The sequence below is a fragment of the Camarhynchus parvulus genome, chromosome 1A (assembly GCF_901933205.1).
Source record: "Camarhynchus parvulus chromosome 1A, STF_HiC, whole genome shotgun sequence".
Lineage (NCBI taxonomy): Eukaryota > Metazoa > Chordata > Aves > Passeriformes > Thraupidae > Camarhynchus > Camarhynchus parvulus.
The window spans coordinates 25142449-25409908 of record NC_044586.1 but is presented as its reverse complement, the minus strand read 5'-3'; the positions used below and the strand labels follow the sequence as shown (position 1 = coordinate 25409908).

The 267460-nt window shown below is 46.3% G+C and overlaps 50 protein-coding genes and 1 pseudogene across 53 annotated transcripts; 28 read left to right on the top strand and 23 right to left on the bottom strand.

The window, feature by feature from the left end:
• Positions 1–13140: 13140 nt before the first annotated feature.
• On the top strand, positions 13141–19724 carry MGP (matrix Gla protein). Its single transcript, XM_030960319.1, has 5 exons — positions 13141–13254; positions 15877–16027; positions 16801–16836; positions 17990–18065; positions 19344–19724. The coding sequence occupies exons 2-5, from the start codon at positions 15967–15969 to the stop codon at positions 19483–19485; spliced, it is 315 nt and encodes a 104-aa protein (XP_030816179.1). The 5' UTR covers positions 13141–13254; positions 15877–15966; the 3' UTR covers positions 19486–19724.
• Positions 19725–22891: 3167 nt separating this feature from the next.
• Positions 22892–26921, top strand: LOC115910500 (osteocalcin-like). Its single transcript, XM_030960694.1, has 4 exons — positions 22892–23020; positions 23507–23542; positions 25277–25346; positions 26582–26921. Exons 1-4 carry the CDS (start codon positions 22954–22956, stop codon positions 26709–26711), a joined length of 303 nt encoding a protein of 100 aa, XP_030816554.1. The 5' UTR covers positions 22892–22953; the 3' UTR covers positions 26712–26921.
• A 3012-nt stretch (positions 26922–29933) lies between these two features.
• Positions 29934–32681, top strand: ART4 (ADP-ribosyltransferase 4 (Dombrock blood group)). The gene is made up of 3 exons (XM_030960607.1): positions 29934–30363; positions 30889–31606; positions 32447–32681. Exons 1-3 carry the CDS (start codon positions 30292–30294, stop codon positions 32539–32541), a joined length of 885 nt encoding a protein of 294 aa, XP_030816467.1. The 5' UTR covers positions 29934–30291; the 3' UTR covers positions 32542–32681.
• A 4750-nt stretch (positions 32682–37431) lies between these two features.
• On the top strand, positions 37432–38109 carry SMCO3 (single-pass membrane protein with coiled-coil domains 3). Its single transcript, XM_030960784.1, has one exon. The coding sequence runs from the start codon at positions 37432–37434 to the stop codon at positions 38107–38109; it is 678 nt and encodes a 225-aa protein (XP_030816644.1).
• A 4242-nt stretch (positions 38110–42351) lies between these two features.
• On the top strand, positions 42352–52977 carry WBP11 (WW domain binding protein 11). The gene is made up of 12 exons (XM_030960643.1): positions 42352–42446; positions 43462–43579; positions 44394–44425; positions 45045–45138; positions 45528–45724; positions 46554–46687; positions 47440–47639; positions 48437–48631; positions 49113–49214; positions 50085–50399; positions 51016–51198; positions 51896–52977. The coding sequence occupies exons 2-12, from the start codon at positions 43516–43518 to the stop codon at positions 52327–52329; spliced, it is 1950 nt and encodes a 649-aa protein (XP_030816503.1). The 5' UTR covers positions 42352–42446; positions 43462–43515; the 3' UTR covers positions 52330–52977.
• Positions 52978–54312: 1335 nt separating this feature from the next.
• Positions 54313–55035, top strand: LOC115909924 (histone H2A). Its single transcript, XM_030959672.1, has one exon. It carries the CDS (start codon positions 54338–54340, stop codon positions 54725–54727), a length of 390 nt encoding a protein of 129 aa, XP_030815532.1. The 5' UTR covers positions 54313–54337; the 3' UTR covers positions 54728–55035.
• Positions 55036–56831: 1796 nt separating this feature from the next.
• Positions 56832–57590, top strand: LOC115909905 (histone H1). The gene has a single exon (XM_030959654.1). It carries the CDS (start codon positions 56865–56867, stop codon positions 57519–57521), a length of 657 nt encoding a protein of 218 aa, XP_030815514.1. The 5' UTR covers positions 56832–56864; the 3' UTR covers positions 57522–57590.
• A 1119-nt stretch (positions 57591–58709) lies between these two features.
• On the bottom strand, positions 58710–59251 carry LOC115909907 (annotated as a pseudogene).
• Positions 59252–61878: 2627 nt separating this feature from the next.
• LOC115909942 (histone H4) lies at positions 61879–62271 on the top strand. The gene has a single exon (XM_030959692.1). It carries the CDS (start codon positions 61902–61904, stop codon positions 62211–62213), a length of 312 nt encoding a protein of 103 aa, XP_030815552.1. The 5' UTR covers positions 61879–61901; the 3' UTR covers positions 62214–62271.
• A 126-nt stretch (positions 62272–62397) lies between these two features.
• LOC115909936 (histone H2B 7) lies at positions 62398–63140 on the top strand. The gene has a single exon (XM_030959684.1). It carries the CDS (start codon positions 62687–62689, stop codon positions 63065–63067), a length of 381 nt encoding a protein of 126 aa, XP_030815544.1. The 5' UTR covers positions 62398–62686; the 3' UTR covers positions 63068–63140.
• A 108-nt stretch (positions 63141–63248) lies between these two features.
• On the bottom strand, positions 63249–63701 carry LOC115909945 (histone H4). Its single transcript, XM_030959694.1, has one exon. The coding sequence runs from the start codon at positions 63645–63647 to the stop codon at positions 63336–63338; it is 312 nt and encodes a 103-aa protein (XP_030815554.1). The 5' UTR covers positions 63648–63701; the 3' UTR covers positions 63249–63335.
• An 8316-nt stretch (positions 63702–72017) lies between these two features.
• LOC115909910 (histone H3) lies at positions 72018–72534 on the bottom strand. The gene has a single exon (XM_030959658.1). The coding sequence runs from the start codon at positions 72482–72484 to the stop codon at positions 72074–72076; it is 411 nt and encodes a 136-aa protein (XP_030815518.1). The 5' UTR covers positions 72485–72534; the 3' UTR covers positions 72018–72073.
• Positions 72535–73348: 814 nt separating this feature from the next.
• Positions 73349–74063, bottom strand: LOC115909935 (histone H2B 8). Its single transcript, XM_030959683.1, has one exon. It carries the CDS (start codon positions 74028–74030, stop codon positions 73650–73652), a length of 381 nt encoding a protein of 126 aa, XP_030815543.1. The 5' UTR covers positions 74031–74063; the 3' UTR covers positions 73349–73649.
• Positions 74064–74316: 253 nt separating this feature from the next.
• Positions 74317–75113, top strand: LOC115909923 (histone H2A-IV). The gene has a single exon (XM_030959671.1). The coding sequence runs from the start codon at positions 74405–74407 to the stop codon at positions 74792–74794; it is 390 nt and encodes a 129-aa protein (XP_030815531.1). The 5' UTR covers positions 74317–74404; the 3' UTR covers positions 74795–75113.
• An 11323-nt stretch (positions 75114–86436) lies between these two features.
• LOC115909941 (histone H4) lies at positions 86437–86859 on the top strand. Its single transcript, XM_030959691.1, has one exon. The coding sequence runs from the start codon at positions 86467–86469 to the stop codon at positions 86776–86778; it is 312 nt and encodes a 103-aa protein (XP_030815551.1). The 5' UTR covers positions 86437–86466; the 3' UTR covers positions 86779–86859.
• Positions 86860–87730: 871 nt separating this feature from the next.
• LOC115909914 (histone H3) lies at positions 87731–88205 on the bottom strand. The gene has a single exon (XM_030959661.1). The coding sequence runs from the start codon at positions 88154–88156 to the stop codon at positions 87746–87748; it is 411 nt and encodes a 136-aa protein (XP_030815521.1). The 5' UTR covers positions 88157–88205; the 3' UTR covers positions 87731–87745.
• Positions 88206–89116: 911 nt separating this feature from the next.
• LOC115909917 (histone H3) lies at positions 89117–89594 on the top strand. The gene has a single exon (XM_030959665.1). It carries the CDS (start codon positions 89142–89144, stop codon positions 89550–89552), a length of 411 nt encoding a protein of 136 aa, XP_030815525.1. The 5' UTR covers positions 89117–89141; the 3' UTR covers positions 89553–89594.
• An 878-nt stretch (positions 89595–90472) lies between these two features.
• On the bottom strand, positions 90473–90890 carry LOC115909943 (histone H4). The gene has a single exon (XM_030959693.1). The coding sequence runs from the start codon at positions 90844–90846 to the stop codon at positions 90535–90537; it is 312 nt and encodes a 103-aa protein (XP_030815553.1). The 5' UTR covers positions 90847–90890; the 3' UTR covers positions 90473–90534.
• A 5317-nt stretch (positions 90891–96207) lies between these two features.
• Positions 96208–96927, bottom strand: LOC115909930 (histone H2A.J). The gene has a single exon (XM_030959679.1). It carries the CDS (start codon positions 96853–96855, stop codon positions 96466–96468), a length of 390 nt encoding a protein of 129 aa, XP_030815539.1. The 5' UTR covers positions 96856–96927; the 3' UTR covers positions 96208–96465.
• A 201-nt stretch (positions 96928–97128) lies between these two features.
• Positions 97129–97629, top strand: LOC115909931 (histone H2B 1/2/3/4/6). Its single transcript, XM_030959680.1, has one exon. The coding sequence runs from the start codon at positions 97180–97182 to the stop codon at positions 97558–97560; it is 381 nt and encodes a 126-aa protein (XP_030815540.1). The 5' UTR covers positions 97129–97179; the 3' UTR covers positions 97561–97629.
• Positions 97630–98776: 1147 nt separating this feature from the next.
• Positions 98777–100039, bottom strand: LOC115909903 (histone H1.10). Its single transcript, XM_030959651.1, has one exon. The coding sequence runs from the start codon at positions 99666–99668 to the stop codon at positions 99003–99005; it is 666 nt and encodes a 221-aa protein (XP_030815511.1). The 5' UTR covers positions 99669–100039; the 3' UTR covers positions 98777–99002.
• An 11819-nt stretch (positions 100040–111858) lies between these two features.
• LOC115909939 (histone H4) lies at positions 111859–112285 on the top strand. The gene has a single exon (XM_030959688.1). The coding sequence runs from the start codon at positions 111891–111893 to the stop codon at positions 112200–112202; it is 312 nt and encodes a 103-aa protein (XP_030815548.1). The 5' UTR covers positions 111859–111890; the 3' UTR covers positions 112203–112285.
• Positions 112286–113505: 1220 nt separating this feature from the next.
• LOC115909919 (histone H3) lies at positions 113506–114038 on the top strand. The gene has a single exon (XM_030959667.1). It carries the CDS (start codon positions 113553–113555, stop codon positions 113961–113963), a length of 411 nt encoding a protein of 136 aa, XP_030815527.1. The 5' UTR covers positions 113506–113552; the 3' UTR covers positions 113964–114038.
• Positions 114039–117880: 3842 nt separating this feature from the next.
• On the bottom strand, positions 117881–118388 carry LOC115909911 (histone H3). The gene has a single exon (XM_030959659.1). It carries the CDS (start codon positions 118356–118358, stop codon positions 117948–117950), a length of 411 nt encoding a protein of 136 aa, XP_030815519.1. The 5' UTR covers positions 118359–118388; the 3' UTR covers positions 117881–117947.
• A 1138-nt stretch (positions 118389–119526) lies between these two features.
• LOC115909940 (histone H4) lies at positions 119527–120318 on the bottom strand. The gene has a single exon (XM_030959690.1). It carries the CDS (start codon positions 120273–120275, stop codon positions 119964–119966), a length of 312 nt encoding a protein of 103 aa, XP_030815550.1. The 5' UTR covers positions 120276–120318; the 3' UTR covers positions 119527–119963.
• A 7424-nt stretch (positions 120319–127742) lies between these two features.
• LOC115909902 (histone H1.03) lies at positions 127743–128515 on the bottom strand. The gene has a single exon (XM_030959650.1). The coding sequence runs from the start codon at positions 128495–128497 to the stop codon at positions 127817–127819; it is 681 nt and encodes a 226-aa protein (XP_030815510.1). The 5' UTR covers positions 128498–128515; the 3' UTR covers positions 127743–127816.
• Positions 128516–134653: 6138 nt separating this feature from the next.
• Positions 134654–135100, top strand: LOC115909937 (histone H4). Its single transcript, XM_030959686.1, has one exon. It carries the CDS (start codon positions 134708–134710, stop codon positions 135017–135019), a length of 312 nt encoding a protein of 103 aa, XP_030815546.1. The 5' UTR covers positions 134654–134707; the 3' UTR covers positions 135020–135100.
• A 589-nt stretch (positions 135101–135689) lies between these two features.
• Positions 135690–136215, bottom strand: LOC115909927 (histone H2A type 2-C-like). The gene has a single exon (XM_030959676.1). It carries the CDS (start codon positions 136142–136144, stop codon positions 135755–135757), a length of 390 nt encoding a protein of 129 aa, XP_030815536.1. The 5' UTR covers positions 136145–136215; the 3' UTR covers positions 135690–135754.
• An 835-nt stretch (positions 136216–137050) lies between these two features.
• On the bottom strand, positions 137051–137578 carry LOC115909913 (histone H3). Its single transcript, XM_030959660.1, has one exon. The coding sequence runs from the start codon at positions 137528–137530 to the stop codon at positions 137120–137122; it is 411 nt and encodes a 136-aa protein (XP_030815520.1). The 5' UTR covers positions 137531–137578; the 3' UTR covers positions 137051–137119.
• A 1172-nt stretch (positions 137579–138750) lies between these two features.
• LOC115909921 (histone H2A type 2-C-like) lies at positions 138751–139277 on the top strand. The gene has a single exon (XM_030959670.1). It carries the CDS (start codon positions 138822–138824, stop codon positions 139209–139211), a length of 390 nt encoding a protein of 129 aa, XP_030815530.1. The 5' UTR covers positions 138751–138821; the 3' UTR covers positions 139212–139277.
• Positions 139278–139892: 615 nt separating this feature from the next.
• LOC115909938 (histone H4) lies at positions 139893–140319 on the bottom strand. The gene has a single exon (XM_030959687.1). The coding sequence runs from the start codon at positions 140262–140264 to the stop codon at positions 139953–139955; it is 312 nt and encodes a 103-aa protein (XP_030815547.1). The 5' UTR covers positions 140265–140319; the 3' UTR covers positions 139893–139952.
• An 8382-nt stretch (positions 140320–148701) lies between these two features.
• LOC115909904 (histone H1.01) lies at positions 148702–150240 on the top strand. Its single transcript, XM_030959652.1, has one exon. It carries the CDS (start codon positions 148730–148732, stop codon positions 149387–149389), a length of 660 nt encoding a protein of 219 aa, XP_030815512.1. The 5' UTR covers positions 148702–148729; the 3' UTR covers positions 149390–150240.
• A 64-nt stretch (positions 150241–150304) lies between these two features.
• LOC115909929 (histone H2A type 2-C-like) lies at positions 150305–150811 on the bottom strand. The gene has a single exon (XM_030959678.1). The coding sequence runs from the start codon at positions 150756–150758 to the stop codon at positions 150369–150371; it is 390 nt and encodes a 129-aa protein (XP_030815538.1). The 5' UTR covers positions 150759–150811; the 3' UTR covers positions 150305–150368.
• A 216-nt stretch (positions 150812–151027) lies between these two features.
• Positions 151028–160386, top strand: LOC115909908 (histone H2B 1/2/3/4/6). The gene is made up of 2 exons (XM_030959656.1): positions 151028–151103; positions 159953–160386. Exon 2 carries the CDS (start codon positions 159953–159955, stop codon positions 160331–160333), a length of 381 nt encoding a protein of 126 aa, XP_030815516.1. The 5' UTR covers positions 151028–151103; the 3' UTR covers positions 160334–160386.
• Positions 151030–151570, top strand: LOC115909909 (histone H2B 1/2/3/4/6). Its single transcript, XM_030959657.1, has one exon. The coding sequence runs from the start codon at positions 151104–151106 to the stop codon at positions 151482–151484; it is 381 nt and encodes a 126-aa protein (XP_030815517.1). The 5' UTR covers positions 151030–151103; the 3' UTR covers positions 151485–151570.
• On the bottom strand, positions 159184–159655 carry LOC115909928 (histone H2A-IV-like). Its single transcript, XM_030959677.1, has one exon. It carries the CDS (start codon positions 159611–159613, stop codon positions 159224–159226), a length of 390 nt encoding a protein of 129 aa, XP_030815537.1. The 5' UTR covers positions 159614–159655; the 3' UTR covers positions 159184–159223.
• A 1274-nt stretch (positions 160387–161660) lies between the features above and the next one.
• LOC115909918 (histone H3) lies at positions 161661–162185 on the top strand. The gene has a single exon (XM_030959666.1). The coding sequence runs from the start codon at positions 161700–161702 to the stop codon at positions 162108–162110; it is 411 nt and encodes a 136-aa protein (XP_030815526.1). The 5' UTR covers positions 161661–161699; the 3' UTR covers positions 162111–162185.
• A 1648-nt stretch (positions 162186–163833) lies between these two features.
• On the bottom strand, positions 163834–164311 carry LOC115909932 (histone H2B 1/2/3/4/6). The gene has a single exon (XM_030959681.1). The coding sequence runs from the start codon at positions 164257–164259 to the stop codon at positions 163879–163881; it is 381 nt and encodes a 126-aa protein (XP_030815541.1). The 5' UTR covers positions 164260–164311; the 3' UTR covers positions 163834–163878.
• Positions 164312–164554: 243 nt separating this feature from the next.
• Positions 164555–190306, top strand: LOC115909920 (histone H2A-IV-like). Of its 2 annotated transcripts, none has more exons than XM_030959669.1 (2): positions 164555–164982; positions 190288–190306. In XM_030959669.1, exons 1-2 carry the CDS (start codon positions 164597–164599, stop codon positions 190289–190291), a joined length of 390 nt encoding a protein of 129 aa, XP_030815529.1. In that variant the 5' UTR covers positions 164555–164596; the 3' UTR covers positions 190292–190306. The 2 variants fall into 2 exon arrangements, with proteins under 2 accessions (XP_030815529.1, XP_030815528.1); XM_030959668.1 differs by lacking the exon at positions 190288–190306 and adding an exon at positions 172876–172955 and having other exon boundaries at positions 164555–164971.
• LOC115909946 (histone H2B 1/2/3/4/6-like) lies at positions 171735–172184 on the bottom strand. Its single transcript, XM_030959695.1, is given in 2 exon segments — positions 171735–172119; positions 172121–172184. Coding segments are annotated over 2 exon segments (381 nt in total). The 5' UTR covers positions 172163–172184; the 3' UTR covers positions 171735–171780.
• On the top strand, positions 172459–172981 carry LOC115909925 (histone H2A-IV-like). The gene has a single exon (XM_030959673.1). The coding sequence runs from the start codon at positions 172501–172503 to the stop codon at positions 172888–172890; it is 390 nt and encodes a 129-aa protein (XP_030815533.1). The 5' UTR covers positions 172459–172500; the 3' UTR covers positions 172891–172981.
• LOC115909906 (histone H1.11L-like) lies at positions 173281–173994 on the bottom strand. The gene has a single exon (XM_030959655.1). The coding sequence runs from the start codon at positions 173983–173985 to the stop codon at positions 173347–173349; it is 639 nt and encodes a 212-aa protein (XP_030815515.1). The 5' UTR covers positions 173986–173994; the 3' UTR covers positions 173281–173346.
• On the top strand, positions 186283–186801 carry LOC115909916 (histone H3). The gene has a single exon (XM_030959664.1). It carries the CDS (start codon positions 186317–186319, stop codon positions 186725–186727), a length of 411 nt encoding a protein of 136 aa, XP_030815524.1. The 5' UTR covers positions 186283–186316; the 3' UTR covers positions 186728–186801.
• Positions 187253–187769, bottom strand: LOC115909915 (histone H3). The gene has a single exon (XM_030959662.1). The coding sequence runs from the start codon at positions 187735–187737 to the stop codon at positions 187327–187329; it is 411 nt and encodes a 136-aa protein (XP_030815522.1). The 5' UTR covers positions 187738–187769; the 3' UTR covers positions 187253–187326.
• On the bottom strand, positions 189128–189600 carry LOC115909934 (histone H2B 5). The gene has a single exon (XM_030959682.1). It carries the CDS (start codon positions 189553–189555, stop codon positions 189175–189177), a length of 381 nt encoding a protein of 126 aa, XP_030815542.1. The 5' UTR covers positions 189556–189600; the 3' UTR covers positions 189128–189174.
• On the top strand, positions 189902–190291 carry LOC115909926 (histone H2A-IV-like). The gene has a single exon (XM_030959675.1). The coding sequence runs from the start codon at positions 189902–189904 to the stop codon at positions 190289–190291; it is 390 nt and encodes a 129-aa protein (XP_030815535.1).
• Positions 190307–190652: 346 nt separating the features above from the next.
• LOC115910037 (histone H1.10-like) lies at positions 190653–193781 on the bottom strand. Its single transcript, XM_030959825.1, is given in 3 exon segments — positions 190653–191018; positions 191020–191353; positions 193744–193781. Coding segments are annotated over 3 exon segments (738 nt in total).
• An 8418-nt stretch (positions 193782–202199) lies between these two features.
• On the top strand, positions 202200–205512 carry APOLD1 (apolipoprotein L domain containing 1). The gene is made up of 2 exons (XM_030960522.1): positions 202200–202220; positions 204375–205512. The coding sequence occupies exon 2, from the start codon at positions 204380–204382 to the stop codon at positions 205118–205120; it is 741 nt and encodes a 246-aa protein (XP_030816382.1). The 5' UTR covers positions 202200–202220; positions 204375–204379; the 3' UTR covers positions 205121–205512.
• A 3953-nt stretch (positions 205513–209465) lies between these two features.
• On the top strand, positions 209466–217567 carry DDX47 (DEAD-box helicase 47). Its single transcript, XM_030960904.1, has 12 exons — positions 209466–209571; positions 210109–210202; positions 211685–211873; positions 212546–212617; positions 213118–213236; positions 213742–213813; positions 213933–214049; positions 214197–214343; positions 214652–214789; positions 216148–216218; positions 216761–216890; positions 216972–217567. The coding sequence occupies exons 1-12, from the start codon at positions 209488–209490 to the stop codon at positions 217089–217091; spliced, it is 1353 nt and encodes a 450-aa protein (XP_030816764.1). The 5' UTR covers positions 209466–209487; the 3' UTR covers positions 217092–217567.
• Positions 217568–236505: 18938 nt separating this feature from the next.
• Positions 236506–243105, top strand: LOC115910221 (retinoic acid-induced protein 3-like). 2 transcript variants are annotated; one of them, XM_030960174.1, is made up of 4 exons: positions 236506–236723; positions 239131–240086; positions 241070–241107; positions 241792–243105. In XM_030960174.1, exons 2-4 carry the CDS (start codon positions 239162–239164, stop codon positions 241882–241884), a joined length of 1056 nt encoding a protein of 351 aa, XP_030816034.1. In that variant the 5' UTR covers positions 236506–236723; positions 239131–239161; the 3' UTR covers positions 241885–243105. The 2 variants fall into 2 exon arrangements, with proteins under 2 accessions (XP_030816034.1, XP_030816035.1); XM_030960175.1 differs by having other exon boundaries at positions 236506–236740.
• Positions 243106–259602: 16497 nt separating this feature from the next.
• HEBP1 (heme binding protein 1) lies at positions 259603–265321 on the bottom strand. 2 transcript variants are annotated; one of them, XM_030960134.1, is made up of 4 exons: positions 265166–265321; positions 264917–265055; positions 263254–263434; positions 259603–261952 (listed from the first exon to the last, which is right to left on the bottom strand). In XM_030960134.1, exons 1-4 carry the CDS (start codon positions 265241–265243, stop codon positions 261781–261783), a joined length of 570 nt encoding a protein of 189 aa, XP_030815994.1. In that variant the 5' UTR covers positions 265244–265321; the 3' UTR covers positions 259603–261780. The 2 variants fall into 2 exon arrangements, with proteins under 2 accessions (XP_030815994.1, XP_030815995.1); XM_030960135.1 differs by having other exon boundaries at positions 261859–261984.
• Positions 265322–267460: the final 2139 nt, after the last annotated feature.

Sequence of the window (267460 nt, the reverse complement as noted above, 5' to 3'; positions counted from 1 at the left end):
GACAGAGGCCAGGATGAAGGGGTTCCCTTTCACCTCAGCACTGCAGACACACTGTGGTATGAGAACCCCTTCTCTGCAGCAGCATCTGGACTCAAAGGGCATTCAAAATATCTTAGATGAAAACTCAATTTGCCTAACAGGAAAGTGGGGCTGCAGAGGCATGTCAGAGCTTCTGCCTTTACCCCAGGGAATGGGGAATTGGGTTGTGTTGTGTTAGATGCAATTTCATATGCATCTTTGGTGAGAAAGGATTTGAACATCTCTAGAAGCAGAATGTTACAGAGATCTGGAGGTTCAGCAAGGGGACTAACATTTTCTTATTTTATTCCCCTGAACCGTTGTGTGTGACATTAAACAACAAAGTGTTGCTTAGAGGTGAACTAGCCCCCATCTGCTGCAGGTTGAACCAAGATTTTGTGTATGAAAATCTGTGCCTCAGCTTTGTCACTTCAGTCCCACTGCACACAGAGTTATGGATCTGGCTGTGGGGGACTGCTGAGCTGCAGAGAATCTGCCTGCAGAAGGACTGAATAACCTTTGCACCTACCCTGAAGGAGAGGAGAGGGCACTGTGAGTCTGCCTTGTCTGCATTGCTCCTGCTCTTGGCAGTGCCTGGGAGGTGCTGAGAGGCCTCTGACAGCCACACAAAGGGAGGAGACATCTCCCAGGCCATGCACCCCTGGTGCCTTATGCATGGAGAGGTCAACCAGCAGCACAGCAAGGCAGGACTGAACTTCTTCCTTTCTTCTTGGGATTCTGCCAGCTTTGAATCCTGTCAGCTTTTTTTTTTTTTTTTTAATCTCTCAGCTATTTCCCAGAATAGCTGTCACAGGATGAACTTCATGGTGCCCAAGTCAGATCCCATCTCATGCACAGAAGTCCAGCACTGAGCTGAGCCTGAGTTCCCAGCACAGGGAGGAGACAGTGATGATTTAGAACAACATATGACAGGAACAATTGTCCTCCTTATCATAAACAGATGAAGGGCATGGCTGTCTGACACCTCTGTTCACAGAATCACAGAATGGGTCTGGTGGCAGGGACCACAGTGGAGTCATCTGGTCCAAGCTCCCTGCTCTAGCAGGGTCATCCCAGAGAACATGGCACAGGATTGTGTCTGGAGGGTTCTTGAATATCTCCAGTGAGGGAGACTCGACAGCCTCTCTGGGCGATCTACTCCAGTGCTCAGTCACCCACACCATAAAGAAGTTCTTTCTCATATTCAGATAAAACTTCCTGTGCATGAGTTTCTGCCATTGCCTCTTTTCCTGTTGCTTGGCACCACTGAGAAGAGTCTGAATCCCTCCTGTTGAGACACCCCTTTCAGATTACAAACATTGATGAGGTCCTCTTTCAGTCATCTCTTCTTAAGCCCAAACAGGCCCTGCTCTCTCAGCCTTTCCTCATAAGAGAGATGCTCCTGTCCCTTCATCATCTTTGTTGTCCTCTGCTGGACTCACTGCAGGAACTCCATGTCTCTCTTGTGCTGAGAGGCCAAGGGGAGTTCATCTGGAAGGAGGCTAAACCAATAAATCTGGGCAGAAATATTAGAAACAAATTTTCTCTTGCTGGTGGACAGATCACAGGACTCAGTCACTCTTAATCACCTCCACACAGGATGCCTTCCTCTCAGCACCACAAGTGGCAGCCCACGGGATGGCAAAGATGTGGGGACAGTCGGCACAGGAGGAGGAAATATTGTCTGAAGGATACAGCTGGGACAGTGGTTTGCAGGACCATGAAAGAGGAGAGCAAGGAAGAGCCAAAGGCTGTTTTGAGAGGAGACGACTTGCCCAAGGAGTGATGTGGCCAGCAATGGGTAAGGGTCAGTGAGGGAAGGTGCTGGGTCGATACCACAGAGAGCTGATAATGGTGGAGAAGAGAACACACAAGTGTTTTTTCTAAGGCTGTGAATCAAATACCTCTTTGACCCATTTTGGCTTAGTCACTAAGGAAACTTCAGAGGAATATTTTCAGTGGAAAAACCTGCAAAACCACATGATACATATTGAATAAGAGCGTACTTGTTCTCTCATTTGAATTTCTCCCTTCTCTGCTGAAGTGCCTGCAAATCCATACAGGCAGGCAGGCTAGTTGCATGATCTGTAAGGCAGCAATTTTGTCTGGGTTAGAGGAAAGGCCCATGGATATCTGTATCCCTGCCTGCACCAGGCCTCCAGTACGGCAGCTAAGCAGAGCTGCCCTCTGCATCCCAGCTGCAAACAGCGCTGTGTCCTCCTCCCCTTGAGCTCACCAGGGCTCATTGGATATCTATGGATCAAAACATCCCCTGGAGAGCCCCACATGGTGTCCACATACAAGCTGAAATGCCAGCCCCATCCAGTCTCCAGCCTGAGCACATGGGCTGTGTGAGCACTCCAGGTTTCTCCCTATCCCTGTGTTATGAGTATCAGATATCCTTTGTGTCTTCAACCTTCCTCTCTTCCTAAGCCAGAGCCCGCATCTCATCATCTTGTTAGGGATTAGTGCAATTCTGTGCCAGCCATGTCATGTGTTCTGTATGTCTACATCACCAGCATTATTTCTTGCCTTTTACCTCATAGATGAGGCATTGCTACCTGTAACTTTCTCAGTCCAGCTTAGTTCAGCACATCATTACTTCCACAGGTGCCAGAAGACATAGCATGGGTGCAGTCCAATTCTAGTTCCTTTGTTTGTGTGGGCAACTGCAGACAAATGTCAAGTCCTTGGATATTCTAATCTGCTGTCAGAAGAGCAGGATGGGAACTTGCAGCTTTTCTGTTTTCTTGCTCTGTTAGTTGCTGGAAGGAATCGAATAATCACCTCAAGAAAAAATGTTCAGCTTCTTCTCCACTAAAGGAGAGGGAGATAGAGGAAGAAGAGAGGGCTGTATGCCTGAAAGATTGCATTTTAAAATACAGAGGTGATATTTTTAACATAAATCTGTTGTTCTCAAAGTATTCTTTGGCATCTTGGAATTAATTCAATGTGGGTGTTGATCCTGGATATATCATGACTTCCCATTGCAATCAAGACTTTATTTTCCTTGGCCAATTTTTTCTGTTCTTTGGCTGAGAAACAGAAAAGACAGACAGTAACTTACCCCAGGCTTTTGATGAAGCCTGTAGGCAGAGCTGGAGACAGAGCCCAGATCTTCTGCATGCAGATCTCCTGAATGTAAGCCATATGGCCACACTTCACCTTCCCTCTCCCTGTGACTCCCAATGGCTATTTGCTGAAGTTGAAATGGCAGTAAATGAGTAAAAGGCTGTCTTGTTTCGTTGCTTGTTTGGCACAGCTGAAGCCGAACAGATCTGGATCATTGTTTTCCCTCCATCTCCCACTCCTTGCCAGTGAGACCTTTCCTCCTGGATGGACTTTATTCTTTTGGGGTCTGATGGTGAATGTGTTTCCTTGCTGCATTGCTTTCTCCAAGCAGTTGGCATGCTTTCTTGGATGCCTGGGCATCCTGGGTTTCAGAGCCCATCTCGTAGCAACATTTTCAGGTTTTTTGCTCTGTTGAGATACTAGCAGTAGAGAAAATATTATGTTAAGCAGATATTAAGAAGATACATTTGTGTCATCAATGTTTTAATATTATTTTGTATAACTAGCAAATATTTGAATATTATGGTGTTTAAAATATTTTATTACAAAGACATTAAGAAGGCATATTTGCATAATCAAGAAGTACAAGTGGCAGGTGAGAAGAAAATGTGAATGAACCCTTGCTTGGTACATTTTAGTCATGGCAAGACAGTAGCAGAAAGGAAGGTATCGTAAAAGTGAAAGGCAGTTTCTCATGCTATAACTGAGGTAGTAATGCTTATATCAAATGATCAACAGTCTTTAAATGTTCATCAATCTTCTTTTCACAAACCTGTTCTGTCATCCAGGAGTCTGGATACTGCCGTACTTAATGGGGCTTCCAGGTGCTTCCATCTTGCAGCTCTCTAGCATGGGAAGAGCACATCTTTGGTGTCTGCAGTGACTGGGTTGCTCACTGCCCCAGAGACACAAACCACCCTGGAGAGATGCACTGCTCCCACAGAGCAGCAGGCAGAGGCAGGGTGTCCTGAGAATCACCCTGGTAAGGTTGTTCTCAGGATCCCAAACCAGGGTCTCTTCTTTCTGCCTTGCTATCTGAGAGCAGCATGGAGACTTGAGCGTACAAGGCACTCCACACGTTCCCTCAGTCTCCAGGACAGGGCTGGCTCTAACTGCACCCTCCTCCTCCCTGCTGGCTCCCTTCTCTGTGTGAGTGACAGGTCCTCTGACCCTGGTACGATTTTATTTCTCTTTTTGCCCACACCCGTGCCCTAGAGGCAGCTCTGCCTCAAGCATAACACTGCTGCTCCCAGGGAAAGTGCCTGCCTTATCACTTGTGCCCCAGGCATTCCCTTTTAAAAAGAACAAATATCCTATGCAAAAGGAGAACAGAGAGAACCTACCAGGCACCCTCTGTCAGAGCGGTGATGAAGAAAGACTTAAGCAACACAAGTAAATGGATTAGCACTTTGCCTGGGGCCCTGTTCAAAGATATCTGTTTGGTCTCTGAGTCCTGAGAGTGGTATTTCAGTGGACTCCTTCTTGGCAAGTCTGGATCTGTGATTTAGGACAATAAAACCCTTCTTCTTTTAAAAATAAAGATAACTGCATCCAGAACATTTTAAACTCAAGAAACTGCTTTACCAGCATTTTACAAATAGGGTGAGATTGGCTTTGGCTATTCCTATGGAAATGAGGTGATCTGCGTGTCTGCTTGTCCTGTCCCCACTTTCAAATGATCAGACACACCTGAGAGCAGGGCAATGGTCCCTAAGGTATTATGGTGCTACTGGTTTTGTGAGACTGTGTGCTGGGCAGCAGTGGAAAGTCCCAGAACTGCATGGTTAGCTTTTTCATGTCAGGGGTACTGTAGTCTTACTCATAACATGCCCTCACATGCTTGCTGGGACCCTCAGGTCCCCCAGGATGATCTCCCTGAGAGCTGCTCCTTGCCCATTGCCTTCAATGGTACTGATGTTCTCTGACTCACTCAGTGCCACCTTCCTGAACATTCATGCAGGATTGTTTACTTTGGGCTGGTTTATCTGAATGTCTGTCCTTATGCTGGGAATCCATCAAGATGCAAACCCAAAGCTCCTGAAGTAGTTGGCTTCTATTTCTGGCCATGACAATCAGCCAAAGACTTGGCGCTGCTTTATTTATGTTTGTTATATTAAATCTGTCTGTGAATTTCTCTGTGACAGACAGAGATGTCACAGATGGACAACATGTGTGGGAGGGGACTCTGTTTCTGGACAAGCACCATCCTTCTCTGCTTCTCACCAAGCTCCACCACCCACTTAGAGAAATCCCAGGGAGCCCATTCCCCAGATCACTGACAAAAGCAGCAAAAGCTCCCACTAAGAACAGGGATGAGGGACGTTCCTGGGGCCCAGGAGCTTTTCAGAGAGCTCACACAATTTGGTAGAATGAAGCCACCAGGCAGGCAGGGATAGCCAGGAAAAAGCTTCAGCAGAAAGACATCAGGAATCTTTTTCTCCAGAGCAGTTTTAGGTAAACTTTGTGCCTGAGTGCTAAGTTTTGCATGGAGGAGGCAGAAACCTGATTTGAGATTTCAGGTGCTTGCTGACAGGCAGGAGAGAAGGAGTTAAAGCCGAGCTCTCAGCTGTCATGCCAGCCTTGCAGATGTCTCTTCAGTGGCAGTACAGAGCTCCTCATAGCACTCCTGCTGCTGTTTCACTGATGGTGTCCCTTTCAGGAAGTGCAAACTCAGTGTGATAAATTATTTTCTTATGTTCCTACTTACTCAAGATCTTCCCAGATAAGGTAATGACAGAGATTTCTATTTAGCAATCCAGTGCTGCAATAGAGGATTGGGGCAGTAACAGATCATTGTCAGAGTGATAGCACAGAGAGCCCAGAGAGATCAGACAATGCAGAAGAGCTCCAGGGGCTGAAGAAGAGAGTGAACTTGGGACGTCTGTGTGTCACTTGTCACCACCAAGCTTGGGAAGGCCAGGCAGTGATAAGAGGGCCCTCAGCTGAGGGAGGTGCTCCTGCCAGACCTCTGCTCTTGTGGAGGGCTGAGGACAGGCACATCCCCACAGGTCTCTCCCTCCTGCAGCTTGTGCAGCACTTAGCACAAACAGGACCTTAACCCTAAGGAGATCCCTGGGCAGCTCTAACAAAATGCCTGTCCTGACTGCAGTCCTTACTGCTCATTTCAGGTCTCAAAATAGACAAGGGTCTTCTTAGGAGACAGTGAGTATGTCTTATTTATTATGTAGTGTTGCTATTTTATTTTATGGCTCCTCCAGTAGGTTTGTTGGTTCCTCCTCCAGTTCACTAGTGAAATGACCATCATGAAAGACAATAACCTGCCTCAGAGACATGAAGTGACAGACAGATGCTTGGCCAAGTAACATGGGGGGAAGGTGTGTTCTACAGATGTGTAGAGATGTTTGGTATATAATATATGCACAGCAGAGATTCTCATTCAGTGTCTGCTGTATGAAAATGTATGGTAGCAAACAACATTGTCACTAATCCTAGGCTTAGCCAGCCAGCAGGGTTGTAACTGCTTGTGTACCCAATATGTGACTCATGAAGTGTATTTTCCTGATAAATGTACAGTAATATTTTCCAGTGGCTGTAGGTGGGAGACAGTGAACAGAAATCCCAAATAATCCCATCCAGTTGGTGCCAGGAAGTATTGTAAGCAGATTCTATTACTGGAACAGAGGGGAAGAAAACATTGGTTAAAGACCAGGAAGGACAAAAGTGTCTTTGTTGGCAAAAGTCTTTAAAGGAAAATTCTGCTGTGGAAAATAGCAGAATGCAACTTCTATGACTGATACATGTTGTAAGTCACAGGTATATTCTTATGTGATTTTTGACATCTGTATTGAGTCTAAAAATTACATCCTTCATCAGGTAGGTAGACAAAAAAGGACAGATAATTTCAGCAGGAGAGACCCTAGTCAGCTTTTTCTGAGCAAATAAGGGGGAATGTTGAATCCAGAACTGTCACCTCATGCTTGCAGCACTGGAATCTTGCTCTTTTTCTTGTAGACCCATCCTGGTTTTCCTCCCAGTGCCTAGCTAAAAGGATCATGAGACAAAATGGAAAGAGCTCTGAAAGAAACTTATTACCAAAAAGATGATTTCCAAAGCTGCAGAACAACTTGAGATGGGTTTGGATAAAGAGTTTTCCATACTGAGAACATCATAAGAGGTCTTTATACTGCCTTCTGATACTTCATTTTGTAGTGATTATTGTTGCAATATGGAACAGAGGGCAATGCAAGACACTATAGAAAGCAAAGGTTATTTTATTTTAAACCACACTGATTTCAGTCACTCAGACTAAGACCCTCATAACCACATATTCATAGGCAACAGAAGGAATCTGTTCATACTATTCCATTTTCTTGCAATCACACAGAAGGTTTAATTCATGGGCTGTGGAGTTCTTGTTAGGTCTCTGGTGTTTCTCTTAGTTTGGCCACCATATGCTCATTTTAGATGCATCTTTTGCATCCTGAAGGAGTTGGCAGTAACTGTTCTCTATTTTGCCTCCATCCTTTCCCACCTCTGAGTATCATTAGAACTCATCCTCCTTTGTCTCCTCATCTATGTATCTTAGAGCTCAATCTTGTTCTTCATCCAAGCACCATCATCTCCAGACATCTAATTTTTAATTTTTTATTAAGTCTTAGGTGTCTTGCCTCTTGTTTTAGGACTTACCTGGTTTTAAACTGTGATTTATTTTTTTCCTCCCATCTGGATGTCCAAAGGATCTGTGTCAATATGCTCAATATGGGTCAATATGGATTTTAATGATCTGCTAATCCAGCTTCCATCAGTATGTGCTATTCTTGCAGCTCCTCTTATGCCTTTCTTCCCAGTGCTTCTGCACTCAGACCTCTTCTTTGTTCTCCATTTCTATTATTTTATTGTTTCTTTTATAATTTGAAGAAAATCGGGACCACTAATGAAAAAGACACCTCTCACAGAGTGGTGGGTTTTGGAGTCCAGTGCCATTTTAGGAAGAAGGGAAAACGAATCTGAAAGATCTGATAATCATTGAATATACTGAGTCAGAAGGGACCCATCAGGATCATGAGTCCAGCTCATGGCCCTGAGCAGAAAACCCCAGGAATCACATCCTAAGCCTGAGAACATTGTCCAAATGTTTCTTGCATTCCTTTTAGCTTTCCTTCTCCTTTTAAAATTATTTCCTGCTTTATGTGAACAAAACATTTCTTAATAAAAATGCCCAGTTGCCAAGTTTAATGCAAATAAAATAAATATGTATCCAAAAAACATATGAACAGTATGAAATTAATATTAAGGAAGGTCATCAAGTCAAATGATTTGACTACTATGTGATGTTAGGAACATTAATATAATTTGTAGTTATGCACAAGAAGATAAGAGTAATCAGATTTCATGCTTCAATAAATAAGAATTCCTTTCTTCTTGTCACAAACAGCATTTCACAATTAGCTGTGTATTGTGTATTTCCCTCCACTCCCTAGCATTCCTTTGTACTCTATCTGATATTAACAACAGAGGCCAAGACCAGAGGCTTGATGTGCCACAGAAAAAGTTATTTGCTTATTTGCAAGTTGTTGCTCAAGACAACATTTATGATCCTTTAGATACTGAACTGAGATAGAACAAAGAAATGGATATAATATTGTAGGGATGCTTGTAAATACTTCAGTGGCCTCCTGCATTCAAGACAGACAGAACATAAATGTTTCAATCCAATCTTGGCTTCACAAGGGCTGGCAGATTTGGGATCTAAGATGCTATCCTAAGTATGTTGTTAAAAAAAAAAGAAGCATTATTGTTATTTTTTTATTTACCAGATGGATGAGAAGAGTGAAACCACAGCTGCTCTCTTATCTCTTCCCATGTCTGTACAGGAAATAAGGCGGCTAAATCTCATCTGATCCCAAAGAACTAATCAGGTCAGGACATTTTTGTGTTCATGTGGTGAAGCAAGGGGGATGGGTGTGGAAAAAGAAGAGAGATTTCTGTTCCCTTTTCCCATAAGTGCAATCCAGAAGCACGCCTTGTTTATATAGACAAAGTTTGAACATTTTGCTTGCCCTGTTTTTCATAGGATTCTTCAAGTACAAGAAATGCAATTTTCTTATATGGGTTATTTAATCTCTGTGCAAGAACCTCTGCCAATTTTTTCAACATCTAAGTAATATTAATATTATCCTGTCTCTTCCTTCTTTCCCGGATTGAAGGAGAAATATGCTGATCAGTGGATGTGGACATGTGTGGGTGGATGGGGGTGAAGCCAAAGGAAGCAAGAGTTAGCTCTTAGCCCTGAAATGTTTTGGTTGCTTTATTCAGTGAACTGAATAACCTTGGTCTGACTTCTGTGAAATTTTAGTCTTCTCTGCTCATGAACTTCCTATTACCAGCCAAACACAGCTGTTCTGGCAAGTTCTGGCCAAACAGAGATAGTCAGTCTTTGAGGTAACTCAGTGATATCCCATGGAGTGTGCTGAGCTTTGGACTTGAAGGCTTGAGCCAGGCTCACTTTTTTCCAACAAGCAGAACTGGAGAGCAGTGAGCTCCCATTAGGCTGTAGTGCTGACACCAAATGCTCCTGCATTCATAGCCAGACTGAGATTTTTCTAGGACACTGGGCTTTGTTTTGAAGCTTGACGGATTACAGGGAGTAACTTTGAGGATCACAGCTGCATGGAGGTTGTGTCTGGACACTAATCTCAGAATTTCAGTAGAGTAAATGAAATTTAATTTTGCCACCACTAACCTAATGCAGTGCTAATAGCCTCCCCAGTTTACCAACCAACCAACCAACCAACCAATCAACCAACCAACCAGCCAACCAACCCTCACAGCTCACCAACTATAAACTTCTCCTTAAGGTCACAATTAATATGGAGACAGGCTCGAATTCTGTAAGTCAGGGCAAGTGGAAGAAGAATTATCCTCTCACCCTCTGAATTTGTTCAGGGAAGAAGGATCTGGGCCTTTAAATGGTGTTTATTTTTAGCCCTGGTCCTCAGCCCTGGTACACTGAGCAACCATTTATCCCACAGCCCAGAGTGACATCCTTCACGTTGGACATGCAGGTGTACTCCACATCCATAGGCAGGAGAAAGTTACTGGCAGTTATTACGTAGGATGGAAAGGGAAGCTTCTAAACTGTCCAAACTATCGGAGGAAGCATGAAAGAAAAGAGCAGTAAGATGGTGTGGGAACCTTCCCACCCATAGAAGACTGACACTGTCTGTGAGCTTCAGACAGTGGTTTTTACAACAGTCCTAAGACTACACATGGATCCACATTGTTAGAACCAATATGTATTTTCACACTGGAAACTTTTATTTTTGCAGAAAGTTGTAATGCTGGGGGCAAAATTTTCCACAGGGGAAAAGTCAAGACAGGTCAAAGATATGTGTTTAAATATTTTTGAAAAAAACTCCCATCACTTACTTGTTATGAAATTACTCTTTTTTCCCCATTCCATCATCAAAGTGGAAATTAGTCATTGCAGTTATTTTGAAAAAAAATTGTTTGATTGATATGAAACTAGATTTTCCTGTTTATGTCCTCCCCCATTCTTTTAATCTTTAGAAAATTTTAAATCTAGTTTTGAAATGTTTTTTTCCCCAGGTTTAACTAAGCACTTGAACTAGTTTTTAATTTTGAGTGGCTGAGTGAGTTTGCTGCCAGAGCTAACACACATTCAGATATGTATATCAAGTTCTTTAAATATCTGAAATGTGTTCTGTTTATTTTTATTTCATAGTCTTTTGACTAGCTTCTGTGTTTAAAAAACATCTCCCTTTCTAAAGCTTAGTGTCAGTATGCTAGTTTTCAGCACGATTTATTCCATGAGGTTGTTGACTTTAATTATATTGTGGATAGTCAAACACTCTTACTTAGTGGCTCAATTATTCTTGCTTCTTGGACCAGTTCCTAGGTATTACTTAGGACTAAATGGAAAAGTAAAAATAAAGTCTTGTTTTCTCATGTGCTGTAGAACTAGTTGTTCTAAGAAGCACTTGTTTATCAGGTTGAGAAATCTCTTTGTAAGCCATAGACCATGTGGTGGCTGACTAACTTACACCCTGAAACACAGAAGCAAATTTGGAAAGGACTGTCCAGACTGGCAAGTCCAGTTGCTGGATACTCAGGGTAACCTGCATTTAGAAACCTTGCTCAGCAGCAGAGCTGATAGGGTTTATTCCCTTACTGGAATGCTCAGCAGCTCTGCTGAAGCCTTCCTAGCATAAGCTGTGCACTCACTGAGGGAGACATAGATGTGGATCATGGCTAAAGACAGAGGTTGGAGGTGGGACTTCTCCTAATCGTGAGAGTTGTGGACTGTGACACAGCCCCTGGGGGGAGACTGGAAACAAAACCTGACTGCTAGTCCATTGTCCTGCTGGAAAATCCTTGAGGTCAATGCAGGGATGGAGAGGCTTAGCAACTCCCACAGGGTATGGTGAAAAGGTCTGTCATTTTGGGTGTGAGTGCAAACCATATTTTAGTCCTCATCTATAGCACTTCCCAGCAGAATTACTCCATGAAGGGGGTGACCTAGGCCATGCAGAGGAATCCTGCTGAGATCTCCCTGGTAACTTATCCAGGGGCACTGACAGATGCCCATGTCTGCTGGCACATTCTCAGTAGACATCTCAGAATCAGTGTTCTGTCCTTGCCTACATTATTGTTGGTTCATAGCTCTTCTTTTTGTTCCCCAATTACTTCTAGCTTATAAACTTTTAATTTACAGCAGGATTCTTACTGCTAATCCCGATGGCAGACCTTGCCCTTGCCCTACTGCATATTATTCTGTTCCTGTTAATGAAGATTTAAAGGTCATCCTTTTCATCCTGTAGGAGCTCTCAGACTTCCTTTTTACTGCTGCCTTCTTGCTTTGTATTATTGACAAAATTCCTCAACAAGCATTCATTTTTAAAGCCCGTCATTAAGAGAAGTAAAGTAAATCTAGTCCCAAGAGAAATTCAATTGGCAATTTCTCATAATTTCTCCTTTTCACTGCTTAAGTTTTGGCCCCATTTGTCCAGTTCCCTACTATCTTGCCATTTTGGTTTTAATGCCAATTTTCTTCTACTTAACTAAGAGTTTGCCAGATGGCACTGGGGCCAATGATTTACCAGTACCTAGGCAGATGAGGGTGACCAGATCTTCTGAGTCCTGATTTCTTTCAGGGTTCAGCATATCATAGGGTTGAAACTTAGATGACCCCAAAGGGTGGTAGACAAGGGCAAGAAATGCCCTCCTGTTTGCACTACTTTCCAAAGGTGGCTCCTGATCATGTTCCCTTTGCCTTGAGGACAGTTCAATATTGCTGCCCTCAGGCTCTGAGGACCAACAGCTGCCTGTACAAGGACACAAGTAACGTGATACTTCATTGCCACAGTGAAGTCTGAACGTTCCCCAAACTCATAGAGCACTCTAGGAGCTAAAGATAAAACCCTTGAATGGGAGCTGCTCACCGTTCTCTGTTCAAACAGTGGTGGTTCTTTATCTCCATGGATGTGCTATCATTCTCCCTTTGGCCAGAAGCCCGAAGCCCAGTCCAGCAGTCACAGGTCCTGGGCTGCCCAGCACTGCTGTGAGTCCCATGTGAGCAGAGGGTGCACGTCAGGGGGTTGGGTCTGTGTGTAGCTGCGTCACTTTTGGGGGTTTTGGACCTGACACCTTTGCCGTGTGAGTTTTTAGTCTGATATTAGCCTGCCATTAAGAAGGGGGATCAGTTGTAAAAGCATCATGAAATGAGATGGGAGAAGGCTCCTGGCCTACTGTTCCCTGTGGAAGAACAGGTGCGCTGGTTAGCACTGTAGCCTGAGATACAGCACAGCCAGAAAAGGAGAGGGTGAAAGGCAGGGGGGTTCTTGCAACAAAGAAGGAGACTGCAGCTTGTACTCATATCTCTGTCCACTCACTGCTCCCAGGCACAGAAAAGCAACCTGGATGTGGCTGTGTCCCCACTAGCCGCTGGTGTGTGCTCTGGCTCTGTCCCTTTTGGCTCAGCTCTTTGATGTCGCTGGCTTCCCGGCTGTGGGCAGAAGGTGGTTCTGATGGTAGCCTGGGGGTGGATCAAGAGTGGGAGAGGGGAGGAGTCACTGATCGATGCTAATGAATAAAAGGTTCCTCTTCTTCGGTCCAGGGTGCAAGACGCCAGGAGAGCTGCCCACTGAGACGAGAGCTGCAGACTGGCAGGGAAGCAACAGCTTAGTGAGTATTCAGGCACTGCCTTGCTTTTCCTGCACAGCTGCTTATTATCATTGCCTTGCTGGTGCTTCACCGCTGTAAAGTGTCAGGAGTGATTGCTACAGCATGTGTCGTGTTGTGATTTTCCACTCCAGCAGCAGACACATCAGGGCTGCTTTTCTGATCCCTCCCTTATTTGTGAGTCTATAGAGATTTCCCTGGCATATGTAGATTTGTCTTAGCTCCTTTCTGTATTTCTAACCAGTGGATGCTGAAAGAAAGCAGAGGGTTTGGGCTCACTGTGCCGCATGGTATGTTACCCCCAGGGCAGCCCACTGCTGTTGAGTAGGGGAGATGTGTGCTGGGAAAGTATGGGGTGCAGGGGGAGCAGAAAGAAGTATTTTTGCAAGAGGAAGAATTCCCCGAAGGAGATTTGTTGGACTAGGGCTGTGTAGCTGGCATGTTCATTCATCCCTTGAAAAATGTATTGCTTCTGTGGTAACAAATGAAACACTGGGGTTAAAGTGGTGTTTGTGGCTGTTCTCCTGTGGTTGATGGCAGGGTATGCTCCAGGCATTGTGGGATCAGAGTCCTCTGAAATGGGAGCACAGTCTCCTAGGGAGCAGAAAGCTCTGCCCTGAGTGAAGACAAATAAAGAGGGTTTGGCTCGAAAGCATGTTGGAGTTTCTCACTGGGCAGCCTCACTTTCTTTCCAAAGTACACCCAGCATCTTCCTCTCTGTGCCCCACTGCTTTCCCACTGGAGTCTGTCCTCCAGCCTCTCCCTCATGTTTTTCTTTATTAGCAGCTACTGTACAAAACATTTGGGAAACATAAAATCCACATTCAACAATAAGTCCAAAACTTCTAAGTTCTAAGAAATGAAAAGGATCCCAGAGCAGAGAATTTCCTTAAAGAGACTGGAGTGGCAGGGCACAGAGTGGCAGAAGCAAAGTCTCAGTTCCCATTTCACCTTGTATCTATAGCAAACTTATGTCTTTTTCCCAAGTTTTCCTCCTCATTTCAGGCTAAACTCTAAACAGGCAAGAAGTGGATGTGTATGGGGGGGGCTTGTTGTTGCAGGACTGAGCTGCTCTCCACATGGGGTGGGATAACAAAGATGAAGAGCAATTCTTTCTCTTTGGGCTGAAGTTGAAGTCCCTGGTCAGTTTTTCTTCCTGAGACAGGAAGCTTCAGGTAAGGGTCATCAGTTTGACATTGAAAGAGTAAATTGCAAAGCCCAGAGAAATCTTTTTCCAATGGATTTCACTCCTCATTGATTAAGTGTTAGGCTTTGGCTAAATGCCCCTGTAGTTCTTGGCTGTGTTACCTTCAGTGTGGCTTCATGGATTGGCCTCTGAAGGTGACAGCAGTGACAACAGCACAGTGGTTTGGGGAAAATGGTCTGCAGCCAGAGTGCATTCACTTTGCATCCTGTCAGTGAGAAATCATGATACCTGCATATACACACAGACAAAACAGGCAGTAGTCTCAGCTTGGATGAGACACAAGAATGGTTCCTGTGGCTTAGGTTCATCCCCAAGCAGTGTGTGGGGTCCCAGTCCCATCTCTGCCACTGGGAGGGCTGGCAGGCAGTGGGTGCCCACCCCCCTCCCTACCTTGCCTCTAGCAAACTCCTTCCTTCTCACCCAGCAGGGATAGCCTTCTCTGGTAACTCCTTTTCTCTTTCACTGCTTTCTACTGTTCCAAGAGCTGGAGAGTGGAACACCTCATGTTTTGTCCATCTCTGCTGCCCATGATATCGGACCCAGTCAAACTCTTTTAGGTGTTAAAGGCAAGGTAATTCTCCTTGAGACTGCTGGCCTTGAAGATTCATCCCAGATGAAAAGCCTTATGTTGGCATATGCCTTCAGTGCCTATGAGGCAAGGACTGCTAGTGCTAGACCAGAGAGGGAAATGTTTGCCTCTGACTCCACCAAGATGTTGTCCTTTGGGCTGCAAGAAGAGTCTGGGGTCAGCCCCACAGTGAGAGCTTTCAAAGATAGAGTTCTGGGTGCTGCTGTCATCTCAATGCAAAAATCATGATAACACCAGCAGAGGGATTCTTTCAATCACTCCTGAAGCAATAAAGTAGGAGATGAAAAGGAACAGCAGGGTTGTATTCCTCCTCTGATAGCTGGCAGGCCGACATTGCAGCAGAGGGCAGCTGGAGAGAGGGGGACCGAGTGGGACAGGAATGTTTGAAGCCTCATGCTCCATGTCTCCATTGGCAAAGCTGACAGAAGGGTTGGGCTGGTTGTATCCAGACAGAATATGGTGAGGGCAAAGAGAGCAGATCAGAGGAAAAATCAGAAAAACAAACATTTATATTTGGGATCAACACACACCTCTGCCTTTGGGGCTCTGGCAGCCTGTGAAATTCCTTCCACTTGCCTAGGCCAGCTTTTCTGAGTGTGGAGTGCTAGTGACATGTTTGCATCTGAATCATGTCCCCCAGCCCTGAGCTATGAGAGGAAGGGGGCATTCCCCTTCCTTCCCAAAACCTAATCCAGTCTGTTAATAGAGGATGTTTTGTAACAGCTCCAAGAAGAGTGTGTACCAGCTAGCTGTCACCTTGCCCAGGCTCTTTCATGGGCTCCCTCCTAGCTCTGTTTTCATAATAAACATTCCACTGCTAATTTTGCAGTCAGCCCAGGATCTCCAGCTACCCTCAGTGAGAAGAGAGCAGAGCCCAGTGAGAAGGACAGAGTGAGAGGTTGGTCCCTGCCCTGGCACAATGCGCGCTCTCGTCATCCTTGCACTCCTGGCTGTCCTGGTGCTGGCTGCCACTTCCTATGGTAGGTGACATTCATTACTGGGTAGAATGAAAACTCCAAACCTGCAGACATTTATGGGTCTGTTCAGATGTTTGTCAGTTAACTTTGTGTCTTCTTTGCCCTTAATTTGATCTCTTGCCTGCTTTTCTGCCCTTGTGTCAGATCCTCCTAGCCCTGATCCAGAGCTCTTACCTCCAGCCATTGGAATTCATGGTCCAGGACACTCCAACCCCTTCCTCTCTATTCCAGCTTGCCTCACAGACTCCTCTTTTTGTCCCTTTGTTGTCTGAACTATGATAAGAGTGCTAATTCTTAATTATTCCTTGCTAACTGGAAGATTTTCCTTTTTCCTTTTGTAATATCATCCCCTTTTCCTGGTGAGGCACACAGTTCCATATTGGTGGAATTAAGATGCTGCTTCATGCAAGAGTCAAGTGCATTTCACTGTGCTAATCCATTCTCTAAGAACACATGCAAGTTTTGAAGGCAAATTGGTATCCTACCACTGTAGTGTCAGGAGCAGAAGGTGAGGAACCATGCTGGACAATCAGGCTGGATGACCAAGCATGAGTCTGGAAGCACTGCAGGTAGCTCTGTATTAAACTCCTGAGCACTTTAAACTCCTCATATAAATTCTAGGTCACACCACTGATCCCTTTCTCTTCCCTTTACACATGTGCCTTAAAGCCTGTCTTCTCTGATTTCTGTGTGTGTGCTATTGACCTGTGGTGTATGAAATACTGAATCCCATCAATACAGTGAAATAATACATGTTTCATTCTTTCTTTCCACAGAGTCCCATGAGAGCATGGAGTCCCATGAGTATCTCAGTAAGAGACTGTTTTACTATTTTATTGAATTTGAAGAGTGCTACAGACATGTCCAAGATCATTTACTCATACTCCTACTAGGGATAAAATAGGTAGAACAACTGAGCCCAGGGAAATTGAATTTACTGAGTGATGGAGTTTCAGAATGAAAAGGGAGACAGTTCAAAGAAGACTCCACATGTTTTGGCACAAGCTCATACCCCTATTTTGCATAAAATATAATGAGAATTGAGAAAAAAAAAGAGAACAGAGCTCAAGCCTCTGTTACATGTACCAAAACCAGGTTAACTGACAATAGAAAAGGACATTGCTCAAAAAGCTCTGGGATGAACATGAAAAGAGCCACTCTAGAAGCCATGTACAGAATTTATTCTCCCCCAACTACAAGGAGAGCCTTACTCTAAGCACCTTGGAAGCAGGCAGGGTGTGTGAATAGGGGGGATCCTTTGGCTGGAAGAGGGAGAGGAGAGTGTCACAGGAAAAGCATGAAAAGGGTGAAGAGTCTCACTTTGGAACAAGCAATATCCTGGAGAGGTTAGAGAACAGGTGAATCAAAACTAAAAAGAAATTAGGACATTAGGACATCTGGAAGAAGGACTTCACAAAGCATAGTCAGCAACACAAAGGCACATGACATCCACAGACTCCTGAACTCTGCAACAGGACTGTGATGTTTCTTAAAAAAGTCAGAAGGGACTTTCAGGCCCCCCAGTCCAAAACTGCCACACAAACTTCTCAATGACTGTCTAACCTTGGAGGCACAGAGATTTACTCAGGCCCTTCCTGTGCACAATTTCACAGTTCTTGTAGTTCTTCTGAGAGTGCTCAGATGTCCCATGGTCTGTGTAGCATGGTGCCTACTTCTTCTGGGCCAAGCTCCACTCAATCAGAGGGGCTGTGGCAGCAAAATCACAGTAACATTCCTTAGGGTGGTCTGAATAAGAGCAGCATGGGCACTTCTGTACAGGCTGCACTGGCTGCTGACAGAGCCTATAGATGAACCAGCCAGGGGACAGGAGGGAATATTAAAAGGTCCTGTATTTAATTGTACACAGGAGGGCAGACAAGGAGGCTGTTCTAAAGGAAGAAGCCAGCTTTTGTTGAAATCTGGCATTGACAAAGTGCCAGTCTGAATAACCCCTTGCTTTTTCAGATCCCTTCCTCAACAGGAGAAGGGCCAGTGACTTCATACAGGGTGACACCAGACTCAGAGGCATCACTCAGGAGAGGTATGTCATGGCCTCAGGAGGCTGAGCTTGGGATGGGGAGAGATTCCTCCTAGCCAAGACAGGCTGTTAGCAGGGGGGGCAGCCATGGTGACTGGTGAGAAGCCTCAGTCCCTCTTTTAATGTGAGGTACCCCAAACCCAGGAAAAGCAAGAATTCAGATAGCAGAGAGCAGGTGCTTTGATATGGAGACATGTCACATGCTGAGAAGACTGATGAATTTTTCTGAAGGAAGCACCAACAGAAGGACAGAGAATGAGTGTGGGATGGTCTGAAAGAAAGTTTGAGATCTTTTTCTAGTCCTCAGATCTCATGCAGAACTTGCATGACCTTTTCTGAATCAAAGGGCCATCTGAGGCCTCCTTGCCTCATTTATAAAGTACAGGTATAACAAATTTCATGCCTTATTCAAGGCTTGTGAAAATAAAGACTGAAACACAGAAATCATCTGTTGGCGTGGCATAAGACAAACCTTCTCCTCAGTGCCAGGTGACCCCTTTGCAGAGTATTTCAGGTCTTTTTTCTATGTATGTGTTTGGGAAAGAGCAGAAGAGCTGAAGGGATCAGGCTGAGGAAGGCTGCAAAGGGGCCCTTCCTCAAGCTGAGGCAGGAGCCGTTCCCCTCTCCCCACCACCTCACTTAGCCCCTAAATAAAAGGTTGCCTGAGGAGGCAAAACATTCCTGCTATAGTCCCTGGATGTGGTAAACACAGAAGCTGGCATGCTAAGAGCTCTGTAGCTGGATGACGGACTCTGATGGTGGATCCTTGTGGAATGTTTCATCACTTTGGGTCACCAGTTGCGGTGGTGTTCACAGGGGTCCCAGGACGAGGGAAGAGAGGAGAATCTTGACTCCGTGTTTCAGAAGGCTGATTTATTATTTTATGATATATATTGTATTAAAACTATACTAAAAGAATAGAAGAAAGGATTTCATCAGAAGGCTAGCAAGGAATAGAAAAGGAATGAAATGATAATAAAATCTTGTGACTGGCCAGAGAGTCTGAGACAGCTGGACTGTGATTGGACATTAATTAAAAACAACCACATGAGACCAATCAAAGATGCACTTGTTGCATTCCACAACAGCAGATAATAATTATTTACATTTAATTTCTGAGGCCTCTCAGCTTCTGAGGAGAAAAGATCCTAACAAAAGGGTTTTTCATAAAATGTGTCTGTGACAGATCCTTAATCCAAGTGGGGAGTTTCAGGACAGGAAAGGGCTGTAGAGAGATATTTAAGATGACAGCACTTACCCCTTTCTCTCCTGCCTTTTCAGGATGAGGGAGCGTAGTAAGGCACACTATGAGCATCAGAGGGAGCTCTGCGAGGACTACTACCCGTGTGAAATGTACGCTTACCGCCACGGCTACCCTGCTGCCTACAAGCACTATTTTGGGGGCAGGAGGAGGACTAAGTGAAGGATGACCTGTCCCCACCCTGGGGCCTGGAGTCCAGGGTATTGTCCCCAAAATTGCAATGGCTCTGAAACATACTCAGTTGCTTGTATCCCTGTATGTTATCCTGCCTGCTGCTTCTCTCCCATGTAGCCATGGATTCCTACACTGTGTTAACTAGCGCTGAGCTGATGTAGCAGAGATCACAGAGAGTTCAGGATGTGGGTGTTTACTACAAAATAAACTGCTGGTTTGATACTATCTTCTCATGAGTCACAGTATTTTGGAAGGGGGGTATGCAATTTTCCATGAAGGAACTGAATTTGTGTGTCATACATTCTGTTGCAGACTATGGGGAAAAATGTCATTACCTGGCAAGCATATGGCTTTGGAAGAACCTATAATGTTCTTGTTCTAGGTTCTACAAGTAGCTTCTTTCAAAGGTCACTGGACAGTTTCAGCTCCCAGTCTTAGTCTGAAAACAGTGGGGTGTTCAGAATGCAGATGCACTTTTTGAAAATCAAGTCTTTCCTGAGTTGGGGAAACAAAATCCAGAAGGCACCTATTTAATCTTAAAACAAAGTGAGGGTGAGAGTTGGTGACATAAAAATCCTGTAAATTGCCTCTTGTTTATCCAGCTATCATCAGGTGCTGATGTTAGGTGCTCCTTTAGAAAGGAGTGTGTGGTCCTGACTTAACTTGTATTTCCTTTTGCAATCCCCTTTCCTTTAAGGGGAAGAAATACCCTTCCACTTGAAACTACTCTGGTAGCACTTGAAAGCTGCAGAAATCAAAGCTGGAGGGGGGCTCCTGGTGGGAAATAAATAGAAAAAAGAAATCCAGTGTTTAGGGTCAAGCCCAACTTTGTTCACATGGAACAATTTCATTTGACTGTTCACAAATCGTTTGAAATCAAGATGTGGCTTGGCCCTGTGCACAAGTTACTGAGCCCCTCCTGGACCTCTGAGGAGTGAGTATGGCTGCATTCTGCTCACCATCACCAGGACCTGCCCCCAGGCCAAAAGGCACCAGTGCTGGCATGTCCAAGAATTCCATGCTGCTCTGGGCTTGACAGCAGCCACAGCAGCTGGGACACGCCTTGGTGAGATTTGTGTAGGAGACAACATCCATCTCAGCTCAACACAGATGGTTTCAGCACTCACATCTCCAGGCTTACACAGGCACCTGCAAATTATAGAAACTGGAAAGATTCATGGCATGCAATCAAAGTCTGTGATGTATAAAATATCCCATTGTTGACTAATCTGTGAAATTAGGTCTGGAGCCAAATCTACCTGGCCCATTAGAAACATGCATCTCCTTCCAAAACATGCTTCAAGGTTTGCCAGCTCTGAAACTGAATTTGAGAAAGAAATGTGATTTATTTATTGGAAACACTCCACCCTGACAGTTGCTAAAGTTTTGTCCAGAGGAAAAAGTGAGAGAGAAATAATTTTAAGGAAAAAAACTGTACAGATTTGGTATATTGGCACACACTTGCTCTCTATCTTCTCAAGTAGGTGAATCTTGTGATTGCCAACTGAAGCAAACTCACATTTGCTAAAATCAACAAGTCTGCAGTGTCTGGGTTTGACTTGACACTGTGGCACCACCACAACAGAAGGCACAAGGTCTAGTGCTGTCTGGGTCTGTGTCCAGAAATATCCAGTGATTCCAATCCCCAGTACAACCAGTATAAATAATGAATGACACCAGAGATTTCTGTGGGATTTCATTAGCATAGGCAACAACCAAACAGATTTAAGAGACGACATGCTGGTTAGAAAGCTTGGGAAAAGATGGGAGGATAAATAAAGCTGTTTGGATTACTAGAATTGTACATTTATATATTTATATTATTTCAAGTATTCATCTGGAAGCATAACTTTCCTAGAATACCTATTATTTTTAGATGTTTATTTACTTTTTAACTGTTGCTCTTTTGCTGGAATAATATATATACAAGACCTCTTGCTGGACGTCATTAGTATATATATTCAGCTTTCCTGGACTGTGGAAAAGTTAACAGGGAAAAACTTGGGGTTTATTTTAACCTTGAAAATTCTCTAACTTAAAAGACGGTGTTTCTAAGAATTGGAAAAATCTCTGATGACTCTGATTTTCCTTGTGAGCCTCCTAAACCTTACTTCTGTGGCCCTGCACATGGATCTGAAGAGAACTGGATATGAAGTGGAGGAAGACTATATCTCTGCTACCAGAAAGAATGAGCACACTTGATTAAAAAAAACACAAAACAATTACCCAAACTTGGTCACCTGGTCTGTTCAGCCAGGAGGAGACCTCATTGCAGTGTTCAACATCCTCCTAAGGGGCAGTGGAGGGGCAGCACCGATCTCTGCTCTCTGGTGATCAGTGATAGAACCCAAGGGAACAGCTGGAACTGTGTCAGGGGAGGTTTAGTTTGGATATCAGGAAAAGGTTTTTCACCCAGAGGGTGTTTGGGCACTGGAACAGCTCTCCAGGGCAGTGGTCACAGCACCAGCCCGACAGAGCTCAAGAAGAGTTTGAACAATGCCCTCAGGCACATGGTGTGAGTCTTGGGTGTCCTGTGCAGGGCCAGGAACTGGACTTGATGATCCTTGAGAGTCCCTTCCAACCCAGCATATTCTGTGAATTCCAATGCTATTTGTGGGACGTGGCTTTGGTGACTTGGGTAGTGGATTTGGGGAGTGTTGGGTTATTGACACATAGCCCATGCAAGGCTCTTGTTTTACCAAGTAACTTTAGCACTCAGGTCCTGAAGAATAAAACACTTTTGGAGTCTAAATGTCTATTTGACTTTTAGCCAAGAGAAGCCAAGATAAAGCTTCTAAATTATGAAGATTTCCAGGAGAAAAATAGAAAGGTCTTCCCTCTAACTGACTTCCGAAGTTCCTAAAAGTATAAAACCCTCATCTCTCCAAAGTGATTTGGTGAAACTGTGAAACTGTCTGAAAAACTACTGTCTTTGCTCTAAGCAAACTGATTTACAGGTTTCTTTACCCTCAGGGTAATGAGTCAAGGTGGGGTGGAGGAAAAGGTCAAAAGGTCACCATTGTGTCCAGTCTCATTTGAGAAACTCCGCATGAGAGACCTCCATCACGTGAAAAGAATTGTTCTACTTCAGTGTGTGCTGGTCTCTCCCCAGCACACACTGAAGCATGACAGAATGACTTTCAAGTTTGTAAGAAAAATTATTTTTAAAAAATCCAGTTGTTTTTCTTCAACAGCCCCATTCAAAACCTCAGATAAAATCTTCTGGAAATGCCCCAAGTCATGAGATGGATGCCAAAATGACTGCCAGGACCCAGTATCTCCCAGCCCACAGGATGGGCTTTGTTTTGGAGCACACACACAGGAACACAAGCCAGACCCCTGATCTCTCCAAGAAATCACAGGATATAAACTGCTGCCCAACAGCAAGCCCCGGAGAACTTCAATAGCCTGCAGGAAAGCTCTGAGGTTAGGGAGACTAGCACAGCCAAAGAAGACATGAGGAGTCTGCTGGCACTGCTGATCCTAACTCTGACCCTGGCAGCACTCTGCTGTTGTGAGAAAGGTAAGGGGACATCGTCCCAGGAAGGCTCTCAGAGCTGCTGAACCCTGCAGCTTGCTGTCAGCCTCCCTCCAGCCTGGGAGAGGCACAGAGCTCTGGGAGGGAGGAGATCACCACCAGTCATGGCACAGCTTCAGGTCTCTGCTGGAGAGTCACGGATCCTAGAGGGCTTGGGAACAGACACCTCCATCTTTTGCTGGGCATTTTCTTCCACTGGTCAACACCCATTCACCCCCACCTCAGTTGCATATTGAATTGCAGCAGAGAATTTGAACATTTTAAGATTTCAACTGGTATATTATTTAGTCTCTGTCTAAATGATGGGTGTTAATAAAACTATTTCAGGAGAAACAGAGCTTCTATGTAAGTAGGGGGAGCTGGATCTGGAGTGGTGGGATTCAGTTACAGATGAGGATGACTCACAAGCATAGAAGGACTCACAAGCAGACTCTTTCTGTCTGTCTGTCTGTCTGTCTGTCTGTCTTCCAGATCTCAAAGAACCCTCAGGATCTCTCAGTGCTGACAGTGAGTATATAATTCTGCCTGATGCTCAGCTCCATTCTCCTGCATCTGCCTTCTTTCTTCCCTTTGACAGGTTCAAGGGCTAAACAAGAACCATGCTGAGTCCCTTCTAACTCTTCCCCTTTCACTCCCTAATTCTGCAGTCCCTGAGGTGCAGGAGCATGTGCAGCAAACAGAGCCTTCCTGTGTGAGCAGGTGACAGGAGGGCAGCCAGTGTCCCTGCAGTAGCAAGGCCAGCGCTGCTCACTGTGTGCAGGTGGTTGGCAGAGCCTCCCTGCTCTGACCTGGCTTCAGAGACCTGCCCAGAGTGACTGCTCATCCCCAGGCTGCTCTGAGAGCAGAAGCTGCCCACATCAATGGGTTGTGACATGCCTGCCAAACCCTGCAACAAGGAAACCCTGAAAGAGGGGGGCTTCCTTGGCTGCTCCTGAGTCCCTCCTGTCAGGTCACCTGGGATGCTGGGATTTGCACACCTTGGGTTGTTCACAACTTCTGCAGGAAGCTGATCCTGGCAGAAATCTGTATGGAAAATCCTTTTTGTTCTCTCATGTCTCTCCTTTCTCACACTTTAAAGGATAACATTGCTGCTGAGAAGCATGAAAGCTGGTATTTTCCAGTGAGCCAATACAAACACAGATTGGGAAAGAGAAAAAAAGATGTAAAGACTATTCAGGGAAAGGTGGTAGTTTCTGACAATTCATTAACTGGCAGTTTCTGTGTAGTCAGTATTTTGATCCAGACTAAAGCTCAGTTTGCTAGAGGCAGGATACCTCTCACCTCCAAAGAGAAACACATCCAAATACTCCATGATGATGAGGGAAGGGACAAACCCCACCATCTCCCCACAGGCAGAGGTCTTAGAATCTTTTTTCCCCCAGAGACAGCAACAATTTGGCATTTTCCATGCTGGAAGGTGTATTGGTGTGCTGCTGCCTATGTTGCTGCTGTGTCAGCACCTGTGCCCACCTCTGCTGTTGTGGGACCATCCCATGGAGCGAGGCTGGGCTGTGCTGAGCCCTGGCTGGGGCTGGGAGGTGGCTGTGCCTGGTGTTTGTGGGGTCCTTCACAGCACCATGGTGTTGGCACAATGACAATTCAAGGGAGCAAAGAAGAAATTTGCAGACATGACGTGTTAGTGGAGAGCAGGGGCAAATGCTCTCATGGCTGAAACATCTCTCATGTTCTCCAGGTCCTGAATGCTGGAATCTTTGCACATCTTGGGTGTATTTCTCACTGGGTGATGTTTACTGTCACTATTTTATACTCTTCACCTTTCACAGAACTCTGTACATGTGAGCACTGGTATTTCTGTGTGCTGCCTGTTGCTCATTGCTTTAAGGTCTTCTGGTTGGTATCCCACATCATTCTCAGAGTCCAGACACAGAAAGGAAGCCAAGACTCTAAAATTAAGTAGGCCAGGGAGAGAGGTTGCCATTCTCCTAATTTTCTTCTTATTCATATTTTATGCCTTCTGCACATTTGCTGCAGACTCAGATTATGCTGTGTGATAAGGAAAAGGAGTTTATGACAGAAAAAGCCCTTGCTTCATGGAGATGTGAAGGCTGCAGTGAGGAGGGAGCTTTGAGGGGACAGTGGGATGGAGAGAGATGAATGGACCACTAGGATTGTTTGTGGAAGTCACTTGCTTGTGAAGAAAGTAGATTCTGCTTTTCAGAGGTTGGATTGATCTTGTGTGTTTCAGTGCTGCATCTCTAACCTGATGTGCTCTCTTGGCAGGCATCAAGATTAAAAAAGAAGTTGCCAATGCCTTTGTGAAGAGGAAGAAGAGAGCCAGCCCTTACGAATGGTAACAGCTCAGGAGCTGGGCTGAGAGCTGGACTCTGGACCTGCTCTGAAGAGGGGATGGGAAGGCCTTAGGGCATGACAAAGCATTATTTTGTTGTACAGCTATGTTATTACCTTCATGTGTTGAAGGAAAAAGGCTGTAGGAGACATTCAGTAATGGAAAACTGGTTCTTTTCTAATTAAAACCCATTTGAAGGCTCATAGTTGGACTCTAGTATTCCTCCCAGAGAGAAAGACAGCGCTACTGCGCTAGCCCTGGAGACAGTGGGATACAAGTTAGAAGCTGCTCCAATATACAGGATCATCAGAACCAATTTTTAGGATAATGAGAATCACAGAGCCTTGATCATTGCCTCTGGTTTCCCACAAAGGAACAGCTTTTCCCACAACAGCTTTGTTGCAGGAATAAGGCTAGATCAGATTGGCTGTTCTTTCTGAAGCTGTAGAACATATATTTACTTGTGCCAAAAAGTAGACACAAAGATTTGGAGAATCCCAGCTATTTGAGAAATTTCAGGTAATGCAAGGAAATTCTTCATTTCCTGGAAGAGGTTGTTAAGCTACTCTTTCCAATACAGAAATAAAGTAAAAATTCATGAGGTACTGGTGGGATTTCTGTGGTGGTATGTACAGTCTTCAGGAAAGATTAACCAAACACAGAAGAGGAATTGAGAATGACATCCAAAGTGTACAGCTGAGACTGTACACTTTGGATGTACAGTAAAAAAATTTGGACTTTTTTAGCCTGGCAAAAAGAAAAGAGAAAACTACATGGAGATAATGCTCCTGTTTACAACAGAAGTGAGGATTGTTAGAGAAAAGTGTTTAAGCTAAAGGAAAATAATGGCTAGTGGGCAAAAATAAGTAGGAAAAAATAAAATAAATATATTACTAAATAAATAACAAAATCAAAAGAAATCCTGCGTAGGTGGGGAATGAGATTGAAGGAAAAAAAAAGCCAAATCCTTACAACTTTTGTGGTATCCTTTGCCGATAAAACCTCAAGAGCAATTGATTTAAGTTGGGCTCAATCCCATATTTCCCAGCATTGATCAAGCACCCTAACTGTGTGTAAACAGATGTTTAACTCAGCATGACCAGTCCTCTGTTGGATCTCCCTGAGGATTGCAAGGAGCATTGCTCCAGAGGATCACTTCTTTCCTGTCAGTGTCAGGTGTATGAACTGCGCCCAGTGCATGGGCTGAACCTGCAGAGTGGTGTCTGTGTCTCCTGCAGGTACCTGGAGTACTACAAAAGCCCGATGGAGCAGATGCACGAGCGCTGTGAGAACTATCCCCCCTGTGACTATCTCTCTGACCAAGTGGGGTTTGCCCTGGCCTACAACCGCTTCTTTGGCAGGTACTGACCATGGGAAGGTCCCTCTGCTTGTTTGGCTTGGAACACTCCAAACCCCACAGGAGAAAGAAGCTGTGTTTGGGAAGGAGGGAAGGAAAGCATCTGGACTGGCGTCTTCTTCTGTTGTGTCCCAACCAGCTGGAACACCAAGGCAGGGACTATCCCACTTGTTGAGCTTCCATTAACTTTCTTCCTTTCATCAATAAAGTCTCTCTTCAGACATCTTTTGTGGTATTTTGAGCTTCACCAGAAGACCGTCTTATTTCCTTCCACCTGAATCCCCAGCGCACAATATTTGGAAAATAGGAATTAGCTTTGAGAAAACCACTGCATGCCTTAGAAACATCACTAGATCTCTTATCCTCTTCTGCAAAATACAGGAGGATTATGGAAGAAGAATGTCACAGTGTGTGTAAATGTGATGGATCTGATCCTGGGATGCTCGCTGTGAAGAAGGAAGAACACCTGTCTCCTGTTCCAATTAGTGGGAAAGTTCAGTGTTTTCATGTAGTATAATCACATTAAATATGCATCACAGTAGGATCATTTGTAAAGATAGAAGTGTGCAAATACTCTTGCATAGATAGCAATCAGCTTCTGGTACAATCTTCTGATTACTCTGTCATAAAATTTGCTGTATAGCAACAATAAATAAATCCCAAAAGATGTGTTTAAGGAGTCTCTTTAGATGAGGCCTTGCATTTGTGTGCTGCTTTTCATGACTGTAAAAAAAAGACCTCGAATTCTCTTAGTTTTTCTGGGTTTTTGGTTATGGTTTTGTTTCTTTTTTTCCCAACCAGCTCCTAGTGAAACTAAAAATACCCAGCAGAACAAAAAAAAACCAAAAACCAAACACAAAAACCCCCCTTTTCTCCTCTGTTTCTTTTGCATTTATGCTTGAAACTAGAAGTACCTAGACAGCTAAAAAAAATTTAAAAAGAAGAAAAAAGCTATAATCATAATGAAATTTTAAAAAAATTGTTCAAGGATGGATTGAAATTGGGGCAGTGTTTTGTTTATTCAAGACAATTGGTAGCTAAATATATATATATAAAATGTATGTGGTTTTTAATCTACATATTGTCTTCCATCTGCACAACTTCATTCTGCTATTAATATTATACCTTAGCAACTTTCTGCATAACCTTCCTAATTTACTCTGTCAGCTTTCCTTCCCTGAGGGATGGACAGCACATCACACCTCAAGGACAGGGACTGCGGATGCTCAGGAAACTGGCAGAGTCAAATCTCTGGTTTCATGCGAGCTGGTGCAACCATCCTCAGCTGCTCACTGCAATAAATACTGCTATGTAAAGCAGGTTGGTGTGCTGCTTCTTTCTGTTCCTCTGTACAACCTTTACCTGTGTTAAAAGAGATGCCTGAAAGACACAGCCTGCTTTTGTGAAGCCTGAGGAGCAGGAAGCCAGTGCATGAGGCTTCCTTCTCCCCTCCCATGCCCCAGAGTGAATCAGAAATGATGACACTGAAATTTAGGTCATAGGTTCAGCACTCTGTGACACTGAGGGAGAGGAGGGCCAGAAAAGCCTTGTCCTGCAGTAAGGACACAGGAGAAGTCTGCAGAGGTGGCTGCCAGTGTGAGCCTTGCTTGGCAAGCTGCTGTGGCTTGCACTGCTGACAGTGATTTTGGCCAAGGAGAAGACAATAAATGTCTTCTCTGCATGTCTTAGTCAAATGCCTGTGGCTGGTTCCTCTATTGACATAAACTAATGGGGCTTCACTGCTCACAGTAAAACTCTCCTCTGAACGCCATCTAGTAAAAATTTACAGAGTGCCTCATTGAAAACAGTGACATTTTTGCTTGGAAAAATACCAGAGAGATTAGCAGAATCCTAATATCAAGTGGACTAAATATAATAAAATAGGGGTGTTTTGGTTGTTGTATGGTTTTGTTAGCACAAAAAGTTTCCTGTCTCTATTTGCATCTTTCTGTTAGTTTTATATTTTTTCTCTCCCTTTCAGTAAATATTTTTTTCAGGCAAAAAGAGTTACACCCGGAGGCCTCCATTATGTCATCTGCTCTGTGTCATCAGATCTCTTCATGGGCTGAAGTCATTATGACCTTTGGGGATCTGAGCACTCAGATCACGTTACAAATTTACTGCTGAAATGGAGGAATTCAATTGTCGCTTGGTCAACGCAGCGCTAAGCACCGCCACAAATCCTCTGCTGCCATCTTTCGGCCTTTGTATTTGTTGTAGTTAATAATAACTTGCATTGCTTCTGAAGCGTTTGAAAATGCAAAACCTGTCCTCCTGATTCCCTTCACACGAAACATTCACTTACAGGTCAGAGGGGAAAACCAGGGACATAATTTACAAATGGATTATATGCAGCTGAACTGACATTTTAGTGGGAGTGTTTATCATGATTGCCATGCTCCCAAGGGAGTCTGGCTCAGTTTAGGTCTGTTTTATCTCTACACAAACAGAGGTGGAGTTGCCTCTGAATAAATTTGTGAGCCCTCCTGTGGACTCACTTTTAGCAGTCAAACAACCACTTTCTGAAATACAGCCCAAGATAACAGAGACATTCCAGGATGGAGAAGTAGGTAGCCTGCATCCATCACTTTGTATGGCACTTCATGGCATCATCTCATGTCACCAGCAGCAACTGCTTTGAAAGGAGCCCAGTATGAGACCTTTATGTCACCCCCCACCCTATCTCAGCACTATTTTGCAGATGCCCTGTTCACAGAATCTGAGCAGCTTCACAAACCCCTCTTATCTCAGGGAATCACTCCATGTCAGGAAGTGCTCCCCTCACCCAAGCTATCATTATCAGGCCATGGAAAATGGGCTTCACTTTTCTGTAGTCAGAACAAAGCCTTGACTCTTTTCTTGGCCCTTTTTCCATACAGAAAAGTTAGCAGAGGCCATGGGGCTCTGTGGGTGAATAACCCACTGCCAGTATTTGAAAGGGTCTCTAGAAAGCAGCTGCTAGAGAAAGGTTTGTCTCAGCACAGAATCTGCATTTACACACTCATTTTGGCTGTGCCAATGCAAACAGTCCAGCAAAGTGCCACTCTGCAGGGCTGTAGGATTGGCAGCACAGGAGCAGAAAGCAGGGGGTGATAAGGACGAGGAGGAGAGTTAGGTTATCACTGCTTCCAGATGGGATCCCCACCTACCCTGCACTTCTGTGTTGGCTTTATCACAGTCAACTTCTTTAAAAGGGCTTTTAAACTCTTAACCAGGGAGCAGTCACCCTGGCACACCACTCCTCAGGAGAAGTGCCTTAGACTTCCCCAAGTCATGGTTTTCTTCCTTTTTGCAAGAACAACACCAAATACCTTGGAATCAAAAGAACTGTCAAGGTGATGGACACTCATGCCAGCTGAAGTTGGTGCAACCAGACACTTCCTTATGGATTTTGGGCACATTTCTACCAGTAAATTGTCTGCTTGGATTGATTAATGACCTCTGAATTGCAGTGAGAATTTGGTGAATGATCAGCCACCAAAACCTGAGTGCAAATTACAAGCTGCAGAATTTTCCAGTTCAAAGAAAAACAGAAAGAAACAGGTGCAAATTACCTTTCCTTTAAAAAAAAAGTTCTTTACAGTGTCTTGGATGAACTCTGGGAAGCTGGTGACACTGGGCAGCCTCCTGTTGCTGATCTTCTCACAAATACTGGTAAAAGAGGTAAATATTGCTCTTTATTTGAAACAATGAAATTTCTTATACCACAGAAATATTTTTTTTTTCCATTTGAAACATGTTCTTTAAGGAGTTTTGGGTTCAACTTTAACTTTTCTGCTTTCAGTTCCTCTGTTCCATTTATTACCTGTCTTAATTTGTTTTAGTTACTTGGTTGGAATTTTCCTCCTGTTTGCAGCCAGATGATTTCACAGTGTTTGTGAGTAGATCTCATGGAATCTTTCCTCTCCTTTTCCAGCCTGTCTAAATCGACCAATGCTCCTGGGAGCTTCTAACATAGCACATCCACATCAAATAAGAACTCTGTCATCCTGACCTGTGGTGGTGTACAGACAATCACCTGAGGTTGCTCAGGAGGGTTTTGCTAAAGATTTGCTACCTGCCTTGCTCGCTCTGCCAATAATGACAAAGAGGCAAGGAAAGGGTAGAGAAAAACTTGGCTTGCATCCACAAAGATACACAAGAAATTCACACTTCTGATGCTTATCTTCCTTTGCTTTTGTGTTGCAGGCTGTGTCCCCCATCCTGATGGATATGGCTCTGCAATCCTTTGATGACCAGTATCTGGGGTGCAGAGAGGAGATGATGGAAGAACTGGAGCAAGGAGACTATTTCCAAAAGGAAATAGCTGCTAACAAGGACTACCTGCGTCTCTGGAAGAAGGCTCAGGAGGCTTTGCTGAAGAGCCCTGTAGGTCTGCTGAGGGAAATGCGTGACAGCCATGCCACAGCCCTCATGGCTTACACCATGAACTCCTCCCTGCACTCCCAGCTGAACTGGGCCACATCCACAGCAGGAATCTCTCCAGAGCACTACAGACACAACTTCAGCTTTAAATATTTTCACTTCTACCTAACAACTGCTATCCAGATATTGAAGGAATGGCAGAGCAGCATGGGGGAACATCAGTGCTACCAGGTGCACAGGGGTGTGAAGGACTTGTATATCAAGGCCAAGGAAGGCAGCAGGGTGCGATTTGGCCGTTTCACTTCTACCTCCCACCTCAGGAGTGAAGCCCGGAAGTTTGGGAATGAAACTTTGTTCACAGTGACGACTTGCCTGGGAGCAGCTATGCAAGGCTTTTCTTACCACACATCAGAGAAGGAAGTCCTCATTCCACCTTATGAGATATTTCTTGTCAAAAGCTTCCTTCAAACCCAGCAGGGTAACCGGCTGCATCTGCATTCTGTGGGGAACTACAGCAAGTACCAGTGCCAGCTGGTGGAAGGTATTGTACACAGGCTCTCATGCAAGGGGGCACAGGACAGGCTGCTCTCCACTGCCCCAGGCAGCCCCCACCAGCTGCACCCACACGGAGCCACACTCACGGCCAAACCTGTACCCAACCTCTTGTCTGGCCTACAAGACCCAGCTTTTACCCATTTGCTGTGAAACCTGGGACAGCTCACTAAAGATGAATCAACAGCAGGTCTCAAGGTTCTTCTCAAGGTTCTTTGCAGCCCCCATTTATCCCAAGTGTCACTGCAAGGATGTTGTAGGACTCATGGTTTGGGGTCCCCAGCACTGTTATTGCAAGAGTGGGTGAGATTTGCTTGAACCAAGCAATCTATGCTGGCGTCTTGCAATGCTGCTACACTTCATGTTTCAGGACTATTCTAGGATTTGGTCCACTACTACTCTGGCAAGCTAACACTTCCACACTTATCTCTGGCAAGTTGAAAGAACTGTAAACAAAGCTACTGTCATTTTAGCAGTGACCTCTCTCCTAGCAGGGAGAAAAGGTATCCTTTGACAAAGAACACACTGAGTTTCCTGGTTATAGAGAGAGCTCTATGCTGGAATACCTCATGGGGCCTGTTTCACATCCCTGCCTTTCTGTGAGTCTGCCACCAGCCCAGGACTCTTGCTTTTGTCTCTTTGCTCAGCAGTGTGTCAATGTGATTTTTGAGCTCAAAACAATCATTTAGGAATGAGGGTTTGTGCGTCCAAAACCAAAATAATAGAGTTGAGAAAATGGCCTTTGTGGGCAAAGGTTGTGTTAGCAAAAGCAAAAAGCTTTAGGCAGTGAATAGAGGTCTGAATGACTGCTCTCTTTATTTTCTTTCAGCTTCAAGAAGCAAGAACAGTGGTTATACTACATTTGCCTCTGCCATTCTCCCTAGTGTGCTTGGAGTTTCCCTGTGCTTGGCCCACAGTCTCTGATTCTCTGGCTACATCTAGATATGTACAAGAAGCCTCTGGAGTTCCTGCTGCTACAGAAGGTTCAATCTTCCCTTTGCTTTCAGCTGCAACTCTACAGCTGAGACTGGAACATTCAGCCTGGTTCATCAAAACAGACATTCCCTGGACCATTCAGGTAGGAAGAAGGTTGTCTACGGCCTTTCTGAAAACTAGATCAGGGATTCAGGACAGACACACAAGAGATCCTTACAGATCTCTTAATAGCTTTATTTTTAGTGAGAAAGAGTCAGTCTGTGGGATGTGGAAGGCACCATGGCAGTAAATTCAAGTGGGTAGCTGGGCAGCTGTGCACATCTCCTTTGAGAGCAGGGAAAGGTGGTGCCAAGATGTGCATTGAGGAGCCAGATTATTGTGTTGGCTGAAGAGACAGAGAAGTGCATTAAGTCGCAGATTCTGGCAGACCCTGAACAGCCTTTCTTTGCCACTTTAAAAAAAAAAGATGAACTAAAATTTCTGGAGTGGTGTCTGACTCTGAAAAGCAAACAGAGGAAATCCAGAAGGTGTTATTACAAGGGAATTACAGAGGAATAAAGGTGGATATATTTTTTGCTAGATTGTTACATTTCTGAAATCAATTATCCAAACTGCTAACCCAGCTGATCCATTCTCCCCCAAGACATTAGTTGGAAGAAAACATAGGAAAAGTTCTTTACAGCCTTTTCTGGGACCTTATCAAGAAGCCAGCAAAATATGGTGTAAACAGCTGCAAGTATTGTTACTCTGATGGCTGCAGGACGTATGACTTTGACTTATATTCTCCAAAGTAAGGGAAATGCTGTGAATTAATTATTCTTACGTTTTGGTGTTTTGTGGTGGATTTGTATAAGTCCTAGAAAACAACTACTTTGCATCATCCTCAGAACTATAATCCTTCAGTTTGTAAATACTGGTGGGTCTACACAGAACTGAACAGTCATTTTTGGGTGGGGGGAATAGACACAGCAAAGTCAAACTCATGACATCTACGTTAAAGGGACAAAGCAATTGAAGACTGAGTAATGCCACATTTTGTCAGGCTACAGTTCCCTTAAAAGCGATTTCTATTAGTCAGTTAATACACTGACTAGATGATGCAAGCATCCCTTGGTAGGTGGAAGCACAAAACATTCTCCTTGCTTGGGTGCTCATCATGATACCATTTTGACTGCTAAGAAAGTTACGTCCTTCTGCTTGCACCTCTGAGTTCTCCCAAGGCCAGCTAGACATACATTCCTGGGATAGTGTGCAGCTCAGAGACTGTTCCTGATGTTGCTTTGCTTGTGCCAGAGCCCTGTAAAGCTGGGCTGGTTGCAGCAGACATTTCATCACCTATTGCTGTGGTTAGATGTGTAGTCAGAAGTGCTCAAGTAATTGCAACTTCCTGTCCCACTGTATACTTTCAAAACCTTATTTTCAGAACTCAGTTCAACCATCTGCCTTTTCCTCCATTTCTTTCCAATGGCAAAAGGGGTCTGAAATTGCATGAAATGGCAAAATTGATTTTAGCCTTCACTGCTGTTCAGAGCAGAGTCTGGGCCTCCACAGCACTTCTACTCTCATGGCATCAGAGACCTGGCAAACTGCAGCAAGGAAGGATGACTGACACCCCAAATCAAGTATTTTCCTCCAATTTAATAGGCCTGCAATAATAGCTATTAATCCTCCCAAAAGATCCAGAGTAAAGCAGGATGTCTTCATATTGTTCAAATTATTTTCTGTCTTGTTCCAAACGATGAGGGCTCTAAAAGAAAAGAATTTGTATCCACTGCAAACACAGAAGACCTGAAATCAGTTTCCAGAATGTGACACACAGGCAGTTGCCTGCCTGATCAATTCAATTCAGTTCAATATAGCATGAAGTATTTCGGGACTACATGGCATTCTCTGTGGAAAATACTCAGCAGTCACAACTAATTGACATTTCCAGAACTATAGCAGTTAAATCATTTAGTGTTCTCTTGCAGCTTATGTTCTCATGCCCACAGCTCTGACAACAAGAGAGTTTGGCACTCTGACTGTGTTCATTAGAGCTGAATACAGCAACTCAACTTTCAGATGAAAACACATTGACAATTGCAAAGTGCACATTTTATGCTTCATCTTATATTTTCATCTGAGAACTCAGCCATCCTCTATAGTGGAAGCAGTGTTCCTAGTGAGACCCTTGTGGGCTGCAGGTCCACCTTTCTAAGGACAAGAGCATGAAAGATGTCTAGCTTGGTTGAAGGCATATGTACAAGCTTGTCTTACTGGAACAGACAGAGCCTGTTTCCACTCTCTGTGGTGTCTATTTTTCAGTTTATGTGGGACCATTGAATTTTTCTTCTGTAATTTGCAGGTGTACAAAAGCAGTCATTGCAAAAATTCATTATTTCAAGGCATAGGTGCAAGGATTAATTTTTATATTTATAAACAGTAGAAACCAGTAAAAAACATTATCTTGTATCTATTTGAATTAGAAGTACTGTCCTATAGCTTTTATGTTCTGAGGACAGCAAGTAACACCATCCCCTTTCAGCCATGGCTGTAGCTGCCTGTGATGGCACCTGGGCTGCAGGCAGGAGGGATTTGTGCTGTACCCATTCTCTCCAGGAAGAGAAGGCCTTTGGAGGATCTAGTAATTGGGAACTAGCATCAGGTAAACTGAATTCTCTTAAAATTGGAGGGAAGGGGAGAGGAGGAAGAAAATGAGATGGGTCTGGGTAAACATCACACAATAGAATTAATGACAGGCACATTAGGATGCAGCAGAAGCCCAGCCTCCAGATCCCTAACTCATCACATGCTGCTGGAAAACACCAGGCGAGCAGAGGGGAAAGAGGCTGAAGTTACTATCCCATACACATTTCAACAGGAGCATTCAGACCAAATCAGGTAGGCAGTGTATATGTTTAATTAGAAAAGTTTCTGTGGTAAATCTCCACAGAGAGATCTCTGGAGAAATTGAAATACAGAAATATATGTGGCCTGCCTAATTCTAAAAGAAAAATATAAAAGCTAATGAAAGTGCTAAGAAATAGAAATACAGAAATATATGTGGCCTGCCTAATTCTAAAAGGAAAATGTAAAAGCTAATGAAAGTGCTAATGTGAAGAGTAAGAAGTAATTTTAGCATTAGGAGATATAAAATCTAGAGCAGCTGTAAGAAGCCGAAATAGTCATGTGTAATGAACAGATTCTAAAAGTCTTCTCCACACCTGTCGAGTATGTAAAACGTCTGTTGAAGTGCTATTCCATCTAAAACAATTTGTCTTCTCAGTTTCTACCAATAAGGGAAAACAAATGACCTTACAACAAAACAGCACTGGAGTGGAAAGGTTTTAGTATCACATTGAGTCAGAAAGCAAGCCAGCAACATCCCTGAGGCAGGACTGATATGAAATCATAGCCTGCATTATCATGGCTTTATGTTTCCAGAAAATCACAAACCTTTACTGTAAATGTATTTGGCTCCTTACAGCTTGTATAAGAAGATGTGTTAAGCATTTTATTCTCTTGGCAGAGATTCAAGGTAAGTGGTTGAAAGAAATATACAGTACTGTGCAAAATACTGGGGGAGAAAAATTCTTTTCAGACTGGTTTGTGTTTCAGCACTGAGATTAAAAGTTGGCAGGGGATTGTGGAAATCATTCTGGTTTTCAACAGTGACCTTGTGGGGGAGGGTATGTTTAGTAAAATACAGCTGGGTCAGTGTCAGATGATTTGCAGCTAACAGACAGTGCAAGAACTACAAAGGACCAAAATGGCACAAAGGTATCTTTTTCAGAAGAAAAATCTGGGTAGTCCCCTACACATAACTATGTGTAGCTCTAACTGTGATATGTAGGCACTGACAGCAAGAAGAGAAACATCTTAGAAAAATGCAAAGCACTGCACAAAAGTGGCCCAGATTTGCAATAAGAGGGCTGAGACCATGAAAAGTACCAACAGAGAAATGAGTCATCCTATTCATTCATAGTTTTCCCCTGTAGCAAAGATGCTTGCATTTAAGATGAAATAATGTTAAAGCATTTTCACTTTGCAGCTGGTGAAAGGTTAAAGGAAGTGACAGTGTTGATTACAGAATCTTAGTGATGAGGAATTACTCCATGATCACTGTTAACTCAGTCTCTTTGCACTCTATGTTGGCATGAAGTTTATGAAGAAATAAATATCACGGAAGGAAATACAGTGAGAGATGTGTGTAAGGCTATATAGGTTAGGATGGGGTTATTATAGACAATTTTACTATTCATTATTAATTCTGAGTGTAAGCTTCTTAGTATAAGCACAGAAGGCTTATATAGTATCATTTTCTCCTGAATGTTGGAAGAAAAAGGCTATAGTGGCATAAAATGCTTTATTGTGGCATGTACCATATCTACCAATCATCACGGTTGCTGAAAATTTGAATGCCACTAAATGGATAAAATAGGCTGATACAAAAGAGTGCCTGGAACAACCCTTTAATCTTTAAGCCACATCTTTAATTTTGCTGATTAGATGAGATTGTTCCATTTTTTAGTGAACTAGTTCAGCTTCTACCATCTTCAGTTTCCAAGGCTGAGTTTCAATCTCAATCTTCAATTGCCAATGGCTCACATCTATTTTAACAATCGGTTCTGCTTCTTACATATTTGTTAGCTATTTTTGTTGCTCTGACCATACCCAGTGTCTTACAAGGTCCTTTTCCAATCACTTGGCGAAGATCCAGAACAAGAATTAAGAATTCCACATTTACAAGCTATGCCTTGGGATTTGACCTGCTCAGTATGAAAAGAACCAGTGGGGCAGAGACAAAGCAGATTGCACTTCTCTTTAGGGGCTATGGTTATGGGTGTTAAACAGAGTAAGAAATTTCTTTTCTCTCTTGAAGTAGCTTATTTCTGAAGAATGGCATTGAGTGACCTCCTTTACCCAGATAATCCCAAGAGAAAGCAAGAACTGATCCATCTGCACCAGGAATTGCTTGACTCTATGTCCACAAATTTCCATGCAACAAATGAACTGGTTGGAGTGCTGAATGAGCACCTGGGCTGCACTATTACCCCCATTGAAATGAGAGAGAGCAGCACAGTCAAGGAAAACTGTGAGATTATCATTCAAGTGATGAGTGAAATTCAGCATCAGGTGCAGAAGATTGACAGTGACATGAAGGACAAGCTCGAGCCAGTGCTGTACCAGAAGCTATATGATATCAAAGAGCCCGAGCTGGAGAAAATTGCAATAGCCCAGAGAGTTTTTTCCATTATTTTTGGAGAAGCAACTTCAACAGCTGCAATGGTAGCCATCAAACTTCTTGGCTCTGATCATTTAACTCTCACTGTGAGCAAGCTCATCGGTGTCCTTGCGCAGATTGGGGCCTCTGTTCTTGGGGGAGTTAGCATTACCATCATTGGGCTGGGCCTGGAGATGATTCTCCATGCCATCCTGGGAGCTGTGGAGAGGAGCCAGCTTCTGACAGCTGTGAGGAGCTATGAGAAGCACCTGGCTGAGTTTAAAGCAGCCTCTGAAAAGTACCAGCGTGCCATACATGAAGTGACTTCTTTGGTGAGACAGCAAGTTCAGTAAATGAAGGTGGAGTTCTCTCTTCTGCTGTCACTGCAGCTGCAGCAGCTTATGCCTCCAGAAACCTTTTTGATTCATTACGACAAATGAACTACTGATGGCTTTTTATTTTCTTTTTTGTGGCAGCAGAACAAGAAAAGAGTTCAGGAAACTGGCACTGAAATACATTAATAGAGAACTGGTTTACAGGTGTTTTGGGGGGCAATGTTTCAAATGTTTGCACCTTTCCTTAAAGCTTATTTTCTGGGAAGCATTGTAAGTAACCTTGAACTGTAATTCATACTGGAGACAACAATACAGGTAGTGGTGAGAAGGTGTGTTTCTGTATCAAAGATGACAACACAAAGGGAGAAAACAATTTCAACAAGGCAATTCATGACGGCATCTGGAGGCTTTATGAAGACATCTGTGGTTGCTAAACCCTTACTGTGGTTTAGTGCTTAATCTGATAGACTGAATTCAATTACAAGGACTAGCTGAAGCATATTTAACTGCTATTTTCTGCCCTCCTAAGGAGCCAGCAAGAGATCTTCTTTAAATAAACTCTAATCCCAGTAGATTGGCAGGTAAGAGAAACATGGGCCTACAGACATGCAAACAGACACAACCTTGCTCCACCGCTGAGAGAAACCAGCTGCTGTGTTCTGGGTGTGCCTGGCCATGAATAACCTCTTGTGCTTGTAATGCTCTGCTCCTGCCAACCCACATGTAAAAATTTCTGTGCAAAGTTGCTCTTTTGTTGATTGGAGTGGGATTATACAAATGTGCAAGTGCTGTAGGATTGCAGCCCTTTTAAACTGAAGTTATTTTCAAGTGCTTTACCTGATCCCACCAATGTGGGACTGCCAAGAATGTGCTCAGATTCTGCATTTCACAATATGCTACCAACTGTCCTTATTTTTCAGATTTTAAAACCAAAGCTGGAAGCAAGAACATTATTTGTAGTGTCTTGCTCTGATCTGCTGTGGATTGTTTTTTCTTGATCTTAGAAAAAAAGGTAATTTGAGAATTAATAAAAATGTACATGAGTATTGGAAGACTTCTCTTCTTTGTACTTGTTTTTTTTTGTTTGTTTGTTTTTTTGTCTGAAAACCAATCTTAAACCAAATAATAAAGAAGTATTAAAAGCTTCATTATACAAGCAATTCTTTTTTTTAATCCATGATAGCCCATCTAGTAGGGTTGTGCACAGGTTCCTTTTTTTAGTACCCACTTCCCCTATACTAAAACCATGTCCAAATTCATACATGTTTGCTAATATTCAATATTAGCAATCTTAATTTATTAATAACCAGATAATGCCTATGAAATAAAGAAATGGGTGAGATTCACAACCCTTCCACTCTGCGGATTGGGGGGGTTTATTTGTTTGTTTTGTTGGGTTTTTATTCTCCTCCACTTCTGTTCTCACTTTAATATTTTCTGACTCCTGTTTTATGCACAAAAGCCGCTAGATGGCAATGAAACTGCTGGTACCCAACAGCGCTGCCAAGTCACCAGGGAGAATGCCCAGGGATCAGGAGCATAGATGGGTGCCAGGGCCTGAGAAACTGGGACCAGCTGCAGACTGGGCTATGTGAGTCAGGAAGGGCACTTCAGTGGTGGCACAAAGCACTGCCTTGCCTGCACGAGGTATTGTGGTGGATGATGTGGTGACCTGAGGCATCACTTCTCCAAGATGGAACACCTCTTGTCTCCTGGCACAGATGGCACTCTAGAGGCACCTCTGCAGAGGCAAGGGACTGTCAGTCAGTAGAACAGCAATAGCTGTGTGTTGGAGAGGCAGGAGCTCCTGGCTCCTGTTTTCTATGTGCAAATGTACACTCTAAACTAGGAATTAAAATCAGCTCTTTGAGAGATTGCCAATCACTGCTGTATGAGAATAGTGGAGTCAAAGAAAAACAAATCTGTTGTATTTTTCAAGCAATTTGCCCACAAATGTTCTTGAATGTGAATGCTAAACAGTGTCAGGGAAAGTGAGGTACACAGTGAGGAACACAGAAGCATAAAACTGCTCCTCACCTCTAGGTATGTCCTTGTTCCTGGTGGACTTAAAGGATTAAGTGGGTTTCCCCAAAACAGATTTAATTCCTGCTCTCTCTAATGCTCTGGCCAGTCTTATGTTTGGTGCTCCAAAGATGTCATAACCAGTCTGTTGATGTTTCCCCTCCAGACTCCTTCAAGCTGCCTCTCAGTGTGACAGAAGTACCAAGTGAAAAATGTGAGAGGACTATTGTTGCGTGGAGGAAGAGAAAACTCTACAACTTTTTTTTTAAGTTATAGGGCCGGTATGTTTATTCAGCGCTGGACGCAGGCCAGAGACAGAAAGACTGCTCTCTTTAAAAGGGCATGTGCACTTTTGCGAACTCTAGTCTTCCCTTTTATTTCTCTTTCAAATGCATATGCATACAATTTCACAATAGGCTCATACATATTCATTTCTATGAATTTCGCAGTGACTTTTGCTGCTAATTCTCATTATCAGAAGGAATTTCTTGTGTCTCTGTCTTGTTCTTGCGGTGTCTCTGTTTTCATTTCACTGTCTCTTCTTTATCTTCTTGTTTTTCTATCGAAGCAGCTTTTCTCTTTGGCCTTAACTTGACACAGAAAAGCACCTTTTACTGTTTTTACTCTAGGGGGGATTTTACCATGCCTCACTATTGTCCTCCAAATCAGCAGACACAGCTGAGAGAAAGCAGTCAGGGCTGAGGCAGCACCACTGTCCCCACTGAGCCCAGGACTGCCAGGACAGAAGACCCCAAGCCTTGTGAGGTGGAGATAACCTTCGAAGACTCAGCCATCCCCCCTCAGCATGGCCCCTGACAGGGATGTGTATGGCCACAGCTTTCCACCACATCCTCTTGAGTGTTCTGCCTTTGCTCAAGCTGTTGTTCTGGACAAAGGATTAAGAATTAAAACTGTGATATACGTGTTCCAAATAAGAACAGCCAAAAAAAACCCTGCCAATCAACCCAAACCAGTGGAGGCTGCGTCCAAACCTATGTGGAAAAATAGTACAGTTGCAACCAAAATCTGCTTGGCTGAATGTTCTTTCTGGTGACAAGAATAATACAAAGAGAACATGCCAAAGAGGCACAAGGTGGGGGTGACCATGCTGTGCATGTGGTTAGCAAAGCTCTGTAGGCACTGAGAGCATCCTGCAGCCTTGGCTCTGAGGATGCTCCTTGATTTTTGACTTTGTGCAGCTTTTGACTAAATGCTGGCATTAACGTGATGTATAGCTTACAGTCTTTTACCTATCCTGCAATGATCCTTACATATTAGTCAACTGAGTCTCCATTACTTGAAAAATTATAACAACATTGCGTTGCAGGAGCAGGGAGTCTAGAAATGCTGCCCAGGGATCTGACCACCTCTGCTCCCAGATGCCACCGGTGCAAAGGAAAATTTCCTACCTCCATCTCCTTCCAGGCATTCTAGTTCTTTAAGCCTGCATCCATACTTTATTGAGTGCACATTGATGTTTCGTGCATCTTCATCCTGGTTCTTCACGTGCTGTGGACTTTTGCTGGAAATTGTGCTTCGGACGATGGCACAAAACAGCTCCCACCAGGTGTTCACCAGCCTCGCCAGTTCACCACAGCGGGGGCTGTAGGAAGAGACAACAGAGTAGCTTCTGTGGTGCCCGACAGCATCAGATTGTCTCTGCCGTTCTCTTTGTACAGAGGGGTCCCAGCCCCGCTCGCAGGGGAGCGGCGCTGCCGGGCCGCGAAGCCAAGGCCGCAATAAACCACGGGCAGCCCCTGCCCCCGCAGCGCTCTGCGCACATGGACAGCGCTCTACACGCACGGACAGCGGCTTCCCACACGTCCCTCGGCTCTGCCTTGTTTCGGGGCACGGGGGGCACTTTGGGGGATCTCTCCTGGAGAGCGTGAGGGGGCAGAGGCCGCGTTCGCAGCCCTATTTCCAGCGCTGGCCGTACGGGAGCATCCCTTCCGCACCGCGTGTGTCCACCCGCTCCCAGAGCCCGCCGGGGCCGGCTGGGCGCTGGTCTCTATCACTATCACTATGGCTATCTCTACCGCTATCTCTATCCCTGTCCCTGCCTCTACTCCTGTCCCTGTCTCTGTTCCCGCCTGTCCCCGCTCCCGCCCCGCCTTCCCGCCCCTCCCCAGCCCCAACCATAGAGTTGAGGCCTCCGAAGGGGAGCGAGCGGCGGCGGAACCATCGAGCCGCGGCCGCCGCTTCCGGAGCGCGGCTCCGCGCCGCCACTCGGTGCCGGTGCAAGATGGCGGCGGGGCCGCGGCGGCGGTGGGCGCGGGGCTGAGCGAGGCCGCGGCGGCCCGAGGCAGCCGGAGCCGGGCCCGGCCGGCCCGGGGGTGAGAGGGGCGCGGCGGGGCTGGGCTGCGAGGAGAGGAGAGAGGAGAGAGGAGGAGGAGGCAGCAGTTCGCGCTGCCTCATTTTCTTCCTCCTGCCATTGGGCGGGAGTACGAGGGGGGGCTTTCTGCCCCGTTCCTCTGTGGCCAGAAGAATAATGAATTTAGTGCTTGATTATATTTATATTTTTTTCATCTTCAGCCGTTAACTTGTTGCATTGAAACTCTTTAGTCTGGATCCTTAGAAGATGTGAAGTCGAGGTTTCAGAAGTTTGTTCTCTTTCTCTTTAGCCTTTAAATATTAGAAAGGTGGGAAATACGGGGTGTAAATGTAATTCCTACCTGTGTTTGGTGACCTTTTGCAAAAGCAAAAAAACAAACCCACCGCAATGTTTTTGCAGGGAAGTAGTTTTGGAGGGGGAGGGGGAGAGAAGAAACATGCCTGGCTGTAGTTTGGACATTTAGGTAGTCATCTGTAAGCTGGAGAAATGTCTAAAGACAGGAAATAATTTTTTGCAGAATAATCCTACACTTGCTTATACAGTGGGGTCTGGGGAGAGATATCAGGGGCAGTTAGAAGTCTGAGGAAGGGAGGAGATCTATGGGAAAACATCTGAAACAGAGAAAGGTGAAAACTGGAGAGCACTTACAAGAGTGAATGAGCAAAACTCTGATACGTCCTTAGAAAAAAAAATGTGTTTTTCCCTGCCCTGCAGCCCTCAGTAGTGTAAGCACAAAGTTTCTTGGTTTGAGTTGCAATGTGAATAATAACAAACTCATCAATTAGCTTAAAATTATGACATACTAAAGTAGCAATAAGTAGGTTAAGTACTTGGTTAAGTAGTAGTGCTTTGCTGGACTAGGGCAGTTTTCAGGTGCTGAACTCATAGTCGGGTTTGAGGACCTTAAGGTGGGGTGTTTGGGCTGTTTGAGGGAGTGACTTGCTGATAGAAAGAAGAGAAATAAGCATCCTCAAGCTACCAGTGTGTAGGACCTTATACCATGTCATCTTTTCCAGGTCCCTCCCTCTTTTTTAAGTTTCGTTTTTTGAGGCAGAAGAAAAAAGATCAAAATGGGGCGGAGATCTACATCATCCACCAAGAGTGGGAAGTTTATGAATCCCACAGATCAGGCCCGTAAGTATCCATGAAAGCTGAGCAGGGGCGATGGGGGGTGCCTAGAGGAGCAGATGAAAAGCTTTCTCTGAGGATAGAATCCTCACTTGTGGATCAAAACTGAGTTTCTCTAACTTGAAAACTGTTACCTCGGTTTTGTCTGGGAAGGCTGCTTGCTTTCCTGCTCTTGCTTCTCTTATGTATTTACCTCTTGGTTCTCCACTGGCTATCAGTGTTGGAAGGCCTTTGTACTTAGCTGTTGGATAAACTGCAGGCTGCTTCCCGGGGCAGAAGTATCTGTCCCAGACAGGAATCTGAGGAACATGTCAAATTTTACAGATGGTTTGGTTAGATGGGGGAGTTGTCTTACTGTTTTTTTTCTATTTTTGGTAACATGCCAGGTGTTATCAGTGCTCAATGAATAAAGAAAATCCAGACTCCCACAGTGGATATGCTTTATGTCAGAGGCATTCTCAAAGCCTACATATTTTTAAAGTGTGTTGTCTGATGACTCTATTTCAGCTTCTGTGCAGCAATCTTTTCATGATTGACCTATCACTATGACTTTGGTTGCCTATTGTTCTTTTTTGTATGGAAAAAGCCTTGCTTCTGGAGACATGAAGACTGCAGTATCTTTTTTTTTTCTGTATAAAAGACAAGAAATATAAATCAATTTCATGCTATATTTCTCTTTCACTGAAAAGCTGAGTTGCAGTAAGTCTTTGTAAAATGAGTGAGCTGCTGAGAAACAACCCTAGTCTTGATGAAGGAAAGGTTCTTCATTAATTTGATTTAGTTTTTCAAGTTGTTGTTTTCTTTTTCTTTTCCCCTATAGGGAAGGAAGCTCGGAAAAGAGAACTAAAGAAGGTAAATAAAGAGATTAGGGAGCATGTAATTGGCATTTCCTATACTATGTATCCTGTGTGTGATTGTAAAGGGCCATGAATAGCCTGTGGATATTTTAATTGATATCCTAAGACTGACTTTGGGAATACTATCCAAACATGTAGTTCAAAAAAACATAGAAGTCTTGTTTGGAGTAAACATCTCCAGCTGTTCTTTAACTTGTAATTATTTTTGAAACATTGCTGGAAGTACTTAGTAATTAAAAAACCCCAAAATGACAAAGTAAAGAAGCAAGCAATGAACCAAATAAAAAAAAATCCAAACAAATAAAGCATGCAAGAGTCACACATTTCTTAGTGTGTTCTAATGTATTTTGTCAGTTGGTTATTGTGTTGATTGCATGTGTCTTAGTTGGAGTGAAGGAATGATAGTAGCATTTGCAATTACCAAGATAGTGGAATTAAAATTACCAAAAGTTTTAACTACATTTGCTGCTGATTTGTGCCATGGTGAACGTTTTCAGGGCATTCTGAGGTGTGATTTCTTTTTTCTTCAGACTGGAAATACTGAGAAAGGGGTAACAGATGTTTTGTGTCTTTCTACTGTGAAACTTTTCTGTCTGCTTGATCTCTGATCTTAGAACAAAAAGCAACGGATGATGGTCCGAGCAGCTGTACTGAAGATGAAAGATCCAAAGCAGATTATCCGGGACATGGAAAAGTTGGATGAGATGGGTGAGTGAGAGGCTCCAGGTGCTGGACTTAGGCAGTGCTTTATGTAGATACACAGTGTAGTTTTAACTGTCAGTGGGGGAGACTGAAATAGTTTTTTTTTCCTTTCCTGATAGAAGGGTGGATTCTGTGAATATCTGGGGATTGATTATGATTTGAGATGTTGTGGTGCCATCAAAGAGGACTTTTTCACCAGAAGATGATTGATAAGAAAATCGAGTAGTGTGTGTGAGTGCTGCTAATGTAGAATACAAGGAGGGGATTGTCATAAGGCTGCAGACTTCCTGAAAACAGGGATTGGAAACTTGCTTTGAAATAGTTCCATTCATCACAGTTGTGCAGTAGAGTAATTTGCAAATTTTTGTCTTTTTTTTTTTGCTGTCTTGGATCAGAGTTTAACCCAGTACAGCAGCCACAACTTAATGAGAAAGTGCTGAAGGACAAACGCAAAAAGCTCCGTGAGACTTTTGAGCGTATCTTGCGTCTCTACGAGAAGGAGAATCCTGACATCTACAAAGAGCTGCGCAAGCTAGAAGTGGAGTACGAGCAGAAGAGAGCACAGCTCAGCCAGTATTTTGATGCTGTCAAGGTGATGCTTACTACATTTCAGTCTTGTAACTGTGGTAGTGTATTCTGTTTGCTCAATAGGTGTGACTGTTACAGAGGAAGGGAGATTTATATGAGTTCAGCATGATGTGGCCCTTATGAAACATTAATTTGCATGGTACCTCGAATTAGAGCATTTCAGTGAGGACAGTGTGGTGGTTATCAGGTCACTGTTTGTCTCTGATATGCTGATCTCATTCAAAATGAAAGGAGGAAAGGGAAATTTGTGTTGCAAATCAACAATATCAGCCATTTGTTTTTTGTATTAAAGAGAGAGCGAGCCCATGAGTGGGCAATTGGTATTTCTGTGAATTTCTGCTAAATCTCTTGCTGGAAATAATGAGAATCCTTTGGCATTCCTTTAAAAACCTTCCTCTAATATTCCTCCCTACTGTGCTGGGGAACATAGTGTTTTGCAAGTACAAGGATCTGTAAGACTTCTTTTTTTTCCTCTCCTTTTGAACATGCAGCAGTCTGTGACTTGAATACTTAAAAAACACAAAAGCACAGCCATACTTGCCTGCAGTCTCTTCATTTTGTAGACTGAAGGTCTAAAAGAAGGTGAAAACCTGACTCAGTTTTGACTGAAATACTAAAGCTTTTCATGGGTGCATTGCAAGTGCTTTGGTTTGCATTGAAAGTTTTTCCTTTCTTTTCCAAATTTCTTTCATGGACTGCTGCAAGATAACACACCCTAAGAACAGACACATTTAACAAGTGGTTCCATATGTTCTGTACTTTAAAAAGTAATGAGATTGTGCAGTAGCTTCTGTGGAAGTAACTCATTCTCTTTTTTTCCCCCTCCCTTCTAGAATGCTCAGCATGTTGAAGTGGAAAGTATCCCCTTACCAGATATGCCTCATGCTCCCTCCAACATCCTCATACAGGACATTCCCCTTCCAGGGGCTCAACCGCCTTCTATCCTCAAGAAGACATCAGCCTATGGGTAAGGGGAAAAAGAAACTTATGGGGGAAGTAAAAAGGAAACACTCATATTATGGGGGATGTGCTAGGGGTAGAAGCAGAGGAAATATTGACTTGTAGAAGTTGGGGGCATTCTGTGCAAGTGAATTGTGCTTTCTTTTAACCAAAGCCCTTCTTAATCTTTCCCCACTAGTAGAGCTTTTGGTTTAAATTTATTTGAGTAATACATTATGCCTTCTAGCTTTTGTCTTTTTCATACCAGGAATGTAGCTCAGTAGTAGTAGTATCAGTTCATATTAGAGCCCTACTGTTATGAACATAAATGCCCCTTAAATTGCCCTGTGTGTGTTCTTTTGTCCTGCTGCCATATTCAGTGTATATGGATAGTTCATATAAACTCCTAGTTTGCTTGGTTTTGTTTTGGTTGGTTTTTTTTTTTCATTCTAGTTCTATTTTTTTCTATTTCTTTCTGAATAGCCTTCTTTTTTTACCAACTCTGTGATTATTTAATTCTGCTTCTGTGGTAGGATTCAACAGCTGATTTTTTTCAGTATTGTCTTCAGTTGCTTTCTGAGTAGCTTTTGTCTGATCTTCTTCAGTCATGTCTTTGTATGATGTTGTAAACTCCTTGTGTCAAATCTGTACTTTTTAAATGCTCATGTTTCTTTTTAGAAGTCTGCCTAAGCAGTGGTACGAGAAGGCTAAATAATTCTACTGAAGGCATATTTGCTTTAATTGTGTTCCTACATTTCTCATTTCCTTTCATATTTCCAGACCACCAGTTCGCTCCATTTCTGTGCTCCCTCCTCCGGGGCTCGGTGTTCCGCGTTTACCTCCAGGCAGGAAGCCCCCTGGCCCTCCACCAGGGCCACCCCCTCCTCAGGTCCTGCAGATGTATGGCCGCAAGGTGGGCTTCACCTTGGACGTGGCTCCTCGAAGGCGAGAGGAGGAGATTTCTTACAGTGCTGAAGCAGGTGAGGGCTCCCCTGTTCCTCTCTGCTGTTTTCCTTGACCTCTGTTCTGCTGTGGATGGTCCTCCTGCTATGAATGCAGTGTGCTCCAGACAAAATGTTCTCTGGCAATATGAATGTTTGCACTATTTGAAGGACTCTTACCAAGTGATTGCTCTCTGAGGTAATTCAGATATATTCATAATATCTGCAATTTTGCTACCAGCTGTATTTTTAAGTGTTGAAACTTCTATTTTTTGTTGTTAGGTTTCATAGATTAGATTTTTGGATTAACCCTTAACAGTGCTGAAACATTGTTCATATTATCCCTTAAAAAAACCCAATCACTCTCAGAGAAATTGTGTCTTTAAAAAACCCATGAAATAAACACCCCCAAACCAAAACTACAACAAAACCCACAACCAGCCCTGGACGTGCACATGCTAGGAGAACATAGGTCCTGTTTTTCATACAGTTGCTCTATCACCCATAGAAGCTTTTTTGACTAGATGAATTAGCTTTATTTCATGCCAGAAGACATAAAAATATTTCAGTGGTGGGCAATTGCTGAATAGAAGTTGATGAATCAGTTGCAATAGCAGTTGCCTTCACTTTTTTGCTGTGCCAATTAATAAGCAGGTTAATATGAAATCTTAGAGATTTTCCAAAATATCCTTTTAAAATATGTGCTAAAAAGTAAAGGGATGACTGTTTGTCTGAGCTTTTGCTAAGGGCAATGTTGTGACTGTAAACATACACTGGTGTGAAAGAATATTTTGTATTTGGTGTTAATACATTTCCCAATACTTTGCTTTCTGCAGGGCAGCGAGGCCATGATGATGACATGTCCAGCACCAGTGAAGATGAAGGTTATCCTGAGGATATGGATCAAGATAAGCACGATGAGAGCAGCGATGACAGTGACAGTGATAGATCAGATGCAGACAGTGAAGGAGAGGACTTCCTGCATCGTGATAATGACAAGGAGAGGGAAGGTGGTGAAGAAAAGAAATCAGGTGTGAAGGGGAAGTGAGAGACTGGGGGTTGAGTTTTCAAAAGAAAAACACTACTTGATAAAGCTGAGAGTGTGTGTGTAATTTATTTAGTCAACTAACAATGTTCTAACTCACCTAAATTCCAGCTAAAAGGATTTTTAATAATAAATGGGTCAGAAGGAGGCTATCTAGAAGTGAAGCAACTTTCAGATAAACCTGTTTTCTTAGTTGTGTTAGCTTATAGCTCACAAACAATTTTTCACCTGAATCATTGCAAAATTAAGCCTCTGTGTAAAATATGCTCACTTGCTTGGGGGAGACCAGTTGGTAGAGAATACTAGGTTAGCAAAACTTGAAACAATCAGAAACACCAGTGCTAACTCTTATCTAAGGGGCATCTTTATGTTAGATTGATTAGCTATCCATACCAGGTATCAACATAACTGTCTGATTTTTCTTATTTTCTCCCCACCTCCTGTCACCCATACCCTGCTTTCCCCAGGTCACAGTGTCCGGTTTGCAGACATGCCTGGGAAGTCACGAAAGAAGAAAAAGAACATGAAAGAACTGACTCCACTCCAAGCCATGATGTTGCGAATGGCAGGTGAGTAAGGTGGATATAATATGTGGTGGGATGGCTTTAGGCTTCCAGTTAAGGTTTCTGTGGGCAGCTTACTTTGCACAAGTTTTGTTTTGTAGAGTAAATTTTTTTTATGCTGAGAGTATCAGCTCTCATTAGGTATTTGAGTTATAGTTTGGTTTTTGCTCTATTTTTCTTTTGTTTGTTTGGTTTTTTAGGTTTTGTAGGTTTTTTTTAAATTTGTTTTTAAGTAATGTGTGTGTTTTGCATAGTAGAGTTGGAGTTAAGAGTAGCAATTTACTGTTTTTTCTTCTAAACCTTTTCTTGCTTAACTTTTAAACAGTTGTTCAAATGAAACACAAATCTCTTGGTGAAAGAGAAAGGGTAACATTGTGTATGTGCTCAGCATGTAACCTGTAAGGATTTGTACTCCCTAAAAATACCCTTCTGCTGAGATAAGTTAACCAATAAAACAAACTTTGTTTGTTTAAAAAGAAACTCCAGTATCTTTCAAAGGTGCAGGAGTTTCTTGGACATGGGGATTTTGTTTATTGTGGCATTGTGTCCCTGTTGCCTCTTCTCCCCACAAAGTCCTTTAAGGCAGAGATTAAATAGCAGAAGTTTGGGCTGGTAGTACAAGTTTCAGGTCCCAGAGGAACACATAACTCTTGTTGTCAGAGCTCTCTCTAGAACAGCAATGATTTTTCTGTTTGTTTTTTTTTTTGTTTTCATTTTATGTTTACCAGTAAAAAGTGGTCAGATTTCTTCCCTTTGAAGTAGGGTTTATCTTTGTCTTGCTTCTTTTTATTTAATTCTGTGTACTCAGTTTTCTCTGATGTTCACAAAGATGTTACGCATAGACAGATTTTATAAGGGTGTCCTCTCCATATCCAGGTCAGGAAATTCCAGAAGAAGGGAGAGAGGTGGAAGAATATTCAGAAGAGGAGGAGGAGGAGGAAGAGGACTCAGAGTCTGAAGAGACATCACAGCAGCAGCAGCAGCAACAGCTCAGTGAGGAGGCACTTGCAGAGACCGGGTCATCTACTGCGACTTCCCAGGCACAGCAGCAGCAGCAGAGTGCCCAGGCTGTGCCTCCAGCTCAGATACAGGCACCTCCCATGCCTGGGCCTCCTCCTCTGGGACCACCTCCAGCCCCTCCACTGAGGCCCCCAGGCCCACCCACCGGCCTTCCTCCGGGCCCTCCCCCCGGTGAGTGCTTGGTTTACCCTGCTCTGAGGGATGCAGGCTCTCAGGCAGTGGTGTCAGTGTTGGACTCCGGAAGCTGCACAGTGTGTTGCAGATGGAGTATATGTGCACACTTACTGAGACCTGTCTGTCATCAGTCTGCATCATCGTTGCTGTACCTTGCTTTTGAGGCATCAGGCTCCTGGAGCTGTAACCTTCCTCATGGTTGTCTTTGTTAGAACCAACACTGGCAGACAGCCGCAGAGCCAGTGTATGAATTGGAGTAAAAGAGCACAGGTAGTTATTTTTAGGCCAAAAGAAAAATCAAATGCCAGAGAAAAAGGTTTTTAGCTGTTTAAATTCTGACAAACTTGGCTCAGAAGCTGTTACCAGTTACAGCTTAATTATATGGGGGGGAAGAACCCTTTTTCCATTATACACTTTACTTTCATAAAGGTGCTTTAACTGTGTAACTGCTGCCTGTGCTTGAGATTTTTAGAAATTCTGTTTAATCTGGCAGCTAGGTAATACAACTTTCATTGTTATGTCGAAGATCTTTATCCTTAGCTGATAAGATAGTTGCTGGGATATGTTTTTAACTGTGAATTAAATTTCTTGTTTGTTACCTGCACTCTTTCAGGAGCTCCTCCGTTCCTGAGACCTCCGGGGTTACCAGGGTTGCGTGGGCCTTTGCCTCGATTGCTGCCACCTGGTCCTCCCCCGGGGCGACCGCCTGGTCCTCCCCCAGGCCCCCCACCAGGCCTGCCCCCGGGTCCTCCTCCACGTGGTCCTCCTCCTCGTCTGCCCCCTCCTGCCCCACCAGGTAAGGGCTTCTGTTTGTCTCAGTGCCAAGTCCCTTCTTGCTTTCTTTTTACAGTCTTGCCTGTGGTGATCAAGCCAGTGAGGCATAATTGGTTGCCAGTTTGCCTTTGTTCCTGGCTGTGGCTGCATTGTGCCGTTTGCTGTTACATTGTTCTGTGCAATAGCAAGGAAGTGCTGTGCATAGTTTGGTAGCAAGAAATCTGCCCTGAAAAAAGAGAGTTTCAGAATTTAAATTTTTACTCTGCTGGACTCTTTCTGAAGAGCTTCTGGGTGCTGTAATGGTGGTCCACTAAATGAGTTGGAGATCTGAATATTTGTTTTTTTGTGCCTGGGTCAGATGTATCTGATGACTCTGAAATTCCAGTGGGATGGATTGTCAAGAAACTTTATTCTCAGATTATAACTTTAAATTTAAAAGGAAGTGATAAAAAAATAGTTTTTAAATTTAAAATTTAAATTTAAAAGGGAATGATAAAAAGCTTCTGCGGCTTTCAGAGCCTGAAGAGCAGCATTTTCAACCCAGAATTTAGTGCAGATTTGAAAGCTTTTTTTTTTTTTAAGCCAGTGCTGCTGCATCTTGTTGGGGGTTGCTTCGTTTTGCTTTTTGTTCTTGGCATTCTGAGCCTGTGCTTTTTTTGTCAAATATTTTGAAATTCAATGAATGTGGAGACAGTTCTCGCTTTCTCTTCTTCTTCCAGGTATCCCTCCTCCTCGCCCAGGCATGTTACGGCCGCCCCTGGTGCCTCCCTTAGGACCTGCCCCACCTGGGCTCTTCCCACCAGCTCCCATTCCAAATCCTGGGGTGCTGAGCGCTCCCCCCAGCCTGATCCAGCGGCCCAAGGCGGATGACACCAGCACGGCCACCATCGAGAAGAAAGCCACGGCCACCATCAGCGCCAAGCCGCAGATCACCAACCCCAAGGCGGAGATCACGCGCTTCGTGCCCACCGCGCTGCGCGTGCGCCGCGAGAACAAAGGGGCCGCTGCCGCCTCCCAGAGGAAGCAGGAGGATGAGCCTGCCCTGCCCTTAACCAAAGCTGCCCCTAAGGCTGGCTCATCTGCCCCTATCTCTGTACAGACAAAAGATGATGTGTATGAAGCCTTCATGAAAGAAATGGAAGGTCTCCTGTGACCTGTCATAGTCCTGGTCAGCTTTCCTGCCCCTCTGAACACTGTGGAGGGAGAAGAAGGGAAAGTCCTCCTGCAAGTAACGAAAGGGCATGACTGGAAATAGTTCCCTACCCACAGGTTAACTTGCCAGTGTGCTGTGAGCAGAGACCGCTGCAGCTGAGGTGTGCCTGGGCACCTCCTTTCAGAGCCACCACGTCCACCTGGGGAAAAGGAGATTGCAGTAAAGGAGGTGATGCTGCTCCCCACAAGTCCTCCCCCTTCCTTAGAGGGAGATAATGATACTCTGGGGATGGGGGTGACTATTCCCTGCCAAAATCCTTACACACCCTGAGTGCTCTGGTGAGGGTAGTGGAACAGGTTTTTAAGGAGCCAGAAAAGTGTTAGCAGCATTTCATACACAAATGGTTGTCCAGTTTTTATTTTCTGTACTGTTTTTTTTTTCTGTAAATATTTTATAATCATGTTTTTAGTTGCAGTGAGGTTGATCAATCATCTTTCTTCCAGGGTAGTCAGGGAGGTAATTTGTTGCGTATACTGTACACTGGAGTTTTGCATCCTATCCCCTTTATGGTCATCTTGATGGGATTTTGTTGGCTGGGGAAACTTCATTTTGTCTTGTGAAAGACAATAAATGTTCAGTGTATCAAAATACCACTTCCCTGTGATTTGTGAGAAACTTAACAGGCAGGTGGAGAGGGGGGAGGGTTCTTCACTCGCCTTGGAAGACAATAGAGGCATTCAGAACGTCAAAAAAGTAAAAATCACATGATAAATAACATAGACTTTCTTTTTCCCACTAAGCTTCTGCTATGTTCTTAAGTTCCTAAACATCCCTTTTAACCTTTATTGGTAGCTAGTAAAAACTTAAGTCCTGAAATACTACTACTAATTACAAAACAATTTATTTTATACACTCTGATTGGGAGGTTTGCTTCATATCAAGCCTCAGATAACTACTGGGTGCATCATGGACAGGCTACCTTAAGTAAAAATTAGTAAACAATTTTAATGTTAAAAGATTGACTGACATAATTTTAGTAGTGGCTGATATTAGGATAGTAGACTAGCAGATACCTCAAACAATACATTTAGTTGGCTGTACGTTTCAGGCTTAGCGGAATGCACCATGTTTTGAGGTTTAATCTGCTTTAAGGAGACAAAGTTATTAGCTAACCAAACTTACACTTGAAAACTTTGAATCTGTTTTCACAAATTCTGGACACAATCAAAAATGCACGGCAGTTCTCTGTACCGAGAACATGTAAAATTTACAAGAGCCCGCCCACCTAATGCATATTGTGTGATGTAACTACACAATTCTTGAAACACGAAATGCTTTCTTTATTAAGCAACTTCTGTTGTGGAAGTTAGCTGACGACATCAGTTATGTTTACCAAAGTTGAGAAACTTGAGCTTGAAGTCAGATAATTCAGTTTGAAAACACCAATGTGAGTGATTGCAGCAATACTGAAGTAATTTGCCTCTAGAATCGGAGAAACGTCGTGTATTATGTCTTCCTGCCTAGTTTCTACACATATCAGTAGTGCTGGGCTGTAAATGCTCCCACCGAAAGTAAAGCTTCTCTTTTATCATAACAATAGCCCATTTTTAAAGTAGCCCTGCAGGTTTAAAATACAGGATTATTTTTAACCGACAGCCATGGCATTTAGCGGGGTTTCCCTCGTTCCGGGCCGGCCGGGCTGTGCTCCTGCGCTCTCCTAGGCCGGGCGGGCGGGAGGCGTTTCCCCGTCGCTGCCCTCGCTCCCGGAGCGGGGCCGGGGCCGGCAGCGGGGGCGGCTCCGCGGGAGCGGCCGCCGGCGGCTCCCATTGGTCGAATTTGGATCCGCGGCGCCATTGGTCGGAGCGAGCCTGGACGCGCCGCAGCCAATCAGCGAGCCGGAGGGGCGCGCGCAGGAGCTATAAAACCGGCCGCGCTCTGGGTGCGGAGACACGTGACCGCGTCAGTCGGTTCGTGCGGCGGCGTTGTCGGAGCGGCGGCGGCGGGAGCCATGTCCGGTCGCGGGAAGCAGGGCGGCAAGGCGCGGGCCAAGGCCAAGTCGCGCTCGTCGCGGGCCGGGCTGCAGTTCCCCGTGGGCCGCGTGCACCGGCTGCTGCGCAAGGGCAACTACGCGGAGCGCGTGGGCGCCGGCGCGCCGGTGTACCTGGCGGCCGTGCTGGAGTACCTGACGGCCGAGATCCTGGAGCTGGCGGGCAACGCGGCCCGCGACAACAAGAAGACGCGCATCATCCCCCGCCACCTGCAGCTCGCCATCCGCAACGACGAGGAGCTCAACAAGCTGCTGGGCAAGGTGACGATCGCGCAGGGCGGCGTGCTGCCCAACATCCAGGCCGTGCTGCTGCCCAAGAAGACCGACAGCCACAAGGCGAAAAGCAAGTGAAACAAATCCGAGGAGCGTTCCCAACCTCAAAAGTAACCCAAAGGCTCTTTTCAGAGCCACCCACTTCCTCATAAAAGGAGCTGTACATCCTAGCAAAAAATAAACTAAACACCTCTCCACCCCCCTCTCCCCTTCTCTTCAAAAAACCTAAAATGTAACTAAAACGAACAATCCCCCGTTAAACACCCCAAATCATTTTAATCTTAACTCTTGGAAATAATCCAAAACCAAACCACCCCAAATACTTTGTATCTTAGCTCTTAAATTAAGATCAAAACTGGAAAATCTACTGTGTAGTAAAATAAATCACTTTGTGCTGATGGGGGTTAAAAAGTTTGTTAAGACTGTCGGATAGAACCCCCAGCCCCATCACGTCTCTCCTTTTTCAGCTCGGCCCTCCGTGAAGTTCAGGTAATTCACTGATGTATTTAAACACAGCCGTGCCCCCTCTGAACAACTTTTAGCCCTACAGATATCGTTGGAAGTTTTTTGTTTTGTTTATTTTTTTTTGTTGATTTGGTTTTGCTGTTGTTTTGTGTTAAAAGGCATTCTGAGTTACTAATCCTTACTTATTGAAAATCTTTGAGCTGCTGAGCCCATTTTCTGCTTCAAATCTGAAGGAGTTTGAGAATAATCGTTCATCACAACACCCGGGCAATCTGAGGCGAAAGGGACTGTTGCCAGTTTTGTTTTTATCTTGTACATAGTGCTAAATATAAACCATAATTATGTTGAAATAGAAACAGAAAAATCTGCTATAATTAGTCAAAAACATATTTTAATAATTATCCATTTGAAAACATAAATTACTGGAATCATAACATTGTCCAGAATTTTAGTATCACCAACAGTTACAATATCAGGAGGTAAAAAGGAGTTTACAGGCCTTTGTCAAAACAATGGATTGTAGACATTAATAAACATATCAGAGAATACTTCTTTTCATGCTTTGTACTCTGAAAAACAATGTGCATTTATTTTTAATTGAAGCTTGGTCTTGGAAAAGTGCTTCTGAAGAGTGTCCCCCCTCTTGCTTAGCAGCCAGCTGTTCCAGTGTAGCAGATACATCAAGACACGCCATTTTTAGTATCAATTTCAATGTAGGGATCAGACATTGAACAGTAAGAAAATGGAATATTTAGGAAATTGCGGTGAAAGAGGAATCCTAACTGATCACTTGAGCAAGTTTTAATTTGATCATGTAGTGGGAAAATCAGCTGCAGCAGTGTCTCCTTAAACAATGATGACTCAGATTTTTACCAATCCAGCTGTATCAAAATAAAAACACTGACATATTATAAAACTATAGGGCACTGGTTATCGTCATTAACAAAAATTGGCTGTGTTAGGTATTTATGTTGCCTAATTTATTAAGAAAGTGAGTATTTCTGTAGCAGAGGACGAGGGAACCATGTCGGCATTGTGTACACTGAGCAACACAGCACAAACTGCTCTGCTGTAAAAAGTCACCTCCTTTGGTGGGACAAAAAGCCCTTCACGGGACTTTAACCTGCTCCAAGCCTTGCTGCATAATGCACCAATTTAATTTCTCTTAATTATTTTGAAAGAGGTAAATGATTTTGGACAAAGGAGCTAATTTCTAATCCATATTCAGTGCTCAGGATGAGCCTGTGTTACTTACTCCTCTTTGAAATCAAATTGCAACTAAAATATCGATCTAAATCCCTCCTTTTCAGTTCAGATTAAGAGAAGACCCTTTAAAGAACATTAATTAATTACTTTGGAAATCTAGTTCCCCACATCGTGGATTTTATTTAGAAGGAAAAACAAAAGTTTCTGTCTCCGGAGGTCTGTTCAGGTCCAGGACTCAGTGTTTATCGCCTCTTTTTTAGCTCACCCATTGCCTCTTCGAAAGGAAACTCGGCCGAGGGGAACAAGAGTCTTTCTTCTCCATGCCGCTGCGAACTGGGGGGGAGTCGGTGGCGGAAATTCCGCTAAAAAAGGCCCTTTTCGGCTCCTAAGAAACACAAACCGAGCGGGGCGAAGGCGCCTTCCAGCCGGGCGGCGGGGCGGGCCCTGCAGCGCACCAATCAGCGCGCGCCTCGCTCTATAAAAGCCAGGCCGCCGACTCGCTGCAGGCCCAGTGCTTTGCCCGGCTCCGGACCCGGCCGGCACCATGTCCGAGACCGCGCCCGTCGCCGCTCCCGCCGTTTCCGCTCCCGGCGCCAAGGCCGCCGCCAAGAAGCCGAAGAAGGCGGCGAGCGGCTCCAAAGCCCGCAAGCCCGCGGGGCCCAGCGTCACCGAGCTGATCACCAAGGCCGTGTCCGCCTCCAAGGAGCGCAAGGGGCTCTCGCTCGCCGCGCTCAAGAAGGCGCTGGCCGCCGGCGGCTACGATGTGGAGAAGAACAACAGCCGCATCAAGCTGGGGCTCAAGAGCCTCGTCAGCAAGGGCACCCTGGTGCAGACCAAGGGCACCGGCGCCTCCGGCTCCTTCAAGCTGAATAAGAAGCCGGGGGAGACAAAAGAAAAGGCGACTAAGAAGAAGCCCGCAGGCAAGCCCAAGAAGCCGGCGGCGAAGAAGCCCGCCAGCGCTGCCAAGAAGCCCAAGAAAGCGGCGGCCGTGAAGAAGAGCCCCAAGAAGGCGAAGAAGCCTGCGGCTGCAGCGGCCAAGAAAGCGGCCAAGAGCCCCAAGAAAGCCGCCAAGGCCGGGCGCCCCAAGAAGGCGGCCAAGAGCCCGGCTAAGGCAAAGGCCGTGAAGCCCAAAGCGGCCAAGCCCAAGGCAGCCAAACCCAAAGCGGCCAAGGCGAAGAAGGCGGCGCCCAAAAAGAAGTAAGGTGCCTGAGAGAAATTGAGAGTCTACTCATCTAAATAAACCCAAAGGCTCTTTTAAGAGCCACCCACTTACTCTCAAAAAGAGCTGAAACACTACGGTTAGACACCAGCAACCCCAAATCACTTAAGAGATTTTGGTGGGAGTTTACAGGGCGTTAATAAAGTTGAGATTTTGGGTACGAGTGCGTTCGGTAGCGCCTGCGTGGGAGATTGGGGCTCCCTTTAAAAGGAGGTGTGTCCCTGGGTGCAGTTTGGGAGCGCTGCGATAACAGCTGTGCCCGCCCCGCCCCTGCTCATTGACCGGCGCCGCCCGGAGCGAAGAGAGGCGGTGTCGGCGGAGTGGCGAGCGCCCTTTGCTCCGGTGCCCGGGGCAGTTTGAAAGTGCCGCCTTGGGCCGCGATTGGGCCCGCGCCGCCTTCCCGCCGCTCCGCCCTCCGGGGCCCTGACCCCCCCGCCGCCGAGCCGCAGCCCGGCCGGACGGTGACGCGCGGACCGCGCATCGGCCCTCCCGCTCTCCTTCCCTCCCTCCTCCCCTCCCTCCCTCCGAGCAGGGGGGGCTGGGCAAGGCGGGCAGGGGAGCGGAGCAGGGACGGGGAACGTGCGTGCCGTGCCACGGCCCCGTCCGGCGGCAGCTGCAGCGGCGGGGCAGGAAGGGCTGCACCCCACTCTCCGGTGCTCCCCGGCTCACAGTAAACCTTGCTGTAAATCACTGAGAGCCCCCTCTTCCCGGCTGTTAGCTCCTGCGCGACTCTGGGACATTGGTGTTTTAAGCCCGAAACCCCGTCGTTGAGAAAATCTTATCCTACTGCCTATATAAACCCACCTCAAAATTAAGCCGCCAAGACAGAAACTTTTTATTTATTTTACTGCTATATTTCACTGAAAATACAGGCTAGATGTTTCGAGTAAAAGGCATTTAACCCTTGGAAAATTTAACTATTTCACCTTCCCCACGGGACTTGGAATTGGACAAGTTGTTTCTGCTTTCAAGTCCCTTTTGAGAAGGAACCGGATTAGAGGTTTTGAAAAAGCGAGTTTATATACCGCGCATCAACAAAGTAAACTTCTAATTTTTAGGTACATTTAAACCTGCTAGAACACTACGTGATCTAGAAATTAACGTGCAAATGTTAAGCTTTTTACATACCTCCCCACTAAAAGCACTGATTCAGCCCTTTTATTGAAAAAATTGGTGGCTCTTAAAAGAGCCTTTGGGTTGAGAGTGACGATCCGAGGCGCTTTACTTGGAGCTGGTGTACTTGGTGACAGCCTTGGTGCCCTCGGACACGGCGTGCTTGGCCAGCTCGCCGGGCAGCAGCAGGCGCACGGCCGTCTGGATCTCCCGCGAGGTGATGGTGGAGCGCTTGTTGTAGTGCGCCAGGCGCGAGGCCTCGCCCGCGATGCGCTCGAAGATGTCGTTGACGAAGGAGTTCATGATGCCCATGGCCTTGGACGAGATGCCCGTGTCGGGGTGCACCTGCTTCAGCACCTTGTACACGTAGATGGAGTAGCTCTCCTTGCGGCTCTTCTTGCGCTTCTTGTCGCCCTTCTTCTGCGTTTTGGTCACCGCCTTCTTGGAGCCCTTCTTGGGCGCGGGGGCGGACTTGGCGGGCTCGGGCATGGCGGCTCTCCCTGACTGCACGGTTACAGCGGAGTGACGGCTAATGCGATTACTGCCTTATTTATAGGGCCCTTATGCAAATCACTGGTATCAGAAAGCAGAGCTTCCATTGGACAACTGCGGTAGTGACGTCATTCGCAGAACGAAGTGCTCTGCCATTGGTCCTTTTTAAACACCACGCTGGGATTGGTCGATGCTTCGAATGCTATCAGCCAATCAGAATGAGCTCTCTCAATCCCAGCCCTGGCGCTGAAGCTCCGCTGCGGCGCGGCCTCTCCCCGGCCCGGGGTCCCCTGCAGCAGCCGGCGGGTTCGGAGCAGCAAAACCTCCTTAAGGGCATTTCTAAGGAACGAAAAAAGCAAAGCCAGAAACAAACAACCTTTTTTTCTTCTTTTTTTTTTCTTTTTATTTTTTTTTTCCTACAAGAAGGAGCATACCTGCATGCTTCATAGAATAGTCTGCATTTGTAACAAACACAACGTAAATATAAGAGGGGGACAGATGCAGCCAGGAAAGATATGGAGTCTGGAATACAAACACTGCTAATCGTGTTTAGAATGAATCCTTTTGGCCCATAGATTGTGGTTTCTTTTTCATCAGTTTAAATGTGATGGAAGCTGTGATTTAATTTACAACATGAAATGATTGGATTTCCTCTCAGATGGAATAAATATTGGAAGTATGTGTTTAAGTAAAAACCATAATAACCCTAAAAATTAGATGTGGATTGTATTCTGCAGTTTGCAATTATCGCGAACCAGAAAATCAAGCTGTTTTCCTGTTAATATAATTTCATTGGGCAAGAGAAAAACATGATGCTGTTTCCTTTTGGAAACCTTAAGGACCGTTCAAAGACTGGACTTACCTGGTATCAGAGGAGAGAGGTTTCTTGTGTAGGCTCACGGCACCTGTCTGGAAAAAATGAAAAAAGAGATCCTAGCAAGCTGGTCTTGCTTCTGCTCCTTTTTTCTTTTTACCACGCTGAGCAAAGTTACAGATCCACAAAGCTCTCCAGTCTGTATGCAAAATGGTGGTGTCTGAAGGGAAACAGACTAAGAAAGGGTGGGATATTTTTCCTTCCGAGGGAGAAAGACTTGCTTGAAAGTGTTTCTGCTGTACATTCTCCTAAACTGTGGGGGCAAAGCAATGTTGAAAAGAGCAGCTCAATGTTGCCTTGGTTATCCTGCTGCTCTGCTTTAGTACCTGCCCTCTCTCCACAGCCCTGCTGCCTCTCATCCAGGACAGGGATATTTGTTGGAGATTTAGATTAATTTCTGAACAGAACTTTATTTTAGTGTGGTGTAATTTTCTATGGGGAACATTGAGAAAAGAACCAAGAAGTCCCAGGAAAAGGTAAAGAACAACTTGGCCATCAATAGGAGACAGCACATAGCACAGGGAAAACTACAAACTTACTGATGATGAGACACATCTGTCTTGTGGTTGGGATTATTTGGGAAAATTTTTAAAGTGCTTGATGAACCTTAGAATCACATTTGGGAAGCTGGGTTGCAAGGCTGAGGGTAGCTATTGTAGATCGTTTTGTTGTTGAGACTGAAATTTTAGGCATAATTGTATGATTTGCTCCATACTTTGTCACCTGTAGCTGCAAGTTTTCTGTTCTAGTTTTGTAAATTGTTGGGTGCTGCTATCATCTGAAGACCCTGTAACTCCCTGGAGAAACATTAAATATTTGTGTCACATTACAACAGCAAAAAATAAGTGTACTATTTTTGGTGAAAAAAAAGAATAAAGAGGGGAAGGAAGCAAACCATTCATTAAAAAAAAAAAAACCCAACAAAAAAAACCCCAAAAAACAAAAACAAAACCAAAAACCAACCACCCAAATATATGAACACTTAAAACTACTAAAGGTAACTAAGATGATGGAACTCATTAAATGAATGCAGCTGTTGAACAACAGTAAGGAAAAAATACTGGTTTATGTTTAAAAGTAATATTAAGTGAAGAAAAAAAAAACAGTGAAAGGAACAGTTCAGTAGCTTCAGTAAAGAGTGAAACCATGAAAATGACCAACACATGCCACTTTTTAAAAGAACATGAAGTGGTGTAGGTTTTTGTCATAGGTATAGCAGCAAGAGACATAAATCAGCTCCTTCATCAGCACATCAGACCCATAACCAAAACAAAGCTATGTGATTAAGTCTAGGATATGGGACACACAAAATAATTGCCCTACGGTGAACACTTAAAAGTGTTGCCCTCACAGGGAATAAAACAAGCAAACAAATGCGTAGCACATTACTCCCGTTTCTGAGCTCTCGGCAGAAAAGGGCTCATTTACCGTAGAAACGGGACCCTCTCTCTGCCCTGCCCGGCAGGGCCCTTTGCCGGGCACAGCTCGCTGGCGGCGGCGCAGCGCGGGCGGGACGCGGCCCTGCGGGCCCCGCCGCCGCCATTGGCCGGGCTCTGCTGCAGCCCCACGGCCGACGGGGGCCCGCTCCGTACCGGCACCGAGAGGCCGCCGGCGGGGCCGGGCAGGCGGGCGGAGCGCGGCGGGCACGGGGCGAGCCCGGGCGGGATCCGCTCCGGGCCCCGCCGGGTTCGGGCTCCGCGGGCGGGGCCGGGCCCGAGCCGGGAGCGATGGCAGCCAAGGCCCGGCCCGCGGGGGGAGGGCGCGCACAGAGCCCGCCCCGGCCCGGCCTCGGCGCAGTCCTCAACCAGGTCGGACCGCCGCCCATATAGAGCCGCGCGGGGCTTTTTCCGGCTAGTTACTCATCCTGTTTCGAGTGCGTAACCATGTCTGGTCGGGGCAAGGGCGGCAAGGGGCTCGGCAAGGGCGGGGCCAAGCGCCACCGCAAGGTGCTGCGCGACAACATCCAGGGCATCACCAAGCCGGCCATCCGCCGCCTGGCTCGGCGCGGCGGCGTCAAGCGCATCTCGGGGCTCATCTACGAGGAGACGCGCGGCGTGCTCAAGGTCTTCCTGGAGAACGTCATCCGCGACGCCGTCACCTACACGGAGCACGCCAAGAGGAAGACGGTCACGGCCATGGACGTGGTCTACGCCCTCAAGCGCCAGGGTCGCACTCTCTACGGCTTCGGCGGTTAAACTTAACATAGTTGTAACTCGGCGTAGTTTTAAACACCAAGGCTCTTTTCAGAGCCACCCACAAATTTCATGATAAGAGCTGCTATTACTAATCGATATGTTCGTGTTAAAGAAGTAATTAAAAGGTGTAAACTAAAAAGGGTGAGAACTTGGTAGATTATAAGTTCTCATAGCACTGACGTCGTTGGCGATGAATACGTTAGCGAGTGTCCGCCCAGTGCAGTTTGCATCATGCGCTGCATTTTTGTGCTTAACCAGGACCCTGACTGCAGCCAGGATTGTGTAAATGCAGCGTCTGAGCTCTGGCGGCTACAAGACGGAAGTGCCTGACATTACGTTGGTACTTTCTACTCCAATAGGAATGTAACAATTACGATCCTCTAATTTGCATAACGCCGTTATAAATAGGGGGGGCAGGCGCCATTTTCGATGTTGTTGTGCTACAGGGAAGATCCTGAAAGAAAACATTAAGGATGCCTGAGCCGGCGAAATCTGCTCCAGCACCGAAGAAGGGCTCCAAGAAGGCCGTGACCAAGACGCAGAAGAAGGGCGACAAGAAGCGCAAGAGGGCAAGGAAAGAGAGCTACTCCATCTACGTGTACAAGGTGCTGAAGCAGGTGCACCCTGACACGGGCATCTCGTCCAAGGCCATGAGCATCATGAACTCCTTCGTCAACGACATCTTCGAGCGCATCGCGGGCGAGGCCTCGCGCCTGGCGCACTACAACAAGCGCTCCACCATCACCTCGCGGGAGATCCAGACGGCCGTGCGCCTGCTGCTGCCCGGCGAGCTGGCCAAACACGCCGTGTCGGAGGGCACCAAGGCTGTCACCAAGTACACCAGCTCCAAGTAAAAGGATAGAAAATTGTAAATCAAACGGCTCTTTTAAGAGCCACCACACGGTCCTAATAAGAGCTGTAATTACAAATACTTCTTTTAATATGGATTACGTAGTAGGAATCCAAGAACAGTATAGGTACATAATATTACACAACTTCTCAAAGTTCTTTTCTTCTACATTAGTAATGTAAGTAATTACGAGCTCTATTTGTGAAATTTGTGGGTGGCTCTGAAAAGAGCCTTGGTGTTTAAAACTGCGCCGAGTTACAACTATGTTAAGTTTAACCGCCGAAGCCGTAGAGAGTGCGACCCTGGCGCTTGAGGGCGTAGACCACGTCCATGGCCGTGACCGTCTTCCTCTTGGCGTGCTCCGTGTAGGTGACGGCGTCGCGGATGACGTTCTCCAGGAAGACCTTGAGCACGCCGCGCGTCTCCTCGTAGATGAGCCCCGAGATGCGCTTGACGCCGCCGCGCCGAGCCAAGCGGCGGATGGCCGGCTTGGTGATGCCCTGGATGTTGTCGCGCAGCACCTTGCGGTGGCGCTTGGCGCCGCCCTTGCCGAGCCCCTTGCCACCCTTGCCCCGACCAGACATGGTCACACTCTCCGTTCACCAACTCCCTGCACGCCACCATCCTCCCTCGGCGGCTTTTTATTACGCCCGAGCCGACCTGGTTGAGGACTGCAGAAAGAGGCGGGGTCTCCTCGCCGGCCCCGCCTCCCTCCGCGCGGCTCCGCCGGTGTTTCCCGCTCTGCGGCCTTTGGCGCTTTCCCGGCCCAGCTCCCGCTCCCAGCGCTCGCCTCCCTTCGCTGCTCTCTCGCCCCGTCCCGCCCCGGCCGTGCCCCCTGCGCGGTCACAGCTCCCCAGAGCTCCGAGTCTCCGCCCGGAGTTAGAGCCGGGATTGCCGCACCCTCTTCCGGCGCCGCCTTCGCCTCCCTTCCCCGCTGCCCGCGGGTCTGCGGCAAAATCCTGCCAATGCGGGCCCTCGCCCTGCGCTCTCGCCCCGCCTCTCCGCGGCTCTCGGCCTGCTCATCCCGGCTTCTGCTTCTGCTTTGGACGCTTCAAGTGTTCCTTTTTAATTTTTTGGTTATGAGCATTTGCCTGCATAGACACCTTCCTCGGGAGAATTTATATAATCTCTGCCAACCTTGTTCTCTGCGACCTACAGCTTCTTTCCAAGTTCTTTTTGTTTAAAACGCTCAAGCCGTGTCATGGCTAGAGGATTTTTACTTTTTTTTTTTTTTTTTTTTTTTTTAAGTAATGTCGAATTTCCTTAGTGACGATTAAAGCGTGAAGGGTTCCCTGGCCTGTGTTTGTTTTACTGGACTTTGTTTGTTTGTTTCCCTGGAAACACAAATGCACACATGTGCTAACACATACACCTTGTCTCCCATACCTTTACCTATCCAGCATATTTTTCACCATTTCTAGGAAAGCAGAGAGCACAGAGGATTCTAAAGTGAGAGACCATAAGGAAGAAGCCACTGCTTTCAATTTTCTGGGAATGCTTCCTACTAGGGAAGTATTAGACCTGTTCTTTTGCACTGTAATGGAAATGAAAGACAATTTCAAGTTTCTCACGCTAATGTTTGGGTTATCCCCTTGCTAAACATGTGCCATTTAAAATAGGAATGCTACTCATATTTTTATAGTCAACACTAAAATATAGATGAATGTTCCAATACTACTATGTTTCCTGGATAAAGGCAGGATTGCACAAACTAATAAAGTTTTCCTTCCTGACATAGATACTATTAAACTAATTAGTATTGAGATTAAACTCATTTTCACAATTAAAAAACATTTGGGCCCACTTGGCATTTTCCTTTTCTAATTTTAACGGCAAAAAATTTCAGAAATTTCTATTGATTTTGGGTAATAATAAACAATCTTTACAGTTAATAGAGGAATATTGACATAGAAATAAATAAGTCTTCAAGAAGTGTGAAAATAAGAATTTCCCAAAGAATCTTTTAGGGATTTTGTTTTGGTGTGATCTCTGTTTTAATTTGCATTTAGTCTTCATATTCTGAGAACTCTTAGCATTATAAAGCACTTTTACTGGCACAATTTTGTGTAACTTCTTTGAAAAAGAAAAAAAAAAGTGCTGCTGTAACAATCTCCTCATGCCCTAGCATCCTTCTTATTAATGACTCAAACATTTTAGGGTAAGAAATTTCTTTCTTTGCCTCCTCTCACTTATCCCCTCAAAAGTCCAGTAGACACATATTCAAAAAGGAATTTGCTGACTTTTTGTGAAAGAGATTTATCCAAATTACTTTTTCCAAACACAGGAACATAATGAAACATTTCTGGGTTTGGTTGGTTTTGCTGAGGTTCGTTCATTTGTTTGCTTGCTTGTTTTAATATCTGTGGTAATCTTTTAGCTTTTTCTATTTCCCTCTGCAGCATACAACTTTGTTCAAAACTCTTCAGCCTTCTTTTATGAAACCATAAACTTACTGATAAAATCTATTCTATAACTCAGGCAACTGCCTGGTTTGGAATTGTGTCTCCAGAATTTAGGGATGTATCACAGTGCATTTGATTTTCATTCTTCCCTAAAATGAGGTCCTCTTGGCTTTCCTGCTTGGTCAGCTTCTGATAAGCACCACCAGCCAACCTTCTGTTTGATTCCTACATTTCAGCTGGAGTCTTCTACAGGACAGTGATCCATCCATTAGCACCTGTGGGACACCCTCCTGTCACATCAGCCTGTACACTTAAAAAGACCCACAAAAAACAACAACAACAAAAAAACCCCCAACAAACCCAAAACAACAACAACCCCCCAAAAAACAAAACCAAAGAACCAACAAACCTCACCCTCTAAACTCTTGATAACATTTTTACTACTTGAAAGTGTTCTCAAAATACAACATATACAGCTGCTTGCAAAATACTGTGTATTATGAAATACCTCTATAATAAAGTCTTGCAGCCATGCATTTCAGGGCCTTTAAACTAGATGACTTTTATAAGGATGGTAAGAAATTCTTCCCATTTAAAGATCTTTGAAAACATAAAATGACTGCATGTACACATGCATGCACACACATAGCAATTAAAATTCAGTCCTCACATCATGGCATCAGTATTGGACTCACTTTTAATTTTATTTCTGTGTAGGCTGCACCCGTGCTGCTGCTGCTGCTGCTGTGAGGTGAACTCAAACTCTGCATGCACCTGCCTAAACAACCCCAAAAACCAGCAAGGACTGGCCTGGAATTGCTGCAGAGTCTGTTAAGTTTTCAAGCATTGGATGCAGAGGTGAGATGACACTTCTGTTCTGGAAATATATCTGTGTTATATTGGCCTACACTGAGAGTACCAAAGCAGCCTGAGAGTGACAGATGTTGGCAACCCCTCCATTTTCCTTTGGTGTCTGTATATTTACTACTCTTAGACTCTTAAATGCATCCCTTCTCCCTAAAAACAAAACCACAACAACCTGTCAGATGAGTCTGCCTGGGAGAACTAATGGGAAGTTCAAAACTGGCCCAAATAAAGAAAATAATGCTCAATTTCAGCATCCAACAGAGTAATTAATTTACAAAAATGGAGGGGAAGATAACCTTCCTTAATATTCTATTTCACAACATAACCAACTTGAATTGCAGCTGGCCCTGTCTGTTGCTTAGAAGTCCTTCAGTCTCAGTGGGACAAGGATTATGACAGAGCTAGTGGACTGCAGCAAAGCATTCAGAAATTCTGAAGTGCTACTTATCATTGCATTGGTGCAGTGGAGATCTTACCTGTTTTCCATATATTATCAGTAGCTGGAATTAATTCAGGAAATGACCTCAGCACACTGAACTGGTGCCTAAAACACACAGAGACTTATATTTGATCTTTGGTTTGACATGAAGAGCTGTCTGAGAAACACTTTTTTGTTTTGTTTATGTGTTTTTGGGTTTTTTGTGTGTGCTTTTTTTGTCATGCCTCTCACATTGTGCCTTCAGCTCTAGATCCTTATGTTCATTACAGCATTGGCACACTGTCCTAAAATCCCTGCGATCATATGGAACCCTTACAGAAAAGGATATCATGTGCCCTCTGGATCAATTACTTTCCTATTGGTGGCATCACAAGTTGAAGCTCTTACAGGCCAGAATTTTGTACAGCTTTAGAGACCCATCCTGATGGATCAGTGCTGTGCTTGGAATAGCATAATAAATAAAAATCCATGTGCAGAGGGAAAGGGGATACTCATAAATACATCAAATACTCATGGCATTAGATCTTCAGAAATAGAGAGTGATGAGCAAGAATAAAGTGTAGAGAGAGAAGCAATAAGGACACAGAGGATATATAATCAGATTTTTTTTAATACCTTAACTACATCTAACCTCCACATGAGAACAGATGACAGCACAGACTTGGCTGCTGTGCAAAGACAAAGTGATCAAGCCCATTAAAAAAGCATCTTCATATTAATGGACTAAAACCTCACAATGCTTAAGGGTAAAAGAACATGAAGGATGGGGAACCAGACATGGAACTGAACATTGTCATTCCACGTAAACTGGATAAAGCCCCACAGGTGACCCAGATGAGGGCAGTGAGGAGGGGGCAGTGTTGGGGCAGGGCCACGCTGCCCTTGAGATGTCCTTTGCCACCCCAGTGTCCCTGCAGGTGTGGGTTTGGTGACTCTGGCACCTCACCCTCAGAGCAGGCTCAGGCAGAGGCTGAAGTGCCCAGCACCAGGGATGGCCTGGAAGAGAAAGGGGTGGGGAAAGCAGGGCTGGGGCAGTGCCAGGCTCACCTTGGCACGGCTTGGGTGGCACCAGTGCCCCTGGAGCTCTGGACTTTGGGGCTCTTTGAACCTGAAGCCAAACCAAAAAGCACCTTTAGACTGAGATGCAGGCCACCATGGGTGGCACAGATGACAACAGTACGGACTGAGCAAGGTTGGGGCATGTCCTTTGCCACCCCAGTGTCCCTGGAGCTGCAGGATTTGTCTCTCTGATCCCTATCAGTCATCACAGACTGGGGCTGAGGTCCCCAGCCAGATGAGCTTACCCTGTTTTATGTACAAATGGGTTTAATTCAAACTCAGTTTTGCACTGGTTTGATATATTACTGTTCCTTTAGTTTGTTGTCTTTTTATTATTAAACCCTGGTATTGCCATAACAGCTTCACTGAGAACAGAGCTTTCCATCTTGTGTTACTTCATAGGCTTTTACAGGAAGCTTTCATTAACTGCATTCTGCATATTCTCATGATGTATTAAGTAGTTTAGCATTAGTGGCTGGAGTGGTTGTAGCATTAGGCCACAAGAGCTGACCAAAATAAAAGGTTTTCTTAAAAGCTAATGCTGCTACAGAATGAAAAAGGTAAGGAAGGACCAAGGAAACAACTCCAAGAACCGAGGCAATGTCAGATGAAAAAAAAACCACCACAAAAAAAAAAAAAAACCAACAAAACAAAACCCAAAAAAACCAAAAAAAACCAAGCAACCAAAACAAAACAAAAAACAAACAAACAAAAAACCCCAACAAACCAAAATCCCCAACGCAAAACTAAACAATGAAACACCCCAAAACCTGTAAAACAAAACAGACAACTGACCAGAAGCAGCTGATGGGCTTGGGAATTGAGTGCTGGTGGCCTGTGTGGGGGATTGAAGGTTAATTTTTGGTGTGGTGGTCACTTCAGAGCCACCCAACTCAAGCTGTAACCTGAGAACTAATGAAAGAAATTGGAAACCTTCAGTTGGACAAGTGCATTAATAAACAGGATTCTAGGGCCAGACCCTGTTATTGTAATTAACTCCATATTGGAGTAGCTGACAAAGTACACTTTCTAATATATAATATAAAATTTTAATAAAAGTTGATCGTGTTGTGACCCTGTTGTTTGCACATCTATGACCTGACACGTGCTGATACCCAGGCTGAAGAGAGAATGTGACCTGAAGGTGCGAGAGGCAATGATGCAGCAGGGCAGTGCTGGCCAGGCCTGTAGGAGAGCTGTGGCTGGCAAAGTTCAGACTTGACTTTGGTGGAATCAACAGGTGATTCAGATTGTGAAGAAGCCCACAAGAGGGACTGGCAGATTAACACATGTTTAGGACGTATCTTTGTACACTGGCTTGCATGGAAAGCACCTTTACAAAACATTTACACTGCAATAGTTAATTCAACTGAGAACCTTGCTTTCAGACACATATTTATTTGTTCAGATTTTTTCAGAAACTAATAGCTGTCAAGTAGGACTGATTAAAACATTTTTTGTTCTAGAAAGATGCTGTCATCAGACCTTTTATGTATTTGGATGAAATGAAGCACTTCAGCAGAATGTCAGTAGTGATGCTCTGTTTTACCTGTTGGACTGATAAAAACATTCTTCCAAGACATGATTTTAATTTGAGACAGTTCATCCATGGAGGATGGCTAATAGGCCAGGAACAGTCCTAGCCAAGTATCTTGCTGAGCATCTAAAATCACCTGCAAAAGCACCTTAATTACCAACAGCAGCTCTCAAGCCAATCCTCAGCTGCTCAGCACAGATGTCTTGCTCTCATCCAGCTTTGCCTTGGCAGCATTCTTTTATCTCAGGCTCCCCTGCAAAAAGCAAAAAAATGCAGCTGAACCTTGCTGGTACCAGAGGAACCTCCACTTTCATTCCCACTTGGACCTAGGGAATCTTGCACCACATCACCTGTGTCTACGTGCCACCCATTTGCTGTGCATTACACCCCAAAACTACTTCAGGCTCAGGCATTATAATTTAGTTTATATGAGCCCTGAGAAAATAAAAAGCACTGGACACACACCTTTCTTTCTCAGCTGATGAAGTGTTTAGTGATTTTTTAGTATTCGAGTATGCAACTGTCACTGAATGAGTCCAAATAATACTTAATTTAGTAAAAGAGTTGGAGGTCTTCAAAAGACTAGAGGAAAATTAAGAAGAGATGAAGGCAAACAAAACCTGTCTCCCTGTCTCGCTGCTCAAATATAATTTGTTTCTTGAACGTGCAAAAAAAAAAAAAAACAAACAAAACAAAACAAACCACAAACCATAAAATCCATTAATTCTGATGCTACATTTTTCTGAAATGTAACTACTCTGACCAATGGCTTCTATAAGACATCAAATATCTTCTAAATAAAGTTAGAAAAAGCAATTTTACTTAATTTTTTTCTTATAAGCATATGCAAACAGGTCCAGGGAAACATATCTTTGGCCATCTCAGAAGATGAAATGAGTTAGCTTTCACTGCGTGTCATTTCTGCTGCCCCAGTGGTAATCTACAGGAAGAAAAAAACATCTGTTTGGAAAAACACAAGTCATATGTCAATGAACAAATCTGGGGGGATGGATGAATAAATCACAGCAGAGACTTCTTAATTCCCAAAGCCCTGCTCCCGATGCCTTCCCCCTCCCTTTTAACCCTCCCAGGCTCAGAAACAGAAAATGGCTGAAAGTGAGAAAAACAGAGGAAAGAAAATGGTGTCGAGGCTCTTGATTGGTCAGATTTTGCTGCAGAGTCCAAGTTTCTCGCACAGAGAAGGAAACATTCCTAAAATGAAGTTTTTATTAGCACCCAAAACTAAATTGAGCCTTGCAATCCTAGGCTTTCCAGGAGAAATGTTTCCTCTAAGCATTTCTCAGCAGCTCCTTATTTCCCGGTTTAAATGAAGGCTGGGTCTAACTCAATCCAACAGCTTCGTAAAGCCACCGGTACTCATTTGTAGCATCGGAAAACCAAAGGCACCCAATTTCCAATAATTCAGTGGAACAGGCTCCCCAGATTACCTAAATCTACCTGTAGCATTAATATATATATATATATATATAAAGATGCCAGAAAGTCCGAAATAATTTTAGAAATGTACATTTTTCAGGCCACTACAGATCTATTGACTAGGAGAGCGGGGGGTGTGTGTGAATTCAGTCAGGGAGAAATCTGTTTTCTAGGTAGGGCCACAAAAATCACTGAACACGATGAATAGGAAAGAGACTCCATTTAGAAATGATTTTAGACTTGCTAAGTTTTCAAGCACAGATGCTTCTTGGAAAACACTTCATCTGTGCTAACTGCAACACATCTTTTTGGGAGCCTCAATAGCGACAGAGAAGATTGATGAAGCCTAAAATCTCCTACCATTAAAGATGTCACACGCGTGGTCCTAGACAAGACATTAGCAAGGAGCATACACACGACTTGCGAAAAGGACTCAGAAAACATCCTTGTCTCCACCCAAGAGTTCACCCGACCCCTCACCGCTTCTGGAAATATTTTATCTCGGGAATAGATTGTAGTGCTTGAAATGGGATGAAAATACCCGCGGGACGTCGCTCACGACCAGGAGTGGTGGAGCACTGAGGAAAGCACTGATGGAGACCTTCCAGGGAAGGCGGGAAAGGAGTTTTTGTGCTTTCAGAAACAAAGCGAGTCCCAAAGGCCCTCCCAAAACAAAAAAAAAAAAAAAAAAAAAAAAGAAAAAAAAAGGGGAGGGGGGGCTGAGATACAATATTGCTGCTGAAAAACCGTGAGGTTAAATGGGGGACATAAAGGCAACACATTTACAATACACAGGAAACATTTAGTGTATTTAACTTCTCCAAGCAGGAGAGCAAGATTCTATAGAAGTTCCGTTCTTTACGAATCCGAACAAATGATTTCAAGGCATGCTGACAGATAAAACCCACTATACGTTTAAGAAGGTATCTTTTGAGAACAGGGAAAGCTGTTTCCTACGTACCAAAATGACGCGCAAAACAACGTAGAAAACAGTTTTTAACCCTAAACGAAAATTTAGTCTAGTAAAGTCACTTCAAAAGAACTAACTGCACAAGATTTGCAAAACTCAGGATCGGATTCCTACGTAATACCATTTACACATTATTTTGTACTTACTTGACGTGCAAGATCCTCTTGACCATAAGTCGCCGAAAAAAACTTCGCTTCTTACACATAACTAAGAATTTACAGCTCCTTAATGACATTGTGGTGGCTCTTAAAAGAGCCTTTGGGTTTTCGATGGTCTAAATCTTCCCGTCTGCCAACAGCTCAGGCGCGCTCTCCGCGGATGCGGCGGGCCAGCTGGATGTCCTTGGGCATGATGGTGACGCGCTTGGCGTGGATGGCGCACAGGTTGGTGTCCTCGAAGAGCCCCACCAGGTAGGCCTCGCTGGCCTCCTGCAGCGCCATGACGGCCGAGCTCTGGAAGCGCAGGTCGGTCTTGAAGTCCTGCGCGATCTCGCGCACCAGGCGCTGGAAGGGCAGCTTGCGGATCAGCAGCTCCGTGGACTTCTGGTAGCGGCGGATCTCGCGCAGCGCCACCGTGCCGGGCCGGTAGCGGTGCGGCTTCTTGACGCCGCCCGTGGCCGGCGCGCTCTTGCGGGCAGCCTTGGTGGCCAGCTGCTTGCGGGGCGCCTTGCCGCCCGTCGACTTCCGCGCCGTCTGCTTCGTGCGCGCCATCGCTGCACACCGAGGGTCCCGAGCCGCGCAGGGAACAGACACTGAGTGCAAAAGGCCACGGGGGCCGCTATTTATGGACAGCAGCGCGCTGTGATTGGCCAGAGCGCAGAGCCGGGCTGCCATTGGACAAGGGCCGAGTTTGAAAATCCCGCGCGGAGCGGGGATGGAAGGGAGGGGGGCAGGCGGGAGCTGCCGCCGCCGCTCCCCCGCCCGGGAGCAGCCGCGCTGCCTTCTCTCTCATCCCTCAGCTCCGCCCTGCCGAGCGCGACTGGCGGCGGCCCGGAGCGCTCGCACAGCTGCAGCCCGCAGCGGACGCGGAGTTCTTACTCTGTCTCTGCGGCAGTTTTCTCTCAGCCTCTGCCCGGGACAACCAGGATTTAACCCCCTTCTAAAAGGCATTTATCTAAATACAGCCTTCCCTGCGCATCCCGAGCTGCCTAAGGTTCGTTAAAGCGCTCATCCTCGCTTTTCTTTTTTTTTTTCCCTCTTTTTAAAATTTCCCTTGAGTCTCTTACATTTTCTTGTAATTTCCTATTGTGTTGTCACTTACGGATTTCTTAATTCTGCCGCGTTTCCACTGCGCGGTGGTGTATTTTATTAATATCCCCGACATTAATAAAGTACACCACTTCCTTGTGAAATCTCGAGGGCTAATAAAATTATGCTGTTCTCTACACCATAATGCACCCGCTGTGACTGTCGCTATTGGTTTCATTAAACATCATCTTCAAGTCATTACAGACTAATCCCTAGTTTCCCGGTAAACAACCCACTTTGGCTTATGGCCAAGTCACTCCAGAATGACATCTCATATTTAAAGGGGACAGCCAACTGTTTTTGTGAATAATTAGTACGAATAAATACTCTGAAATTAAGAAAGAAACCTTTAATGGCTTTAAAATTCTTTAGGGGCTTAACATGCTTTTTATAGACCTGCAGGACCGATTGACAGAACAGAACAGACAAGACGACCCAAATCTTTCCAAATACCTACACAGGATAACACTTTTCCCACATCTTCCGACAGCGTGTTCTAACCCAATGACCAAAACATTACCACGTGCAAACACCACTCACCGAAAAAAACCTGTGATCGACTCTTTTACTGAATATATGGGTGGCTCTTAAAAGAGCCTTTGGGTTGAGAGTGACGGTCCGAGGCGCCCTACTTGGAGCTGGTGTACTTGGTGACAGCCTTGGTGCCCTCGGACACGGCGTGCTTGGCCAGCTCGCCGGGCAGCAGCAGGCGCACGGCCGTCTGGATCTCCCGCGAGGTGATGGTGGAGCGCTTGTTGTAGTGCGCCAGGCGCGAGGCCTCGCCCGCGATGCGCTCGAAGATGTCGTTGACGAAGGAGTTCATGATGCCCATGGCCTTGGACGAGATGCCCGTGTCGGGGTGCACCTGCTTCAGCACCTTGTACACGTAGATAGAGTAGCTCTCTTTCCTAGTCTTTCTACGCTTCTTGTCACCTTTCTTTTGAGTTTTGGTGACGGCTTTCTTTGAACCTTTCTTAGGAGCGGGAGCGGATTTGGCTGGTTCCGGCATCTTACGAGTCTGCCTACACCTGGCTACCGCAGGAACGACGTAGTCACAAAAGCGGAGCCCACCCATATTTATAGAGACGGTATGCAAATGAGATGACTCAATAGTCTCCTTCAGCATTGGACAGCTCGGCTCCGGGACGTCAAACACATTGCATTTTCCATTGGTCGACTTTGTCATCTGCATTCCCATTGGCTAAATTTACAATCCTTGTCTCCACCAATCAGAAGTCCTAGCGAACCTCAGCAGGAAGGTATAAAAAGGCAGCGTTTAAGCTCCCCGTGCATTTGCTTATTTTCGCCGCGTTTTTTTCCTGCTTCCGCGTAGCTTTTTTTTTTTCGTACTCGGCTCTTTTTTTTTATCCAGCTCCATCAGCCATGTCCGGTCGCGGGAAGCAGGGCGGCAAGGCGCGGGCCAAGGCCAAGTCGCGCTCGTCGCGGGCCGGGCTGCAGTTCCCCGTGGGCCGCGTGCACCGGCTGCTGCGCAAGGGCAACTACGCGGAGCGCGTGGGCGCCGGCGCGCCGGTGTACCTGGCGGCCGTGCTGGAGTACCTGACGGCCGAGATCCTGGAGCTGGCGGGCAACGCGGCCCGCGACAATAAGAAGACGCGCATCATCCCCCGCCACCTGCAGCTCGCCATCCGCAACGACGAGGAGCTCAACAAGCTGCTGGGCAAGGTGACGATCGCGCAGGGCGGCGTGCTGCCCAACATCCAGGCCGTGCTGCTGCCCAAGAAGACCGACAGCCACAAGGCTAAAGCCAAGTAAATCTCATCTGACTAACAACCCAAAGGCTCTTTTCAGAGCCACCCACATTTTCCTAGAAAGAGCAGGAACGCTTGACCCCAGGAATACACGCTGTGTTAATATACCTGGAAACCTGAAATCTTAAATGGGTGGTGTCTGAAATGTTATGTATCTCTGGGCTCTGCCTTGGTGTTCTATAGCTTCCTCCTTTTTTTCTTTATCCTAGAAGTTACTTATGTAAGCGTGCGTCAGTTAATCTTTTTGAAAACTCAATAAAAGGAGCGGTTGCCACTGATGAAATTGGTCACCGCTGTATGGTTTCAGAAGAGATGAGAACTCTGCACGGCTGTGCTCGCTGCCTCTCCCTCTCTCCCTGCCGGTGGGTTCCGTGGGGGTGCAGCGCCGCTGCCCCGGGGCAGGAAGGGCGGGGCGGGCCGGGGCGGCCGCGGCCAATGCGGCCGGAGCGCGGGGCTTTCAAACCGCGGGGAGCGGGCCCCTCCCCTGCCCTGAGCCCGGCTGGGAGGGGGCTCCAGTGCCTCCTGCGGAGGGGTTGCTGCCGTTTTCTTCTTCCTGTGCCTCTCTTTTTTCTTATTTTCAGCTTAAAGCTTTCAGGCTTTAAGATAATCGTAAGTACTTCCCTGGGGCGCAGTCCAGGAGGGTTTCCAAAAAGTGGCATCAGGTATTTTGAATTAAGAATTCATTATTCTGATGGGTGATGGTGGTGACAGCTGCAGAACTGGCTCGAGTGTCAGTTCGTATAGAAAGCCCTATAGAAAGTCACATATGCCCAGGAAGGGAGTGTTGATGTACTAGTCTGGCCCTTAATTGGTGTTTTAATACTTTCTCCTTCATCCTGGCAGCATGAGTGGTGTTTAAAGGTGCTCTTGGCGCTTTTCTGCAAAAGCTTCCTTTACTTATAAATTATGGTCTCCTGGATACCGCTGCTTTGCTTTGCCGAGCTTTTCAGCACCACTATTTTGGCTTTGGTAGCCTTAGTTGTCTTTTTTGGGGCCCTTGGTTGCTACGGCTGCCTGGGCCTGCTTGGCTGCGGGAGCCCCTGGCACCCCGAGAAGGAGGCACGGCCTTGGCGATGTGGAAGCTGTGCTCTCTGAATCCGCCAGCCTCTGCATCCCCCTTCTCGGGGTGCCAGGGGCTGCTAAATCCCGCTAACAGGCGAGAGATCGGGATTCGCAGGGAGGAGCTTCCGCGCCATTGGTGCCTGCGGGCGGCCGCGCTGCCGGGGACGGCGGCAGCTCCTCTCCTCTCTCCTCCGAGCAGGGTAATTTTTAGGGGTTTTACCTTTGATTTTTGTTTTTTTTTTTAATATTATTTTTAATTTTGTTCCCACTGTAAAGAACACGGCATTCCCTCCTTTGTTAGAATAGGTGTAGATAAATGACGCTTTGGTTTGTTTTTCGTTCAGTAATGTTTTATGCGGACAACTGCCCGAAGGGAAGGCAGGAATGCAGCGCCGGGAGCCTCCGAATGAGGCTGCCAGGGGCTGGGGAGGGGGTTCTCTTTGTTCTCTAAATCCTCCCTTGAGAACCAAGGCGAGGAAAATTTCTTTTTTTTTTTTTTTTTTTTTATCCCGGCGTTGTGCCTCAGGAGGCGGAGGAGTGAGTCACTGGGGCGTTGTGTTAATGGAAAATGTTTTTCAGGCAGAGGGAGATAACATGGGAGTGCCCGGCTGAAATCTCGCTTGGAAACAAGATAAGAATCGTGGGTCTGTTTCTAAGCGGTATATGATTCTTAAACAATTTTCAGAGGTTGTGTTCTTTTCCTTTGCTTGGTGGGTTTTTTTGTTGTTATTGTTTTGGTTTTGGGGGTTTTTTGTGGGTTTTTTCCATGTTTGTTATTTTGGCTTTTCTTTTTCTCCCAGAATAGGCAGAGGACTTTTTTTCCCCGTCCTTTTTTTAATCATCTCTGTTCTGCTGAAAGAAAATTGCATTAGATATTAATCATCTACCATTCAGAGCTGGACTTTGACACAGCAGTAACTGCAGGACTCTATTGGTAACCATTTTGAAATTTGAGGGTAAAATTAGGCTAGCATTAGGTTTAAAACACTTCAGTTTTTTTTTTGTTTGTTTGTTTCATAATTGCAATTTTGCTCTATTTTGCATATTTGGCAAAATAAGTTTCCATTAGTGTATATTTAGTAGAGAAGGAAGAGAATATGTGGGCCGAGAGAAGGGAATTGATTTGTAAAAGGTTCTGATTGGGCCATTTGAAAATCCTGAGGGAGAGGCCTCCTGGGTTTCATTTTTGCCCTTGAACACAGGGTGTGAAGAGGGAGCATTTCTTTTCAAGAGCAATGTTCATATTTCCTTCTCAGGCACTTCAGTATTTATGTTCTGCTTCTCTTGGAAGTTGCATGTTTTGGTTTTGTTGGGTTTATTTCTTACTTCCCACCCCCAGCCCTGCTGATGTTTTAAAAATCATTTGAAAAACATATAGTTTAACAGTTTTCAAGCAAGACACAGGTAGGTTGTATTCTAGTGTGAAGTGTTTGTTTAGTTTTTTCTATCATGTTCCTCACTAGACACTCGTTAAGCTCAGTATTGTAATCCATTAAGTTCACAATTTTCTAGCCATGTTTCCTCCTTGAGACAGCTCATGTAATGACCTGGCTTTCCTTGTACAGAGATTTTAAAATATTGTGTCATTCTCTATGCCACCAACAGGATTTTCATGATGGGTTTAAGTATATTTTTGTTAGTACAGAAGATTTGATGAGTTCTGTATGCTAACTCCTCTTTTTCTTCAGCTAAATTATGCCTGGAATGTTTTCATACAATTCCTGCATATCTGAGTTTCTCCTGGCCAGTCATTCACAACTAATGGAGAAAGGCAATATGTTCTTCTAACTTGGGTAACTGCTTGTAATAAATGCACACATTTTCTGTCTGCAAACCACAGTTAAATGAAAGGCTATTTCAATATATAAAAGGTTTTTATATATTGAAATAGAAGAGAGAAATGTATTAGATGACCTCTTTGAATATGGGACAAATGGGGGTTGAAAGTGGTGGGTTTTTTTGAAAGCACAGTATTTTATTTCATTGAAGATGTGGAGCTTCCCTTCCCAAATATAATTTCATCTATCCAGCCAACCTAAAATCTTAAAAAGGAGGAAGGCTTTAGATTTAAGAACAGTGCATCACAGATGCTTTTGATCATGAAATAAACATTTAATATCATATGACCCTAATTTACTTTTGAACTTTAGGTCCACACAAAATATATCCTTATGCTGTAAAGTACTAACCATAGCAAGGTAGGGCAATCTCTCTGATTGCTTGCTCCCAAGTAAATGTTACTTGATTTGTAGTTATCCAATAGCTTCTTGTTTTTCCATAGAGCAGGGAGAGATAATGTGCAAGACAATATTAAAAGAAGCAAACAAAAAAAACCTCCCAAACCAAAATGAAACTATGCTCAGTTGCAGAAACATTCAGAAGGATTCTGAGAATCAAATTTTAAGAAAGTGATGTTTTAAAAGAACATTTACTATCAGGCTTTGTCTTAGTAACCACAGAGTGCCAAAAAAAGTCCTTGGATATTCATTTCCTTCCAAAAATCTTATTCACATTGATTTGGTCTTGTTTTTTGGTTTGGTTTTGAGGCCTTTTGTTTGGGTTTTTTAGTTTGTTTTATAAAAAGACTGTCTATGCTTGATTTTTGTCCAGTGACCTGAGTCGTAGAGGAAGATCTGATTTTAATTTTTTTTGTTTGTTTCATGAGAATTTGCTTTAGTCTAGAAATTTTATTGATAATGTAGGCAAGCTAGAGTGTTTACCTAGACCAAATGTGAATGGAAATTAATTAATTACCTAATAACAATGCTATCCCCACGATGCTCCAGGCTCTTCCTTGTAAAACTTAAATGAACTTTTCTATCACAGTTAAGCTTTTACAATTCTTTTATTAAATTGCTCTCAAATTCCTTCACTCAAATTTTTAGTTTCTCTAGTGTCTTTCTGCAATCTTACATAGCAAACCAAAATAAAATACAGTTGGAACATCTTACAAGTCTGGTTTTATTCTATGTAAAAAATTTGAATAATACTATTACTAATTTACTTTTCCGAAACCTAGATCTGCTTAGACACCAAAAGTACTTTTTAAAGAATAAGTTACTGATTATTTCTCTAAAATACATAGAACAAGATCAGTTTAGACTTTGATAAACCTGTAAGAAATTCGCTTTTCTCTGTTCAGACGATTTTGAAGGCATTGATGCTGACGCTCAGGACGTTTGTGTGGAAGTGGAAGCCAATTGCAGCTTCTAAAGCTGTAGAAACACGGCGGCAGCAAACTGCGTCTGTTTGCAGGTCGCAGAAATGCTTTGAGTCTGTACATGTATATATATATAAAGTATAGGTGTCGGATATAATATATCTGATACCAACAGGAAAGCAGATTGCCGAGAGCCCGACCCTTGTGTGCCTTTCCCTTTGCCTCTGTGACATCGCTGTCGTTCCCGTGGCACAGCTCAGGGAAGCGGAGGCTCCATCGCTCCGGAGCGCTCCCCCGGGGCCGTATCCCGGCTCGGCTCGGCTCGGCCCGGCGGGGAGCGGGGGCCGCAGGCACCACCCGCCTGGGCTGCAGCAATTTCCAACCAATCCAGCCCGGGAAGCAGCTTCCCTCCCCCCTCCTCCTCCTCCCTCCCCCATCCCTTCCCCTCCTTTCCCTGTGTTGCCTTCCCTGCCCCCTCCGCGCCCCCGAATCCTTTTGCTTTCCTTAATCCGCAGCCGGTGACGATGGATCCGCTGGAGGACACCGCGATGAGTGACGAGCATCCCGCCCTGCCTGCTGGTAAAACCAGCCCGTGTTTTGAAATCTTTTAGTGCTCCTTTCGTCAACCTGTACTCTGTGTTTTTTGACTGCCGTTTATTTATGCCGTGGCTACTGCCCGGCCTAAGGGGGAAAAAAACCCAACAACCAAAGAAACAAAAAAAATGAGACACTAAAAAAACCACCACAAAACCAAAACAACTCAAGCAGCAGTTGGGATGTTCCAGCTTGCTCTGTTAGAAAATATTATTTTGGTTCTGCAGGCTTCAAAGCTGAGAGAGCAATGGTCCATCCTGCATGATAAAATACTTCTATCAGGAGCATCAGGATCATTGCATCCTTCCCCTCCCCTCGCCCATTCCGTCCTAGAAGAGCCAATTTATGGCTGCAGGTACAGAAACAACCCTGCCATAGTAACGGGGCTGATGCAAACAAACCTTTTTTCCTCCCAGGAGGCACCTCTGCGTATCACATCTTGGAGAGGTTGATTGTTCCAGGCCTCTGCACTCTGCATACAAATGATACCTCTCTTTTCAAATAGAAAGCAAGTCCTCTTCCTGTAGAAGCTACAGGTTTTTCCTGTCGTGGAGTCCCTCTACAGCCTTCGCAAGTATTTTCTGAGAGAATCACGAGAGTACCAGCACAAACCAGGGTGCTAGCAACCTGGAAGCCCAGGGAAAAAGCAAAAAAGCATTAGTTAAGCACTTGAATAGGAGCTTTTTTGAGGGTAAGTTTTTTGTTTGTTGGTTTGGTTTTGTGTTTTGGCCAGGGTTGGGAGGGAGGAAAGGGTAGAATCAGTTTTTTGTTTGAGACTGCTGTTTTTTGGGGAGGGGATTTGTTTTTGCTTTTGGTTTTTTACCTTACAGAAAAACCAAACTTGATCCTAAGGACACACATGTAATTAAATGGATCAGTTTATGAACTATTTACCACCAGTGTTAGGGTTTGTGCAAGCAGCTGTGTAATCCAGAATTGATTCCTCTGAGGAGAGGGATAGCACAGATTTCTTTTTTCTACACATCATCTTTCTCTCTTCTCTCTGATTTGAAAAAAGCCTATAGAGTAAAGATCTAGTCACTTTTAAAAACTGCCTATGAAATTTAGACAGCATTTCTGATATCAGTAACCCTTTGGTTTTAACTAATTTTATGATTAGATTAGACTTCACTAAGTTTGATAGATTTAACCAGTGACCTCCTAGGTAATAAGGATTAGAGAGAACATCTTCAGTCAGTGGTCATTGTTCTGAAGGTGTCCTAGTATGCTTAGTAGAAAAGCCATTTTAAGCATTAAATCAGCGTTATCACTTTTCTCAGAAATTTCTTTGCCTCTTGCAATAGTTTATTTATTTAGAGGCCAGAAATGTGCACACTGTGCTGGGTGGCACTATTTCACACAATGGTACAAAGATACAAAATCCTGTTTTATTCTCTGTTCCTTTTCTGGTGATCTAGACATTAAAGTAATTTTCATTGTAGTGCTTCTGAGTGTTGAACATATTCATTTAATTTATGTATGGTTTTCAAATGTGGGAAGATTTTTTTTTATTAGGTGCAGAAAAGGTGGAAAATGGTGGTGAGACAGTTCTGAAGAGTGAGTTAGGAATCAGGCACAAGAGGAGGATAGGCAGTGAAATTGGAAACTGCAGTTGGAAAAAAGTAAATAAATGAAAATTCTGAAGTCTACTGTTATTTAATGATACCCAAAACACCTAGAGAGCTGATGATATTAATGCTATACAGATCATGGCAAGTTTCCTGTTGCATATCAGGAAAACAAAGACTTATTTTGTTCTTCAGAAAAAGGACGGATGGATTTGCCATTTGAGCAAATCATTATGATCCAGAAGCCCAAGTCCACATCTATAGGCAGTGAAGTTCCCATTAGTTTCTAATCCCCAGTGTGTGTGTAGACAGCAGATTGCCAAAGGACCTTGTAGCCACAAGGAGTTCATACAGAATAGAATGAGCAGTGGATAGTGTTAATAAGATCAATATTTAATTACTATACTTACATAGAAAAATGAACAAGAGTGAAAAATGTTATTGCCTTGCAATATGTAAGCACCATAGGTAAAACCCACATATATTATTAAAATGTGATTTTGAATGCTCTGTCAGAGATGGACTCCACTGTGGGGGGACAGGAGCTGCCATGATCCATGCTGCTGCTGGAGGAGTGCAGCTCTGGGTGTATCAGCTCTGGCCTTGGGCACACACTTGCAGGTAACTGTGGTAGCCTGATGCACAGCCAGGAGGAAATCCTGCTCTTCCCTGGGCAGACAGACAGACAGACAGACCCCCAGGGGCACACAGTCCCTGACCCAGGCTCATCAGATTAGCCCAGGTGAATGAGAAGGAAAATTAGGACAGAGCTGACCGAACTTCAGAGAGTCTGGCAGTAATTTAGGTGTACACTGAGGTGTGAAATGTGTGATTCTCCTTTATTGTGTGAGGATAACCATGGGGGCTGTGCAGAGATTGACAGCCTGGAGTCTCCATGTCAGTAGGGTGCACAAAGCCTCAATTTTGCTTGAGCTGCAACTTTCAAAAATATTTTCTTTTCCTCTCAGTGGAATTAGACAAGTTCTGTAATATCTAGTCATGTTGATCATCACTCTCAGCAAAAATCCATCACTATTTTTAGCTGGGCTTGTGTATTTCATATGATAGTGCTCTGGGATGCTCACCTCCCTAGGAAGATGATGCAAAAAAAGATTATTCCTTTCCCTCACAAATGTTTCAGCTAAATAAAGTAACACTATCATAAGCTTTTGCTTTAGGAGATAAACCAAATCTGTATCTCTGATTTCCAGTATTTCCATCTGGATACTTTTAGCTGATTTAAAAAAACATACCACAGAGAGCTTCTAAGTTAATATTAATTCTCCTAAGGATGTAAAAATACATGTGCTGGCAGATCCACTGAGAGATCAGTAACTCCTTCAGCTCAGCTAACAACTTTCCTGAAAAGAAAAGAAGATCATTAAAGAGAAAACAAAATTGAAAATCACATTGTTTCAACAGCCTCCTCAAGGGGATGGTTGTCTTTTGGGATGGGCAGGAGTGTTGGGATGAATGTCAGGATGAGAGATTGAAAGCAGATGCAGAGGGGAAGAGAAGTGCTGAATTGCTGGCACTCCTAGAATGGGCAAAGAAGTGGAGTCACTTTCTCAGTCATTCCTGCCATCCCCAACCTGTCCTGCACTGCAGCGTGCCCTGACTGCCTGCCCACACCACAGGACACAGCTCAGGCTGTTCCAGCTAATGCTGCCTGATCTGGAAAAGATTTTGCCCATGGTCTTATCCTATTGTCCTGATTAACAGGAAAAGATGATAGATAGACAGACAGACAGACAGATAGATAGATAGATGCAAATTTGTAATGCATATACTCAGCTGTTGGTTCTGAGTGAAAAAATAACCCGTGTAGATGAACCATCAGGAGTGAAGGATGAACATTGGCCATTTACATGAGACTGGCCATAAAATAAAAGATGTCATATAGGAAATGAAGTGTTATTTCAGAATTCAGTGAATTCAGATTGCTTAGAACTCCTTTTTTCTTTTTCACAACATTGAAATGTTTGAGTTCCTGTGAACAGGTTGTTTGCTCCTCCTTTCGGTTTTATTTTGTCTATTTTCAGAATTGTCCTAATACTACGATACTTCACACACTTACTTTATACCCACAGATGCTGGCAAGAAGTTTAGAAAAGTAACACACAAATATAGCATGTTAAAATAAAAACAAGAAAATTAATCTACATGGTGTGGAAAAGATAAATTTGGGTAAGCATTGCATGGACAACTGAATTGAATTATAGAATATTTCCTCAAATAACCCAAGCACACTGTAATGCATCAATCTATTATATGTACTTGTATATTGCTGTCATATCTACAAGAATTCTATGTAAAATTTGCCATAATAAAAATTTACTCTCAATAATCTGTGGGGTTTATTCCTTTGAAGCTAAGGTATTGCTTAGGAACAAATTACGCTGAGACCTGTTGTAGTTCTTCAGAGTTTTTCTTAAGAAAGCTTAGAAAGTTATGGTCCCTGGATAATGATAAAAAGTTGACTATTTGAGATGGTCTAATACAGACAAGATCAAGAAAATATGACTCCAAAATAAGCAAAGGCTTATTAATGTTAATATAAATATTAACTGCACAATAAGCACCACACAAAGAGATCTAGTGAACTAAAAAGCATCAAGAAATGGATTCTAAAAGAGATTGCAACTTTTGACAAAATGCCAATTAACACCGGGCAAGGGAGGTGAACTGGGCATTCTGCAAGGCAGAATAACTATGCTCATTAAAACACGTAAATAAAATTAAATTCTTTAATTGAGTAATTTGCAAGAATATCAGCACCTATACATTTGAAATGAAATTAAAGAAAAGCTACAAAGAAGATGTACCAAAAAAAAACTGATTAAAAATCAAATGTGCCACATGACAAGGGAAAAGTAATTCTTACAGGAGTCCTGAAGAGACCAAAATAGGTCATCTGAATATAGATAAAATAGAGAGAAAGCCACACTCAGCACTGCCAAGGAAAGGGTATGTGATACCAAATACTGAGAGCAGTAATAGGCAGGGAAGAATATGTTTTATAGTCATGCAGAAGTTTTACTGAGTTCTCTATTGTGTTCTATCTATGTTGTAACCCATAAATGCAGTGATAGCAGGGGAAAGACTGCATATAAATATTTGGGTTTTTTTCCTTGAGTAAGTGTAATGATAAATACTGTGCAAAAACAGGGATTCTGAATGTGTTGGTTTTGGCTGGGTGGGTTGGAGTTAATTTTCTTCACAGTGGTTTGTATGGGGCTATGTTTAGCATTTGTGCTGATCACCAGGTTGATAATATAGTGATGATTCTGTTGTTGCTGAGCAGGGCTCAGACAGAGCCAAGGCCTTTTGTGCTTTCCATGCTGCCACAACAGGCAAGGAAGTTGGGGATGCCTGTGAGATTTTGAGAAGACACAGCCAGGACAGGTAATGCCAGCTGCCCAAAGGGATATTCCAGACCTTATCACTTGATGCTCAGAATATAAAGCTGGGGGGAGGAAGGAGGAAGGGCAAGGCATTTGAAGTGATGGCATTTATCTTCCCAGATAAGCATTACAGTGATCAGGCCTTGCTCTCCCATAGATGGCTGGACACCCACCTGCCCATGGGAAGTGGTCAGTTAATTCTTTGGTTTGGTTTTCTTCTATGTGAGTGCAGCTTTTGCTTTCCCTATTAAACTGTCTTCATCTCAGCCCATGAGTTTTCTTTTACCCTTTTGATTCTCTCCCCCGTCCCACTGGTGGAGGAATGAGCAAGTGCCTGCAAGGCTCTTGGTTGCTTCTACACCAACAGGAAGAGTTTCATCTGCCCTACAAGCATCACCAATGTTGATATGCAAAGATAAATATGTGTTTCCCATACCTGTAGAACAAATAATTTTATATTAATAGGTATAAACAGATGTAAACACTGCCTGGTACCTGCAAATGAAAATACGTATCAGGGTGGTGGCCCAGCATAACCTGTATTAAATAACACATACAAAAGGTCTCACAGAGAGAGAAAAGACCCCATTGTCATCTCCCCTGAGAAAGAGAACTTTTGAGAAAAGGTGGTGAAAAAGGACAAACAAAACCAACAAAACAGTGATGGCTGAAATGTGAAAATGTGCAAAATTACCAAGCAAAACCTTTTAACATTCAAGAAGCATTGTATAGTAAGAGGCATCCATTGAAAAAAGGGAAAAGAGGGGGAGGATCAAACAAACTGAGAAACAGTTGACCAGCAAAAAACCCCCAAACCTGTGCACTGCACACAGGCAAAATTAACATGAGGATAACTCCTGCCAAGAAAGATGGTATATAGCCACTGTGTGGGATAGCATTTATTTGACAATCCAGAACAAAATAAAAATACCTCGAATATATATTCATAGTAAATTTAAATAATAACTCAGAAAAAGTAAAAGTAGGTGTGTACAGGCAAAGCTTGAAGCCTTTTAGGAGTCACTGCAGCAGAATGGACTCATGCAGCCAACAGACAACCCAGCACAAAATAACACCTCCAGACCACTTTTTGTGTTCAAAAAGTAATAAATCGTGAAGAAAGAATTACAAAGAATTACAAAAATAATGCTTTATTACGTTTCAATAAAGAATAGGACCATGAAAATTATCCAACACTTACAACATCCTTAAAAGCACAGACATAATGAAGATTTTTTTCATGGGTACATCAGTAAGAGACACAAATCAGTTCTTTGATTGCTCGCCAGTCCCATAAACACAACAAAGCCACGTGATTATTAAGTCAGAGATGTGGGGCACGGAAGACTTCCCTACAAGGCACAAAAAAAAAAAAAAAAAGTCCCACTCAAAGGGGAAAGTAAATATAAATCACAGCACATTACCCGCCTTTATCAGCCTTCGGCAGAAAAGGGTTCATTTACCGTAGAAGCGGGACTGCAGCGCCCAATCTCTCCCCTGCCCGGCAGGGCCCTTTGCCGGGCACAGCTCGCTGGCGGCGGCGCAGCGCGGGCGGGACGCGGCTCTGCGGGCCCCGCCGCCGCCATTGGCCGGGCTCTGCTGCAGCCCCTGCAGGCACCGAGAGGCCGCCGGCGGGGCCGGGCAGGCGGGCGGAGTGCGGCGGGCACGGGGCGAGCCCGGCCAGGATCCATTCCGGGCCCCGCCGGGTCCGGGCTCCGCGGGAGCCGGGAGCGATGGCGGCAAAGGCCCGGCCCGCGGGGGGAGGGCGCGCACAGAGCCCGCCCCGGCCCGGCCTCGGCGCAGTCCTCAACCAGGTCGGACCGCCGCCCATATACAGGCTCGCAGGGCCTTTTCCGTTCACTGCTCTTGGTTTACTGACGGTGTAGGTATGTCAGGCAGGGGCAAGGGCGGCAAGGGGCTCGGCAAGGGCGGCGCCAAGCGCCACCGCAAGGTGCTGCGCGACAACATCCAGGGCATCACCAAGCCGGCCATCCGCCGCCTGGCTCGGCGCGGCGGCGTCAAGCGCATCTCGGGGCTCATCTACGAGGAGACGCGCGGCGTGCTCAAGGTCTTCCTGGAGAACGTCATCCGCGACGCCGTCACCTACACGGAGCACGCCAAGAGGAAGACGGTCACGGCCATGGACGTGGTCTACGCCCTCAAGCGCCAGGGTCGCACTCTCTACGGCTTCGGCGGCTAAACTCGCGTTTTTGTAGCGCTTCTAGAACACAAAGGCTCTTTTCAGAGCCACCCACAAATCTCAGAAAAAGAGCTTTTAATCGCTACTGTAATAACGTTATTAGGCTTGGCAGAACAGGGAGGGTTTTTTTTTTTCTCGGCTCCCCCAAAGTCCGCAGCTGCTTAACCCACTTTCCTGCGGTCTGGGGGGCAAAGTTTCGCTTTGCAGCAGGCGGGAATATCCCGGTCTTTACACGGGGGCTGAACCGAGGGCAACGGGCGTAGTGCTCGTCTGGGCGTCTCGCTGATGTACGAGACGACCTTCTGCAAGATACATCTTTTATTTCCTCTTGCACACCGAGCATCACCCGCTCAACACAGACCCTCTTTCTAAAGGCCAAGGGAACGCACAGGCGAGAAAAAGCAAAGGTGGGGGTAGGTCGGGGCCAGCCGCCCTTGCCGTAGTAGCCGCTGTCTCGGCGCCACTTTTACCGCCACAGCCTGCAAGGGGAAAAGAGGCAGCTCCTGAAATGGCGGCGCACTTCTCTCCGCCACTCGGTGGGCGGGACGGAGCGGGAAGAAGAAACAGCCACGAGCCTTCCTTAGCGCCCTACAGACTGCGCGACAAAGACGGGGCTGCGAGCCCCGTACTCGAAACCACCCCGCCCCGCTTCTCAGGCTGCCCCTTCTCTGCGCACCGCTCTCGCCTGCACCCAGCACAACACAGAACAAACTCTCTCAGCCCCAGCAGCTTTAGGTGGTGAACCTCACAATGACCGAAACACACGGAGCACAAGGGCAGGGCTGGAAACTACCTAAGGCTCCTAATCCCCCAATCATCCCTGAATCAACACTATACCTTGGGCAATAAAAATGCTTTGCACCGGCTGCCCCTGCCTGCACCATAACACAGAGACAACAGCTCTCTCCAGTGGCCTTGTGGTGGCTCTTAAAAGAGCCTTTCAGTTAGAAGGAGAAGGGCAGGGAGCTCAGGCACGCTCTCCGCGGATGCGGCGGGCCAGCTGGATGTCCTTGGGCATGATGGTGACGCGCTTGGCGTGGATGGCGCACAGGTTGGTGTCCTCGAAGAGCCCCACCAGGTAGGCCTCGCTGGCCTCCTGCAGCGCCATGACGGCCGAGCTCTGGAAGCGCAGGTCGGTCTTGAAGTCCTGCGCGATCTCGCGCACCAGGCGCTGGAAGGGCAGCTTGCGGATCAGCAGCTCCGTGGACTTCTGGTAGCGGCGGATCTCGCGCAGCGCCACCGTGCCGGGCCGGTAGCGGTGCGGCTTCTTGACGCCGCCCGTGGCCGGCGCGCTCTTGCGGGCAGCCTTGGTGGCCAGCTGCTTGCGGGGCGCCTTGCCGCCCGTCGACTTCCGCGCCGTCTGCTTCGTGCGCGCCATCGCTGCACACACTGCGCTACACCGCTAAAACAGCAAAGAGACAATAACGACTCAGAGGAGCGCTCCCAGCTGGTTTTTATATGCGAGCGCTGCATCTTGATTGGGCGATGGAAACAGCCGCGCTCAGGGGGCAAGGTTTGAAAATCCCGCGTTAACCCCTTCGTATGCTGAGCCTTGCTCTTAAATACCTAACCCAAAACAGCCTTATCCGTTGGTGTTCCCTTTCTTCCGAGCCGATATGGCTGCTTTTTAACCACTTGCTTTAATTACTTAAATTACTCTGACACTTGAAGTGGGTAATAATAAAATACAATTTCCAATAATTGCCGATAAGATAACTTCTTCTTAATAGGTTTCCTTATTCATGGTTTATTCTCTTTTTAAATTGGGCGCTTATATTTTGTCATCCTATATCCCTTTGGAAGTAGTAACAAAGGGATCGGTTGCTTTGCATGCATTCTGAATCTAATACTTTCCTGGTAGGTTTTTTTTGTTCTGCAACTTTTTTTGCTTATTTGTTTGTTTGCTTGGATTTTTTTTGTTGGTTTTTTGTTTTGGTTTGGTTTTTTTGGTTTGTCTTGTCTTTTTTTTTTTCTGTGTCTTTTACTAGCTTATGTTTGTTTTGTTTGGTGTGGGGTTCGGGGCTTTGTAGTTCTCTTCGGATAAAGAGTTACAAATAACTACGCTTCTTAAAATGCAATGCTGCAAGTACCATTCGGAAACAACATCTGGAAGAATAAATATAAGAAAAAAAAAATACAAGTGTAATATCGATAGATATGCATGCTTTCCTAACAAAAAGGAAACAACACAAGACATGTTCGGAACCACTGAGGCTCGGAGCGACTTCAGTTGTAACCCAATTAAATTCACCACTACTTTGACCAATCAAGGCGGGGAGGCGGGGCCGCCGTGCTCTATAAATAAGGCAGGAGGGAGCGATTTGTTACTGTTTCAGCCCGACAGATCGGTGTGCGGGGAAGCGATGGCGCGCACGAAGCAGACGGCGCGGAAGTCGACGGGCGGCAAGGCGCCCCGCAAGCAGCTGGCCACCAAGGCTGCCCGCAAGAGCGCGCCGGCCACGGGCGGCGTCAAGAAGCCGCACCGCTACCGGCCCGGCACGGTGGCGCTGCGCGAGATCCGCCGCTACCAGAAGTCCACGGAGCTGCTGATCCGCAAGCTGCCCTTCCAGCGCCTGGTGCGCGAGATCGCGCAGGACTTCAAGACCGACCTGCGCTTCCAGAGCTCGGCCGTCATGGCGCTGCAGGAGGCCAGCGAGGCCTACCTGGTGGGGCTCTTCGAGGACACCAACCTGTGCGCCATCCACGCCAAGCGCGTCACCATCATGCCCAAGGACATCCAGCTGGCCCGCCGCATCCGCGGAGAGCGCGCCTGAGCTCCCTGCCCTTCTCCTTCTAACTGAAAGGCTCTTTTAAGAGCCACCACAAGGCCACTGGAGAGAGCTGTTGTCTCTGTGTTACGGTGCAGGCGGGGCAGCCGGTGCCAAGCATTTTTATTGCCCAAGGTATAGTGTTGATTCAGGGATGATTGGGGGATTAGGAGCCTTAGGTAGTGTCCAGCCCTGCCCTTGTGCTCCGTGTGTTTCGGTCATTGTGAGGTTCACCACCTAAAGCTGCCGGGGCTGAGAGAGTTTGTTCTGTGTTGTGCTGGGTGCAGGCGAGAGCGGTGCGCAGAGAAGGGGCAGCCTGAGAAGCGGGGCGGGGTGGTTTAGAGTACGGGGCTCGCAGCCCCGTCTTTGTCGCGCAGTCTGTAGGGCGCTAAGGAAGGCTCGTGGCTGTTTCTTCTTCCCGCTCCGTCCCGCCCACCGAGTGGCGGAGAGAAGTGCGCCGCCATTTCAGGAGCTGCCTCTTTTCCCCTTGCAGGCTGTGGCGGTAAAAGTGGCGCCGAGACAGCGGCTACTACGGCAAGGGCGGCTGGCCCCGACCTACCCCCACCTTTGCTTTTTCTCGCCTGTGCGTTCCCTTGGCCTTTAGAAAGAGGGTCTGTGTTGAGCGGGTGGTGCTCGGTGTGTAAAAGGAGGAAATAAAGGATGTAACTTACAGAAGGTATTTTCCTACAGTAGCGAGAGTCCACGCACTACAGTCGTTGCCCTCCTTTCATTCCCAGTGTAGAGATGAGGTTCTTGCCCCCTACTTGAATGCGAAACGTTCCCCCCCGGACCGCGAAAGGAGTGAGACAAGCAGCTGTAAGCTTTAAGGAAGCCGAGAAAAAAAAAACCCTTCTAAATTCCTACTAGTCCCAAAACTGCAACAACTGTTTGCAAACAGCGATTAGAAGCTCTTTTACTGAGATTTGTGGGTGGCTCTGAAAAGAGCCTTTGTGTTGTAAAAGCGCTACAGCGCTGCAAAAACTCGAGTTTAGCCGCCAAAGCCGTAGAGAGTGCGACCCTGGCGCTTGAGGGCGTAGACCACGTCCATGGCCGTGACCGTCTTCCTCTTGGCGTGCTCCGTGTAGGTGACGGCGTCGCGGATGACGTTCTCCAGGAAAACCTTGAGCACGCCGCGCGTCTCCTCGTAGATGAGCCCCGAGATGCGCTTGACGCCGCCGCGCCGAGCCAGGCGGCGGATGGCCGGCTTGGTGATGCCCTGGATGTTGTCGCGCAGCACCTTGCGGTGGCGCTTGGCGCCGCCCTTGCCGAGCCCCTTACCGCCCTTACCCCGGCCAGACATGGTCACTCGCTCAGAACAACAAGCGCTACAAACTAAGAAAGGCCCCGCGCGGCTCTATATGGGCGGCGGTCCGACCTGGTTGAGGACTGCGCCTTTTGGGGGCGGGGTCTGCCTAATTCCCGCCCTGCGCTCCTCTCCTTCCCCCGCCCCGCGTGGCTCCGCTCGTGCTTCCCGCGAGACGCGGCCGCGGCGCTTGGGAGGCCGCGTCCCTCGGCCGCGCGCGGCGGCTCCGCCTCTCCTGAGCGGACCTGGCCTCGTCCCGCGCTTCCAGCAGCCAGGGAGTCACGGAATATGCTGAGAAGGGAATGGACCCACAAGGATCATCTAGCCCAATTCTTAAGTGGCTGGCTTATACAGAGAATGGGCGTACACTATTGCCTTTTTAGCACAAGATTCTAATCAGCTGAGTCAATATCGGGCCACACTTCATTGTCTCTGCCCGCCCTCAGCCCCCGCGTCCCTCTGCTGCTCTCCCGTCCCGCCCCGCTGCCCCCTGCGCTGCTGGCAGTCCCACGGCACCTCCGGGTCTCCCTCAGCAGCAGGAGCGGGGCCTGCCACCCCTGGCCCGCCTTTCGGGCTGCGGCGCCCCTTCCCCGTCCCTCCCCGCGGGTCTGCGGCAAAATCCGACCAATGCAGGGCCTCGCCCGGCGCTCCCGCCTCCCCCCGCCGCTCCTCCGCCTCCCGCTCGCGGGGAGCCCCGCGGAGCCGCCATTCCCGGGCCGCGCTGTCTTTGTTCGGTTCGGCTATGGCGGCTTCTCGGTTGTTTTGTCTCCCCGGACACTCCCACTGAGTGACCTGCCCCTGCTCCGTGCGGGGCTGGGCGCGGAGCCACCGCCGGTCGGTGCGGGGGGAGCCGGGAGCGAGACCCTGACCGGCCTCGGGAGGAAGGGTCAGCGAGGGGCTGCAGCGGGAGTGTTTAGAGCAGGAATTCCCTGCAGGCAGCTCGGAGGGGCTGTTTGAGGGAGGGACCATCCTTCCAGCCCGGCCCAGCCCCGCAGCGCTGGCCGCAGGCTCCGCGCTCGCCCCCGGCAGCCGCCGGCCTCGGGAAGGAGCATCCGCTGCCGTACACCGAGACCCCGCAAGCGAAAGCAAGCATTACGGACATCACTAACAACTGTCTGTATGACATCTGAAGGATGAAGACTAGCAAAACAATTTTCATTCCAATGAGGAATCCAGATTTTTTTCCGTGTGTTACGTGCTTTTGCAGAAAGCATGCCATACATGATGCTTACAGTATGTTGGACTGTATTTGTGAAGTGAATGAATAAACAATAAGAGGGTTATGAGACTGTATTTCTAAGTTAAATCTTAAGATTTAAAATATTACAGTTATGAAATTGCATTTCTAAATTAAATCTGTTAAGATTTTAAATATTACACAGAACTGATATGCTTAAGGTGCTTGCCAATTCTTACACTTTTTGTATTTTATATCCTTTAAGCATGCCTACTGCTATAAAATTTTTCATATCCTTTAAAAATGGTGTAGTTATTTAAGTTTATTCCTTAATATAATGTAGAGAACGTCAGCAACATCTCCAAAATATCTCTGGGAACAAAATATTTCCTAAATTCAGGGGGAAATGCAATTGAGATAGTCATGCATTCAGTTACAGGTGACAAAAAGGCACAAATCGTGTTACAAGTATCACTGTGAATTCCTTTTTCTTTCAAATTTAAAGAATTGCCATTCATATATACAGTATAAGGAGGAAAATATATATTTAATTTAGATTAGGTTTGCTTTTTTGATTGAACAGAATGAAGTAGGACTGTTTATAGACTAACTGCAAGATTTGTCAGTAGTGGCCCTGCCAGGCTGGTGCCCAACATTCCCATTTGGCTCCACAAAGTCTGCTTTGTTCTTCATATCTGAAAAATCGGTGTCTAGCTATGTTTCCTGAGGCAATTAGAAACAGCATTCAGATTGCTTACACAAACCTGAAAGAAATTATGCAAAATCTTTTGGTATGTCAAAATAATAATTTATTCCTAAGGCTTCCTAAATGCAGAGCTAGGATCCTTGCATAACTTTTCCTTCCAGCCATAAAACCACTGCAAGACTTGGAAAATCCCCTTCCATTTCTGCCAGAGATGGGTGATGGGGAGGTTGAGACCAGCAGCCTAAAGCAAATAAAACAGCTGCAAAGCCCTTTCCTCAATAGATGTAGCACATTAGATAGAATTTAACGTCATGCCTTCTGGAAGGCTGCCTTGCCTGTGTGTTGCTGCTGCAAGTGTGGACATGTTGGGGATATATTCAGTTCTTTTATGGATCAGAGCATTTTCTTTGGTAAAATTAAAAAAATAATTAAAATATACAAAAGAAAATTTTGCTGCTCAATAAAATCCCTAATAAAGTTATTTCTACTGTTGATTTGAGATTTTTTTTTTATCAAAGTTTAGCATCCAATCTGCATGTTATGGAAACTACATTTTCCTCATGAATTTGGGCACACAGCACCAGGGGTTAAATGAGAAAGGAAACCTTTGCAAAACTCAGCTTAGTTTAAAAAATTGAAAATCTGTAGCTTTTCAAGTGTGCATTAATTAGGACAGTTGCCCTAGTTGCTCATTAAACTATAATGAGGAAATTGCATTTGTTTATTACAATAAGGCAACATCTCATCATGACTGCACAAGAGGGTAGTCATAATTAGTAAAAAAAGTCATTGCATCAGTGGATTACAACCAACCTCAAAGCTGCTCTTAATTTTCTTAAGAGCTTAGGTGGCAATTTAAATCCATATCTGTATCTGCTGCAACTGTCATAATAGGTGCAATAATATGCACACTAAAGTAATGTAAGAGCTGCTTAATAGGTACATTTTTCCTAGCATTGCAAGCAATATAGATGAAAAGGGCTAGAAAAGCACTTTGAATATTTCACCATGCAGTTTTAAGTCTTTTGATATAGACTGACATCACTGAGTTATCCCTAAGCATAACTGTGATCCATAGCACTTGAGGGACCTTGGTTGCAGGTTTGGATGTTTATTTTTGTCACAGATCCTTTAGAATGTGTGGCTGCATTGCAACCCAGTGACACAGCTAAGGTACCATGTGATATGGATTTCTTCTTTCCTACTGCTTATTGCATATGCAAACGAGATAAATTCATTTATTTAAGCTTGTTTAGCTGCATTCCTTCATCCACTGGAATTTGCCTGAAAGCTTTCTTTAATACCAGGAGATTTTGCAGCTCTGCTACCATTTAATCCATCTCATTTACTGGATTTTTACATTTTGGACCTCATCACTGGTGAAGGCACTGCTGGCAAAGACAAATCCAGGGAGTGCTAAGGGGTGGATCTGAGCATCACAGAGGATGAAACTCCAGGTACTGAGGTAAATGAGTGTAGTAAGTGTTTGGAATGAAATTCTGAAGCAAATAATGAATCCCCGGTCAGATGGCAGGAAGAATTTGGAGGCGTACGCTGGGCTAAGCTCCACACTCAGAGGATGGGGCCCTTTCTTGTGCTGCCAGCTCTGACCTCCACATACAGGAGTTTGTCCACAGAGAGAGCCAACTCCTATCTCTACCCTACAGACTTTTTTTTTTTTCCCCTGGGATTCCAGTGCTTTGACCTAGAGATACACACTTGTGGCCCAGAAAGCCCACCCTAACGCGGGGTGCAACAAAAGCAGCCTGAACTGAAGGTGGAGGCAGGTGATTCTCCTGTCCTACTCAGCTCTCTTGGGACCCCACCTGGAGTGCTGCATGCAGCTCTGTGATCCTCTGGCATAAAAAAGACAGGACACTGTCAGAGCAGGTCCAGAGAGGGCCATAGAAATTATCAGGAGCTTCATCTCTCCCATGAACAAAGGCTGAGACAGTTGTGGTTGTCTGGCCAGGGGAAAAGCAGGTTCTGAGGAAACCCTACAGCAGCCTTTCAATACAGAAAGGCTTCTTTTCAGGCCTGTAGGGACAGGAGGAAGGAGAATGATTTTAAACTGAAAAAGGCCACATTTACATTGCACACAAGTAAGGAGTTTTTGCAAGAAGCTTGTGGGACACTGAACAAAGCTGTCCAGAGAAAATGGGGATGCCCCATCCCTAGAGGATGTTATCCCCAGAGTCAGACAGGATGGGGCTTTGAATAGCCTGGGCTGGTGAAAGGTGACCCTGCCCACAAGCAGGGGTTTGGACGAGATAATATTTAATGGCCCCTTCCAACCCAAACCATTCTTAGATTGAAATATTCTGACAAACATGTATGCAGAAATCTCGGAAACTAAGTGTGAGAAGGCTCATGTGTGTTAAAATGAAATTTTAATTACCATTGAAGTTTTTAAAGAAAAGAAGTGGAAGGGCCAGGAGATATTTAGCTGTAGCAAATGATCAACAAAACAGCATAATAAAACCACTCCAACCCTAAAAGTGTCCACTTAAAAACAAAACTTTTAGATACAGATACCATCTGTGGATACCAGATTAGTCTGGTGCTCCAGCAGCTCTCTTCTTTATGTTTCTCTCCACAAATGATCTCTGATGCCCTGCTTTGGCCATGGCACAATGCTGCCTAAAAAACCTCTCAGCTGCAGCTTGAAGAGGCACAGTGGGAGAATTGCCTTCCCCCAAGCCCAGAGCACTCCTCCTCCTCTCCAAGGGATGGAAAGGGCAGAGGTGCAGCAAAGATGAGACCAGCCACGTCAGTGCAGTGTGCTACATACAGACCATCAGATGAGGCTTCTGGGAATGTCCTGGCAAGAGGAATCAGCCAGTTTTCCCCATAATTGATAATAATGAATATAAAGAGATTTAAGGTTGTGCTCTGGGGTGATATTTGTGCCAACAATATAGAAAACTCAATATTACCCACTGTTAATTGATGCAACAGGAGTAGCAGCAATGAACAGTGAAACAATTTATGAGTATACTACCACTACAAGGTTCTCCTGAATGGAAGTGTTACACTGTTTCTTTAGAGTGCAGGTCTGCCTAGGCAGAGATGAGGATCAAACGCCATTTTTCCTAAGGCATTCCTCATTTTATATTACATATATTTAAGATATGTGCTACAATATATTACATATATTTAACATATAGGGAACTACATGTATTTACATATCTGTAGCATATATATAGGAATTCATATAACACAGGGTACGTAGCATCTTTTAAAGAACAAAGGCCTTCAAAGGGAATGAAGAAAGCCTTTTTTCATGGCTAGATGTAGCTACATCTGGGCTTTACGATGCTCTCCTATTTATCTTCATGCTGCACAGCTTTTGCCACTCCCACCCGTGCTTTACCCACCGTCTTGTGTTCTACACCCTCAGTAAGCTGTGGAACCATGAAAGGTGAGCAGAATCCTGAAGCTCTTTACTGAATGTAACAATAAACAAATGAAACAATTACAAAAGTATCAACATTCATTTAGAAACATGGGTCAGAAAGCATACGTATCAGCCCTCTTCACTAGAAACAAAGTTTTAAAAGACCAAAACACAAGTTCGTTTGAGTTTAAGTCAGTACTATTAAAGACACAGCACCAGAGTACTTTTTCAAAGAAAGCAACACAACTCTTTTCTGACTACGTGGGTGGCTCTGAAAAGAGCCTTTTGTTTAGAATGTTAGGTTGGGCAAAGTCTGAGTGGCTTTGCTCGCCAAATTTACTTGCTCTTGGCTTTATGGCTCTCAGTCTTCTTGGGCAGCAGCACGGCCTGGATGTTGGGCAGCACGCCACCCTGTGCGATCGTCACCTTGCCCAGCAGCTTGTTGAGCTCCTCGTCGTTGCGGATGGCGAGCTGCAGGTGGCGGGGGATGATGCGCGTCTTCTTGTTGTCGCGGGCCGCGTTGCCCGCCAGCTCCAGGATCTCGGCCGTCAGGTACTCCAGCACGGCCGCCATGTAGACGGGAGCTCCAGCGCCCACGCGCTCCGCGTAGTTGCCCTTGCGCAGCAGCCGGTGCACGCGGCCCACGGGGAACTGCAGCCCGGCCCGCGACGAGCGCGACTTGGCCTTGGCTCGGACCTTGCCTCCCTGTTTGCCGCGGCCGGACATGGTGGCTGGAAGCGCTGGCGGAACGAGCCTGGGCAAGGAGCGAACCAGGACAATCCTCCTGACGCAACCGCCGCGGCCCTTTTATCCCCTCCCTGGGCGGGACGCGCCCGAAGCCACTGGCTGGAACTGGGCTCTGCCGAAAGAACCAATCAGCGGACGGATCCTGTTGGGACCAATCAGCGGCGGATACACGTCCGGCACGGGAAGGACCAATCACATTTTGCGGAGCTGATCCCGAAAATTTGCATACACGTCTGTATAAGTAGCGGGCGCTGCGGCCATTTTGTGTGCTGAGCTTCCCCTGGGTTTAGCAGTGGTGCCAAAATGCCCGAGCCGGCCAAGTCCGCCCCCGCGCCCAAGAAGGGCTCCAAGAAGGCGGTGACCAAGACGCAGAAGAAGGGCGACAAGAAGCGCAAGAAGAGCCGCAAGGAGAGCTACTCCATCTACGTGTACAAGGTGCTGAAGCAGGTGCACCCCGACACGGGCATCTCGTCCAAGGCCATGGGCATCATGAACTCCTTCGTCAACGACATCTTCGAGCGCATCGCGGGCGAGGCCTCGCGCCTGGCGCACTACAACAAGCGCTCCACCATCACCTCGCGGGAGATCCAGACGGCCGTGCGCCTGCTGCTGCCCGGCGAGCTGGCCAAGCACGCCGTGTCCGAGGGCACCAAGGCTGTCACCAAGTACACCAGCTCCAAGTAGGGCGCCTCGGACCGTCAATTTTAACCCAAAGGCTCTTTTAAGAGCCACCCACATACTCCGTAAAAGAGCTTTAACACACTAGTGCCTCGGTCTTTCCTATGGAATTTTAACTAAAAAAAGCGTAGATATAATTTTAAACGTTTAGTCAGCTACTTAATCTTGCAATAGTAACAATAAGTCCTTGAATAATTTTTCAGATTGGAGGTAATTCAAATGTACTATTCTTAAATGTAAACGTTTAAACAGTTTTTCAAAAAATGGAAACAGTATATTTTTACAATAAAGACAATACTTTATAATTTGTTTTATCCAAATTAAAAGTTTCACAGTTAAAATAGCAAACATGCTTCGCGAAGATAAAAACAACATTTATTAACTTTTATAAAAAGGCGGACGGAGAAATACTCGACACGCTTTATCTTTTGTATTGATATTTCGGAATTGTGTTAAGCTGAAACATTTTTCCTTCTGTATGAGAAGAAAAGGTCTGCAGGACTGGGGGAAGGGAGAACACCCCTGAAGTGGGGCAGACGCTATAGGGGAATGAGATCTCCCGGAACGCGAGCCCCGGGAGCTCGGGTGGGCTCTAGATGGGGAGGGGGACACGGAGCTCTGCCCGCGCTTTCTCCCATTCCCCCCTCCCCCTTCCCCAGCGCGGGCTTTTCCAAATTTCCCCGCGGACCAATGAGCGGCTGCGGCTCCTCCCAGCAGCCAATCACAGGCGGCCTCGGGCTCGGCGCAGAGCCGCGCGCAGCCGCTCCGCCCCCGGCCCCCCCCCGCGGGCTCGGCGCTGCCGCCCGGCCCGGCCGAGCTGAGCTCCGCCACCAGCCCGGCAGGGAGCGGGACGGGAATGCTGCCGGCTCCAACCCGCCTCCCGCCCCGGCAGGCGCCTCCTCGGGAAAGTAGGTCGGTGAAATCACGCAGAAATCAAGACCTGCCCCAGGCCGGCGCTGGCAAGCGGAAAGGTCACTGCCACGGAAGCGGAGGAGCCGTGCTGACAGCAGTTCCCTGCTGCGGTCACTAAGAGGTGTGGCGGTCGCATCCGTGCTGTTAGGAATCGCGCTGATTTAGAGCAACGAAAGGAACCTCCACGCCCCAGAAAGGTACCCGCCCTTAGCAGTCCCTTTAACATAAACACCGACTTGCAGAGCTCCAAAAAAAAAAAAAAAAAAAAAAAAAAAAGAAAAAGAAAAAGCAGCCTTTAGAAAGCGTTTCCGCCGGGAATGTAAACTTTTATTTTTCCAAGTCTTAGAGTAAAACCAGGGCCGGAAGTTTAGCGTCCCATCCACTCCACATACGAACGTCCCACACGGATAGTGGAGAATAGTTGGCTATGCTGCAGGCACGGAGCTCAGTGACGGAGTGTATCAGCCCTTTTGGGGACAATAGTGGGTGGCTCTTAAAAGAGCCGTTGGGTTTAAAAGTATTTCCACTTCAACACTTCATTTCTTCGGCGCTGCCTTCTTCGCCTTGGCTGCTTTCGGCTTGGCCGCCTTGGGCTTGGCTGCTTTGGGCTTCACTGCTTTCGCCTTAGCCGGGCTCTTGGCTGCTGCCGCGGCTTTTTTGGGCTTGGCAGCCTTTGTCGCCTTCTTGGGGCTCTTCGCTGCCTTCTTGGCTGCGGCGGCCGCCGGCTTCTTGGCTTTTTTGGGGCTCTTCTTCACCGCTGCCGCCTTCTTGGGCTTCTTGGCGGCGCTGGCGGGCTTCTTCGCCGCCGGCTTCTTAGGCTTGGCCGCAGCTGCTCTCTTCTTCGGGGCTTTTTCCTTCACTTCCCCGGGTTTCTTGCTGAGGCGGAAGGAGCCGGAGGCGCCGGTGCCCTTGGTCTGCACCAGGGTGCCCTTGCTGACGAGGCTCTTGAGCCCCAGCTTGATGCGGCTGTTGTTCTTCTCCACATCGTAGCCGCCGGCGGCCAGCGCCTTCTTGAGCGCGGCGAGCGAGAGCCCCTTGCGCTCCTTGGAGGCGGACACGGCCTTGGTGATCAGCTCGGTGACGCTGGGCCCCGCGGGCTTGCGGGCTTTGGAGCCGCTCGCCGCCTTCTTCGGCTTCTTGGCGGCGGCCTTGGCGGCGGGGGCCGCGACGGCGGGAGCGGCGGCGGGAGCGGTCTCCGACATCGCTGCAGAGACTTCTTCCTAATCAAAAGAAAGTAATTGGGCTACAGTAACCCCGATGCCTGAATTTATAGCGAAGCGGTGATCTGTGATTGGTGCTTTGCAGAGCCCGCCTAACTGTTAGCCAGGAAGAGCTTTTCCTCCTCCGAGTCTGTGTTTCTTCGGAGTTATAAATTCATATTTTTCGTAAAACGAGTGCCGCAAAATCACCCCAGTTTCTTCGGAGAGTGAAGAGAAGACAGTGGACTTTCATTCGGGCAAGTTTCTTGCTGTTTGGACCGCAGATGGGAGAGAAAAGCTGTTTTAAACCCCGCGTTGTGAAGCCAGAAAGACCCCGGGAACGGCAAACTTTTGTTTTTCCTTCTAAATTAAAATAAAACACGTAGATAAAAAGTCTCCCCCGTAATGCAGGCTTACTCTTTGGGGGGTTTTCTTCAGATTAGGACAAAAACCGAGTGAGCAGCTTTAGTATTTTTGTCGTAAATTGATTTCAAAGACAAGGAAGTAACACAATTTCATGGCTAAGCTTTGAATATGGATAAAGATTCGGCTCTCTTAACCATATCTTTAACTATTAAGGATACTGTATTTCAACATATTTTTTTGTTTGGAGAAAGGAAGAGACCTTCAGAGGAATATATTTACTGTTGAAAAGTGTTTGGAACTTGCCAGGGCTATGCTTTTTGTTGTTGGGTTTTTTTTTTGTGTTGTTTTGTTTTGTTTTTTGCCTGGTGCTTTATAAGTGGATAGAAAGATTTTGATATTTTTACAAATAGTCTGTCTGTAAAATGAGACTGTTAATGCCTAGTTGATGCCTAGAAATCCCAGATAAACGGCTAGTTTAACACTTTCTTTGTTACAGTAGTGGATGCTATTCTTTATGACTTACAAACATCAGAGGCAGACTTGGAGAGGAAAAATGTCTAACATATATAGATACACTAATATGTATTATATGCTACTTAAACAAGTATGGAGCCAGCTGAAGTATCAGTTATCACCCAATAAATTAAATACTGTGGAAATCTGGCCTTCATGAATAGAATGCTTCAGTTTCAGTATAGCTTACAATTATTTGGACATTGACTGTTGTGGTTCTGTGGGTTTTTTTTTTTTGTTTTGTTTTTTTTCTCCCCATAGGTTTCATATTCCTCAAATTCTTTTCTTTAAGGGAAAAGGAAAAAACTCACAACTGAGATTTCCATCCCAAGCCTAAGAATGCTGAAATAATTTTCAGACAATCCTCATAAATCAGAATCAGTTTTAATTATAATAATCCTTCTTAATTATCGAGTTTCATAAAGTGACCATAGAAATTAATTAAAACTTTTAAGGATAGCAATGAATTGTTTGGGCTAATTTTTTTATTAAGTAAGAAGACAAAAGCCTCGATTGGTTTCTAATTAAAAAGCAGCCAGAATTTTTTCCCCTTGGTTTAAATGAACAATTTAAGATCAAACTTAATATTTTACCACATTGTACTTTGTAAAAAAATTGTCATGCAAAATGTCAGTGGGCTATTTCATTAAAGGAACATATTTTCTAGCCTAGATAAACTGGGATTCAAGATGACATGAGGTATGTTACAAAGGGGCCTGACATGCATTTTGATACATTGAATGCTGAAGACACACAGTTTTACTTGATAGCAAGAAGTTTTAATTTTAATGAGACAGATTAAAAGGATAATGATACAGTAGATACATCAAAATTACAAGTCAAAACAATAAACTGTGGCACTTCCATATTCACTTTTTTTCTATTTTTATTTTGTTGTGCTTGCGTGCAGGTGAGGTAATAAATACTCTGAAGGAGAGGAACGGTAAGCAGAGATTGGAAAAAATTAATACTGTCAGTACTGCACAGTAAAAAAGAGACTGAAAGGGATACTGAAGTGGGGTGTGAGATCTGCCCTGCCTCTCCTGAACATGACGTTGGTCTCACATCAACAACCAGACCGAGTCCACAGGAGCATAGATTTTGAAAGTTCAGTGTTGTGAGTCTTGTGAACAGTATGAACAGGTCTGAGAGGCAAAAATAGTGTTTGGTTTGGTAGGATGAGGGCATTGTGGTTATTTTCCAGTCTAGATGAACAAAGATAAAGCAGAATCTGACTGTAAGTGATACAAAGGGAGCCGGGAGTGTTATCCTCTATCCGGGTCTGTTTAATGTGATGTACATTCTTCAGAGAATAACGGCTGCACGACGACTAATGTGCTTTAATCCCTGCAGCTTTGGCAGTTTGGCGTTAGAGCTCTGTGACTGCTTTATTACACTTGAAACTGGTCAAGAACCTGGGAGGGACAGGGAGTGGACAATAGCCGCTCCTACAAGAATGCAGCTGCAGCCCCAGGGGCGCATCCTCCTTGCACCTCCCTCACATTCACACTTTTGAGCTTCAGGCTTGCTTTTGGTAAACCTGTTCTCAGCCCATCAGGAGAGGAGAGGTTTCCTTCCCTTCCCCCATAAACAGACAGGAGGTTAGAAATAAAGACACGATAGAAAGTGCTGGGAGATCTTAGATCTTCCTCGCTGAGCAGCGCAGGCATTAGTACTCCACCTGCAGCAGATAAGGATTGCTCTGATAAATTTTACTACTCTTTAAAATTTATCTACTCTGTGATAAATTTCAAAGGCACCGGAACGTTTCTGGGTGGTTTGGGAGTTTCTTTGTTCCTTCTGTTTTGTTTTTGTAAGGAAAGCATGTGAAGAGGACTGTGAAGGTTGTCACATGAAGTATTTCAAGGGTAGAATGTAGGACTTCTCTCACTTTTGGTTCTGGGTGCATCCCTGTAAATCCCTCGTGTTCCCTGCTCCCCGTTTGGAGTTGCACTTCTGGAGTCCTTTGCTTTTTCCTAGTAGCCTGACATTGGAACATTGGAAGTCTTGGCAGCTGGCCTCCGGCATTGTGTGTCAGCATCCTTTATTGTATCTTCTCCTTAACCATCACACTGGCTCTTATCTGCAGAGAATCAGCCCTGGCCTACTTCTGAGAAGACAAAATGTTCCTGGTGTCACCATCCATTTCTGGGGAAGGTGATTTTTTTCCTTTGTTTCTTTTTTTTTTTTTTTGTGTGTGTGTGTGTGTGTGTGTGTGTGTGTGTTAATAAACAGAGGGGATTTATAAATATGAAGTGGTGTGAGAAGGGGAAGCTTTTTAGGGGTTATTCCTGCACTCTGGGCCAAGCAACAACATTTTATACTTAATTGGGTTAAACAAACTTGTCAATTGCTTTGAGCAATTTTGAAGTTTGCACTGCTGGAAAAGGCTGTTAAATGCAACACTGAACCACAATGAAAATTCTTGTATTTTAGAGACTGTTCATTACAAATAGCATTGACATTGTCTTGGATGTTTTACTGATAAGAGAAAAAACACAAAGCAAAGCAAGCATCTGAGCAGATAATTTATCAAATCAGTGGTAGATTAGGGAACAGTTTTTTAAGCAGACTGAGAAATTTTCTTTGTGTCAAAAAAAATTACTTGAAAATAAAAAAAGTTTTGAGAGTGAGCTGGTAATAAAAATTGTTTGCAGCTTCCAAGTGAAGAGATGATGTTTAAATGTGACTCATTTAATAATTAATAAGTAACAGCAAACATTTTAATTAATTAAACAGCAAACATTTTTCAGTATTCTCCCTGGTTTCCTTTCCAAGCACCCTGTACAGTTGTTGTCTCTGTTTACCTCTTACCGAGGAACTCAAACAAATTATTTTTCCCTCTTTAAACATGCACCCAAAACATGGCCTCATTCCCTTGCACCTTCACACTCATGCCCAGATTTTCTTGCTTGGCTGTGTAGGTGCTAGTGCAGGTTGCAGAGGAACCTACAAAATGACAAACTATTTTCTAATGCGGGGATCTTCAAAACAAAAATTGTTCATATATAATGCAAGAATTCCTAAGACTGTATAGTAGAGAAAAAAAACTTTTCTTCTTGTCAAGAGAGAAGCTTCTCAAGGAGGAAAAACATTGGACAAATAAAGGCAAATAAGACATCCAGACTGCAGGAGGAGAGCAATCCAGATAAGCTGATTAGACAAATTTAGCTGAAAGCCTACACTCACTCAATTACAATTACTATAGTTAGGACAGTGAAGATACAGAGAAATAGACAACTTTTAACTGAAGCACGATGTCTTCTTTATAAATAGTAATTTTGCAGTTGCTCAAGTAATCACTCTCTATATTAGTAATAAAAACACCATAACAAGATCAAAAGACATCAGTCAGGTTTCTGCCATGCTGAAAATATATTGTCAATACTGATTCAGCCACTGCAAAGTTTATATGTAGGGAAGATTAAGATTCAAGGTGTCAAAGAGTTTCAGTAGTAAAGAAGCCTACATCCTTTTAGTTATACTTCACCCAAACAAACAAAAAATATATGGACAGTTATTTCAGCATTAGGACAATCACATCTCCTAAGAAAAGTATCTCATCTTTTAATCTTAAGACCTAATGCAGTAGGGCCTCACCATGCTCAAAGAAGGATCAGCTAGAGCTGGGGGACACTAAGTCCTCTATGGGGAGCAGGTTCCAAAAAATTATTTCTTGCATTTAAATAGAATTTCCTGTGTTTTCCAATGTATGTGCCCATTGCCTCTTTTCCTGGGCAGTACTAAGAAGACTGGATCTTTGTCCTCTGTTCCTCCCACAGGATATCTGAACACATTGGTAAGGCACTCCTCACCGGAGAGATGCTCCAGTCCCTTGATCCCTTTGTGTCCCTTCACTGGTCCCACTCCATTTCCAGCTCTGTTCTTGTTTCTGTGGCACTGGGGAGGCCAGAGCTGGGCACAGCACTCTGATTTCTCTCACCAGTGCTGCCCGGAGGGAAACAATTATTTCCCTCAGTACCATTTTGCACATTGTCCTTCTCCAGGTTAATTTGTGAAGCTCATGTATTGATTAACCCTGAATGACACTCCCACAACATTTTAAATTTTGGTAGTTCAATTCAAAAATTAGAATTTACAGTACTCAAAACAGATTTAAAGGAAGAAATGAAAACCACGTTTAATAGGCTTTTTCCAAAAACCGCTTCTACCTCTCACACAATCCTCAGTTTCAAGGCTTGTCAAGATGAGTTTGGGCAACTCTGGTTTGGCTCGGTGCTCATGCTGTATGTGACTGAAGGATTTGTTAAGGCTAGTTAGAGTCTCAGAAAACTTAAATTCCTTCAGTCTGGAGCGATCAAAAAGTGACTGACTGATCAAAGAAGTGACTCTTCTGCCACAACTGCTGAATGTTTGCCAGCCAGCAAAAAAGGGCTGTGCATTTTAATGAATGACCTCCCAAATCTTCTCTTTTCCCCATATAATGAAAGCATAAAGCATCAAAATATTCCTCCTGAAATCTTCTGAAGCTTTTGGTTTAGAGATCCTCTTCTAACAAAATTTTGTTCTCTCCATCCATCCATGGGACTGAGAGTTATTTGTGGTAGTAGTAACAGTGTTGGTAAGCTTAGGAACCTCAGTAATGAGCAGGATTCCGTGTTACCCTGCTCCACAGACCAACTCGCTTTGTATGGATTTCAGCTGAAGAAAAAGAGGAAGCAGGTAAGTGCAGAAAGATGAAGAAACATAGGGATCTACATGCAAAAATATGGAAATGTAACCCCACCTGTAACTTTTACAGAGTGCCTGGAAAGAACTGGAATGTGGTATTTGAAACTGTGTGACGTGCTGTCTATCCTCCCAGGGGTGCGCGACAGAGTAAATGTAAATTTTTTTTTGTGATGGATATTGTGAATACTGATTGAGTCAGAAATGCAAATTGAAACTACACCATCCATATAGAATAACTATGTCCTAGCCCTTCAGTGAGGCCCAGGATGTACATGTTGTCAGATGGCAGTTCCTAAGATATCCAAGGTAATTCCAGCCCTTCATTCTGAGTGGAGGGAAAGAAGATGCTGGAAGTTTTCCTGGGACAATATGCTGCAGGCCCAGCTATGCACCCAGGCTATGCAGCCTCTCTTACTCTTTAGGTATCTGAAGAGTATGGCCAAGACCTAAGCACAAAATCAGTCACTTTGGGTTACAGATTAATGCATTTCTCAGGTTACAGACTCAGCACACACTGACGAAGGGATAACTCATTGATGTTGAGTTGAAGTAATTACAAGGTCAAACAGTTTATAATTTTTATCAATTTTATATTATATAAATTAGAATTTACAGTTCTCAAAACAGATATAAAGGAATAAATGAAAACCATGTTTAATAGGCTTTTTCAAAAAATTATTTTAGGAAGAGTCTCAGTACAGGGTGCAATGTTTCTCTACAACTTGCAGATACACTACAGATGTTCTCTCAGTTTCGTTTTGTTTCATTTTGGAAAAGTATTAGAAATTACAGTAATAATCAGGAAACACCAACACTTCCAGGGCAGAAATTTATAGTTAAATGTTTATGTTTGTCAACTATGAAATTAAACTGCAGTCTCAAACAGCCTAGGACTGCTGGGATCAGTCCTAGGCCTGGTATAATTTTATTTATGAGTTGAATTAAAGTCTACAGAGCTTGTATATAAATACTGTGAGTATCAACTAGGAAAAATAATTAAAATGGTTGAGGACATTTAGTGTATTGAAAAATGCCAGATAAGAGGCACTGCCTTCATAGATATGTTAGATTCTTCATCCTGAATAAACTGTATCAGCTTTACAAATACTAGAAAATGTTGCAGAACCGCTACTGTCAGCAGGAGCTGACAAGCACCTCAGTAGATCCGGATCTTCAGATTGAAGTTCTGTGTTGATAATGAATCAAGACCAGTACGTTAGCAGAAAAGGATCACAGTGACTGCTTCCCTGAGATAGGTGAAGAAGATCTTCATTTGTAGACAGGACTGGTATACTCCTATGTGGAGTTTTAGGCCTAGTTTTTAGCTCCAAATTTCAGGTAATGAGAAGTGAACAATTGGTCAATACACAGAAGGGAGAAATAGCAAATATCAGATGTCTAAAAATTCTCCCCTCATGGAAAAGCAAGTGTCATTGAAGTACCCTGACTTAAAGAGAATGCTGAAAAACTAAAGTTTCTTCTTAAAACACTTAAAACATGATTAGAAAGGAAGTGAATTTTCCTTAACATACATTGTTGAATGTAAAGGAACTGATGTTCTTTGCAGCAAGTTAGCAGTAAGGAAATAATTTCTAATATGGAGTAGAAAATGTTACAGGGAATGACAGCAGTGTCCAAGAAGCAGAGTGACAAAGTCTCAGGAATAAAACGGGTTCTGTTGACTTGATGGTGGATAGAGTGCAACAAAAACTGCTTGTGCCTAGGTATGGGTAATTATCACAGAACTGTTGATTAAAGTGCACCTGTGTGGACAAAGGAGGAATGTTGTATGCGATGTACTTGGCATTCCATGATACTTTTGGAACCATCTCCCAGGTGTTCTTGTTTGGGTTCAGAGGGACTACAGGCAGGATCAGCAGGCTCTTAGATACTAGAAAATTGTCTGTAGCACAGGGCCAAGGGGCTGTAGTCAACAACTCAGTGTCTGCAGACAACTGGTAATGAAAACAACGCTCCAGGGCTGGTAGTATTTAGTGTTTTCTGGAACAACCTGGGTGCTGAGGCAGAATGTACACTGAGCTAGTGTGGATAGCACGAAGTGAAGAAGGGTAGACAGGGCCAAAAGTAATACTTTCAGACAAAGAGATGTTAATAAACCTGAGGTATGGGCTGACAGAAATCTTGTGCGGTTTGTTGAAGATAAGTGCCAAGTTGAGCACATGAAGGCACTTGGATGCCATTGCCTCAGCATATCCAAGTGATGGCTGGTCTGACCTAGGCAGGACATGGACTTTGTGGTGAATTCCTTAACTGCTGTATCCTCAAGGACAAGCTGCTTTGTCCAGTGTGGAAACCCAGGGCACCAGGAATATTTCTCTGTCTGCTCTGGGGTGCCCTGGCCCCCAGGGCAGCACTGACTTTGACCCTCACTCATGGAGAAAGTTTCCTAGACTTCAAGATAGACTGGAATCAACAAAAGTATGAAATGGATTACAGAGAGTAGTGTGGGTGTATCACTTGGTGAGAAATTTAGGTTGTGGGATTTTTGGTATGTTGTGGATGGAAGCAAGATGGAGGGCACAGGGTGTCATCCTGGGTTTCTTCTTCATGCTTCTTCTTCCTTCTTCTTCATGGGTTTGGGTGGCATTTTGTAATTGGGCAGGAAAGTCCTCACTGGGGGCTCTTTGGGATCAGTTATTGGGTTAAAAGGGAGAATAATCTAGGTGTCAGTTCTTCATTGGATAGTTTAGTCTTAAAAGCCCTTGTAACAAGAGATTGTTGGCCATTTTGTGCCTTCTAATGAAAAGCTGCCAAACTCACAGCAGCGAGCCTGTTTTACTGATAAGAAATAATAAACACTTGAGTCCAAACATGAGCTACTGTCTCAAGTGCCTTCAGCTCAGACCAGAGAAACCAACAACTGGTGCTGCCCCAGTCCAGAGCATGACCATGAATAAATCCCTGTAAGTGCCTGGGGTTTGAACTGGAATTTTTCTGTTTTCCAGCCAGGTATTGCTGTAACAAGAGCAGAGCACAGCAGCAGTGTCTGGAGTCCCTAACCAAAGGCAGATCACCATATTTCAGAGGTGGCTTCCTCCAGAAACACATAGACCAAGACAATATTCAATAAATTCCTACAAGGATGCTCAAATTAGGTTTGCACTTGGAAAATTATGCCCCAGAGAGACCATTTGGATAAGGCAGCACTCCAGCTGCCTTAAGTACTTGTAGCCCTGTAAGGGTTGGCAGAGTTCAGCTGAAAATGTAGTGTCCAACCCAGCTCTGCATAAGCCCAGGCAACCAGAGGAGCTACTCAGTCTCAGCCGTGCAAAAAATGTGGGGCTCACAATTCTTCCTGGATTCCTCTTTCTAGCTTAATTAAGGGACAGTGCACCATGAGATCTGAGCGGCTTCAATCAAACGCCAGTTTAGAAAGAGGAGAAAGGATTTCAGAGAAACAAAGCTCCTGAGCATCTGTGCAGGCTGGGGTTTCTGAGTAGCTGGTTTGCTGTTTACTGTGTCTCTACCAGAACGCAGGAGCAGATTTGCATGGAGTGCTGCTGAGCTCAGACCTCCACAGGCCATCCTGGAGCACTTGTTTGATAGAGCACTCTTTGGTGTTTTCCTCAGAGAAGCCCAGGAATGCTGTGGCCATGGCCAGAATTTGCTCAACATTGTTGCCCCTGCCCTTAACCCTGTCCCTTCTCTCCCATATCCTATAAAAGCTTCATGTGAAGATCTGGGCATTTCATTAACTTCCCAACACACCAATTTTTTCCTGGACCTATTCAGCCATACCAGCTGTCCCAGCTGTGCAGTGGGCCTGCAAGAGTTTAGCTCGTGCACGGAGTGATGGGGGTGAGGCCATGCAAGCCTTCCTCCCAGCAGGAACTCAGGCTACATGCCCACAAGACAATTTTGGAAGATTTTGCCTCTCCGTGGATCATCTGATCTGTAAGCCACTCTGTGTGAGTGGCAAACTGCATCCTCAAAGGTCAGCCTAAGATGCTGGACCACGACAGAAGTCTTTTCTTGAGTTATCAGTCCCTACCTATTTTCTGAATTTGGCAGCAAGAAGGAAGCTGGAAAGAGCCCAAGCCAGGGCTACAGCCCAAACTCTTATCTCTGAGCAGATGCAGTGGTTAAATAAAAAGATGAGAATGGGTCTCTCAACCTCTGACTCTCTGAATTAGCAGGGAAAGGCAGGGAAAATACTAAATTAATTATCAGTGCACCAGTCATTAAACAAAATTTGTGATATTTGCTAGTTTTGCCTAGACAGCATAAAGCATTTCTGCAGTTATGCTACTGCCAGAAGATTCCACCCAAATGGTAAATCCACACGTGCAAATATTGACTTTTGTGCCTCAGTCTCAAAATCAGAGCTTTCTGTGCTCAAAACGTTTCTTACCAAAATGGGGTGTGCTGGACTATTTCAGTAAGCACAGCTTCCTAGCATGGCTTAGGTGCTGAACTGAAGGTGTGGTGTGTGGGCACGGGGGTACAGAGAACAAAAACCACGGGGGTGGATTTAGTGGCTAAAGGCCTGCCAAAGAAGTCAGATCTTGTGCAGTTTACAGTCCTGGCTGGAGGCAGGTCCCAGCTGATCCCATCTCCATGCTGTGGGCGTTGAGTACTCTCCATCCAGGTTCTTTCAGATATTACATGAGGAGGGTTTAATGTTTAATTCCAGATTTTCCTAGTGAGTATATTTGATGTTAGATTGTGTTTTTAATTAGCAGAAGGATACTGTACTAAAATTGCAACCAAGTATAATAAAGCATTTACAACAGGCAGTTTAATCACTGTAGAAACGAAATTATCATTACTGGTCTCTGTATATTCAGTATCAATGCTGCCCCCCTGCCCAGTCCCTGGGAGGGAATAAATTGGTTAAAAGCATCTCAGGCTTGTTCCTGTCTCCAAACTTTTCTATTTGTTCCCCATCTTTCACAGGTTATACTGGGCTGATTCACGTGTACACGGCCCATCCTCCCCACCCCTCATTTTCATCTGGCTTGCTCAGGAAGAAGTTACTTTTTGCTGAGCATCTGTGGAAATCTGATGACTGTGGAAATCAAATCACTGGTGCAGCTCTTGTCTAAAGCCATGGTAACCCTTCTGTCTCCCTGATGTTGAAATAAGGGCAGTTTTCTTTTCAGTGCCTTATTCCTCCAGCTGCTGGTGGTTCTGCCCTTCTCCTTGGAGCTCTCCTCTCCTGTGGGAATATGCTGCTCCATCAAAAGTGCTCAGGTTTTCAGTGGAAGGGAAGAATTTATTTCTTTCCTCCAGGTGAGATCTGTGTTTTCAGCATGGCAGATGACAAGGGCATGAATGGAGTGCAAAGCAGGATCTGTACAGCCTGCCTCATCCACAGTGGGCTTGGGGCATTTCCATTCTGCCCTGGAGAGTAACAGAATATTTTGAAGGGAGAAAGAATCACCAGCTGCCAGTGGGTGGAAAAAAGGAATACAAAAACTTACACAATACTAACCCTAAATTCAAAAATATTAGTTTGAAAGTACAAATATATTTCCAGAATTTAATTAATATATATTCTTAAAATGTAATGTCTGGCAATATTCTTTTTTACTAATGTTGACCTAAATTCAAAGTAGAATAAAATGAATGATTTTTTAAACTTTAGCACTTTAAAAGAGTACATAGAAATCATGTTTGCCTTCCATATCTAAAAGGACAAGAGAAACCCAATATTATTTAGATATCAGATTTTCAGCTGTACCAGCTCAGGATGTTTTTACATCATGACATTTGGAATGTCCTAAGACCACTCCTGAATTTCACTGAAGGCAATTCAGAATGTCTTTAGTTTCTAGTACTGATGTAGATACACACACACACACAAACGAAAACACAAGAGAAAGAAGATAAAGATTTAAAAGCTTAATCTATAGTAAAAAGCAGAGTGATTTTTTTACTTATCAAGGAGCAGAAATTTCAGTCTATAGTTATAGTAAAGGTCATTTTGCAAAAAATTAAAACCCAAAAAATTACCCCACTGCAGTACCTCAAAATGAGCAAAATTCACAGAAGTCACAAACCAAAGTACTTTAATAATATAAAAAAGACTCTATTTCACTTTGTGGTTAATATGTGATTACAGGCAAAAAGTTACTGATATAAAATGTGAATATTTAAGAAATGGAAGATGAAGATCAAAATAAAGAAACCAATAAAATTCAATATTATTATGAAAAAATATTAAAAGCCGTTAAGAGATCTCCAATCATTAAAAAGCATGAAGGAACGTTTATAGCACTTTGAATTAAAATTAACCAAAAGTATTAATAAACGACATAACGAAAATAACGAGAATTTGAAGAAATTCACACCAAATTTGCCAGTGAAACAAAATATAATACGCGCACATATGCAAATGGTTTATACAAATCTGGGAGGGGGAAGCTTTCGAACTTTATGAACACGCAGATCGCCGGAATTTGTTTTCTGGAGGAGGTTTGTGGCTTGTTTTACTCGCCGGACTTTACGGCGCCCTAGATGGTAACAGCGAGCGATGCTCCAGCGTCCGTGACGCAACGGGGAAAATGGCGGGAACCCCAACCCCCTTCTTCTGCAGTCCTCAACCAGGTCGGACCAAACCCCATAAAAACCGCGGCGCGGGCGGCACTGCTTTCCGGCTGAGTTGGTAGTGCCAGTAGTGAGCGTGCAACCATGTCTGGCCGGGGCAAGGGCGGCAAGGGGCTCGGCAAGGGCGGCGCCAAGCGCCACCGCAAGGTGCTGCGCGACAACATCCAGGGCATCACCAAGCCGGCCATCCGCCGCCTGGCTCGGCGCGGCGGCGTCAAGCGCATCTCGGGGCTCATCTACGAGGAGACGCGCGGCGTGCTCAAGGTCTTCCTGGAGAACGTCATCCGCGACGCCGTCACCTACACGGAGCACGCCAAGAGGAAGACGGTCACGGCCATGGACGTGGTCTACGCCCTCAAGCGCCAGGGTCGCACTCTCTACGGCTTCGGCGGTTAAAGCCTCGCATTCCTGCTGGACCACCGTGACAAAAACTCAAAGGCTCTTTTAAGAGCCGCACACTTCAACAGAAAAAGAGCTGTGTTGCTTTAAAAACCGTGTATTAACTTTTCACTCATTAATATGTTTCAGTTAGCTATGTCACTGCTAATAGACAGAAAGCTGTCTTAGTTATTTAAATATCCTATATGTAGGACAATCTGTTTGCTGTCTAAGATACCTAAAACAAGTAGCAAAGCAATCTAAAGGCGTAGCCCCCTGTTTCGTGCTGGCGGCTGAAAGGTATCAAAGAATCTCCCTGTGGGCATCTGATCTGAGAGAGGATTTTCCGCCTCATTGTGTAGACAGTAGAAGTGGATACCTATTTATACTTAAATAAAGTTTGTGTCGATTGTAATGCAACATTAGAGGTATCACCTCCCTAAGTTCCCTCTCAATGTTGAAGAAAGGCCCCCTTTATCCCCTGAATGTGACGTGTAGGAAATTGTCCATTATTTGCGCTTTTGCTGTATTTAAGGTTAGGAATACACTTCCTTTTAATTCGGGGTGCCAGAGGTGTTCTCTGTAGCTGGTGTCAGTACCTGCTTTTCACCTGAAATCCCTTCTGCGGTCGGGGTCCAACGACAGCTCACCCGAGCAGGGAAATATTGCACATATATGCAGTGAGGGAAAAGGAAAATCACCTTGCACCTCATTGTGCTTCAGCAGCAAACTCAGGATGTTATGCATGCTAAAAGATTGAGTCATTTGAAAGCACTCTCCCCTTAGATTAGAAAACTTACATTTGCAATTCATTTTGATCCCAAAATATTTACCCTGCCAGATGAAAGTTACACAAGTTGGAACCCAACCTCTCCCACCAAAACTCCCTCACAATACACAACCCCACGCACCCCATAGTAACGTAAATCCAAGCCCCAAAATACCGTTACGATTCCTATTTAGGGAAAAAAAAAAAAAAAAAGAAAAACCCCACGAATGTTCTATGCATTCAGCTGACCATAATTTGCGATTTCACATTTCCCGTTTGAACATCTCTCGGTAAAGGGCTCATTTTTGAGGGGGACTGTAAAAACTGTGGTAAGAAACAGAAACAGGAGCGGCGGGGGCGAGACCGAGGTGGGGGTGGGGGTTGGGGTGGGGGGGTTTGAGCGCGGGCAACCGTTGGTGAAGGCGCGCGCGCTCGCGGCGGGCTTTTCGAAATTGAAAGCAGCCAATCGGAGCGGCGCATTGCTGGCAGCCAATCAGGGAGCGGTGCAGGCTATAAGAGCGGCCGCGGCAGCGCTGAGTGCTCATGTAATTTCTTTTCTCTCTTTCGGCTCCGGCAGCTCCCGTTGTGTCCCGGTAGCGATGGCGCGCACGAAGCAGACGGCGCGGAAGTCGACGGGCGGCAAGGCGCCCCGCAAGCAGCTGGCCACCAAGGCTGCCCGCAAGAGCGCGCCGGCCACGGGCGGCGTCAAGAAGCCGCACCGCTACCGGCCCGGCACGGTGGCGCTGCGCGAGATCCGCCGCTACCAGAAGTCCACGGAGCTGCTGATCCGCAAGCTGCCCTTCCAGCGCCTCGTGCGCGAGATCGCGCAGGACTTCAAGACCGACCTGCGCTTCCAGAGCTCGGCCGTCATGGCGCTGCAGGAGGCCAGCGAGGCCTACCTGGTGGGGCTCTTCGAGGACACCAACCTGTGCGCCATCCACGCCAAGCGCGTCACCATCATGCCCAAGGACATCCAGCTGGCCCGCCGCATCCGCGGAGAGCGCGCCTGAGCTCCCTGCCCCGGGTGCGCTCGATGTGGTCCTGAATTATTCCTCCCACACCCTAAAGGCTCTTTTAAGAGCCACTACGTTGCACAAGAGAGTTGAAACACTGCTTTCCTTATATTTTCTTAAAAGACAGCGATTCCGAAGTTCTTTAAGATTGCAATTCCAACGTAAGCATACCAGTAATTTCAAGTACTTCGGCTGCTTTCCTGTTTTAGGCAGCGTTGCATACTGTTTTAGTGAGATGCTTCCTAATGCCGATTCAATTGCACAGAGTAAGTAAATTACACAAAAGAAATGAGTGTTCAAATACAGCAGCAGGAAAGTATATTAGGTAAGACAGCTGCCACCTATTTTTCCCTGCCTCTTTTCCTTCCCTCCACCCCCAACTTGATGCTTTCTGTGAAACAGTCTATTTGCATTAGTCCAGGTTTACTTTAAAGCGTAGTGGAAGGTATACCCTGAGTTAGCATTGGAAGAAAAACATCAACTTTCAAACAGCTTTTTATTAAGTATTATATTCTATCATTGCTTTTACTGTGATGCACTCTTGAAATTTTAACTGGATATCTCAGCTCTCCCTCTTATCACGCAACTAAAACAGGAGTGCTAAGATTATAAACTCAATGATAGGAATAAAAATTGAGAAATTCCATAATTATGTCCAATTGCTTTTTTTTTTATTTTGGTGGGGGGAGGGGGTGCTGGGTGGGTAGGTGGGTTGGTTTATGTGTGTTAAGACTGAGGAGAGGCTGGAGAAAAGATGGCCAATGAGTACCTGGAAAGGCAAAGAGAACCCAGTGGTTGGTTCTGACAAGCTTCCTCTCTTCTACTTTCCCAATACTTGGAGACCACTGGCACAGAAGTAGTTTTGTGGCTCCTATTTGGGACCACATCAGCTGAGGAAAAAAAAGCAGCTGTCAAGACTTGGCAGATTCAGCCAAGGGGACACCTGTGGGACATAGGTTTATGCAGTCCTGGGAGTTAAAGTGGTTTGTATTTGATGACAAGAAAACTGAGTCAGTAGAGGAACATGCACCAAAGGCCAACACTTAGCAGAATTCAGTTGATTCCATAAAACTTTGTAGCCAGGAAATTACAGGTGGCCTTTAGTTCAATTTCTGGTTGTGCCGAGTCTTAGAGACTGTCACTGTTTTAGTATTTTAGAGAGATCAAGTTTTCTACAAATTCACAAATACAACACTGAGATTTCTATTGATTTTGCTTCTTTGCTATCACATCTTTTCCTCTGTCCTTGACAATGGACTCCAGCCCATCCAAAGCTCTTCTGTAAATGTTACCAGCCAAACAGTTCTGAAATTAAAATTCAAGTATTTGAGTATGGCATGCGGGGAACCCTGTAAGAGGAGTCCTATGGTATTTTTCTGAAACAATACCCACGAGGTAAACACGGTATATACAAGAAATACTCATAGCATAGTGATGTAGGCATGAAAATAAATATAAATGCATCTATGTAAATGTTATATACCTCTATAAACACGTTCATATTCTCTTTTTCCTTTCATAAATTTCAGATCCATCCATCTCTTTCTGACTCCCCTCTGCCTCAGCACCATCTGACACCATGTTTTCCTGCAGTTCCAACGTTATGTGGTGTATTAAATAATAGAAACTGTTTCACAGCTGGGACTGGATGATCAGAGTCTCTTTTTGTTGAAATGGTTTTATTATTGTCTTTTATTCTTTTGTTTGTACACCACCTCTCTCAGAGTGAGGTGAGAATTTACACATGGCAGCGCTCCTGCTGGAAGAGTACAGAGTCTGTGCCTAAGTGTAACTTAAAAGAAATTATATTATTATAATATTAAAATTACCAATCTATCTGCCTGCTCTCTAAGACTTCAGTAGCCTCCATCCTGATACTACTTGTTGCTACACACTTGCAATTTATAACTGACTCAAATTTCACCACTAGGCCCAAATTCGAGGTTAGTAAAGGTTAAAAGGACTAAAGCCTTAGAAGTGGTACAATTGTAAATAAAGAGGCAGGGGTCACTGCTGCCTGCTTATAGTGCACACCCAGGCTCTATAAAGATCATTCCCTGAGCATGCCCTCTGGAAACTGCTTTCAAAAGTGAATGAGGAAATTATTCATTGTGACTGGGAAGTTGTTAATATCTTCTCTGTGATCTCCAGTAAAATTGCTAAAAAGGACTGGGTAGGACCTCACAGCACTAACATGGCGCTGCTTGTTAGAAATAATACAGAGTTTATTTATTTTTCCCAGTTAGTGTTAATATGCTCTGTTACAACTGAAGCAGAAGGAAGAAAGAAAGACTGAGATTTTAATTCTGTTTACTCTTTTCTCAGACTTTTAAAAGAACATGGAACTTTCATGGCCTGCTGAAACATTTCCTTCTCTCCCCAGGTTGTTAGTTACAATTTTCTCATAACATCATGCCGTTTAATCAAGATATGGGGAAATCTTCATCATGCTTCACTATACAACTCTCCTTCCATTCCTTGCTCCATTCTACTCCTTCCTTCCTTGCTCCAAAACCAGGCCACGACAATCAATACATTACATTACACAGTCAGGGGTCTTTATGTGGGAGGAAGAAAGACAAAGAGAGAAAATAAAAAAAGAGATAAAAGGCAGAACCCCCCCAAACAAATCTTTATCCTATCAGATTGACGAACTCAGCAAATCTTTCTGCTTTCTTTTCCCAGCCACCCAAGCACTCTCTGGTAGACAGAGTCTGTAGCACAGCATCCCCAAGCAGGCAAACAGGGCCCAGAAGCCTCTAAAGAGGGCAGGTGGCCACTCTGGCTTCTAACAGCAGCCTTCAAGTGCTCCCCAGTCCTCAGGACTGCGGCATCCCAAGTGCCAGATGTGATTTTTTTGCAGATGGAGAGAAGAAAGGGAGATTATTCCAAAAATACCTGGAGAAACATCAGCTACTTATGAATCTGAGGTTTAATTTTTAACTACTTCTTTTGATTCTAAGACTCTTGTTAGACTGACTTTGCCTCACAGTTAGAATTTGAGCAAAGGTGGGTCCTTAAAAGGCTGAAAACTGCAGGTGTGTATATCTGTTCTTCCAGAAGCTCATGAAGAATGCTGAAGAACTGGCTGCAGAAATGACAACTCAGCACACATCATAGACGGTGATCACTACTGGAGAAATGAAAGTTAAAAACGAAATACATTTACTCTCATTGGGGCAAGAATATATCAATTTTCACTCCATGCTTTTTATAATCCTTATTGAAAAAATCGCCTTCACACAAAAACCCCCAAACAAACTAAACCCTACAACCTTCTCCCTCCCCCAATTTTGTATTATTATGGTAACAAATCTGGAAATGTTTGCTAAGTTATTCCTGTCTACAGTACTTTTCGATCACTTTCTCGGCCTTTTCAGTTACTTTTCTGTGCTGCAAGAAGCCTCCTGCACCCTGTGCCATCAGCATGGTGGTCCATTTTTTTACACCAGATATAACGATATTTATCAAATCTGAGATAATCTGAACTGATTTATTGCGATTTATAATCTTGTTCCCAGTGTTAAGATTTGCTGGAGCAAGGTGGCAGCCCCCTTAAGGCAATTTGTTTGCTAGGTCCGACAGTGACACAGGACAGTAACACAGGATGTTTCTGCCCTTGCCTTGAACCAGCCAGGCAGGGTTTACGGTGCACATTTCCCGAGCACGGGTCGACTCCAAAGGGTGTCCCTGTCAGACCGCTCCACCCGCCCTTTTCTCCTCAAAGCTGTGCCACATCCATCACTCACAGGGATGTAAACCCCTCCATCCTGCCTGAGGCTCCCTGATCACCCTCCCTTTAACTAACATTTCTCACACTTCCCCTAACTAGTGTTCTTAAAGCACTTGTTTCTTCACTATTTTGCAACGCATCCCAGGTGAATTTCAAGGGAAATTTTAGGCAGCGCTACAGCTCTTTTAATTGTGCATGTAGTGGCTCTTAAAAGAGCCTTTGGGTCTGCGTGGGTTACGGCAGGGAGCTCAGGCGCGCTCTCCGCGGATGCGGCGGGCCAGCTGGATGTCCTTGGGCATGATGGTGACGCGCTTGGCGTGGATGGCGCACAGGTTGGTGTCCTCGAAGAGCCCCACCAGGTAGGCCTCGCTGGCCTCCTGCAGCGCCATGACGGCCGAGCTCTGGAAGCGCAGGTCGGTCTTGAAGTCCTGCGCGATCTCGCGCACCAGGCGCTGGAAGGGCAGCTTGCGGATCAGCAGCTCCGTGGACTTCTGGTAGCGGCGGATCTCGCGCAGCGCCACCGTGCCGGGCCGGTAGCGGTGCGGCTTCTTGACGCCGCCCGTGGCCGGCGCGCTCTTGCGGGCAGCCTTGGTGGCCAGCTGCTTGCGGGGCGCCTTGCCGCCCGTCGACTTCCGCGCCGTCTGCTTCGTGCGCGCCATCGCAGCAGAGACACAATCTCCGAGTCAGAGAGAGAGAAATGAACAGGGCTCGCCCAACGCCGGTTTTTATAGAGCAGCTCCGTCTGTGATTGGCCGCAGAAGGCGCCGCTCCGATTGGCTGCCGTGCGATCCCAGCCCGGTGCTGAAGCTCTGCCGCAGCCTCCCGGCCTCGCTCCCACCGCAACGCGCTCGGTGCGGGCCCGGGGCCGGGGCCGGGCTGGGAATATCAGACACAGTGCCCGTGTCCCTGCTGCTTCTCCGCCTCTGCATCTCTGCCAATCCTCCCGACAGATTGTAAACAGCGGAGAGGCTAAAATTCTGCAGTTACTTGCACTTTATATTTTCTTTCTTTGTGTCTTTGTTTTGGTTTGCTATTTTTCATGATGGGCTGGTTACAAAAGAGGTAAAATGTTCTTTTAGTGCGGTACAGAGCTCCTTACGTGAATGGGCACGTTATTCCCTAAGACACAAAGCACAGACAGGCTGGTACCTGGAAACAGAGGCACTCAAAAAAATCCAGTAACACACGTTTGTAGCTATGATATGTAACAAGTTGCCGCCATGGAGATGATTTTTAAGCTACTATTTTCACGTTTTTCATGCTTTAATTTCACTAGGAAATTCTGAAGGGAAAGATGTTCTTATCATCAGACAATATCGTGATGATGATAATACTTAGGCCATTGACTTTTTTTTGCTGAAATTAATTGAAAAGGAAGATGGTATTGGTCTCCCACTTAATTTTCCGCTAATCATGAAGGTGTGAGAAAGACAGACTAGACCACAAATCTGTATTGATATCATTGTTTGCAGGTGCCAAATAATTTTCGTAGGTTTCATATATTTTTTTTTCCTTTTGGTCGTGAAGTACAACAAAAATGTTTTTGGGATTCTTTTTTGTGGGGTTTTTTTAATGTTTTTTGTATTGACAAAAGCATCAACACAAAGCTTCTTCTGATATGTTAAAAAGAAAATATTTGTAGGTTTAACATTTACTTTTATTGTCCAGTCCGTTCCCTTCCCTCCCCTTCCCTTCCCTCTCTCCTCCCAATCACGCCTAAAATGATCACTAGAAAACAGTATTAGATTAACTATTTTATTTTAAAAGTAAATATATCGTGGACAGGGAAATAAAGGGCGGGGGATAGAAATACCAGAAAGAAAACATTCACTTCAGGGCAACTTTCCAATTTTTCCGTAGTCGAAACACTGATACAAAGTGCTCAATACTTAGTCCAATACAATATTTTAAAAAATCGAGATTTGGAATAACATTTTACATAATTGTTTAAATCGGCGGACATTGCGAAAATACACATTTAATTTAAGAGTATTTGAAGCGATTTTTCAGAGAATTTAGAACACAAAAGAACCACCTCATATAGCAAAGACAAATTCCCTGTTAACAGCGAACTTTCACATTTGAGAGCTCTCAGAAACATTTGTAGCATTGCGTTAACAGTTTATGAAAGATTTAAAAATAGTATCGCTGTTCCTTTTAGGTCTTGTAACATTGTAATACAGCTCTTTTTAAGAAATTCGTGGGTGGCTCTTAAAAGAGCCTTTGGGGTTTTTGTCACGGTGGTCCAGGAGGAATGCGAGGCTTTAACCGCCGAAGCCGTAGAGAGTGCGACCCTGGCGCTTGAGGGCGTAGACCACGTCCATGGCCGTGACCGTCTTCCTCTTGGCGTGCTCCGTGTAGGTGACGGCGTCGCGGATGACGTTCTCCAGGAAGACCTTGAGCACGCCGCGCGTCTCCTCGTAGATGAGCCCCGAGATGCGCTTGACGCCGCCGCGCCGAGCCAGGCGGCGGATGGCCGGCTTGGTGATGCCCTGGATGTTGTCGCGCAGCACCTTGCGGTGGCGCTTGGCGCCGCCCTTGCCGAGCCCCTTGCCGCCCTTGCCCCGGCCAGACATGATGAGAGCCCCGGTGCTGTCGCTTCCGATGCAGCCGGTGTGAGCCAACACCGCCCGCGCCGCGGTTTTTATGGGGTTTGGTCCGACCTGGTTGAGGACTGCAGAGGAAGGGGGCGGGGCTTGCATCAGGCCCCCACCGCCTCCCCGCTTTCACTGTGGCGCGGCGCGTGAGCGCAAAATTTGGGGATTTGTGTGAATTTCCCTTCCCCGAGGCACAGTGGGTTCGGTGTTTCTGTGGCTTTTCGGTGCGTTTCTTGTGTTTCAGATAGCAATGAGAGCGTGTCTGGTTTTTTGTAATGATTAATGCAATTTTTAAAGCTTTTATATATCGTGATAGCTTAGAAGAAAAAAATCTCGTTCATAGAAAGTTACCCCACTTATTGATTCAGTTTAATTGTGCTCCAATTTGTTATTTTCAAAGATTGATGTTTTATGTATTTCAGTTTCACCTGCTTGTATGGATTCTCCTGAGCGGTTTCTCTGTTTATGCAGTTTCTTCTCTTCTTTTTAAATGGATAATCTTGCAGCAAATTCTGTCCAATCGTCTTCCTGATTAATTCTACCCGTCCTGGTTTTTTTCCTCACATCTTCATTTCCCGCCATCTCTGAATGTTATCTCAAGGTGAATTTACCAGTACAGGTATGCTAACCGAGATTTTACAGGTTTCAGTTTAATTTTTTAAGGTAAAAGTATTCTTTAGACGAATATTTTTACAGTATTTTCCAGTGTGGTGGTGTCATAAATAGGAGAATGTTTTTTTTTAGAGCAATTGAAAAATCAAATACTCAAAAGAAGGGTGGTTCTGCATTTTTTGGGTATTTATTAACTCTGGGTTTGGTCTCTTTAGTGGAGGAAAATGTTCTGAGATTTTGCTGTTGAAATCAATCTGTATTTAGCAAAAATTATCCGGTAGATAGTTTTCGACCTGAAAGATATCTGGAAGGATAAAAGAAGTTTCCTGTATTGGGTGTTTGCTGCCCTCTCATGGATGTTTTTTGGTTGCTTGATAGGGGTTTTTTTCTTGCTGGCTGGGCAGCTTTATGTAATGTGTCCTTTCATGAGGATACAACAAAAGATTGAACGATAATCGATCTATCTTCCCACAGACCACAGATAGAGAAGCTGCACCTGTTAGCAGAGAAATCGCTGCTCAGTGGCCCCTCCTGCTCTGAGAAATTAAAATAATGTGACCTGTCACATGTTTATGCACCATCTTTTCAGCTCGGGCCCAAAGGAAACCCGAATGGGGCAAGGCAAATACCAAAACTCTGAAAGAGACATCCTGAAATTTCAAACCTCTGACAAAGGCTCTGTTCCACAAGGAGCTTGACAGTATTCTCATCTGGGCTATGCAGATACTTCTGGAATGCAGGGGGAATGCCACGGCTCAGGTCAGGGTGGTATCTTTCCCAAGGCCAGTTTGCTCCTTTCAGGGAGGAAATCTCGGGGACCATGCCTGGACTGCTGAGGGAGACCAGGATATCAGGAGAAACTGGGCACTCTGCAGTCAGCTCTTCTGTCACTTCCAGGAGATTTAGGGAGTAAGGTAGGTGTGTCCTGCACTGGTAAGGATACACTTGGTGTCGTTCTTGCAGCAGGTTTTTCACTCTGAGTACACAGGCTGTCACCAACAGGGCAGCTTAGCACTACCTGCTGCAGAACTCCCTGAACTACTCTGCTCTGAAAATCCAGACCTTCAGGCTGTTCAAGCACACTTCAGGGACCCTGACTCTACTACAGGTCTTCCCTAGGAATTGTTTCCACTTGCAGATGCCTGCCATGAGGCTATCACAAAATCCTGGACAAATCACATTCCTAAGCAGCTGGTGATAAGTTGTCCAGTTCTGTAAAGCTCAGCTTTGCTTTTTCTTCTTTTTCTTTTTCTTTTTCTTTTTCTTTTTCTTTTTCTTTTTCTTTTTCCTTTTCTTTTTCTTTTTCTTTTTCTTTTTCTTTTTCTTTTTCTTTTTCTTTTTTTTCTTTTTCTTTTTCTTTCTTTTTTTCCAATGGAATAAAATGAAGGTAAAACCTCATAACATAAATCCTGCTCCATAATGAGCAGCTTCTGCCCAAGGATCTGTGACTACCTATAACATTTTCCTCGGTCTCTTGCTGTCTGTTTGGTTTGCAAAATGTCAGAAACCATTTGGAAAAGGACTTTTTTAAAAAAAATAATAGATACATGCTTGTTCATAGCATAATTCTTTTAACTCATGACAGAAATACACAACTAATAGAAAGGAGCAAGTTTTGAGCTGAGTTCTTGTTCTTCTTCACTCACAGCTGATTCTCAATTATAAATCAAATATCATCTGCTCTGTGAGGTATCTTTGATAAAATTAAACAGTAACTTAAGATCCATTGAATCATTTCCTATGGAAGAGAAATTCAAAGATCATACAGACTGACCTCTGTGTGGCATTAAGAAACTTGGCAGAAAATGAACACCCTTCCATTCCAGCTGGTCCTCACACATTAGAGGGGCTGGGTGCTGCTGGCCTTAATTTCTGATTCCTGAAAATCCAGCCCTGTAGGCCTGTAGGTAGTGTAAAAAAAGAAGCATGAGCACAGATTCACAAATAGTGCAGTTTCACAATTCAGCTCTGTAGATCTGGTTGCATTCAACAAGAACTGCTGTAATAGGAGACTGGAGAACTACAAATTCAGAATTGCCAGTGCTAAATGCACTGTGACAGAGCTTCAACAAGAACAATAATGTTGCGTTAACCCAGTTGTTATTATTATTGTTATTATTATTGCTATTATTATGTGATGAAGCCTACCAAGAAGGCCTGCCCAGCTGGGAGGAGAGCGAGGAGAGTAGCCTGTTGACTGTCTCCAAGGTCTTTTTGTCTTCCTCCCACACAGGTTAAATTTCTACCCCCCCCCCCCTATGTAAAACATAATCTTATCCCACTCTCCCTCTTTTGTGTGGCATGATCTAGGTGGAGAATTGAGTGCTACAGTCACATATGTGGTAACACATACCTTGTAAAAGTTATTAGCATATGCAGTAGTGTGCAATTTAACATATTGGGCAAAAGTTACTTTTTGGCCATGTGTCCTTCAAAGTTCAGATCATGACTTTGCTGCATTTTTGCTGTTCCTTAGAGCTGAAGTGTGGCAATCCTATCTTCACCTCCAGCCCAATCATTCTCCCTTGGCATCAAGAACACATCTCTTGATGTGCACAGATAACAGGAGGTGCAGTGCAGGCATGGGCAGTGAGCTACAGCCCTTGAATCAACCCTTGGTTGTCATCTCATACCTCTGTGCTGTAGGCAAGGACTTCTTTTACTAGATCAAGTTTCAATGTTTGTTGTAAGCCATAATCCTATTATTATATTTTTTATATTTCAATTCTTCCATAGCTGCTGGCAGCCCAATCCTGAGATCATTGAAAAAAGAGTCCTGCAGTCACTGAGGTTTCACTGATGTCTCAGTGGTTCATGCAGGACTGATGAGCAAAACTCATGTGGGAATGGAAGTGCAAAAACATCAACAAAACCCTATGTGCAAAATGAAAGCCTGAGTGCAACATAACTCCAAATCTAGAAATAATTGTCCAAATTTCAGTATGGAGAGAGAATGGGGATCCCAGGAGGAGTCACAGTGATGCTTTCATTATGCTTTGACAATGTTATGTAGAGGAGAGACCTCAAATTCCCACATAAAGAAGTATTTGTTAACCCTGTGTCCAGCAGAACACATGGTGCATTGTGATCTAGATGGTAAAAAATAAACTTGTGGAAGGAAAACTCTGTTGTGTAATCTTACTATGTCAAAGGTGTCTAAGTTGAAAAGCAGTTCTGTGCCCAAATTCAGGCTGGTTCAAATCTGTACTGACATGCAAGCAGCAGAGGCCAGGTCTGGTATTAATGCTATTTATGTTTCCCTCTTCCAAACTCCACATCTGGCCATCCCCAGCTTCCTGCCCATACATTGTAGGTGTTTCACAACAGAAAACAGCTCCTTCCTTTTGAGACCCTGTAAATTTAGTCTTGAAATGTACATAACTTACATTTTACAACTTATTTAGCCCATGATAATAGGAAGGATTTTTCTCTGCTTTATTCAGCTGTCATGCTTTAACCCTAGCCAGCAACTCAGCACTGTGCATCTGCTCCCTCACTCATTCCCAGAGATGAGGGAGAAAATCAGAAAAGTGAAAAAACCCTGTGGCTTGAGTTAAAGACAGTTTAATTGGCAAAGCAAAAGCCATGCATGCAAACAAAGGAAAACTAGGAATTAATTCACCTCTTCCCAGGAGCAGGCAGGTGTTCACCCACCTCCAGGAGAGCAGGGCTCTGCCATGCGTAATGGTGGCTTGGGAAGATGAAAGCCATCACTGGAATACACCCCTCCCTTCTTCTTCCCCACAACTTTACCTGCTGTGCATGAAGCTGCATGATTTGGAATATCCCTTTGGTGAGCTGGGATCAGCTGTCCTGGCTGTGTCCCCCCCCACCTCCCTGTGCACTCCCGGACTCCTCTTGGGTGAGGTGAGAAGCAGAAAAGGCCTTGGATCTGTGTAAGTACTGCTCAGCAATAACTAAAACATCCCTGCCTTATCAACACTATTCCCAGGACAAATTTTAAACAACTTTGTGCCTGAACTAACACAGTTTGCTTTTTGTGGAAGTCTAGCTTCTAATTTTCTCTAACAAACACAGAAGATCTCTTAATAAATTAGTGGAATAGTTTCACTAGCAGTAAAACTCCACCTTTGATGTTTTTAAGAATTGAGCCCTTAAGGGGGATTTTTAGTTGTATTTCAAAACATGATGAGGCCAGGCAGAATAAAATCTTTCACCTGACAACAGCTACCACAAAAGATATAGACATTCACAAGAAGCAAAGGAATAGCACAACCCATTAAGAGAGAATGAACACATGGAGAAACATAGGTTTGAAAAAAAACTGGTTTTGTGGTAATCTGACAGGCCATTGGGCTTTGTGGTGGTTAATGCTGATGAAAAATTCTGTAATGCCATCATAAAAAAATGTTCTTCAGTAGAAAGTGAGTTGTTATTCTGGGCCGAGGGGGGGGGGGGTTGTAACTTAAACAGAATTCTTGGCAGGTTCTATCTGTTTTGCTATATGTAGGCCTTTATCTAACTCAGTGGTTCATTTAGCACTATTGGGTCATCACAGACTTTTGATATTGACATCTACTAAGTTCATCTGTGAAATAAACAGCTGACACTATGGAAGAGAAAATGTGGAAACCCAGGGGCCCAGGAATATTTCTCTGTCTGCTCTGGGGTGCCCTGACCCCCAGGGCAGCACTGACTTTGACCCTCACTCATGGAGAAAGTTTCCTAGACTTCAAGATAGACTGGAATCCACAAAAGTGTGAAATAGATTATAGAGTAGTGTGGGTGTATCACTTGGTGAGAAATTTGGGTTTTGGGATTTTTAGTACGTTGCGGATGGAAGCAAGATGGAGGGCACAGGGTGTCATCCTGGGTTTCTTCTTCATGCTTCTTCCTCCTTCTTCTCAGGTTTGGGTGGCATTTTGTAATTTGGCAGGAAAGTCCCCATTGCAGTTCTTTGGGATCAGTTATTGGGTGAAAAGGGAAAATAATGTAGGTGTCAGTTCTTAATTGGATAGTTTAGTCTTAAAAGACCTTGTAACAAGAGATGTAGCATACCTTAGAAAATACTGAACAGAGCTAGAACTCATATCTTTTCTTTTTTTTTGCCAGTATCATGAGGCATCTTAACATGTTTAATGAAAAAAAAAATAATTAATGGCCATATGTCCAAAAAATATGTCAGAAGAGTGAGATGTGTTCCCTCTTCACTGAAATCATAAATCACACAACTGAACCTCAGTCCTGTAGGTTAGCAAGGAATTTGAGCCATGATAGCAAAGTATTAACCCCTGAGTTTTTCTTAGGATATCAGCTTTTCTTATGTTCGGAATAGGAAACTATTTAGGAATAGGAATCTAATTCTTATTAGCTAGAGAAACCTGCTGAAGGTGGTGTTGGGGCCTGAGGGACAGAGTGATCAGACACCACGTCAGTGACTCCTTAATTTAACATAAGCTGTTTCTGAGGGAGAATCAGTCTGGAACTGTGCACAGCTCTCCCCAGCTGAGCTCAGATGGCATCTACAGGGCCTGCAGTGCACAAGCTGAGGGAAAGGTGGATGAGGAATGATTGATTTGCGTTACTGACTGATATGCCAGTAGTGCAATTGGCATAAACACATTGCACTTATCCCTGCAGGATTAGTTTTCCCAGGCCACTCTTGCTCTTTGCCACCACACTCCCTTTTCCCAGTAGGTATCTGTGAAGTGCTGCCCTACTCAGCTTCACAAGTTTAACAGGAATTTTTGCTTCGATGGTAATTTTGCTCCTGTAAAGGACAGTATAACCACTGGAGCTCATATGCACCGTGCATTCAGTTTTCCTGCACACATACACCCTTTCTTGTTGTGTGGAACAATTTCTCATAATATTTGAGTCATTTCTTAAGGGAAAGATCAGTTTTGCTCGAGCTTTGTGCTTATTAACAAAGCAAATTCCCCCCACAGGCTATGATGGCCTCATACTCCCTGTAAGCTACTTCCTCAGAGAGCAATCGGTGAAAGGAATGTGCACTGCATCCTTTAAACCGAGACGGGAGAATCACCAGGGACCACAGCTACAGGCTGTTTCCCGTGCAGAAAATACCAAGTTTTAATGGTTCGAATTGTGCGAGAAATGAACACCCGGGAAAGCACTGAGCGCGGCAGCTCTAACGAGTGGATTTTGGGCGCCGAAGCGGAGGGCAGCACCGAGGCCGCTCGGAACCTCGAACTCCCCGGACGCCGGGGGGCCCTGCGGCTTCCAAAGCGGGTGCGGAACTGGACGGGGGGTGAAAAAGGCCGAAGGGATGAGGGAGGTGGGAGAGGCGGTACAAACCTACCCGGGAATTCGTGAGCCTCCTCCGCCAAGTGAATGTAAGGAGAAAGGTGGAGCGCTCTTTTAACCCGAAAATTGCCGGGCACTAGAAAAGCCCGAGAGCGACGGCCAATGCTTGCGGAGCGCGGGCTTTTCGAAAAGTGCCGGCCTCTGGGGGCGGTGCGAGCTGCGCTTCCCTGCCCGGCTCTGCGCGTCCCGGCTGATAGGAGATAAACTACTGGGAGCCGCAGCATCGCCATCCTCATCCCCACCCCACATCCCCGGAGCCGGGGAGCCCTGAGCGGCGCCTCTCGCTACCCCAAAGAGCTCCGGTTAGCCCCGATTCCTGCACCGAATGGGAAGGTATTTGCTCAAGGATTATTTATTTAAATGAGATATGCCGCGGTGAGCTGCGCTGCGGTGCCGCTCTGCACCGGCAAAGAACAAGAGCGCAAGGAAGTTACCACGTCCACCTAAAAGCGACAACAACGAAAAAATCTACAAAAAAAGCTTTAAATTGCGCACGAACAACACAAAGAAATTTTAAAAAATTACTAAAGAGTTCCAGCTCTTTTTGTGAAAACTTGGGTGGCTCTTAAAAGAGCCGTTGGGTTTATCTGCAAGGCAGAAAGGGTTTTTTTCCGCACCATTTATTTTTTCTTGGGTGCTGCCTTCTTCGCCTTCGCTGCTTTGGGTTTAGCTGCCTTGGGTTTGGCTGCTTTGGGCTTCACCGCTTTCGCCTTAGCCGGGCTCTTGGCTGCTGCCGCGGCTTTTTTGGGCTTGGCAGCCTTTGTTACCTTCTTGGGGCTCTTCGCTGCCTTCTTGGCTGCGGCGGCCGCCGGCTTCTTGGCTTTTTTGGGGCTCTTCTTCGCTGTCACCGGTTTCTTAGGCTTCTTGGCGGCGCTGGCGGGCTTCTTCGCCGCCGGCTTCTTAGGCTTGGCTGCGGCAGTTTTTTTCTTCGGGGCTTTCTCCTTCCCTTCTCCGGGTTTCTTGCTGAGGCGGAAAGAGCCGGAGGCGCCGGTGCCCTTGGTCTGCACCAGGACACCCTTGCTGACGAGGCTCTTGATGCCTAGTTTAATGCGGCTGTTACTTTTCTCCACATCGTAGCCGCCGGCGGCCAGCGCCTTCTTGAGCGCGGCGAGCGAGAGCCCCTTGCGCTCCTTGGAGGCGGACACGGCCTTGGTGATCAGCTCGGTGACGCTGGGCCCCGCGGGCTTGCGGGCTTTGGAGCCGCTCGCCGCCTTCTTCGGCTTCTTGGCGGCGGGAGCTTTGGCCGGGGCCGGGGCGGCGGCGGCGACGTCGGGCGCGGCGACGGGAGCGGTCTCGGCCATGTCGGCTCGGGGCGATCCGGGCGAACAATGGAGGCGCCGCCGCCGCCGCCCCTTTTATAGCGGCGCCGCGCGCGCTGATTGGTGCGCGGCCCCGCGCCCCGCCGCCCGCCGCCGCGCCCGCTGTGTTTCTTCAAGGTCCAAAAATGGCTTTTTCTTCACGAAATTTGCCGCCTGTGCGCCCCGTTTCTTGCCGGGAGGGAAGGGGGGAGTCTGTCCTACAGGCTAGTGGAGTTTCCCCCCAGATGGAGAGAAAATGATGGAAACCCGACCGCTGAAACTCAGCGGCGGGCAGCTGCAGAGACCTCGGCAGAGAGAAACCTTCGGTTCATATTTAAAATTAAAAATTTACCGAGAGCTAAATGGGCACAACTGGCACAGAATCTTGTTCTTTAGAAGGTTCTCTACAGAGCAAGAAAAAAACAGAGTGGTTTGAGCGGTTGGTGTCAGAGAAAATGGACATTTAATCCGAAGAAGTAACACAGTTTGCCCCATGGTCCCAGGCGCTGATGCAGAGCTGGCTCCCGCGGCTGAGCCGCTTCCCTCCGAAATCACCGCGCTCAGTCTCTTCAGAGATCACGGTCTCTCGGCCAGTGCCTTTTGGGGAGATGTCTGTGCTTTAGCAGCGTGTGTGAAAGTCCATGTTCCTTTCCTTGTGCTTGGGCATTTCAGTGGAACAAAGCACCGACTGTGTGCACTGTCCATACACTGATGCTCCTTTGGCTGCATTTTCCATATAACCTTAACGAAGCAGCTTTTGTTTGTTAAATTCAGAAATCAGGATAACTGCAATTACAGTTTATCTGCTTTTAGTGTTAATTCGTACAGAGTAGTAAGAGTATATTGTAAGAGTAATTATTCTTCTCTGCCTCGTAATTAATTACAATTGATTGGGAAACGGAATCTGGAGTATACTGAATTTTGAATTGTACGGGGAGTTAAACCTGAAAACTCAACTTTTGAGGGTATGTTGAGTAGCCAGGAGACTTAAAGCAAAACTAGTTTCTCGGTTTTAATGAAAGAATGTTGATTGTGTAAGCTTGTATTTTTGATAACACCATCTGGCGATTCACCACTTTACTTTCAGAAGAAAAGAACCCGCACCTTAGAAAGAGGATTCCTCCCCGGGAAGTGGCAGCTCCGTGTCCGTACAAACAATCGATGGATTCTCTCTTTTTTTTTTCCTCCCCTTTTCCTTCGTTTTCAATGCAATGTTGCTTTCTTTCAAACACCGAGCAGTTAACAGTTCGCCGGCAGCAGTATTGTCTTCTGTACCCTCCATATCCGGGGCTATCATCAGCTCCTACAACCCTGCGAGCAGCTAAATTCAGAGCTGAAAGGAGGTGCGAAAGGATGAATGAAATGTCGGTAAAACCCGGAGTCCCCGCGGTTTGAGAGTGTGAAAATAAAGAAACACAGGGACTTCAGAAATCTGAGAAACGTCATGTTCTTTTCTTATTACCCATGTTTAAATGAAAAATTTAAACTGATGCAATCAGAGGAAACACTGGACTTATTCTAGTAATTTGAAATACCTTTTTTTTTCTCTGCTTGAAGGTAAATGTTGAAAAAATACAGCTTACTGAGGTGTCCCCTAGTAAACCTATAAAACAAAGGTAAATGCACGCTATGGATGATAATAACAAAACCGCGGTGTGACCCTGTAGAATGTTGCCTTGTTCCTTGATTTATACAGAAGTGGGCAAATAAATTTAATGCCCACTTAATCTGATACTTATTTCCTATAGTGGAGGAGGATTAAGGCCTCCTATGACACTACTGAACACTACCAGAATGCTGAAAATAATTTTTTTTCTAAACTAGTAATAGTAACCCCATAGCCAAGAACAGTTCAAAACTGTTCTTGGCAGAGGCACTGGTACTAAGATCTCGAGTTCTCTAGTCCCTTGATATTTGTATATAAGTGGTTAATTTGTGTCACATTTATTGGCAGATTTCTGTCCACTTTCTGGGCTTGTTCAGGAGCTGTTGTAATCTTGATCAACCCTTGAAAGACTTGTTAATCGTTTTATTTCTTCATATTTCTTTATAGCAGAAAGGAATTCTTAAGTTCCTGGAAATATAAACAGAACAATTAATATTTTTCCTTTTTTCATTGTCATGATTGTATATTGATTTACTTTGAAACTGGAAAGTGTTTAGAGTTGTGATTCTACTGTCTCAAGCTCATTTTTCCTTCATGTGGGATATCACTGAACCTAGGAGATAATCTCTGCCCGCTGTGAGAGACCAAGAAATGGCAGATTGGTGGTGTGGGGCAGTGGATGCTTGTGGGAAATGAACCATTATGAACTGCTACTCAGTGCAGACCAAAACAAAGGTGAGCATAAGGCAGGAATGGCAGACCTGGGTGTTGATGCAAGTCAGAGATCACTTGTCTGACCTTTTTCTTCAGCTGTGTTTTGCTTTTGGATATTCAAGCATAATACCTTAGAATCATCCAAGTATTTGTATTGTAATCCAGTAAGTGGGCTTTAATTTCTCAGCCACTGTAGACGAATTTATTTTTTTTTAGCTACTATAGAAAAACCCAAAAAAGGGGAAATGTGCTCAACATAGCAAGTTGGTGCACTTGCATGTGTATACCAGGGAGGCTTCCCAAGGCTTTGATACTCCATCGTTTCTTCACATAGAAATTGTGTTTGGGTATCATCACTCCATTCACCTTCCCCATATTTTTAAAACCAGCAAATATCAATAGAAAGACCAAAATATTTTAGTAAAAGTTTTTTGCTTTTCTTTCAGGGAATAAACATGTTTATGAATTAGCACAGGCCTGAACAGAGATTCTACCCAGAATTTTTTTAGAAGGTTAAGAGAGGGGAGAAGGGAAAAAGTGGCTTCATGTTCTGCACCAAAATCCCACACATGCTGTAAGTTAATTACACTTTATATAGATTGCTTACAGGAATTGGACATCTACCCTTGATCCTGTACCTTAGGTTAGGTTAGGTAGTAAGAAATTTTTGTTTTTCTGTGCTTTAATGCCAAATTTCAAAGCTGATGCCTAGCACAGGTATATGTTTTACATTATAATGTAAAATAAACAATGAATCTTTGCTACTCCTGCTTAAATAAGTGAAAGGCTGCCATTATTTTCCTCTGTGCCCCCTGACATTTATTTTCCTGAATGACCAGTAGAGTGACAATGTCCTATAACAAACATAGATTTAGTATTTTCATTAGCCCATGCCTAAATGAACAGCACCCAAATTCTTCACCAAGTGTTGTGGCTTCCACAAAGGTGAGGCTCTTGGCTTGGTTGTACAGTAATTTTATTTTATTTATCTGATAATTTCTGGTTATAGGCCAAGGCCCAAGGTGAGATATGCACTTCAGAATGTTAAAAAAGTCTGTATTCCACATTTGAAAGACATATCAATTTTTTTTTTTCTCATACAATAGAACATGCCTCAATTTCAGGAAATGAAACAATTCTTAAATCACAGAAATGAAAACTCACATTATCCAAACACAGATGGAAACTATTGCTGTCTTCCAATCTTTGCCCACTAGTACCGTTGCGAGGGCAGAAATCCTCTTGCTCAGCATGCAGAAACACAAATGAGCTGTAATTTTTTTCCCCTCTTAAGAGGAGCACAAGGAGTTTCTGACACAGCATTAGACCTAAATCTGCTGCTGGAGCTGGCAATAAAGTGTGAATTATGAGAAAGGTCATTTTATGTTTAGTCAACAGTACAGATCTGGTAATAAGCATGGATTGCAAAGAGCCACTTTTAGGTCAGATTCCCAAAGATGAGTGCAGGATGCTGTGACCTACAGTGGTTTTCTGGGAAGCATGTTAGAGTTTTCCAGAATTGTTGTGGCAGGAGGTGAGTGAGGCCTTCTTGTCTACAACCAGCGATCAGGAATTGCCCTTTGGAAACTTCAGATATGGCACAAGCAGATAAAGGTTTTATACAGTGTAATGAGGGAATTCAAGGATGTTTGCAAATTTTCCAACCTATGTGGATTTTTTTTTCCTTTCCCCTCATATGGCAAAATCAGTTCATGGAGTTCCTCAACTCCATTGATACCAGGTAACTGAATTCCTGTTACTGTGTAGCAGACCAGACTCTGGGGGTTACCTTAGACCACTCCAGGTCTTTCCGCTGGAATGGAATGTCTGCCCGCCTGCTGCAACACTTACTAAGTCACTGTTATAGTTTTAACAAAATACATCTTGAATTGTAACATTAAAACATGGATTTTTTTTTCCCTTTCAGTTTCTATTAAACTAACTTTATATATAAATTGTTTCTTCTAAAAAAAAGAGAGTTACATTTTGCTTCTTTTTTGATGTTTCTCTTGTCTTAACACTGCTGCATTGAAACCTCTTTACTGAGCTTTCACAAAAGAGGAAGATTTATTTCTAACTTAATGGTGTAAATTGCAGATGAATGAAGCAAAGCTTCCAAGAGAACTTTCATCTAGTCTTCAGCCCTTGGAATTTCAAGTAAACAACCAAAATTCAAGGAAAAGTGTGTCCCTGCTGTTTGCAGTTTTGTGAAGATTTTAAATCTTGGATAGAAAAGGAGATTATCAGATGGATTCTTCAGCATGCATTGTAGTAGATAAAAGAGGGGAATACAACCAGATGGCTCATAAGTGAGTGAAAATATTATTCAAAAAAGTGCTAAATAAAAATACAGTGATCAAAACCCCTTGCTTTCTAAGGCTCTGCATATCTGTAAACATCTGGGGGCATAAAAAGCCCAGGGCAGTCATTTCACAGCAATTTCTGCTGTGGCTGGGCGTAATTTTGAGATTCAGTTCACAGTTGACATGCTCATATTCAGTGCTGGTCCTCACTGGTGAAATATAAAGAACTCAACTTTGTGTGTTTGTAACATACAAATCAAAATATCTTCAACATAAAATAATAGTTCCCTGCTGATTTTGTGAAAGAAAAAACCAAACCAAGCCAAAAGCAAACCAAGCAGAAAACCAAACACAACCAAATCCCTCAGAAAAACATAACTCCCCTAAAAAAACCCATCGAGGAAAACTTAAATGGGGGAAATAAATTAAGAAAAACTGTTGGAAATTCTTTCAGAATTTTTATGATTAATTAACACAATACTTGCCATGGTTAGCCAGTGCTTTTATACATTATTAAGCTATTAATTATTTTCTAATATTCATACATATATATTCACGTGAAGTGGTGCTTAACAGGGTTCCTGTTACATGTAGGCCAAAACCACATATCTAAAAAAGGAGAAAGACTAATGAAGTGGACATACACTTTCCTGGCAATTATTTTCATTGTAGGCTGCACTTGGTTAAGTTTCTTTATAAGAAGTACTGTCATATAAATTCCCAGTATACAGTACACAGCATGAAAACAAAATATTTATAGGATTTGGTGCTACTCACTAAAGGAAATGAAACAAAATCACATTATAATACCTGCATCCGTGCATGGAAAAAATTAGTATTTCCAAAAGGTAGGTAATTTATACCGAAATTTGACAGGTAAAAAAGAATATATATTGTGCTTTAGATAAAACAACGTAGTAAGGTAGAAAATACGCATTGTAAATCTGAGAGAGCAACAACAATAGGAAGACGAGACATGTTTCTGTTATGTCATCGGGTAGAAAAAGTGATGTGGCAAAGTTAGAAAGAAATTACTGTGCCGCAGGAGAGAAGAGAGAAAGAAAATGCTGTGCAGCAGGAGAGAAGAGAGCGAAGTTCGGGAAAGAGGCTCCCAATGCTTTTCGCTTTTCGGGAACGGGTACCGGAAGACCGCAGAGCCCACACACGCTAAATGTTCGCGGAGGCGGCCAAGCCGGCCGAGCCCCAGCGCCAGGGTGCAGGGGCTGCAGCCATCCCGGGAACCCGAGCCGGGACACAGCGAGCCTGGACCGACAGCACCGCGGGGACCGGACAGAACTTCATGGACAGCGCCGGGGCCGCCACTGCCCGGAGGGGACGAAGCAAGGAAAAGCGGCTCGGGGGAGCCGAGGGGCTGGGGACTGGGAGAGCGGCGGGGGACGGGGGCAGAGCGGGAGGCGGGGAAAGCAGCCGGGCCCGGGGCGGAGCCGAAGGGGCGGAGGCTCAGCCCGGCCCCGCCCGCCGGGCCCGCCCCTGCTCCCAACCAGGTCGGACCAAACCCCATAAAGTCGCGGCGCGGGCAGCGCTGGCTCACACCGGCAGTGTCGGTAGCGGCGGCGAGTGTGTGTGACCATGTCTGGCCGGGGCAAGGGCGGTAAGGGGCTCGGCAAGGGCGGCGCCAAGCGCCACCGCAAGGTGCTGCGCGACAACATCCAGGGCATCACCAAGCCGGCCATCCGCCGCCTGGCTCGGCGCGGCGGCGTCAAGCGCATCTCGGGGCTCATCTACGAGGAGACGCGCGGCGTGCTCAAGGTCTTCCTGGAGAACGTCATCCGCGACGCCGTCACCTACACGGAGCACGCCAAGAGGAAGACGGTCACGGCCATGGACGTGGTCTACGCCCTCAAGCGCCAGGGTCGCACTCTCTACGGCTTCGGCGGCTAAAATCTTCTCTTCCTACCGGAGCACAACCACAAAATCACAAAGGCTCTTTTAAGAGCCACCCACCTATTCCTTGAAAAGAGCTGTGTCGCTGTGTTGTGATCTTTTGTTTATCGCTGTATTTGTGTTTCATTCTCCTTCACAAAGCAACCGTCTTCTTTCCATCTCGCTCTCCTATTTAAGGTAGGCTGGGCCGCTGTTCTTTAGCGCCCTTTTGGAGAGAAAAACACAAATTCTACACAGGGCGAGAGGGTCAATTACCATTCCCATAGAAACTGTGAGCAAACTGCGATATGCCTTAGTTCTCCGTGACCCAAAGGCAGCGGGAGAACCCACTGTGGCGCCCACAGTAGTGCCGCTCTGCCAGGGCGGGTTTGGCGCCCGCGCCATTTCCAAAAGCCCGCGCGGGACACGATTGGCTCCGCGACATTCCGCGCTCCCCTCCGCCCGCACTCGGCCCGGCACAGCGGCGCCGTGCGCGCCGAGAACAGAGCGATCCCACCGATCCCGTACCAACTGAACACGTAGTCCGCCAGAACAGGCCCGGGCTAAATACAGCGAACACGCGTCAAACCACACACACACACACACACACACACAGAGAGCCAGAGACAAACACAGCCGCCCTTCCCCCGGCACCCGGGCCGCGGATTTCAAGCTCTTTCTCGAGACTGTGGGTGGCTCTTAAAAGAGCCTTTGGGGTTTGCTCCTGGGCTCCGGACGTTTCCGCCGCCCGCTCTACTTGGTCTTGGCTTTGTGGCTCTCAGTCTTCTTGGGCAGCAGCACGGCCTGGATGTTGGGCAGCACGCCGCCCTGCGCGATCGTCACCTTGCCCAGCAGCTTGTTGAGCTCCTCGTCGTTGCGGATGGCGAGCTGCAGGTGGCGGGGGATGATGCGCGTCTTCTTGTTGTCGCGGGCCGCGTTGCCCGCCAGCTCCAGGATCTCGGCCGTCAGGTACTCCAGCACGGCCGCCAGGTACACCGGCGCGCCGGCGCCCACGCGCTCCGCGTAGTTGCCCTTGCGCAGCAGCCGGTGCACGCGGCCCACGGGGAACTGCAGCCCGGCCCGCGACGAGCGCGACTTGGCCTTGGCCCGCGCCTTGCCGCCCTGCTTCCCGCGACCAGACATCTTCCCGCGCTCCTCGCTCGCTCGGCACACAAAGTCCCGCTGACACGCAGCGACACCGACACCGCCGCCCTCAGACCTCCGGCTTTATATCCCCTCCCTGCGCGCGACCGCCGCCTCCTGATAGGCCGAGGACCGCTCTCGGGGCACGCTCTGACCAATGGCGCGCTGAATCTCACGCTGACCAATCGCCACGGCCGCAGCGCCCACTGGCTCCGCCCGCGCTCTCCGCTCGGCCAGTGACGAGCCGCGATGGGCGGGCCTCGGCTCGCGGCCCCTCCCACGGGAACGGCCGCTCCCGCCCGGGCCGGCGGAGCCGCGCTGCCCCGTCCCGCCCTGTGTTCGCCCTCTGTTCCGTGCTCGGAACAGCCAAGTCGCGCTCGTCGCGGGCCGGGCTGCAGTTCCCCGTGGGCCGCGTGCACCGGCTGCTGCGCAAGGGCAACTACGCGGAGCGCGTGGGCGCCGGCGCGCCGGTGTACCTGACGGCGAGATCCCGTGTTCTGTGTTCGGTTCTTCTAAAGCCGCCGGACTGAAGACTCCCGATTGGGTGGGGGGCCAGTCGAGTACAGAAAGAGGAAAAGATACACAGTGCGGTTGTGTCTGAGGGGAAAAAGGGGGACGCAGGGTGAACGTACGCCCTGAGAAGGCAGTTTGCCTTTATTCCCCGGTGGGTTTTTTCCCCGCGGTTTCGGACCATTCTAACACCGTTTCGATCCTTTCGAATTTATATAACTTCCCCGCAGATGAAAATAATCCTCTCCTTTGTATCCCAAAATTTCAATATACAGTGTGTAACCCTACCTTCATTCACACCGTAATTATATAAAATTAGCGGTTTTTTGTCTTAGTGTTCTTATGTACATAATGCAAACGGTACAGCGATAACAGCTCCTTTTATTGTGTTTGTGGTGGCTCTTAAAAGAGCCTTTGTGTTGATCTAAATACTTTTTAAAAACAAGTATCGAAACTCTGCAAGGCTTACGCGCGCTCTCCGCGGATGCGGCGGGCCAGCTGGATGTCCTTGGGCATGATGGTGACGCGCTTGGCGTGGATGGCGCACAGGTTGGTGTCCTCGAAGAGCCCCACCAGGTAGGCCTCGCTGGCCTCCTGCAGCGCCATGACGGCCGAGCTCTGGAAGCGCAGGTCGGTCTTGAAGTCCTGCGCGATCTCGCGCACCAGGCGCTGGAAGGGCAGCTTGCGGATCAGCAGCTCCGTGGACTTCTGGTAGCGGCGGATCTCGCGCAGCGCCACCGTGCCGGGCCGGTAGCGGTGCGGCTTCTTGACGCCGCCCGTGGCCGGCGCGCTCTTGCGGGCAGCCTTGGTGGCCAGCTGCTTGCGGGGCGCCTTGCCGCCCGTCGACTTCCGCGCCGTCTGCTTCGTGCGCGCCATCGCTACGGGAGCGAGCTCTCAAGTACGCGCTTACAGCGGTAATGTAGGACTTTTTGAGTTCGAGGAGTATTTATAGCACTGGTGCCTTCTCTGATAGGCAGACGGGTGAATGCTGCATTTCATTGGTTGATTCAAATTTTAAAATTCCCGCCCTTAGCAGATGCCTCCTACCCTTTACAGGCTCTTTGCTTACTGAATACTTAGTGTTCTTGTAAAGAGCCACAATGTATACTACTTTCGATTGCGAAATTTGTAAGACTTGAAGTTACTATGACATGACATGTTTAAGTTAAATATGAAACCATGCAAGGCTTAGCACACTTTTACATTATATGTGTTTGTAATTGCATAATGCTTATTAACTTGCTTCATCATCCTTTAAGTGTGAAAGTCTCCCTTCTATATTCATTGATATACTTGTGCAGAGTTAAAAAGAACAAAAATTCCCTTGAAAGTATTTGTACTTTAATTTAGATACCTTAAAGTATCTAAATTAAAATACAGAATTATGCAAAATAAAGTGGGAAAATGGAAGATGAAAATGTCTACGTGAAAATTAAAATTTAAAACGGTATTTAACCAACTCGTCTCAGCCCAAGAATGAAAAATATTCAGAGCTTTCAGTTCTTACTGTTATTACACGGATACATAAACTTTGATAAGCAGTTATGAAACAAGAAGGCATGGTTAGGAATTAAGGCTTGTAAAGGAATGTTTACATCCCTTTTGCATTTTAAATTTGGAGCCGCTGTTTAAATGAGGTCCCGGTATAAATGTGGGACGGCATTCCTCCCTTGTCAGTCCGTGCATGGGCCCTACGTCCCCTATTTCCCCCTCACAGACACCGCCGCACTGTGTCTGTTTTTCTCTTTATATCGTCGACTCAGCACCCCCAGTCCGCACTGTTCAGTCCGGGGGCTTTAGAAGCACCCTAGAGCACGGTACAGGGCGAACACAGGGCGGGACGGGGCAGCGCGGCTCCGCCGGCCCGGGCGGGAGCGGCCGTTCCCGTGGGAGGGGCCGCGAGCCGAGGCCCGCCCATCGCGGCTCGTCACTGGCCGAGCGGAGAGCGCGGGCGGAGCCAGTGGGCGCTGCGGCCGTGGCGATTGGTCAGCGTGAGATTCAGCGCGCCATTGGTCAGAGCGTGCCCCGAGAGCGGTCCTCGGCCTATCAGGAGGCGGCGGTCGCGCGCAGGGAGGGGATATAAAGCCGGAGGTCTGAGGGCGGCGGTGTCGGTGTCGCTGCGTGTCAGCGGGACTTTGTGTGCCGAGCGAGCGAGGAGCGCGGGAAGATGTCTGGTCGCGGGAAGCAGGGCGGCAAGGCGCGGGCCAAGGCCAAGTCGCGCTCGTCGCGGGCCGGGCTGCAGTTCCCCGTGGGCCGCGTGCACCGGCTGCTGCGCAAGGGCAACTACGCGGAGCGCGTGGGCGCCGGCGCGCCGGTGTACCTGGCGGCCGTGCTGGAGTACCTGACGGCCGAGATCCTGGAGCTGGCGGGCAACGCGGCCCGCGACAACAAGAAGACGCGCATCATCCCCCGCCACCTGCAGCTCGCCATCCGCAACGACGAGGAGCTCAACAAGCTGCTGGGCAAGGTGACGATCGCGCAGGGCGGCGTGCTGCCCAACATCCAGGCCGTGCTGCTGCCCAAGAAGACTGAGAGCCACAAAGCCAAGACCAAGTAGAGCGGGCGGCGGAAACGTCCGGAGCCCAGGAGCAAACCCCAAAGGCTCTTTTAAGAGCCACCCACAGTCTCGAGAAAGAGCTTGAAATCCGCGGCCCGGGTGCCGGGGGAAGGGCGGCTGTGTTTGTCTCTGGCTCTCTGTGTGTGTGTGTGTGTGTGTGTGTGTGGTTTGACGCGTGTTCGCTGTATTTAGCCCGGGCCTGTTCTGGCGGACTACGTGTTCAGTTGGTACGGGATCGGTGGGATCGCTCTGTTCTCGGCGCGCACGGCGCCGCTGTGCCGGGCCGAGTGCGGGCGGAGGGGAGCGCGGAATGTCGCGGAGCCAATCGTGTCCCGCGCGGGCTTTTGGAAATGGCGCGGGCGCCAAACCCGCCCTGGCAGAGCGGCACTACTGTGGGCGCCACAGTGGGTTCTCCCGCTGCCTTTGGGTCACGGAGAACTAAGGCATATCGCAGTTTGCTCACAGTTTCTATGGGAATGGTAATTGACCCTCTCGCCCTGTGTAGAATTTGTGTTTTTCTCTCCAAAAGGGCGCTAAAGAACAGCGGCCCAGCCTACCTTAAATAGGAGAGCGAGATGGAAAGAAGACGGTTGCTTTGTGAAGGAGAATGAAACACAGATAAATACAGCGATAAACAAAAGATCACAACACAGCGACACAGCTCTTTTCAAGGAATAGGTGGGTGGCTCTTAAAAGAGCCTTTGTGATTTTGTGGTTGTGCTCCGGTAGGAAGAGAAGATTTTAGCCGCCGAAGCCGTAGAGAGTGCGACCCTGGCGCTTGAGGGCGTAGACCACGTCCATGGCCGTGACCGTCTTCCTCTTGGCGTGCTCCGTGTAGGTGACGGCGTCGCGGATGACGTTCTCCAGGAAGACCTTGAGCACGCCGCGCGTCTCCTCGTAGATGAGCCCCGAGATGCGCTTGACGCCGCCGCGCCGAGCCAGGCGGCGGATGGCCGGCTTGGTGATGCCCTGGATGTTGTCGCGCAGCACCTTGCGGTGGCGCTTGGCGCCGCCCTTGCCGAGCCCCTTACCGCCCTTGCCCCGGCCAGACATGGTCACACACACTCGCCGCCGCTACCGACACTGCCGGTGTGAGCCAGCGCTGCCCGCGCCGCGACTTTATGGGGTTTGGTCCGACCTGGTTGGGAGCAGGGGCGGGCCCGGCGGGCGGGGCCGGGCTGAGCCTCCGCCCCTTCGGCTCCGCCCCGGGCCCGGCTGCTTTCCCCGCCTCCCGCTCTGCCCCCGTCCCCCGCCGCTCTCCCAGTCCCCAGCCCCTCGGCTCCCCCGAGCCGCTTTTTTCCTGCTCTCTCCCCTGCAGGCGTGGCGAGAACGCAGAGCCCCGTTTTTTCCCCTGCACAGGGACGTGGCAGTCTTTCGGCCGCCGCGCACTGTTCTTATGGCCCTGCTGTGACCGTGTCTGCACACTGCTGGGGTTCCCTTCAGGCATTCGATATACTGATAAACATAAGAACTCTTCGGTCAGTTTCAGGGGCTTAGTTTAGTGTTTGTCTTGTAAACCATGAAGCATGAGGAAAAGCATGCCTAAATTTTCACCTTAGGCCAGAAGTAAACTTTTCTTTTTCTCAAATCTACCTACGCCTGACTCTCAGCATTGCAAATTACTCTGTGATCAGTGAGGAATCTGCACAGGACTTTTTCAGCAATGAACTGAACACCCTTTATTTTCTATCCTAGTGTCCCCAGTGTTTGCTTCTCATTCACCCTTTATTTTCTCTCTTTATTATTTTCTTCATAATAAATTCCAGACACCTTGGTGATATAAAAAAGGCATTATATTTCCATTAGGTAATTAGTTTAACTGCATTCAAATTATTAATATATGTCAAATGCAGAACAAAAATGGCTGTGCCAGCTGTGTTCCTGTGTACCTCCATGTTTTCAAAGGCCTGGCACAATTCTGAGTGGATACTCTTTCCTTCATGTAATATATTTTCCTGTCACAAGGGTATGTTGCAAATGATGACATTTCTCTTTGTTTTTCTGGTATAACTGCATGACTCTGAAAATCAGTCATTATGACTTTTCAATCCATGTCTCATTTCTGTTGGCTATGCCTGCAGTTCTCCATTTGTAGTTCAGGACCCACTGGCTCTATGCAATTAACATCATTCCAACATGGAGAATTTGCCTGAGCTCAACATGGCCAAATACATTATTACTCACACAGAGACAGAGGAAAGTCCTTGAAAGTGAAGGGCTTAGAAAGATCTCTGTGAACGCTGGCAACCCTTTTCCTCATTGACTCTGTTTTTTTTTTCTGCCTGAGTCACAATGACTCCAGCAGGGTAAGTCTGAAAAAATGATGGGGTCTAAAAATATAATGGTGAAGTAATTTTTTCACAGCATCTTTCAGCTCAGATATTTTATATAAGAATGTCTCAGCCTGGCCCTGAAGATCTATGATTCCTTTTAATCTCTTCTTTTATATGACTTGCCATTCTCTCTGTTTCACATATATTATCTTCATCTCTGCAGCTACAGGGAAGGGTATTCAGTTCACTCTCTTTGCTGGTGGGCATTTTGTTCCATTTCATGCATGTTTTCCAGCAGCATTTTGATAACTCAGGCAGACACTGAGCACAGCTAACCACGTGTTAATGGAATTCTCCACAATGACAGGGATACAGTCCATGTAATACACATGCCCATCACTCATCTGTCCATCCACCACTCCCACTCACCTGTTACTCAACCTTTTGATTTGTAATGCTAAAGCAAATCCCAAAACATGACAAATGTTTTGTCTAGAGAAAGCAACTGCTATACACAAAGAAGAAAACTACATTTGCTGCTCCTTAATTCACCTCTGTCTTAAGACATCCCCTCTGACTCAATGAGTCTCTAGCCTACAAAGCACTAGAATCTAAAGGACCACTTTGATGAGATTATCAGCTATTGCTCTTACCCTCTTTATTTACTAGCCTCTGTCACAGTTGGGATATTGGTCCAGAAAGAAGTTTCCTGTCAGTTTCTCATTTCTTCAAGCATTGTAATTATGTCTCCAGCATGCAATTCTAAGAGAGCAGAATCTCAAGGCTGTCCTGCTCATAACACCCATTAATTTCTCCCCACTCTTGGATCCCTGCTGATATTACTAACTTAAGAAACAAGTTCTACTACTGCACTGTGTATTCTTCTGACGTCTCCCAGACTTACAGCTTTTGTGTTCCCAATACTAGCCTAACAGAGCTTGCGTGTCCCTCAAGTTTGAAGGGACCATAACCAGATGATCGTGCTACCCAAGGGGAAGGTAAAAAAAAAAGAAAAACAACAAACCAAAACAACCCAGAAGACCCAAACAAAACCACAAAATAAAGAGAAGACCATTCTCCATGTAGGGACAATAAGCATATGTGGTAAAATGAAAATAATAAAAATCTAAACCCAAACAGACTTGAAGATTAAGAATCCATCTTTACTTTCATTAGTGTGAAATGCAAACAAAAATTCCTCTCTTCATCCACTGGTGTAACTGATAGTGATAACCCTTGAAAACCTTTCTATGAAGTCAAGCACACCAAGGCCTAAAAAATTGATAAAACAAGAACAGATTGCAATTTTTCCTCCATTTTGGTTTTGGTTCCATTTATTTTCTTTCTCCCTTTTTTTTGTTATCCAAGTGAATTTTTAGATAAAAAGACCATGTCTTAGATTTGGCAATTAACATTGGAATTACTCAAAAGTTCACCTTACTGATCACCAGGCCCCTTCCTCAACAGCTTTGAGTAATTTCAAACGCCAGCAGGTTTCTCTTTACTCACCACCTCCACACAGCTGCATGTCTGCTGCTCCCTGCTCCTGGCTGCTCAATGCTGCCCTTCTGTGCAAGCCTTGCTAACCACACAATTAAATGTCAGATGTTACAAACTACTGACCTCAAACAGAACACAAAAGTTAAAGTTCTTACCCTATTCCCTATTTCAAAACCAAGTCAACAAAATCTTGATGGCATTTTCAGTTCCAAAAAAAAAAAAAACCAAAAAAAAAAAAAAAAACTGTGCCAGAAAGAGCAAGAATTCGTTTTAATACAGTCAATATAGAAGTCAATCTTTTCTGAGACCAAGGCAATTTGCAGGCAAAATAGCTGAAATATATTCTTCCTGAATGTGTCCAAAACAGTATATATATAGTCCCATGAGCCTCTGAAGCCAGACTCCTGAATTCCTACCTGTATGACAGCAGAGGTGACAAGTTGCTGACCTCATTAATATATCAGGGGGAAATTCAGGCCCCAGCCAGCCCTTCCAGCGCCCCTGGCAATCTGCACAACATACTGACCTGAGATAGTGCTACTCTGGCACCAGACCATGGGCTGCCAGGCTGCAAAGCACGTACAGTAAAAACACGAACTACAGCACAACCCTTACTCAGTGAACAACTCTGCAAAACATTTTTGTTTCCTTCTATGGGAAAACAGCCTACACAGCGAGCTCCCAAATGCTAACTTGCAATACTCCTGCTCTAGAGAGATGGCCCCAACAGCCTTTTCTAGAGCCAGTACCTGTTTCACCTTCACACCTCTGGTGAATAACAGGAAGGGAGCACCACTTAAGGAGAGCATCCTTTCATGGTGAGTTACACAGGGCTCTGGCTCTCAGCCTACATTGTGCCTGGGTGCCACTGTCAGTGCCTGTGAGGCAAAAAGTGAGTTGCATGCCAATCCAAATTTACCTGGAAGCATGTCACATCAGTGTCTGGGGTGTCAGCAGCCAGGAAGATGGCAGAATGCTGACCAGCTGTGCATGCATGATGTGTCCAAGGACACTTTGTCCCTCCATAGGCTCCAAACACGTTTCTGGCTGGAGTGGGAAGTGACATTTAGATTCATCACATTGCTCCCTCCAGTGTACCAGAAGTCACAGACAGCATTGTCACACAAGCAGGAAAGTGTGGAGGACAGAAAATCCACAGGAGTGCTGCAGTGTTGCAGGGAGGAAGAGTGTGCAGCCCAGCACCCCTGTGTGTGAGCTGCTGACCAGTCTGAGCAGCCAGGAATCCCTGCAGATGGAGAGGCTGCTGTGGAAAGGCAGTGTGGTGTCACCCTTCCTCAGGGGACTCCACCACTAAATGCAAGTCAAAGTTAAGCACTCTCCATTCAGGAGGAGACAATTTCCTCGGGGAGCCATAGCTGATGCAGCTGCTGTTAATGTTGCTCACCTCTCAGGAATAGTTTGTCTAAGGGCCTGAGGTGTCCTCAATCTCCCATTGATGATGACATTCAAACCATGTCAGGGTGGTCCAGAACACAATTTTTCAAGTGGCTTGGATTAGTTTTAGAAGACCAAATTACTCAGAGATAGAAATAATTCTATTATTTAATATCTGACTGAGGACCTTTTCATTGTGTGTGAAAAAAAGTAAATATGCCTTAAACTAATAAACAGAGAGTAAAGAACAAAGACCATGTTTTTAATCATTATCTGTTCTCAGAAAGGTTTTGGCCCCCTGTAGTTTATTTTTTTTTTGCTGACTTTTTTTTTTTTTTTAGTTTGCTTTCCCAGGAAGGATTTCCTTCCCAGTGCCTCCTAACTATGGACATATCCAGGTTTCAGACTACAGATTTTAACCTGCCAAATTACATGCCATGGCAATGAAGAAGGGAGGACACCACAGGTGCCCCAACCCTTAACCAAGGGTACAGGGAGGAGTGCACAACATTCCAGGAAGATGAGTCTGTGGGGACAGTCATCCCTTGCCCTACCCTATTTGTTCTGCTCCCTACAGGTGCTCACTCATACCCTGAGTTTAAAAGGCCTTATGTGACCTCAGGACACTTTAGGAGCTTTAACAGCACAAGCAGCAGACACATTAGTATTATGTAGGCAGAGACTTGTTCTGCTGAGCTGCAACAAGTTTGTAGTTTGGTAGGTCTCGCTTTAAAATTCCTTAGCTAAGTGTTAAAAGTTGCTAAACTGTGCTGGCTGGTTGGATCACACAAGTGTTATTACATGTGAAACTCAGATGAAAGATGATGTCACTGAGGGCAAGTAAGGCATGGGTGTAACTGTAATGGGAGTGTAATCACGGTTCCAGGGAGCATTTACACCTCTTTCCTGTGGAACATGTATGTGGGAGTGCAGCACATCATGTAAAGGCCCTCACCTAAATCTCTCTGGAAATTGCCATCTGAAGTGAGGAGAGGGGCTCAGAGTGTCAGAGCAGCTGTGCTTCCTTCAGCTGCTGGGAATGACTGAGCAGAGCCCTCAGCTGCAGCAGGCAGAGCAGCCCAGCAGCCACATTTGTGTGGCTGGCTCTCATGCTAATGCCTCCCAACAAAATTGCTTGGGAACAACTACTGTGCTACCTCTCCTTAATGCAGACATACCTAAATATAACCCACAGCTTATTTTCATAGGAACAAGTATTGGCAGGTCCTAAACTGCAGATGGGAACGTTTGATAGCTCTCAGGTGTGCTGCCAGGCCTTGGCTGTGCTTCCTGTGTCTCCTTGCTCATGCCAAGAGGTCTTAATGATAACTGCAAAAGTTGGACAGATTTGGCTATCTGAAGGGAAGCAATTTGCAGGGAGGGCACAGATTGCAGGTCTGTGATGCAGTGTGGCCTGCTGGGGTGCCCATAAAGTGAGAAGGACTGAAGCCATTCATATGAAGTAGTCCTTACAGTGGTGTCTTCTCCAGAAGTATCTCTGGAGATCCTGATATTAACTTTCCTTCTCTTACTGAATAATGAATTCTACCTCGCTCCAGTCTCACTGGGAAAACCAAACCGCATGTAACAGTCTATGTAGTGTCTTCTCAATTATATTTTTCCACAATATCCTATATATAAAATAGGATTTTTTTCCCATCTTCATTTGCTCAGCTAGAGGTAAAAGTTCCACTTCTGCCTTTTAGGTAATCTTTCACCACATTTTTTCTCTTCCTGAGTATATCTGTTTATTCTTTTTAACTATCTGTTCTGACTGCAGAGCAGCTCTTTTTAAAATTTCCAAATACACCTTAACTTTCCAAAATATTGTTCCTGTATGTATTTCTTTCACATAAAGAATATGTACTCCAAGCAGCAATTCTGCATCAGTAAAGTAGGTTTATCTCTTTGCTACAAAACCATTTTCAAAATAGCTTCTGGTTTTGTTTTTTTTTTTAAAGAAATTTCTGAAGTTACTTCAGTTTAAATTACTAAAAAGTAGCTGAAGACCAGAAGCTGACACGTATATCCTCAGTAGACTTTTTTGGAAATGAGGAAAGGGAGAAAAGCCAGGCAGAAAACTGAGATAGTGACCATTTTAGCCACCTCAATTTTGCCACCAACAAATGTGAATGAAGACTCTGTGAAGCCACAAATGAGAGCTGGAATATTTACATTCCCTTCAGTGAAGATTACTGAAACAAATGTGTTCAAAGCACCAAGAATAAGCAAAAAGGAATTTTTCATTTTGCTGACATGTCACTCGTGGTCTATGCTGTTCCTCTGTCTATATGCAATGAAGTCTCTAGGCAACTGCTAAATTTCATATCTTCCCAGCAATTGCTACCTTATTACATTATGCAGCCAAATCAATGGAAAGGTTAATTCATAGTTTTACATATACAGGATAAAGGCTTCAAAACATTTTTCTTTCATCTGGCAATTTCTGAAGGTAACTCTTCAATACCCACATCCACTCCATTGAATCCCTGTATCCTTACTTCGTGTTACATAGTATTGCCAAACAGGACCTTGAAAATCACAATCTGATTAGCTCTTCTCTCGGTTATTTTCTCCTTAAAGCATTATAGAGCACAGGTGCATTTTTACTGCAACCTTTTTATGATATTTTATCATTATGGGGTGGAGGTCACAATTTTCCCTGTCATTGCATTTATTGATAATTTCACATTCCCTGAAACACGATTTTACAGCAAGCTAAATCTCTCACCTTATACACATTTTACTATTTATAAAACAGCCATTGTAAATTAAACCATGACACAGAAATAGAATTACATTTTCCTAAAACTATCTACTCATACACTGAATTTCTGGTTGCTAATATGTTCTTAAATACTGCATTCACATTATATGTTATAGCAAGTAATACCAAAGGGCTGGTTGCAGTGCAGTCTTTGTGATTCTTAAACAACTACAAAAGACAATGGATAATACACTTTTTTCCCAGTCAGTTACAGATTAATTAAATTTTAAGCCATAGCTCTGTTCTGCTCAGCATATTACACCATCTTCCACCAGATACCAGTGTGGTTGACTCCTTCCTGGTTCTTTAGGAATGACCTATGGCCTACCTCTCCCCTTGTTAAAACTCAGGTTATCACAAATTGCTCTAGTTTCTGTCATAAAAGTATTTCCTTATTGAAGTGATTCCTGTAAAACGCACAAGTAATAATTAGGTGGGTTTTATTTAGCGTGAGAAGGGGATTCAGCATTCAGAGGCTTTAGCTAAACCTTTGTGTAGCCATATTCTGTGAGACACATTAAAAAATCCAAACAGCAATATGGTTTACAATTCTACTACTTTTAGAGAAAATATAAAACAAGATGATATTCTTTGGGAATGAAGAGCATGATTACTAAACTGCAATGCTACTGCTTGCAAATCTTAAATTACCAGAGACAAAGATAATTTCCATAAACAACAGAAGTGCAGGAGATTGCTTTCTTTTACAAAGCTACAGTTTTGTAACATAAGGTTTTAAATTACTATATACTTCAAAATAATATAGAGCACGACAGGCAAATAGCTTGATTTACTGAATATTTGGTAGAAAAATTCGTATGGAAAACAAACAAAAACACCCCACATAGGGCAGCAGAGTAACTTTGCCTCCCTTGTAGTGAAATCCCAGTAAGACAAAATAAACCAACTCTCTGTTCATCAGTCTCCAGATATCAAGAAATTGCTTATGTTTCTATAAAAAGTGGAATAGGTGGTTGTACGAGACACTATTTCACTAGACTTTAGCGTTTTAGTAGGTAAAACACATGGTCAAAGGAACCGGTTCTTAATCCATATTCAGAGCTGAAAAAGGAGTTTGTGTTACTTCCTCCTCTTCAAAATCAATTTAAACTGTCAAAATAGCTTCAAATCGTAAGCTTTCAACTTTGACCCCAAGAAAACCCTCTAAAGAATAAGACTGAGTCGTTGCCGAAACATTTATATCAAAAGGAAATTTTTAATTTGCAAGGAAAAACAAAAGTTTCTCCCTTCAGAGCTCTCTCTAGCAGCAGCACACGGGATTTATCGCCTCTCCTTTAACTCAAATCGCGTGTTTGCCGCAGGAAACTCTCCCGAACGCAAGTACCTGCTCTTCTCCCCCCTCACCGGGGAAACCGGCCGATTTGGTGGCAGAAATTCCGAGGAAAACACACTTTTGTTAGTCCAAAGAAACACAAATCGAGCACACCGAAGGGCTCCCCGGCCGTGCGGCGGGGCGGGCTCTGCAGCGCACCAATCACGGCGCGGCTCCGCTCTAAAAATACGAGCATCTGACCCGGGCCAGCCCAATTGTGTTCGCCCGCTCCGCCGAGGCAGCTGCCGCGATGTCCGAGACCGCTCCCAGCGCCGCCCCCGATGCGCCCGCTCCCGGCGCCAAGGCCGCCGCCAAGAAGCCGAAGAAGGCGGCGAGCGGCTCCAAAGCCCGCAAGCCCGCGGGGCCCAGCGTCACCGAGCTGATCACCAAGGCCGTGTCCGCCTCCAAGGAGCGCAAGGGGCTCTCGCTCGCCGCGCTCAAGAAGGCGCTGGCCGCCGGCGGCTACGATGTGGAGAAGAACAACAGCCGCATCAAGCTGGGGCTCAAGAGCCTCGTCAGCAAGGGCACCCTGGTGCAGACCAAGGGCACCGGCGCCTCCGGCTCCTTCCGCCTCAACAAGAAGCCGGGAGAAGTGAAGGAGAAAGCCCCGAAGAAGAGAGCAGCTGCGGCCAAGCCCAAGAAGCCGGCGGCGAAGAAGCCCGCCAGCGCCGCCAAGAAGCCCAAGAAAGCGGCGGCCGTGAAGAAGAGCCCCAAGAAGGCGAAGAAGCCTGCGGCTGCAGCGGCCAAGAAAGCGGCCAAGAGCCCCAAGAAAGCCGCCAAGGCCGGGCGCCCCAAGAAGGCGGCCAAGAGCCCGGCTAAGGCAAAGGCCGTGAAGCCCAAAGCGGCCAAGCCCAAGGCAGCCAAACCCAAAGCGGCCAAGGCGAAGAAGGCGGCGCCCAAAAAGAAGTAAATTGTACCAGGAGAGTTTTGTTCTACGTATTTTGTTATCCAACGGCTCTTTTAAGAGCCACCCACACTTTCCCTAAAGGAGCTGATGCACCGAGGTCGACCGTAACCTGCAGCAGGGGTCCAGCAATTCGTAAGTCGTCAAGAGGTCAATTGTGTCTTGTGTTTTTTGTTTCCTAGGGATTACCGAAAGGAATAGTTAAGAACGCGGTAGAGCGCGGCGACTTTAGGGAAGTGTAGACTTTTGTTTTTCTCTAAGTAATTACTTTGACTACCAAGAAACAATGTTTTATAATGATTTGATAAAAAATCGGATGTACGTTTTTTTAAAGATGTATTTTGTAACAAAATAATGCAATTGCCAGACACGCTACTACTGAGCCATGTTTAATCTAATGAATTATTTCTCTTTTAAATATCTCCGTAAATGCCTTTGTCTGTTTTGAGGGGGAAGGAGGGCGGGGAGGGTTTCCTTACGGACACAAAAATACCCCGATCTCTCCCAATCCTTTTGTTCCTGATGAGAAAGGAAGCTTTAAGTATTGAAAAAGCCCGCCCTGCCCAAGGATTGGCCAGCGGAAATCCCAGCCCGCTGCCCTTCCCCCTCCCTTCCCCGAAAACGATTACGCCTCCAATCTCTGGAACTGCATCGACCACTTTAAGAGGCGGAAAAGGGAGGGGGGACGGGAACTCTCACCGAATAGTGTCCGTATGTTCTCAGATGCAAGAACCAAATGGAAAATATCTCGTACCAAGAAGAACGGAGAAGAGGACGTTTTGGCAAGACTTTGTTAACAAAAACATGGAAAACATTGCTACTTTATCCAACCAAAAATAAAAAATAAGTTTAAACAAGAATTGAGTAGTTAATACAAAACCGCATTCATTATTTGGATAACTCAGCTCTCTTAGGATTTTGTGGGTGGCTCTTAAAAGAGCCTTTGGGGTTTGCTCCTGGGCTCCGGACGTTTCCGCCGCCCGCTCTACTTGGTCTTGGCTTTGTGGCTCTCAGTCTTCTTGGGCAGCAGCACGGCCTGGATGTTGGGCAGCACGCCGCCCTGCGCGATCGTCACCTTGCCCAGCAGCTTGTTGAGCTCCTCGTCGTTGCGGATGGCGAGCTGCAGGTGGCGGGGGATGATGCGCGTCTTCTTGTTGTCGCGGGCCGCGTTGCCCGCCAGCTCCAGGATCTCGGCCGTCAGGTACTCCAGCACGGCCGCCAGGTACACCGGCGCGCCGGCGCCCACGCGCTCCGCGTAGTTGCCCTTGCGCAGCAGCCGGTGCACGCGGCCCACGGGGAACTGCAGCCCGGCCCGCGACGAGCGCGACTTGGCCTTGGCCCGCGCTTTGCCGCCCTGCTTCCCGCGACCGGACATCTTCCTGCGCTCCTCGCTCACTCTCTCCCGAGCACTGAAACAGCAACACTCGGTGCTGGCCCGCTCCGCGCTCGCTTTACTGTCTCAACCTTGCGCTGATAGGCTGAGAAGTAGGTCTTGCGCAGGCAGCCAATGAGAAAGAGGATCCAATTCTGACCAATCAGACGCGAATATTGGGGAGTGCTGACATCATTTCGTAGTCTGACCAATGAAAATGTGCAGAGCAGGATCCTCTCATTTGCATAGACGCGCTATAAATATATGGCACGCAGCCGTCCTCCTCACTTCGCTCCGGAGTTCTTTCCGCAGCTGTCGGTGGGTGTAGGAAGAGAAGCCGCTGTCGCCATGCCCGAGCCGGCCAAGTCCGCCCCCGCGCCCAAGAAGGGCTCCAAGAAGGCGGTGACCAAGACGCAGAAGAAGGGCGACAAGAAGCGCAAGAAGAGCCGCAAGGAGAGCTACTCCATCTACGTGTACAAGGTGCTGAAGCAGGTGCACCCCGACACGGGCATCTCGTCCAAGGCCATGGGCATCATGAACTCCTTCGTCAACGACATCTTCGAGCGCATCGCGGGCGAGGCCTCGCGCCTGGCGCACTACAACAAGCGCTCCACCATCACCTCGCGGGAGATCCAGACGGCCGTGCGCCTGCTGCTGCCCGGCGAGCTGGCCAAGCACGCCGTGTCCGAGGGCACCAAGGCTGTCACCAAGTACACCAGCTCCAAGTAAATACTTGGCTAAAATCTGCTTAACCCAAAGGCTCTTTTAAGAGCCACCCACTTTTTCAATAAAAGAGCTGAACATTCAAGTAAGAAGCACTTCAATACTTTATTAGTGTGAAATTTTTGTGTTTAAGACTTTAGGATTATTTTCTTGTTTGGTTTTTTTTTCATAAGGGTTTTTGGGTTTTGCATACTACTTAAGGGTTGCTTTGATAATAGACTGCACTCGAATTTACTGCTAATGAGCTTTCAGTAACTGAAATGTGTCTGTAAAGGTGGTTTTAAAATGCTGTGGGTGTTGGGTTTTTTTGTTTTTCTTTTGTTCTTTTTTTCTTTGTTTGGTTTTGTTTTTTTTTTTTTTTTTAATGTAATGTTTTCCTTAAATGGTTTTCACAATTTTCAGTATCACTTTACAGGTGCAAGTTTCCCTTTTATGTCCTTTATAAACTGAAGGATAGGAATCTTACTGGGTTTTTCTAGTCGGGAGGGAATCGGAATTATTCATGGATACTCATCCATGTACAGCATTGCTGTTGTAGGATCGGCCGCTTGATGGTGCTCAGCCTCTGCAGTTTTTGGAGCTTGCAGTTATTTTTGTCCCAGAAGCGAGAGATGAGCACAGCGCCCTGTACTACAGAGCAACATATGCAGCGGTAAGTGGCATTTACCTTAAGCTCTTGCAAATAGCCCAGGGATCCATATAACTCAGAAGCACTTTCTAAAATCTCCTTTATCTTCACCATTTCTCTTTATAATCTTCCTGTTCATGTCTTTTTTTTACAGTAACTTGCCTAGCTTCTCCCCATGACTGCTTTGCTTTGGGTTCTCCTTTCAAGTAAGAAAACACGGGAAGTGTTTTTTCTTTTTTTAATTTATCTGTAGTTTTTTGCATTAATCTGTCACTGATTGTATTAAAACTACGAAACACTAAGAAACTCGTCACTCTGGGCTGGCTGTGTCAGCTCCCAGGCCTCATCACACAGCTACTGATGAGGCTCAAAGTGCAGCTTTCTCAGTCACTCCCTCGCATTCCTGGATAATTGCATGCCACCCTGGATGCTGATCAAAGCCATTATCACTTCCAAACTGGATCTGAATAATTCTAAATTTCAAGTATATATTGTGAACTTCTGAACATAATTCATGCAGGGACCACAGAATGACAAAAGTGACCTTTCCAATACTGACTTGCATTTCCTTTGGTAGGACAGGTAATGAGACAGGCACCAGGTCTCAGATCTGTCACCTATTACCTAACAACTATTCATTTCAGTTTGGAGGGTTATGGGGACTTGTCAGACTGGATTTCAGATATCCAGTGGGAAGAGACATTCTCCAAACTCTTCTTTATCACCTTGAAATGGGGTTCTGCAATCTCTCCAAGTGCTTTAGTGCAAACTCTGAAACACAGGTCGCTTATTCTGAGTACCTGTGTATGTCTAATACCTGAAAGGATTAAAAACCCTTGTACATTCCACTCTCTAGGCTTTTTCAAGCTTTCCTGGGTCACCAGAAAAGCACAAAGAAGTGCTCCTGTTTTCACAGTTGAAGATGGCCACCAGAAGAATTTGTCAGTGACCATTCTGTACGTGATCAGCCATGTGAGAAACCCCAGTTCAAAGCACAGCTGCCCTGGGACAGCCCTGCTGCCTGATGGAAAGCAGCAGTCAGGGATGCCTTTGGCTGCCCAGCTCAGAAGTGCTCGTTTTCCTTTTCCTGTGTTTGTGTGCTCCACGTTGCACTCTTCATCAGGAGCCATCCCAGAAATTCTGGGGATTTTTTCATAGATTGTTTCTAGGCCTAGGAAACTCTTCACTAAACAGAAAGCAAAATGTTGCAGATTGCTTCTTTCAATTTCAATATGAATGACAAGGCAATATTAGGCATCTGTGATGTGAACATAGCATTTGTCATCAGGTCTGATTGTAACATAACTCTAAGTTTTCTAACAGTGCTGGAAACAAAGTCTCTGAACTGACAAAGAACCTCTACCATGGACAACTTTTAAAACTTGTTCTTTTCACCAAAGGGAAAGGTAGTACGATTTAAGCTCAGCAAAAATAACAAATCTTAAAAGTTTCATGCCACAAGAGGATGAACACTCAAAAGCACTAATGCAAATAGTGGGAGTATAAAATCACATCACTGCTTATTCTTCCCTAATTCCCATTCTTTACTGTCCTTTCCCATTTCTTTCAGAGCAGTTCCCTTTGTACTCCCCAAGGCCCCTGCCCAGGTGCGATCACCCGGCAGAGCGAGAGGGCAGCGCTCAGATGCATCACCCTGGTGGGGCAGGTGCTGCTGCTGCTGCCACCAAACCGTGGAGGAACAAAGCAGAAGCCCCCTCAAACAATTCTCCTGCCCCGGGTTCATCTTGGAAGATGAGTTTCCAGCTCACTGAGTGAAAAGTTCCTTTATCCAGTGTGCAGAGCAGACAGAGCTGGGTGTCCCCAGAGAGGAGCCCCCTACAGCAGATGGCAACCCAAATTGTATCTGTGCCACCCACCATGCACTCCCCAGATAGAGTAATTTAATTCTTGGTGCTGGTCCCTGCATGTCTCATTGATTGTTTTGGTCACTGGGCTGCCTCTTCCTGAAGTTATCTCATTCTTGGGATTGGTTCCTTGGTCCATCTTCATTCTGCTCCTGTCTTGCCAGTTCCAGCTTGGTCAGTGTTTGTGACACCATTTTTGCTAAATAGTTTCCACTGTCATTGGCTCGTGTGCCCCAGGGCTCCAACTTGCTGATCTTCCAGTGCAAAGCAAAGTCATTAATCCCAACAATTCTCAATATTAGAAGTTTTTGAATGTGTAATCTACAAACAGGCCCTTCATGTTGTCTTTTAATCTACCCTCCATGTTTGCCTTCAAAATGCCTCCTGATTCACAGCATCTGAAATATGGGGAATATTTACACTTGCTAACACAAACATTTTTCTTAAAAGATTTTTTTATAGCAGCAATTTTTCCTATCTCAGAATATCTGCTTAATAAGTAACCAGCAAAAAAAGAACACTGAAGAACAATACAACCAGTTACAAAAAATTCCCCTATTTTATTTTTATTAGAGTAATAAATTTCTTGTCACTCCTGGAAGACCATATATCTTCCCTAGATGACCATTCCTGCAGTAAAATTTGTGTTTATTAATCATCATGCTTAAAAAAGAAAACCGCCTCTCTTTTTATTTCTGCCAAAGCGAAATACAGCAGCTGGGCAAACAAATATCTGTATTCTCTTGGTAACTGACTGAACAGTGCATCAGAAATGAGAAACAGATGCCCTACACGTGGACCAAAACCTGAACAAATCACAGACTCTCTGTAGGAGCTTTTTTGCTATGTCCTGGGGTTTTGTGGTTTTTTGGAGGGTTTTGTTTTGGTGGGGTGTTGTATTTGTTTGTTTGGGATTTTGATGTTTGTTTTGTTTTTATTAATGACATAAACCAGTATCTGTTCTCAAACCTGGATTCTTTTTATTTAATGGCCACAGAATGAAATTACCTGACACCCAAGACAAATTATTGCAATGTTAGTCTCCAAGAGGCTTTTATTTCCATTCTGAAAAGAAAAGATTACATTTTAAAATAATTACAATTTCAGGAGAAAGTATTGACTGCAGCTAGGGAAAAATATTTGGTTTTGCACACACCTTGATGTAATGTTTTCTGCCAGTGATGAAAATCTGCCCAGTTTAGAGGAAAATTTAAAAAAAATTGAGACTTCAGGTTCCAAACACCTGGGCTAAGGGTTGTGCCATTCAGAGAACAGCACAGCCAAGACATGGCACAAGTCTCATTGGAGGAGAGGCTGAAAGTAGGTGGGAATGCAGCTGGGAACTTCTCCCTTCCCAACCACACACCTGTGAGGAAGGATGGAGCATTCAGTGAGCAGAGGCAGCTCTGTCCCCAAGGGCTGGGGTCACAGAACCAGAGGCCTGTGCAGGTGGAAAGGGTGGTTTTGGTTAGATTTGGTTTCATGCCTACAAAGAACCAAATTATTTGAGTGCAGCCCTATCAAAATGCTTATTTCAAAAGCATTCCTTGTCAAAAATGTTAGAAGGTATTAATTTAGAAAGTGCATCCTTTCATTTTTACCACTGAAAATCTCAGGAAGCAATTATGAGTAGAATTAATTTTACAACTGGAAAACAAGTAGATTGAAAAGAGTTACAGAACAGATGGGAATTTTAATCCCACATAAAATCCACAACCTTTTTGTACTTGCACTCCTGCTTATATTGCACGTAGATATTTTTACTTGCAAAGGTCGTAGGAGAATGGAAGAAAGAATTGCTGAAATAAGAGAGCACAGAGTGTTTAATCTGAAATCTGAACTAGTAATAGATGAAAGGATATTGACCTCCTTTTGTGCAGAATCAGAGCTGTGAAGAAATGCACACATCTCTGGTCTGCATCCTCCTTTCCCTTTGTAGCAAATAGCAGCCACCACAACAATAAACCATCAGAACACTCCACATGATCAAGTTTTGGGGTTTTTCCCTCTTATGCTCTTGGGATACTGCAAGGTGAGTTCCTTCAGCCATTCCACTCAGAAAAGAAGACACAAATCACCCTAGGAATGGCATAGGCCCAATCTTTCAACATGACAAAAACCACCTTTACCCAGAGCTGCCTCCCCCGTGCTCCGAGCATCAGCAGCTGCACCGACTGCACCACAGGCACTCCTGCGTGCCGGGGCTCAGCTGAGCTGCCCCAGGAAGCCAAATTTATCTGAGTGGGTTCTGCTCTCTGCATGTGGGGGCTTTGAAATCGCTGCTCCCAGCCCCATGGGAGAAGTGAAATGGTCACATTCCACAGGCATCCGGAGCTCCTGGAGCTTCAGCCTGAACCGATTTCACATGTCGTGCAGAACCTCACAGGGCGTGCGTGTGCCGTACTTCAGAGTCACCACAGCAGCTCACACTTCTCAGCAGAACATGATGTGGTACAAAGAGCAGGGGAAACACCAGGAAACTGCAAAAGAGCTGGGATTAATTTACAGCATTTACCTGAAACCGAATAATGTCTACTTTTCTTCTTCACCCTACAGGTTTGTTTCTTGACAATGGTAAAGGAAAAAATACTTTAACTGGTGGCAGGGGAGAAACTGAAGAGGAAATTCCTTGTTTCTAGATGCAAAACTCCAGGGCCCTGCTCTGCCTTTCCAGGAGATATCCCAGCCTTTCCTTTGCCTTCTCCCTCCTGTTCTCAGGGGCCTCTTGCAGCACAAGGTGTTGCCACAGAGTAGCATGAGCTGATGAGCCCCTAATCCCAAAACAGCCCATTCCCACTGTGAAGTGCTGCTCCTTCCTGTGTCACCCTGCATTTCCCCCCTCCCAGAGGCGGATTAGTCCTTAAATCACCGTCCCTGGCCCCAGTGCAGGGAGCAGGAAAATGCCTGCTCGTCACGGCCTGACCTACCAACCCAAAGGATTTTGTTGTCGCTGTAGCAATGAGGGTTCCTGTTGGGAATTTTGCCCTCTGTCACTCCCCCCTCGCTGTATTTATGCGGCAACGGGATCACGCAGCTTCAGCCCAGCTCTCCTCCTTAATGCCCCCAAATTCAGCTCCTGGGATTAAATCACAAAACACACAACAAAGGAAAAAACGAACCAAGCACAAATTCCAATACGATTCCATGTTTTATCGCAGAGGCAGCTGGTCAGACCGGGAACCGCAGCGAATCCCCCATTCCCAGCTGAGCACGGAATCCTGCCCTGGAGCACGGCCGGGGTGCTGGACAGGGAGGGGATGCGGCACCAGCGGGGCGCGGGGCACTGGTGCTTCCCTCCAGGACATCTGCCTCAGCAGAGCTGATAATGCTCCCTCTGGCACCTTCAGCTCCCATCCTGCTGTTGCAAAAACAAGTTATCGTCAAAGTCCTTCTGTGCCGATCCAAGGAGGCTGCCGGTGTTCACTGCTGGGAAATACATTTATTTTCAAAGCAGTTCTGCTCACTTATCCCGCTTTTGGTAAACCACATCTAAGAAGCATTTTCACAAGAGCGTCTGGCTGTACAATATACATTCGAGGTCCCACAACCCTTCATAATTTAGACCTCGTGTAGCCCTATCTTTAATGGCTTTATTTCCCATATATGTAACTCAGAACTACAACTAGAAAACAATGGAGCATATTCCTTAGCAGAAAAAAAAGAGAGGAATCGCTACAATAAGAGTTATTAATTATATATCTCCTTGACTATGAACAATGTACCCTTAATATCAGAGCATTCTTTTGTAAGGGGAAGAATGCCATAAAATTGTTCTGTGGAAACTTCTACCGTCTACAAACAAGAACTTGATTCTAGTGTTCACACAACACCGAGGTGATGCACACACGGTTTTTCTGAGCAGCCTTTCCCACTGTTCACTGCAATTCAATATGCTGGGCAGTATCATCATGAGGAACAAGGTGGCACAGAGGGGAGTGGGGACTTCCTTCCCCTGTGGAAGGGTGAATGCATCACCCACTCACTTTCAGGAAAATGAAATTCAGCGAGCACACACATCAGGTCACAGATGACAAGTCACATCTCTTTTCCCTGTGCTGGAGGACGGAGATGGGGAAAGACGAGGCCAGGTCACAAGCTGCTCCCGTCGCTGCGGTGCCAGCGGCTGCAGGACAGAGAGAGGCTCCTGGGGCCGAGAAGCCGCTGCTGCTGCAGCCCAGAGCCTGCGCGAGATGCACAGGGAAAAACGAGCCAGGAGGAGCCGCACCGAAGCCAGCAGGAAATCGGAATCCAGCAGGGCAGCACCAGAGAATTTAACTTTAAAGCAACACTGTGACCGGCGGTAAGAGCAGCAGCTTTTCTAAGAACGACTCGCTTTCTCCCAAAACCGAGTGCTGGCTCCAAACTCCCCCTACCACAGGGAGAAGAGGGCATTGATCCACTGATCAGCGCCAGAAAAACGAAATTAAAAGCGATCGTGCTCTTTCCAGTGCAGTGACCACCGCCATAGTGGCACATCGCATGAGAGCTCCTTGGGAACACGGGCAACTCCTCCCTGCCTGAAACCTTTCCCCGGTGTCCTACAATTCTGCCAAGGAAAGCCAGTGGGACTCTCACATCACGCAGGAGTGCTAAAAGGCAGCAAAAGTGGATCAGTCAGGGGCCCGAGGCTAGGAACACCCCTTCTGTAGAGAAACAATTTGTTCGAGTCACTGCCAGGACTGCCGAACGCTACTTGGGGCTTTTATTTTATGTCTTGGTTATCTCTTCGAGATTTGCTTCGCCCCACTCCTCTTCCTCGGAAACACGAAAATGCAAGAGATTAGCTCCTACTTCGGACTCACAAACGGAACAACCCAGCCTGCTAAGACTTTATTGTTGTCCTGTGACAGGTACTGAAGAGAGCCTTACAGCAAATACGGAGCTGGCTGGTCAGGACACGGGATATTTGCGCCATTATAAAGCCCATACCTCCCTCTGTTAGTACACTGAAAACGTCAACGCGTTATTCAGCTAAGAAATTCTAAAAAGGCATAAACGAAAGGCATAGACGAAAATTCACCTCGAAAACAAAAACACACGTGAAGAAAAATGAAACCAGCTTAAAGACAACGTCCAAAAAAGAACCGGAAGACTGAAACGAAGAAAAGCATGAAGACTCTAAGAAAAGACAACTTACGTGTTCCTATCACATAAAACTCAAGGTAACCAAATCGGCAGCGAATCAGCCTCTTAGGAGGAACGTGGGTGGCTCTGAAAAGAGCCTTTGTTTAGTGATGAGCCTCACCGAGCATTTACTTGGCTTTCACCTTGTGGCTGTCGGTCTTCTTGGGCAGCAGCACGGCCTGGATGTTGGGCAGCACGCCGCCCTGCGCGATCGTCACCTTGCCCAGCAGCTTGTTGAGCTCCTCGTCGTTGCGGATGGCGAGCTGCAGGTGGCGGGGGATGATGCGCGTCTTCTTGTTGTCGCGGGCCGCGTTGCCCGCCAGCTCCAGGATCTCGGCCGTCAGGTACTCCAGCACGGCCGCCAGGTACACCGGCGCGCCGGCGCCCACGCGCTCCGCGTAGTTGCCCTTGCGCAGCAGCCGGTGCACGCGGCCCACGGGGAACTGCAGCCCGGCCCGCGACGAGCGCGACTTGGCCTTGGCCCGCGCCTTGCCGCCCTGCTTCCCGCGACCGGACATGGCTGCAGCGACTCCGCAGCGACAGCGACACAACCGGGAGAGCCGAAGAAATTCCGAGCCCGCCTCACCGCCTGCCTTATATACAATCCGGGCGGATCGGCAGCGCCTCTCGTGATTGGCCGCGAGAGAGAACTTGGTTCCGACAGCCAATGGAAAAGCGAATCCAGATCTGGCCAATGGCGGATCCTGGCGCCGGGCGCGGAGCCGACAGAGAGCCAATGGCGAGGCGGCGGTGTCGGCGCAGCTCCTATAAAAGCGGCTGCCGTAAGCCGTGCCCCTGCTGAGCGCTGTCGGTGTGTAAGGTGTTTTTGTGAGGAGCTGCGGTTGCTGCTGCCAAAAATGCCCGAGCCGGCCAAGTCCGCCCCCGCGCCCAAGAAGGGCTCCAAGAAGGCGGTGACCAAGACGCAGAAGAAGGGCGACAAGAAGCGCAAGAAGAGCCGCAAGGAGAGCTACTCCATCTACGTGTACAAGGTGCTGAAGCAGGTGCACCCCGACACGGGCATCTCGTCCAAGGCCATGGGCATCATGAACTCCTTCGTCAACGACATCTTCGAGCGCATCGCGGGCGAGGCCTCGCGCCTGGCGCACTACAACAAGCGCTCCACCATCACCTCGCGGGAGATCCAGACGGCCGTGCGCCTGCTGCTGCCCGGCGAGCTGGCCAAGCACGCCGTGTCCGAGGGCACCAAGGCTGTCACCAAGTACACCAGCTCCAAGTAGACGGTTTCGGTGTTCTTTGCCTAATATTCTAAACCCAAAGGCTCTTTTAAGAGCCACCCACATTCTCAATAAAAGAGCTGATTCTGTCTTGAGTTCCTGCCCCTGTGTTTTTCCTATTAGTGAGGGAAATCTACATTTACAGTGTGAAAAGTATTGAGTTTTGAAATAAAGCACGATTTGCACTAGTTACCTGAGGCTATATCCTGCTTCTTTTAGGATCCTGCTTGTCATGCATATTTAGTGCGAGAGTGATGCCTAAGAAATTTTAAGTTCTCGGTCTCGAAACGGCCCCATAAATCATCTGACCGCTGGTATTGTTCCGGTTAAGCCACGCTATCGGGGAGGAAAAATAAAGGCACTCCTGTTCTTTTATTGATTAAATTGCACGCATCAAAAGCACAGGCGGTTCCTGACGGCTCTGTGCTCTTGTTTTCTAGTTCTTTTGTTCTGAGCAAAAGGCTCCGGGATGGATACCCGCTCTTTTTCACTACCCCTAAAATGGGTTTTCGCGGGTGATTGGGGGAACAGAAGTGGGATGATGCTCTGCCTTTTCGCCCCCAAACTGCACAGTCTTGCATGGGCACAACCACCTAGCAAAGGCTCCCCTGTGTGGCTCTTTCCCGGCTTTCGTGCCTCCCTCTGACTCCCCGCCGTTTCCCCGTGCCCCGCACTCTCCGCCGCCGAGCGCAGACGGGGCTGCAGCGGGCGGGCAGAGCCGGGGCCGCGCCGTTGCCGCGCTCGGTCCGACCTGAGTGAGGACTGCGCGGAGCCTCCCCCGCGGGCGGGCCCGGCCGCCTCCCGCCCCTCCCGCCCGGCGCTGATTGGTGCGGCTCGCGGCCCGAGCGCGCGCTGCCCCGGAGCGCGCTCCCCGCGATGGACGCGGCGCTTCCAGCGCGCCGGGGCAGCGGCCGGGAGAGCTCGGCGGGGCCGGGCAAGGCGGCTGCCGCCTGCGCCTTGGGTCTTGCTGCCGCGGCCCTGAACCAAAGGCGGATACTGAGCGGGAAGAAACTGCTAGCGCTCAGAGCGGCTGCGGCGGCAGATTTAGCCAGCGGTCCCGAGGCCGGGAACGGACGCGAGCGGAGCCGCTTTTGTAAAAACAGGGCGAGCCCGAGGCTCGGGCGCCGAGCCCGCCCTGCCCCGCTGTCCGGCGGTGCCGCCGCCGCCTCCGCTGTGCCCCGCAAGCCGCTGCTGGAAGGGGGCGGGGCCAGGGCGGGGGCGTTTCCCGGGCTCGCGACAAGCGCCCAATGGCAGCCGGCCGCTGTTGCGCGAGCGGCCAATGGGCGCGGGCAGCGGGGCTATAAATGGCGGCGGCTGTGAAGCGGTGGCATAACGAGTGCAGAGCGCTGTTAGTGGCGGGTGTGGGGTTATGGCGCGCACAAAGCAGACGGCGCGGAAGTCGACGGGCGGCAAGGCGCCCCGCAAGCAGCTGGCCACCAAGGCTGCCCGCAAGAGCGCGCCGGCCACGGGCGGCGTCAAGAAGCCGCACCGCTACCGGCCCGGCACGGTGGCGCTGCGCGAGATCCGCCGCTACCAGAAGTCCACGGAGCTGCTGATCCGCAAGCTGCCCTTCCAGCGCCTGGTGCGCGAGATCGCGCAGGACTTCAAGACCGACCTGCGCTTCCAGAGCTCGGCCGTCATGGCGCTGCAGGAGGCCAGCGAGGCCTACCTGGTGGGGCTCTTCGAGGACACCAACCTGTGCGCCATCCACGCCAAGCGCGTCACCATCATGCCCAAGGACATCCAGCTGGCCCGCCGCATCCGCGGAGAGCGCGCCTGAGCTCCCTGCCGCAGCCCTTCCCGGCCGGGCAGTGAAGCAACCCACACAGACCCAAAGGCTCTTTTAAGAGCCACTACGTTCACAATGAAAGAGCTGTTGCGCTATCTTAAAACAAATATGATTTAATGGTTGGGGGAGAACGAAACCTTCGTAGTTTGGGGGGTGGCTTCAGATAAAGAACCTTGAGCTGTTTAAACAGCTGTTCTACGATACACAGACCAAGCTGTTGAAGTTCACATAAATAATGTTTTAGATTTCAATAGTAAAATTTCCACGGAGCTCCGGGAAATTTTAACTATTCTAGAGCCCGGATTGCATAGTTTTTAGCCCGGGACAAGTGCTGTCACAATCGTTAATACACTCGTCCCTCTTCCCTTAAACTTGTGTAGTCAGACACAGTCGCAGGGATGTTAACTCCATTTTACTTTAGTCTCTACTTTCCCCCCTTAAAGTATTTTCACATTTCTTCCCTCTGTTTTTGCTGTCCTTACCCGCTGTTCGTAAAACACGCATTACTCTGAAAAGACTCAGGAATAAATTGTAAATGAGCTTTAGAACCGTATGGGGCTTTATAAAGGATTTTTTAAAATATGCAGGAGCTCAGCAAGATGAGACTCAGAAACAAAATAAGAGAAACTGAGACCATAAAAATTTAACGTAACAATCTTAAAAAAAAATTAAAATTAAGAAACTGCTCGTTTCAAAGCAGGGCTGCAGCCCTTTTATTACACATGTAGTGACTCCTAAACAAAGAGCCTTTGGGTCTATGGCGGCTGCCTCCCTTCTCTGTCGGGAAGAGACTCTGACTTTGAAGAGCCGCCAATTCTTTCATTTGAAGAAATTTCTCCCCTTCATTTTGTACACATAATTTAACTTTTCCATCCAGTAAGATTTGGGTTTTTTAAGTTCTATATCTTTCAGGTCCCACTTGAATATCGTCCCTCGAGGCCAGTTTTTCATCAGTATTTGCTATTTTTCATACAAATCTGAATCTGAGGTCTTAAACCGACGTGGTAAAAACAAAAAAATGACAGAAAATTCAGAAACCCCCATAAGGGGGCAGCACGGACTAAAAAACCACGTTAAATGAATGCTACTTTGTCCTGAAGGCGTTAAGAAGCTATTCTTCGGAACCTTAAAATAATAAGCCTAATTAATAAGTACTTAATATTTTAAAGGCATTTGTTTTAAACAAATTTTATTTTTCAGATCGGGAAGACCAAAGAAGTGTAGAGGTAAAACGAAGTATTTCCGTATAAATTAATAAATTCTTGGAGACACCTCCGAAATATATGGCACTTCTCTGTGGCATGGATATGAGACGGGAGAGACCACGGGGGGTGGGGGGGGGGAGGGGAACCGGGGTGGAAAATAATTTTAACCTTTTCCATTCTCACTTTTCAGAAAGGACTTTATGAAACAGCACACGGCAAATGGGTGACACAGGGAAGCTGCCCTTATACAACCTGACAATTTAAGCAATTAGTGCATAACAGGTAAAATAAGGACTTTTCAGTAAATATTTGGGCTCATAAGGGAAAAAAAAAGATGCAAGCCTGAAAAACACGAACAGGGTAAATATGTGATTTATGTTCGTATTACTAAATGATACAGTTTTTTTTTGATACTTGGGGTTAAACATTAATCATAAAGGTATTTAGAAACCAAGCTATGAAAAAAATGTGCAACTAAAGAAATTAAAGCTTTTGTTGATAAAGTGGGTGGCTCTTAAAAGAGCCTTTGAGTTAAGCAGATTTTAGCCAAGTATTTACTTGGAGCTGGTGTACTTGGTGACAGCCTTGGTGCCCTCGGACACGGCGTGCTTGGCCAGCTCGCCGGGCAGCAGCAGGCGCACGGCCGTCTGGATCTCCCGCGAGGTGATGGTGGAGCGCTTGTTGTAGTGCGCCAGGCGCGAGGCCTCGCCCGCGATGCGCTCGAAGATGTCGTTGACGAAGGAGTTCATGATGCCCATGGCCTTGGACGAGATGCCCGTGTCGGGGTGCACCTGCTTCAGCACCTTGTACACGTAGATGGAGTAGCTCTCCTTGCGGCTCTTCTTGCGCTTCTTGTCGCCCTTCTTCTGCGTCTTGGTCACCGCCTTCTTGGAGCCCTTCTTGGGCGCGGGGGCAGACTTGGCCGGCTCGGGCATTTTGGCAGCAGCAACCGCAGCTCCTCACAAAAACACCTCACACGCCAACAGCGCTCAGTGGCGGCGCGGCTTCGGCAGCCGCTTTTATAGGAGCTGCGCCGACACCGCCGCCTCGCCATTGGCTCTCTGTCGGCTCCGCGCCCGGCGCCAGGATTCGCCATTGGCCAGATCTGGATTCGCTTTTCCATTGGCTGTCGGAACCAAGTTCTCTCTCGCGGCCAATCACGAGAGGCGCTGCCGATCCGCCCGGATTGTATATAAGGCAGGCGGTGAGGCGGGCTCGGAATTTCTTCGGCTCTCCCGGTTGTGTCGCTGTCGGTGCGGAGTTGCTGCAGCCATGTCCGGTCGCGGGAAGCAGGGCGGCAAGGCGCGGGCCAAGGCCAAGTCGCGCTCGTCGCGGGCCGGGCTGCAGTTCCCCGTGGGCCGCGTGCACCGGCTGCTGCGCAAGGGCAACTACGCGGAGCGCGTGGGCGCCGGCGCGCCGGTGTACCTGGCGGCCGTGCTGGAGTACCTGACGGCCGAGATCCTGGAGCTGGCGGGCAACGCGGCCCGCGACAACAAGAAGACGCGCATCATCCCCCGCCACCTGCAGCTCGCCATCCGCAACGACGAGGAGCTCAACAAGCTGCTGGGCAAGGTGACGATCGCGCAGGGCGGCGTGCTGCCCAACATCCAGGCCGTGCTGCTGCCCAAGAAGACCGACAGCCACAAGGTGAAAGCCAAGTAAATGCTCGGTGAGGCTCATCACTAAACAAAGGCTCTTTTCAGAGCCACCCACGTTCCTCCTAAGAGGCTGATTCGCTGCCGATTTGGTTACCTTGAGTTTTATGTGATAGGAACACGTAAGTTGTCTTTTCTTAGAGTCTTTATGCTTTTCTTCATTTCAAATTTCCTTTTCTTGTCCGGAGGTTGTCTTAAAGCTATTTTATTTTTTTCTTAAGGGATGCATGTTTTTATAACCGCGGTTAATTTTCGTTGTTTATGCCTTTTTAGAAAGTCTAAATTAATTTGTTGATATTTTCAATGTATTAATAGCGGGAAGTAGGGGTTTCGTAGTGGCGCAAATATCCCGTGTCCTGGCCAGCCAGCTCCGTATTTGCTGTAAGGCTCTCTTCAGTACCTGTCACAGGACAACAATAAAGTCTTAGCAGGCTGGGTTGTTCCGTTTGTGAGTCCGAAGTAGGAGCTAATCTCTTGCATTTTCGTGTTTCCGAGGAAGAGGAGTGGGGCGAAGCAAATCTCGAAGAGATAACCAAGACATAAAATAAAAGCCCCAAGTAGCGTTCGGCAGTCCTGGCAGTGACTCGAACAAATTGTTTCTCTACAGAAGGGGTGTTCCTAGCCTCGGGCCCCTGACTGATCCACTTTTGCTGCCTTTTAGCACTCCTGCGTGATGTGAGAGTCCCACTGGCTTTCCTTGGCAGAATTGTAGGACACCGGGGAAAGGTTTCAGGCAGGGAGGAGTTGCCCGTGTTCCCAAGGAGCTCTCATGCGATGTGCCACTATGGCGGTGGTCACTGCACTGGAAAGAGCACGATCGCTTTTAATTTCGTTTTTCTGGCGCTGATCAGTGGATCAATGCCCTCTTCTCCCTGTGGTAGGGGGAGTTTGGAGCCAGCACTCGATTTTGGGAGAAAGCGAGTCGTTCTTAGAAAAGCTGCTGCTCTTACCGCCGGTCACAGTGTTGCTTTAAAGTTAAATTCTCTGGTGCTGCCCTGCTGGATTCCGATTTCCTGCTGGCTTCGGTGCGGCTCCTCCTGGCTCGTTTTTCCCTGTGCATCTCGCGCAGGCTCTGGGCTGCAGCAGCAGCGGCTTCTCGGCCCCAGGAGCCTCTCTCTGTCCTGCAGCCGCTGGCACCGCAGCGACGGGAGCAGCTTGTGACCTGGCCTCGTCTTTCCCCATCTCCGTCCTCCAGCACAGGGAAAAGAGATGTGACTTGTCATCTGTGACCTGATGTGTGTGCTCGCTGAATTTCATTTTCCTGAAAGTGAGTGGGTGATGCATTCACCCTTCCACAGGGGAAGGAAGTCCCCACTCCCCTCTGTGCCACCTTGTTCCTCATGATGATACTGCCCAGCATATTGAATTGCAGTGAACAGTGGGAAAGGCTGCTCAGAAAAACTGTGTGTGCATCACCTCGGTGTTGTGTGAACACTAGAGTATAATTCTAGTTGGTAGACTGTAGAAACTTCCAACTGAAGGATTTTATGGGTTTCTTTCCCTTACGAAAGAATGCTCTGATATCAAGGGTACAGAGGTAACACCTTGTGCTGCAAGAGGCCCCTGAGAACAGGAGGGAGAAGGCAAAGGAAAGGCTGGGATATCTCCTGGAAGGGCAGAGCAGGGCCCTGGAGTTTTGCATCTAGAAACAAGGAATTTCCTCTTCAGTTTCTCCCCTGCCACCAGTTAAAGTATTTTTTCCTTTACCATTGTCAAGAAACAAACCTGTAGGGTGAAGAAGAAAAGTAGACATTATTCGGTTTCAGGTAAATGCTGTAAATTAATCCCAGCTCTTTGGCAGTTTCCTGGTGTTTCCCCTGCTCTTTGTACCACATCATGTTCTGCTGAGAAGTGTGAGCTGCTGTGGTGACTCTGAAGTACGGCACACGCACGCCCTGTGAGGTTCTGCACGACATGTGAGTGTCAGTTCAGGCTGAAGCTCCAGGAGCTCCGGATGCCTGTGGAATGTGACCATTTCACTTCTCCCTTGGGGCTGGGAGCAGCGATTTCAAAGCCCCCACATGCAGAGAGCAGAACCCACTCAGATAAATTTGGCTTCCTGGGGCAGCTCAGCTGAGCCCCGGCACGCAGGAGTGCCTGTGGTGCAGTCGGTGCAGCTGCTGATGCTCGGAGCACGGGGGAGGCAGCTCTGGGTAAAGGTGGTTTTTGTCATGTTGAAAGATTGGGCCTATGCCATTCCTAGGGTGATTTGTGTCTTCTTTTCTGAGTGGAATGGCTGAAGGAACTCACCTTGCAGTGTCCCAAGAGCATAAGAGGGAAAAACCCCAAAACTTGATCATGTGGAGTGTTCTGATGGTTTATTGTTGTGGTGGCTGCTATTTGCTACACAGGGAAAGGAGGATGCAGACCAGAGATGTGTGCATTTCTTCACAGCTCTGATTCTGCACAAAAGGAGGTCAATATCCTTTCATCTATTACTAGTTCCGATTTCAGATGTAACACTCTGTCACTCTGTGTGCTCTCTTATTTCAGCAATTCTTTCTTCCATTCTCCTACGACCTTTGCAAGTAAAAATATCTACGTGCAATATAAGCAGGAGTGCAAGTACAAAAAGGTTGTGGATTTTATGTGGGATTAAAATTCCCATCTGTTCTGTAACTCTTTTCAATCTACTTGTTTTCCAGTTGTAAAATTAATTCTACTCATAATTGCTTCCTGAGATTTTCAGTGGTAAAAATGAAAGGATGCACTTTCTAAATTAATACCTTCTAACATTTTTGACAAGGAATGCTTTTGAAATAAGCATTTTGATAGGGCTGCACTCAAATAATTTGGTTCTTTGCAGGCATGAAGCCAAATCTAACCAAAACCACCCTTTCCACCTGCACAGGCCTCTGGTTCTGTGACCCCAGCCCTTGGGGACAGAGCTGCCTCTGCTCACTAAATGCTCCATCCTTCCTCACAGGTGTGTGGTTGGGAAGGGAGAAGTTCCCAGCTGCATTCCCACCTACTTTCAGCCTCTCCTCCAATGAGACTTGTGCCATGTCTTGGCTGTGCTGTTCTCTGAACTGCACAACCCTTAGCCCTGGTGTTTGGAACCTGAAGTCTCAATTTTTTTAAATTTTCCATCTAAACTGGGCAGATTTTCATCACTGGCAGAAAACATTACATCAAGGTGTGTGCAAAACCAAATATTTTTCCCTAGCTGCAGTCAATACTTTCTCCTGAAATTGTAATTATTTTAAAATGTAATCTTTTCTTTTCAGAATGGAAATAAAAGCCTCTTGGAGACTAACATTGCAATAATTTGTCTTGGGTGTCAGGTAATTTCATTCTGTGGCCATTAAATAAAAAGAATCCAGGTTTGAGAACAGATACTGGTTTATGTCATTAATAAAAACAAAACAAACATCAAAAACCCAAACAAACAAATACAACACCCCACCAAAACAAAACCCTCCAAAAAACCACAAAACCCCAGGACACAGCAAAAAAGCTCCTACAGGGAGTCTGTCATTTGTTCAGGTTTTGGTCCACGTGTAGGGCATCTGTTTCTCATTTCTGATGCACTGTTCAGTCAGTTACCAAGAGAATACAGATATTTGTTTGCCCAGCTGCTGTATTTCGCTTTGGCAGAAATAAAAAGAGAGGCGGTTTTCTTTTTTAAACATGATGATTAATAAACACAAATTTTACTGCAGGAATGGTCATCTAGGGAAGATATATGGTCTTCCAGGAGTGACAAGAAATTTATTACTCTAGTAAAAATAAAATAGGGGAATTTTTTTTAACTGGTTATATTGTTATTCTTTTGCTGGTTACTTACTAAGCTGTGATTTCACTCTGATCATCCGAGATAGGAAAAATTGCTGCTATAAAAAAATCTTTTGAGAAAAATGTTTGTGTTAAGGAGTGTAAATATTCCCCATATTTCAGATGCTGTGAATCAGGAAGCATTTTGAAGGCAAACATGGAGGGTAGATTAAAAGACAACATGAAGGGCCTGTTTGTAGATTACACATTCAAAAACTTCTAATATTGAGAATTGTTGGGATTAATGACTTTGCTTTGCACTGGAAGATCAGCAAGTTGGAGCCCTGGGGCACACGAGCCAATGACAGTGGAAACTATTTAGCAAAAATGGTGTCACAAACACTGACCAAGCTGGAACTGGCAAGACAGGAGCAGAATGAAGATGGACCAAGGAACCAATCCCAAGAATGAGATAACTTCAGGAAGAGGCAGCCCAGTGACCAAAACAATCAATGAGACATGCAGGGACCAGCACCAAGAATTAAATTACTCTATCTGGGGAGTGCATGGTGGGTGGCACAGATACAATTTGGGTTGCCATCTGCTGTAGGGGGCTCCTCTCTGGGGACACCCAGCTCTGTCTGCTCTGCACACTGGATAAAGGAACTTTTCACTCAGTGAGCTGGAAACTCATCTTCCAAGATGAACCCGGGGCAGGAGAATTGTTTGAGGGGGCTTCTGCTTTGTTCCTCCACGGTTTGGTGGCAGCAGCAGCAGCACCTGCCCCACCAGGGTGATGCATCTGAGCGCTGCCCTCTCGCTCTGCCGGGTGATCTCACCTGGGCAGGGGCCTTGGGGAGTACAAAGGGAACTGCTCTGAAAGAAATGGGAAAGGACAGTAAAGAATGGGAATTAGGGAAGAATAAGCAGTGATGTGATTTTATACTCCCACTATTTGCATTAGTGCTTTTGAGTGTTCATCCTCTTGTGGCATGAAACTTTTAAGATTTGTTATTTTTGCTGAGCTTAAATCGTACTACCTTTCCCTTTGGTGAAAAGAACAAGTTTTAAAAGTTGTCCATGGTAGAGGTTCTTTGTCAGTTCAGAGACTTTGTTTCCAGCACTGTTAGAAAACTTAGAGTTATGTTACAATCAGACCTGATGACAAATGCTATGTTCACATCACAGATGCCTAATATTGCCTTGTCATTCATATTGAAATTGAAAGAAGCAATCTGCAACATTTTGCTTTCTGTTTAGTGAAGAGTTTCCTAGGCCTAGAAACAATCTATGAAAAAATCCCCAGAATTTCTGGGATGGCTCCTGATGAAGAGTGCAACGTGGAGCACACAAACACAGGAAAAGGAAAACGAGCACTTCTGAGCTGGGCAGCCAAAGGCATCCCTGACTGCTGCTTTCCATCAGGCAGCAGGGCTGTCCCAGGGCAGCTGTGCTTTGAACTGGGGTTTCTCACATGGCTGATCACGTACAGAATGGTCACTGACAAATTCTTCTGGTGGCCATCTTCAACTGTGAAAACAGGAGCACTTCTTTGTGCTTTTCTGGTGACCCAGGAAAGCTTGAAAAAGCCTAGAGAGTGGAATGTACAAGGGTTTTTAATCCTTTCAGGTATTAGACATACACAGGTACTCAGAATAAGCGACCTGTGTTTCAGAGTTTGCACTAAAGCACTTGGAGAGATTGCAGAACCCCATTTCAAGGTGATAAAGAAGAGTTTGGAGAATGTCTCTTCCCACTGGATATCTGAAATCCAGTCTGACAAGTCCCCATAACCCTCCAAACTGAAATGAATATTTGCTAGGTAATAGGTGACAGATTTGAGACCTGGTGCCTGTTTCATTACCTGTCCTACCAAAGGAAATGCAAGTCAGTATTGGAAAGGTCACTTTTGTCATTCTGTGGTCCCTGCATGAATTATGTTCAGAAGTTCACAATATATACTTGAAATTTAGAATTATTCAGATCCAGTTTGGAAGTGATAATGGCTTTGATCAGCATCCAGGGTGGCATGCAATTATCCAGGAATGCGAGGGAGTGACTGAGAAAGCTGCACTTTGAGCCTCATCAGTAGCTGTGTGATGAGGCCTGGGAGCTGACACAGCCAGCCCAGAGTGACGAGTTTCTTAGTGTTTCGTAGTTTTAATACAATCAGTGACAGATTAATGCAAAAAACTACAGATAAATTAAAAAAAGAAAAAAAACTTCCCGTGTTTTCTTACTTGAAAGGAGAACCCAAAGCAAAGCAGTCATGGGGAGAAGCTAGGCAAGTTACTGTAAAAAAAAGACATGAACAGGAAGATTATAAAGAGAAATAGTGAAGATAAAGGAGATTTTAGAAAGTGCTTCTGAGTTATATTGATCCCTGGGCTATTTGCAAGAGCTTAAGGTAAATGCCACTTACCGCTGCATATGTTGCTCTGTAGTACAGGGCGCTGTGCTCATCTCTCGCTTCTGGGACAAAAATAACTGCAAGCTCCAAAAACTGCAGAGGCTGAGCACCATCAAGCGGCCGATCCTACAACAGCAATGCTGTACATGGATGAGTATCCATGAATAATTCCGATTCCCTCCCGACTAGAAAAACCCAGTAAGATTCCTATCCTTCAGTTTACAACAGACATAAAAGGGAAACTTGCACCTGTAAGCTGGTACTGAAAATTGGGAAAACCATTCAAGGAAAACATCACATAAAAAAAAAAAAAAAACAAAGACAAAAAAAAACCAAAACAAAAAAATTTAAAAAATAAAAAAAAGAAAAACAAATAAATCCCCAAGACCCACAGCACTTTAAAACCACCTTTACAGACACATTGTAGGTACTGAAAGTTCATTAGAAGTAAATTCGAGTGCAGTCTATTATCAAACCAACACTTAAGTAGTTTGCAAAACCCAAAAATCCCTTATGAAAAAAAAACAAAACAAGAAAATAATCCTAAAGTCTTAAACACAAAAATTTCACACTAAAAAAGTATTGAAGTGCTTCTTACTTGACTGTTCAGCTCTTTTATTGAAAAAGTGGGTGGCTCTTAAAAGAGCCTTTGGGTTAAGCAGATTTTAGCCAAGTATTTACTTGGAGCTGGTGTACTTGGTGACAGCCTTGGTGCCCTCGGACACGGCGTGCTTGGCCAGCTCGCCGGGCAGCAGCAGGCGCACGGCCGTCTGGATCTCCCGCGAGGTGATGGTGGAGCGCTTGTTGTAGTGCGCCAGGCGCGAGGCCTCGCCCGCGATGCGCTCGAAGATGTCGTTGACGAAGGAGTTCATGATGCCCATGGCCTTGGACGAGATGCCCGTGTCGGGGTGCACCTGCTTCAGCACCTTGTACACGTAGATGGAGTAGCTCTCCTTGCGGCTCTTCTTGCGCTTCTTGTCGCCCTTCTTCTGCGTCTTGGTCACCGCCTTCTTAGAAGCCCTTCTTGGGTGCGGGGGCAGACTTGGCCGGCTCGGGCATTTTGGCAGCAGCAAGCGCAGCTCCTCACAAAAACACCTCAGACGCCAACAGCGCTCAGCAGGGGCACGGCTTACGGCAGCCGCTTATATAGGAGCTGCGCCGACACCGCCGCCTCGCCATTGGCTGTCTGTCGGCTCCGCGCCCGGCGCCAGGATCCGCCATTGGCCAAATCTGGATTCGCTTTTCCATTGGCTGTCGGAACCAAGTTCTCGCTCGCGGCCAATCACGAGAGGCGCTGCCGATCCGCCCGGATTGTATATAAGGCAGGCGGTGAGGCGGGCTCGGAATTTCTTCGGCTCTCCCGGTTGTGTCGCTGTCGGTGCGGAGTTGCTGCAGCCATGTCCGGTCGCGGGAAGCAGGGCGGCAAGGCGCGGGCCAAGGCCAAGTCGCGCTCGTCGCGGGCCGGGCTGCAGTTCCCCGTGGGCCGCGTGCACCGGCTGCTGCGCAAGGGCAACTACGCGGAGCGCGTGGGCGCCGGCGCGCCGGTGTACCTGGCGGCCGTGCTGGAGTACCTGACGGCCGAGATCCTGGAGCTGGCGGGCAACGCGGCCCGCGACAACAAGAAGACGCGCATCATCCCCCGCCACCTGCAGCTCGCCATCCGCAACGACGAGGAGCTCAACAAGCTGCTGGGCAAGGTGACGATCGCGCAGGGCGGCGTGCTGCCCAACATCCAGGCCGTGCTGCTGCCCAAGAAGACCGACAGCCACAAGGTGAAAGCCAAGTGAGCGCAGAAGATAAAAGGCTGCGAAGTTTAACCAGAGAAACCCAAAGGCTCTTTTAAGAGCCACCCACTTTCTCATAAAAGGGCTAAGTTGCATTTAAGGTTTGAAAAACTGACCAAGTGTAACTGATTTTATTAGGGCCCTTTCTTGATCATCTCTCGCTTGTATATATGGGTTTCAACAGAAACACAGTGAACTGTCAAAGGCTTTTTCTTAAACGGCCAGATTTATCAACTCTTCTATCTCCATATTTTGAAAAAGTTTCATGAACACAGTTTCAAGCCCTTATTTGCCTCGAAAACTGATGAATTTGCCTAAGTATCACAAGGGCTTTTTTTCTGAAGCAGCCAAGTTAATCCAACACAATTTTATGGTTTCAGGTCTTTTTAAGAAAATGTGGGTGGCTCTTAAAAGAGCCGTTGGGTTTATATGTGGAGCAAGCCTTCTCTAGCGAAGGGCTTACTTCTTTGGTGCTGCCTTCTTTGCCTTGGCGACTTTTGCCTTTGCAGCTTTTGGCTTAGCTGCTTTGGGCTTCACCGCTTTCGCCTTAGCCGGGCTCTTGGCTGCTGCCGCCGCTTTTTTGGGCTTGGCAGCCTTTGTTACCTTCTTGGGGCTCTTGGCTACTTTTTTTGCTGCTGGCTTCTTGGCTTTCTTGGGGCTCTTTGCTGTCACCACCTTCTTGGGCTTCTTAGCCGCCGGCTTCTTGGGCTTAGCTGCCGAAGTTTTCTTTTTCGGAGCCTTTTCCTTCACTTCTCCCGGCTTCTTGTTGAGGCGGAAGGAGCCGGAGGCGCCGGTGCCCTTGGTCTGCACCAGGGTGCCCTTGCTGACGAGGCTCTTGAGCCCCAGCTTGATGCGGCTGTTGTTTTTCTCCACATCGTAGCCGCCGGCGGCCAGCGCCTTCTTGAGCGCGGCGAGCGAGAGCCCCTTGCGCTCCTTGGAGGCGGACACGGCCTTGGTGATCAGCTCGGTGACGCTAGGCCCCGCGGGCTTGCGGGTTTTGGAGCCGCTCGCCGCCTTCTTCGGCTTCTTGGCGGCGGGGGCCTTGGCCGGGGCTGCGGGCGCTGTCTCGGCGGCGGTAACAGGAGCGCTCTCGGCCATGGCGACGCTGTGGACGCGGCGGCTCCGGCGGCGCCTCCTTTTATAGCGGCGCGGCGGGCGCTGATTGGTGCTTGGTGGAGTCGGCCCCGCCCCCGCCCCGTCCGCAGTGGCTCCCGCCGCCCGCGCTGTGTTTCTCGCCTCCCAAAAAAAAGCTTTTTGTTAAGAAAAACCGGACCGCAGCACCCCCTTTCTTGGCGTTCTTGCTGAGGAGAGAGAATATTTTAGTCTTGCGTCGTTTCTTTCAGCCAGCACTTGAGGTGAGTTTTAGGCAGCTCAGTAATCCCCGAGTTTGGCGATTGCGCTCAGAGCTGGAGCATAAGATTTTTATTTCTCCTTTTGAATTAAAATTTTGTTTCTGGCACCACTGCCTCTGTGACACCGGATACTTGTTTCTGAGAGGGTTTTTCATCGAGATGCTGCAAAATGGGGGTAATCCCGAGACCTTATTTTAGCGTAAATTATCTTTGAAACAATGCAAGTAACACAAGGGGGACACTGGGCTCTGTGTCTGGGTTATGAGTTGTTTTCCATAACACGACTGCATCTCTTCAAAATAATGGAATCTTTGGACACAGTGCCCTATTTAGCTCTCGTAGGACTTGGTAAAAAGTAAAAGAAAGAAAATTTTCCCCAGCAGCATTAACCTGAAAAGCAGCTCTCTTAAATAATCACCTATCTTTAAAATCCTAGAACATTTATACATACATATAGTAGCTTGTCTGTCCCCCTGGGTTTTCTGCACCTTTGTATTATTATTTTAATGAACTCTATTCCCATTTTTTATCCAAAATGCTTATTTTCATGATGCACAGTCGATAAACCTATTCATTTCTATGTTCTTATTTTAAGGTAGTGTTTATTTTTCTGCTTACTTTTACATTATAATTCAGGAATTTTGTCAACCACGATCACCAATTTTACAGAAAGAAAACCAAAATAAAATCAAAATACAACATATATGTTTTCATTATGAAAAACAGATGTAAACCTGCAGGCATTTCTGTAACAAAATAATGTAATTCAAGTGGCTTAAGCAAACAGTTTTCTCCTCAGAACTGCTAAGAGAAGCAATGGTGTGGTTTTTCCAATGTATGATTATTGTGATGTGGGATAAATTGAATATATATATAAATTATTTTTTCTTGAGATGAATTGGATAGCAACGGAATAATCACGTTTGAACATTTGTAGTGCACTGTGGGAACAAATTGGAAACCCAGGTGATTGGTCCAAATTATTTTAAATGCAGTTATTTGGCTTCTTTACCTTTATCTTTTGATAATAAATTATCACACAGTGTCTTCTAAATTTCTGATGCTGGTGGGGTCAGTTTTATGAACTTGTCAGTGGTGCTTGGTTGTCTTGGCTGGGGTGCACTTAAGGACTGTCAGGAGATGTGGTGGCATTTCAGAGAGGCTTTTTTCTAGGGAAGACAGCCAGCAGAAAAACATCATGTGAGAGAGCATAAAAACAAGATTATGTGGGTTTGGTTTTGTCCTGGTGCTGTATTTTGAGGTAGTTTCACCTGCTGAACCCACTGTGAATTTTGGCTTGTGAACTACACTGGCACAGAAATTAATCTCTTGGGAAGAATCCACACGACTGGGGGGACATTTCTGGGTGATAATTCTGTAGCATACAACTTTCCTTCAAATTCTGTATCCTAATCTATTCTAATAACTCAGAGTGACTAGCTCCTTTACCTTTAAATTGTTTTAACCTTTGCAAATGCATTTTCCTGGGTTTAGGTTAGGCCTACTTCTAAACACCTGATGTAGCAGCACATTTCTGGAACATTCTATGTGCTTTCCTGAAATTTACTTTCCTGGCCCTCCAAAATTTTGACCACCTATGTGGACATTTAAAATTTTGTTTTCCACAATAATAGACAGTTTTAGGCTGAGCAAAGAAGGAAATGGAAAGAGATCTTGCAAAGGTTTTCAGTTGGAGGAGGGAAGGAGAAATAAATTTAATTCCTTTAATTAATGGGTGAACTTACTTTAAAAAATAATTGCTTCAAATATTATGATGTACTCAGTAAAAACAAAATGATATCTGTCTTCTATTTTCCCCTGAAAATAAACTGTCAAGCTAACAGACCATTTATTAGATACCAATTGGCCTTGGGCCGGTTGGTTGAAAGATCAGGAGCACAGGCAGGGATTTCCTTGATCCTTCTGGTTACAGAACAATTTTTAAATACAGTGGACAAAGATATTTGGAAGTGGTGGACCAGGAGGAAGCTTCCTCCTCCTTCTGAACACAAAACAAGTAGGACTGGCACCTTCTACAACAGGCGTGAGGCCCTGGAAGTAGAAGGGCAGACAGGTGATGAGGTGAGCCCTTCTGGGACAGAGGGCCCCTAAAACAGCACCATCTGTGCCCCACATCAAGGCCTTCTCTGTTCTGAGGAAAGGAAAGGTGATTTTAATCAGACCCTCCCTTCTGCAGGGAGCCAGGGGCTGATGTGTTGGCCAGGCTGGCTCTCACAGGTCAGGCACAAAGGGTCACAGTGACTGGGGAACATCAGGCTGTCGCTACTGGGGCTCTGCAGGGCTCCATCCTCACCCAGCTCTCTTCAACATCTTCCTTAGCGGCTGGGGTGCCGGGCTCAAGGAATGCTAAGTTTGCCATTGACACTAAACTGGGAGGAGCTGTCAACTCCCTCGAGTGCCGAGAGGCCCTGCAGAGAAACCTCGACAAAGTTGAGAAGGGCAATCGTGAACAATATGAAGTTTAACAAGGGCAAGTGCTGGAACCTGCACCTGAGGCAGGGAAATCCTGGTTGTGTGTACAGACTGGGGAATGAGACACTGGAAAGCAGTGCAAGGAAATGGACCTGAGGTTCCTGGTTGATGGCAAGTTGAACACGAGCCGGCAGTGCCCTGGGAGCCAGGAGGGCCAACCCTGTCCTGGGGGGCGTCAGGCACAGCATCACCAGCAGGGCAAGGGAGGGGATTGTCCCCTCTGCTGTGCACTGATTGGCCTCACCTCCAGCGCTGTGTGCAGTTTGGGTGCCGCAATAAAAAAGATATTACCTGATTAGAGAACATCTGCAGAAGGGCCGCAGGGATGGTGAAGGGTCGGGAGGGGAAGCGTACGAGGAGCAGCTGAGGTCACTTGGCCTGTTCAGCCTGTGGGGGAGACTGAGGGGTGGCCTCACTGCAGTCTGCAGCTTCCTCATGAGGGGAAGAGGAGGGGCAAGCACTGGTTTATTCTCTCCTGTGACCAGTGACCGGACTCAAGGAAATGGCATGAAGCTGAGTCAGGGGAGGTTTAGGTTGGATGTCAGGAAAAAGTTTTTTACCCAGAGGGTGTTTGGGCACTGGAACAGCTCCCCAGGGAAGTGGCCACAGCACCAGCCTGACAGAGCTCAAGAAGCTTTTGGACAACACTCTCAGGCACATGATGTGACTCTTGGCATGTCCTGTGCGGGGCCAGCAGTTGGGCTTGATGGTGCTGATGGATCCCATCCAACTCAGCTTATTTTATGATGCTATGATTCTATGAATTTTTTTCCAAAGTTCAGTCAGAAATTCAAGAACTCTCTTTTCTCCCATTCTGGTATGGATAAGTGCTTTCAGGAAGGTCCTTCCTATGAGCCCATGTCATTTGGTGCACTACAGAATCATAGCATGATTTGTGTTGGAAGGGTCCTTCCAAGATTATCTAGACCAACATCGTTGTCATGGTCAAGGACATCTCTCACTAGAACAGGTTGCTCAAAGACTTATCCTACATGGCTTGGAAATCTTCCAATGAAGACATCAACAACTTCTCTTGTCCCACCACCTTCATAATGAAAAAATTCTTCCTTGGAACCTTCTTAAATCTAACTCCTTTCACTTTTAAAACCTTGGCCCTTGCCCTGCCACTACAGGCCCTGGTGAAAAGTCTTTCTTATAAATGTTCTTCATATGTCAAAAGGTCACACTGAGGTCTGTGAGATTCACATTCTCGGAGCCTGAGAGAAGCAGACAAAAGAATAATTGAAACAATTCTTATCTCATTCGCTGCGCTTGTGTTTGTGCCACAGTAGAATGCAATATGGAGATTGTTTACCCAGAGTGATGGGGTTTTGTTTCCTTGGCCTGTCAGGGCCAAACACAGTGCAGACTGTTGGTCAGCAGACAGTCACAAAATTCTGGGCAGTGGAGTGCAGTTGGGTGCTTGTGCAAATTCAGTGTAGATGTACTGTAATATAGTGTAATATAATATAGAATAATATAGTAAAATAAAGTAATTCATTAGACTTCTGATATCAGTGGAGTCAGATGCATAATTTCTCCCCATTGTCGGGGTTGTCCTCTTTTCTGATAAAGGTCTGCCCAGAGCCTTGTCTTCTGCAGGCCTAACAACCACTGCTCTCCCAGCCTTTCTTCATGGGAGAGGTGTTTTAACTCCCTGATCATTATCATGGCCCTCCTATGGATCTCCTCCAAGTCTTTCTTTTTCTGGGGACCCCAGAGGCAGATGCAGTCCTCCAGGTGAGGTCTCATTGGAGTGGAGTGAATGAAGACAATCACCTCCCTCAACCTGTTAGCTGTGCTTTCTTTTTTATGCAGCCCAGGGTACCACTGGCTTTCTGAGCAGCAAATGCACATTGCCACCTCATGTCCCAGTTTTCATCCACCCATATCCCTGAGTCTTCCTATGCAGGGTGCTTGCAACCAGTTCACCCTGTGGTCTGTACTGATGTTTGGAATGGCCCTGGCCTGGGTGCAGGGCCATGCATTTGACATTGTTGAGCTTCATGAGGTTCACGTGGGTGCACTCCTCGAGCCTGCCAAGGTCCCTGTGGAGGGTGTCCCTTCCCTCCATGAATCAGTGGCCCCACTGAGCAGGGTGGCGCCCACAAGCTGGCTGAGGGTGCACTCCATCCCACTCTGTTATTGATGAAAATATTACACAGTATCTGAATTGCAACTATATCTGCTAATTCCCTGAAGATCCTGGCATGAATTCTCTTAGGGGCCATGGATTTCTGCTTATTCACATTCCTCAGATGGTCTTGAACATGATCTTTTCTTACAGCAGGGGAGAGACTTTGTTCCCTTGCTCTATGCCTTGATATTGACAGACTTAGATGGGAAAGAGAGACTGCCAGTGAAAACTGAGGCAAAAAAATTGTGGGGTACCTCAGTATTCTCTATGACAGCAGTCACTAAATCTCCTGTCTTTTTTATTCGGAAGCCCATTTTATTTAGTCCTCCTTTTCTGGCCAGTGTGCCTACAGAAGCCCTCGTTATTCTTCACATCCCTTGCCACATTCAGTTACAGATGTACTTCAGCTTGTCTGGTTCCATCCCTACACATCTGGGCAGAGCTCTATATTCTTCCCAGGATGTGTCCCTGCTCCCACTGCCCGAGCATTTACTTCTTGCACTTCACTTTGACCAGAAGGTCTTTACTCAGCCAGATTTCTACCTTCCTAGCCTGCTTTCTTACATGTGGGAATCAAGTGCACCTGCTCCATGGGACAGATGTCCTTAAATAACTTTCAGACTTGATTAACCTTCTCCTTGATCCCTGAGGGCAGTTTCCAAGGGGTTTGCATATCCTATTTCCTTAAGCAACTGAATGTTTGCTAAATTAAATATCTTTGTGCTTTGCCTGGCCCATGTCCCTCAAATTTGTGATAGCTCTGGGCTCAGGCAGCAGCCCAGATTACAGATATTCTTGACCTCTTCAATTAGTTAATTTGTGCTTGCAAGAGCAGGTTGAGTACTGCTTCTCTTCCAGCTGGACTTTCTTTCACCTGATAAAAAATTATCTTCAACGTGCTGTAGGTCTCCTGGACACCTCATGGCTTTCTGTGCCACGTTTCCAGCAGATGTCAGGTTGGCTGATGTGCCCCAACAGGAACCTGTGGTTATGGTGGCACCTGTAGTTGAAGAAAGAAGCTTCATCAGCATCCTCCTTCCTTTGTTTGTGTGGTAAACACTGACAGTGAGGTTTCCTTTTTTGGCTTGGCCTCTAGTTTTGTACCCAGAAGCTCTCAGGTGTTTGTCCTGGTTTTCTAACACAGTTCTTTGCAATCAATCCACTTCTTTGTTTTCACATAGAAGACAACCTGCCGCCACCCTTCTTTCCTGACCCTTCTGAGCAGTTTGTAGCCATCCATTTCAGCGCTTCAGTCCTGCAATTGATCTCACTGAGTGGACTGTGGCTGTGACTGACCGTCAGTGTTTGCTCAGGAGGAGATATGGGGACACCCATCACACAGGTGCAGCTGGAGGCAGGAGTGCAGCCTATCTGTGCATACCTCAGCAGGGTGACCAGGTCATGCACAAAGCCTCTAGCTGCAAAGCCCAACATTACCATTGTTTTTCACCTGGGGCTGCCTAAATCTGCACAGTAACTTCAGTATTTTCTCAAGCCCTTCCTGATGCTTCTGCTACTGAGCAGTGATACTTCATTTATGTTGTGCAGATAAATTCATTCTGACTTTTGGGTGCTTCTGGTGCAGAAATACCCCACATAACTAAAATCACAGAGTTACTCATGTCAACTCAAACGTGCCCTTGATGTAATTGCAGACTTTGTGTGATTTGAAAGACACATTTTGTACATGCATGATGGTTTTAATTAAAAAACTAATTTGTGGTGATATTCTAAACCATAATACTTGTTACATGAGTAAGAAAACTTCATGTCTCAATAGGGAAGAACTTATCATTACATACTGTTCATTACAGCAAAGGACTCCTGCCTATGACAACTTTTTTTGTATTCATAGTGATTTAAAGGACAGATAGGACACCAATCTCTTAAAATAAAAAATCCATGGGCAGAGTTTTGGTAGGCATTAGGCAGGACATTTAGCTATTACACAGATACAGTTTGCTTTTTGTTTTTTAAATTACCTTCTTATAAAAATATTCAGATTTTTTCAACAGTTTTGTTTTTGTTCAAAGCAAGAGAAAAATAGTTCCTTGATCATCCCACACCACAAAGTTTTTGATAACTTCTGAGCTCAGTTAAAGGGTAACTTCAAGAATCAGTTCAGATCAATCAATCAATCAGTGGAATTACTATGATTCTTTTCCATTTTCAATGCACATGGTGAGTGGGGCAGGGACTGTGACAGTGATGGGGCACAGCCACACCATCCTGGGTCACTGAGCAAGTCTGCTGGGGTGGGCTGGTGTGAGGTGCAGCCAGGAAAGTGGAGCCAGGGGAGTCAGAGACCCACAGGCACAACGTGGAAGGTAAAACCCGAGACTGAATGCAGCCCCAAAGTCACGGGGTGAAAACCAGCAGGTGGAGTGCAGAGTTTCAAGTTTGAGAAAACTTGAAAAACAAATTACCTTCAAGTCTGGCAAAGGAAAAGGGAGAAAGAATGTCCAACCAACAAGAAGTATGTTTTCCTTGTGGGAACAGAGTCCTCTTGAATGCAGAAGTACAAGCAGGACTGCAATGGAATCCACCTGTACGCTGTTACTGCCATGAATAAAGCAATTTTGCTCTGCACTTCTGGCCCAGGGTTGGATTTTCCATCATGTGGAACGGGCAATGGGGACCAACTTTCCTTCCAAATGTCATTCTGTGTTCAGGGAATCAGTAGTTCCATAAATCTGAAAGCACAGAAAAAGTTGTGAGAGGAGCAGACTGGTCAAATATCTCTGTGGGCTGCTCCTGCGGGAAAGAAAGTATTTTACAAGAACAAAAGGGTGTTAAAATCCCCATCTGAAATGTGCAAATGTTTCTCTTTGTCTTTGCGTTCCCATTTCCTTGATATCATGTGGGTAGATCCACCCTGAGCAATGAGTTCAGCTTACTCATTCACAACTCTTCATGGAAATTTTTCTAGAAAGACATCAAACTAACTGTGGGGGCTCTTATGGTTTTGTTCCTTACAGATGCAGTTTGATAAGCAACTCCTAAAGAAAAACTGATTTATACTGCCTGGGTCAATTTTGAATTGTTTTTTTAGGGTGTGGGTTTTTTATTGTTGAGGTGGTGAGGTTTTATTTGTTTCTGGGTTTTTTTGGGGGTTATTTTTGCTTTTGTTTTTAACTGTGCCTTCTGGTGGTGATCCCGGCTGTAAAACTATCTTTTTCAATGGCACATAGCTTTATTCTCCATGCAAAATATCATATCCATCAGTGCCTATTAGGGAGAAGACCGTAACAGGCAATGAGTGGCAGAAAGGTGACCCATCTGCAAAAATCCATCAAGAGTTTAGATTCTCTTCATCTCATAAAAACAAAACCAAAAACAATATCCTGGGACGATGAGACTTTTTGAGATCATATGCAAGCAAAATGCTAAGCTGTTCGGTAAAATATTTGTTTATGTCAGTGATGGTTGCCATAATTTTGAGAAGAGAAAGGACTTTATACCATCACTGAGAAGAGGAATTTTCTCCCCATCCCATGCCAAGATATTTTCACCTAAAGAAACTGTATGAAGCCGTTCTTGGAAAGCTAAGGGATAACACAGAAGATCAAATAGTGATCACTGATGTCTTGACAAGTCTTCACGGCCAGGTCTGTGCACAGGTGTGGCACTGACAGAAGGGGTGGGATGGATGGAGTGTGTTCCTAGGTGGCACTGCCCCTTGTGAGGGCTGGCAGGAGGCTTTGGAATGCTGAAGGAACAGTGCCTGGGTGCCTGCGCAGACCCCTCCGTGCCTCGAGGAGGGACACGAACAACTCGGCGCCGGCCCTGCCCTTCCCTCCGGGCTGTGCCCGAGGTTCCCTCCCGCTCCGGCCAGACCTCCCTCCCTCCCAGGGCCGTGTGGGTGCTCGGGGCCCGGAGCCGCGGAGAGGAGATGGAGTGTGCCGGACCAGCGTGGGGAAATGCACACGGTGAAGGTAGGTGATGAGCAAGGTGATGAGATTCGGCCCCGAGCCTGACCGTGGCAGGTTCCCCTAAACGATTTCTGTATTTGTGGCTATTTCCCGTATGGATTGTGCTCCACAGATTTCAGCAGCGACAAAGGGGGAGACAGGGAGGATCTGAGGAGTCCAATACTTCCATACAAGATAGGACACAGCATTTATTTCAGCAGTTCTCACACTTAGAAAAGTTCCACACAAAGTGCAATCACTTTTCACTCAACATCCAGATGAGGCAGAGAGTTAGTACCAAGAGGAAAAGCAAGGTCAGGTTTGCTGTCAGCCCCGCGGCGGTCCCAGCCGGACAGGACGGGCTAAGCAGGGTGCAGCGGCGGGGGAAAGGAGCTGCTCCGGAACACGAGCACAGCTGTGGGACTGTGTACAACTCCTCTGTTTCCGCACAGACCTCGGAAGCCCTTTAAGTGTTAATTTGGGGTCAGTAAGTATGATAGGTCAAGGGCTGCGTGCAGAGATTCATGAAACAGAAAATAATTAAAACCAATGTTTCTAGAAAGCAATAGCCACATGAGGCACATACAAATTCGTCGAGGGAACGTGTGTGTAATTAACACGTCTGTGGCAAAGCCGGGCGCGGAGAGAAGCCGGGAGCGCCGGGGCCGAGCGGAACGAGCCGCAGCTTTGGGCAGAGCGCTTCAAAGAGCTCCTGATGGCGGCGAGCACCTCCGTGAGCAGCTCCTCTTCCCCTGCCTGAGCCGGGGAGGGTCCCACCGCCGAGTGAGCCTCGGGCAAGGGGGGCAGCGCCGTGCCCGGCAAACGCGAACACGGAAAAGCTGAAGGTTTTCAACTCTCGCTACACTGTCGCAGCTTGTGCAAGTTCGACCGAAGAAACACGGAGTTAAACTGGTAAATTATGACCTCTCCACAGCCCATTGCTGTGTTTCAGTACTCTGCTTTGTTCACCTTACACACATCCTTCACTTTCTAAACGTTCCGTAATACGTTTACCATCAAACGATGTGCGAACATTCACACAGTGTGTGTCTAACATACACGTAGCTCTGTGATTCCGAAAAAGACAGCGCACCCTGGAAAACAAATTAAATTTACGGTCCCCGGCGCCAGCATCACCGTGCACGCCCCGGACACACACAAATTAGATTTACGGTCCCCGCCACCGGCGCACACATTGATTGTCCCGCGTACGGTGCTGCCATCGCTCTGCATCTTCCGCAACACGCCCCGCTCTCCTCCCTATGGCACGGGCATCGTCCCGCTCCTCCCGCACACACACACACCGCTGTCCGCCGATTTACACACATATCGCCTCGTTCCCGAAGGAAAGCACATCGCTCTGCACTGTTTTACAGACAAATCACTGCGCCCGACGATGCACGCAGCGCACGGCAGCCCCGTATCTCTGAGTCGCCCTGCGCCGCCCTTCCCGCACACCCCCCACCCTCTGCCAAAACCACATCGCTCCGCGCCCCCAATCCACTTTAGCCTTGCGTCCCGACACTCAGAGCCCTCCGCACCCCGACACACATCGCCCTGTTCCCTACAACATACGGCACCTCCTGAGCCCAGCAAACACACAGATCCTCCTGCACCAGCTGACAAATATTGTTCAGCGCCGGGTAGCGCATCCTTTCGGTCCTCCCCGACGGAGGAATCATTCTGATCCCCGACGGGCGGACACGGCCTCTGCTGCTTCCCTATACAGCCATTGCTCCGCGCTCCCGACACACGCATCACTCTGCAGCGGCTGACACACACCTCAGTCAGTGCCCGGCGGGGCACGGATGTCTCCTCTGCCGGTGACACACGGATGGCTCTGCGCTCCAGATGGCAAACACTCCGCTTTGCTCTCCCCCGGCACACTCGCGTTCCTCGGCGCCCCCGGAGAGCGCGCACATCGCCTCACTGAGCCCGCGGTGTCCCCGCCCCGCTGTGCCGCGCGAATAACGCTGCATTTTGGTAGCCAGGAAACAGGAACATCCACGTACACGGATCTGGGGCGTCAGCGGTGGCATCTCTGTACAGCCCACGAGAAGTCACAGTGCTCGGCAGCCCCGTCTCGGAAACTGCCCCGCACCCGAACGGGGCGTGCAGCCGACAGGGGAAAACAGCAGCCGCCTCCGAGGACACCGAGGCTGTCACCAAACACACCAGATCCAAGTAAGCTGCTTCTGTGACAGACGTCTTGGATCATCTTTTCAATAAGAGAGCTGATGCTATGGTGATCTGTACTTTGATGTCCCGTGCGTGTTTTTTTTTTTTTTTGTGAAAACAGAGGTAACGGTGTGGAATCATTGTAAATTGTAAGGAAAGTGGGACGTGCATTGTTTGAGGTAAAATGATGTGGTCTACATCTGCTTCAACGGAAAAGGGAACGTTCATAATTCGCTTGAAAAACCCTGGGAGCCCGCTTTTGGTACATGCACGGTTTGGGGGTGGCGAGTTGGACAAACGAATGCAGTCGGTGGTCCCAAAACTGCCGAAAGAGATCTGTTCCTGACTGCTAGTACGAGATGTTTCCCTCTTGAACTACGCGAATGGATGACGGTGTGAATGGGGAGCATTTAAAGCACAGGCGGTTGCAGGCGACTCTGTGCCCTTGTTACTCAGTTTGTTTTTGAGCAAAAGGCTCCGTGATGAATGCCCTCCCTCCTTCCCTCCCATCAGTAAGCGTTCTCGCCCCCGAACTGCACAGTGCGGCATAGGCAGTAGCCCCGAGCACAGCCTCTTTCCCGGCTTTCGTGCGCCCCTCTGACTCCCCGCCGTTTCCCCGTGCCCCGCACTCTCCGCCGCCGAGCGCAGACGGGGCTGCAGCGGGCGGGCAGAACCGGGGCCGCGCCCCTGCCGCGCTCGGTCCGACCTGAGTGAGGACTGCGCGGAGCCTCCCCCGCGGGCGGGCCCGGCTGCCTCCCGCCCCTCCCGCCCGGCGCTGATTGGTGCGGCTCGCGGCCCGAGCGCGCTGCCCGGAGCGCGCTCCCCGCGAGGGACGCGGCGCTTCCAGCGCGCCGGGGCAGCGGCCGGGAGAGCTCGGCGGGGTCGGGCAAGGCGGCTGCCGCCTGCGCCTTGGGCCTTGCTGCCGCGGCCCTGAACCGAAAGAGGCTATTGAGCGGGAAGAAACCGCGAGTACTCGGGCAAGGAGGCGGCTGCCGGCGGCAGCTTTAGCCCAGCGGTCCCGAGGCCGGGAATGAACGCGAGAGGAGAGGTTATAGATAAAGGAGGGTGAGCCCGAGGCTCGGGCGGCGAGCCCGCCCTGCCCCGCTCTCCGGCGGTGCCGCCGCCGCCTCCGCTGTGCCCCGCAAGCCGCTGCTGCAAGGGGGGGCGGGGGCGGGGCCAGGACGCGTTTCCCGCCTCGGAGGCGGGGCCTTCGCCCGGGCTCGCGACAAGCGCCCAATGACAGCCGGCCGCTGCTGCGCGAGCGGCCAATGGGCGCGGGCAGCGGGGCTATAAATGGCGGCGGCTGTGAAGCGGTGGCGTAACGAGTGCAGAGCGCTGTTAGTGGCGGGTGTGGGGTTATGGCGCGCACGAAGCAGACGGCGCGGAAGTCGACGGGCGGCAAGGCGCCCCGCAAGCAGCTGGCCACCAAGGCTGCCCGCAAGAGCGCGCCGGCCACGGGCGGCGTCAAGAAGCCGCACCGCTACCGGCCCGGCACGGTGGCGCTGCGCGAGATCCGCCGCTACCAGAAGTCCACGGAGCTGCTGATCCGCAAGCTGCCCTTCCAGCGCCTGGTGCGCGAGATCGCGCAGGACTTCAAGACCGACCTGCGCTTCCAGAGCTCGGCCGTCATGGCGCTGCAGGAGGCCAGCGAGGCCTACCTGGTGGGGCTCTTCGAGGACACCAACCTGTGCGCCATCCACGCCAAGCGCGTCACCATCATGCCCAAGGACATCCAGCTGGCCCGCCGCATCCGCGGAGAGCGCGCCTGAGCTCCCTGCCGCAGCCCTTCCCGGCCGGGCAGTGAAGCAACCCATGCAGACCCAAAGGCTCTTTTAAGAGCCACTACATGCACAATGAAAGAGCTGTTGCGCTATTGCCGAACGTGAACGCTTGACTTAACTGGGGAAAAAAGACTGCAGAGATACAGATATATGGGTACTGTACCTCATTGAAGTTCATGTTTATCAATCCAACTGTATTTAGTCACAATGGTTGTTTGGCAGGCGCTACATTAAGCTGTGGAGCTGCTTGGAAACGTATTTCCCTTATTTGATCGGAAGAAATACCATGTTTATATATTAATGGTGAAACAATATATTAGGAGGCTCCTTAGTCCCAGCCACTAGAAGTGTTGTCTGATACTGATGACGTAACAGCCTATATTACTACAGCTCAGTATTTTACATAACCCACAAAACATCCTAATTTTTTTCCTTAACACCCCCACATTCATATGAAGCGGTGCTTAAACCAGCGTTCGGCAATAGCGCAACAGCTCTTTCATTGTGAATGTAGTGGCTCTTAAAAGAGCCTTTGGGTCTGCGTGGGGTGCTTCACTGCCCGGCCGGGAAGGGCTGCGGCAGGGAGCTCAGGCGCGCTCTCCGCGGATGCGGCGGGCCAGCTGGATGTCCTTGGGCATGATGGTGACGCGCTTGGCGTGGATGGCGCACAGGTTGGTGTCCTCGAAGAGCCCCACCAGGTAGGCCTCGCTGGCCTCCTGCAGCGCCATGACGGCCGAGCTCTGGAAGCGCAGGTCGGTCTTGAAGTCCTGCGCGATCTCGCGCACCAGGCGCTGGAAGGGCAGCTTGCGGATCAGCAGCTCCGTGGACTTCTGGTAGCGGCGGATCTCGCGCAGCGCCACCGTGCCGGGCCGGTAGCGGTGCGGCTTCTTGACGCCGCCCGTGGCCGGCGCGCTCTTGCGGGCAGCCTTGGTGGCCAGCTGCTTACGGGGCGCCTTGCCGCCCGTCGACTTCCGCGCCGTCTGCTTCGTGCGCGCCATAACCCCACACCCGCCACTAACAGCGCTCTGCACTCGTTATGCCACCGCTTCACAGCCGCCGCCATTTATAGCCCCGCTGCCCGCGCCCATTGGCCGCTCGCGCAGCAGCGGCCGTCTGTCATTGGGCGCTTGTCGCGAGCCCGGGCAAAGGCCCCGCCTCCGAGGCGGGAAACGCGTCCTGGCCCCGCCCCCGCCCCCCCTTGCAGCAGCGGCTTGCGGGGCACAGCGGAGGCGGCGGCGGCACCGCCGGAGAGCGGGGCAGGGCGGGCTCGCCGCCCGAGCCTCGGGCTCACCCTCCTTTATCTATAACCTCTCCTCTCGCGTTCATTCCCGGCCTCGGGACCGCTGGGCAAAGCTGCCGCCGGCAGCCGCCTCCTTGCCCGAGTACTCGCGGTTTCTTCCCGCTCAATAGCCTCTTTCGGTTCAGGGCCGCGGCAGCAAGGCCCAAGGCGCAGGCGGCAGCCGCCTTGCCCGACCCCGCCGAGCTCTCCCGGCCGCTGCCCCGGCGCGCTGGAAGCGCCGCGTCCCTCGCGGGGAGCGCGCTCCGGGCAGCGCGCTCGGGCCGCGAGCCGCACCAATCAGCGCCGGGCGGGAGGGGCGGGAGGCAGCCGGGCCCGCCCGCGGGGAGGCTCCGCGCAGTCCTCACTCAGGTCGGACCGAGCGCGGCAGGGGCGCGGCCCCGGTTCTGCCCGCCCGCTGCAGCCCCGTCTGCGCTCGGCGGCGGGGAGTGCGGGGCGCGGGGAAACGGCGGGGAGACAGAGGGGGGCACGAAAGCCGGGCAAAAACAACTCTGGGGAGCCTGTTCTCGGGGCTGCCTGCGCGCGGACTGCGCAAGTCGGGGCGAGAACGCGTTCGGCTTTGCTTTTCCTGGTCATCCGGGACACTGCGCATTGCCGGGCAGGGGAGTGGGCAACCACCTCGGAGTCCGTTTTCTAAATCCAAAGAACAAGGAACAAGAGCACCGGGTGGTCTGAAAGCACCTGTGTTGTCAATGCTCCCGGTTAACACCGTCTTACGTTAACGTAGGTCAGCAGAGAAATTACCACGTAGGAGCCGTCAGGAACGTCCTTTGGCTGTTGTATTTGAGAGACCACCGAGAGCATTTATTTTTGTGTCTAACCCGCCTCCCCTGCCGTGTACATACACCAAGAGGGACTCCTATGGCTTTTTAAGGTAATTATGAATGTCCTCGAGCCCGTTGAATGAGATGCAGGATATAGCCTACCTTTACCGCAAACACTGGCAATCCTGCTTTCCTTTTAATTTACGGTACCTTTTACACCGTTACTGCACACCCCCCCTCAGCCCGCCACCGGAAAAAAAAAAAAAACCAACAAAACGGGACGGGTAGGAACTCACGACAGTATCAGCTCTTTTACTGAGAATGTGGGTGGCTCTTAAAAGAGCCTTTGGGTTAAGCAGATTTTAGCCAAGTATTTACTTGGAGCTGGTGTACTTGGTGACAGCCTTGGTGCCCTCGGACACGGCGTGCTTGGCCAGCTCGCCGGGCAGCAGCAGGCGCACGGCCGTCTGGATCTCCCGCGAGGTGATGGTGGAGCGCTTGTTGTAGTGCGCCAGGCGCGAGGCCTCGCCCGCGATGCGCTCGAAGATGTCGTTGACGAAGGAGTTCATGATGCCCATGGCCTTGGACGAGATGCCCGTGTCGGGGTGCACCTGCTTCAGCACCTTGTACACGTAGATGGAGTAGCTCTCCTTGCGGCTCTTGCGCCGTTTCTTGTCGCCCTTCTTCTGCGTCTTGGTCACCGCCTTCTTAGAGCCCTTCTTGGGCGCGGGGGCGGACTTGGCCGGCTCGGGCATGGCAGCGAATCCTCTCACCACAGCGCCAGTGATGATCTCTGGGACAGAGAACAACGCGCGTCTCTGAGCGAGCGACTTTTATAGAGCGGTTATGCAAATTAGGGATTACCGTACCCTAAGCTGTTATTGGCTGAAGCAAGTTTTTGCGGTGATAGCGCTCCGCCCTTCATCGTCATTGGTGAAATCTGGATCCGCGTTCCTATTGGCTGTTTTAAGCATATCCCTGTCTTAGCCAATCGGAAGTCGCGCCTTCCGCTGAAGAGGTATATAAGGCCGAGCTCGGGGCATGGTATTACTGCATTCGTTTGTTGGTTTCGTTTGCTCAGCCGTGATTTTGTTTGCGACCATGTCCGGTCGTGGGAAGCAGGGCGGCAAGGCGCGGGCCAAGGCCAAGTCGCGCTCGTCGCGGGCCGGGCTGCAGTTCCCCGTGGGCCGCGTGCACCGGCTGCTGCGCAAGGGCAACTACGCGGAGCGCGTGGGCGCCGGCGCGCCGGTGTACCTGGCGGCCGTGCTGGAGTACCTGACGGCCGAGATCCTGGAGCTGGCGGGCAACGCGGCCCGCGACAACAAGAAGACGCGCATCATCCCCCGCCACCTGCAGCTCGCCATCCGCAACGACGAGGAGCTCAACAAGCTGCTGGGCAAGGTGACGATCGCGCAGGGCGGCGTGCTGCCCAACATCCAGGCCGTGCTGCTGCCCAAGAAGACCGAGAGCCACAAGGCGAAAGCCAAGTGAGCGCAAAGGCTGCGAAGTTTAACCAAGAGAAACCGAAAGGCCCTTTTAAGAGCCATCCACAAATTCAGAGAAAGAGCTTGAATTTCATTACGGTGGCGAAAGTACGCGGGAGGTTTTGAAATGCTTATCTCAGACACTTTAACTGTCAGTGCCGGGCGCAGCTCCGCGCACACAGCACCCGCCCTGCTCTGGGGCGGGGCTGATAGCAGTTCCAGGAAGCAGCTCAGCCCTTCCGCAGCCAATCCCTGCGCATTGTGGGCATTTTGAAAGCTACGAAGGCGCTACTACCCTCTCCCTACCAATTCAAGTGTTCCTCGAGCTGTTTTCGGAGTCAAACAGCATATTTATCAGCAGACTGCTGTCACCACACCCCTCTCCAAAACGGCGGCAGCCACAGCATTCCAGCCCAAATGTCGGTAGCTCTTAAAAGAGCCATTGGGTTTAAATGCGAAGCAAGACTATTTCCATGTGGGGCTTTTCTTCTTCTTGTGTGCTGCCTTTTTGGCTTGGCCGCTTTGGGCTTCACCGCTTTCGCCTTAGGCGGGCTCTTCGCTGCTGCCACCGCTTTTTTGGGCCTGACAGTCTTTGTCGCCTTCTTTGGGCTCTTGGCTGCTTTCTTGGCTGCAGGCTTAACCTTCTTGGGGCTGTTCTTTGCTGTCACCGCCTTCTTGGCGGCCCTGGCGGGCTTCCTAGCCGCCGGCTTCTTGGGCTTGATTACTGTAGTTTTTTTTCTTCTTAGGAGCCTTTTCCTTCACTTCCCCGGGTTTCTTGCTGAGGCGGAAGGAGCCGGAGGCGCCGGTGCCCTTGGTCTGCACCAGAGTGCCCTTGCTGACGAGGCTCTTGAGCCCCAGCTTGATGCGGCTGTTGTTCTTCTCCACATCGTAGCCGCCGGCGGCCAGCGCCTTCTTGAGCGCGGCGAGCGAGAGCCCCTTGCGCTCCTTGGAGGCGGACACGGCCTTGGTGATCAGCTCGGTGACGCTGGGCCCCGCGGGCTTGCGGGCTTTGGAGCCGCTCGCCGCCTTCTTCGGCTTCTTGGCGGCGGGGCCGGGGCGGTCTGGGACACTGCGGTGTAACCGGGAGCACCGGGCAGGGCCGGTCCCGGCCCCCCCGGTTATTGCAGCGCCGCCTGCGCTGTTTGGCCCCGCCCGTCCCGCCCTGCCGCCGCCCGGTGCTCCGCGCTCCGCCTGGTGCTTCCTCGGGTGAAATAGAATGGATAAGAGGTTTTCAAAGAGAGTGAGGTAGCACAAAGCTGTGCTGCCGCTTCTCCTACTGAGGTTTATACCTCTGGCTGTTGTGAAACACTCAGGTATATTTTTTTCCCTTTATTTCCAAAGTTTCCAGACGTTCCACAATTCTATGCGTGAAGTATGAGACAGCGTCTTTATCCCCCTCTTTGAAACACTTTCCTGTTTTTAACGTAGCAAAAGGCTCTGCAATATCAGTGAAATAATTTAGGACCTGAACACGGAAGATTAAAAAGTTTGTGTTAGACCACAGAGCTTCATGTAAGTCTTGGTGCACATAAACAGATCACACTCTAAATGAAGCACACGGTGCTAAATCTGTAAAATTCGTTCATGTGATTCATTAACATGGAAAAAGAAATGGACAGATCTTGAGTCTGCAAAAGATGTCAGAGCACCATTCTATTCATATTTTGATCTGAAGCTGGAAAGAAAAACCACAATTTTTGCTCTCTGCCCTTTTTCTGTGTTACAGATCATGTCACAGCAGTTTCTGTACATAAAACCATTGGCTGCAGCACAAAGTGAGGCAAAGCTCTTTATGCATATCGTGGTGACTGCTCCATTAGAATGCATACATTCTTACCAGCTACAACTTTGGGTATAGTTTTGTGTCTCTGTCACGAGTTCCTAATTAATTTACCTGAAATTTAATGGCCATCAATAGTTCAGCAGGGTCAGATTGCTGCATTTATTTATTCCTCACATAAACAAAATGCACTTGAATAGTTTAGGTATGATGCTGAGCAGTTATGATCAACTTCCCTTTTTCTTTTTGAACAAGATGAAAAATCTATGAGTGGAAAAATATCACCTCACTCCTCTATTTCATTCCACTAAAGACCAATAAAATGAACCTCTTGAAGACTTTGGAAGACTCTTCAATTAATTCACAAAGTCTGATTAAAAAAACCCTAATATAGGCACTTTGACATTTTCTTGCATAATTATGGTAAAAAAAGACTTTAGGAAAATAAGCACATTTTTCTTGCATTTATGTTTTCTTTCTAACTCCTCCTTGCCATCGAGGTCCACTAGGTGAGGAATTATGATGCTATGATGAGGCAGAGAGTGCAATAAGATGGAAAATTCAACAAATCTGGGTCTGGGCTTTCAAATTGTGTTGGAAGTGGGATGGCTTATAGAGTAAGGTTCACTGGAAATTTTACAAAGGCAAGAGAACTTGACTGTATGACATTTACTCCACGTAGTAGTAGGGGGCATAAAGAATTGAATAGTGAAATTGTTGACTGCAATCAGGTGGATGACTGTGTGTCTGCTCTGTCCCATCCAGGTCTGGTAGAATCCTTGATGTCCTTTAAAAACTAAATGTGTTACAGTGTCTAAGCAGGTTTTTGTACTCACAAACTCTTCAATCACCAATGCCAATACCTGTTTTGGGACAGAAGCCTTTCTACCTCCCCCAGTCTCTGCAAATCTTATTTTACAAGAGTAATAATGCATCACAATAGCACACTTCCCTCCAGCCTGTGATGTAATATTCCCAAGACTGTTTTCCTTTACACACAGCTGGCACACAGCTGTATGCCTAAATCCTGTGTAGTGGTGCCAACCACAACACCAACCAGCTCCAGAGGAAAAGCTTCTCAGTGTGTGCCACTGCAACACTGCCACATATTGTGGTAGTCCTCATCTCACTCCACTTTTGTCTCCACCATTCTCTATCAAAAGGTAAATTGAGCAGCTTGAGGCTAAATTTTGTAATTATTTTAGGGGCTCCTACTTATTTGATTTTCCTCTTCTGTTTTTATTCCAACATTCCCTTTTCTTATTTGTACAAAGATTATATAATCTCATGACCATTTAATATATAAGCAGTCAAGTCATTTTTATTAGGGAAAGGATGCAGAAGTATAAGAGAATAATCAAGCTCTACAAGGAGATAAGAATACAGCATCACCTCATAGAATAGTAAATACACAAAGACTGGGGCTCATGGCTCACCCTCCTCCCCCAAAACCTGCTGTTTCTCGTGTGATTAGCAACATAAAACCTGAAGTTGTGCACCAGAGATCATTACTCCAGTCATGGTCAAACTTAATTAATAATTAAGGTAGGTGTAGCAGCACATATTGCCCTGCAATGCAGACATGGAAAAGAACAGATAGGAAGGATCCTTACTGGGAGAGATTCTCCCTCTCTCTCGTGCATTTAGCATCACAATTACAGCCAGCTTTGCTGCCTCACCCTAGAAGAGGTGAAATCAGGAACAGCAGGATCTCCATGGCATTCCAGGCTGTCGGTCTCTGCATGCACTGTCAGTATGGACAGACATCTCTGGCAGAGCAGCAAGAATCTGCCAGAAAATCCTAGAGAACGATTTATTTTTTGCAGGTGCTATCAATGTGAGCCAGCTTGCACTGCAAGAGATCAGATCTGAAAGCCCCTAGACCCCTTCCCAGACAGCATGGAAAGTAGAGATTATTGTAACCAGTAACAAATGCTTACTAACTTGCAAAAATATATAGTAATGCAAACCAAATTTACTGCCTGCTAGCCAACTAAAAAATTGCAGAATCAGAGTATCTTTCCAATTATTGCATGTTCTTTTCAATCATTGCATGTCCCTTTTGTGATATTTGGCTCTAGGGTACAAAGCTGAGTGGCCACCATAGATGACATTAAAAGTCCTAAGAAAAGAACCTTACAAAGGCCCAGTGTTCAGCTGTTTGTACTCATACTGAGGATAATTCTTCTTCAACTCTTCCTCCTATTCTTCTCCTTTCTTATGACTTTTCCACATGAACACCTAACTGCACTGCATTTCACATTGCCGTGGCTTTCCCAAACATGTAAAGCCCATCTCTGTTTTGGAGATAGAAGAACTGAGTATCATTCACAATTCTTAAATATACAGTTGCTCAGATCCTCCAATTTTATTCTGATTCACATTTTCTACCCTTCTCCTGCTGAGACCCAGCTGTAGGTGTTAATTCTCAACATTTCCAGTCAGTAGAAAAAAGGTTCAGAGATGATTCATCTAATTTTATATAGAAAAATTAAAAAAAAATTACAAAACAAAACAAAAACAAAAACAAAAACCTGTTCAAAATACATTGAATTTGTCCTCTTATTTTAACTTTTAATTTGCCACAAAGCTCAGCTCCCTGCCATAAATACACAGAAGCAAGGCCAAAAGTCAGCTGCAGGTGGGATCAGGGTCAGGCCTGGAGAGGGGCTCTGGGCTCATTCCCAGCTCTGGGCATTTGATGCTTCCTGGGGCAGTGGGACCATGGCCAGGCAGGGCTGTGGGGAACTTGGGACTGGCCCTATTTCTGTGTTGCTGGGATAGGGGTTGATGGCTCCAGGGGGGCTGGAATGGCCTCCTGGGGCCAGAACAGGGTTGGGGGAGCCCCAGGAAATGCTGGGCGCAGATGGCGGGGCTGGTGGTGCCCTGACAGTCCCCTCCTTGGTGAAGCAGGGACTCTCAAAGCTACTGGTTCAGCAGCTCTCTGGATCCAGACAACAGGGAGCACTTTTGGCCAAGTTGAATGCAGATGTTTGATTTCAGTCCTAGTGGAGACAGAAGCAGATTTTAGTTATTAAAAAACTCTATTGCCACTTGCACTTGTCATTGATACTGGAAATACTCAACAGGTTTAGGTTCAGGATGGCCGGGAGCAACAGTTCCTGCACCTCAGTTTGATAATTCCCAACTCTTCTGCCATCAAACACATAAAAATGTGGGAATGGCTTGACTCAGCTTTTGTAGGGCCCAGAGCAGTCAGTTGCATCTGAAACACCCTTACACCTTCCTTTCAGCACCCTCACAAGGAAACATCTCAAGAGCAGCCAGCTTCAATTTCCAAAACTTCCTTCTAAAATAATAGCATTTCCATCCCATACAGCAGTCACAAAACCCAAAGGGGACAGCAGGAAGAGCAGTTTGTTCCACCTTTCAGCTGCTGTCTGGAGAAAATCCTGACTCACAGTTTTGGTTTGGGAGGCAATGTACAGGTCTCCCTACCAACTCCTGGTGGGGTCTCACATCTTTTCTCATCCCGCTCTGAACCACGACATTCACATCACTTAGACACTTTTATTTCCTCTGAGGCAGCTGGTCTTAAACTGCTGGCTGATTGCAGCTCTTGGGGTTCACTGTGTCCCCTTTGGTGCCCACCCTGGTCAGGCAGAGAACAGCCACCTGCAGCTCCTCCGCTTCCTGCAGAGAAGCCAGGAAGATGAGCTACCCCCTCTTAAAAACAAGCTCATAATGGCTCAAAAGAGGTGGACAAGAATCCTTGAGGGAGAAAAGGTTGCCCCTCTCCTGCCTCTGTGTTGCTGGTGGTCAGGGATTGAAATGTTGTGCCCAGCACTTTCCTAGAGGACACTGGGATGCAGAGCCAGCAAAAGAAAGCAGCAGTTTGGCACAGATGTCCAGCAGCTGAAATGCTGCCCTGAGCCAAGAGCAAAAATAGCTGCTGGTATCACTGCACCTGTGAAAACAGGGGAAATGCATGGATTTGGGCAAGCAGGCAAATTCAGAGAAGAGCTAGAGGAGGAGGAATGCTCCTGGTGGGCTGCTTCGCTACCTTAATTTTCAGCATATGTAAGGTCTGTTATGTAAAGTGTTTAGCTGTGGGATCCTGAATATATCCTTGTGTCTCTTGTTCCTTTTCCACTAACTCTTCTGGCAGTTTTGATGAACTGATGAACAGATTCTAAGACTTTTTTTTAATTACTTGCATGAAGCAATATTCTTTCCTTCTTGCTGACATCTATTCAAACAAGGACTCCTATGACAGCTGTCCAATCACTTCCATATTAATAATCTAAAAAAAAGACATTTTCTTCCAGAAGCCTTGCAAGGGAAATATTCTTGTTGGCTTACAGAAACCTTTTCTTTTCCAAGAAATATAAAGAGGAGAATGCAGTGTGATATATCCTTAAACATGGGAAAGTCTCAGCCATCAAAGGCCCAGGACAAGGGAACTGATCAGTATTATAAAAGCTGTGCCAGGTCAGAGGGTAGCTTCAGGGAGAAAACATTCATCTGAAACCAAGGCCACCTCCATTCACCATTTGTTCTGCCCCAGAGGCATTGAGAAAACCATTGGCTTCCTCCCTGCCTCTGTTTCCCTACATATCAGGTGAGAACAGGAATCTCCAAAGTTCATTGAAAATGCTGCAGAACAGCAAGGAAATGAATTGTCTGTGGCTCCATGTCAATAATCTGAGCTTTTGCATCCAAACTGATGTGATTTTTGAGTTTACATCAGGAAATGCGTCAGCCACCATATGCTTCCCCAAATATAAAAAGTGGTGAGAAGTAGGCGGCCTGATTATCAGTGCCTACTCGCAATCCACCGTGCTATGGAGGAAAAGATTCCTCCTGAGCAGCAGATTTTGGGGAAAGAGGCTGTTGTTTCCTAGGCTCCCTCATGACCACTGGCTGTGGGAAGACCTGCCTACAGAATGGCTGAAGAAGGAAGAATTCCAGGTGCAATGATTGCTGTGTGCTGAAGCTAAAGCAAGAAGGATGTTCATCTTCAGACATCACTGTAAAGAGGCACAAAGTACAGCAACATTTTTGCTTTTTGAGATCCCATACAGCTCCCTGACTGCGCCAGGTTCAAGGAAGGGCTGACAGGTAAAGAATATATTCACCCTTTCTGCCCAGTTCCAGGTCTCCAAGTCTGCAGAGCTGCTTCAAGTGTGAAAACATTTTTTTTCTAGAACTATACCAGCTCACTACAAAATTATGTCGTCTGCTCTGAAAACAATCCCTAGATGTCTGATGTACTGCAAATATAAAATAATACCAAGCCTAGAGGGGAGCCCTACAAGAGATACTAGTCAAAATCTGATTTTGGTATCAAGAATTTGTCCTTAGAGGCAGAGTCCACAAACACTTTTCAAAGCAGGTTTGTCAAATACAGAGGTTTGATTCTTGATGGACATAAAGGCCATCCCAACAGCCATATATCTCCTGCTGAATACTAAGTATGGATGCAAGCAGTGGTACCTGCATGACAAATATTTGGGAGGTACAGAAGGCCACAGTGCATGCTCATAGCCAGATGCCCACTTCTCTTTGGATGTAGAGGAGATCCATCCCTCTTGTGCAAGTGCTCTGTCATTCAGAAGCGTTCCCAAGTCTTGCTGGTGTCCGCAGGGTCAAAAGGCACCTGAAAAATCCATGAGGGGACAGGAAGAGATGCACCACTGCCACACATGGTCTTCCACAGCAGCATCTCCTGCTCACTGTAGGACAGCAAGGGCTGGTTAAGGGGCCCTCTCTGGCCCAGAGCAGTGTCTATAGGACAGGATATTTGAAACTGGAATATAAACCTAGCAAACCTGTGGGACATCGAACGAGGCAGGAAAGGGATAAAGAATTGCTGTCTATAATTTGTCACATGCTATAGAGCAGGTGCCTGGAAGAGATAGACTGGAGGAACTTTTGGGGATGACTTTTCTTCTCCGGGCTCTAGAGGGAACTTCAGAGTATGAATAAACTGACTGTGTCTCAACCCCTAAAGAGGGCTGAAATAAGGTGATATGCATCTCTAGCTGAAGTTCAAGGTAACAGCTTTTAACTTTTCCTGGACTTCTTTGGGCCTCTGTGTTTCTGTTACGCCAGATGAGAGGGTTAGTCAATGTAACACAGCAGCTTTTGGAGCTCCTAGGCAATCTCAGACAGGATTTGACAAAGCAGTCAAGATTTCGAAGACACTGATTTCTTGAAAGTTTTACAAAAATAAGTAGATTTTGTAGGTGAGAAGAATCCGGACTCCCTTCTCTCAAGAGAAATATTGCCTTGTGAACTCAGCCATCAAGAAGTCCATTGGAAAAGAGACATGAGAAACCAGGTTACCTAGTTTCGACCTTTTACCAACATAATAGGTTTCTTTGCAGCTCTGGAAATATGTTAACAGTTCTCTATTTTCTGTAGTGCTGGAGGGGATGGGTAGCCACATTTGCTCTGGTGTGCTGCTGCTGCTAAGAGGGTGAGCAGAGGAAAGGCCCCAGCAGCGTTGGTGCCAGCAGAGCCCGCGGGTCGCTGCGCTGAATTCCAGTGCCAGCTGTGCCACGGCCAGTGCCAGCTGTGCCATGGCCAGTGCCAGGCTCACGGGCAGCGTGGGGAGCTGCTCCTCTGTGCACCACAGCCTTGTGCCACACATCCTGCACTGAACATGGAACTAAAGCTGGCAAATAACAGATAAGCTGCTCTCTTTAAAAACGTTGCAGGAATTCAATCTCCATGTCCAAATAAATACTCGATCTCTGCAAATGCTGCTAACAGTGTTTTGACAAGGCAATTCAGGATGGTGTTTTTGTTACATGAATGCTTGCTCACAAAGCAGGCACAGTCTGTGTGCTTGGGTAATGTTCTGCTTAAATGGAACTAACAAGAGGTGTTCTCATCCCACAGGGTCCCCCCACCCTGCTCTGCTCTTTGCAGCTTTCTTCAAACCCAGCTGAGGACCCACATACACTGGTGACCAGAGCCCAGAGCATCCTGTCACATTCTGGAATGCTTTCAAAAAATTAATTTGGGTCTGCTGATAAGGTTACTAAAAGGTGACACAGACCTTTTGTTCCAATTTGCTTTCTTTGTTTTAGTTTTGGCCTATTCTAATTTCCACTGATTCTGAATTAATATCTTGCTGTGAAAAGTTAAGATTTGTCTTTGATACAATTGAAAAAGAAAATAAAAGAGAAAAAGACAGCTTTTAGCTCCAGGGTCCACTAGTTAAGGTTGAAAGTACCAAGCATGGCAGAAATCTGTTAGAAAGGTGGTACATAAATGTAAATTTACTCAAGTTTTCTCAGTTATTTGATCAAAACAATGTTAGTAAAGGAAGTGAAGGAAACTCCAGCTTCAAATGTTACACATTTGCATTCAAATGTTACATCACAGTAGCTGCAAACAGCTTCAGATCAGACACTTCTGCCATATATCCCATCTGCTGCAGAGACCAGGAGCAAAAAACCAGTCCTTTCTGCCAAACTCCCCTGAAAGGAAGAGAGCTGAGGCAATAAAACATCCTTCCTTCCCTTTTCTGGTCACCTGCTCCCACAGAGTGCCCTCAGGCATTTCAAGAGGATGTGGCTGGATGGGAAAGGGTGGAGCAGAGGCACCATTTTTGGCCAGTGTCATTGTGAAACACCTGCTGTGCCCCTTCCACCATCAAACCCAAGGTCACCAACAGAGAGGCAGCAGTGCACAGCAGGCAGCATGGCCAGACCTCCCCAGCTTGCAAAACCACCCAGCAAAGGTCAGACCTACTCCTCCCATCTGGAGATCTCTGATAAGCTATGATTCACTCCAAGCAGGCTCCTGGAACCTACCTAGTGACCCAGCAGATGTACTACATCTGGGCAAGTGCACTAATGACACTAGGAGCCTTTCAGTCCTTGGTAGGTGCTGAAAGCACTTTTCTCCTATCCAGCTCCCATTCCCACCTTCTCACCTTTGCTGGAGCTGGTCTTTCTAATTATCAATGGGAGAGAAGACCAGCAGTCTCACCAGAAGGATGTTTGTGAATGTCAGCAGATAGCAAATAGCAAAATGCTGTGGTACAGCCACTTCCTAGGAAATAGTGTTTCTTTTTATAACACACATCTCTTCTCTAAAATCACATTGACATCTGTAGCTCCTCATGTGAAATCCATACTTTCTGGCTATGTACCTTATTATAGGGGTGGATTATGGGGAAACACTCTCTTTAAATGGTGAAGGAGCCCGGGGATGATTTCTGTGAGAAACCATCCTCAGCCAAGACCAACATCTGATCTTGAGTGAAGTGCAGATCTTTCAGTGGGCATGAAAGTCTGTGAGGGAATAGTCTAAGAAAAATGAGTTGTTTCTTCTGCACCCTCATCAGGTTCTTGCCCACAGATTGAGCATTGCAGGAATTTCTGACAATGTTTTGCAGATGAGTATATTGAAGGAAGAAAACTGGGAAAGGAAGGAGAGCATCCAAAACTATGTTGTCATCTTTGGCTCATTCTGGACCCCTTTTTTCCTTTTCTTTGTTATTTCACTTTTACCAAAATTTGCTGTCCTAACAAGGACATATCTGCAGGCACAAATTCTAACACAGATGCAGTCACATGAAAAAAAGTGCCCTATTCTATATGGGAATGTAAGAAAAGAACTCTCCATCAACTGCAAACCCTTGCCAAGGCAGATGGGCTCCAATTCAAGCACACGCTTGCTAAAACAAAGGGAAGGGCTGAAGCAGTTTCCTTCAGTGTCAAAGCTCACCTTCCTGTTAACGTGCAGTTTGTACAGACTGTAACAGACCAGAATTGCATATTTAGGCAACTTTAAAATGGTGTTTTCTCTTTTCATGTCTGTGACAGTTTGAAATAACTCTTCCACGCTATTTATTTTTTCATTCACATTTCGTCTCCTGTACATTTGACATACTATTTCACACCTATTTTAGCATAATTGAAAACTAAGTTGCTGAAATGAAATGAATAATCCTAGCCTTCTCCTCTCCCTGCCTGCTGCTTCTCAGTCTCAGCCCTTTTAAAGGTCAGCTCCAGTGGGTATGTGGCTACACATCCCACAAATTCAACAGCAAAGCCTCACCATTCAGTGACAGCTAGATAGCTTTCAGATTAGATAGGTCAGGGGCAAAATCAGAGCTTCCCTGTCAATGAATAGTCCTGAAGAGCAAGAATCCACCAAACAAGAAAGCAGATGCCCCATCTTCAAGCACAGCTGCTCAAAATAAGTGTCCCCATCACCACAGGCCCTGTGTCAATAAAGACACACATCACTTTGGACTACCACTGAGTGCCATCAAAACAGTTATTTTTCCTGACCCCATCAAAAGAATCTTTGATTGAAACTGGCCCTGGTTCAGCATGCAAGGCAGTGCCAGGAGTGTCACTTAGGCTGTTCCTCCTCAACACCTTCATCACTTCTTCCCTCTGGCCACATCTGTCTGGCACAACTGCCAGGCAACAGCAGGCAGAAGAACAGGGCATACAAACAATCCTTTCTTTCTGATTGCTGATTGCTGGGCAGGCACTTCAGGAAAACAGGAGTGCTGTTTCTCAACCATTGTGGTGCCTATGGTTAAGAAACAGAGTAAAACCACAGGGTGATCACTCTTTTTGCAGCATGATTTTATGTACTGGGAAGGAGAAGGGATGGGAGTTCAGAGCAGTGATCTTGCTGTGGGGCTGCTTCCCTTTTATGGTTTTTCCCAAAGAGCTGGGATTTGAAAAGTACACTGGCCTTGAATGGAGTAGTTGGCTGGCTGATAGCTCCCCTGGCTCTAGATGTGTAGTGGAGGGAAACTTCAGTCATCAAACAATTGGCAGCTCCAGCACAGAGTAAAGTCAGTTGCTATTTCAGGGAAAGGAAAGGCAACTGTTCCCTGCAGGGAATGTCTGCACTAGCTCAGAGCCAGGAATAGGCTGCGATTTTTAAACTTTTTTTCCACCCTATACTTCAGGAAAAGTGAACACACAATGTTCATTCACAGGGATCGTTTCCTGAGCATGGTGTGTGCTCACTGTCCCACAGGTCACTTTCCAGTGTGTCACATCCTTCTGCACAAGAGAGAACAGGAAATGGCAAACTCCCAGTATGAGGCAAAGCATTCCCATTGCAGCAATTGGTCCACAGGAGCTATAAATTGGTCTCCTCCAGAAACAGATCAAAATTTGTCTTCTGGGAGGGTGGCTGGAAACTGAAGGTAAGTTTGAATCAGTAATTTTTTTGAGTGTCTCTGAGTTCTCCATTAGGAAAGTGTTTGCAGGCTTTGGACTAATGTATACCTTTAGTGCTGGGGAGATTATTCTCAAAGAGCAGGAGGTTGTTTTTTTCCTTTCTGTTGTCATTAACCACTGTCAAAAGATTTGCATCCCTACATAGCCTATGCTATATATTGAATGATTATTCTAATAATTCAGTGAGATATTTGCTGTTATTATCTGAGACAGTTCTCAGCAACTAAATCTTCAGAACAAATTGTTGAGAGGCTGCAGGAATTGACATATTTAATGATCATTATATTGATCTGTTGTTAAGTTATTGGTGATATGCTCATTGCTCATTTCAATGCTGGTATCCATTTAGATTAGTGTTAGTCCTTGTGTTTCCAGCTTTATTTCTAATTATAGTGTAAAAATAATAGGACATAGCCTCCAGTTGAGAGAAGCACAATGTACTAAGTGATTCAAATGACCCAATGACACCAAGAGAGACTGGGGGCTTTTTCTGAAGAGCATGGGGGGTGTCTTAAAAGATCTGTGTGAGATGAATTAGGACAAGCCAGCAGAAGGGGGAAAGATTGCAGTGAGAATTATTTATGAATACTCTTCTGGATGGAAAGACTATGGTACAAAGTTTTCTCCTTCTGAAACATGTGCAGAATGAAGCCCCAAGGATCCTAGTTACATAGTGTGACTTTATGGGGGATCAGGCACCTTCAGTTCCCACAGTACAGAAGACCTACAAGTGAAAAGGTGCCTGCAGCAACGAATAGTTTTGCTCACTTGGCTTAGTGACAGGGTCTTTCTGCTACAGAGACTCCTTTTGGCTGTGAGGGCATTATGGGCTCCAAACAGCTTCTCAGCTCTATGGCAGGACCTTGCTAGGTGCAGAGGCAGCACAGCTGTATGCACAGTGCAGTGTGGTGAAGCACAGAAACTCTGCTTCCACCTGACAATCAGCTACACCACTCCTGTTGGCTCCGTTGCCTCAGGTTCCCTGTAAGCAGGATTGAAGTTGCTGGCTTCCTTTGTAGAGCATTTTGCAGACCTAGAGCAACATGAAAATATTTATTGGAACATTTCTTTCTGCACTTGTGGCAACAAACAGAGACAACAGAGATTGTCTAGCACAGAAACACTGAAGATTCATATCCTAGAAGTGAAGTCTTTCCTGCTATCTTGCCAGGGGAGGTTATCCAGACCCAGCAGTTTTCAAGCTTTTTTTATTCACAGGCCTCTGTATTTCCCCTGTTTTCCCATCTGCAAGGGAGTGCACACTAAAAATGGGCCTGCTTTTCTGATGTGTCTTCATGACTCTTATTAACAAGGTTCAGAGGCCTCCCTGCCACTGTAACCAGGTATTTATGACCACAGGTTGGAATAAGCACACAGAACAATAGTTCCCATCTTTGTTCATACACTGACACCAGGTTACAATAGGAAAAAAAAAAACCTACATGCTGCAGGGCCTTGAGTTGCTGCAGCTTAAAAAAAGGAAGGATGTTCACAATATCCATCCAAGACATTAATAAGCTCCTCACCTCCTATATGGAAAATCCAGACATAGATTCCACTCAGCAGCTTCCCTCTGTCCTCCTTTAACAGGAAATCACCCCTAAACAAAAACCTGGGATGGTGGCTCTCACCTCCTTGCAGTCTGACCTGTCTTGTGAAAGATGTCCTTCTCTATTGCAGATCCTCTGAATCCCATCACGGGGACAACAGATTAGTTCTGGCAGCACTACTCCTCTGGGCACTGAGTCACCTAATCTCAGGGGAATTTCTGTCCCCAGGGTTTCAAAAGACCTTTTGTGTCTTCACAGAGATAATGGTAACAGCACCTCTGACCCCAGTCCTTAGGATATTTTAGTCTTTGCAGGGATTAAGAAAAACATTTTAAAGTTTTGCTGTCTGAAAGTTACAATGGAAAATGTAATTAAATGTACACGTTCATATGGGTATGTGTGTGTACGTGAGTGTGCACATGTGTGCAGATGGAAAACCTTTCTTCTAGCTGGGCTGAAGCAACAAAAATTTGGCTGGATGCCATCCCTGAAATAGTGGTCCAGGATGAGCATGTCTCATGGGGGTTTTTTGACATAAATCCCACCCCAGACTTTTCTTTCTCTGCGCAGAAGCCATGGAGAGGGACGGTGCTGCCTTCGCGCCGGCAGCAGACCCCACGCAGCACTTCCACGCGGCCCTGCTGGAGCAGAGGCAAAGGCTGCGCGGCCAAATCACGCACCTCCACCAGGCAGCTCGGAAACTGAGCCAGCTCCGCCGCAGCTCCCTGATCGCCAACGTCAGCGGGAGCACCCTGACGGCCGCCGGGGCACTCACGGCCATCCTGGGGCTGTCCCTGAGCCCCGCCACGCTCGGGGCCTCTCTGCTGGCCTCGGCCGTGGGCCTGGGCCTGGCCACGGCTGGCGGCGCCGTCAGCATCACTTCCGACCTCTCCTTGGTGCTCTGCAATTCCCGGGAGGTGAGGAAGGTGCAGGAAATTGCGGTGACTTGTCGGAAACAGATGACAGAAATACTGGGCTGCCTGGAGTTCCTTCGCCGGGGGCAGGGCCCAGGCGACCCTGCTCTGCGGCAGTCAGAGAAGAGGGCATCCATCTCGCTCTACAACTCCGTCTGCTTCATGGTCCTGTGCGGCTCCCACAGCTTCCTCGTGCCAGAATACACAAAGGAGGTCACTAAAGTAAGCCAGGCTGTGCTGAAGGCCAAAATCCAGAAGCTGGCTGACAACCTTGAGACCTGCACCAGGGCAATGGATGAAGTCTGTGATCTTCTGGAGTCCAGAACACAGCTTTCCCCACGCACAAGGAGATTCAGCTTGGGTGCTAAAACCACTGCCGAGATCCTGAGACCCTCCAGCTGAAACAGTGTTTGACCCACATTAAAACTGGGTTTGGAGGCATTACACTATTTACTGTGACCATTAGCACTGCCACCTGTTGTTTTTCAGTTCACGGTGCTGGTGCTGTGAGGTGGACGTTCTGCAGACCCCTTTTCCCCCAACCATCTCCACTGCTCTGCTTCCCCAAGGCAGCAAAAAGAAGTAGGTCAGGAGGCAGATGAAATATCTAATGCTGACTGAACCTGGTTTGTAAACAGCTTATGAATCTGTGTGTGGTACAAGGGCTGGAGTACCCTAAAAAAGCCAGCAGCTGCCAACTTCCAGTAGAGTACAACCCCATTACCAAGGTACATCTGGAAAGGCTGTAGAAAGAAGCAGCTCCAGATATGACAGACTGTATGGATAGTTCACCATCCCAGGGTGAAATAGAGGGCCAGAATTTATCCATTTTGGAGAAACCTCTCCAGACTGAGAACTGTGATGTTTGTATTCTATTTATTAACATAGAATGGTTTTAAGCTTATGATATTGTATTTAAGAGTGTGTGTATATATATATATATATATTTTTTAAAGGAGGCCTCTGTTCCAAAGGAAAGCTGTTGTTTTTTAGAGTAAAAGCAAGTTTGTAGCATGTGAGAGCACGTTACCTGTTATTTTGCTGTGAGAGAGGGCAAATCCCTGTAGGAAAAGGAAAGCATGACCTGAATGCTGATAGTAATAAAATAGGTGAAACACAGTTCAAACAGTGACAATAGATTTTAGGAGCGAAAACAGAGAGAAGAAAAGTGGCCCTGGGACCAGAGTCTGCCTCAGGGCATTGGTGGAAGGACGAAGTTTTATCTCCTGCAGCAGGAAGGGAAGGGCAGGTTGGTGCTATGTGATGGGAGCACACCTGAGAGGTGGAGGTGCCACTTTCCATGCAGTCAAGCAGCCTGTGAGACCCACAGTGGATCATCTGTGAGGGGGGAGGCAGCACTCATGGAGAGCTACACGTGTTCCTAGCAATGCTTCCCACGGAAGGCTTCATATCAGTGAAATACATGCGGGTACTAATGTTCAGGAGGGGTAGAGAGGAGTAGGATGATTCAGTGGCAGAGCCCCTACAAAGCAGGAGCAAGGGCTAGGACCCTGTTTCAAGTGGCTGTTCTGCTAAATATGCCCTTTGTGATTTTGAGCCATCAGTACCTCAGTTCCCTGTCTAAAAACAGGGATAGTAGCACTTCCCTACCTCACCAGGATGTGTCTGGGATCACCCCACTGAGAAGTGCCCAAGTATGGTGATGATGGGGATCATGTCTGTACCTGAAAGAGGTACAAGGAAGAGACCCTGAAACTAGCTTGAGGTGACTCAAAGGGTTAATGCAGAGGTAACTCCCTCCACAAGCATGCCCCAGTGGATAAGGGAAACTTCCCTGAGCAGACACAAATCCAAGTGACCAGAAAAACCGACTCTGTAATTCTGTAACACTGACCAAATTCTTAGGCAGGGCAGCACTCCGTGTCACAAACCTTGAATCCTTGTCCTTTTTGTCTCTTCGTGATATCAACGTTTGTTTTAATATGTTGTAGGAAGAATAAAAGCTCTGGTTCCCCAGAGTGGGACTCAAATGCTTTTGATACCCATGCCTGTTTGCCAGAAATGAACAAGTACACTGCTGATTCAAATAAATGAACATGAAGCACTTTTGTGTCAGTGTCTCTCTGCTCTTCTAGAGGTGATGTGCTGTACACATAGTCCATCCCATCTCATTATGCACCCCTTCTGAAATAGCTGAAATTATATCTGCACTAAAATTCATCTGCTGGGTATGTTCTCACCCTGCCTCGGCTAAGGACTATAACATGCAGTAGAGCTAGGAGCACGTTTGTTTAAAAGCCAGGTTTAAAAGCCCTGGAGTTATAATTTCTAAATCCTGCAGTGCCCTGTGCTGAAAAGCACAAAAAAGGAATTACTACTTAGAAGCTGTATATTTATTTTATCATGCATGAATGCTCCCAACAGCAGTTTAGGACAGAGAGAAACTTTAGGAGAAAACTTTCATTCAAATACATCTGTTGACAATAGGGAATTACACAAACTGGAATTTCACCAGACTAGAATTGCTCCACCCTGCTCCCCACTAAAACAGCCCCAAATTATGTGGGCAAGGAGTTCAGTAAAGAATCACAAGCAGCGACTTCCTGTCCCATCCCTGACTCCATTTCCTGAGGCATCCCAGTGATCCTTACAGGGGTACATGTCTACGTGCTGGCCAGGCTTAACCATTAGCACCAATGATAAACAGCAAGCTGATGGTCAGGCTGCTGTAGTTTTTGAAACATATGGTAACAACGAGCACCTACACAGGGTGGTTTTGGGCTTTTTTTATGTTTTGTTTTAATTTATCACTGCTTCTGAGCACAGTGGGATGCAGCAGTTTCATTTTGACTCCTGCCCATGAATTGTTTCAGGTTTCCTCTTCTTTCCCTGTCACACAGAGAGTTCATTCATATTTCCTCTCACTTTCCTCATTGTTCTGGGTGCAGAGGAAATGCCATGCTCAGAATCCAGGGACAGATGCTGAAGTGTATCAGCATTTCCACTGGGAGCACGCCCAGACAGACTTCCCAGAGACAGATGGAAAAAAAATTCATAATTCATACTTCAAAAATTCACACTAGCAATTATCATAAGCAGAAAACAATGTGGGACAATGACAGTTCTTTTCTCTCTTCTCATCATTAGTGCTTTCAAATGTTTCATACCAATACATCCAAAGCATTTAATTTGTTCTCTGTGAAAAATGCCAATCATTTGTTTTTAAAATTTTAAAAGTTTAATAGTAATAAAATGGTTATAAAAACAGTAATATAATTAAAGCAATAAAAATTTAAACAATTGGGATTAGGACAATATGAGACAACAAAAACAAAGAATTACAGACAGTCCAGGTGCCTCTTTCTGGGCAAAATAAGCCCAAAAAAGGATCCACATTAGGAGAGGATTAACCCTTAAAAGCAATAGCCTGTTGCATATTCATACATCTCATACATGATGCATAAATTCCATTCAAACAAAGGGTTCTGTCTGGTCAGTGTCAACTTCTTCCTTTTAATCCTGACGACATCCTCAGGGCTGAGTGAGGAGGGAAGAACTCGATAAGAGAGAAATAAATTCTTTTTCTCTGAAAGATTAAGGTGTCCTGAGGCTGCTATCTTGGTGTGAGTCCTCTCTTTAAAAACAGTATCTTACATAACATAGTTTCTATTTTAACATTATTTTATAACCTAAAACTATATTTAACACACTCCTTGAGAAAATTAACACAGCATAAGTTTCTAACATAACACATATAATATTCATTTTCATATTTGTGAAAAGCCAATCATAAAATACACATTTTTCACATTCTCTGTGTGCATTATGGATGTAAGTTTATACATATTCTTGCCTTTTTGTGCCTGGCCAGCTCATTTTGCCTGCTGTAGAAGGCATGAGCTGGGAACAGCGTCAAGCACTGCCTAAACCGTGCAGCGCTGAGTGCAGGCCTCAGGCTGGGCTGGTCGGGGTAGTGTGGGAGTTTGGGATGGGGTGGGGAGTTGTTGGATTTCTCAGGTGTTTATGGCGGAAGCCAGTCATGCTGTGCAGAGGATAAGTCCAATGTCTCCGATTCGGTTGTAAAGCACGGCTTGAAGGGCAGCGGTGTTGGCTTCTCCTCATCCATGTCATCAGCTGATTAGTGGGAAGGATATGATTCCGATTCCTTCTCAGCCAATGAATAGGACAAATAAGTTGTTGGCGATGATTAGGATGAGTATGGAGATTAGGAAGAATAGTAGGTAGGTGAAAAATTTTGTGATATAGGGGTCTGAAGCTATATATCATGTTGCAAATTGTAGGATAGATCATGATACGAACAGTGCAATGGGGAAGAAGGTAAGGGAGTAGAAGTCTATTTTTAGCCTGATGGGGATTTTGAAGTTTATAATGAATTTTCATTCTCAGAAGGAGGTGAGGCTTTCTGTTCCAGAGTAGATGTAGATTATGGGGATTAAGCTGATTACGAAGGAGGCTTTGACTGTGTTTGTGATTGTGTTGGGGGTGTTCTTGAGGTTGTTAGATAGAAGTGGAAATAGGATGGGGGTGGAGAGGATTAGGATGAGTATTGCGATATACGCCGGGCGGGCAGGCGGGCAGGCTTTCCCACAGCCCCTTCAGGGTGTCCGTGTCCCGGGAGAGGCGGCTGGAGATCCGCAGCTCTCCCTTCACTGGGCATCCCTCGGAGCTGAGGGAGAGCCCTCCCGCTCCGCCCGGCTCTTCCTGCGGAACTACACATCCCGGCGTGCCCCGGGGAGGACTACAGCTCCCAGAGTGCTCTGCCCTGCACCCGGAGGGGACGGGCCAAGATGGCGGCAGGAGAGGAGGAAGGCTCGGCGGCGGAGCAGGAGCAGGAGCCGGCGGCAGAGGAGCCACGGAGCTTCAAGGACTTGGTGAGGCTGGGCCGGAGCCGCTCCTGCCACCGGTGCTCGCTGCGCTGTCCCGGGGAGCAGCGTCCTGCTCCCCCGCGCGGAGGAGGCCGGGGCGCTGCCGGGCCTGGCCGCGGCGCAGACACGTGCGGCGGGGCCGGGCCGGGCAGCGGCTGCGGGCACTCGGCCGCTGCCCCGCTGGGCTGGGCACTGCTGCTCCCATCGCCACTCTCTTCAAGTTGTCTTAACTTGACGTGGTGTTTTTTGTTTTGAAGATATAGGTGTGTGTGGAGAGGGAAGTTCCTTGTGTAAGCTAGGGTAAAACCGACCATATTCTTCCCGTGACAGCAGATTTTGAACAAATACGATGAAATTACTGATGGAAGTGGGCATCACTGTGAGCAGCCTGCCCTATCAGAGTTGCACTGGGGGCCTGGTGGGGTTTGTCTATGCTAGAGACGAGTTGGCTCTGTTGGAGCATGTATTTAATTTAACTCAGTGATTTAATCTAATCCTTTTTTGTGATGTTTGTTTCCCTTTTCTCTTGTCACTAATGTCCAGGGAGTGACAGATGTCCTGTGTGAAGCTTGTGACCAGTTGGGATGGAAGGTGCCAACGAAGATCCAAATTGAGGCTATTCCAGTGGCTCTCCAAGGTGAGCAGTGTATTTCTTTGGTCCTGAACTGGGGACTGCTCCAGGAGCTCTGTGTGAATGAATTTTGCGGAGTGAGAAGGATCAGGAATGAGTATGTCCCAGCTTCTTCATTGTTGAGGATCTCTGTCTGGAAGTAGTTTCCATATTCATTCTGTGTCCTTCCCAGGTGGAGCTTGGAATGCTAGTTTATCCTATAACCCTGCCTGCAGCCACAAACCTTCAAATAGGTACAAACATTGTGCCTTGAGTGTTCACTCCTGTTGTGTAGTTCTGACACTCCGTGTTAAATAGAATTCTTATTAATTATTTGAACTGCTAATCCACATTGATAATTTTGTTCCTGAAATACTCAGGGATACACAGGAAGCTTCCAATAGGTTTTGGGCTGTACTGCTTCTGATAGAGACCTACAGAGTGTGTGTGTGTGTGTGTGACTGAAAGTGAAGATGCCTTGACTGATTCCTTAGTGTGTATAATTTGTTTTGCTGTGAGCAGCCAACTCTTTGAAATTAGGTTTCTGAATTTCTAACCCAAATTCTGATTTCTAAACCAAACCACAGTGACTTTCTGCAAGCATTCTGGAATTACAAAAAAAAAAAAAAATTACTGAATTTAGCAGACATTTCTGCCTCTAGAATTTTTTTTAACAAAACCCCCCAAAACGCTCTCAAGGAGGAAAGGAACAACAAAGTGACAGAATGAGAACAAACTTTCAGTGTCTGCTCTGTCCTAGCATTTAGCTTTTGTCAGACTCTTTTACACACAGAAGATTCTCTTGGGGGAAAAAAAAAAACCACAAACACGAAGGAAAGACTGCATGCCTGAGAAATTGTTTCCAGTGTAAGGTGTGTTGACAGTGTGTTCTTCTTGCTGCATGAGCTTAGGAGGTCATAATGGATTCTACTGATGAATTCCACCCTGTTGCCTGCATTGTTTTGGGGCAAAAGACTTTCTGTCCCACCCTTCCTACTGAAGGAACTGGTTTAGATTACCCTGTTAATCAATGGCACAGTTGTGCCTTGTGGAACGTGAGCCTGGTAGTGCTGTTGTGCTGTAGTTTGTGTGACTGAAGTCTCAAACGCCACAGTCAGTTTCCTTGTAAGCTGGTAAGCAGACAACATTTGGACTAGAATAGTGAGGTGGAGTCATTAAGCTGTAAACTGATGTCAGATTTGAGACATTATAAAGTGCAACTTATTTTGAACCTAAGGTTTGTATGAAACCCTGTATATTAACAGAAGTTAATTAGAAAATTAACTATTGAGACTGTAATCATTGTACAGATAAATCACAGCCTAAAAATGCTTCAGAGAGATTCTGAGATTGTTTGGTTTGGCCCTTTGTGTATTTTTTTTTCTTTTCTGTGTGTCTGCCTTTTTTTCTGTCCTTAGGGAGTTCTTGTGTTTTGTAGCACAGTGCTTTAAAGTCTTCTTTCTCTGTTCTGGCTGTATAACAATTTTTGCCCCTTGCTCCTTCTCTCAGGCAGAGATGTCATTGGACTGGCAGAAACTGGCTCTGGGAAAACAGGAGCCTTTGCTTTGCCAATTCTCCAAGCACTGCTGGAAACACCTCAGCGATTATTTGCTCTTGTGCTCACACCAACAAGGGAGCTGGCCTTCCAAATCTCAGAGCAGTTTGAAGCTCTTGGGTCCTCCATTGGTGTCCAAAGCAGTAAGTAGCTTTTATGGTGTTGGACCAGTTTTTCTGAAGGCCAGTTTGTCAGCTTGGGATTGCAAAGATAAAAATAGAGGATTTGAATGAGGGGTTAAACAAAAAGTGAGAAAAGCTTATGCTCCTGGAAGACAGAGATCTGGTATCAGCTTTGATAAAAAAAGGCTGAATGATCTTTCCTCGTGGAGTGGTCTACAGCTCTTCTGCATTCTGTGTCTAAATAGTTAAAGGTGGAAGTAGAAGAGAGTGTTCTCAATAGCAGGTTTGTATCCAGTGAAATTGCATAGAGCTCCCTCTTCTGGTGTGTTGTAGTTTAATCTTCCTTTCAGACTGTCTGTATTGATTCTTTAGATAATCTCTCAAAAAAAGCTTTGTGGGTATTTTTAGAATTCCTAGATTTTTGCACCCAAGTTAAACTGCAAAGAGTAGATTCTGCCTGTAGCTCTTCAGCTCTGAAAATAAAATACTTGTGGCCAGGAAGGAATTAATTACATGGCTTAAGGAGCCTAGGAAGGTCAGATATGCTAAAATAAAGTAAATTCTCATAAAAATAAGTAGCCTTTCATTTGTGCAGAATTACTGTGGGTGATGGGCAGTCAGAGTAAAAACTGCAGTGCCAGGGGAGGGCTGGTGCTACTCTGAGGGATTCACTCCCCTCTCTTTGCCCTGCAGCGGTTATTGTGGGTGGAATTGACACGATGTCTCAGTCTCTGGCCTTAGCCAAGAAACCACATGTTATTATTGGTAAGTTGATGTGCTGGGGATGTGGAGTGTGAGTATTATCAAACTGCAGCTAACCAAAGGAAGGAGAGTACATCCTTCATTTGTATTTTGTCCCAAGCTCTGAGTACTGGCTTCTTAATGTTTCTAAAGTATCTGCCAGTAACTTTGTTGCTACAAGCTCATTCCAAAGCATCCCTGCTGGACCTAAAGTGCTTTTGGCTTGTTTTTTCATTCTCCTCAAGTGTTTTGAAATGCTGCTCTCATCTTTTGCAGTACAGCTTGTCTCCTGTCTTTTTTGTGTCACTTCTTTTTAGGACATTCTTCAGAGAGTCTGATTCCATTAGTCTTATTTCAAAACACTCTCTGAAGATGCTCTTTCATTATGAAAGAGTTATTCCCACAAAGCAATCTTTACTTTTCCTGGGCAAAGAATCCCATTTCTATAACGGACAGCTGTCTTGCCTGTTTGGATCTTTTCCTCTGCTTTCATTCTGAATTTGCTCTCGTTGTGCTGTTGGTAGCAACCCCTGGCCGTCTAGTTGATCATCTGGAGAACACAAAGGGCTTCAACTTACGAGCTCTGAAGTTCCTGGTGATGGATGAGGCTGACCGGATCCTTAACATGGATTTCGAGACCGAGGTAGGGATCTGCTGAGAGACAAGTTTGAAGTTTGGATGAGTCCCTTTGAAATCTCTTCATGTGGGCACATAGGAAACTCTGAGCTGTTCTGTAGAAATTAATAGTGTATTGTAATTAAAATCTAATAATTACACACAAGTCTGTGGTGGGATTAGAACATAGCAGAGTTCTGCAGAGCACTGCCAAGACAGTAGGAGGCACTTTGAAATCCACTGTTGTCTCTGGAGTGCCTGACATAGAATGTAGTTAGGATAGAAAACAATCACAGACACATTCCTGCAGAAACATTGCCTGATATTTGCACTTTGTTGGGCTTTTGGAGTTCACACTGCCTAATTGTCAACAAGATATCAGCCTACACCTTCCCTTTAGAAGAAAAAAAAATTGTTCCTACTGTATGTTTACACATGTATTACTCTTCATGTGGATGATCTTTATATTTGTGGAAGGTTTGTGTCTGCTTGCTTGTAGTATTTAGTATTTCCATTTCCTTATTTTTTTACAGGTGGATAAGATATTAAAAGTGATCCCTCGAGACAGGAAGACATTCCTGTTTTCTGCCACCATGACCAAGAAGGTGGGAGCAGACTAATCTGTTTTAGTTCTCCTTCCATCAGGCTAGCCTCTTGACTAGCCTGTATTAATACAATTTTCTGACAAGATCTCTGCCCAACTAAATTTCATTGATCTTACCAGGTTCAAAAACTCCAGCGTGCTGCTCTGAAGAATCCTGTTAAATGTGCTGTTTCTTCCAAGTATCAGACAGTTGAAAAACTACAGCAATACTATATTTTCATCCCCTCCAAATTCAAGGTAATGGCACTTCTGTTTCTTTTCTCTTACTGTCTTTTCTTGTTCCTGCATCTGTCCAATATCTTGTCATTTTCTGAGTCCTAGACTTAATGTTGCACATGTGATTATCTCTGAGATGTTTTGAATTCTCTCTCTGTTTCTTTACAGGATAGCTACCTGGTTTATATCTTGAATGAACTGGCTGGTAACTCTTTCATGATATTCTGCAGTACATGTAACAATACCCAGAGGACTGCTCTGCTGCTCCGCAACCTGGGCTTCACTGCCATTCCCCTCCACGGGCAGATGAGTCAGGTATGGGCAGGAACCCTCACAACAGAGTAGGCAGGGGGCCTGGGGCTTGGGAAATAGCTGTGCCACACTGAGTCACACCTGCCTTGAAGGAGGAGTATTTCACAGCTAGTGGACTGCACTGATCCATAGAAATTTAACTAATGTGAATGCTGACACTGATTCTGTAATATTTAAAAGAGAAATTAAGAGAAGTGAAATTTTGAGTAGTTTGTCCCCCAGTTCTTTTGTGCCAGTATCTTATCAAGAGCATATTAACTAGAAACTAGAATGAGTGTTATTTTCTCATTCCCTTTTTGTCCTTTTTCCAGAATAAACGTTTGGGCTCTCTGAACAAGTTCAAGGCAAAGGCACGTTCTATTCTGCTGGCTACTGATGTTGCAAGCAGAGGTCTGGACATCCCACATGTGGATGTGGTGATAAACTTTGATATTCCTACCCACTCTAAGGTAAGCTTGTTTGTGTGCCAACTGAGAGCTTCTGGTCACTGGGAGCAGATAGACAAAGAAGGTGGGCAAAGGAACAGAGATATCTTTTCTCTCTTCTGCTGAGTGGAAACCTAATTCATGAATCTGTACATTGAAAGGTGTAGTTCAGCCTCTGCTATTGAGTTGGTATCTTTGTTTGCATGGTCTCATGGCCTGGGTTGTAGAAGTGATCTGTAAGTGAAGAGGGGAAGTAAGGAATGCTCTGTGCCTTTGCATTTCTGCTCAGACTGTATGTTTTGCCTTTTTACATTCAAGGGCTTTGAAAACAATTTTAGCATATTACTAGTTTCATGTAGTCATCTCTGTGTCCATGATCCAGGTCTGCTTTCATATTTTAAACTGTGTTTAAAAAAAGGAAAAAAATTAAGTTCTCTGATTATGATTGGTTAAGAAAGGTGTCCTTAATATGTCTCACCTTCATATCACAAAAGTACAGCAAAAGGAAAAGAAAGTAGGTTACCAGCTCTCTGTATGGAAAGTATGGGGTTATCTCAGGGATGTGACTGTTTCCCAGCTTAGTTCCAGAAAGCACACCATTAACCTGCACTTCAGGAATTGCTATTGTTGCTTACCATGGTTAAAGATACTGTGCCTTGCAAACAGAAGAAAGCATGGTAGGTCTTTTGAAGACAATCCTTTTGTAAAAGCACAAAAGTAAGAAAAAAACTGTGGGAGTGGCAGCTTGAATGGTGTTATTGTGGTCTTAGTGCTCTTCTCTCTCATCTAACCCATAGAACAGATTCTTTCTTACAATCCTCTCTCTGCAAATCCTCTATGGAGAAGGGAGTATTTTAATTTCCATAATGTAGTATAAAACCTGGAAAACAGCCTTGAACCATATTGACCAAAGATGCTCAATAGACTCTTCTAAATTATTCTCAATCGTCCTCTCTTTCACCATGCTGACCAAGTTTAAGTCTACTTGTCAGAGAGTTTCTCTGGAAGATGCACTATGGAGAGCACTAGATTCCAACACTGAAAATGCAGGCATGGGTTCACTGTGAATATTAGCTTTCCAAGGAAGTGAGAGGGAAGTCTTAGCAAAGGTCATATATTGCAGCTTTTATCCTACAGTCTGGAATAATTGGATTTGGTCTTCTCATTTAGAAAGAGAAGAATTCAAGTGTTAAAACTGAAGTTGTGCCTCCACTTAGGCCTCTTCTCAAAATCTGATGCTGCACACCCTCCTGAGCATTCAATGCTGGCAGTATGTTCTTGACATTCTTTCCTAAAGAGAAAATATATAGGCTGATCTGCCATAAGATCTGTTCTGTGTTTGTTAAACATATATTATTGCTTATCAAGAAAATTCTTTCCAGGATTACATTCATCGTGTTGGGAGAACAGCTCGAGCTGGGAGATCTGGCAAATCTATCACCTTTGTCACACAGTAAGTGATAAAATTTAACAGACTTATTCTTTCCAGCTGTGTTTCAGAGCAGAAAATATCTGACCTTATCCTGAGTGAGAATAAAATACTACTTTTCATTTTGAAGTGCCAGTTGGTTTTATTTAGTTAAAGGGGAGAGAATTCAAAGCCCAAGGTAGGGAGGGAAGAAAGTCTAGAAAAATTCTAGAAGCAGGCATTCATTCAGCAGAACAGTTTATAACTGGACTATGCAATATATTTATATATATTCTTTAAATATATAATGCAGGTTAAGTAACTTTGAGGGTGTTTTATAAACACTGAAGTATTTGTCTAAAAAGAAAATCTTTACCAAATACTGCTGAACAAAGATGAGATGAGCTGGATAAATCAGAGAAGCCTTGCCAAACAGCATCATTTGGATGCAGCTGAGCTGCTTGTGAGACCATCAGTACAAATTAACAGTATTTGTGGGCTGGAGACAAGGGCTGAATGCTGTGAGTGGTGACAGCTGAGGCCTTCTCAGGAGGCCTGATTCAGGCTGGTGCCCTGTCTTCCCTCAGGTATGACGTAGAGTTGTTCCAGCGCATTGAACACCTGATTGGCAAGAAGCTGCCAGCATTCCCCATGCAAGAGGAAGAAGTGATGATGCTGACAGAGCGTGTGGCTGAGGCCCAGAGGTTTGCTCGAATGGTGGGTGCTGGATTTTTGACCCTGTTGTATTCTGAATTCCTTCAGACCAAACTCTGGGTTAATCTGTCGATTGCATTGCAGGAGCTGCGGGAGCAGGGAGAGAAGAAGCGATCTCGGAATGATGATGATGACACAGAAGAGGCTATTGGTGTCAGGAATAAGGTGGCAGGAGGGAAAAAGAAGAAAAGGAAAGCCTTCTAGTTTGATATTTGAACAGACTTTTTTATTTTTCTCTGTATGGCTATCTGAGCTATCAAAAAGTCTACCAAGCCATCTCCAGTGGATTTTTTTTCAGAACTACATATGAAATGTGGTGGTCCCTGAGGAAAAAACACTTCTTCACCAGCTACAGACTGAGCTTGGCCCATGTTGGTACCATGGCAGCAGTTTTCCTTTCAGGGACACCATGAGAGACCATCTCCTCTGGCCTGGAAGCAGCTGTGGTCTGGCCCTGCTCATTCACTATGAAGTGCAGTGTGAGTGCACCTTTTGCACTGTTGCAGCCTGTCCCACTGTCCAGTCTCACTTGAGTGCATCTGGAGTCAGATCTGTCAGAAGAAAGAGGAAAAAGTTAAAAAGTGACTGAGTTTTCACAGCACAGCTGTGATGCCCTTGCCTTGGTGAAGGGATGTGTTACATTGAGAACTCAGAATATATTTTGCTTAATTTTAAAGCTACCTGGTTTTCCTTGTCTTGTCACTGACCTGTTTTGTTCACTTAGTGTATCAGCTCTGCCAGAAGGTTTCCTTCTTGGGTCAATCCTAGCAATTCAGATGTGACATCAATACCTTAGATATGTCAGCTGAGGAGCAGTCCAGCACAGAGAGAACAAGCTTCAGCAGGATGAAGCATTCAGTGCCTGGAATTTGATCCAATACCTGCTAACGGTTGACACCATCAAGGATAGGTCTGGGTTTTGGGTGGGGTTTTTGTGGCCGATTCTCGTAGTACTTACTAGTGAACACAAGAGGGAGGTATTTACGTGGGAAAGCAACTCACAAGCTGGGAGGTGCAGAAAAACAGGTATCCTGGAAAGCTCTTTGTTTCCTTGGGCAGGGAATTTTGTTACTCTTAGGCAGAGTTCCATGCCAGATAAGTAGACTTTTGCAAGAATGAGATAAATGTACTTGATATAAAACCAGAAGGTTACTGCTAGTTCTCATTGGCAATAAATATTTTCATACAGGATGTTCCTGCCGGTAGGCAGAGTGAGAAGCTCCTGCATATGTAAATTTACTGAAAACATAATGTCCAGTATTCATAAACTGGATTTTTTGCTACATGAAAAACAATGTTCAAAACTGTCCTTTTTAGATCTAAATGGAAAGTAGAAACTAATGCAGTAGTCAAGATGAGCACAGTGGTTATTTCACACTGTTGGCATAAATCTAGTATCTACATGCTACTCAGAAAGCTTTTACACTTTTGTTAGGGGCTGAACATTCTGTAAAGAAATGCCAGAAGACCTAGGTCTGTTTTTTCATGAGGTACTGAGATCCTCTTTGGAGCAAAAAGAGTGCCAGTGTTCTCACTCTTTATTTGTGATGTAGCAGTTTACTTAAATCTCCCAAATATGTTCAAGTCTGGTAGCTCTAATATGGTCTTGAGTCAGTGGCAGATCATGAGTGTACAAATCTTGGGTATGTTCACTGCTAAGAGCCTTTGTGTAAAGGAGAATGAGTGTTTATCTTCCCTGGGTCCTAGCACAGAGGGGCAGGGGTGAAAGCCCATAAATGAGAACATTTTACAGGGCCCTTTGGTAGCAAACCACACAGATAAGAGTCCTAGAATGCACCACAGAGAGAACAATATGAGTGATAATATGGGTGGAGATGCAAGTGCTTGTTCTCCATGGAGCAAGGGAACACTCTCAGCTGTTCTGCTGTGTGCTTGAGCAAAATTTCTTATTCTTTGCAGGCAGGATAGGGTTCTTTCCAGTATCAGCAAAGGAAGCTTAAATCTCTCTGAGGGTCCTGGATCCCTGGAAAACCTCTCAGTGTTATTCCCAGCTATGTGATGGATGAGATGCAGAGTCAGTCCTGAAGCAATCTTGTAAAGTGATGTGAAGGGCACTCTGACTGCTGGAGGAGGTAGGGCAGAGTCATTCCTTTCAGAATTCCTTTCAGGTTGTTGGAGTCTGTAGCATCTCACTCTGTTCTTCCTGTTTGGAAGCTTGCAGCAGCAGAGGGGATGTCTTGTCCCTTGATGGAGTCAAAGATTATCCCTCTTGCAGTAGCAAGAGTATTGGTGGAGAGAATAGAGCTGCTCCTTGTGAAAGAATACAGAGCTTCATTGAGAGGAGTGACTAGACAGAAGGCCACCTCCCTTGATTTGGAATGACAAACTGTAGAAGCACTTGACATTAGAAAAGCAAAGGTCTCACCACACCCACATTCTCGCTGGTGCCTCACCTGCCACAGGTATGTGCATTCAGTTTCAACTAAAAATATCTCAACAGGTTGGAGGGGCAGGAAATGTTTCTTTATTGTGGCTACTCCAGAGGGGCTGGGTCAGAGGGTGTTTTTATAACTGAAATGGAATAGGGAGATAGGGAGTGTCTGGAGATGTATTTGGGCAAAACAAAATTTGCAGCCAGCTTAAAACAAAATCTCTAGCTGATCTAATGAAACATGAGGCGAAAAGAATGAAGTGAGACCTGTCTCTCTCTGAATAAATGTTCAGAAAAGACCAGCACTGGTATGTGCGTGGCTGCATACTTTGTACAGCAACTGCTGCCAGTGTGTTTGTTCAGTCAGGAGGGCTTCTGAGGGGCAGTTCTGGAGCACACCCTTGCACCCTCTGGAGTTTCACACAGCAGGGAGCTGAGTGCAGGATTAACCTCAGCATGATGTAAGGTAGGATTGGGCTAACACAATTTGTCATATTTTTATGGTTGAAACTCAGGTGAAGTTTCAGTGAAAGCTGTGTTCTCAAAAAATGTTCAGTGGGGATGTTTGCAGTTTGAAACAGTTCTGCACTTCCAAAGTCCATAATGAGAAGGTGATTATTTATATATTTGTAATACATAAATTATGTTTTATGGTTTTGATTTTTAGTACTGTGTAGGTGAATACTTGGGGCAATAACAAATAGGGATAGAGTGTCTTTCATTTAAATGTTCTACAGCTAACAGAAGTGGGTCAACCCTTGTGAGGGGAGAAGTAAAATTAAACATGGATATCAGCCTGGATAACTAACTTCAAGATAAGTGACAATAGCTGCAAAATAGTAGCAGTCCCTGCAACCACCCAGTGGTGCAGTACAGGAGCTGCATTGAACTGACCCATCTGAAAAGGGTTTGGCCATGTCAGTTCCCCAGTGCCATGCACCTCCTGCCCAGGGGCTGCAAGGGAAGGCAAGGGCCAGAAAGCACAGCTGGCAACCAAAGTGGGCAATCCAGGGCCTTTTTCTTTGGCAGCAGCCTGAGCCTAATCTTCTAAAAGTAATGAGGCACACATGAACTCATTCAAGGACCTGACAGCCCACCTGTCCCCCTACCCCCAGAAAGGTAGAGATAACTGAAGAGGGAGAGCTGAATGCCATGACTTTTCTAGCAACACCACTAACTTGTGCTGAGAAGAGTCTCAGTTTAGGAGGAATTCTCAGATGTAATTGGCAATCTGGAAGGCCTTAGTTTACAAATCAGGACTGAAGTTAGTAAAAATTCAGTTTAACCAAGCACAGAAGAAGGAAAATAACAGAGATACTTAAAAGCTCTTGAAAATACCTAAGAAAGAATGGAATTAATTGCATGACCTGTGAAAGACACAGGCATGTACCAACCACTCTGGTGGTGTATAAATGTGAAATTGTGGCTTGCCTGCAATGACATGTAAGGAGCTTCTGTAAACATTCAAGTGAGCAATTAATTATTGTAAATGTTGCAGAGTAAAGGGTGTAAAAATCCAGCCTTGGTGCCAGATGTAGTTCATGTAGTCATTCTGAATTCTTACTCCTCGTCTTTATGTACTAAGTAGATTTTCTTTGGTGGGAGGGGAGAGGGACCCCCAACAATTGTAAACACAGAGAATCGGAATGTGAGTTTCTGACAGAAGCCCAAGATTTGGAGTTAGCTCCTGAACTTCTAAAAAAAAGGTGTGAAAGATACTTCCTTCGTTTTCAGATGGCTTTTTCCCATGGTCTGACGAGGAAAGCTTCTTTTGAATAACAACATTTAAAAGGGAGAACTAAGGAAGTTTTGTTCCTCTGGCACCTGAGAAATGGAAATGGTTACTTGATCTCTGGCCCAAGGATGAATACAGCCATGCCTGCAGTGCTGTATCTCTTCCTCAGGACCTTTCAAATACAGAAACTTAGGGTGATGACAATAACACTTTCTCTCTGCTTCCAAAACCCCCCTGGGGCACCAGTGTTTGCCTTCCTAGGCATGGTAATCGAGTATCTCTCATGCCATGCCTCCTGGTAGGATGTGTTGGACTGTGCCAAGGTCGTGCCTGGTTGTGCAATAGAAGACAGTGGCACTGTGCAGTTTTTAGATGTTGATATTGTAGGTCCTCAGGGAAGGGTGGATGCTTTTGGAGCTTGTTCAAGACTTTTTCTGGGAAGCACCTACAAGCCTGAAGCTGTTTCCTAGAGGTTAACACAGGGTAATTTAGCATGCCCAAAGGGAAGAGAATTCTTTACCTTTGCCTGCTCTTCAGGAGGATACTCATCACTGCAGAAATGTACATGCTGCTCTGTTGCCTCTCTCTATGATAAAGTTGGGATAGAGCTCTTGTAAGAGGCTTCTGCCTTCCTTTGGGCTTGGTGCTTGTAAAGGCTTCTGAGGAAAGGGAAATGTAATGTGGGCTTCCTATGCAAAAAGTGGGAAAAGTTTTTTCTTGCATCTCACAGACACCTTTGCTTCTGTCCATCACTTCCTCCTCCTCCCTTTTTGATATTTTTCAGGGAAGGTAGGTTTTTTGGCATTTATTCCCATTTGGACTTAAGTCCCCCCCTTAATCCTGCTCAAATTTTTCACTCACAAACGTGCCTCTGTGTAAAGGAAAGCAAATAGCAAAACTTGCTCTGCAGGTTATCTGTGTGATATAGATGGAGGACTGCTTGATAAGGGTGAACTGCTTTGCTTATGCAGGCTTCCAGAAAAAAAGACACCTTTGTGTGCTTTTCAACATTTGCTCCATCCCATGAATAAGGCTAAAGCATGAAATTTATTGGCTTTGATGTAGGAGAAAGTCTTTTGCACAATAAGAGTCGGAGTCACAAAAGTACCTCCTTTCCTGCAGCAGCAATGTAAGGAGAGAACAATGGGAGAGAACATATGGAGATCACTCAGTTTTATTTAAAGCAACAGAAATTAAGGTACCCCAGAGTCATGCATGTAATTGCATATGGTCTTCTGTCTTAACTGTAGCTCAGTTAAGGGAATTTATAACAGGAAATACCCAACCTGATCCATCCTTGACAGCTTCTGTGCTTGGTGTACCATCAGCAGGGAAGTAATACTTCTTATCCTTCAATATGTATTCAGAATGATGGATTTGCCACAAGTGAGTGATTTCCTATTACTGCTGCTCATGTGCATGCTTACAGGCTTGTTAAGCCTTTACCCTGGTGCTTGCCAGAGGCAGTCTTTGGTCATTAAGGATTAGTCTTCTCCAAACAAAATCAACAACATGAAGCAGACAGCCTAACAGACTCCTGACAAAGCAGCTTTCCATGCCTGTAGTTGCAGGTTTCAAGATGCTTCTTGGAGATCCTGAGAGCTTTAAGCTATTTTCCATTGGATACACTCAAGGGATGTATATGTATCTTAGTCTAATCTTTCTCTACCCATTGGTGAGAATTTCTTCAGTATTATCTAGGAATCTTGGAGTTGCCTTCCCAATTTCAAAAAGACTTTAGATAAAAATGCAAATTTTTTAAATGAAAAAAGACTGTTCTCTCCAAAATGGATAGCATAGTGAGGAATGATTATAAATGATCTGTGGGAGAAATGTCAGAAACAGATTTTTTACTATGTTCTCTCTAAGAGGGAACTTAGACATAAGCACAGGCAGATGTGAGGTTATCTGGCTGGGTGTAGCCAGGCCTTCTCATCTTGGGTGAGTTTGTTAGAGAGCTCTTCCTTGCAAAAAACCTGCTAGTGTTTTGTGACCCTTTGGTTCTTCCAAAGCTGCCACCCAGATATGAGTTCTATACTCCAGTTGTACTGCTTCTGTCTAGTTCAGAGGATGACTTTTTGAAGATCCATTCTCTATATTCTCAGGCTTTCCCCTCCTCTTTCAAATGCTGCCACCTGGTCTGTCTGATGAACAGTTTATCATTAGTGTGGAAATTCCCTCTCCATCAGGGTTGCATTAAGCTAATGGGGGGGAATCACTGTCACTAGTCTTGCTCTTGTGCAAGACATAGTGCACAAGACTGCTTGTGAATATGTGACTGCATATTCACAGACTGCTTGTGAATATGTGACTGCTGTGTCCTATGAAAATCCTATAGCAGAAAATTGTGGCTCTCTTGGATTTAGTAGAAGCAGCAAGTGTAGGGGAAGACTTGACTACTGCAAAGGCCCTGTTAGCTTCCTGTTGTGCAATGGCAAGGGAGCTTGCTGGAGGGCATGGTATCAATTAAATCTTTGGTGATTTTCTTTATCTCTGTATCTTGCACATACAGCCAATAAGACTTCCTATTTTTCTTTTTTCCTTTTAACACAAGCAGCCCTTTGGAAAGCTAATTACTCTGTTCTTTTTTGAAAAGGAAGGTGGAGCCCCTGAACTGGCTGTCCTCTGCCAGTCAGAATAAACAGATTAAAACCTTTGAGAGCTCTCCTCCTTTGTCCTGTTCTTTAGTTTCCACTGCCTGGGCCGGGGCAGCCTCAGCTGGAAGTGTCCAGCTTTGTTAGCCCTTTGTTTCTCTGGTCACCTGAGATCTACAGGACTGTGTATTACCAATTTATAGGAACAGGATAGAAAATGTGCAAGTGGGGATGCTTTTGTGCCTCAAATGGCTTGTGGGTTAATGTCCAAAAAGACGCCGAAGTCTGTGCAAAAGACAGTGCTGTAAGTTACTGACACATGAAAATACAGGCATAAAGAGGAGGACTGATGGGTGGAGAGGCCCTCTTTTCCAGCAGGATAGTGAATTTGCATGAAGCTGTTATCTCTCTTGGTGGGAAAAGACTTTTGACAAAGAGAACTGAAGCCAGCCATGGTTGGGTGACCTTGCTTTGAAGTTACTTCTGTGATCTGGATACTCATTTCCTCTGCCTTCATGATGGCAGGACAAATGAGGAAATTTCTGCTTGCTTTGCCAAAGTAGAGCCATGAGCCTTAAAACCAGAAGGTGTGAGCCTTAAAATGAATTCTGCAGGGGGAAAGCTTGTGAGCTTCTGTGCTGCCCTGGGTTCTGCTTCGGCTGGAAGGCTTTTCTCCGTGACTGCTGTGGGCAATGGGCTGAGCCCCGCGGCAGAAACCAGAACTGCCTGACATACCAGGTGCTGGTAGAGCAGGGCAGGTGAGCTTGCCTGCTCTGCATGTCAGCAGAGAAAACCAGAGGCACACTTGGCATCTTTCTGCTCTCCTGAATTGTCTTGCCCGATTGCATCATTACCCAGTCCCATCATTTGATCAGATAAGGCTTACCAAGGGATTGCACTAAGCTGTGGAAGCATTCAGTGACTGGTATCTTGGGATACCAGTGATGCTTGCAGGTGCATGAAGTTGGGGAACCACCTCTCCTGTGACTGAGGGACAGGGAATCTCCCTGCACAGGCTGGGGTAGGGAAGCTGCTCTGCCCACGAGCCCCTGAGTGCAGCTACCCTCCCTGCCTTCAGGCTTTTCCACATGGACTGACTTGTTTCTTTGGAAGCATTGGCCAAGGGTTCCCTTCGCATAATTAACTGACAATGATGTGCTTTGTTTCTTCAGCTGGCACAGACCTGCTGAGTTCTGCTGAGATCCTTCCCAGGCAAGATTTCCTCTTGCTCAACATGTCCCAGAATGTGTTGCATTAGTAAGCTTCCATTCTTTGGTTTTTTTTGGGACCTCCAATCTTCTCCTTTAGCCTCTCCTACATGTTTGAATCCCTACCTTCACCATGAAAGTCTCATCTATGCATCCCCTTTTCTAAGCACCTTCTGCACTCTCCTTTGCTTACTTGTCCCCAGCCTTGCCCCCCCAAATAGCCTGCAGCCAGGTCCTTTTAACAGGGCTGGTTCTGTGCTTTGCTGCTTATACTGCATTGCAATATGGTCCTGCAGGCTCTTCTCCTGTCTGTTTAGCAGGTGTGTGCCCAAGCTGTTTGCATTCAGTTCTGTTCTGCTTTTGTTTTCCAGTGTTTAGGGAAGATGTGAGCTGCCTCAGTAGTTCCCATGTGGCTCTCCCCAGCTTCATGGTAGTTTAGGAAACACTTGTGTGCCTTGAAGCCTCTTACCAAAGGAAGCTCCTACAATTCCTGTGCAGGTAGAGGTTCCTCCACTGCACACCTGCAGGCACATCCCACCTCAGTTGTTAAGGGACTGGCTGGAATCTGTGTTTCCAGGTGCTCTAGAAGATAGCAAACAAGTAGGTGTATGAGAGAAAGTAACAGATCCTGTTGGGCTCTCTGGGCAAGTCTTTTGTTAATTAATGATAATCTTGTTAATTAATTAACACTGCTTGTTAGGAAAAGATGGTTTATTTATATTCAACAACTTGTTTCAACTCATTACTGATAGTAGTCAACTCTTTTTGATAAGTTACGAGAAAGATGGTCAGATTTAGGGCAAAAGAATCAAAATTTTGTGTTGTCCTGCAAGGTTAGGATACATCCTAACCAGTAATAGTTTCAACAGTGTCATTGTTCAGCTCAATGATTATAAATGAGTAGTTAAGGAAGTCAGATTTCAATTGGCCAGCAGAGGTTTTAAGTTTTAACCATGCACACATGTGGATTAACCACTCCGGAGATTGGGGATTATCAACTGTTACGCAATAGCAGACTTTTTTAAAAATTGGAACAGGGCTGTTAACAGATGCTGCATTTGCTAAAGAAACCAGATTGTCATGTAATACATCCAGAATGTGTGCTTTGTTTGGAAGAATCATGCATGAGGATTGCTGCTTTTCTTTGCCTTTACCTCTAGTGACAGCACACTGCTGATCAGACAGGTGAATCATTAGAGGCTGGATTTAGTTCTTATTGGGGTTGGTAAGTAAGAACTGAAGTTGGTTTTGTTCCGTTCTGGCTCAATGCAGCTTCAGATCTACTGTGTGTGTTCAGTTCTGACTGAGGGAAAGCTAACCCCATATACTGTAAAATGTCATGATAACTTGAATCCCATGTGTATCACAGCTCTGTAATTTGATAAAGCCCTTGGAGCAATAATATTGCTCAAATCCATAGCATATGTGGGTGGGATCCCTTCATTCACAGACAGCACAGGCTTTTTTTTTTCAAATTAGTTCATGATACATAATGGGATGTGTTGTGTACCAAGGAGAAAGTCTGTGCTAAAATTTGTAGTGATTCTTTGTGCCTTTTAAAATGTAGGCACAAAGGCACTGAATATTCTGTGTGATCAAATATACCTCCCCAGGGGTCCCAGAGAGGGAATAATGCTTGCTTGTTGAAATGCAGCAGCAGTACCTGGTGCCCAAAAGCTGATGGGTCTTATCCTGGGTGAGGTCCTGTCTGCAGCCAGGGATTCCTGGAAGAGCAATATATAGCCTTTTAGAGAGAGCTACTTGTGTTCCAGTTGGTATTTTATGACTGCAAACAAGTGTCTGTTATAGCAGCTTGTTCATGATGAACAAGGAAGGGACTATTGGGCAATGCAACACCTTTGGAAGAGGAGAAGAACCTGCTGCAGAGAGGCAAAGCTTCTCTTTGGCTTATCATACACACACCAAGAGGCATCCCTCATCTCTGATGCTTTTCTGGATTGCTCATACCATTAGCTGAAGCTGTGTTTGCATTTCTGAAGAGGTTAATTGGCAATTAAACCTGCACTCAACCCTTCCCTGGGGTATGGCTGTCACTTACAGTGTCGCTTTTGTTTACCAAGCAAAATAGCCAGGGCTGCTGGGTATGGAGAGACACAGGGAGTCCAGGGGCTCCCATGGGAGGCTTGTCCATCACACCCAGCAGCCAGCTAAGTGGCCCAGGAAAGAAGAACAGCACATCCAGAAAGGAGCTCCTTAGGCTGGAATTACTGGTCCAAATGGTTGCACAGGACCTATTTCTCTTCATACTGCAAGCCAGAATCTTTGTAAATCTTCTCTATTTTCAGCCAAGTCCTCTCCATTTGGCTATTAATAATGACTGCACACTGATGTTCTTCCCCCTTAGCTTAGGGGAGCTTCTGGGTTGTCAAGAAGTTTGGAAGAAAAATAATCAATGCCAGGGACATGGCAATCAGTTGTATTTTTTGTCTAGTTCAGACCTCGCCTTCTCCTAGCCCTGGGCACAACATCCAGTCTGGAAGTTCAAATTTAACAGTTTAATGCTCTTTTCTAATCCAATATTGCTGCTTGTCATTGTAAACATGTCAGGTTTACAATATCTTCAGTGACCATAGCAAATGTGAGATAGCAAATATTTCCACAGGCTTATCTGAAATCAGGAAAGGAGTTAAATGAAGCTGTGAGGTGAGACAAGGAAACTATCCCAGCAGCAGATCAAGAGACACTTTTGAGTTCTGACAGCTGGTCTGAATTGTCAGTGGGAATTTCTACCTGAACTTTCAATGGAATAATGGACTTTTGGTCAAATGAGTGAGAAGCAGTATCTGTGTATGTGTGAGTGTTTAAGACTATATAAGAATTGAGGGATTCTTATTCCTTTGCATGAATCAGAAAACTTAATAATAGGAGGAATTTTATGCACAGACTGCATTTTTCAGTTGACTTTCCCTTTGAGATTTCCACTCTTTATCGTGAAAGATTTAAAGGGACAATAATTAAATGGATTACATTAGGCCTCCACTTCAGTTCTCAAGTACTTAATCTCTCTGGCTAGGTTTCAAATCTATGGCCTCAAGTGCTCCATCTTTAAAAAGTGGAGCTACTAGATAGCATTTAAAGAGTGCACATCTTTTCGATCTGCGTCCCAAAGCAAAGGAGGCCCATTGCAGAGGAGCAATAGGTAGATATGTTTCATATCCTGCAGTGTATTTTCTATGGAAAACCATTTTCAGTGATGCTTCTGGCTTGCAATTGCTCGTTCTCTTTCTCAACCTGCCTGACTGCCACTTCCACTCCTGGCTTGTCATTGCCTTCTCTTGCTCTTCCCTCCCCTCGCTACCATGTCCACCAACAGCACCCTCCCACCTTGCAGGCCCTGCATTTTCATCTAGTTGTAGTAGACACTGCAGCCACAGAGCGAGAGCGTGGCCGGCAGTGCGAGCTGGGTGTGGCTGACAGCAGGGTGTGTGTGCCTGCACACAGGTATGTGTGTGCTTGGGTGGGTGTGTGCCTGCCAAAATTAGGTAGAAACTGCAGAAAGAGGCCTCCTTTTACAGAAGCCAACAGGAAGGCTAGCAGGCCTCTGAAACACACCCATGTGGTTGGTATGTCCCTTCGGGAGCTCAGTGTCTCTGGTGATACTTGGGATTGGAGATTTCAGAAAGCAGCAGTTGTGATTAGCAGGAAGCTGGAAAGAAACTTGAGAGACCTTAATACTGATGCAACTACTGGTCACTTCTGGCAAATGCTGCATTAAGAGAATCATTTAAGAAAAGGGTTTTGGTGGGAGGAGTAAAGAACTGAAATGCAGTCCTGGACATCCAGTGAGGCAGTATCCAGGGATACTGTGCCTGTGCTGTCCTCGAAGCTGGAAGAGCAATCCACTCACCTCAGTGCACACCATGATGGAGGAAGCAGTGGAAGGAGCCCTGCATACATAATCTTGTGCCAAGTGAAAAGAGGGTGCCCAGCAATATGCTGGCCTTTTAAATGGAGGATACTGAGCTCTGTTTCCCAGCCAGCTCCATCCTCCACCCAGGATGAGCATCCTGAGCAATCTTCTGGGCTCCCCCAGCAGTGGTGGGACCCACTGCCATCTGTGCAGGAGATGTCCAGGCTTCCAGGGCATACCATCCACCTGTGCCAAGAACCAAGTGTTTCCCCAGGCTCCTGGCTTGCCACAGGGAGTGGAGTCCTCAGGATTTGAGTGAAAAGGCATTTTGTGCATGCTGAAAACATGGCTCTAGCCCTAGCCTGATAAAGCACACATCCTGCTTTTCTCCTGTCTCATCTCTGAGGATTTGCAAGGCTACAGTGGTCTTTTTGGCACATGCACACTGAGCTGGGGAAGGACTTGAGCATGGACCAAGCTAGTACTCCCCTGATGGATGCTGACATCTGAGTGAGTCCTTGAGCAGCCCTCCAAGATATCTGACAAGTTTTATGATCATCTATAATCAGGGCCAAGCAACAAACTTTTATCTTGAGTGAGCCATCAAGCAGAAGTGAGGCGTTGGCTTTATAAGTCATGTATATATAATCTAGTAACTATTACTCACTGGCATTTCTGCCAGGTAAGCACTGGCCTGGCTCTTCTAACTGTCTCCAGCTCTAACCCACAGGAACACAAACCATCTCCCCTCAAATCACAAGCACCCACAGATTGTAATGCCCATGACCCCTGGGAGATGGCTGTGTCTGTGCAACAGAGCAGAGCAGGCAGGTGGAGTCCCCAGCTCCATCTGCCTGAGCTTTGCCGCCAAGCCCCCAGCACCCAGAAGAAACTGCACAGAAGAGAAGCTCTTTCTCCCAGGACTGCAGCAAGACATCCTTCAGCAGGCCTGGCACCAGAGCACTGTGTGTTATCATGTTCTTTGCTTTCATTTTCCTGAAGCCTGACTGAGATTCCCACTGTGGTTCTCTGCACGGCTCCTCAGCAACTCTCCAGCTCCAGGAAGTGACACTGGGAGTTGTGACACTCAGAGAACAAGAACTGCCTGCCCTGGGGACCTGCTCTAAACTGTAAGAAACTATGTGGGATCAATAGGCTGTGAATTCAATTACTTGACCTTATCTTACAATTGTTCCTTATATTTTTCTCCCCTGATGCTCATTTCTGTCAAGAAAAATCATAGCATTGATTAAAGGTTAGTCTGCACACACAGACCAAAACTGCTGGCTTCTTCCCAGGCCGTAGTTCTGCAGTCAGTAGCAGACTTGTATGTAGCCATTTTATAGAATCAGTAAATCATTTTATAGAATCAATAAAGTTGGAAAAAATCTTCAAGATCATCAAGTCCAACCAGATGTGTCTGATTAAACATGTAAACACAACTGTATTTTTGATAATCTATCCAGGAGAGACAATACTGAGTTAATGTCAGCTTTTATCCTGACTGCATGGAGATACAGATCTGTGCTCGTATGAAGAAGCTTGTTGATAAAAAATAATCCAAAACCTATCAATGTTTTTGTTTTTTCTTTTCTGATGAAGTCTAAAAGGGAGGAGTGATTTATGTTGGATCTCAGCTTTTCTTTGTGCTATGGTGGTGGTGGTGTTGGATCCAGCAACAGTAAAGAAGAATTTTCCATATCATTGAGCAGGGTTGTTTTTGTGTGCAGCCTGATTCCCAGGAATGCTCCTTGCATGGAAGCACTCTCCTGCAGAGCCTCTTACCCAAGAGACTGCTGGCTGGAGAAATCAGACTCCAGGGCAGGGTGGCTATCTCAGAATTTCTATTGCCAACAGCCACCCATGAAAGAGGGAGCCTAATCCTCTCCCAGCAAGAATCTCAGCCAGTCTTTGCAACCCCACATCCCACAATGTGGAGAGGACAAGGAGGGAAAAGAGGAAACTACTCCAGACACAGTGGGCAAGGAATGCAAAAAGGAACATCATTAATGGCCAGACAAGGGTACCAAAACCAGGACTGGGACACAAGGACAGCAGAGGCTGGCTCCTCCGGGAGTGCTGTGCTGAGAGTCTCTCCATCACGTCCCACTAGCTAAAGATGCAGCCAGACATCCCCTCTCTCTTAAATCATTACCCCAGCCTTGGAGTCAGTCTTTCTGGGAGAGAGCAAATGCAGGTCCTCCTGGATCTTCCCTGGCCTCTCTTCCTTTCTAGGGGTATGTTTTCGGATCCCTTGTTTACTGAGAATTATTTTCCTAAAATGTCTGTTTATATACAATACCCAGTCATACATACCAGGGCAACTTGCTGCTTTGGGAATGCACAGCATAAAAGCAGATGAGGTTAATGTCATAAAGGAGGGCTGGAGCATTCTTTGCTCAACTGGTATGTGGGTGGGCACAGGAGACCTCCAGGAAACTACATCTGGAAGAATGGCTCAGTTGTCATTAGTGAAATGTTTATCAGCATACTGTTTGATAGTCCTAAAGGAGGTGATAAATATAATTAATTTTTTAAACTTGTTCATGGCCTTAAAAAGCACCAGTTTTGTTATATGATAAGCTTCTTCCTGGCCAAAGTGATCACAGTCACAGTTTCAGCTGTTCTCAACTTATTTCTGCCCATTCTTGCTCCAGCTTCCACACTTGTGGAGTATGAAATGCTGTGATACCTGTCCCCATGGGACAGGAGCATGTCCAAGGCATGAGCTCAGCCCAGGTTCAGCAGGTACTCCAGGAGCTACCCCCTGCCTCTGGGTTTCCAGGTAGTAGACTGTTCATACCTGGGATTGTGTGCAGAAGTGATCCTGTTTGCAGCATTGCAAGAGCATCACGTTCCTAGTGGAGGACCAGGCAGTCAATTTCTGTAAGCAAGGTCTGCTCACCAGTTAGGAACACTGTAACAGTTCATTCACAGGTTTGAGAGTTTCTGTTTATAGGATATATTCACTAACATTGATTTCAATATTTTAATAAATCTCCTTGTCCTTTTCTTGACCAAATCTATCCCTTTCCCCATAAATGAAAGTCCTGTACCAGGAATTAGGGCATTTGGGAGCCAGGAAGAGAAGGGAGCTGGCCAAAACCTGCTCATTTAAAGAAGGGAACCTCTTTGAGAGGAGGCAGCAGTCAGCACAGAAAGCAAAGCATTGCTACATACCAGAAATGTTTATATTTTTCCTGAGACTGAAAATGGCAGGGAGCACAGCATGCAGTTGGGAAGAACTGATAGCTGCAAAGACAAGTAAAGGCTCTGAAGGACACCAGAATGTGTTTCTTCTGCAATTATTTTAGATAATATTTACTTTTTGGTGCAACACTCTTTATTTCCAAAGGAAAAATTCAGCTCTTAGAGTTTTTGGAAATCCTTGGATACATGCTTTCAAAGCCAGAACATGAGGGATTCAAGGACAGGACGCCCAGGAGAAAGTCCAGTATTATGCAAAGATCCCTCATGTCCCTTTCCAGAAATGACACCCCTCCCTTGTCTTCTCTCCTGTCTAAGGCAGTGGTGCCCTGAGCTGGCTGGCTGAAGACTCTTCATCCCTGTGCCAGGCTGTTTCCAAGGGTGTCATAACGTTTGTACCTGAACTGATTTAAAGATGAAGAAAATGAGTGGAGCTGGCTGTAATGTTAGCTCAGGATGACTGTGGTAAGTACTGGCAGGGGGATGTTTTTCAGGGAGCAAGGCTGTTCTTCTCTTATTAAGCTATCTGTTGTGCACAGGTAGCTAAGCAGAAGGAATGGCACAAACCTATTCACAGTGCAGCCAGTATCACTGGTCAAACATAAACATGTTATTTAGACACATTCCAGAGGACCATGCACCATCTCTCCCCAGGCATCTGCTTGCCTTATTATTTTTCTTAATGAAGATGTTATCTCAGTCCCTGCACCTCTAGACATGCTTCCTTCCGCCTGGCTGAGCTGAGGGGGCTGCAGCACTCTGCCTTTTGCTGTGACACTGAAGCCAGTGGAAGAGGGCTGGCACTGGGCAGCACTGGGCACTCCCACCCCACAGAGGGAGCAGAGCCAAGCAATGCCAGCAGCAAGAAGGGGCAGGGAGCAGAGCTGACGGAGAGGGAGAGCCCAGCTCTCATCCTGCTGCCTAAGAACTGGGAGTTGTGGGTGCCTGTTGCCCAAAGGGGTCAGACCCTGCTGCTGTTCCTGACTCTCCTTGTCAACTGTCCTTCCCACTACCAGCAGCCACCCTGCTTGTCCAGGGCTGCAATATGGCCAAAGCAAGCAGTTTGGCTACCAACAGCCAAAGGAAACCTAAAGGAACTTCCAACATTACCAGCATATTTCTACTGGATTGTGTTTAAATAATTTTGGAGATTGGCTATGCAATCCAGCTGTCAAGTGTAAAGATCTGTATTGTTCTCTTGTCTCCATCTCTGTTGGAAAGAAAAGGTAATTCTCAGGTGTGATTTAGTTTGTTGTGAAGCAGATCAACTGCAACTACCTGGAAGTGCCCCCTTCTCTCCACCAACTATAGTGGGAATCCACATAACTGTCTCCAATGAAGAAGTCTGCTCTGTAGACACCTAGGAGTCAATTTCATTGTCCATACTCTGCTGCCTAGGGTCATTTGGGATTTTCTGTGTTATTGGAGTGAACTAGTGCTCCAGAAGGATTGATCCCCACAGCTCTTGTATCTTATATGCTATCCCTATGCTGTTCACTGAGTAACAGGTAACAGAGCTACAGCACCTTCATTTATCTATGCTGGTGTACCAGAGTTAAGTCCTTACAGTGGACGAGGTACCTACATATCAGCTGGCCTTCTCAACTCTGAAATAACCAGGGAGACTGAGCACTCAATCCATTTGCTCTTACAAAGGTCATTTGAGATGCCTAAGGGTATCCAAAACATCTGCACAGGACTGCCAGATCTGATAGAGGAGGTATGGGAAATTCATGTGCCTCTGCAGTGGTCACTGAAAGCTGAGCAGGAGACACTGGGGCATCTCAAATGATGCTATGCTGGTGTGCAGGCAACTAAAGTGAGGCCTCAGGCAATCCAGGCAACCACACCTGGGAGCATTTCAGTATACACAGAAATAGGCACCAATCATCTGGGACAGTCCTTCTGACCTTATGGCTGTTTGGGAGCTGAGACACTCAGTTCACATTTAGGTAACAACCATCAGACATCTAAATTTAGGTGCCTGTATCTGCAGGTTACATCCTGTCCCTAAAGCGAGGTGACAGCCATCTCACCTTTCTGGTGTGATCACTGTGCCATTTGTACTCACACCTGCAGACCAGTGGTGCCTCTCCACCCTCCTTGGCACAGCATGAGAGCCACGGACACCATGTGTCACACTGCAGTGAGTCAGCAGCCCTCAGGCTCCTAAATCACTTGGGATTGTTTTTAAATGTAGCCCCATTAGCCTTCTGAAAGTACAGGTTATGTTTGATGACTGACTCTCATGGATTTCTCAGGCATTCTGAGAAATGTCTGTGTTACTTTTATAGTTTCTCCTTTTTTGTCAAATTATATCCTGATATAATTTGACATGGTCTATTCCATGAGGATTTTTGTGTCTCTGCAAATGAAGGGAAGTAGCTGGCAGTCCATAATGTGCTCTGACAAGATGCAAATAGGCTGGCAGTGACCAGTGACCTTTGAAAGCTTCTTGGGATGCTTTCCTAAGACAAGTTGAGTCCCACTGAGATGCTGCTAAGCTCCTCTCCATCTTTACTTATTTTCTCTTCTCATTTTTCATAACTGCCTCCTTCTTGGCTGGCTCACTAAGCCCAGGACCTGCTTTAAAGTTTAGATTAATTTCATGGAGAGAAAACTGGTATGTCTTTTCCTAAGAAACCTTGGGATTTTCCACTGAAATAAAAACTGGAAGGACATGAAGAACTGTCTTAGGGCTCAGCATGGCCCACCCCACAGTGACTGCACTGAGTGTTGCCTTTCACTGGATGAGCCACTCATCCCTGCAGGTCCTCATGCACTTCTGTGGGGTGTGGAAGAGAGGACTCTCTCGTATGAGTTTTTTAGCAGTCTCCCCATGTGAGATTCAAAAAGGATCAGCACCAGAAATAAGCCAGAAGCCCTAAAACAAACAAAATTAACAAGCAGATGAGACACCTGTGGGCGCTTAGACCTCAGCACAGGCACGTGCAGCTGCTCTACCTCCACCCCTGGTTTTGGGAAGGAGCACAAACTTCACGAGGTGAGGGGGATTTTTAGGTTTGGGCTGTGTGTAGGGACTGAGTGCTTCACGTGGATAGGCCTTGATGTCAATTCCTTAATCAGGATAATGAAATACTCCCAGTGAGTAACATTTAAAATAACAAATGAAGTCACCAACACATTGGATATACTCGAGGATTTAGATGGGGCTGTGCTGATAGGTGTGTCAGGCCAGAGGCATAAAATGTAGAGCAAGGGGGAATTTGTCATTGCCCGGGCCAGCAATTTGGACAAAGTGACTCAGTGCTGGCGAGCAGAACCAAGCCTTCAGAGAGCAAGGCTGCTCTGAGCGAGGCACAGGGAGAGCCAAGCTACCCCTTTCAGGGAAGGAGCTGGTGGCTCTCGCTGGCACGGGCGGAAGGGACAAGCAGAGCAGACATGTCCCCACACGCATTCGCAGTGTTATAAACAAGAAGCTTGACTAGGCCAGTATTCAAGCAGCAACCAATTTATTAATTAATATGGTAAAGTATGAGCAATACAGCGCTGGGTACAGTGGGGGAAGTTTTCCCTCCAACTGCACACCGATAGTTGAGGCTTACAGGTATTTATAGGGGTACTCATAAGCTTTCTCAGCAGTTTCTATTACCAATTTTTACATCACAATTCTATACACTATTGTGATTTAGTTTTTCTCAGGATGTATCCCAAAAAGGAGTATCCCCAGATGGTGGTGGTCCGGTTTCTGAAAGAAAGAAGACAAATCCCATCTGGTGAAGTCCAGCTCCCCGGATGTGGGTCCACTTTTAATTGCAAGGACTATAAATCTCCTAACAGTCATGTCCAGCTTCCCTTGGTCGAAACTATAAATCCTTGAGTTGATATTCATCTTCCTTTCTCAAGCTGCTTTTCTCTGTTTTGCTAAGGCGTGAGATAAGCATGTTTCCTTTATGTATATTCCAAAGCTATAGTTTCAAGAATACAAGCAATATTCTAAAATTATACTTCAAAAGGTTATTATTGCAAAACTCTTTAAGGCTTAACTACAGCAAAGAGCAACATCCTTAATGCTTTAATTCAAATGCTCCTAAATCAACTAAAGTTAATTGTGAACAAAAGATAGGTTCAAAGGCCTTCTTCCATGCTTTACTTTCCTCAGTTATTATTAGAATTCGTCTTTGTAACTGTCCCATGTGCGGTTTCCACACATATCACAATCACAAATACACACATTGCATGTCTGTACCTGACACAAAACACAGCTTTGTATTTCACAGCAGCACCTGTTGAGAGCCCGGAGAAACAAACCATCTCCGGATCCACGCTTGCCTCTCTGGCTCTGGGCACTGCTCACACACCAGATCTCCTCATGGCCTGCTTTACAAGCAGTTTATCGGGCGGGAAGGCAGGCAAAGACACAAAAGGCTGGGAGCAGGGAGGGGACGCACTGCTATTCATAGTGGCTGTCCCCACCCACGGGTGCCCGGAGCCAGACAGGGGAGCAGCTTATCAGAGGCCTGGCCGAGCGGCACTCAGCGCTGTCCCAGCGCTGTCCCAGCGCTCCATCCCCACCCCGGCGCAGGGGTGAGTGCCCCGCTGACGTCAGGAGGCCTTACTTCATTTCCTGGCACCGAATTTTCCCCGCCGTGTCCTGTGGGAGAGGAGAGGCGAGGCGGTGGAACTGGAATAGGCGTGCTCAGCCCCACCTCCCAGCCCTCCAGCTGTTAAAGCTCCCGCAGCGGCGGGCGCGGAGCTGCTGCTCGGCCGGGACTGCGGAGCGGAGGTGCCCGGCTCCTGCTGCGCTGGGAAAGTGCCTCTCCTGGACGGAGCCTCCCCACTGCCTTCTTCAGGCAGGACCCAGAAAGGTAATTCAGGCCCAAAGGTAATTCAGGCGATGTGTTCCAGGATCCAGGTTGGGCCTGCCTGCTGCAGCTGGGTTGGGATGGCTGTGCGGGACATGGGGTGCCATAGCGACCTCAGAGTGCCTCCCGGCCGTGTAGGATGGCACTGCCAGCTGGGCTGGCGAGAGCTCCCAGGACACGACTGGAAATTTGTGGGTGAATAGGTGTATTTTATGTACAAACATCAATGAGAAAGGAGGCTCAAGTTGGAGGGAGAAGACTCCTGCTCTCTCAATCGAGAGCTATGATTTGGGGTGTGCTGTATAAGCTACCACAGCACAGGCGTCTTTGCACGGACTGCAGAGCCCCTTGGAATTCCTAGACCCTGCTTGCTGTAGGTGCTTCATGCCTCATCATGCTACGTAAGACATCTACCCTGGAAAAAAAGAGAAGGCAGTAAAATGGTTGCAAGTGGCCCAGTTCTCCAAGTCAGGAAGATTATTTCCATCCCATGTGCTCCCCTGGCTGTGGTGGCTGGCTGTGGCAAGCGCTTCTTGCAGTCAGCACTGCAGGACCCAAAGCTATGGGTGTGCTCCGTGCTGTCAGCAGGTCACTCACGCTGGTTCTCTGGGCTCTCCACGTGCCTCAACAGCCAGCACCAGTCTGTATCTGCCAGAGCTGTGAGCAGATAAGCTAATCTAATCAACAGTAAATGTCCATGGATAAAATTTTAGAATTTTCTCTCTAGATTTTCAGACATTTATTACTCACAATTGTCCAGATAACCCAGCTCTCTGTGCAAGAGATTATAAATCTCCAAAATTTTGTGTACTTTGTTTGTGAAAACTCCTTCATGTGTTATCCACTTATTCCATGCTCTCCATGGGAGTCCAAAGCTCCTGCATATTTGGATAATTTGCATTTTATTGTAGCCAGCCTTTTGAAGAGCTGCACATCTTTTGCACAGTGAGATTAGAAACTGGAAAAATATTTCCCCAATTCAGTTAGAAGCAGGTCCATTGAGGCATATGTGGGGCTGGGAGTGAGTCAGTGGTATTTTCACCCTTTGTTCATCCCTTGGTTAGATCAACTAACTATTTATTAAAACCACAATCTGCACTCACTAAAATCTGCTGGAAGGGTTTGAGAACCAACTTCATGAGTGCAGTATGTTGTTCTAGAGCAGGAAAATTAAGGCAAATGGCACAGTGAGCACTAAAGTCTACATTTTGCAAGGTTGATTTTTTTTTCCTCTTAGCCTATTTTTCCAGTGTGGGTCACCATTAAGGACTGGTTGCTCATGTTTCATTGTGGTATTGTATCTAAACTCCTCTTCTGATGGATTTTAGAGACTCAAGCCTAAGTGAGGAATTTAGTGTTTAGGAATTTAGTGTTTAGCCCCTAGGGTCTAAACTCCCTTGGTGCTGTGATGTGCAAAGGCCCCCATGCTGTGGTTTCTGCATATGCTTCAAGCTCCCAAGAAAGTAGGGGACTTAATTCCCCTAAACAGCCCACTTAAGCTCTCCTATTCCCTGGGAGACAGGCTTGCTCAGGTAGCACTGAAGTCCTTAAGATGAGACAGCAGGAATGTGTTAGGGACCTTGACATCGTTGGTGGACTCCTCAGGCAGTGACTTGGTAACTTCTCACACCATGAGCAGCACTGGCTCTGACATGTCAGGCCTCTCGTCAGTGCAAGGCAGTGTCTTGGGGAGGAGACTGAGGTCTTTGAGATGCTTCTTGTTGCTACACTGCTGTGAGGAAGGAGAGATATGAGTTCAGGGCTAGTGGTTGGTGGCCTGTATTTGCTGTTGAATTTGGAGTGAGAAGGGCTGTGCTGGAGGCATCCGGATAAGTTATCTGCAAGGTAAAAGGTGTTAAAGTTCCCCCTTCATTCATAATGGTAAACCAAAGCCAAAAGTGCCTCAGAGAATGTTAAAGGGGGAAAATGAATGTAAAAGAGAACAATGGGTTTCCTGTTCTGCATTGTTCATGTCTGAATCTCCCTGGTACAAGGTACTGATGTTGTTTGAACTTGTCAGAGGAGTGTAAACTGCGTTATGACTACAGCTGCTCTTGTATCACAGAATGACAAGGCAGCTCAGTCTCTGCACTGCAGGGCACCAGGCAAGTGCCCTCTCCAGTACCTCACCTTCTCCCTGCTCCCCACATTCCTAAAATGTTGCACAACACCAGGCACAGTGCAGGGGCCATGCAAGGTGAATTGCCTCCTCCTGAGGAGCTTGGCGTGCCTTGATGGAGAGCCAGTGCCAAACTTTGAGGTGGCTCTGCTGCCATTGCCCCATGTCCTTAGCACTGTGGTGTCCTTGCCCAGCGAGGTGAGGATGGAGGTCTGTCCTGCCTCTCCTTCCCCACTCTTGACAGTTCCCAGATGGTTGACTTGACAGCCTGTGCTTTCTCTTTTTCTACAGCTTTGGAAAGGTTGTTCAAGAAGGCAAGAGGATGACAACGTCACCTCCCCCGGGCTGTGGCAGCATCGGTGCCGACTACCACCTGCTCTGTGACACAGAGAAGGCCTGGGGGATTGTCCTGGAGTCACTGGCTGCAGCAGGCATCCTCATCACCATTTTCCTCATCTGCTCGCTCTTCTTCCTCATCTGCAAAGTGCAAGACAACAGCAAGCGGCACATGATCTCCGTCTATTTTTTCTTTCTTTTAGGCACACTCGGCGTTTTTGGCCTCACTTTTGCCTTCATCATTAAACTCAATGACAGGACTCGTCCCACTCGCTTCTTCCTGTTTGGGGTCATCTTTGCTCTCTGCTTCTCGTGCCTCCTCACCCATGCCTGCAACCTCAACAAACTAGTGAGGGGAAGAAAGCCCTTCTCCTGGCGAGTACTGCTGCTCTTGCTTGTTTCCTTTGCCCTGGTACAAGTTGTGATCAGCATCGAGTACTTAGTCACCATGTTTGTAAACCAGAGAGAAGAATTCCTCAGTATGGGTCGGGAGAATACCAACAAGGACTTTGTCATGCTTCTGATCTACGTGCTCTTCCTGATGGCTCTGACCTTCTTGGTTTCCATGTTCACATTCTGTGGGCCATATAAAAGCTGGAAGAGGCACGGGGCACACATCTTTGTCACTGTCCTGTTCTCCATTGCCATTTGGGTGGTGTGGATCACGATGCTCATAAAAGGCAACACGGTTTTAGAAAAATACATGTGGGATGATCCTGTTGTGGCCATTGCTCTGGTGTCCAATGGCTGGATTTTCCTGATAATGTATATTGTCCCCGAAATTTGTTTCCTCACTGCTCCTCTGAAGCTAGAGGACTACCCTCCAGAAAACGACTTCTGCCAACCCAAGTTCATAAAGCAGACAACTGGAGTGGACAACCGTGCCTACACCCAAGATGAAATTGTGCAAGGTATGGTGAAGTGGATGACTCCACTGCCCCCCCAGCCCTAAGCACACAAGCACCACTCATGACCTAAAAAGAGGTGGGAGAGCTACAAGATGATATGATATTCTAAATGAGAGGCTAGGAGAAAGCTTCAGACTGATGAAACTTTGGAAATGTCCATGCAAATTCATCTCCAGACATGAGGGAAATGAATGAGGACCAGTGCAAAAGCAATGTGTAGGAGCAGTGACTGAGTAGCAGACTTGCTGCATGTCAGGGCTGAAATATCGCTCTTTATGACCCTGCTGTGTCTGGGAAGTCCATGTTGAAAATCAGAAGGGTTTTTTTGTCTCTTAGTGATGCATCAGCTCTTCAGGTCTATCTAGGTTATACCTTGGAGGTTATTTATTCCAGTTCTGATCAGGTTCCCATATCCATGTAAGAATGAATCTGTCATCCAAAAAGGAGGCAAGGAGGTCTTTCTTTTCTGTATGAATCTTTTGCCTACTTGGACAAAGCAAAATGTTTCTATCAATTGAGGTTTCCCAAACCTGTGGGTAGGAGATGTGATTCCTCTGGGTGTGGATTTGCTCCTGGTATCACATTCATCACCTGGAGTCAGACTGCCAGGTTTGTGAGAGAATAGCCAAGAAAGGCTGTGCTCTCCCAGGGAATACCCTGAAGAGGGTCTTGTGCATACAGGTGAGAGGGATTTGGCTGGTGGTGGTGACAGTAATTGTGAGGCAACAGGAGGTGTCTAAACTCCAAGGCCACCTGTGTCCTGTTATTTGCAATACCACTCATTCCTGCTTTCAGAAGGAAATACTTAATGTCCTCCACCTATGGATTTCAGCTCATTCCTGCCTGCACACTGCAACAGTTTGACCAATCTAAAAGCAGCTGCTCATGTAGCCACAGACCCTCTGAATGTCCCTTGATGTGGTATTTCTGAGCTACTGTGTAATGCTAATGCACTAACTCTCCCCTGCCTTTGTCTTGTGACACAGGAAACTACTCCCCGTATGCTTCTCACTTTCAGATGAAGGTAAGTTCATGCCACTGTCACCCCTTTCACCACATGCAGGCTACAGGCTACTGTTCAGGTGCTGGAAGGAAGAGAAAGAGAAGGGGCAAAGACAGATGGGCCTAGAGCAGCTCTGTGAAGGCAGGCCTGTGCTTTGCATGGAGCCAGTTCTGTGCCATGTTCATGGAGGTGCCTGTGGCTGGGAGGAAAGAAAGAGCTACGACATGTCCAGGGACATGGGAAGGCAAGAGGGGCCCAATGTAAAGAGGTTATGGTTTCAATACTTTGGGATTTGGTACCACATAAGAAGTCCTCTCTTCAAGCACGGTTCCTACAGTAGACTGTGCCGTTTCCTAGGAGAATGTGCACATTTCCTCAGCCCATGCCCTGAGTGTATTTCCACCAGCAGACATGGAAGGTGCAGTGCAGATCGAGAGTGGGCAGTCTGCATGTCCACCTGTCCATTCACCAGACCTCCTTCAGACCACAGCTTAGCCACGTCTAGTAGCTCACATCATGTTCCCACATGTCCTCTGGTGACCTGTCTCTGTCACTAATTTGTTCTGCCAGGATCCTCTTCCACAACCTTATTGATCACATTCTCAGGAAACCTACAGCTCTGTTTCTCCCTTCTTTCCTTTGTTTTCTTTATAAGTCTTGTCTCTGCCATTTTCAAAGGTAAAGATTTCTGTGCTTCCTTTTCAGGCCATTGAACCCCAGAATGATTTCTCCATCCCTCGCCCCAAGGCCCGGACAAGCCCGTACCATGACTACACTGGTGGGAAGAGCCCCATGTAGCAGCTCCACAGTGAGCAGAGACTGAGTGCCCCTCAGCAGAGGCACAGGGAATGGGCCACATGGTGACAAAGGAGATGATCCTGCAGAAGAGTCAACCCACACCAGCAGAAAAGGAGAGGGATCCTCTTTCCCCCACACAGGCACCTTTGTAGCTCCCAGTTATTCTTCAGACGCAGCTTTCAGACACAGCCCTGGCCATCCTGTCCCTGCTCACTCTGTCTCCATGGAATGGAGCTTCTCTCTTCTGGTGGAAGAGCATTCTGGCCTATTTCCAGCAGGAATGCTAGAGAAGCAGGAAGATCATCAGCTGGGTCTGTGACTGGCTTTGCCCCAGACAGGGCCTGCTTTAATCAGCTCATGGGGTGCCTGCACCCCTCATCTGATGGGAGAAGAGGAAGGAGCAGGAGCATCAGCCCTACACATTCCTTCCTCCTGTATACCCACACAGACATCTCAGGCACTACTGAGGATAGATCTTTATCTATCCCCTGTTACTTTTGTGCCCACTCCCAGCCCTGCCTGGCTGTCCTCCAGAGATCAATGAAGAAGAGACAGAGAGAGAGAAAGAATACTCCATATATCATCTTCATATTTGCTTCCAGCACCTTCCTTATCACCTAGGAGCCACGCTGGAACTGGGGAAGAAAACTTAAAGGCATAAAACCATCTACACCAATTTACTCTGACATGTTCATGCTCTAACAGCTTCCTTTCCAGCTCTGGCTCCTGCCCATGTGCCTCAGCTGAGCTCCCTAAGGTGCCTGCCCCCTGCAAACTCTCCCTCCCCACCCCAGCCATTCCAGGCTGTGGATCCCCAAAGACAAAGCCTCTTCCATGTGGCTCCTTGCAATACCCTGGTGGGATATAATCCCGTGAGCCCTGGATCTCAGCCTCCTCCTGAGTGTGTCTGTGGCATTTACACAAACATTTCCCAAGCAGCCAGGTTACAGAGGGCAGACACTCTTCTTCCCAGGCATGAGTGAGCAAAAGTGTGTGTGTGTGTGTGTGGTGTGTGGACTGCACCCTGGTGATGAGCAATGAGTCTGCAGAGTTGAATCATTCTGTAACCTGCTTTGCATTTGATAAATAGCTTTCCATGGTATTTCATCTGTAACTACAGAGAGCTCTCCAAGTGGGTGTGTGTGGTACACTGGCGTCTGACACAGCTGTATATTTATTTAGTACTTTGTATATGGACTGTTTAATTAATAAAAACCCAAACAGCCTGTCTATGAGAAACTGGTGTTTTCCTTGGGAGTGTGATTCCTGTCATGGCTGGTGGGGTGACAGCAATAGCTCTCCATGGATTGTAGTGGGCCAGCTCTGGAAGGTTCCACTTAGGGAAAAATGGCAGAGAGATGCTTCTTTGAAGCTGTCATTGTGGCCCAAAGAGCAGCTGATTGAGGATGCAGAAGAAGGGTTAGTAGCTTCTCCATGCTGCTTTTCATTAAAGTTGATTTAATGTTAGGAGTGCTTAAGAAATGAGGAAATACAAATCCAAGCCACAGCAAGCAAATGCCAGAGGAAAGATGTGAACTTTTCATCACTGTGCATGTCTGTGCTGTGTCAATACTCCTGTATTTATTCACTTGTCTCTTGTTGGGTACTTGCATGATCAAGAATAGGAAAGGAGCTTGTAGGTATGTAATTCAGTTTGTAAAAAGATGTCTTTCTGAATACATGTAACATTTTTATTTGAAAGTAGAAACAATACCAAAGCAAAATCATATCAGTGAAGATGATTATGATAATAATAATTTTTAAACCTTGTGATAGTATGAGACTATAGTTTCCCTTTTTAGAGAATACTCTCTGATGAGATTCTACATGGTGTGTTATGCTACCACATACCTTTATGCTTGGCAAGCAAACCCCTTCTTCAGGCACAGTGAATCAGGCAGCCTGGGTCTTCCCCACTCTGCCCGCCAGCACTGAAGGGCAGCACAAGGACATCTGAGGCTTCTGAATCCCTTGGCATGAGACAGATCCCTCCAAAGGATTGATTTTGAAATGTATCACAGGATAACTTGCCTTTTTCTAGTAAATTTGAGGTGGGAATGATGCTAACTATACCTCCTTTCTTCTACCTACACAGTCCACAGGTGTAACACAGGATGAGGGAGAAAACTCAAGGATGCTAATATAATTTTGGAGAGCAGGCTGGGAAAAGAGTTTGTGAAGGCCTGATGAAACTTGTTGATTTGTAGATTGAAGGTAGGAGGGATGTGCTTGCAACAATACCTAACTTTCAAGAAATTAGCTTTTTAAGCAGATGTGGTGTCATTGTTAACTTTAGTATGTCCCAGGATGATTCAAAAATGTGTTGAAAGAGAGGCAGCTCCTCTGCTTCAGTGGAGTCTGGTGGAGCAAAGGAGCAGGCTAGCAGGAGAAACGGGAGTGAAGTGTGCTCTTACCATGTGTTTTTCATATCCCAGACACTTGCCAACTCCTTCACTAACTGCCACAGACCAGAAAGTGCCTCCCAATGTGCCTTGGCCCCAGAGGCAGCAAAACTAGGAGGGATGAGGGACATCGTATGCACCCCCATTGATTCAGGGCATGGTGATTTTCTTGATTATTTGGTTGTTACTGTGCATGCTGTTTGGCAGAGAAGGAAAATCTCCTTCCATGGATTTAAGAGTGCCTTTTAGAGTAATTTTTTTAAACCTCTGTAATGACACAAATACTAATCTGCCCGGAGTTATTTTGCACTTGTTTGATACTAAGGCAGCTTTGTGAGAGAGCTCATTGAAATGCCAAAATAAACATGAGTTTCTGTGGAACTTTGCACTGCTGGGTAAGGGGTGCTGCTGTGCTGCAGGCTTCTCACACTTCAGGAGAGACTTCTGGAAAAGCAGCAGTTTCCTCTCTCCTTATAATTGAGCTTAAACCAAACCAGCTGCCACTTAGTCACAAACACACATCCCAGGGAAATCCTAAACTGGTTGGGCCAGACAGACTAGACCCCAAAGGAACAAGTGAATTGAGGAGGCAGGATCCTTGTGCAGTTTCTTCTGGGAACCTGCTCACTGGGAGGCCTGTAAGCCCAGTCAGGTTCATCCCTGCCCCTCTCCCTTGGTGGTGGTGCTTGCAGGTGCTCTGCCTCCAGGGCCCTCTGCTTTCCTGTCCCTCCTCTCCCTGTTGAAGGAGACCAGAGAGCCAGAAATGTACACACCAGAGAAGGGTTGGCACAGAGCACACCTGTGTTATGAAAGCAGCCAGGATTATCAGGAGGCAGGATAAACTGCTGAACTTCAGGTCAGGGGTGTCATGGGAAAAGAGCAAAGGAGGAAAAAAACACTGTTTGGTCCCAGGACCTTCAGGGTCACCATCGCATGGCCTTGCCAGGGCTGCAGGGCTCCACGTGCCGGGCCAGGAGTGAACATGGAGGGTGCAACAAACCCTTGGAGCACAGACCCATGCCAGTGGGGACACAGCTTGGGATGGGGAGGAACCTTGCTGGGGTCACCCCCCCAAGTGCTTCCTGTCCCTTCAGGCAGCTGGTGCCAGTGCCACCCTCCCTAAACAAGATTTTTCTTTGAGAGGGATTCACCCTCTTCCTACAAGTCCTGTAGCCCTGGCTGTGGCACAGGGGTCATGAGTCCTCTTCCTCAGCTGGGGCTGCTTTGTCCAGGCTCACAGGACCAGGTGATCACTTTAATCAGATCTGCTCCCCAAAGAACAGAATCACAGGGCCACAACTTGGGACAACTTTTGGTCCAAGGGTGCATGTTGCTCCTGTGCCAAAGGTGACTGTCTCACAGCAGGGCTGACAGTACAGGTGGTGTGTCCAGTGCCCAGTTACAGCAGTCACCTTCTCCCATACAAACCTTACACTGGAGGTTGCAGTGTTCTCATCACACTAGGCCAGAACCAGAGGTAGCTGAAGAGGAGCAATGCCCCCCATTTTCCTGTCCCTGACCGAGGCAAAGTGAACAGCTGGGAGCAGCCTCCTTCAGCCATCCCTGGCAGCTGCACTACAGCCTGTGAGCAGCACCTAGAGGGCAACAACACTCGGGAGCAAGAGACAGCATTCAGCCCGCCCTACGCTTCCACTTACACTCTGCTCTTACACACACTCCCCAGGGAAGGACCGATTTTGCAGCTTCTTAAAGACAAACAAGAGCTCGAAAGGCTGCCATTGTGAAAGGAGTTCTTCCTTGTTTCCAGCTCTTTCCTACATTTTAGTAGGTTTAGAGGTACTATAGAGTCACTCAAAGGTTTTGGTCAGATGGGACTTCTGGAGAGCTCCAGTCCAGCTTCTGCGCTGAACGATGCTCATCTCCAAGGCCAGTTTGAGGTAAGCTTTGAATGTCTCCAAAGGCAGAGATCACACAGCTTTTTGGGGTCCCCGTGCTGATGTCTGACTGCTCTCATTGGGACTTTTTTAAACCTCTGTCTAATCAGAATTTCCCTTCTTGCAACTTCTCTGTCATCCTTTGACCTTTCACCGTGCACGTCTGAAGGAAGTCTGGTCCCATCTTCTCCATAGCACCTATGTAGTTAATGGACAAAAGCTCCTGGATGCCCCTTAGCCTTTCCTCTGATGACTAGGCAGGTCCCTCAGTCTTTCCCCCTTGCTGACATGGTCCAAGCAGCTCCCAAAGGTCTCAGCAGCTCCCAATGGTCTCAGCAGCTGCCCTGGCAGACTTGTTCCCCTTGATCAAGCTCTGTGGCAGTGAGAGACCCAAATTGGACACAGTACTCCAGATTGAGCCTCCTGAGCACTAAATAAGAGGGAATAACCAATTCCCTCACCTTGCTGACTCAACCCTTACTCAGACAGCCTGGTATGTGGTTGGTGTACATTGCCATAAGTGTGCATCACTGGACAATGCCTTCTTCAGACTCATTTTCCCCAGCACCAGCTACTCCCTTTGCCCTGGAGGAACTTGTGTGGGTTATAAATAGAAGGGACTGAACAGTCCTGAGCTTCCCTCTGTAAGGCAGGTGGTTTTGGCTGGAGCCAGAAATAGCACCCAAGGCCACTGAGCTGAGGGCTGCAGTGGCAGCTGCCTCTCCTGGGAGGAAGCCCTGGAGAAGGAAACCCAAGAGCCCCTGCTCAAATTTGCCGGCTTTCTGGGGCCCTGAATGCAAAGTGGAGGTGTGCCTCAGTGGCAGCAAGGCCAGCCCTTGAGTGCCACCAGGTCTGTGTCCCTGCACCCAGGCTGGGGCTGGTGGGCTGTTGGTGAGCAGCTGCACTCAGGGGAGCTGTGCACTCTGGGGCACCCAGCCACGGGGCTCAGCTGCCTCTGCCCCAAGGCAGCCTGTGACACTGCTCTGGCAGTGAGGGGCAGTGGCCACCTGAGTCTCTGCTGGGGGTCCCTGCCACCTGGGTTCCTTTGGGGCTGGGAGATGTCTTGTCCCCTCTCCCTACCTGCAGCACACTCACCCAGTACTTTCCTATTTAGGATTCTTTCCCTCCCTTAAAGTCAACATGTGCTGCCACAAGCAGTTTCTAGGGAAACTGGTGTTTGCTTTGCTTTTGCTATGGTGACGAGTGAAGCACTCTGCTGGATGTGAGTGCCATTTTCTCCAAGACATTCTGAAGTGCCAGGCATGGAGCAGGAGCTGCCCTCCTGTCTGACCAGGCTGATTCTATCTGCATCTATCTCCAGAGACAGCCAGGGCTCTGCCTGGCTGGGTGGTTTCTCCCATCAAACTGCTAACAGGTGCATTTGAGGAGAAAGCAAAGGCTGTGGCTTACAAACTGGGCATCTTGCTCTCCAACTAATTAGTCAAGAAATGAAATAGAATGCTGTGGCTCCAGCATACATTGCTGTCTGCTGTTTCTCTCTCAGAACAGTCTGTAGTGAGGACCATATGCTTGAGTATAGAGAAATGCTGGAAATTTTTGATGGAATCTCTAATCATGGACAGAAAAGGACCTCAATATCCTCTGGTACTGGTCCTTGCTCAATGCTGTAAGAAACGATGTTTTTCTGCAAATAATCTCTTTCCTGGTTTTGCCAGAGTGAACAAGCATGCTTGAATCTTGGAGTTTAGGCACCGAGGAGCTTTTCAGCGTCACTTGATCATCCCAGGGCACCCCTATCGTCCAAAAAGCAGGCTGTTCCTGCAGGTACTCTGTTTTAGCAGCGCTGAACCTCCCTCTCTCACAGCTGTTTGTCACGTACTCAGCCCCTACCGCAGCCACCTGAGCCTGGCGCCAAGGGCGAGATGACCGAGGCGCGCCGGGACCCAGAGCGATCCCAGCACCCGCCTGGGACCCACGGGGGGTGGGCTTCGTCCCACCGCGCTGACTCTTGCAGGATTGAAAGCAGGGCCCTCAGAAACAGGGAGAAGGCTGTGTTTAGGGTTGTGGAAGGAAGGAAGGAAGCGAAGGCAACGCCGGCAGGGCTGTTGCGAGGAGAGGAGGCAGCGCAGCAGGGTCGAGGCCGGCGGTGGGATCGGCACCTCGCGGGCGGCTCCTGCTGCCATTCCGCCAGCGGCCGCCGGGCGGCGCCCTTGCCCCGCGGAGCGGCTGCGGAGGGAGGGGCTGGAGCTGAGCGGGGAAACTCGCCCGGCTCCGGTAAGAACCGAGCCCAGGCGGGACAACCCGCGTCTCAGCTCTGCTTTGGTAGTAAAACTCTCTATAACATCATCATCATCATCATCATTATTATTATTATTATTATTATTATTATTATTATTATTATTATTATTATTATTATTATCATCATCATCATCATCATCATCATCATCATCATCATCATCATCATCATCATCATCATTGTTAATATTGTTATTATTATTCACAACAATAATATTATTTCATGGCCTTACATTGAACTTCTGTAAAATTTGCAATTTTGCCACCATTATTTCTTTGACTCCGCATGTTCCAATTAAAAATAAAATCAAAAACCACAAGCAACTATAACTTTCCAGCTGAAAAAAGGGAGCTTGTCCGCTGTGATGTTCTGCTTGTTTTATACAGCAGCACAAAGAGCTTGTCTCTGAATTCACTTTATTTCAGGCACAGTGTAGTCGGATTTCAACTAGCCTCTTCCTGACTGTCTGCACTTCAGCTGCTGGAGGGAAATGCTTGCCTGGAGAGGCTGCTGCCCATCTTTGGTGAGGTGTCTGTGGTCAAGGAAATCAGTCAGCACCCAGACCGTGCACTGCAGATTCCTGGTGCTTCACAAGGCTGCAGGACACGGGCAATTTCTGGGGTGGGCAGCAAGTGGGCGTGCTTCAGTCAGACTGACTGTCCAGGCAGAGTAGGGATCACCAGCTCTGCTCCCCATTCTGCGCAGCCTCTCAGATGGAGGCCACCAGCTTCTGGGCTGGCCTAGGTGGGACTATGCCAGTCAGAAAGCCAGGAGACCCCCAGTGTCAAAGCCTGTGGTATCTGGCAACAACGTGGACAAATCTATTACACAAAGAAGAATCAGGTCTTTGTCCTTTCTCCTCCTCACCCATCACTACCACCAGTACTATGTGCAGAGACTGTGTTGTGGTTCTCCTTTGTTACATCCAGACTTTTGGGTCAAAATCAGGAAATTATTTGTGTGAGATGAGACATCGACAGGGCCAAAATTAAATGACCAGTTCTTAAGCACAAGTCAGCTCACAGGCAGGTGGATTCATTGATGGCAAGGATGTGTGTGCTGAGCCAAGGCATGCTCAGTTCTTCAGAGCAGAGGCTGATGGAAGCACTGTGGGACAGTCGCAGTACTGCTCAAATGACCTGAGAGCTGTCTACTCAGTTTGTGCAGCATTGCAGTGCCACTGTGCCTCTCTCTGCTACCCTGCTCCTGCCCCAAGAGGACATCGGCCCTACTGCCCGCTGTGCTTTAGTGAATTCCCGGAAAGCCGCACAGAGGCCTGTCCGGTGTGAGGACACGAATCTGGAGCTGTTTCCCCGGGACACCGGCTCCTGAGCAGCCAGGCGGGGGCACTGCGGCACCTGCATCCACCGCGGGCACCCGGTCCCGCTCCTCCGGCCGCCCAGGGCACACGAGCATACACCACGAACCATTTCTGACCTATTCAAAGCGTTCGAGTGAGTTCACGCCAGGTCAGTCGTTCGTTTCTTGGTGGTGATCACATTTTTCATCCGGCAGCAGGAGTTCTAAAGCCAGATTTACTGAGGTGTCCAGCCCTGGTTCTGGCTACCAAATCCTTGGACAAGAGGGGTGGGAGGAGGTGAAAGCCCTCTCTCTGCAAGTTTCATTGGGAGTTGTTACTTTTTTTGAATATCTTTTGTCTTTATCGTCTGGCAATACTCTCTAAAAGTGGAATTAACTTTATGGAATGAATGAGGAAATGCTGGAAGAAGCTGCATGCTCCTTTTACAGGATCCCAGGGATGAAACCCTTGCTAGTGACTCACCTGATTTCTCTTTCACAGTGCACTCTTCAAATGTAGTCAGCTTTTGGAGCATGCTCTGCCTCCAAATGTGCACACAATGCTCACACTAAATTAACAGAAGCATGATGATACATTTGAAGTGAGAACATTGGGGGAAAAAGGTTAAATTCTTACAGGTACCATCAACGGCAAAAGTTTCTTTGACTTTAGTTCTCACCTTAGAGATATCTATCGGTCTAAGTACCTAGGGAATAATTTTTATGGCTATATGTGTCTTAGCATAATCCTAAAAATTAAAAAAAATGAGCTTGCAAACATAAAGATTTTAAAAGCATGTGTTTGTGGCGTCCCTCTTAACAGAGATTTGTTACTGTGTTTAACCCCACTGTCTCAACCCCAGTCCTACCCTGGGGAATGGAGAACTGTTTGTGTTTGATGGGATCATCACAATACACGTGGACAAGGCGCTAGTCACCAGTTTGCATTGGTGACCTTAGATCTGCTATTCAGAAATTCTGCTTTCTTGTTCTGATATGTCTTTTGAGTTGCTAAGAGTCCTTCAGAAGGTCTTCCACATGCACATGTTTATCCTTCTGTCATGATGGGGAAACGATACTTCCTACATTGAGGGCAGAAGGTGAAGGTCAAATTCTCACCATGCCTAGGTGATTGCTCACCACACACCCAGGTGAGCTGCTCTGTGTCATTCAGAACAGACCGTCACACCTGGGCTGCTTCCAGGCAGGGACTCAAACCACAGGAACTGGTGGAGTCACCATGCCTGGAAGTGTTAAAAAAACCCAAGTAGAGATGGAATTTAATGGTATGGCTTAGTGGGTATGGTGGCATTCAATCGAAGGTTGGACTTGATGATCTTGGGGGTCTTTTCCAAGCTATGACACTGTGCCCTCCTTCCCCTCCCTACAATGGAGGAATGCTCCCACCAACATCTGGTTTACAGGACAGAGGGGCCCAAACAGGTAGGACAGCTCTTCTGAGCAGCAGCCTTACTCAGAAGGGACACTACTATCAAGTATAAGGTTTCAGATCCCTTCCTGGAGGAGGATGTCCTTTCACCTAGCATTGCTCATTGCTTAAATGGAAGCCTCTGTAGGAAGAAATGAGGAGGGTGAAAATACCTGGATGATCTTAGGACACAAAGTAAGGGGATGTTTGATATAGGTCCTCACATTCAGACTGTCCTGTTGTCCCTGGCACTCAGTTGCAAACCAAGCACAGAAGCTCAGTTCAGCCCCATTGGCAGCTGGAGCCCAGGATCTCTGTGGACCCTCCACTCCAGCACAGATATTTGGCCTGTCCTGCCCTACCAGTTAGGCGAAGCAAGTGCAGTTTCCCAGAACAAGCTGCATGCCTGCCACTTCTGCTGTGTAAAATCAGCCAGCAGCATCTTGCTGCAGAGATTTCATAAGAGGGAGGAAGTCATGGGTTAGTGGCACTTGGTCAAGGGTTTTTCTGGCTGCAGCCACGCCTGGCTGAAACTCCCAATCCTTGTCTCATGAGCTGGACCAGATCTGCAATCATGAGCAGACACCAGGGGCAATGGGAGCATCTCCCAGTCAGGCAGAATGACCTCCTGTCTCCCAGAAGATGAGATGCAGCTCCCTGCACCCAAACCATTCATCCTCCTGTTACACCATGGCCTCCTCCCTAGTGTCCATCTGCTACCCTGGCCAAGGGGAGGAGAAGAGCAGGACTGGAATGTAATCCTGTCACGTTGTGCTGACAGGGAGCATTCATCCTTTGCAGCTTCCTCTGAGCATCTGTAGCGCTGCTTTTCCTGTCTCAGCTCTGTCCAGCTCTGCAGGTGAATTCCTGAAAGGGCTGGGAACTAACTGTGCTTTCTTAAAGACCTGAAGAATGAGGACATTATTTACTTTGCTTGTCGATGGGCATCAAATGGTGTGAAAGAAATGTGTGCCTCAACTCCATCACTATCTGGGACCAAAATAGCAGATAAAAGGAGAAAATCTGTGGGAGTTATCATTATATGGAGTTGCCATGGAAATAGCATGAGAGAACTTGGAGGAGAGCTGACACACTATGTCTCCAGGAGGGCATAAATCTCCAGCCAGCCTCACTCCTTTTTATCACATTAACAGGCAATTTTTTTTTGCTTCAGCAAGAGGTGGGAAAACATCAAAGCACAGTTCTGACATTTTTGTCTATCCCTTGATTTCTCTGATGCAGACCTCCATGACCCCTCAAGAAACAGAAAAGTGAGCCCTAATGCTATTGGTAAGTTGCCCTAGAAACCATTTAATAATTTCAGTAAAATGGTAAGAGGGATGTAATTTTAAGCGGAAAATATTACTGACTTTTGTGAAATCACATTAAAAAAACCCTTTATTAAAAGTGTACTATTCTAAGAGTTTTTTCAAATAAAAAATATGCACTTCATTTAAAAGGTTTTTTAAATGATGATTTCTAAGGAAAAGCATTACAATTTGAAGTATCTCTTTCAGGTGACGTTGCTGTCTTGTGCTATTGCACTGTTCTGGGAAGTCTGTTTTATTCTCTTCTCTCAACTGCCAAAGCCCAATTTAATCCATCTCATCCCCCCCCATCAGGAGAGGACAACCAAGTCTGCTCCTACATCATCTCCTGAGACTTCCCAAACACAGCTCCAAGGCTCGATGTTGTACGGGGTGACATCCTCCTGCTCACAGGTCCAGCTCTCCCTCCTGCCCTTCCTGCAGGCCATGGGTCACTCCCTGGTGGCCTGTCCCCACTGAGGACCATCAGTGGTGCCTGTGGCAATGTGACCCAGAGTGACCCTGAACCACCACCTGGCTGCTGCCATCCCCTGCACCTGAGTACAGGTGTGCAAGTGTGAGTGAACCAAACCACTTCTGTTCACCAACAAAATTGTTCTCCGTGCCTACAAGGCCTCACATTTTGTTCTGCTGTATTATTGATGCAATTTTGCAAAGTGTTTTCCCAGGATGTTGGTTTACCTGCCTTACCTTTCACCCTTTCCTGGGGCTTAGGCTGCTACAGATTGTTACTGAGCACCTTTAGAGGCAAGCAGGACATTCAGCCTGCAGCCAGGCTCTACTGAGCAGAGGGTGGACAGGAAAGCCTGGAGCAGGGCAGCAGCAAAGCCTTCATATTTGTACCTGCCCCTTTTCAGCAGAGCCCTTAAGTGGAAAAGGAAAGATGCCTCCAATGAGACCTCATCCTCCCCACCCACCAGTACCAATGCATCAGCCCTGCTGGAGCACTGCAAGGGCAAGTGAGATGAAAGGAAGCAGAACAACAAGAGAGGAAGACAAAGAGCATGGTCCCCAAATGCTCCTCTAAGAGCCAATTTAAGTTATGTTCCAGCTATTGACCCAGTTATTTCTCAGAGCACCATCTCACCAACTGAACTTCCACCATATTTGTGACTCCACTTGCAAAACCTGGAACTCCAAGGGATATAGAGGCCTACATTTTGAAAACCAGAATTGCTAAAGCCATGGAATTAATTGGTGTGGAGTGACAACTTTGAACCAGGCTTCTTCTTTGGCTTACAGCTATCACATTTGCCATAATAGCAGAAATTTCAAGTTTTTTCCCTAAGGCTGTCTTAAAGAAAGAAAGGAAGGAGAGGTGAAGGGAGAAAGGTCTCTTTGACACCTGCATTTCTAAGAAAAAAGTCTTACAATTACCTAAGAACAAAACTTGTGTTAAGTTCCTGTTGATTGTTTTGTCTCTTTGCTCAGCATCAATTTAATATAAAATTATACACATAATTTCATAAATGCTATTTATAAAGCTGTGGATACATATTATGCATATTTTGTGCCAAAATGAATAAATTTTTACCCCTATGAAATGACAAGTCCCAAACACTGAATAATTCCACAGGGGCTATTTTTAAGGCACTTGGTGGTGAATTTGTTGCTGAGTAGCATCTCTCTGTCTATAGCCATGGGAATAGACACCATTTTTAGCTTCTCATAATTCAGGAGCTGGAATCAGTCCAGAAGAGTTTGCCACAACAATTTGAAAGGCTATTTATGATAAAGGGATTTGTGGATTATGGGATCAAACATTTCAGAAAACAATTGTGCTTACCTTCCCATCAGGACTGTCTGGGGAGCTCGTATTCAACCCCTTGCTACACGTCCCAGGAGCAGGCACTGCAGCCACAGGGAAACTCTGTCAGGGCGGCAGTTCCCAGGATATTTTCTTCATCTCCTGGTTGTACCTTGCTGCTTTCAGCAGAGCTATCTGGAAGCAGGCACCTTCAGTATTGCTTCAGGATTGTTATTTTCATTTGTTTCTTTCCAAAGACAGGAAAAACATCCAAAGCCTTTTCAAATGTTACTGCCCTAGCATCAGGGGTTGGAGTACCTTGAAAGGTGAAACAAAAATCCCCGTCTGTATCTGCAGTTTTTTGCTACATTATGTGCATTCTGGGCGTCCACTCAAAATAAACAAATCTTTAAAGGCCAAAACCGAAATCATAGGCTTCAGAAATAAGCCCACATTTTTCTCTCTTATTCAGAAATAGCATCATCATGATGAAAAATAGATGAACTCCTGTTGCCTGTGAACAAACCAGCTCTGTGGAGAGCTGTCTCCAGCCAAGCGACTCCCCAGGCTCAAGATCTGGCCTTCGTTCCTGCACTCAGAGACATGTCCTGTGCAGCCCTTCAGAAGCTGATACAAACCACTCCTGCACCTGAGAGGCAAAGTGGGGAAAGGCACTGCCCACCCCACGTGTGAGCAGTGCCACAGTGACACTGCCATGCCCTGTGAGATGGGAGAGCTGTGGCACGAAGCTACACAGGGGTCAGCCCACGGGCAGAGTAACAAATACACCTGGGAGGAACAAAACCACACCTGGGCACCCTCTGTGCTTGAAACTGCACCCATTTTCCCCACCTCTATTTGCTCCAGGCCCTGTTACCCCATTTGGGTCAAAACCTGCAGGACTGCTTTCATCATTTTGCAATCAGCTGGGCAGGTTTACAACTGGAGGGTGTTGTAGACCAGGTTCCCAAGACACAGTATCTCATGAAATTGTCATTTCTGTTTCCCTCCCTGCCCTGGGACAGGGAGGAGCGCTCAGAACAGTCCCAGCTGCACTTTGTGCCTCAGGATTTCACCCCTCCAGGGAAGCAGCGCCAAAGATGTCCTCAGAGGAAGAGCATTGCTTTCACAAAGGCGTATACCCAAGTCTTGTGCATAGCAGATGGCAACGCAGCGGGAGGAGAGTCAGGCAGGAATTTCCAGGGAGATCGTTGCTCCCTGGGCCCTGCTGTAGGGAAGAGATGTAGTCTGTCTCAAGGCAGGGCTGGAGAAGCTGGGACGAATCTCTGGTTCCTCTTCTGTGATTAACTGTGCTGAGCCCCCACAGCACAAGCCCTATTGAAAGGGGCTTGTCAGCCTGCCACCAGCAGGACACCAGGGCCCCATCGCATGGAACAGTTCCTCAGCAAGAAAAATGACACCACTCTGAACATCCCCCTTCCCTTTTTCCCCCTCTTTATATGCTGTGTGGCCCCATATGGAATGGAATATCAGCTGGGGTAGCTGCCCCAGCTCTCTCCCCTCCCAGCTTCTTGTGCCCCCCTGGCCTACTTGCAACAAGAAGCAGAAGAGGCCTTGGCTCTGTGTAAGCACTGCTCAGCAATAGCAAAAACATCCTGTATTATCAACACTGTTTTCAGCACAAATCCAAAGCACAGCCCCACACCAGCTACTGTGAAGAAAATTAACTCTATCCCAGCCAAAACACACACAAAGTGGACGCACGGTACTGGAAAATGAGTGGTATGGTAATTACCCAAAGAAACACCACTGCAGTAACCATTCCCCTCAAAGAACTCGACGAAATAACACTACAGTTCATTAAAGATACTTCAATGAGCCAGCACATGTTGATTTTGAAAGATGTTCCTTCAAAAGCTGAGTCATAAAGAAGACTGAGAAGGTCTATAATCAGTGTTTAAACAGCCTAGAAAGATCTACCAGCAAGGGAGTGCCCAAAATTCTTATGCTGTACACTATCTTTTATTTCAATGCTTTGCTTTAAGTAAAAGGCTTCATTTATTTCATTTGTCTGTGTACAATGCACTTCAAATTTCAGATCTCCTCTTACTCACACCAACATTCAATTCTGTTGATCTTGTACTTCACAAGTTGTGTGGGAAGGTGTCTGAACTTTTTGTCTAATCAGAGAATTCACTTCAATTGGTTTTTTGGACTCCAATTAGGAAAGGCCTTAAATTAAACACTAGAGATATACGAAAAAATGAATAAGATTGGAAAACACTGGAAAAATACTTGAGAATAGTTGCCATGGCAATCCTTCTTTGCTTTCATGCGCTGAAGAAGACACATCCCAAAACCAAGCTTCTCTTAGAATCCACCAAGCTTCCAAGTCCAGGCACGGGTGGGGTGGGTGGTGCAGTGGCACAGTCTGGGCTCTGCTGCCCCACCAGAAGGAGCCCCAGAGTCGGGTCACACTGCCAGGGACACATTGCACACCCAAGGTCATTCAAGTCACAATGCAGATCAGGCTGCTGCAGCACGTGGTATATTGCAGGATGTGGTTTCTGGGATCTTTCACTTCCACTGGTACTTTTAAAAATCTGCACCTTAGATTCAGGCTTCTCAACCCTGTCTTCTCACAGGGACTGCACAGAAGATTCATCTGAGACTTCCTTGGGACCTTGGGCTGCTGATCAGTCATTTTTCTCACTCAGTCTAAGAACAGTGCAGCTCCTTTCACCCCAGCCACTCAAATTTCTCTTCATGGGGGTGGGCAGCAGTGAGGGGTGTGGGAGTGGCATGCACCTAGCTCCCACCTAGGTGTAGGGTCTGGATGCAGAATTAAGCAGACAGAGTCTCAGGAATCAAGCAGCATTTGCACTGACCCATCTTCTGCAGCAGCTCCCACAGAGGACTAGGAAAAAAGCATCTGCCACGGCTGAAACCTGTCTTGTGCAATGGATTCTGCTGAGAGCAAAGCAGAGATTATGAATGAGCTGACAAAACCAGCCTGCTGTTGGCATAGGCACCAAGCAGAGACAGAGTAGCTATGCTGGAAGTGTTCCATCCATTACTGTCAGAGAAGTCACTTTTACCACTGATCCCGCTCTAATAAATCATGTTGCCAAGCAGTTTTATAGAGGCGTTATACATCCAAAGCTACTTATGGTCCTGTTAAAAGAGATGCATTTCTTTTTTAGCTCAGTGTGGCTGAAGTGCTGTCACAGAAGAAAGAGAGCTGCTGCTCAGAGTGCTATTCTAAAAGAAGTATTATTGTAATTAAATAGGGAGGGACGACGTGAGCCAGGAGCCACAATCTTCCTGCTCTGACCCATCGCCTTGGGGCAGCATTGCAAAACTGAAAATTTGTGACCATAAGCACAATAGCTGCTCACACACTCTTTGCCATGGGGATTGATGAAAATGGGGATATAATGATGTTACTTCCTCACTCACCATAGATCACCCATCCCCTCAAAGTGACTGGAGTATTATAGGTCTGGCAAGATGTATATGGACAACTTAACCAATTAGCTCTTTTATAAGGGCTGTCATCCTCTTAATGCAGTGTTAGATATATTAAAGCATGTGTCTACAAAGTAAAGTATTCCTTTCTGAAGCTAACAAAGCTCTCGTTCTAGCAGTCTTAAAACTTCAGCCTGCAAATGTTCACCCTGGGGCTGCATTCGCTCTAGTGAGTTATTCAGTGACTACAGAAGCCAAACAATAGATCAAAGCTGGTCTGCATACACATGTACATACATTTATACCCATATGCATGTACATATATATTTATAAAAATATATAGGGTTTGGCATGGTTAATACCGGCAAGAAAATTCCTTACTAACAAGTGGAGTAGCTGAGGAAGGTTGTATATCCAGCACAGCTAAATCTACATGGCACGTGTATAATTCCCATCAAAATTAAGCTTTTAAATTTGGCTCTGTTGAAACGCAGCCCTTCCTGTGGCCAGTCCTGTACCATCATACCACTGCTTTGCACAGCACTGAGAGGGACCTGCCCAGCTGCTAATAAGCAGCAAGGGCACTCCTGTCTCTGGGAGGCAGAGATAATTCCCAAGGCCACTCCTCTGCTGAGCCCATCCAGCCCAGCAGGCAGCCCAGGCAGCTGTGGAGCTGTTCCAGTGCCCTGACAAGTGAGGCAATGGGAAAGGGGCCATGGGCAGCAATGCAGGGTGTGATGCGCAAAGCCACCACATCCCAACAACCCAGCAGGGTGACCTCTGGCAGCACTGAGGGGCCTCAGCACAGAGAAACATCCACCTCTGAGTTCCCTGGCACTGTCTTCTTAAACCAACACACAACAGGCAATGCATGGTGCTCTGTCGAACAACTGAAAAGCACCAAAATCTCTCCATTTCAGCATTCACTGGAGACAGAAAAGGACATTGCATAGGTGCAGAAGAGAAGCAAGGAGGTCTCTAGATAATCTGCTGCACTCTAATTTCTCAGAGATACTGCAGGGGATGGAGAAGAATGTTTGTTTTACCACCAGTTCAGGAGTCCACTGCATGTAACAGTGTCTGTGGCCATGCTGGCCTTGGGTCAAAATCCAGAACTGACTTCTGGCCCCAGCACAAAGAGGTGGCTGGAAATCCTCCAATGTCAACAGCAACTCTGGCTGTCCAAGCAAACATTCACTTGCAGTGACAGAGGCGTATCAAAGCGCAGCCTAAGGAGCAGAGAGACAGCCTGCTGGAAACCCTCAGACAAAGAGTGTTTCTACCTTTCCATAATCAAGGACAAAAGGATGCCATGGATAGTAACTTTACCTGATTTCTAGAAAGCAACCTGACAAATGAATGAGATAAAATCTACCTGGGTCCACTAAGCACAATAACAAAAATCCCTGGGCCACATCATACTGGAGACAGGGAAATATTTAGAGGAGGTCTGAGCCCACAGTTGCACTGTTCCTGTAATCTTGTCTCAGGTACCCACTACTGTCCATCACAGGGACAGGGCACCAAGCTAGATGGACCTCAATGGGACAAAATGTCTAACATTTCTGAAAATCAGTCACCAGTATTTGCCTGAACATTAAGGTGTTCGCTGCCCCAGCCACAGGAACACATAATTTTCCTCAGGTAAGCAGGCCCCTTGTTTCTACATTAACACAAATACATTGCTCAAAGCCTCTCAATGGCTGGAACAAATGAAGGGGATTATTTCATCAGCTCCTGTCTCTCACAGTCAGATAATGCAGGGCCACACCAGGATACCCAAAATAGTGATTTATTGGAAAAAGCATTATGACTATTTATAAATGCTGTGACATGATTAGTACCCCAAAGAGAAAGATAAACTGGCAACCTACGGTCTAGCAAATCAACTACTCCCACTGAGCTCACAAAGTCAGTGATCAGAACAGAAGCTGTAAATCACAATATTATTATTTATTTATTTATTTCAAAGCTAGAAAATGCAGAAAAAACACAAGCATCTTTGTGTGTACAGAAAAGGCAATTCAGTTTGCATAAGGCTTTGACATTATTTAACAATGTTTATGAAATTCTATCCTGCCTGCCTGATGCAAAAGGCCAGTAGCAGGGCTGCACAGGCAGAGCCTACAGATGTTTACTCTCACTGTTGGGTCTGAAGCTCTCAGTCTCTGTTCAGAGGATATGCACTTTATAAAAGAACCACACCATGCTGCTAAGCTCTGCAGCTCTGTTTATACCAGTTTTATTACTGGCATCTGAGATTCCACAAGATAAATTTTGAGAAATTTCAAGGTTTTGATTATTGAAGGACACGTCTCCAGACTGTATCCACAAAAGCTCCAAAACAAACCTGGGAAGGCACAAAATGGACAATACTGTGCTCCTCCATTCCTCACCCACACAGGTTAAAATAATCTGGGACATGAACAGTCCCTTTGGATTCAGGTACAAGCTTAAAAGGACATTTGCTGCTTCAAAAATTCCTTCAAAAGCCTAATTTTTTGTTTGTCTCGATTTCTCCTTTTATTCTTCCTCCCCTGCACTGCAATCACTAACCACAGCCAATAGCTTTTCTCTGTCATTGTTGTTTGGTTTTTTGCTTAATTAAATTATATCTGCTCTTTTTACCCATCCTGAACTAGCTGCTCTTGCACAGAGGTGACTGAAACTCTCATGAAGTTCACAGCAAAGCTCTTATATGTCTCAGCAAGAGAAAAAAGGAAAGCACATCAAAACCTCAGGTTTTCTCCTTTTCCTGCTGAGATTTGTTCTCAGAAAGCAGGAGCACGTGCAACAGCTTCAGCAGCCAGAAGCCACAATGCCAGCTGACAGATGTCTCTTTCAGCTCCAGGGGAAAATGGCTTTTGGAAGCACCTGAGCTGCAGGGCACTTCACCACCAGAGGAGCACACCTCTTCTAGTGCAGGTAAAGAATTATACACACCCAGCAGCAGGGTAAGTGCTCCCACTGTGGGCACTCTGGTGTGTCCCTGGCAGAACCAACAGCTGGTTTGATGCCTGACATTTCAACATTGCCACTCTTCTGAAACATGACCCACACTTGCTATTGTATTTGAAGTTTCCAGAAGGCTACTGATTATTTGACCCAAGTCCCTGTTTTCCAGACAGCCATGTTTTCCTCCTCTAAAGAAAACAGCCGGTCTGAGTAGCCCTTCAAAAATTGACACCTTTTAAGAAAAGCTTTTTAGATTGGCACCTATGGTAGTTTCACCATATTTTCACCATTCTTCAAATGCACTCTCAGATCACAAGTAATAAGCATCTGCTTTCTCCCAGCCTTTCATTTCTCTAATTCAATTAGATAATCACACACATTTCTGCTTTGGCCCTTGCATAGGCTAGTTTTAAAGAAATGCTACACAAGAGTAATAGGAAGGGGAAGAAACAATCTTGAGGTCTCCAGGTCACATTGTCCAGCTGCTGGCTGAGATGGAGATACAGCACACACCAAAACACCTCTCAAAAAAAGAAAGCTGCAAACAGAATCTGGATCTTTCTCTGAATGGCGTTTCTCAGACAGATGACAGAAGCGCTGATCTTCTGCACATTCTGAATTAATGAAAAGGACGTTTATTTTCTCTGCGCTGTGTTGGCAGCAATGCCCGTGTCCCTTTAGATTGTTTGTGGAATGGCAAAGATAAAAGCAGCATTTTACAGCTGCAGCAAACTGAAGGAGATAAAAAAGTCTCTGTATGCACTTTTGTCATGTTCCCCTGCCCGTCTCAGGTGAGACTAATAGTCTGCCTACACTTGGACGTGACTCCTGTCAGGCACCAGCCAATTAAGTACTTTTGGCTTTCTCAGCACTGAACTCTGGAAGCACAAAGGAGATAAAAACAAGCCATGGAGAGATCAAGAGAGTCTGTGTGGCTGAGGACTTGGTCTGGAATGAAGGAGCAGGACCACTGGGAGGGTCAGCAAGTGCTCTTCTAAAATGATTTTTATGGTCCATAAAAGACTAAGGCATAGGCATGGAAAAAGGCAGTGATATTTTTTTGCCTCTGTTGAATTCTTAGTTTATTTTATAAAGAGGACAAACATAGTGTGGGGAGGTTATCAGAGCAAGGCAGCACCATGGGGAGCCAGATGTTCACTCCTTCACAAACCAGACCTCATTGCGGCGTCCGTAAGGCTTCATGGGGGGGTCATAACCATTGCACAGGTAGGAATCCTTGTGGTAGGCAGCATCACTCCCCAGAGCAGCCTTCAGCTTGGCAGCATAGCTCACATAATCTGCCTCTTTGGCATAGCCACCAAACTGCCTGCAAAGAAACCAGAGAGCAGTTGAGCAGTCCTGGAAAAGCAAAGAAGGAAGAGAGAGAGAACAATACACAGGCACAGTATATTTAGACACGCATTTTGATCCAGGCCCTGCCAGCATGCACTCACTCATGTGTGCACTGTTCATTGTGAAGCAGCACACTTCATCTGTCCCAGATGAAGTACACAGCCAAGGGTGACAAGCAACCTGACAAGTGCATGAGATAAAATCTACCTGGGTCCACCAAACACAATAATAAAAATCCCTGGGCAGTCATCCATTGGGAGACCCCAAAGATATCCCCCCAAACAGCCCCACGTATGTCAGCCAGCAGAACGGCCCTGCCCTGTGAATCAGCACCATATCAGAGAAACAACTTTCTAAAATACAAGGTTATCTCCAAGTCAGCTCAGCCCACAGTCCCCACCAACGGTGTCAACAACCATGCTCACTGTGGTGTGAAGAACCGTCTGCTGGAAAGATCATGAAGGAAAGCCAAACTCGAGCTAGCCCAAGAAAAAGGGGAGGTAGGAACATACAATTGGCAGTTACAGAACACAATGCCATTTAGAAGGGGTGGACTGAAATGGGTTTGGTTTATGTCGACCTCCCACCAACAGGAACTGTTTCCAATCAGCCTGCACCTCACCACCCTCCCTCAGGGCTGAAATTTGAGACAAAACGGGATGATATTGCAGAAGTGGCCCACACCCAGAGCAAAGGCCAAGCAGCAGTTGGAGGCAAGAAAGAAGTCAGAGTCAGCCAAAATAGTTCAAGAAAGTAGGCAGGGGAACCTCCAAAGGGTAAAGACAAGGTGAAGAGCTTAATGCTGTGGTGATGCTAGCATGAGTCCAGGCTGTCAATCAACACCCCAAGACATTCAAAGGTGACTTGAAGCAATGCAGTGGCCTCTTTGTTTCCATGGTGGAGTCTGGTATGAGTCCATCTGAATAAGGCTTCAGTGGACAGTTTGTGAACTGCACCAAAGAGCATTCTTAATGACTTCCCCAGAAAGTGGGGAAAACAATAGATTCATGCAATAGAAATGGGACAGTATCTTTCAGGGCTAGCCTCCATGCTTGTTTACCCAGTGGAAAAAAATCCATATTCCACATCAGTGCAGCATGACCAGGGGTAAGAAGTGACATAAAACACCTGTCTTCAGTCTAGACATACTCCTCCATCTCCTTCTGCCACATGCACCCTTGTACAGCAAGTCACCTGGTAAAACAAACACTGCTTATCAGAGCACCCAGAAGGCCTCATCACTTGAGACTGGAGATCCCAGGATGCATTCCTTACGTGGAATAAACGGTCATCCCCTGTCTTTCTTCAATCTTAATGCTTTCATCAGTAGGACATGGAGGGCTGTCTTGAAACTGACTCGGGATCCGCAGAGAGACTTTCACCTTCTGCTGAAAGGAGCCATCTTCAGCAGGAAAAGCAGTGATGGAGACAGGAGCAGTCATGCCCATTCCAACTCCTGAAACAGACAAACAGACATTACTAAAGAAGTCTAAGCTCTCAGTAACCCACAAAATTAACAGGAAATTCACAAAAGCTAATTTTCATTTTGGAAAACTCCTCATATGAACAAACTCCTTGTCAGGAGAGGGCTCCTCTGGGGAAGCAGAACAGCCATCATCAGGCTTCTGCTTGGGCCAAGCTCCCTGTCCACACCAGAAGCTTGGGAAAAAAGGGTTCCAACTGACCTCTGGAATGCTTTTTATTAATGGTGCTGCTTTTGTGGTTCTATTAGACACTCTATTCTTCTGACAAATCAGCTGTAAGACAGCAGGATCTGCAGCTCCAGGGCAGGCCACTGGCACATATAAATCTACATCAGCATTTAAATTAATACTATCTGCACTTAGTCATGAGTCTACAACCAATACTGGGTGACAGGAGCTTTCTCTTAAAACCTCCCAAATGCTTCCAGACATCCTACAAGTTCAAGTGCCCCAAACCTCAGTGCTGTTATGGCTTTCAGCAGGACTGTCCATGCTTTCCACACTCCAGGAACAGCAAGGTTTTTTCCTACTCATTACCACCAAGAAGTACCACATGGCACTGAAGACCAGTTTTCTTCACTCTTCTTGCAGCAGTAGGGGACCTCTAAACCTGATGACCAGGCAGCCGTAAAAACAGCTGAGATCAAGCCATCTTTCTCATCTATTTTCCTTTGATGTCATACCTGTGTTTGTGTCACACGTTATAGAAGGCACCCTTTCTACTACAGCAACAGCAATCACCACCTTTCCAAAAATGTTGCTGCAAATACCATTTCCCACTGCATCCACCTCCTATTCCTATAGAGACTACACTAATCCCTCTACTTAGATGCTGGAGAAAGGTGTTTAAGAACATGTATATGCCTCAGAGCTACTCTGCAGTCTTCTCCTGCTATGAATGGTTAAAATGTGCACATTTCAGTAAGATGAGAATTAGAAGCAATCACCTGGAAGCACTGCCATAAAACATTAAAATATACCATTATAAAGGAAGCTCACTGTTCATTACCCTTTCATGAATAAAAATAGCCAGATAAAATATCAAGGTCGTAACTGTTATTTCACTGCCCACAAGGGCACATCATAGAACTGAAGTGTCCCAGATACCTGGATTTCATCAGCTACTGCTCACTCAGGGAGCTGTGACAGATACCTGTCTGCCTGTCCTCATGTTATCCCAGCTGCAAGGTAATTCATTCCTGTTTAAACAAATAATTTTTGAGATTTCATCCTGAAACAGAGACGAGCGGACTCATAGCATGAGTTGGCTGGGCACGACTTAGCCTGTTACAAATTTACTTTTACCAGTGAGGGGCCATTCCCATCAAGACCCGCCGTGCCAGGAGCCACAAGCCAGGCGGGCCTGCAGTGCCATTGCCTCCATCCATCCCGCTTTCACCAAGCCTCAACCACAAACACCCGCCAAGCCCCCCAGGGCAGGCAGCATCTCTCACCCTTGTCGTTGCTTCCTCCGACGTACTTGAGGAGCTTCACTGCCCCTTCCTTCGAGGCTTCGTCGAACGACTTCCCCACCAGCTCCACCGCCGCGAACTTCCCGCCCTCGTACGTCCTCTCCTCGTAGCTGACCTGATCCTGGGGAAGGATATGGGGATGGAGGCGCTGCCAGGAGGAACGCGCTGCCCGGGGCCGATCCCCCCCGCTTTCCCTCGCAGCCCCTCAGCGCAGACCCGCCCGGCACAGACCTTCTCGCCCTTGCTCAGCAGGCGGTAGGGCCATGCCTCCACCGTGCTCAGCAGCGAGTTCTTCACCATGCCCAGCATGATGCCGTGGCTCAGCTCTGCCCCGCTGGGCTCGGCTCGGCCCCGCTGGGTTTGGATCTGCCCCGCTGAGCTCGGCCCTGCCCCTGCCGGCTCGGCTCGGCTCGGCCCCGCTCGCAGGAGGTGGGAGGGCCGGAGCCGCCCCGCCCGCAGCGCAGCCATCGCCCCCGGGCGCGCCCGAGGCCGCCGGAGCCGCGGGGCCGGGGCCGTGCGATGCCGGCGGGAGCGGCGGCCCCGGAGGGTAAAGTGTGCGGGGCACTGAGAAGTGTGAGGAGTCATGAAGTGCGGGAACAGATGGTATTCATCTCTGGGAGACAGGAAATGTGAGAGGGGATATGAAAGGAATGAAATACAGGAAAAGGGAAGTACTGGCAAAGTGTGTCATGCCTAGCGTGGAAGGGCACCATAGTCCTGGAGTTGCAAAATCATAACCTCTTGTTTTTTTCAGTCTTTTGTGTTTTTTAAAAAATAAACAGAAATAAGGGGAACATAGTCGTTTTTTAAGGAGGTGGTCTGGTCACTGGATATTGTAAGCTTCAGGTGAAGGGTAGATTTTAGAAGTTCCTAAGATACTTGATCTCCCTCCACTGACCACCCAACTGGTCACCTCTGTTTAAAAGTTCCATCCAGATCCTTTCGCAGAAATACATGTAAATGAACATAGCAGAGAGCTTAGATGGCTTCTGTAGCTGGATACATTTATATGTATAGAAGACATAGACGCCTTGTGACAAGTGGTTTTTTGTTGTATAAGCCCCGTCTAAGGACAAGTGCCTTACCCAGGATCTTTTAAGAAGAGGTTAGCAGGAGCAGAAATCAAATACCAGTCCCTGGGAATCAGTCCCATGGGCCAGGCCAGCTTCCCCAGGCAGATAGGATACAGGCATCTCAAGTTGCTCAGCTGGACTGCTGCCTTCTCAAATAGAAGGTGAACAGTGCAGAAGTAGGCTGGCACATAACCTTCCTACACTCTTAAAGAGCAAAGAATAAAATTATAAGATAAATAGGACACTAAAACTTTTCCATCTAGAGAGAGGGTCGTGCAAAGAGGTTAAAGAAGCTGGCTGTTATCATCTGATCAAACAGACTGTGTTCAGGTCAGGGAGCTGGGCTGGAGCCTGGCATGGGCTTTCACAGAGTGAATGACGGGGCTGCTGTCACTGGTGACAAGGTCATGGACTAGTAATTTATTAACCATTTATATTACTTGGTTTATTCACCATTATGCAAGAAAATTGAGAATTGTAATATACATTGCATGCTGCAGCTTATTTGTCCTCTTTTAAAGTAGATGGTGACTTTCTCCATTGTGCTGAGGAGGTTTTGCCAAGACTACAAACTTGCACATATCAGCATAGGAATACATGGACTGGGTTAGACTGGGGGTCCACCTTGCTCTGTCCTCTGTCTCTGGCAGAAGCCGGTGGTGTACATTTAGGTATAAAGTAAAAGTATGCAATGATCTGGTCTGGCCTCCCACCACCAGCCATCTGTAACTTGAGGGACTTAGGGAAGTCTTATCTTTGTGTTTCAAGTAGTACTCAGTTTATACAGCTTCAGGTTGCCTGATAAAATGCTTGTGTCTAAAATACAACCATGAAAGCTAACATTTATGTTGTACTCTTCCTTCAGATAGGCCAAAATAAAAAGCAGTCCCTACAGCCCCAAGCAAAGCATCCCTTGGAGGGATCAGCAGTCTGTGCAAGGATGCAGCTGTTGCTACAGCACAGCTTAGAAACTCTGAATGCAGAATAACAAGAAGTTAGGGGCCTTTCTCTCCTGTTATTCCTTGTAATTTATGTAAATATATTCTGGGATCAAAATGCTCTACATTTCCTGAGAAATTATGATGACAACTTCAACAAAGGCACAACTGTATCTTTTTATCAACCTTTTCACAGTCTTGATTTTCCCCTTCTCTAGCTAAGCAGCGTTTCAAGCTCCCAAGCAAAAACCAAAGAAGGCCGAGTTTGAGTTTTGTTATTTTCTGTTATTTTTTTAAAACCTGAACTCAGAGAACTTACATCCGGGAATTATTTGCCAGATTGTCTCCTATGCTGCTCATACCACCCCCACTCAACTAACTCCCAGGCTGCAGCTAAAATTCTTACTGTGTTAATTCTTCTGGACTATTCTGAAAGATTTCTTATGAAACTAGTTTTTACCCCTTTCCTTTTGGAGGTTATTGTACTGTCACTGAATTTCTTTCCATAAACTCAG

Excerpts from the sequence above, each read along its gene's own strand:
- MGP (XM_030960319.1), top strand. The coding sequence starts at position 15,967 with ATGCGCGCTCTCGTCATCCTTGCACTCCTGGCTGTCCTGGTGCTGGCT. Across the intron at positions 16,028-16,800 it reads GCTGGCTGCCACTTCCTATG|AGTCCCATGAGAGCATGGAG; the intron begins GTAGGTGACATT and ends TTCTTTCCACAG. Across the intron at positions 16,837-17,989 it reads GGAGTCCCATGAGTATCTCA|ATCCCTTCCTCAACAGGAGA; the intron begins GTAAGAGACTGT and ends TTGCTTTTTCAG.
- LOC115910500 (XM_030960694.1), top strand. The coding sequence starts at position 22,954 with ATGAGGAGTCTGCTGGCACTGCTGATCCTAACTCTGACCCTGGCAGCA. Across the intron at positions 23,543-25,276 it reads AGGATCTCTCAGTGCTGACA|GCATCAAGATTAAAAAAGAA; the intron begins GTGAGTATATAA and ends CTCTCTTGGCAG. Across the intron at positions 25,347-26,581 it reads AGAGCCAGCCCTTACGAATG|GTACCTGGAGTACTACAAAA; the intron begins GTAACAGCTCAG and ends TGTCTCCTGCAG.
- ART4 (XM_030960607.1), top strand. The coding sequence starts at position 30,292 with ATGAACTCTGGGAAGCTGGTGACACTGGGCAGCCTCCTGTTGCTGATC. Across the intron at positions 30,364-30,888 it reads CACAAATACTGGTAAAAGAG|GCTGTGTCCCCCATCCTGAT; the intron begins GTAAATATTGCT and ends TTTGTGTTGCAG. Across the intron at positions 31,607-32,446 it reads CCAGTGCCAGCTGGTGGAAG|CTTCAAGAAGCAAGAACAGT; the intron begins GTATTGTACACA and ends ATTTTCTTTCAG.
- SMCO3 (XM_030960784.1), top strand. The coding sequence starts at position 37,432 with ATGGCATTGAGTGACCTCCTTTACCCAGATAATCCCAAGAGAAAGCAA.
- WBP11 (XM_030960643.1), top strand. The coding sequence starts at position 43,516 with ATGGGGCGGAGATCTACATCATCCACCAAGAGTGGGAAGTTTATGAAT. Across the intron at positions 48,632-49,112 it reads TGGTGAAGAAAAGAAATCAG|GTCACAGTGTCCGGTTTGCA; the intron begins GTGTGAAGGGGA and ends TGCTTTCCCCAG. Across the intron at positions 49,215-50,084 it reads CATGATGTTGCGAATGGCAG|GTCAGGAAATTCCAGAAGAA; the intron begins GTGAGTAAGGTG and ends CTCCATATCCAG.
- LOC115909924 (XM_030959672.1), top strand. The coding sequence starts at position 54,338 with ATGTCCGGTCGCGGGAAGCAGGGCGGCAAGGCGCGGGCCAAGGCCAAG.
- LOC115909905 (XM_030959654.1), top strand. The coding sequence starts at position 56,865 with ATGTCCGAGACCGCGCCCGTCGCCGCTCCCGCCGTTTCCGCTCCCGGC.
- LOC115909942 (XM_030959692.1), top strand. The coding sequence starts at position 61,902 with ATGTCTGGTCGGGGCAAGGGCGGCAAGGGGCTCGGCAAGGGCGGGGCC.
- LOC115909936 (XM_030959684.1), top strand. The coding sequence starts at position 62,687 with ATGCCTGAGCCGGCGAAATCTGCTCCAGCACCGAAGAAGGGCTCCAAG.
- LOC115909945 (XM_030959694.1), bottom strand. The coding sequence starts at position 63,647 with ATGTCTGGTCGGGGCAAGGGTGGCAAGGGGCTCGGCAAGGGCGGCGCC.
- LOC115909910 (XM_030959658.1), bottom strand. The coding sequence starts at position 72,484 with ATGGCGCGCACGAAGCAGACGGCGCGGAAGTCGACGGGCGGCAAGGCG.
- LOC115909935 (XM_030959683.1), bottom strand. The coding sequence starts at position 74,030 with ATGCCGGAACCAGCCAAATCCGCTCCCGCTCCTAAGAAAGGTTCAAAG.
- LOC115909923 (XM_030959671.1), top strand. The coding sequence starts at position 74,405 with ATGTCCGGTCGCGGGAAGCAGGGCGGCAAGGCGCGGGCCAAGGCCAAG.
- LOC115909941 (XM_030959691.1), top strand. The coding sequence starts at position 86,467 with ATGTCAGGCAGGGGCAAGGGCGGCAAGGGGCTCGGCAAGGGCGGCGCC.
- LOC115909914 (XM_030959661.1), bottom strand. The coding sequence starts at position 88,156 with ATGGCGCGCACGAAGCAGACGGCGCGGAAGTCGACGGGCGGCAAGGCG.
- LOC115909917 (XM_030959665.1), top strand. The coding sequence starts at position 89,142 with ATGGCGCGCACGAAGCAGACGGCGCGGAAGTCGACGGGCGGCAAGGCG.
- LOC115909943 (XM_030959693.1), bottom strand. The coding sequence starts at position 90,846 with ATGTCTGGCCGGGGTAAGGGCGGTAAGGGGCTCGGCAAGGGCGGCGCC.
- LOC115909930 (XM_030959679.1), bottom strand. The coding sequence starts at position 96,855 with ATGTCCGGCCGCGGCAAACAGGGAGGCAAGGTCCGAGCCAAGGCCAAG.
- LOC115909931 (XM_030959680.1), top strand. The coding sequence starts at position 97,180 with ATGCCCGAGCCGGCCAAGTCCGCCCCCGCGCCCAAGAAGGGCTCCAAG.
- LOC115909903 (XM_030959651.1), bottom strand. The coding sequence starts at position 99,668 with ATGTCGGAGACCGCTCCCGCCGCCGCTCCCGCCGTCGCGGCCCCCGCC.
- LOC115909939 (XM_030959688.1), top strand. The coding sequence starts at position 111,891 with ATGTCTGGCCGGGGCAAGGGCGGCAAGGGGCTCGGCAAGGGCGGCGCC.
- LOC115909919 (XM_030959667.1), top strand. The coding sequence starts at position 113,553 with ATGGCGCGCACGAAGCAGACGGCGCGGAAGTCGACGGGCGGCAAGGCG.
- LOC115909911 (XM_030959659.1), bottom strand. The coding sequence starts at position 118,358 with ATGGCGCGCACGAAGCAGACGGCGCGGAAGTCGACGGGCGGCAAGGCG.
- LOC115909940 (XM_030959690.1), bottom strand. The coding sequence starts at position 120,275 with ATGTCTGGCCGGGGCAAGGGCGGCAAGGGGCTCGGCAAGGGCGGCGCC.
- LOC115909902 (XM_030959650.1), bottom strand. The coding sequence starts at position 128,497 with ATGGCCGAGACCGCTCCCGTCGCCGCGCCCGACGTCGCCGCCGCCGCC.
- LOC115909937 (XM_030959686.1), top strand. The coding sequence starts at position 134,708 with ATGTCTGGCCGGGGCAAGGGCGGTAAGGGGCTCGGCAAGGGCGGCGCC.
- LOC115909927 (XM_030959676.1), bottom strand. The coding sequence starts at position 136,144 with ATGTCTGGTCGCGGGAAGCAGGGCGGCAAGGCGCGGGCCAAGGCCAAG.
- LOC115909913 (XM_030959660.1), bottom strand. The coding sequence starts at position 137,530 with ATGGCGCGCACGAAGCAGACGGCGCGGAAGTCGACGGGCGGCAAGGCG.
- LOC115909921 (XM_030959670.1), top strand. The coding sequence starts at position 138,822 with ATGTCTGGTCGCGGGAAGCAGGGCGGCAAGGCGCGGGCCAAGGCCAAG.
- LOC115909938 (XM_030959687.1), bottom strand. The coding sequence starts at position 140,264 with ATGTCTGGCCGGGGCAAGGGCGGTAAGGGGCTCGGCAAGGGCGGCGCC.
- LOC115909904 (XM_030959652.1), top strand. The coding sequence starts at position 148,730 with ATGTCCGAGACCGCTCCCAGCGCCGCCCCCGATGCGCCCGCTCCCGGC.
- LOC115909929 (XM_030959678.1), bottom strand. The coding sequence starts at position 150,758 with ATGTCCGGTCGCGGGAAGCAGGGCGGCAAAGCGCGGGCCAAGGCCAAG.
- LOC115909909 (XM_030959657.1), top strand. The coding sequence starts at position 151,104 with ATGCCCGAGCCGGCCAAGTCCGCCCCCGCGCCCAAGAAGGGCTCCAAG.
- LOC115909928 (XM_030959677.1), bottom strand. The coding sequence starts at position 159,613 with ATGTCCGGTCGCGGGAAGCAGGGCGGCAAGGCGCGGGCCAAGGCCAAG.
- LOC115909908 (XM_030959656.1), top strand. The coding sequence starts at position 159,953 with ATGCCCGAGCCGGCCAAGTCCGCCCCCGCGCCCAAGAAGGGCTCCAAG.
- LOC115909918 (XM_030959666.1), top strand. The coding sequence starts at position 161,700 with ATGGCGCGCACAAAGCAGACGGCGCGGAAGTCGACGGGCGGCAAGGCG.
- LOC115909932 (XM_030959681.1), bottom strand. The coding sequence starts at position 164,259 with ATGCCCGAGCCGGCCAAGTCTGCCCCCGCGCCCAAGAAGGGCTCCAAG.
- LOC115909920 (XM_030959669.1), top strand. The coding sequence starts at position 164,597 with ATGTCCGGTCGCGGGAAGCAGGGCGGCAAGGCGCGGGCCAAGGCCAAG.
- LOC115909925 (XM_030959673.1), top strand. The coding sequence starts at position 172,501 with ATGTCCGGTCGCGGGAAGCAGGGCGGCAAGGCGCGGGCCAAGGCCAAG.
- LOC115909906 (XM_030959655.1), bottom strand. The coding sequence starts at position 173,985 with ATGGCCGAGAGCGCTCCTGTTACCGCCGCCGAGACAGCGCCCGCAGCC.
- LOC115909916 (XM_030959664.1), top strand. The coding sequence starts at position 186,317 with ATGGCGCGCACGAAGCAGACGGCGCGGAAGTCGACGGGCGGCAAGGCG.
- LOC115909915 (XM_030959662.1), bottom strand. The coding sequence starts at position 187,737 with ATGGCGCGCACGAAGCAGACGGCGCGGAAGTCGACGGGCGGCAAGGCG.
- LOC115909934 (XM_030959682.1), bottom strand. The coding sequence starts at position 189,555 with ATGCCCGAGCCGGCCAAGTCCGCCCCCGCGCCCAAGAAGGGCTCTAAG.
- LOC115909926 (XM_030959675.1), top strand. The coding sequence starts at position 189,902 with ATGTCCGGTCGTGGGAAGCAGGGCGGCAAGGCGCGGGCCAAGGCCAAG.
- APOLD1 (XM_030960522.1), top strand. The coding sequence starts at position 204,380 with ATGGAGAGGGACGGTGCTGCCTTCGCGCCGGCAGCAGACCCCACGCAG.
- DDX47 (XM_030960904.1), top strand. The coding sequence starts at position 209,488 with ATGGCGGCAGGAGAGGAGGAAGGCTCGGCGGCGGAGCAGGAGCAGGAG. Across the intron at positions 209,572-210,108 it reads CACGGAGCTTCAAGGACTTG|GGAGTGACAGATGTCCTGTG; the intron begins GTGAGGCTGGGC and ends ACTAATGTCCAG. Across the intron at positions 213,814-213,932 it reads CTGCCACCATGACCAAGAAG|GTTCAAAAACTCCAGCGTGC; the intron begins GTGGGAGCAGAC and ends TGATCTTACCAG.
- LOC115910221 (XM_030960174.1), top strand. The coding sequence starts at position 239,162 with ATGACAACGTCACCTCCCCCGGGCTGTGGCAGCATCGGTGCCGACTAC. Across the intron at positions 240,087-241,069 it reads CCAAGATGAAATTGTGCAAG|GAAACTACTCCCCGTATGCT; the intron begins GTATGGTGAAGT and ends CTTGTGACACAG. Across the intron at positions 241,108-241,791 it reads CTTCTCACTTTCAGATGAAG|GCCATTGAACCCCAGAATGA; the intron begins GTAAGTTCATGC and ends CTTCCTTTTCAG.
- HEBP1 (XM_030960134.1), bottom strand. The coding sequence starts at position 265,243 with ATGCTGGGCATGGTGAAGAACTCGCTGCTGAGCACGGTGGAGGCATGG. Across the intron at positions 265,056-265,165 it reads TGCTGAGCAAGGGCGAGAAG|GATCAGGTCAGCTACGAGGA; the intron begins GTCTGTGCCGGG and ends ATCCTTCCCCAG. Across the intron at positions 261,953-263,253 it reads GGGATGACCGTTTATTCCAC|GCAGTTTGGTGGCTATGCCA; the intron begins GTAAGGAATGCA and ends GTTTCTTTGCAG.